Source organism: Sarcophilus harrisii, chromosome 5, assembly GCF_902635505.1.
Source record: "Sarcophilus harrisii chromosome 5, mSarHar1.11, whole genome shotgun sequence".
Classification (NCBI taxonomy): domain Eukaryota; kingdom Metazoa; phylum Chordata; class Mammalia; order Dasyuromorphia; family Dasyuridae; genus Sarcophilus; species Sarcophilus harrisii.
The window spans coordinates 253,160,565-253,448,922 of record NC_045430.1 but is presented as its reverse complement, the minus strand read 5'-3'; the positions used below and the strand labels follow the sequence as shown (position 1 = coordinate 253,448,922).

The 288,358-nt window shown below is 36.3% G+C and overlaps 1 protein-coding gene and 1 long non-coding RNA gene across 4 annotated transcripts; one reads left to right on the top strand and one right to left on the bottom strand.

Moving 5' to 3' along the window:
- Positions 1–127,995: 127,995 nt before the first annotated feature.
- On the top strand, positions 127,996–281,811 carry ANKRD28 (ankyrin repeat domain 28). 3 transcript variants are annotated; one of them, XM_031940271.1, is made up of 28 exons: positions 127,996–128,287; positions 182,980–183,063; positions 198,818–198,896; positions 215,938–216,008; positions 218,229–218,429; positions 219,304–219,391; positions 228,369–228,511; positions 231,326–231,538; positions 234,453–234,531; positions 235,273–235,387; positions 235,911–235,993; positions 239,101–239,164; positions 241,165–241,233; positions 244,011–244,151; positions 253,887–253,998; positions 257,330–257,356; positions 257,764–257,838; positions 260,124–260,325; positions 262,716–262,803; positions 263,506–263,623; positions 264,264–264,483; positions 273,023–273,110; positions 273,200–273,283; positions 273,968–274,113; positions 274,707–274,789; positions 275,197–275,279; positions 276,765–276,856; positions 279,803–281,811. In XM_031940271.1, the coding sequence occupies exons 1-28, from the start codon at positions 128,261–128,263 to the stop codon at positions 280,087–280,089; spliced, it is 3,162 nt and encodes a 1,053-aa protein (XP_031796131.1). In that variant the 5' UTR covers positions 127,996–128,260; the 3' UTR covers positions 280,090–281,811. The 3 variants fall into 3 exon arrangements, with proteins under 3 accessions (XP_031796131.1, XP_031796132.1, XP_012406805.3); XM_012551351.3 differs by lacking the exon at positions 127,996–128,287 and adding an exon at positions 180,248–181,798; XM_031940272.1 differs by lacking the exons at positions 127,996–128,287; positions 235,911–235,993; positions 239,101–239,164; ... (14 more) ...; positions 276,765–276,856; positions 279,803–281,811 and adding an exon at positions 180,237–181,798 and having other exon boundaries at positions 235,273–235,391.
- Positions 213,249–214,574, bottom strand: LOC116419563. The gene is made up of 2 exons (XR_004229819.1): positions 214,013–214,574; positions 213,249–213,371 (listed from the first exon to the last, which is right to left on the bottom strand). It is a non-coding gene; the product is annotated as an uncharacterized LOC116419563 (long non-coding RNA).
- Positions 281,812–288,358: the final 6,547 nt, after the last annotated feature.

The following is a 288,358-nucleotide window of genomic DNA, read 5'->3' as shown; positions in this document are numbered from 1 at the left end:
TGAATCTTGAGGGGAACTTAGGAAAACTCACTTATACTTAATGAGAAGAATTACTTAAAATGGTGGTTACGTGACACCCACCGTGGAGGGCTGTTCTGTTTGGCTATACAGACAGTGGACTGACCAGGGGTCACAGAAGGAACTAGGTATAGAATTGATCCCAAGTCCATCCCTGCTATGGGAGGAACAGCCACTCTAGAAGCCAGGGAGGGTCATTAGCATCCCTTTTATGTGGGAAAACATTATGACTCATTCAAGGCCATAAGGGCCCTGCCAAGCACATTGCAGAGCACTTAGAGTCCTCCTGTCTCACAAAGACCTTCTAATGGATTGGTTTTGTTTAATCTGTCCAGCAGCAAATGATAAATAGATACCTCAGCATTTAAATTACTACTGGCCTTCCCTCAAGGACACTTGTATGATTCTGCAAACTAGGCAGGACCCCATTTGAAAAAGCAGTGTGGTACCACTGTATTGGGAGGCGAAGGGCCTGGCTTTGAAATCTGGGAATGTCATTTAACCTTTCTTCCAGGTGTGAGGTTTTTCTTCTTCTTCTTTTTCTTCTATAAACCAAGGGTGTTGGGCTTGAAAGAAGGAAACAAGCTTTCATTGAACATCCACCATGTGCCAGGCACTAAGCTAAGCCCTTTACAAATACCTCATTTGATCTTCACAACTGCTTTGGGAGGTAGGTACTTCTTATCTTAATTTACAGATGTGAAAACTGAGGCAGAGACTAAGTGACTTGCTGAAGGTCACACAGCCAGTCAATGTCTGAGGCCAGATTTGAACTAACAAAGATGAGTGTCCTTGCTTGACTCTAGGTCCAGCCACTTCTAAGATTCTTTCCAGTTCAAAATCTATGATCCTAAGATTGGCCAATACTTTTTGCTGGGGGCTGGACTGGAGTGCAGATACAGAGCAATCAACTGAGGATTTCATTGCAATGGGAAATTGCTATTGTTAAAATTCCCACTTGTTTTCCTCTCTCCATAGTTAAGCTGAAATAGACGTCATTCAACAGATTAAGGAACGAAGGCCTGAGATGTTGGAGTGATTTGTGAGGGTCCCTTTCAGATGAAGCTCAAGCAATGCTTTCTGCTTGAAGTCTTTTTTCAGTCCTTTCAGCTGTGTCCCCTCACTGTCTCCCTCCTCCCCCCAATCTCCTTGGATTTAACTTCTCTGTACATATGTATACTTATTAACTTCCTATTTATTTTGTATTTATTTTTATATGTACTTGCCTTCCCCTGTTAGAATTCAAGCTTCTAACAAGTAGGGCTTGTTTCATTCATTGTACTTATATTCCCAGTGTCCAGGGCAATCCCCGGCACATAGTAGGCATTTAAGTTCTTGCTGATTGGTAGGATTCTATCCCATATTCTCTGATTACAAAATCTGAGAAAGAAACAAAAAGCAAGCAAACATCAACAGAAAGAGTGAAAATGCTATGTTGTGGTTTATACTCAGTTCCCACAGTCCTCTCTCTAGGTGTAGATGGCTCTCTTCATCACTGAACAATTGGAACTGTTTGAATCATTTCAGGGTTGAAAGGAGCCACGTCCATCAGAACTGATCATCATATAGTCTTGTTGTTGTCATGTACAATGATCTCCTGGTTCTGCTCATTTCACTCATCATCAGTTCATATAAGTCTCTCCAGGTCTTTCTGAAATCAATGTATTGGTCATTTCTTATAGAACAATAATATTCCACAACATTCATATAGCATAACTTATTCAGGCATTCTCCAGCTGATGGGCATCCCTTCAGTCTCCAGTTTCTTTCCACTACAAAAAGAGCTGCCACAAATATTTTTGTACATGTGGGTCCCTTTCCCTCCTTTAATATCTCTTTGGGGTATAAGCCCAGCAGAAACACTGTTGGATCAAAGAGTGTGCACATTTTGACAGCCCTTTGGGCATAGTTCCAAATTGCTCTCCAGAATGGTTGGATCCATTCATAGTTTCACCAACAATGTATCAGTGTCCCAGTTTTCCCACATCCCCTCCAACATTCATCATTATCTTTTCCTGTTATCTTAGCCAATCTGACAGGTGTGTAGTGGTATCTCAGAGTAATCTTAATTTGCATTTCTCTGATCAATAGTAATTTGGAACACCTTTTCATATAAGTAGAAATAGTTTCAATTTCTTCATCTGAAAATTGTTCATATCCTTTGACCATTTATCAGTTGGACAATGGCTTGAATTCTTATAAATTTGAGTTAATTTTCTTTATATTTTAGAAATAAAGCCTTTAGCAGAACTTTTGAATGTAAAAATGTCTTCCCAGTTTATTGCTTCCCTTCTAATATTGTCTGCGTTAGTTTTGTTTGTACAAAACTTTTTTTAACTTATATCATCAAAATTATCTATTTTGGGATCAATACTGATTTCTAATTCTTTTTTGGTCACAAATTCCTTCTTCTCCCACAAGTCTGAAAGGTAAACTATTTTATGTTCTTCTTTGTTTATAATATCATTCTTTATGTCTAGATCATGAACCCATTTTGACCTTATCTTGGTATATGGTGTTAGGTATGAGTCAATGCCTAATTTATATCATACTAGTTTCCAATTTTCCTAGCAGTTCTTGTCAAAGAGTGAATTGTTATCCCAAAGCAGGGGTCTTTGGGTTTGCCAAACACTAGATTACTATAGTCCTTGACTATTTTATCTTGTGAACTTAACCTATTTCACTGATCAACTAGTGTATTGCTTAGCCAGTACCAAATGGTTCTGATGACCGCTGCTTTATAATATATTTTAGATCTGATATAGCTAGGCCACCTTCATTTGCTTTTTTTCCCTTGTTAATTCCCTTGAAATTCTTGATCTTTTTTTTTCTTCCAGATGAATTTTGTTGTAATTTTTTCTAGGTCAGTAAAATAGTTTCTTGAGAATTTGATTGGTGTAGCACTAAATTAATAGATTCATTTAGGGAGTTTATTATATTCACTTGACCTATTCAAGAGCACTTGATATTTTTCCAGTTGTTTAGATCTGACTTTATTTGGGTGGAAAGTGTTTTGTAGTTTTGCTCTTGTAGTTCCTGATTTTCCCTTGGCAGATAAATTCCCAAATATTTTATACTATCAACAGTGATTTTAACTGGAATTTCTCTTTGTATCTCTTGCTTGGATTTTGTTAGTGATATATAAAAATGCTGATGATTTGTGTGGATTTATTTTGTATCCTGCAACTTTGCTAAAGTTGTGGATTATTTCTAAAAGTTTTTTAGTAGATTCTCTAGGGTTCTCTATGTATACCATCATATCATCAGCAAAGAGTGATAATTTGCTTTCCTTATTACCTACTCTTAATTCCTTTAATCTCTTTTTCTTCTCATATTGCCAAAGCTATAGTATTGGTAATAGTAGGTAACCTTGTTTCACGAACCCTGATCTTATTGGAAATGGTTCCAATTAATCTCCATTATATACAATGCTTGCTGATGGTTTTAAATAGATGCTACTGACTATTTTAAGGAAAAGTCCATTTATTCCTATACTCTCTAGTGTTTTTAATAGAATGTTGGATTTTATCAAATGCCTTTTCTGCATCCATTGAGATAATTATATGGTTTTTGTTAGTTTGGTTATTGATATAGTCAATTATGCTAATAGTTTTCCTAATATTGAACCAGTCCTGCATTCCTGGTATAAATCCTACTTGGTCATGGTGCATTACCTTGGGGATGATTTTCTGTAATCTCTTTGATATTATTTTATTTAAGATTTTTACATCAATATTCATTAGGGAGATTAGTCTATAATTTTCTTTCTCTGTTTTCATCCTACCTGGTTTAGGTATCAGTACCATGTCTGTATCATAAAAGGAATTTGGTAGGAGTCCTTCATTCCCTAATTTTTTCAAATATTTTCCAAATATATAGTATTGCAGTTAATTGTTCTTTAAATGTTTGGTAGAATTCACATGTAAATCTATCTGGTCCTGGGGATTTTTTCTTAGGGTGTTGATTAATAGCTTGTTCTATTTCTTTTTCTAAAATGGGATTATTTAAGTAATTTATTTCCTCTTTTGTTAATTTGGGAAAGCTATGTTTCTATAGGTATTCCTCCATTTCACTTAGGTTATCAAATTTATTGGCACAAAGTTGGGCAAAGTAACTCCTAATTATTGCTGTAATTTCCTCTTCATTGATGGAAAGTTCTCCCTTTTCATTTTTGAGACCAACAATTTGATTTTCCTCTTTCCTTTTTCTAATCGAATTAACTAAAGGTTTATCTATTTTGTTGGTTTTTTCATAAAACCAACTTTTAGTTCTATTTATAGATTCAATTTTTTTTACTCTCAATTTTATTAATATTTCCTTTTATTTTTAGAATTTCAAGTTTGGTATTTGATTGGGAGGGGGTTAATTTGTTCTTTTTCTAGCTTTTTTAGTTTCAAGTCCAATTCATTGATTTTCTCTTTCTCTATTTTATGCAAGTAAGCATCTAGAGATATAAAATTTCCCCTTATTACCGCTTTGGCTGCATCCCACAAATTTTGGTATATTGTCTCATTATTGTCATTCTCTTGGATGAAATTATTGGGTCTATGATTTGCTGTTTCACCTATTCTTTTTTTAGGATGAGATTATTTAGTCTCCAATTACTTTTTGGTCTGTTTTCTCCTGGCCTTATATTGCATGTGATTTTTATTGTATCATGATCTGAACAAAATGCATTTACTATTTTGGCCTTTCTGCATTTGAAGTTTTTATGCCCTAACAAATGGTCAATTTTTGTATAAGTTCCATGATATAGGAACAACTGTGGGCAATCTATCTTCCAACCCCAATGCTTCACTGAATGTGGTCTCTCCAGTGAGTTCATTCCTGCTAAATCCACTGCCTTTTCTCCATGCTCATCCCTCTCTTGAGCTTTGTCTTTCCTGACACGGCTCTCGTGGCTGTCTTCATAATTCTTTACAGTCTCCTTTACTAGATCACCATCTATTGAATGTTCTACTGGCATCCATGTACTCCAAATGTTTTGTCCTGGATCCTCCTCTCTCCTTGAAGACTAATTTTATCTAACACTCATCAACCACTCCCATTGGTTCATTTATCAATGTTATGCAGAACATTACCAAATCTACACATTCAAGCTCAATTCTTCCCTGAAAATTAGTCATATATCATCAACTGATTGAAAATTATCTTCTTGTCCAAAATAGAACTCATCATCTTCCCCCTAAATCTGACTCTTCCAAACTTCCCTATTTTGATTAAGGATAACACCATTTCCCCAGTCATTCCAGTTTATAATTTAGAGTCATCCTCATCTGTAAGCATTTGCTTCCTCCCACCCCACTCCTCTGTTTCTGTTCATCCCACATTCACAGAATTTCTTGCATCTATCTCCTTCTTTCCACTCATAGACATCACCCTAGCTCATTGCCTCTTATTTGGGCTACTATAAAAGTATCCTAATTAGCCTCTTTTCCGCTTATGAACAAATGACCACACTTTTTATTAAGTACTTAGTAGGTACCAGACTGTGTCCATTATCATGCTATAGCTTTTGGAGCCACAGGTTAGAGTTGAGTGCCAGATGGACAACAACATGTTTGAGCAGCCTTGAAAAGGACTAGGAAAACTCACACCAGAGGTCCTAGTTCTCCTGAACACTCCATAAACGGGTTCCCCCACAATAAAGACCTGTGAAGGAAGATGCTATCCACACTCAAAAGAAGAATTGATCATTAGAAGTGTGTTTAGTATGGTTTTACACACACATACATGTGCATAAACACATGTCCAATGTTATCTTCTCTATAATAGAGTGGGAAGGGGAAGGAAAGGGGGAATAAAAAATGCACAACAGAGAACAAAAGAAAACTTAGAAGGAAGCACAGAAAAGCAGGATAGCTTTGAAAACAATGTATAGTATGTATTAAAGGTTTTTTAAGTAAACAATAAAATGGAAATGCATGGTTGCATATCAAATCCTCTTTATATCTTGTGCTGTATACATAGAAATGTTCTCTTTTTTGTCTTTTTGTATTTAAGTTCAAAATGAAAATTTTAAAAATGCAATGTTAATTGTTTGATTCTAGCTTCTACACCATCAGATTGCAGTGTCATTTATTATTATTATCCATTTGCAAGCATAGGAAAATAGCTCAGAGATAGGTCTTGGTGATTCTTAGCAAGATTGCTAAAATTCCCCCAGGAATAGCTACAGCTTCGTATTAGTAAAGAGGATACTGTGTACCTACTAGTGAGAACCCTGATTGCTTCCTTCCTAATTTACAAATCCGTGACAGCTGTGGAGGAGTTGATCCTCAGAGCTAAAAACAATCTATATCCATCATTCTTTACCTCCTCCCCCACCATTCATCCCATTGCAGTATTTGTGGGCAGTCTGGGATGGAGGGAGGGAGAGTTTATGGAGGAGAGCCCTTATCTAAATGGTAACCCTTCCTCTCCTGCCCCTTGTTGTTGCCTGGTGCTCCTGGGGACCTCTTGAATCAGAAAGTCACAAGAGGAAAACTTGCCCTGTTGGATTTAAATTCCAATTCAAATGGAAACTGTCAAATGAGCAGGTAAAGACTGAAGAATGATGTGTTGAATGAGGCAGTGTGGAATGAGCAGAGAGCCGGAGTGCGGCTGGGAAAAGCAGGGTCTGTGGATATGGTTAGAGAAGGATGTTGGGATAAAGGGCATTTATGGAAATGTAAGGAGAGGTGACGTGACGCTTGCTATAAACTCCAAACAAATTACAAGGAGAAGCTGCAAATTGATGGTGGAGGTGGGGAGAATTCAGAAAGCATGACTCAACGAGCCTGTCACTCTGAATAGAAGTAATTTTCTATGGCATTTCCCAGAGCTCATTTTCTCTTATTATTGGAGTGATCACACGTGATCCTTCCCTGCTTCCCCCTTCTCTTCCCCCTCCCAAGAAAGCTCATGCTGTGTCTATTCAGAATCTACATATCATCTGGTTGAAGGGCATTTTCAAGAAGATGGATTTTGCCGAGAAACCACATTTCAAAGTGGGAGTGGCTTGTCAAAGTCGGATCAAGAAGATACTTCTAAATCAATAGAGACTCCCTTTCTGACCCTGAGAAGCTGACATAGGAAAGTGTGTCTGCAAAGACGGGTTGGGGTGGGGGGAGCAAAGGAAAAATATAACAATAATAAAATAAAATAAATAACAAGAACAATATCAAGACCTGACATTTACAAAGAGCTTTCTATGGGTGGTCTCATTTGCTGTGAAGAACATCACTATGAGGAAGGTACTGCAGATTTTATCAGATTCCCTTCCAGATGAAGGAACAGATTCTAGGAAGTAAGTGACCTACCAAGGGACATACAGCACAGTGTTAGAGCTGGAACCGGAATCCAGATCTCCCTGTCTCTAAACCTAACTCTTTATCCACCATGCCATGTATATGTAATATTATTGAAAGAAGTGTCCTAGCCTTGGAGTACTGAAAGCCAGGTTCTCTTCCCAGTTCCCCCGTCCCCTCACGTATAAACGTGAACTGTTTATCCTCCCTGACTGAATTTCCTATTTTTAAAATGACGATGATAAATATCTGTCGTTATAGAGTTAGAAGCCTCAAGTAAAATCATAAGAAATTAAGCCCTATCCAGTGCCTTTTTATTTAAAAAAAAAAAAAAAAAAGTTTTATAAAAGCTTTATTTATTGTTTGCTTATTTTTGGATTAGATCTGAAATTTCATTACAAGGCAACTAGGTGGTGCCATAGTGCAGAGAGCACCTGGCCTGGCCAGTACAATTCATCTTGCTTGTTGAGTTCAAATCCAGTCTCTGACAGGTACTAGCCGTGTGATCCTGGATAAGTCACTTACTCCTGTTGGCCACAGCTTCCTCATCTGTAAAGTGAGCCGGAGAAGAAAATGAAAAACTCCGATATCTTTCCCAAGGAAACCTCAAATGAGATCATGAAGAGTGAGACACTACTGAAAATGACTGAGGGATTTCCAGTGAAGATGCTCCCTCTACCAATGCAGTTCTGTATCTTCTCTACAACTTATGTTTGAACCTGAGTTAAGTGATTTATCTAGGCTCACACAGCTAATAGGTATCAGAAAATGAACTTAAACCCAGCTCTGCAAGACTCCACTAAGCTAAAATGATTCTCTTTGCTTTTGCTTTTGTTTTTTTGTGTTATTTCCAACATGTACTGCCATTCCCATGATACTCTCCCTCATGCTACCCAGTACATAGTAAGTATTTAATAAAAGCTTGCTGCCATAACAAAGAAAAGCAATTCAAGCCAAATGACACAGGAATCACATGTGGTAGGCTTTGTGAAATTCCACACCCATTATTCCCCTCCTTTTTACAAGAAGGAAGGAAGGATGTTTCATTTATCATCTAGTGTCCTGGACCAAAATTGATCATTCGGTAGCTTCTTCCATTGGGTAGCTCCATAATACACTGGGATAAGACAGGAAGCCCAGCCAGTGTATGCAGATGTGTCCTGCTTGACCTCTGGCTGTGGCCCAGATGTTGACTAATGACAGCAGGGGGAGGGCTTGGTTGTTTGAATATGGTACCCGGCTGTATGGCATTAGCTCATCTCCCCACAAGTCACTGGCTGCCCTTGGAAACTCGATCTTCATCTAATTGTATTCTGTGTAAATGGGTGTCTGTGCATTCTTGGAAGAGGAAATATATGCAGCAGGTCAATAAAATCTGTTTTTGTTTTTGTTTTTTTTTTTATGAAAAATATATCGTAAATAGAAGTGCCTGACTCCCTTCCTCCACAAGGGCTTTAAAGCCTCAGCCCAGGTGGAATAAGAGAGAGCTGCACATTCTCATTCTGTAATTTAAGGATTCTTAATCTGGGGTTCCTACATTGATTTCAAGGGGAGAAACATCCTAATTTTCATTCCCCTCAAACTGAAATTTAGCATTTCTTTCCATTTTGAATGAAGGAAACAAAAATGATTCTGAGAAGGTGAATGAGGTTCACAAAACTGCCAAAGGGGTTCATGTTATACAAAAAGTCAAGATCTCCTGTTCTTATTCTTTTTAGATAGATGATAGATAGATAGATAGATAGATAGATAGATAGATAGATAGATATAGATAGATAGCTTTTTATTTACAAGTTATATGCATGGGTAATTTTTCAGCATTGACATTTGCAAAACCTTCTGTTCCAACTTTCCCCTACCCCCTCCCCCAGATGGCAGGCAGATCCATACATGTTAAATATGTTAAAGTATATGTTAAATACAAGTATACATATCCATACAATTATTTTGCTGCACAAGAAGAATCAGACTTTGAAATAAGGTAAAATTAACCTGTGAAGGAAATCCAAAATGCAAGCAGACAAAAACAGGGATTGAAAATGCTATGTAGTGATTCACGCTCATTTCCCAGAGTTCTTTCGCTGGGTGTGGTTGGTTCTATTCATTATTGCTGTTCTGATTCTTTATGTAACTCATGGTTCAGCATTTGGAGCTTGGAGATCACCCTGTTAAATGTTACGGAGTTCACACTAACCTCTTTAATGGAGTTCGTAATGTGCTTTATCTTGATGGGAATTTGGGGGTTGCACAGGGTTCCACCTATGGACAGGGAGTCCATCAGTGTGATGAAGATATTTGAGAAGTTGGGAGATAGTGAAGTTCTGTATGTGGGCAGCTAGCTTGGCCCTTCTCCCTAGAGAGTTTAGTGGACTTCACACTGGATAGGCTTCCAGGGCCTTTCCTAATCCATTCCTTCCGGGTAGCCAGAGTCTGGATCATTTTATGCTTCTAGATCCTCTCATGGCCACCAAGCCACTTTAGTTACAGCCTGAGCTGGGCCCTTGGAAAGAAAAGTTAAGGCAGATCCTGGAGACCTGTGATGGTCCCAGAAGAGGGATGGAGGTACCCAGAGGTACCAAAAGACCCACTCAGGCCCAGACCTAGTATATACAGTCCCTCCTCATCCATTCCTCTCTAGACACTTAAAGTTCATTTGAGCTCAATTCATGTGTCATCTCCTCCCTAAGGTCTTCCCTGATTTCACCTCCCACCTTGCTTCTTTCTTCCTCAAATTGCTTACTAATTACTTATCTATGAATAAATAATAACTTAGTGCTTTATAGAGCATTTTAACATTTGTAAAGTGACTTTCAAGGGCATATAGCACAGACCAGCAACCTAAGACCAGGCCAGTTTGGAAATTTTTTGCCAAATATTTCAGGCACAAATCGGTTGAAGACCTATTTATTAATCAAATAATTATAAGCTTTTTTTTGTTTGTTTAGAGAGAGAAAATCTAAAAGGTCAGAGGTTTGGCCTGCTTTTGAAAATTTCTCTGCATAAACCATTTCTACTTACAATCATTGGTATTCAGAAAGGCCTGGAGAGACTTACATGAACTGATGCTGAGTGAAAGGAGCAGGACCAGGAGATCATTATATACTTCAACAATACTATCTGATGATCAATTCTGATGGACCTGGCCAGCTTCAGCAATGAGATGAAACAAATCGGTTCCAATAGAGCAGTAATGAACTGAACCAGCTGCACCCAGCAAAAGAACTCTGGGAGATGACTATGAACCATTACATAGAATTCCCAATCCCTCTATTTTTGTCTGCCTGCATTTTTGATTTCCCTCACAGGCTAATTGCACAATATTTCAGAGTCAGATTCTTTTTTTGCAGCAAATTAACTGTTAAGACATGTATACTTGTATTTAATTTATACGTTAACATATTTAACATGTATTGGTCAACCTGCCATCTGGGGGAGAGGATGGGGGGAAGGAGGGGAAAAATTGGAACAAAATGTTTGGCAATTGTCAATGCAGTAAAATTATCCATGCATAGAACTTGTAAATAAAAAGCTATAATAAAAAAAATCATAGGTATTCTTAAAATCCAAAACTTGACGATGCAACAAAACATAGTCACAAAGTTAAGGTAAGTTTTAGCTCATCAGAGAGAACAGTGGTTCCTTAACTTTTGGGTTGCTGCGAACAATCATTTTTCTGAAACCATTCATTTTGTCTTTAACCACTCTCTCTAAGGATTCTTCTTTCAGCCTTGTCAGTGGTGAACTCAAGAAATAATTCTACTAATCAAGACAACTAGATGGTGCGGTAGGTGGATAGAATGTTGGGTCTGTGATCAGGAAAAGCTGAGTTCCAAACCAGCCTCAGCCACTTACTAATTGTGTGACCCTGAGCAAGTTACTTAACCTGTTTACCTCAGTTTTCTCAACTGTGAAATTACCTACCTTGTAAAAAGCACATAGCACTTGGCACACAAATGCTTATTCCCTTCCCCCAACTGAATTAATCAGAACTATTCTTCCATCTCTTAGTATGATTAATTTTAGGGCGTCCTTCCTCTCTCTTAGAATTGGTTAGGCCTTGGACATAAAAAATGACTTCAGAGCAGGACATTATTTCCTTGTCATTGTTTTATATTCAAGAGAAAATTAATTAGATCTTTCACCCAAGAGAAACCAAGATACTAAAAAGGGGATAAAAAAGGGGGAATCTAGGGAGCCTTCATGGGCTTTCAAGAGGGGATGGGCTGGACCAGTACTGATAGCCACCATGAAACCTCACCTTTGGTGATCCTGGAGGGAGGCTAATCCAAATTTTCCCATCTCCTTGTACCTCCAGCAAAAAATACAATACTTGACACACAATGAGGGCTTCACAAATGTCTGTTAATGATGATGATTATGATGTGCTCTCTTATCCTTTCCCTTATTCCCCCCCACCCCCTTCCTGCCCATCTCTCAGCTAGGAGACAGTGAGGGAGAATATGAAACAAAACAGTTCTTTATAGTTTTTCTGAGTAGCAGTAGCTGCTTATAGCATAATAACTATATAATACAGTATAATAATAACAAAATAAGTAACGTGCAGTTACTTATTTTACTTGTAAACCACCTGCCATTAACGTCAGGCTTCTGAGACTTACAAATAAGGCTGGTGGTTGAAGGAACAGATTTTACCAAATTCAGGATGGGGACTGGAGAGGACATGAGAGGCTTTCCCATTTTAGTAATTTGTAGCGTATTCTACATCATGCTCCTGAATCTATATAGAACTCGGAGGCAGCGCCCAGACATTATGAATGGAATCAATTCAGCTTGGTGGAAAGGAGAAAAGTTCAATAGCTTCCAGGCTAACGCCTTCTGGTGAGCAGCAGGAATACTTCAGCCTCTGGCAAAGTCTGTATACACACATGAATAAACTCTGACAGAGTCAACATAGCACCACCTGATGGCCAAATTATAAATATAATAATAGTCTGCTTTTCTCTAGGCTGCAAATGTGGAGTGCTGAGCTACCCCTCCGATGTTTTGCTCAAGGTCACACAGTTACTTAATGTTTAATTTCTCTGAACCTCAATTTCCACCTCTGTAAAGTGAGGTAATTGGACTAAATGGGCTCTGAAATCCCTTTTAGCTCTAAACCATCATCTTCTGATTTTTGCCATTTATCATCTGAGTTTCAAATTAACCCATGAACTTCACCTCTGTATCACTCAAGAAATTCTACCAACTCAGGGTACATATTCACGCAACTCACTCAAAATAATTATATTCTGATGCTTTGCCCACATTTATTTTTTGTTTTAAAAAGAGGAATCATTTCTTGTGCAGCAAGATAACTGTATAAAGATATACATATATTGGATTTAACAATTTCAACATATTTAACATGTATTGGACTACCTGCCATCTAGGGGAGAGGGTGGAGGGAAGGAGGAGAAAATTTGGAATAGAAGGTTTTGCAAGGGTCATTGTTGAAAAATCACCCATGAGTATGTTTTGTAAATAAAAAGCTTTAATTTAATAATAAAAAAAGGAATCAGCTTTCTTTGTCCTCCTAAACATAAACCAGAACTGCTTTCAATTACTGATACTTTTCTGTCTTAGCCTGTAGTTCTGGACAGGGATAGTTTTCCTGGAACACGGATTTCTTTATTTATCAGAGATCAGAACAGACTGCTGAAAAATGAGTGGCCAATGATGCTCACTGATACTTGTATCTTTGTGTTCTTTCTGTGTGTACCCTGAGTGGTGTATTCCTATTATCGATAAACACAGCAGAATTGACTTTAAGGATTATGTACCTGTTTTTCTGTTACTTAAAACATAAAAGTAGACTAATTTATACAATCAATGCACATATCAGCAAATATTTATTAAATACTTATTGTGTACCAGAGTACAGAGACAAAAATCAAATGTTCTCTGCATTCAAGGAGCTTATATATACCTGCCCAGGAAAACAACTTGTACACATGTAAGTAAATATATTGAATAATTCTAGTTCATATTGGAAGCATGATTCATTATCTTTAGATGTCAGAAATAGAGTCATATCTGACAGAGATCGTCATGGCTGACTAAGACTAAATTCAGACCTCATTGTGAGCTTGTGGGAAAACTCCATAGCATGTTACATACTTGTCCCCAGGAGCTATTGAGAATTTAGAAATTCTCAAAATTTCTCAAGATTTGAGCTCAAATTTTGAGCAGTTGTGGAAAGTTTCTCTTGTCCCCCTAGCTCCACATTGGCCCTGTCATTTTGAAGCACAAATACTTGACAAGTAGGAAAGCTCTTGGATTATAAACTTCCCTGTAATGAGGTACTGAGGCATGTCCCTCATGTTTTCCTTTATATCCTAAAAGAGATAACCTGAGAGCGAGGTTTCAAACACCCACCAAAACTTGTCTATCCTGTTTTTCAGTCCCTGATACTCTGTTCTGTTACTTTGCTAAGGCCAAGAAAAGACCTATAAGTATGCTACTTCCTGCTTAATGCTCCATGAATGTCTATATTATTTTGATCAAATCTTGTTAATCTCCTATGGAGAGGAACTATGTTAAATGTGCACATTTGAAAGTAAATTTTATATTTCCTGAAGGAAAAAGAAATATTCAACTAAAAGGAAGAATCTTTGCAAATCATAGTTCTATTAATGATATTTTTTGGCTTTGAAAGGAACTTTATCCATAACATTCATCTCTAGACTCATATTCAATAAATGCAGACAGATCACAGAGTGAGTTTCAAGAGAGAATCCTCCAACAAATTAATTTGAACTATGAGGATTTAACTTAAAAGGCTGTTTTGCTGAAGGTCCTACCATGTTGTAATAAATTTGTGCCAGAATCATATTTTCTCATATTTAGGATCTTGATCTGGAAAGGACTTTTGAGATCATCCCCTCCAATTTTTTCACTTTACAAATGAGAAGAATGAAGCCCATTTAGCTTAATCCTGGAGATGTGGAGTTCAAATCTCACCTTAGACACTTACTGGCTATTTAATCTCAGGCAAACCATTTAACTTCTGTTTGCCTCAGTTTTCTCATCTGTAAATTGGGGGTACTTATAGCTCCTACCTCCCAGGATTGTTTTAGGGATCAAATGGAATAATTATAAAGTGTTTAGCCCAATGCCTGGCATAAATATCAAGCACTATATAAATATTCACACAGGTAGTAAATAGCAGAGTGCCTGCCATTCTACCGTTGGCTTCTGAATCCAAAGTCTATATTTGTTCTATTAACCAGTTTCTCCTTCCTTGACATGCCCAATCAATGAATCAATGAATGAAAAAGTATTTACTAATTATTTTGTGTCATATACTGCACTGGAAAAAGATCTTGACAAATATGTAGCTAGTGCTGATTTTACTTCATCACCCCCAAATCTGTCTGGGTCCTGGGCATCAAGCAGCCTGGCACAGGACACAACTTGAGGAGGGGATCACACCCAAGAAATGCAGACATCAAACAATCATGAGCAGCTAAATCTTGCACGTACATTATTGTGACAATATTCCATCTGTCTCCTCTCTCCTTCTTCCAGAATGACAGTTTTGCTTCAGCAGTATCCCAAGGATGAATCTATAGCTTCTGCAGTGAGAGTTCTGTATTTCTCTGCTGATCAGAGGGACACCCAGCTTGAGAAGGATACCAGCAAACTCCCCTGTGTTCCTGGTCTCCATGTTGCCCTGCTCTTCTTCTTGTGTTAGGTAACCATTTGAGCCAAAGATGTTCCTGTAGAACCCCACACAAGAATTTTGTATTAATAGGGCCTCAGAAATAATTATGAGAAGTAAAAATATCAGTTATGAGGGAAGAGTCACCCTCCCCTCCATGTGGTGGGAGTCATGTGCTCTAGTTTTTCATATAGAAATAGTCTCAGAGGAAAGGATCTCATGCTGAATCATTTCTGTGAATTTCCACAGGAGCAGTCAATAAGGGAAAGAGTTAGAAATGGAATATTTAAGGCTAATATTCCAAATAAGAAGCATGGGAGTGCTAAAAGGCAGTTGGGATAACAATGCTGAATTTGCAGTTCAGAAAACTCGAGTTTGACACCCTGTCATTAGCTGTGTTAACACAGGAAATTGGCTTGCTCTCCCCTCCCGCTAGTTTCCCCACCTGTAATATGGAGTTAATCCCACCTATAGCACCCATTTCACAAGCCATTGGGGGGGGTCAAATACATTTTGACTGGTTATGTGACCGACCCTCAGTTTCCTCATAGGCAAAATATATACTAACCAGTCTATCACCCCATCTAGGATATTCTATTAATTGGCAAAATACATACTAACTAGTAGATCCCCTCATTTAAGATATTCTATTAATTATCAATCATTTGGCACATCTATCTCTTAGCAAAGGCTTTTACTAAAATGGAACAGTAAGAAAAAATAGCTAGAAAACTTTCCCCACCAAACTGGGATGTGCTCTTCCACAACTACCCCCAGCATCTGTGGGAAGAGTGAGCACCACATTTTAAGTTCGACAAGGAAACTCCCAAACTTGGGACTCCATGGCCCCCCAAGTCCTTTCTCTCCTTCAGTCTTCTCTGCAGTCCACCTGGGATTACCAAGGCTAGCTCTCTGCCAAGGCTCTGGTCCGCTGCCAGGGGTCCTGCCTCTCACAGCTCCTTCTCCCCTCCACTGAGCCTCTTGTGAAATCCTGAATTCTCCAACCAAATCCTCTCAGCGTCCATCCAGAAGCACAGCTATCTCCTCCAGCATTCTTTCAGAGAAAGAATTAGAAAGGTTAACATCCTGTAGATACATTAACACCTCATTGCCGCTCCTAACTACTCTGTTTTCTGTGATTAAATCAATGTTAGGGAGGAAGGGGACCAATGCCTGCCCCCTTCCCTTAAACTATTTCTTGGGTTTGTTTACAAAGAAAAGCCTTTAGAAACCTCAAGACTGTAGGAAAAAAGAGATGGCTATCAGCTACATTAATGAGAGGGGAGATAGGAAATTAATTCTTTGGACTTTAAAGAAAACAGCAAATCTTACTTAAGGAAAAAGAAATTGAAATTGATTTGGCCCAGAAAAAAATTGAATATAATTGATTTATAGGAGCCAGCAAAGCTGAGACTTTCCAGAAGGTTTCAGGAACCCCCTATCCACAAGCTCTTGGTCTGGGTAGCTTTTATTCCTTAAAACATCTGATCTCTTTTGCCTTGTGAAGAGGGAGGGCCCAGAGGGCTGACCTACATGTGTCACTCTCTTGTCTCCGCGGGTCCTAAGATTGATGGGGACTGTAATTGTCTAGCATAATGCTGTGGGTCTGATGCAAGACAATGAAGCCAAAGTGCCCCTGGTTTCTGCACAGTGGAGCCCAGTGACGGATAGGCTCCGATCTAATGACATGGACCAGCCACGGAAATTACTGAGGAGCTCTGAAAAAATCAGAAGCTGAGAGACAGAGACAGACTGAGGACCACATGGGAGAATGTTTCCAGGCATTGATGAGGGAAGCAAGAAGTCTTGATTTTGAAATTCATGCTCTGAAACCCATGGAGGATTCTGATAAAATGGAAATAAATTTCATATGTTATCAGATGGGAGAACGTGTTCGGAAATACATCTTACAATCCCCAGGGAAATGCTGCTACATTTTGTTTGGGGAGCCACCCCCACCGGGACTTGGGTGGATTTTATTAGTAATAAGTACCCATTGGCACTTGTGGATGAGAAAAAGATTTGAATCAATCACTAAATACTAGGAAGCTTAAAAATAAAAGCTTTCACTTAAAATTCTTTGATTTTTTTTTTATTCTTTAAAATAAAAATCTTGCTTGATTAGGGAAGAACTTTAACTTCTCCCTTCCCCCCCTTTTTTAACCTTACCCATTTCATGAGTTGGAGAGGAGAAAGTGAAGATGCAACAAAGGCATCTGTGGAAGAAGTGATTGGTTAGCAGCAAAGTCAGTTAAAGACAATCAGGTAATGCTACCTGATTCCTCCCCTCCACCCACACCTCAGTCTGAGTGTTCCTGTTCCCTCTAAGGAGTCTGCAAAGAATGCTGTCATTCTTTGGGCTCAATCCCTGAAGGAGTGGGCAGGGCTTTGAGGGCAAACAGGGAGTTTTGATCTTTTGTCAGCCTCAGGCACTAGAGCAAGAACCTCCTAATTGACTCCCAGCTTCCATTTTCCAATCTCTCCTTGACATAACTGCCAAAAAAATAAAAAATAAAATCTTCATAATGCCCGGGTCTGAACATTTGCTCTTAAGATAAAATACAAATTCCTCTTTGAGGCATTAAAGTCTTTCCCACCTTCTCAATTTTAGTGCTTTTCCCCTTTAATATTTCCTATATATTGTGTATAGAGCTTATTTTGTATTCGTTGCTTTATTGTTCTTTCCTCCATTAGATTGTAAGCTCCCTGAGGGCAAAGGGCACCTTTTCCTCTCTTTGTATACCCAGCACTTAGCACATTGCCTGGCACAGAGGTGTTGTTGTTCAGCTGTATCTGCATTTGGAGTTTTCTTGGCAAAGACCCTGGAGAGATTTGCCATTTCCTTCTCCAGCTCATTTTACAGATGAGGAAACTGAGGCAAACGATTAAGTGAGTTTCCCAGAGCCTCCCAGCTATTAAGTGTTGAGAATGCATTTGAGCTCACATCTTCCTGCCTCCAGGCCTGCTTCTCAATTCACTGGGCCATGAGCTACATATAATAGACATTAAATAAAATAGATGTATGGATGGATGGATGGATGGATGGAGGGAGGGAGGGAGGGAGGGAGGGATAGATGGAGGGAGGGATGGAAGGAAGGGTGGAAGGGTAGATGGAAGGGTGAATGGAAGCGTGCATTGATAGATGGATAAATGGATAGATGAAAGATCTTCACTTTCTGGCTCCAGGCTACTCCCATCCCATCACTAATCTTCATATAGACAATTCATTCCAAGGCAATTTGGCCTATTTGTCAAAGTCAGCTTCCCCTCTCCCAGACCTTCCCTTCTACCTGCCATGTATCTCACCTCCACTTCTTAGCATCTCTAGCTTTCATCCCAGTTCAGCTCAGATATTGCCTTCTAAGGGGAGACTAGTGGACTCACAGGCCTGTGCTGGACCACAAGCTGCTGACCAGCTCTTCCCCTTCCTCCTTCCTCACACTCCGTCTGATGAGACTGATGTTCAGCACCAAATGTTCAAATTGAAGTGAACAAATGGCACCAAATGTTGGGCTTTGGTCACGTGATGAATTCACAATGACCTTTCTCTTTTGGCAAAAGATATTTTTTAGTGAAGAGATTATAGATAATTGAAGAGGTAAAATAGGCACCAAGAGCAGTAAATATGAAATAAATTTGGGACAACATACAGTGAGCAAAGGATTTTAAAGATCAACAATGTGTGTGCATGTCTGTGTGTCTGTGTGTATATGTCTCTCTTTCTGTCTGTCTATCTTTTTCTTCTGTCTCTCCCCTTCTCTAGGTGCGTGTATGTCTCTCTGTCTCTCTTCATTTTTGTCTGTCTGTCTCTGGTCTCTCACATGAACTTCTTGCTTTTACTTCATTGTGCTTGGCACACAGTAGGTACATAATAAAAGCTTTTCGATTTGATTTGAATTAAAACTCTTCACAATGTGGCCCCAACCTTTCTTTCTAGTTTTGTTATACATTTTTCTTCTAGCACTCTGTGATCCAGCCAAACTGACCTTTCTTTCTAACACATGATCCTTCATCTCCCAGTTTCATGCCTTTGATCTGACAGTTCTCCAGAGCTGAAATACATTCCTTCTTGTTCTTGTGGTTGTTCAATCATGTCTGACTCTTCCCGACCCCATCTGGGGTTTTCTTGGCAAAGAGGATGGACTGGTTTGTCATTTCCTTCTCCTTCTCCTTTTACAGATGAGGAAACAGGCAAACACAGTTAAGAGAACTGCCCAGGATCACCCAGCTAGCAAGTGTCTGAGACCAGGTTTGAACTTGGGAAGATGAGTCCTCCTAACTATTATTCACTATGGCACCCCCTTGATGCCCCACATAAATATTAGCTATTATTATATCACAAGAGTAAGAAAAAATAATAACCAATTTCCATTAAACAACATGTTTGGGATGGAGAGAGCACATGGGACTCTTGAGAATTTTATTCCAGATTTTAGTAATGGCTTTCCTCACAACATAGAGAAAATTACCTAAAACTGAGGAGAGAGTTCTAGGATTACAATGTGAGTAACCTGATTCAAATTCAAGCTTCACTATTTATGGTGTGATTTTGGACACATAATAATACCCTTTATTTGGACCTCCATTTTCTCATCTATAAAATGAAGGCTAGATCTAGCTGACCTTGGAGTTACCTTCCAGCTCTCAAGACTGTAACCCTATGGGTTGAAGACCTGCAGGCTGGCTTTCTGCTCTGGGACATGGGGCTCCGGGCTGCTGAGATGTGAGGATGACTTAAATAGGAAGCAGCGATCTGTGGAGCATTTGAACCTCTTGCAGCAGAGCATTCCCTGATTATAAAATTTCCAAAGATTTTCTGACAGAGAAGGCTCCAGAAAAAAAAAGCCCTGAAGTGTTCTAGCATTAGCAGCACAGTTCAATAAGGACAAGAAACTTCAATGTGTGTCTCAGGTGCAGGAGGACATGGCGGGGGAAAGACAGAGGAGTTTCCCAGACCCTCCGATGGCTGCCCTTTGGACACATAGTATGACAGAAATGAAAGTCACCTGAAGATCCAACTTTCTAACTTCACAAACAGGGAAACTGAGAATCAGATTAGCAAAGGGATTGGCCCATGATCACACAAATACTAAGAAAAGTTGAGGTTTGACCTCAGAACTTTTGGTTTCCTCATCCCACGATCATGGGAGACAATGGCAAATGGCCGCCCAGCATACGTGCCCATATCAAAGCAAATGCTTTGATATATATATATATAAGTTTATCATTTATTAAAGATGGAAGCAGATTTGCATACAAATGATATGTATGTGCTTGTTTATTTTTACATTAAAAAGTAGATCTTGGAATATGTGATATTACAGGATGCAGAGGACTTCAACATTTTCCTGAGTTGATTGATAATTTAAATTTCACAACCCCCCCCCTACATTCAGTTACGTGACCCCAAGTGGGGTCAGACCCCTCCCCAATTTAAGAAGCTTTGATTTAAACAGAACTATAATAAAACTATTAGCACAGCCTTGGAGAAATATCTTCCTGAAACCATTAACTTTTTTACTCTTTCTGTCTGGTCAAGGGTAGAGAAGACAAGGCTCTTAATTGAATTAAACAAGAAGACATCCTCACTCTCCTGTCATAAACAAGCCTTAGATTCTGGGAATCAAGATTCCTCCTCGAGATGGATTATCTTCAGTTCAAGGAAGACTGACGAGGTCTTTAATTCAAGGGAGACCTAGGGGTTCAAAATAGGAAACTAATAATATTCATAATAGGATTTCACTCCTGAGGCTTTGCTGGATTGGTGTCCAAAGATATAAGAAATATCTCCCTGAGGTGGGGAGGTGAAGGGATTTAAAAGGATATAAAAGGGGGAAAATGCCAGTAAATTATTTTTAATGTAAAACCTCCTCAGAAGCCCTTGGTTCGAGGCCCAGTTCTGACACTGACTTGCTTGTGTGACTTTGAATAAATCAGTCACTTAATCTCTCCAACCCTCCATTTTCACATTTGTAAAATGAAGGTGATTATAATACTTAACACCAGTTTCTTCACCTGGCTCTAAGGGCTTCCTCCAGGGCCTGCTCCTGACTATCAGATGAGCCTGAATTTTCAAAAGCTGGGCAGCTAAGCCCATCAGTCACAGCCTATCAAGCCAGAAAAGTTAAAATGTGGCTTTCTCAATAGAACAGAACTTTTTTCTAAAGACCAACCGGCTCTAACCAGGTTGAGGTGGATTCTCTAACCAAATAAATTCTCAAATAGTTTTTATTAAACTGTGGAGATATTGCAATCTGTGTGGAAAACACAGATCCTTGTTTTGATCCAATGAGTCCAGAATTATGAACTCTTAATTAGAGTTGAGGTTGACACCTAAATGGCCCAAGCGCCACCATGTCGTAACTATTGAATTAAATCAAATCCTGTGGAAAAATTAATTTTCTGGTAGCAGGGGCAGGGATACCTTAAAGGCCTATTCATTACCTGAATGAGGCCAGGAAATCCAGCACAGAGCAAGAGATAAATCTGAAGTAAAAGGACAGATGCAGAATAGGCTCCTGGCCATGTCCCTTTATTCTCTTAGGAACACATTTAAGACTTTCCATTATACCTAGAGGCTAAAAATATGGCAATTACATGGCTGAAACCAGCCATGCTGGCCCCTGCTCCCTGAAAGCTAGATGCTACATTTCATTCCTCCCCCAGGATTCTCTAGTTCATTTAAGGGGATTAGGGGTCTCTAGGCAAAGGGCTCAGACCTCCACTGATAGTGTTCTCCCAGTCATAGGGTATGGTCCTCTGAATTCCCATTCCATTTGGCCACCAATAGTCAGATGAGCTTGTACAAGGAAATATTCACTTCAAAAGATACGATCACAAATTTACAAACTACCCCACTCTCTGGGGAGAGGAAGGGGATGAAATTCATGTTGTTGTTGTCCAATCATTTCACTTGTGTCTAACCGTTCGGCACCTTTTGCCAGATTCGTGCCAGACCACTGGATTCAGATGACCTTGGAGGAGGGAGAGGGTCTGAAGACTTTGCATAGCCCTGCTGCACTTAAATCCAATTTGCTTGCAAGGCAAGATATCCCCTTCCTGATCCCTCCGGTTTTCCTCGTGAAAGACTAACAACAACTGGAATGGTTTGCCATTTCCTCCTCCAGCCCATTTTACAGATGAGGGAACAGAGGCAAACTGGACTATATGAGTTGTCCGGGGTCATACATCTAGTAAGAATCTAAGACCAGATTTGAACTCAATGCTAAGCCTGACTCGGCCTTCTAAGTCTCCTTAGACCAGTGGTTCTCAAAGTACGGTCTAGAGAATCCTGGGGATCTCTGAAACCCTTTAAGACGGTCTACCAATTCAAAAATAGCTTTTATTTCCAATATGGTAAATGTCTGTAAATATAATCCAGATAAACAAAAACGCTTTGAAGAGATCCTCAATAATTTTTAATAGGATAAAGACACTGAAAATAAAAGTCTGAGAACCACTGCCTTAGACTGTGTCTCCTAGCTGTCTCCAAATAGAAACAGGGATCACTTAGCCCTATGCAAAGAGCCCTAAAAACTACATATTGACTTAGAATAACATGTGTTAATATTGCCTATGTTTTATTGTATAATTATCTTGTTAACTATTTCCCAACTACCTTTTAATCTGGTTTGGGAAGCACTTGGGAGCGTTCCCTTAGCATAATATGTTTGATATTTCTGCTCTAAGGCATCTAGATATTATAATGAATCGAGCAATGGAAGCCAGGAAGAACTCGATTTAATCCAGCCTCAGACACTAGCTGTTTGACTCTAGATGAGTCATTTAACCCTATTGACCATCAGTTTCCTCACCTGTAAAATGAGAAGGAAAAGGAAATGGCAAACCACTCCAGTATCTCTGCTAAGAGAACCTCAAATAAGATCACAAAGAATCGGACTCAACTGAAAATAGAGCAACAGCAACAAGAATAAAACGCACTGCAAACCTGAAAGGACTATTTCGCTTGCCTTCTCTCTTTCCTTAGTCTCAAGGACTCTGGATAAGCATATGAGATAACAGCAAAGTTTTCAAAGGTGGGGAAAGAGGGATTTGGGAGACAGAGTCATATCATCAACATTTGCGATGGTCATCTGGGAGCTTGGGAAATTTTGAGATTTCTCCTCATTTCTCTCCAAGGTGAGGTATTGGGTAGTGAGGAGAATCTTCACTGTTGCCTCAGCCTCCAGTATCCTGACTCTACAAAGGAGCCTTTCATCTTTTCCCATACATAGCTAGCTTACCCCAGCCCCACAATCCAGCTCTGTAGAACAAAAGGACTTTTCCTGTGTATGTTCTATCCTGTTTGCCTCAGTTTCCTCATCTGTAAATTGGATTGGAGGAGGAAATGGCAAACCACTCCAGTTATTGTTTATCCTTCACAAAGAAGATCAATGAGATCAGGAAAGTGATATCTTGACTTGCAGCCTAATCACAGGGATTTTTTTCCATATCTTATCTGAGATATCTGTCCAAAGGTATCTGAGATTGCCCGATTTCCTTACTTTGCCCAATAGTCCTGTTCTTTCTTACTTCCCCTTCTCTCTATAGACCCTATCTTCATCCTGCTGGCTTGCCGGTCTCACTTAAGGAGAGAGTATGCAAAATATGTCATCCCTTACCTCCAAGTAAATGCCCAAATAAATGGCCTTGCTTGGTTTGGAGACAGTTTAAGCCTTTTTCAGAGACAACACTGCAACACATGGCCCAGGACCCCACCATTTTTAGCATATCCCAACACTGATATGACCCACATGGATTTAGAGCTGAAAGGGAATGTCAATATCCTCAAGTATAAGTAATTCCCTCCTCTTACAGATAAACTAAAGCTCAGATAGTTTAAGTGATCTGTCCAAGATCGGACAGTAAATAGCAGAGCAGGATTTGAACCCAAATCCCCAGATTCCAAATCCCATACCCTCTTGATTCTACTCCTACATTGCCAGAAGGTCCCTTCACTCTTACTGATGCCTACCTTCCCTTGTTAAGTACTGGGGTTGAGCTACTAAAGAATGCACGACTTCCCAACCTTCCATCCCTGGGAGGATTTCAATATGAGGTCCATAGCTATGCCAATGCTAGCTATAATTATTATCATCTGGAATCATGGTTGATTGCTAAATTGATTTTGAGTCTTTGTTCTTAAATCTTTATTTTTGCAGTGTTGTTGCTATACTGTACACTATTCTACAGAATCACTTTGCTCTGCATCAGTTCATGCAAGTCTTTCTACGTTTCTCTAAAACCCTTCCCTTTATCATTTCTCTCATCGAATAGTATTCTATTAAATTCATAAACCATAATTTGGCTGTTTCCCAGTTGGCTAATACTTTCCTATTAATAGTTTTTTTCTTTAATTTTAATGTGTTTTATTTTTCCAAAAACATGTGAAGAGAGTTTTTAACATTCATTTTTGTAAGACTTTCTGTTCCAACTTTTTCTCTCACCTCCTTTATCTCTCCTCTCCCCAAGACGGCAATAATCTGATATAGATTAAATATATGCAATGCTTTTAAACATATTTCTGTATTTGTCAGGTTGTACAAGAAAAATCAGACCAAAAAAAAAACTATGAGATAAAAAAGGTGAAAATACGAGTTGATCATCACATAACCTTGTTGTAGCTGTGCACAGTGTTCTCTTGGTTCTGCTTACTTCACTCGGCATCAGTTGATATAATTCTTTTCAAGCTTTTCTGAAATCAGCCTTAGCAATAGTTCTTTGTTTTATTTTGTTTTCTTAAGTTGAGGAATTACGAATCAGATGAAAGTGAGCCAAGGAGACTTTATCAAGCAGGGTTCTTAGCCTTCATTCAGGTCATGGGTCCCTCTGGCAGCCTGCTGAAACCTAAGGCACCTAAGGGTGCCTTCTCAGAATCATGGTTTTTGCCCACATTTTTAATTGGAGAGTATGATAAATTTCAATTCAAAGTTAATGAAAATAAAGAGGTTTTTTTTTTCCTATCCAACTTTATAGATTTCCTGAAGTCTCTCCACACACTTGTGGACTTTGGATTAAGAAATCTTGATCTGCAAATAGAACCAGGAATACATTGTACATAGTAATAGCAAGACTGTGCAATGATCAACTCTGAAAGACTTGATTCTTCTCAGCATTTCAGTGATCCAAGGCAATCCCAATAAACTTTGGATAAAAAATGTCAATTTCCCCATCTGCATATAGGTATATACTCTTTCCTCCTACCACTGACTACCAGTGAACTGACAAAGATGATGATGATGAAGATGATGGTGATAATGGTGATGGTGATGATGGCTGACATTCATCCTGGTCCCAGAGAACAGCTAGTGAAACACCTCCATTGCTTCAGAAAAACATAATACAAATATTGTTATCCTGATTTTATAGATGGAAAAATTAGAGCTCAGAGGAGAGTGATTCTTCTGCTTTTATGTATCTAATAAGCATTAGAAGTACAGTATGATGAAAAGTCACAAATTTGGAGGATGAGGATCTGGGTTCCAATACCAATTCTGAACTTAAACTTCTATAATATTTGTAAGGATCATTTCCTCTTTTTTTTTTTTTTTTTTTTTTTGCTGAAGCAATTGGGGTTAAGTGACTTGCCCAGGGTCATACAGCTAGGAAGCGTTAAGTGTCTGAAATGAGGTTTGAACTCAGGTCCTTCTGACTTCAAGACTGGTGGTCTATTTAATGTGCCCACCTAGCTGCCCCTCATTTCCTCTTTCTTGACCTCCTTATGTATAAAATAAGGGAGTTAGAAAAGATAATCATAGCGGTTCCCCCCCAACACTGAACTCTACGATCAGAAAATCAAAGTCTCTCAGTTGGAAAGAACTTCCGAAACTCTCTTATACCTGAACAATGGAAGCCACATCCTAGGATTCCATCTCTCATGTTCTTCCCATCTTTCATCTCTAAAATTTAATGATTTTTAAGTAGCAGATGGGATGAGAGAGGCTTGGCTCCTTGGCAGTTCATATCCAAAAACAAAAATTACTAAGGGTTTAATTGACCACAAATTCAATATAAGACAGTATGATGGCTGCTATGTTTAAAAAAAAAAAAAAAAAAAAAAAAAAAGCTAATGGAAGAGTAAAAAGATGTGTATGACTGTACCATAGAGTACAGAGAGTAGAGTAATATATAAGAAAATTGGGATAGGCAGGAAGCAGTTACACAGTGAAGACCTTCAAATGCCAAATAGAGGAGTTTGTGTTTGATCCTAGAGGGAATAGGGACCCACAGGAGTTTATAAATCATTATAATCAAATTGACTGTTTGCATTTTTGTTTTTCTTCCCAGGTTATTTTTTACCTTCTGAATCCAATTCTTCCTGTGCAACAGGAGAACTGTTCGGTTCTACACACATATATTGTATCTAGGATATATATTCCTAGATGACATATTCATGTCATCGGTGACATATTCAACATGTATAGGATTGCTTGCCATCTGGGGGAGGGGGTGAAAGGAGGGAGGGGAAAAGTCAAAACAGAAGTGAGTGCAAGGGATAATGTTGTAAAAAAAATTACCCTAGCATGGGTTCTGTCAATAAAAAGTTATAATAATAAAAAAAAAAGTAAAATCAAATTGAGTATTTTTGTCCATTCTCCAAGGCAGCTGCCCATTCATTTCTGAATGGTTAAGAAATTGTCCTTAATCTTATAAATTATATATTATCTTGTTCTCTGATTATTTCGTGTGTGTTTACTGTCTCCCCTAGATTGGAAAGTCCTTGATGGCTCAAAGTAGGGCTTGTATGTCAATATCCCCCAATGACACCTAGAACTATAAAAAGGTAAGAATGGGTTCTCTTGGGTCAAATGATGGAGGTAGTGGCAGTCTGACCATCTGGTTATTGTCAGCACTGATCCATCATTATCATCTCTATATCAACCACAAAAGGAGAATTTTCTGCAGGAAGGGCTGCTATACTAGTACACTATTGGTGAAGCTGTGGATTGGTCTCACTGTTGTGGAAGATGACTTGGAATTAAGGAAGAAAAGCCACAATCTTTGATCCAGAGATCCTACTACTGGGCACGTAGCCCAAGGAAATCAAAGACAGAAGAAAGGATCCCTGCAAAACACTATATTTATCGCAACACTTTTTGTGGGGCTTCCGACCAAGAGAGCAGCTTTGAGGAAAGGCAAACCATCCGGCTCCCACACCCCCACTCCAGCAAAAATCTCAAGATAGGATCAGATGGAAAAACAGTCAAAAAAAACAAGAAGCAACTACAGGAAGTGACTTCTTTCATCATGGAAATTTACAAAAAATCATCCAGAAACCCATAGGCACGAGCAAAGGGGGCCACCGAGAAAAGCCAACAGACCAAAAACTCAAGAAAAACAGGTGCAGCTTTTTAAGGCTTTGAACTCAGAAGGAGCAAGAGCAGAAAATTCCCCAGAAAAAGCCCCAGTTTAATCAGAAACCCATTGTGGATCTGGGAAGCTAGTGGGAGTGAGAGCAAGCAGTGAGGTGGGTCTGTGGTCATCGCAGCTCTCAGAGAGAGATAGACCAGTTCCTTAGGCTTTGAGATTCTTAGTACTTTATCCTATGATGCCATTGTGGACCCTAAAGATCTAGGACTCTGAATTTCAAAGACCAAAGGGTACTAACCCCAAAAGGAAGTTCAGGAACTCAGGTGACCCAGGCAAAGCTGATTATACACCTGAGTGGTGAAGGGAGAAGAACTTTAGAGGGACAGAGGACTTTTAAGGTCTCTCATGAAAAGAGCAATGCTAAATGGGAATTTTGGTGTCAGACACAAATAGAAGTGAGGGCCCCTATGGATGGCCCACATAAGCCTGTGGCCATATATTGGCTTAGTTTTACAAAGTAATGTTATCTATGTTTTATTGTAATTTATTCATTTTGTTAAATATTCCCCAATCATTTTGATCACTCTTCCCCAAAATGTTGCAAGCCAGGGGTTTCTCTGCTAAGATCTTTTTCAGTTTTGAATCCCATGATTTCAGCGTTGGGAAAGGACCTGAAATGTGCATATCATTCTCTCCTCTAGTTTGCATCTTTCCAAATAAGAATCTTTGGGATCACCTAGACTCTTTCCCTCAGTTTATGGAGGAGGACCCTGTGACATAGGGAGGGGAACAAGGTCACACAGATAGGGCTGTGAAAGTTATTCCAGACCTGGAATCTTCACTATTTCCCTCAATATCTTAACCAGACCTGAGAAGGGACTCCATACCCACAGCCCTCGTTGGAAAACCACTCAGCTGGGTAATTTTCAGCTGAGTAAGCACCAGTATCTGGACCAGGCTGAATCTGAGCCAAGGGCCATCTCCCAGGTGATCCTTTGTCTAGAGACCTATTGAGTGCCAATGTTGTCCTCCTCCCTGGACCCCCCCCACCACTTGGGGCATGGATTCTTCTGCCCAGGTAAGAGCTCAGCCCACATCCTTGTGGAGCAGACTCTAGCACTGGCCACTGCATCCTGGCCCCTGTGACATCCTGTCAGAGGGAACATTTGGAAAAGTCACCACTGCTTAGGGCCTTCTGGAGACAGTTACCTTTTCTTTCACTCCACGCTATCTTCAACAAAGCTAATGAACCAACCATGAAGATGTGTTGCACCATAGGAATCCTTTGACCTCTAAAAAGTAAACAGAGATCCTTGGATTCCAATTCCAATCTCCCTCACCACAGGCTTTCGATCAGGAGTTATTTGAATAAGATTTTTTTATATCAATCAAAGAGAGATTTTTTATTATTTTAACTTGAGCATTTAAAATATCATTAATATAAGAAGTCCTCTGAATTAAATTAATACTGGATATATCTTTACAATCTTTATAAATAAAGATTACATCTTTATTTATAGCAGGAGTCTGAAAAAAATTAAGGAGAGCCATTTCTTTACTTGTTAATTTTTTAGGGATGTATTTTCTCCTCTTCTTGCATGCTTCTTTCCCTTCAGCTCAGTCCCCGGACTCCAAATGGAACTCATCATGTTCCTTCTTTCTGCCATCCCTAGTTACTTACAGATTTATGTACCTTAAAACTATTTGCAAACTCAGTCTCTTTTCTCCTGCTTGATTTATATAAGAGCTATAGCTGGCCTAAGCAACTTATCATACATGCGTAAAGAATTGTCCAAGTGTCTAAGTCTCCATCTAGGCTGATCAGTCAGATCTCAAGCCTCAACTTTTGATCTTTTTTTTCCCACATGTCCTGGGGCACAGAATTCCTTTGGTTTATCTTTTATGTTTCCACCATCATTTTCCAGAATTTTCCTGAAAGCCTAAATGGAACCATTATCTACTAGTCTCTTTCTGTTACAGCAAAGAACTGAAAACTAAGGAGTTGCTATCAATTCAAGCATGATGAACCAATTATGATACGCGAATGAGGTGGAATAGTATTGTTCCATTAGAAATGATGACAGACCCCATTTCAGAGAAATCTGAGAAGACTTCTATGAACTGATGCAGAATGAAAGGAGTAGAAGCAGAAGAACAATTTGCATTTCAGTAACAAATTGTGAAGACGAACAACTTTTAAGGATACAAGAATTCTGAATGATCCAATGACCATCCGTGATTCCAAAGGTCCAGAGGAAACATTTCGCCCATCTCTTTACAGAAGAGCAATGGATTCCAAGAGAAGAAAGAGGCATATATATGATTTGATAGCTGATGTGGTCACTTGTTTTGCTTGACTATGCATACAAAGGTTTTGTTTTCCTTTTTTTTTTTTTTCAACTGAGTGGTGAGAAATGGGAAAAAGATAAATTTTTTTTTTTATTAATTGAAAGAAAATTAAATTTAAAAATCATTGCATGTTTGGAATGTTTTCTCCCTACCTTCATGCTTCCCTATTAATTATAGAGTATTGATTCTTGGGAGGAGAGAAATAATAAATAGTTGACATGAAAAAGAACAAAGGATGGGTAAAATAAATAGGACAGGGGACCAGAGCCAGCTCTGTGTGAGCCTGTGTATGACTTTGGTAATAAGTCTCTGACATTCTTGGTGTCAGAGTCCCCATCCATGAATGAGGAGTTAGAACAGAGGATCTGTAAAGTCCCCTTCAGTGTGTGACCATTTAACCTCTTCTCTCACAGGATTTATGAAATGGAAGATTCTCCTCCCAAGCAACTGGGACCAAAAGTAATGTGATCATCCTGGAAGTCACGCAGTAGCATATGGCACAATCAATAATTGAGTTTCATTTTCCTCTCTTGTAAAGTGTGGTCGACAAGAGTGACATTACCTACCTCACAAGAATGTTGTGAAAGGAAATAATTTGTAAATCTTGAAGCATCCTGCTCCCCACCCCCAACACAAATCACTCTGTATTTATCTTGTCTATGTCCGGTATTTACTTAACTGGCTTCCTTAAAACTCAGTGCCTCCTCCCCCTTGAAGCCTTTCCTTGTCCTCCACTGTTGGTACCTTCCAAATAATTACCTTATTGGCCATGCACAGCTCGGGGTGCCATGGTGCACAGAGCACTAGGGCTAGAGTCAGGAGGATTCATCTTCATGAATTCAAATCCAGCCTCAGACACTTCCTAGCTATGTGAACTTGGGCAGGTCATTCAACCCTGTTTTGCTGAGTTGGAGAAGGAAATAGGAAAAACACGGCAGTATCTTTATCAAGAAAACCCCAAAATGGGATCACAAAGAATCAGATATGACTGAAAAACAACTGAGCAACAACGTGTGTCACCCAATTCAGTCAACTCCATTAACTCTTTTTTCTAAGGTCAAACACAAACTTCTGTGCTAGATTTTATTAGACTGAAAAGTAGGGTCTTGTTTTTGCCTTTCTTTGTATTCCTAGTGTTTAGCCCAGTGCCTGACATATAGTAGATACTAAATAAAAGCTTGTTGGTTGACTTTTTAATTTGGAGGCAAACAGGGTAAGTGACTGAGAGTCTAAAGCCGTCTTTGAACTCAGATCCTTCTGACTCCAGGGCCAGTGTTGGATCCACTGTGTCAGCTAACTGCCTCTCTACTGGCTTTTAAAGCCCTTCACATTCTAGTGCTGACACCTTCCATCATTCCTCCTCTCTCCACCACACCCTCAGTCACTCCAAAATGCCCTTGTGCTTTTCTTCTCCATGACCTCACTCTGGAGCCTCACATGCCTGGAACACACTCCATCCTTAGAATCCTGAGCTTCCTTCAAAATCCACCTCAAACACAACGTTTACAGGAAACTTGTCCTGATTTCTCCAAGTGCAGGTGCCATCTCTCCAAAATAAACACTTAATGGCCCATCAATTGTTTAAAATTAGCAGAAGTCTTTGGAAGTGTTAGGTATCTCCCTACCTCCATCCTCACTTTGATCCCCACCCTCTTGGGTAGCCTAAATGCTGCTAACTAGTCTGGATAGAGTGGAGCAGCCAAACAGCCTTCTTCTAGGCTCAGTTTCCTAGATGACCATGGTCTAACATTTGACCTTTGCTCCTTACTTCCTCTTACTTCCTCCTTTCTGTAGGCTCTCATTTATGACAATCCAGAATGTCTTTTTTTTAAGTGAACTTGCTATATGGATATGAATTCTCCTATTTTGCATAGATAAAGCAATCTCAGCCTTAATTCTTTAGATCTGAGATGGAGAAGAAAAACTAATTGTTTTGGATCTGGACCAAAAGTTTGGTGCTGTATGGGGGTGGAACTACAGAGAGATGACTTGGAATTTTTCTAAGCTCTTGGGTCAGAGAAGACAGTTTCTTATTATGGTTCTTACAACTGTGAGATACATTCGTGAATATCTGATTTTTCACACATGTGGCTCGGCATATGGTTTCCCCAAGCAGTATAGTCTTAATTTCCTAATTAAAACCAAGTTTTGCACAGAAATGATTGTGTAACTTAATGACAGGAATGAATTGGATCCAATGCTGCTTCTCAGACTTGTGCAGTTGCTGAAAATAAATCAACATGTCTTGAGAGGGGGTGGATAGGATCCGACATTCTCTTGTCCTGCTGCTTGCCGCTCCCCGAGCTCTTCACAGCCCAAATCAGGGTGAGAGCAGAGTATAGCAGGACTGGGTGATGGACGACAGGAAGCCTGCACAGATCACGTCCTTCCTGTAAGTGTATGTGGTGCGGGAATGAAAGGAACACGTGGAAAGATGAGCTCCTGATTGCACTAGTATTTCCAACTGGGTACCTAAGAATCTGGAGACCCTCATCTTCTGTAGAGAATTCCTCCTCTATTTGGACTCTACATCGGATGCCCTCCACAACAGGGGCAAACCCTGATGGCAAGCATAGTAATGGTTTGGCTATTGCCAATCAGAAGATCAGGGAGCAAAGGTTGTTGCACCTGTCGAAGAATCTTGTATGATCTTAACACATGAATGGGGGACACTTTTTTGGAGGAGATTCTTCAAAATCAACAGCGAGAATAATGCCTACATGGAAGAGAAGGGAGTATTTAAGACTGTTAGAGAGCAGGAAGGTGTTTGGTGTTTATGGTTATCTGGTAGTATGAAGAAATTGTTCTACATTTTCAGATTTGGGAGAACTCAATGGTAAAACTGGCCAGTCAATGGATACCGTGATCAAGATCAATGGACTAAGGGCCAAGGAGAGACCAATGGAAGCTAAGAGGCACAGTGATGTAACAATGTCTATAGCTGAGGTTTCAAGATTTTCTCCCCTCGAGTTGTCTTTGTGGTAGGAGGAGAGGGAGAGAGGAGTCTTTGTTGGTCTTGATTCATAACTGGAAATGCTTTCATACCCCTATAGAGCATTTACTAGATTTGACCAGGTAAGTAAAGAGGAGGGTTGTCAGAGTCTAAATGAGACTGTTCATCTGACTTGATTTTGCTTCCAGTTTCCTCTCTCTAAAGAAAATGTAGTTCTCAGAAAACCAATCCATATTAAGTACCTGCTATGTGCAGGGCACCTGTACTAAGTGCTGAGATAAAAATATGAGGAAAAAAAGTTTCTGCTCTCATATATAAAATATGAGAATAATAAAATAAGAGAAGCTAATGAAGCTACTAAAGGAGGTGGGAAAGAGTAGAGGAGGTTATGATGAGGTAGGGGGTATGATGGTGTACAGTCAGAAAGAGTGCTATTGGGTGGAAAATGAAGAGATGGCTGGCCTGGAGCCCCTTTTAAATGGAGGCTTTGGAGAGTCCTTTGCTCTGCCTATTAGCCATCCAATAAGAGGCACAGAGGATACTGATGAGATATGGGTACCATGGCTTTTACTAGCTGTGAGACCCTGGACATTTCACTTAACACTATTTTCCTCAAATCCTCATTTTAAAAATGAAGTGGAGAAGGAAAGAGCAAACCGTTCCAGTTTTTGCCCCCCAAACTCAAAAAAACAAAAACCCATCTCAAAGAGAATCACAAAGAGTCAGCTATGACTGAACAACCACAATCTCTCAGAATAATGAGTATTCTAATAAAAATCAGGGGCATAATGGAGTCCAGTCCAAAGAAGTGTGGCCAATATCCCTTTAAGTTCTACTTTTAACTTCCTTTTGTATGTTGTCTTTCTTCATTAGATTGCAAGCTTCATGAGGGCAGAAACTTTTTTTCATATTTGTTTCTCTAGCACTAGCACAGTGTCCTACCCCATAGTAAGGCACTTTATTAATATTTTCTGACTTACTGATTGACCAGACCTATTCCTTTGCTAGAGAGAAAAACTGGAGGCAAGATCACCTGATACAATTTAGATGAACTGACCCACAGGTTGTCTCTACGAATAACATCTCTGGACTTTCAAGAACTGTCGAAACCTTTGAAAATCCAGGTAACTCCTGGGAGACACTGAATGCTAAATTCTTATCTTTGCCTATTTCAAATTCTACTCTTCTTCCATGTTTTAATTTTTCCATGAAATCTTCCTCCATTATTCTTATTTCTCATTGATCTTATTTCCTGATCTCTTATACTGCGTCTTACCATTTAATACTTGATGCACATGGTTTTATAATCTTCTTCAATTGTTTAATATGTGCAAACTATTCTCCCAGTGGATCGTAAGAGCTCTGTGAGAAGCAGGATATACCAGAAAGGATATTGGGCACTGAAGTACATTAGGTACCAGCTATGTGACCCAAGATACTTAACCTCCTTGATCATGTTACTTCACCTGTAAAATGCCAGCACTAAGATCCCAGAATTTAAAGTCAAAAGAGACTTTTGACCTTATTTTGTCCAAGCCTTTCATTTTACATGCAATATACTGTCCCTTTAAGGCTCATTGCTAAGTTAAATATATTCAGAATCCTTAGAGAAACAGTAACTCTAAGAAACAGTTTCTTAAGTAGTTACTTTCAGACTCAGGTCTGAGATAAACAGTGAGTTATTGCTGAGTTCTGAATGTGATAAACTATAGCAAACCGGGGAGATACAAACATTAAAACTATCCGATGATTTTGAGACAAATCCACTTTATCTGATTATAGCTAGAAGATAAGAATTTTATTGCTTCTCATAAACTTCTCATAAAATAATCTTAGAAAAATGAGAAAAGAAAAGTGAAAAGATAAATTTGGGGATTGCATTAGTTAAGCTCGAAACTGAAAGTGATGGACATTACAGCTGCTGTTGAGAAGTAAATCTGGCTGATCAAAGGAACAGTTTGGAAGCAGAGACTCAGAGAAGTGACCCAGTGGGTTAACTAGTTTGGCTGAGACATCATGTCTAGTGAAATGTCACTCAAGTCCAGCTAGATCAGCTCAACTTAGCAGTGAAAGCCACATTCAGCAAGCTTTTGATAGTCCTTAAGGACACCAAAGTTTACAATTCCAGAGTTGTAAATGACCTTAAACATGTGGATTTTCCTCATTCATAGGTTACCTTAACAGGATCCTGGTGTTCCCATTCTTCTCCAAAATTATTGAATCCCTTGATAGGATGATATAACCCAGATCTAGCTGTAAATTATAATGTACTTATTTTTCATACATTTGCTTTATTATATATGTGTACCTATGATAGTTTTATTATTTCTTTTGCCTTCTAAAATAAATGGTGATATTTAAGCTCTAAAGGTGACATTGTTGTTAGAGACAAATTATCTAAATAGAAACACATACATGGGGGCTCAAGACTTAGAAGAGTGAGTCTGAGAAATATATGTCCTCACAACAGGATTTCTTCAAGGATGCTGAGAAAATGTGAATTCAACCCCATTGTGGTGGTCTTTCTCTGGGAATCTAGATCTATCAAATGAGGGCAAGTTGAAATCTGAGCCAAACCAGAGAATGCATTCAGATGCATGGATATATACATATGTGTCTCTGATATGATACCCATGGATGGGAAAATGATACACAGACAAATTAAGTGACTTTCCAATGACTTATAGGCAGTTAATTAAAAGCAGAGCTGTAAGCTTCTAATTATAAAAATCAGAAGAGTTGGCTCACTAGGAGATCTCAAGTAAATCACACCCTTCTATACCTAAGTTTTCTTAGTGTTCACATGAAGATAAAGACTATGTGTTCACAACTTTATAAAACTTGAAGGTAAGAACTATACGTTATAATTCCTTATCTTTAACAATGAATGATTATAAGAATAAATGAGTGAGAAAAGAATTTAAGATCTTATAACACACAAGTACTGTGATAAGCACTGGAGAAAAAAATACTTTTAAAAGCAAGATAGTACTTGCCCTCAATATGTTTATTTTCTAATGGAAGAGAAAACACATGTTACAGAGGGATAGCCAAAGAAGAATGCTTTGATCTACGATGTTTAAACATCTCAGGATATACATGCTCATGAATACATTCCCTGTTCTGGCTCAGTCACTCCAATCTGCCTTCAATGATAGGTCTAGGTTCCCAGAGAAAGACCACCACAATGAAGCTGAATTCAGATTTTCTCAGGATCTTTGGGAAAACCCTTTTGTGAGGTCCTGCACTTCTCAGACTCACCACTCTAGATCTCAAGCCTCTTTTGCATAGATGTTTCTATTTATGTAACTTGTCTCTAACATAAAGTTGCCTTTAGCTCTTAAATAACACCATTTATGTTAAAAGGCTAAATAAATAACACACTATCAAAGGTATTCCCATATTAAAGTGTTTGATTTCCAGAAACAGTGATAGTATTGATTTCTTTATTGTTCAGGACAGGTGACAAGATCATCTGGGTAACAAGGTTTGAAAAAATGTGAAATATGGTCTATCATGAAACCAGAGAGATTTTTACTCACCAACCAAGACTTCTGAGATCTGGTGCTAGACTCCTAGTCTGTATTCAGTAAATTCTTAAATCATTGACTCTAAATTTCCTTAAGTTGCTTTGTAAAAAATTGTGATCTCTTCTCAGAAGCCCAAGCCATAGAGTGATTAATGTACAAAAATTCTTGAAGTCTGTGTGTGTTTCATGAATACTTTGGGCATGTTTTAGCTAAGAAGCCCACTTTTGTGTTTTAAGTCACTATTAATCAGAGAAATGCAAATTAAGATAACTCTGAGATACCACTACACACCTCTCAGACTGGCTAAGATGACAGGAAAAGATAATGACGAATGTTGGAGGGGATGTGGGAAAACTGGAACACTGATACATTGTTGGTAGAATTGTGAACAGATCCATCCATTCTGGAGAGCAATTTAGAACTATGCCCAAAGAGTTATCAAATTGTGCATACCCTTTGATCCAGCAGTGGTTCTACTGGGCTTATATCCCAAAAAGATCTTAAAGGAAAGAAAGAGACCCAGATGTGCAAAAATGTTTGTGGCAGCCTTTTTTGTAGTGGCTAGAAACTGAAATGGATTAGATGCCCATCAGTTGGGGAATGGTTGAATAAGTTATGGTATATGAATGTTATAGCATATTATTGTTCTATAAGAAACGACCAGCAGGATGATTTTAAAGACACCTGGAGAGACTTCAAGGAACTGATGCTGAGTGAAATGAGCAGAACCAGATCATTCATTGTACACAGCAACAACAAGATTATACAATGATCAACTCAGATGGATGTGGCTCTTTTCAACAATAAAGTGATTCAGACCAGGTCCAATGATCTTGTGATGAAGAGAGCCATCTGCACCCAGAGAGAAAACTGGGGGAATTGAGTGTGAATCACAACATAGCATTTTCACTCTTTTTGTTGTTTGCTTGCATTTTGTTTTCTTTCTCCTTTTTTTCCTTTTTGATCTGATTTTTCTTATACAGCAAGATAATTATATAAATATATATACATATATTGGATTTAACATATATTTTAACATATTTAACATGTATTAGACTACTTGCCATCTAGGTGAGGGGTTGGGGGTAAGGAAGGAAAAATTTGGAACAGAAAGTTTTACAAGGGTCAGTGTTGAAAAATTATACATGCATATGTTTTGAAAATAAAAAGCTATAATAAAAAATAAAAAGAAGCCCACTTTTTAGGTACATGACTTCCATTTGCCACTTTTAAAAATGTCCAACCTGGGAATGGAAATAAGCCATAATTCATAAGAATTTATCTAAAAAGCTCATCATGGTGGCAAAAATGGAGAAGGAAAGGGGTTTAATTAAAATAGGTAGAAGACAGGATGAGGAAGTGGAATTTAGGGACAGAAAGAGCTTAGTTTGAATCCTATGTCAGGCATTTATTAGCCATGTGACCCTGGACAAGGCTGTATACCTTACTTTCTCATCTATAAAATTACAAAGTTGAACAGATGACTTAAGTACACTTCAGGCCCTTTTGCTCCAAATGTTTGATGCTGCATATTGTATTTAACTTATATTTTAACATATTTAACATGTATTGGTCCACCTGCCATCTTGGGGAGGGGATGGGGGGAAAGGAGGGGAAAAATTGGAACAAAAGGTTTTGCAATTGTCAATGCTGAAAAATTACCCATGCATATATCTTGTAAATAAAAAGCTATAATAAAAAAAAAAAATGTTTGATGCTGGGTAAGTCACAGCCCCTCTCAGAGCTCCAGTTTTCTCATCTATAAAATGGAAACAATTATAACTATAGAAGTTATCTTCCAGGCTTGTTGTAAGGTTCCTCATGGGGAATCCCCTACAGTAGTGGAAAATATATCTAGTCCCTATTCCTATAAGATTATACAACTTGGGGCAGGTGGATGGTGTAGTGGATAGAGCACCAGCCCTGAAGTCAGGAGGACCTGGATTCAAATCTGATCTCAGACACTTAATACTTCCCAACTGTGTGACTCTGGACAAGTTACTTAACCCAATTGCCTCAGCAAAAAAATAAAATAAAAATAAATTATACAACTCCCAGAAATAATATACACATGTAAATACTTGGGGGAACACCCCTGGTAAGGTGGGAAATACCATGTGGCAGTGAAGAAGAAAATGAAAAACAGTCCTCACAGCTGGAAATCTAACACCCCCAGGCTTCACTCAGTATAAATAATAGTTATTCTGATCATATGCAGTGTCCTGGTAGTCATAACTCAGAAACAAGGAAGCATGGCCTTAGGGTGAGGATAAAGTCAGGGCTCTGTGGAAAGCAGAAAATCCATCTTTAGCTGCAGGGAGTTTCTTTCAGGAGGGATCTTTTGCCCGCATTGCAGATGTTGACAATTTGCAGTAGATGGATTTACCCAGAATAAATGGTGCATCCCCATCAACTCTGAGGGATGGAAGCAGAGTGGTGGAGGGGAGCATGAACTTTGCTTAGAATCAGGAGAATCTGAGTTCAAATCTCACTTCAAGTATTATGAGTGTGGGATAACCCCTCTGCTGCTCAGTTTCCCCTTTTATGAAACAGTCAAAGCACATGTTATCCTCCACAGGGTGGCTGGGCCAACCAGATGAGAGAATATCTGTAGAGCATTTTGAAAACATTCGAGTGCCATGTTATGCAAATGCCAGCCACGATTGCAACCACAGAAAAGTTGCCAGCTAGGAAATTTCCATTGTTGGAAAATGTGTGAGAATAAACCTTTGGAACGCAAACTGTGCTTTCACATTCATGATATTAGAGATCTGATAAGAAGAGAGGAGGGAGGGGAAAGACTAATATTTCACAAGGAGGACAATATTCTCTTAGTTTAAAACAAAACACACACACTTCAGTATGACTCCCTAGATCTAAGTTGGTAAGTATCCTCCTTGTGTTTGCAGCTGCCCTGAAGGGAGGGGAGGGAGGAGCTGGCCACTAAAATATGATCCCACTAATGCTGTGAAATCAGCAAGAGGCCTTTTGGGGGAAGAATGGGACTTCTAGCTGTAGAACAAATTCTGCGAAGAGGAACGAATTTCACCGTGCCTGCTGTTCAAGCAACAACACAATCATGGGCATTAACATAGCATTTTGCTCAGCAAGTGATTCTTTCCCCCCACTCCTCCCCAACTGCACTTTTTTTTCAGTGAAACAACTCACAAAAAAAGCCCCTTTTAATTTTACGATGTCACTAGTGCACAATCAATACACTGATGGCACAAATACGTGCCACAAAGGCCAAGATCTGGGGAGAAGTCAACTGAATTCAGTCCAAAGGCACCCAGTTTGGACAAGGATCTGACCATACAAAGACAAAAAGCAAAACTGGCCCTGCCTTCAAAGAGCTGAAGGATAGAGCTTGCACACTGAAGGGTCCAATCATTGGGCCCTTCATGACCCAATTTGGATTTGGTTTTCGGTTTGTTTGGTTTTTTGTGAGGTGATTATTGAAGTGACTTGCCCAGGATCACATATATAGTTAATGTTAAGTGTCTGAGGCCAGATTTGAGGGCAAGTCCTCCCGACTCCAGGGCCAGTGCCCTATCCACTACACCATCTGGCTGCACCCCTTTTGGGGTTTTCTTGGCAGAGATACTGGAAGGGTTCCCCCTTCCTTCTTCAGTTCATTTTACAAATGAGGAAATTGAGGCAAATAGGGTGAAATGAGTTGTACAACGTCACACAGCTAGCATGTGTCTGAGGTCAAATTTGAATTCAGGAAGATGAGTCTTATACACTCCAAGTCTGTTATTCTATCCACTGTGCCACCTAGCTATCTCCCAGCACCTAGCTTCCCCCAATAAGGGAGGTAGTGTGGGTACTTAAAAAAAACTCCACTTATTCTAAAGTCAGAGGACAGAGTTCAAATCTCACCTCTGATACTTATTATCTCTATGACCTTGGAGTTCTAGAACTTTGATCCAAAGTATGTGGGTTAAGGGAGAAGGAAAAGCAGTAATCACTGAGAGGATTTCTCCTCTTTTTCTTCCTCCTCCTCTTTTCCTTCCTCCTTTTCTTCCTCCTCCTTCTCCTCCCCTTCTTTCTACTTTTCTTCCCTCAAGTCCTCCTGATTTCAGGGCTGGTGTTTTATCCACTGTACTACTTAGCTTCCCTTCCCTTGAAGCTTCTTAAGCAAGCTGGGAAACAGCAAACTGGCAAATATCAGTGATGATAGTCAGGAGCTGGGAGAGAACCAAGGTGCCTATGATTACCCAGAAAACTTGGGGAGGAGAGTGCAATTCTAAAAGAAGTCCCCTATTGGCAATTAACGTAGTGTGACTCTCCCAGGTAAGTCTTGTTCAGAGATCAAAGGGCAGGAGGAACAGGGGCAGGGTGCTGGGCTGGTGAAGACGCAGAGCAGAACTGATTGGGTACAGTGGGTCCTGCCAGCACCTCCACTGCCAGGAAGGACAAGTAGTACCTTCGCCCACAGCTTCTATCTGTCCGAGCCTGAGGCAATACAGTAAAGCATGAGAAGTTTCTTTTTTCTAGCTATGCTTCTTAGCTTTTGTATACCCCAATGGGGACCTTGCTCCCCATTTTCAGGACCCCAAATCTTCCTATTTTCTAACTCTCCCCCCTCCCAAACTGGGAAGCATTGGCTACCAGAGTGACTCTTGGACTGAAATCTCACTCATCTCAGAATGCTAACTGTGACAGTCCAAGCATTTCAAGCCTTTTCTAATGATCTTAATTAAAGGCTGGGTCTTCAACATTAGCAGGAGGAGGGGACATAAAGCTGCTCTGTAAAAAAAAAAAAAATAATGATAATGACAAGAATAATAAAAGGTTTGGGGAAGGCAGATTGCAGGGTGTGATAGGAAGGGGCACTGGCTCTGGAGCCCTAGCTCTGCCTCTTCCTGCTTCTGTGACTTCAGGTAAGTCTTTACAACTTAGCTGGTGGTCAAGACTTTAACATTTAAGAGCACCAGGGAATTTTGGAAAGGTTCATGAACTTGGAGTCATGGGGTAAGTGTTCTGCTCTGCTACATCCTGCCTCTATGACTTCGGGCAAATCATTTTGCTCACTTTGATTTCTTTATCTATAATTTGAGAGAGTTAATCTTGGTCTTCCAGCTCTGATCAGCAGTTAAATAATACCAGAGGGAAGGCATTGGAGAGGCTAGGAAGAAAGGTCCTTTTCCCTTGATCCTGAAATCACATTAGCTTAAGACTAGCTAAAGGAAAACTTATTTAGATCATACAGGAAAGGGAATTGGGTCAAAGGGACAGTAGGATGTCCGAGTTATTCTACTCTCCCTTCTCCTGACTTTTAAAGCAGAGAATATCCTGCTAAAATATCCTCTAGAATAACTTTCCCATTTTACAGATGGGGAAATTGAGTTCTAGAGAAGTGATATCCTGAAGGTCACAAAGCTGGAACCAGAGACCAAGTTCAGGCTGCTTTGCCCTATACTACAGCCCAGTTGTACTCTCAACACATTGCTGCAAGGCTCCCAAGAAATCCTAAGTTTGCTATTTATGGTACTTCCAATGTCTCTTAGCTCCACCTCTGTTCTAGGCCATATCTCCTTCCTTCACCCTTTGTCTCTCTACAGGAGCCGGGGGAGACTCATTCTGAAATATTCTCTTGCTAGCCCAGAATGGAAGCTTAACGGCCAGTACCCTTCTGCTAAACCTTTCAGGCCTTCTTTCTCAGCTGATTGGACTCTTCCCAAGCTTTCCTTTAGAAGGGGCAGAACGTGGGCTTTCTGACTCACTCCCTACTTTTCATGGGCAGTGCTGCTTGCCTTTAACTCCCCTCCCCCCCTCCCAGTTTTCTTCTCCCATTAGATAATGAGCTCCTTGAAAGCAGAGACTGTCCTTCTTGTCCTGTGTATCCCTAGCGCATAGTAATTATTGCTGTTGTTTTTGTAGTCCTTTTTTATTTTATTTTTTAATGAATTTCAACGATGTCATGGGGTGGTATCTAGACTGCAGCATAAATGGCATTGAAAAGGCACTGAAGCATCAATCCAAATCCAAAATGGAGTATCGAATGTTTCCTTCTCAGCTCCTCCTGCTGACTATCAGAGAAAGATCAGGCTAGTAGCAAGAAGGACCTGTGTCTTTATTGTCTTCCTTTTACCAAAGCATCTTTTCCTCTGAGGGAAAATGATAAATGAACCTTCTGCCCAGGATTTCTTTAAAGAGAGTGTCTTCCTTCCTTCCATTCTATTCTCTCTAAGAGACCTGAAACCACCCACTCCCTCCCACTGTTATTGGACTTCCTTAGCTTGAAGCTTTAGGGGAAGAACTGCTCATACTAAGCTTCCAGGATATTTTTTTTAACTTCCTGCTTTTTTCAGAATCTTCAGAAACCATTTAAAGTTAGCAACAGTCCAACTTGTAGCCAAATATTTTGAACACAGAGTTAAGGGGAAGGGAAAGGAACAAACAGTTATTAAATGCCTACTGTGTGCAAGGCTCTCACTAAGCACTTTACAAATATTACCTCATTTGATCTCATTTGAAGTTAAGCAAGACACCATTGAACCTTCAACTAAGAATTCTAAGGGTCAGAGTTTTTAAGGAGCATGACTACCTATGGATTGCAAGCACTGAACCTGTTTGTGCCACACTCCTGGATATGGAGGCACGCCACATCCCATCCCTACATGCCTACAATTGTTATATTCCAAATCATTTCCTTTGCTTCTGAAAGGAAATGCATTACTTAGCTTGAGAAATCACCAGCTCCTTACAATTAGTGAAGTAGATCAATGAATTATCCTTCCCAGCAGTGAACTTCTATTACATTAAAGAAAAAATGGGCCTCTTCATCCCACTAGCAGCCCGTTTTTCTTCTCAGTGCCCTTAATATTCCCATTAAAGACTACGATAAGACACTTGGGACTCCTGGTGGCTCCTAACTGGCCATTTTCATGTGGATTCTCATTTATTAAAAGGAAGATTATTACATTAGCAGTCATTAACGCATATGTCAAGGGTGGGGTTAAATTGTCCCTACAGCTTAAGAGAAAATGCTATGGGAAGTGGGGAGTGAGTCTGTATTTCGTTGAAAAAAAGAGCAGTATTAATTGCTTAGTAGAAGATATAAAAGCTTTTTGGCTATAATATCTCTCTCCTAGATACAGGCTAAATCTAACTGCATTTTCCTGATAGGACATTTCATCCTTTTCTCAGGGTCTTGTATATAGTAGGAATCAAAATAAAGGTTTATTAAATTACATTGAATCAAATAAAATTGTTCTTTCTTGCCCCATGCATCGATGAGTTGACTGGCATCTGGCCATTGCAGCTGCTGTAAGCCCTAATCAATCCAAATTGAAGATTCTCATTTTGTCCAATAAGGGATCTCACAGAGGCTTCTAGGACAGAAGGTGTGTGTATTTTCTTTTTCCGCTCTCCCTAAACGCAAAAGCATCAAGATTGGAAGATCAAATCTTTCTTCTGTTTCATTTGATTCCAGCGGCTCTCCATTTTCTACCCAGAGAGTTAGTTTTTTGTTTTTCATATCTCTATACCAAGTAAAGAGAGAAAAAAAGCATTTGGTTCCTCACTTAGCCAACAAATGTAGGACTAGCCATTTGAAGGAGCTATTTTCTTTAAAAAAAAAAAAAATAAGTTTCTATGAAAATTAGTTATATTCTCATAATTCCATCTTATTCCAAATCCATCTCTTCCAAGAAAAATGTATGCAAAACCAAAATAGCAAAGTACATATTTTTGCTATTCAAATCCCCCCTCTATTCTCTTTATTCGTGTACATAAATGATTAGTTCACACAGATGACATATTAATGACTGGTTATATTAATGTAAAGTCCCCTCATGTGAGTGATCAGCCCTCTGCTTTTTCCTCTTTACAATTTCTCCTTTGCTGTCTTGTCTACTCTCAGCCTCCTCTATGAGACTTATAGGGCAGCTAGGAGGCACAGAGGACAGAATACTAGATTTTGAGTCAGGGATCTGAGTTCAAATCCAGCCTTAGGCACTTACAAACTGTGATCCTTGGCAAGTCATTTGACCCTGTTTGTTTCCTTTCCTCGTCTGTAAAATGAGATATAGAAAGAAATGGCAAAGTACTTCTGTATCTTTGCCAAGAAAATCTCAAACATAGTTACAGAGAGACAAACATGACTGAAACACCTGAACAACCACAAAATAACAGCCAGAAATACAGTTAGAATGGAACACACAAGTCAGCCATTCCACTGCTGGTGTTATATATATAATAAAGAATATAGTCTAGTTAATTCATCAGAATTTTTGTTCTTCTCCTGGTTTAATTTCCAGGCCAATCAAAAAGGATCTTGGATGGAGAACATCTCATAATCAAGGATGTGAGAGTAATTTAATTTTCTGAGATAATCGAGTTTTCTAGATATATACTTATTTGAGACAGTGAAACTCAAATCGATACCAGACAAAAATTAGTGAAAAGAACAGTCTCTCTTGGCTAGGTATGATGGATCATGGTCTCAACTGTTCATTAAAAGAACTCCAACCTTCTCTTGTCAGGGAGAGGCTTTCTTATCACTGTACCTTATGGGGGTAGAAAACAGGAAATGGCCCCGAAGTGCTGGAGCCCAATAATCACGAGAGAAAGTAAGCAAAGATACCTAGTAAAAACAATGCAACATATATCAAAGAAATTATTGGCAGAAAAAAACAATATAATATAATAAAAGGATATGACTTAATACAGGTACGTCATTAATGTTTATTGATAAATGGAAATCAGAGATATGAGTTGCCCAACCACCTGTTCCCTTACCATGTACCTCTACCATTATGTTCTGGTCATCCAGATTTCCTGATGGGTAGGCCCTCTATGCATGAATTCCAGTCCCACATGTTCTCTGCATGTGGACCTATCTTCACTGGCTATCATAACCTGTGGAGTGTATACCCTATCTGTGCTCAGAAGAATCATTTCTTGTCATCTCATTTGTCTTGCTGTTTGATCAAATGTCTTTCATTTTTAACCATTGTCTCTTCTGGCTGGAAAGTTGACATGTTAGTAGGAATTTGTGAACTGGAGTTTTGAGTGGGTAGTGATCTGTAAGATGCCTGAGACCTGAGATGGATTTAGGAGATTTTGTGTGAAGAGTAGCATGGGCCCAGAAACTGCACTCATAATCCACGTCTCCAAACTTGACTCATTGGCTTAGATCCGGTCTTACACTTTCCATTTTTCATCTAGTTTTACCTGATTTCCTACAGTTTTGCCATCACCTAGGACTTAATATTTCAAGAAATAAACTTATCATCTTTTCACCAAATAGATTTTCCCTCTAGATTCCCTACTTTTCCCCAATGACCTAATCTTCCACTCACCTAGACTCAAAATCTCAATCATCTTCAACTCTTCCCTCTCCCTGGTTTCTCATTTCTGATCAATCTTGCTGGTCCTTCCTTTGGTGCATTTTTTCATGCTTGAATCCCTGTTGCCAATATTGCTGTTCAGGTGTTCATACCTAATCTGTTGCTTCCCACCTAGCTTTATCTTCCACTTCATTCTGCACACTGCTATTAAATTAATCTTCCCAAAACATCATTTATCAGGACATGTTCAAAAATCTCCAATAATTCCCCATTGCCTGTGTCATAAAAACCAAAGTCAATTGATAAAGCATGTATTTTTTTTAAGTTAAAAAATGGGGGAGCTAGGGGGTGCCAAAAGTCAGGAGGACCTGGTTCAAATCTGATCTCAGACACTTAACACTTCTTAGCTGTGTGACCCTGGGCAAGTCACTTAACCCCAATTGCTGCAGCCAAAAAAAAAAAAAGTAAAAAAAGTTTTTTCTTAAAATTCCATTATGGGCCCAGCTTATCATCCCAACCTTACCATGTGCTACTCTGCTACTGCTGTCGCTATAGTATTGGTATTCACAGAGACTGGATAAGAGGAAAGCATTTTACAAATTTTAAGAACTATATAAATACAAGTTCTTATTGGTACAACAGTAGCATCTCAGGCTCTCAGCAGATGAATAATAACAGGACCATGAACTCTGCCAACATTTCCTAAATGATATAAGGGATTAGAATCTTATAAAGCCTCTGTTTTCCAGGCTCCATTAACCTATGGCCCAAGCACACCTAGGAAAATAGGAAAAGGCTCACAGGATGTTGTCAAGGACAAGACCATCACTAACCTGGTAACAGGGTTCTTATGATTCTTTACATACTGGGTTATGTCTTCTGACCTCCAACTGCTTACAAAATAGTTCACTACACCAAAATCTCCCCAGGAGGATAAATCCAACATGGAAAAATATAAACACATAAGAAAAACGTCTCTGGGTCCACTGAAGCTACATGCAAAAAGGTCTCACCTGGCTCTCTAATTCTATCATCTCCTAACAGCCCAGTCAGCTTTGCCATAGGAGGGTCTGTTTGGAAACCTTAATGCAAAAGCTCTGGGTCATTGGTTCTATTTTGGTAGTCTGGTTCCAAACCACTGTAAAAGAGAAGAGATGGCTACTCAAATCAATTGCCCTGCTTCCTATTAGTGGTCATGAGGCAGAGCCTCTGCACCCTAAAGAAAACATGTCCACAAGATTATTGAATTTTGTATTTGTAGCAGCTCATTTTGTAATGGCAAGGAGTTAGAAACGAGTAGATGCCCATCAGTTGGGGAATGATTGAATATGTTATAGTATGCAAAGATAATGAAATATTATTTTATAAGAAATGAGGAGCAGACAGATTTCAGAAAAGCCTGGAAAGACTTACATGAACTGATGCTGAATGAAGTGAACAGAACCAGGAGATCATTGTTCATAATAACACAAGATTATGGGATGATCAACCGTGATGGACTTGGTTCTTCTTAGCAATGCAGTGATTCAAGACAATTCCAATAGACTTGGGATGGCAAATACCATCTACATAATTATCTGTGATGGACTTTGCTCTTCTCAGCAATGTGGTGATTCAAGAGACTTGGAAGAGAAAATGCCATCTGCATCTGGAGAACTGTGGGGACTGAATGTGGATCAAAGCATATTATTTTCACCTTGTTTTGTTAGGTTACCTTTTCTTTCTCGTGGCCCTTTTGGTCTGATTTTTCTTTTACAACATTTGAAATATGTTGGTTTTTTTTAATTATAGAATTGGGGGACTTAGAGGGCTCTGATGATTGCTTAATAATCCCTTTCAATTAATAGATGAAGAAATCAAGATGGAGAGAGATGAAATATTCAAAGTGGTCAAGTACATTAACAGCAGAGACAAGCTTCAGACTTCACTCTTGACGCCCAGTCCAGCAACATTTCCATTCCATTACAGTGTTTGGGGTTAGGTTTTCTTTACTTAAAAGCATCACCAGGGCTGTCTAAAAGCACAGGAGTCAGGTGACCCACATCCTAATTTTGGCTCTCTTCCTAACTGATCTCAAGATAAGCCACTTCCTTTCTCTGAGATTGAACTTCCTCTTCTACGTGATGAGGAGTGGAGCTTTGACCAGAGGCGAGGCTGGAATGCAATGAAAAAGCACTGTAGAGAACCAGGATTTGAACCCCAACTCTGATAGCTATTATTTATATAGTAGTGACACTTCCCTGTCACTGAACCTCAGTTTCCTGATCTGTAAATTGAAGAAGTTAAACTGGATGATCTCTAAAGTCTTCCGTCTCTACCATTCCATGATCCTAGGAAAGGGAAATATCATATATGCAGGACCATTGATCTGATTCCAAAGGTCCATCACACTATAACATTAAAGATGTATCTTCCCCAACTCCCTCACTTCAGCTAGTGTACTCTTCAAGAAAAAATGAGATTTCTCCTATTCCTATGTTGCATCAGCCATGCTGCCTATTTTTCTATTCCTCTCCTCATAGAATACTTCAGATATTCCTATCTCCTCATCCTACCTCTTTCCTCCATCCACATTAAGCTCTTAGGAAGCCCAGTATCCAGCCCAGTGGCTGACGGGTAGTAGGTGCTTAATAAATGCTTATTGGAGTGGAATGAACTGTTTCAGAGAACTGTCAGTGTAAGGGAAAACCAGAGCCTTGTATTTATAGCCAAGCCCCTACTCCCCACCCCCAAGGAGGCTGAATTTTGTTCAAAGACCCTTAATGCAAGTGAAATCCAGAGCAATTGTCTAAACCTCAACTACCATATGCTTATGTTCATCATATTAATTTTTTTTAATTCAATAATTCACTTAAGCCATAACCTGTTTCAAGGGTAAAGATTGTATAGCTAATGTCCACAATAAGGAATAATTATCTATTGTTGGTTAGCTTATAGTTGGGTTTTTGAGAATAATGATTTAAGGGGGATTTCTTTGTCTTGATCAGATGTGGATATATTTACTAAGCCTAGATCCCAGTTATAGAAGATAAAATGGTAAAATTCAAACATAAGGGAAAAAACACTTTTGTTTATAAATAGCAGCCTCTGTAAATTAATCTGTCCTATACTTACTTGTTTACATTTTGGTTTCCACCAGTAGAATGTAAGCTCTTTGACACCAGGAACTGTTTGTCTCTCCCGTACATAATAAATGACATTTATTGTTTGTCCTTCTCTCTCGATGTCACATTTGTGACATCAAGGAAATGCTGCCATGAGATACAAGCAAATCCTCTTCCCCAAGCAGTTACCCTATCTAATTCCCTTCTATTTGCCACTTTGGGGATTTCTCCTCATCATCTGACAATTACATTAGTGCTATTTATATGGCTCCTGAAGGGCTGCACTATTTTACATGCATTATCTCTTTTTGATCATTATTCCTATTTTTCATGAGAGAAAACTAAGCTTAGCAGAGGGTAATTGACTTGCTCGACCTCATAAAAATGAGTACATTTCTGGGAAAGACCCTATCTTCAAAAGGCCAAGAAATCCGGAGCCATCTCCAGTCATCTTGATCTATATCTTTCCACTGGCCCAGAAGGCTCCAGAGGAGATAGTGAAGCTGATGGATTTGCACAGCCCTCCTTCATTTAAATCCAATCCATGACATCACCTTTCTGAGGCCATGGTCCTCTTTGAGAATAAAGGACAAACAAAAAGTTTCTGAGGCAGAATTAGACTCAGATCTTCTTCAGTCCAAGCCTGGAATTTTACACACTGTGCCCAATTCATTTTCTCTCCCAGAGATTGAATCTAAAACTATAGGGGCTTTAATAAATATTTTCTAGATTGGGTTGGATTAAAGACTAGGATTCTGACTTTTAAAAATTAGCTTTGGAAGTAAAAACATAAACTAAATGAATTCATGAATCATCCTTGTCATTCTCCTCCTCCTCCTCCAGTGTTTACTCTGACCTTGCAAGGCTTTCAAAGGTTATTTTTTCTGCCATGACTAGGTATCTCAACCTTTAAGCTTATCACAAACTGTAATTTTCAACAAATCCTGAGGCTTGATCTTTATCTACTAATGTCAGAGAATGTCCAGGAAATGAAAAATATAAACACAGCTCAATGGGTTACTGAGTACCAGGGTGTGCCAAAACAATGGCTCCCACTCCATATGGAACACTAATCAGCATAATTACATTGGGGAAAAATAGAACCAAAGGGCTTTTTTCTTTTGTCAGGGGAATAGGAAAAGAAATAGAAAAAAATATATCCTGAACCAGGAAAGGGTTGGAAAGCTTGGGTTGCAGTGACTTATTTAATTATTTATTGTTATTACCGTATGAGTGAACAAGTAAAAAGCATTTATTAAGCATTTACAAAGTGCCCAGTGCTGAGGGTACAGATGCAGAAGTGAAAACACTCTGCCCTCAAGGAAATTGGTGGTTTTTTTGTTTTTTGTCTTTTGTTTTTTGGTTTTGGTATTTTGGTTTATAAAGTTACCTGGATATAGACTAAAACCCTGGGGGAGTCAGAAGGAATCCTATGGACATCTAATCCAATCCATACTTGAAGGAATACCTTCCATATTTATCCAATTCATGCTAGATACTATGCTTCTCAGGCTAAGTGAATGAATAGCTTTCTTGTTGCTTTCAGTATTGTCTGACTCTTCATGATCCCATTTGGGGTTTTCTTGGCAAAAAAGGATTTTGCCATTTCCTTCTCCAGCACATTTTACGGATGAGGAAACTGAGACACACAGGGTAAAGTGACTTGCCCAGAGTCACACAGCTAGTAAGTATCTGAGGCCAGATTAGAACTTTTGAAGAGCATTTTCCTGATTCTAAGTTCAGTGCTCTAACCACTGAGCAACCTAGCAGCCCTGGCAGTCTTAGAATCTTCCATTTTAGATGTAAACGGACTGATAAATTCAATGGGAAAAATCACCAAGAGCAATTACTGAGATTTAAAGGGAAAGGTCTTGGACCCTCCTCACTAAGACCAACATATGGCCCCATGAAAAAAAAAAAAATAAACCCAGGCTAGCAGTCTCTGAGACAAGATTGTGATCCTGAATTTGGATGTGAAGTTGGTGTGTTGGACCAATGCTGCATAAAAATTCAGCTCGGATATACTTATGAAATGACACAGGAACAGGAAGACTCTGACTAGATCTATACGCAGCATGGCATCATGGATAGAGTATAAGACTTGGGGGTAGTTAAGTGGAGTTAGAGATGAGCAGCACAAAGCTGGAATTTCTGCTTCAGACATTTACTGACTGTGTGACACCGGGAATCACTTAATGAAGACTTTGGAGTGAGTGGCAACTGAAGTCCACAGTAGCTATGATCCCGAGGGCCTAGCCATATTGTGAGATAGCCTGAGTCCCCAGGAAATGTAGAGGGAAAGACACAGGGCACCAGCAGCCAGCACAGCACCCAGTCATACTAAGTCCTTGATAACAGTAATAGTGCATATGTGTGTGTATACATATACATATACACGTACATTTATAGAGACAGAAAGAGACAGACTCCCACACAGACTGAGAAAGAGCAAAAGAGAGAGATAGAGACAGAGACAAATAGAGAGAGACAGAGACAGAGACAGACAGAGAGACAGAGACAGAGAAACAGCACAAGAGAGGGAGAGAGAGCGAGAGCAAGAGAGAGATACATATAATATTTATATATGATGGGAGGGGGGGTTTCCTGTCTCTATGCTAATCTCTTCACAAATATCATCTTATTTGATCACCACAACATTCCTGGGAAATAGCCACTGTTATTAGCCAAATGTTATCACAATTGAAGAAACTTAGACAAATAGGGATTAACTGACTTGTCTGGTGTGGTCACTATTAAGTATCTGAGAGTAGATTTAAATTTGGATCTCAGCTGATTCCAGACTCAGTTCTCGACCCTCCACATCACCTAGCTGTCTAGGTAGTCCTATTGATTGACTGAATAGGAATCAGAGATGAATTTGGTGCAGCTTCCTAAAGGAGGTATTAGGGGGCGGGGGACCATTCCAAGTGCCTAGCAGTGTTTTGCAAATAGGCTTAATAAATATTTATTGAATTGAATTAAATGAAGTGATTATAGTTTAAATCTCATTAAGGTATATCTTTTCTCCTTTTTTCAAGCAGCTGCAGTTACATCTGCCTCACTGATTTAATCTGAGCCCTTTCAAAAGCTTGAGCTTTCATGAGTTTTCATATTTGAGGATGAACATTATCTTAGCAAGTGTCTAAGAAGTAACTAGCAGACAACTGAGTCAGGCCTGAATCCCCTTCCCTCTCCCCAGCTCCATGGGCATTTCTGCCTTTCTGGGAAATGGCAACAACACAGTGTCTCACCTCACTGTCTCTCTTTTTTTTTTTTTCAAACCTATCCTGGAAGTGAAGATGGGAGAAGAAAGAAGGGACAGAAGCTAAGGAAAACCTGCGTTCTCACTAGAGTCAGCACTGAATCTCTAGGACTTACAGGCACCTAATACTAGGTATATTGGTGGCTGGGGAGAGATATACGTATTAATTCTTTTATTTTCATTTTATGTTTTTAGTTAGCATGGTTAGTATTTTGTAACATTCATAAAAGCAAAGAATGGATGGCTTTAAGGAACAATTAAAATCAATCAGTGAGCATTTAGTAAGCACCTACTGAGTCCCAAGGGCAGCTCAGTGGCAAGATGGATAGAGCACCCAGTCTGAAGTCAGGAACTCATCTTCAAATCTATCTTGAGCTGTGTGACTCTGGAAAGTCACTTCACCTTGTTTGCCTCAGTTTCCTCATCTGCAAAATAAGCAGGAGAAGGAAATACTCCAGTACCTTTGCCAAGAAAACCCCAAATGGGGTCACAGGACTGAAATGACTCAATCATTGTGTGCCAGGTATGGTGTTAGGTACCAATAATGATATACTTGTAGCTAGGTGGGCATTGACACAGAGTCTGAACTGCTGAAAACAATTTGGAAACCAAGCTATTCCCTGAGGCAAGCAGGGAAGAGCACTGATGGGAATATAAAGGGGCTTTTTGATTTTGATTAGACCTATCATTATCCTAAGTAGGCCTTTGTTGAAGTAGTCCTAATAGGTCCAATCCTTTGCATTGACAAACTCTACCAGTTACCATCCAATCAAAAGGCCAAGATATGATGTCAACCCCTGAGGTTATATTTCCCCCATGAAATAATCTATCTGTACTTCAACACCCTCCCATAACTCTTTTTTGGGTGCTGAATCCTTTTTAGGGATACCCTGCTGTCAACAGCTTCTTGATTTGGAAATGGCTTAAGCCTACAAATTCTTTTGAGACGATCCATAACATTGGCCCAAGACCTCCATGTACTTTGGGGATCCTGTACTCTGTACCCCATCATTTGGTGAGCTGTACAGGGAGAGTCCTGGAATCCCAATATACTTTTGGTATCCAAATACCCTCTCCCAACATAGGAAGACTATGTGACCCTAGGTAAGTCACTTAATGCCAATTGCCTCAGGGGAAAAAAAAAGATATTTTCAGTTCTGTCTGATTCCTCATATGATCTCATTTGCAGTTTTCTTGATGTGGTTTGCCATTTTCTCTCCAGCTCACTTTACAGATATGAGGAAACTGAGGTAAAGAGGGTTAAGTGACTTATCCAGGGTCACACAGCTAATAAGTGTCTGAGAGCAGATTTAAACTCATAGAAATGAGTCTTCCTGACTTTGAGCCACCCAGCTGCTCCCTCTGGGAAGTTGACCCCGAGTAAGTCCCTTAATGTCTCAGTGCTCCAGACTAAAAGCTCTAAAGACTCTAAATTATTAATATCAATAAGTTATCTATAATTATGAAGAGAGAATCAATACTGGAATTTTCCTCAGACTAGAGAAATCATAGATTCAGGCAGACCCTTTCCCAAACCCTCTCCACCCTTACCCCCCAAAAAAGATGAAGGCAAGGGAATTTGAGGAGGGTTGGGACCAGAATCCAACTGGTTTGACTTTTAGTGAAGGATGCACCTTTACTACTGAAGACATTGCTTCTGGCATCAGATGATGCAGAGAGGAAGCAGAATGGGGTTAGATGCAGGTTGCCACGGCGACCAGCCTCCTCATGCTTGTGGGTAGCATCTGGGTAGCAGCCTCAAGCCAGAGGATGAGGAGAGAGCCACTTTCTCTCTGCCTCATAAGTCATCTCTACAACTCTGTCCAATGTGGCTGGAGTAGATAAAGCACGGACAGCAATCCCCTGGCCACGGCAGAAAGGGAAACACTGGACACTCCATGTAGGTCATGAAAGAACTCTTCTCATCTTCACATGTACGGGAAAAGACATGCTTGGGCCGCTCTCATTATTTTATTTTATATCGCTATCTTTCATTTTTATATCATCTACATTTTTCAATATGTAACCTCCCCCTTCCACTCCCAAAGAACTTTTCCTCATAACAGAATAAGCAAGAGAAAACATCCAGCAGTTCAACAAAGCTAACCAAAGTCTGATGCGTAGAATATTTCACACCCATAATCCCCCACCTCAGTGGAGATACTTTGTTATTCTTATTCTATATCTTGTGGCTAACTTCCTCTGCACTGTGTCTGTGCTACATTATCATTTCTCCTTCCCAGAAGCTCCCAAACTAGGGTTAAAGTATCAATAAACATTTTCCCACCTCTTCCTCAAAGCTAAGGAGAGCTTTGTCACCAGCCTCTGATGGCCAATTAACACTTTCTTTCCAATGTCCCAGTGGAATCCACAGCTGACAACTATGAGGGAAAAAAAATCTAGCTAAATGAAAGTCACCGTGCTCTTTGCAGCTTTCCTTATCTCTCCTCTCCCAAGGTGCTTCTGCTTCCTCTATTTCCTCAGCCTGTTCCCATGAGCTAGATCTTGAAGAGGCGGCTGTGGCTCATTCTACATGGAAGGAGAAAGGAATCACCTGGGACCATTGGGACCTATGGGTTTTGCCTTAGCAGGATAGGAGGAAGAAGCTACCCTAGTATTGCAGAGAGGAGGTTTCCCCATAGATAAATTACTTTTACTTCATTAAATGGATTCCTGGCATTTCTCTTTTTGTCTCTTATCTTTTTCTTTATCTTTGTGTCTCTCTGTCCCTATCTCTCCCTCTCTCCTTCCTTCTTTCCCTCCCTTCCTCCCTCTCTCTGTCTGTTTGTCTCTCTGTCTCTGTTTCTCTTTGTCTCTGTGTGTGTGTCTCTGTCTCTGCTTCTGTCTCTCTGTTTCTGTATGTCTCTTCCCCCTCTGTCTCTATCTCTCTGTTTCTATCTTGCTCTTTCTGTCTCTCTGTTTCTTTCTGTCTCTGTGTGTCTCTACTTCAGTCTCTTTATTCGGTCTCTCTTTTTCTCCCTCTCTGTCTGTCTCTGTCTCTATGTGTGTGTCTCTCTGTCTCTCTTTCTTTGTCTTTGTCTTTCTCTCTGTATATCTTTCTCTGTATCTCTGTCTCTGTGTCTTTCTGTATGTCTTTGTCTCTTTCAGTCTCTGTCTCTGTCTCTTTCTCTCCCTGTCTCTATCTCTGTCTTTGTCTCTTTCTGTCTCTCTGTATCAGGCTTTTTGTTTCTGTTTATCTCTCTCTGTCTTTGTCTCTGATTCTGTGTGGCTAACTGTCTCTGTCTCTTCGCCTCTGTCTCTCTGTGTCTGTGTTTCTGTGTGTCTCTCTGTATGTCTCTCTCTTTGTCTCCGTTTCTGTCTCTGTCTTTCTCCATCTCTATCTCTCCCTTTTTCTGTCTGTCAATTTGAACTCATCTCCACCAACTCCACATTCAGCATTCCTCCTCCTACTGCCTTCAATCCCAGCAAACAAATGACTTCCACTGACCTCTACAAAGCCACAGGGAGAGAAGTCACAGGAGGGCACGCTGGGAGGATTGCAACCAGCTTCCTCTTTGCCCGGGGCAAATATGAGTCCTGACACTAATAGTTCTCTATCCAGCCAAGCCCTAGAGAAAATCAAATGAGAACTTACTTTTAATTTTATTTTTAAGTGTTGGTCCAAAGGCCTTCCTGTCTCCACATTTGGACGCTTAACTTTTGGGGCTGTATGGGCCCTTAAGAGGAAGCAGGATCTCACTTACACTGTAATATAAGAGCAGCATTTACATAACACTTTGCATATGACACTCGAGCTTTTAGGATTTCATGGGATATCCCAACATCCCTGTGAGATACTGCAAATATTATCCCGGTTTTACAGCTCAAGAAGAAAGCCTCAGCAAGGCGCTAGGGTCATCCGATCCCCTGGCCAGAGAGACTTTTGCCCTGTGCTGTCTGCCAGCAAAGTTTCATTTGAAGATTCCGTTCTCTTCCAAACCTTTTCACATGCATAAATTTCTAGATTTTTTTTTTTTTTTTTTTTTTGGATGTTGGAAGGGACCTTTGATCTCACAAACAAGCCTTTAAATTTGGAGATTATTAGTCTCCCTTGCCAGATGAATAATGAATTTCCAAATGCCAAGGGTGAGTGATTTGATGAAATGACCTGGCTAGTTAATGTCAAAGCTATTTCTAGAAACTAGGCTAGTGAATCCTAGTCTATGGTATTTTTTTTCTACTATGTCATACTTCCTTATATAGTTTACAGGCAAGGGTGTGCTGGTTAATGTTTAACAACCAGCTCTCTAGAAAAGAGGGGAAGACATTCCAACAACATTTTTAAGTATAGTCTGCACTATTAAAATTTTCTCTCTCATTTTTCTCAGATCTCAACAATCAACAAAGCAATAAATTAAGCTCCATTTTTGTAACTCTTGTTGAAAATATAACAATTGGGTCTCTCCAATATATTTCTGAGCTGCTTTCTTCACATCCTACAGATAACTCTTTATTACACTGTACCTTGTATATTAGGTCTCATAATGGAAGTAAAGCTATGAATTCCCTGAATGAAGAATGTTCCTTTCTCTGACTCCCCAATAAGGCCTTTGATTTGATACTGACTTGGCTTCCCACCTCTGAAACTCTGCCTTTGGAGACAAACTCTGTGGAGAGGACCAATCCACACACACCTGGACTTGGCTGCCTGAAGAGAAACTTTACTGTTTGCACAGATCCTCCAAGGAAATAGGTAATGTCCCCTTCTGCACTTTCATGAAGACTAAGAACAGTTGTCAAAAGGAGACACATTGATTAGGAATTGAAGGTTAGAAGGAGAGGGGCTTGAAAGATGGAGGAGCAATGATAAGAGAGAGAGATGTAAAAGAGAAGAAGGAGCCATATAAAAGGAAACTGAGTTTTAAGGGAACAACCAGGACCTGTCCCTTGGCTGGATGCTGTAATGGTGTGGGTTCAGATGGAAGGCAGGACCCACCGAGAGAAGGAAATACTTGGCTTATAAACAATCCAGATTCTTCAGCCAGCTCAGGGCATTGCTATTCCTGGAAGACTGGAGAGGCCCTTGGGGAAAAGGAAAGATCTTTTAGAGATGAAAGAGAAGTTGTCTTGATTATCTAATGTCTTGGTGATAATCCTTTGCTCTTATTTTTTTTTTTGCTTTTTTTTTGGGGGGGGTCAAATTAAGTTTGTTCTATATTTAGAGTTTTGTTAGACAGAGTATGTCATTCTCTCTATCTCTGTATGTCTGTTTTTGTCTCTTTTCTGTGTCTCTCTGTCTGTCTCTATCCCTGTCTCTGCCTCTTTATAGCAATCTCTGTTTCTGTTTCTTTGTTTCTCTTTCTCCCTCTGTCTCTATCTCTTCCTCTCTGCCTTTGTCTCTCTATGTCTCTCTGTATCTGTCTTTTAACCTTTAAGATTCCTTAGAAGAACAAGATTCTGATATTGAGGGGGAACCTCAGAAGAGATAGGAACCAAGAAGCAATCCAATGAAACATGACAATTCTGAAAGATTTACAATGAAAATTGCTCAAAATGCCAGGCAAAGAACTGATGAAAGTTGAATGTAGAGTGTTTTTATTTAAAAAAAACAAAAACTTTCTCTATTTTCTTGTTGAGTTCTTGTTGCTGTTGGTTTGGGTTTTCTTTTGCAACATGGCTAATATGAAAATATATTTTGCATGATTGCATATGTATAATTCGTATCAAAGTGATTGCCTTCTCAAGGAGGGGGAAAAGAAAGGTGGGAAGGAATTTGAAACTCAAAAAAAAAAATACTTAATATTGCTTTTATATGTAATTCAGGAGAAAAAAGAAAAGCATTTTTTTGGGGGAGGATTTTTGCAAATCCCTCTAATCCAGGTCTGCAGTTCTCAACCCGGATTAAGTATGTATCTATGTATAAATATATACTGTCTCAGGACTTGTTTACATCTCAGAGGCGGCTGGTGGACAGTCTAGGCCTGAAGTCAGGAAGACTTTTTTCAAATATGGTTCCAGATACTTACTAGCTATGTGATCTGGATAAGTTTTTAACCCCTGTTTGCCTCTGTTTCTTCAAATATGAAATGGGAATAATAGTAGCATCTACCTCGTAATTGTTGTAAGGATCAAAGGAGATGATTATTTCCAACAGTGTTTAGCATGATACCTGGCACATAATGGATGCTATATAAATGCTTATTCCCTCCCTTCCCCTTATTAGAGATAGGAAGATTTCTCCAACCCCAGCAATAACAGTCAGAACACAAAGCACCCAGCCCAAGCTCCTTCCAATGTTGGCTGCATTTTTTGTGTGCCCATTTTTTTTATGCCAGTAAACTGAAAGGAAAGCAGAAACCATATTGCAGGAATTTAGGCAAATAATCTCTGAGAAAAAAGAAGCTAAACAAATTCTGCAGATTGTTTTTAATGATCACATTTCCTGGAAAACTATTTGGATCTTCTTTCTCTGGCTTCTTTAGCCCAATCCAAAAAGTTCTCCCATGTTTCTGTCCCTTCCCACTTGGCAAAAATCTAACATTTAGAATCTTTTTTGGTCTTGAATAACCTCTGACCCCAGATAGCACATACCACAGCCAGGGTATCTGGAATTTCAGAACACTAGCCAGGGAGTCAGGAGATGCACATCCAAATCTGCTTCTACCACTATCTTTGTGGGAATAAACGTGGGAAAATCCCACATGACTCCACATTTCCTTACATAGTCTGAAGGTCTTTGGGTCCCTTTCGGAGCTTCATTCTTTTCAAAAGTGAAATGAAAGGATTGGTGAGCACCTGACCGTGTGCATCCCATAACACTCCTGAAGAGAGATTAAAATGTAATTTGGAAATAGGTAGGAAATTAAATAAAATATAATAAAGCATAGATAATATTGCATTTTAAATTAAACCAATACACAGTCTGCAGGGACACTTATGTAAGATTAGTGGCCATTGTCCATTTAAGTTTATTTGACACCACTGGACTAGATTCATGATTCTCAGAGTACAGTCCAGAGACCCACAGGGTCCAAGATGCAAAATTATCTTCATGATAGTGCTAAGACATTTTAATTTTAAACATGAGAAATAATGGATAAAACTCACATAACCAAAAGCTCTTTGGGGTATTTAATAATTTTTAAGAGTGTAAAGGGATATTAAGCTCCTAAAATTTGAGAACCTAATAGTTTGTGGAGGATTGAGGATTCTCGTCCATCCAAGAAACTTCTATCAATCTTAACCTAAAGGTTTGATAAATGCAAGAAACAAATATTAAGATCTCCATAGACAGAATGAATAAATGAAAAAGCATTTATTTAGTACATATGATGTACCATGGGAGAGTTGTCTTGTGCAATAGTAGTACAGTAGTAGTTACATTACTTTCTCTCCACTCCCTAACATCTTTTTCCTCCTCCCCAAGTTAATAACATAAATTCATCTATGAAGTATTAGGAAATTTACATATTATTGATTTAAATGAATAAGGTCAAACTGTGATGGATTTGTTTTTCTCAACCATGTAGTGATTCAAAGCAATTCCAATAGACTTGAGATGGAAAATGCCAATCACATTTAGAAAGAGACCTATGGAGACTGGATGTGGATCAAGGTATAGTATTTTCACCTTTTTGTTTAATTTTTCTTGTGTTTCCCCACCCCCCTTTGATCCAATTTTTCTTGCATGACATGATAGGTATAGAAGTATGCTTAAAAAGTTTGCACATTAGGGACAGCTAGGTGGAACAGTTGCTAGAGCACCAGCCCTGAAGTCAGGAGGACCTGAGTTCAAATTTGAGCCTGGCTATGTGACCCTGGGCAAGTCACTTAACCCCAGTTGCCTCAGAGGGAAAAAAAAGTTTGCACATGTTCAACCTCTATTAGATTGCTAGTTGTCTTGGGGGGGGAAGGGTGCCAGGGAGGGAGAGAAAAATTTGGAACACAGGGTTGAAAACTATTTTTACATGTATTTAGAAAAATAAAATACTATTGAAAAAAAGTGACCAAGATCAGCTGCCTTCATGGCCATTGGGGCAAATTGTTCTCATCCACCCATTCTGCAGGGAGAAGTCTTCCCATTCTTGGGGTAGACACCCCTCTAACTCATTGACAGATTTACTCTCAATTTAAGTTATCCCATCTACCAAAATGGTTTAGCCCACATACCAAGACAAGTTCCCCAGTGTATAGCCCCTGCTACAGCTTCTTGGAGTCACAGCTGAGAGCTGAGGGAAGATGGACCCCAAAGGTGGATGAGCAAAGGATTTGGCAAGCCTTCACACCAGAGGTGATAGTCCTCCCTTGATAAATGCTGGTTATCTTGATGATTCAATAACAATATACTTATGTGGACTTTGTTTCATGGGGGGGGGCATGGAGAAGGGTTCCTCATGGCATGAATGGCATTCAATCTGCATTATTGGAAGAAATACCCATATGAATGGCACCATAGATATTTTGAAGTACGAATAAGTTTCCAGTTCACCTACTCTTGTCATATTTTATAGGTAGTCTTATTCCTACTTTATGGATTAGGAAACTGAGATTCATAATTGATCTGATTCAATTCCTCAGAAATTGAAAGCAAATGACTTAAGTGACTGGCTCAAAGTCTCCTGGCTGGTAAATGACAGAGACTGAAATCCAGGTTTCCTATTCCAAACTCTGTGCTCTTTCTAATTATGTCAAACAGAATGCCCAATTTTGGATCTGTACAAGTCAGACTGGGGAAAACAGGACTAAAATTAAACTAAATTACACTAAAAAACAAAACTAAAATTAATCTTTGTCCCCAAAAAAGTATTTACACAGACCGATCAATAAGGTAAACATGGGAAACACCCACTTGCCAGGCAGTTTTCAAGCACTTGTAAAAATGATTTTATATGTAAATGTTGCTGCTCAATAATGGATTTGTGTGACATTTTCCAAATTGATTTGACTGAGGAACACTCTTAAGTTGAAATACATTGATACAGTCTAGAAATACCCCTCAAGGCATCCAGAATTCTGTGGAATAAGGCAAGGCTGAGGAAAAATAAGAGCAAGATGGAGGAAATTAAGCCTGTTTTTATATTGAAAGAATGCTACATACAATTATAATTGTCTATTTAAAATGGCATTTATCAGTATAATTATGAGTACATATAAAACCAACCTTAATTTAGTAGAGAAACAACCATCCCATTGAAGGGAAAATTATATATATATATATATTTGTTCTCCATAGGACAAAAAATTCATGGGCTACCAAATAATTCCCCCCCAAATGATGTCATTTTGGGAGTAAAAAGACAAATCATATTCCATGTTATACAATTTTGTAGATTTTTACAGATCCCCTAATAACTCTCTCTCTCTCTCTCATTCAGTATCCCTGAGGAAATTTTTTGAGAACTTTAGTTGACAGAGGAAAAGCTTAGATTTAGGAAAATGGACTTGTTAACATTTAACTGGATCAGAAACAAAGCAATACATGAAATAGGCATCTGGATTGGTAATGCAGGTTATAAAATGTCAGGTTTTAAGATACTAAAACACATCTTATAGGTGTTGGGAAGAGTAATATTCCTGTTAAAAGCAGTCTGATTTTCTTGGGTTTCTTCAAGTACCATAATTTAATATCTTATCTACATAAATGAATACATGGTATTCCCATTAAATACTTCATTTGCCAAGAATGCCAAGAAAATCAATCTCCATTTATTGTGCAGAATGGATGCAATTTGGTAAATGGAAAATAAACTTTTTCTCTTTGCAGTTTAGACAGAAATAAGTTATGGGAACTACCTTGAACATGTCTTCTTCGTGTACTGAATTTAAATCCCAACAGTACTAAACTGTAGCCTAAATATGTGTTAAATACAGTAATGAGGTCAGGTTGCTTTTTGTGTTCAGACATTTAATCAACGCTATCCACAGAAAAAGGAATAGACATAATTTGTCCTTTTAAATCTCTCACTCCCCTCCTTTCTAAGATACTAAGATTCTAAGATAATGTTTATCCTAACAGAAAGGTATTGAAATTGGGTGGGATTAAGATCCATGTTGAAAAGAAATGCCCCCCCAAAAGGGAAATGCCCATTTATGCCAATTTTTAAACTTTTTTTAAAACTCAAGCCCTAAATGCTTTTTCTCCCTACTGTTCTTTTATTCTCCTTGAAAAGATAAACAATATGATATTGATTAATGTGATATCATGCAAAACATATTTCTATATTAGCCATGTTGAAAAAGAAAACACAAAAATAAAAGAAAATTAGAGAAAGTAAAAGAAGTATATTTCAATCTGCAGCCTGATTTCATCAGTCATTTCTCTGGAAAAAGATACCATTTTCCATCAAGTATTCAATGGAATTGTCTCACCAAAATATTTGTAATAGCATTTTTTGTAATGCAAAGAATTGTAAACAAAATAAATGTCTACAATTGGGGATTAGCTAAACAAATTGTGGTAGGTTAATGGAATGGAATGATTTATTTCCATGCTGTAAGAAATGATAAATATAATGAATATAGAAGAGCATGGAACAACTTATTTGAGCTGATGCAAAGTGAAGTCTCCAGAACTAGGGGTAAAATATGCACAATGACTGCAACAATGTAAATAGAAAGAACTCCACCACAAAACAATGGAAAACAAATGTTGTGAAATTATAAAAAAATAAGTATAGCTAAGTAGGGGTAGAGGAAAGAAAAGAAAAGAAAAGCACAGATTCCAGGAATAGGCAAAGGGGGAGGGGGAAAAATAAACACAGCCCCAAAGAGAAGAGTCTAAAAAATTAAAAGGAGACTATAAGACTCCTTTTTCAACTCCTTTGTAGAGATGGGAAGTACACAAGTGTGGAACGTTGCATATATTGTCAATTTTTTTAAATATAATGAGTTCTTCTGGTTTTTAGAATATCTTCTTTCTGGTTTTTTTTTTTTTTTTTTTAATGATTAATTAAGTAAGATATCTACCTGGGAGGGGAAGACAGAAAGACACAGATTGAAATTTAGGAGGATAAAAATTTTAAAATATCAATAAAATTTATTTTTTCAAAAAAATCTACTTTTGAGGGTTCTCAAAGAGTATGTTAGTGGAACACATATCATAGATGATTTGATCAAGCTGGAAAAGGATTAAGTTAGGTCCAGTGACAAACCAACCTAGATAATTCCAGAGAGTTTCACTATCAGCCTTGTTTCAGGGTGATTAATTTCTGACTGGCTATAACTCCTAAACTCTGAAGAGTAGCACAAATTACATTAGTAAAGGAAGTATTTATACCAAAGAAATTGGATATAACCCTGGGTCCAAGTCTTGGGTTATTTGTTTGTATAAGATTCACTTCAATGAATCAATCACTAAACATTTATTAAATGCTTATTATGGCCCAGGTACTGTGATAAATATTAGGGATACAAAAAGAGGCAAAAGATCAAGGATTTTACATTCTAATGGGGGAGACAACATAGAAACAAATTTGTTAAAAAAAAAAAATTCTTTACAGGATAAATTTGAATTAATTAACATAGGAAAAACACTGACATTAAAAGTCATTAGAAAAGGTTTCCAAAGAAAAATGAGAAGGAAGACAGGGAAGTTTATAGTTCAAGTGAAGCAGAGAAAACCTATAAGAGATAGCCACCAAAAAATGGCAGAGAATGAGAAGTGGAGTATATTGTTGGGGAACAACCAGGAAGCCAACATCACTAGATCAAAACGGGTACTGTTGGGGAATAAGTTGTAAGAAGACAAGAAAGGTCACAGGTGACTAGATTGTACCTTATGATGAAACATGCCCTCCAGTTCCTGATGGAGCGGTCATGAATGTGTGGGCATGGCTACTTCAAGTGTCTGTTTCACTTGATTATCCATATTTGTTACATGGGTGTTATTGTGTTTTGTTTTTTTTTCCTTTTGCAATGGGGGAAGGATAGGGAGAGAGAGAAAAAGATTTTTTTTGTTGAAAAAAATTAGTTAACTTTTCTACCCTGGAAAGACATATATGAACTGATGCTGAGTGAAGTGAGTAGAATCAAGAGAACACTATACACATTAACAACAAAATGATGTGATGATCAACTGTAATGGACTTGACACTTCTCAGTAATGTGATGATTCAAGACAATTCCCAAATATGTATAGAATTGCACGTTTTTGACATATATTGGATTACTTGCTGTCTAAGGGAAAAGGTAGGGAAAAGAAGGAGAGAAAAATCTGGAACACAAGGTTTTACAAAGGTGAATGTTGAAAACTATCTTTGATTATATTTTGAAAATAAAAATCTATTTTTAAAAAAAGATAATTCCCATACACTTGGGATGGAAAATGCCATCTGCATCCAGAGAGAGAACTATGGAGACTAAATATGGATCAAAACATAATATTTTCATCTTTTTTGTTGTTTGTTTTCTTTCTCACGGCTTTTTCCCTTTTGGTCTGATTTTTTTTTTTTTTTTTTTTTTTTTGTACAACATGATATATAAGGAAATATGTTCAAAAGAACTGAATTAAGGACCATGCCTGGGTGAAGAGGCAGGTCAATTCTCCAAGAGCCTCCACAGCTGTGGATCATGACACTTGAGGGAGTTGCAAGGCAGCCTTTGCTGGTGCAGGTGTTCCTTGTGGATTGGGAAATAAATTGGAGGCAAGAGGGAAGAGGAGAGATGTCAGACAACGCAACTGCCTCTTAGTCTCCTAGTATCATCATCATCCTCTCACATGAAGAGATCCATCCTACAGGTCTGAGTTACACCTCCAGCAACCACTGGCAAGTGGCTTTCTTATCACAACATTAACTCATATCAGATTACTTGCTGTCTTGGGGAGGGGGTTAGGGTTAGGGAAGAAGAGAGAAAAATTTGAAACACAAAGTTTTACAAAAATGAATGTTGAAAGCTATCTTTACATATATTTGGAAAAAATAAAATACTCCTGAGAAGAAGAAAAAAGACTTTTCTCCTTGGTAGTAAGAATGATGGCTAGATGCTTAGTGTCTTAGGAGAAAAGAGACATGGTTTTTTTCCCATCTTCAGAGAGAACACACAGTGTTCCAGTCTCTGGGAAGAAATCAGAAGAAAAAGAGAATAGACTTTGAAAGACCTCTCTGCAGCCCCACTGTTGGTTCCTCTCTCCATCTTGACGCTCTCTTCTCTGAAGGTCTCTTTCTCCTGGTTCTCTTCCCTATCTGCTTTCTCTTCTCTCTCTTTTGCTAGATCCTCCTTCAAAAAGGGACACCACAGGTGTCCCTCAAGAGCCCTCATCTCCCTCTATATTATTTCACTGGGTGATCTCATCAACTCCCTTGGATTTAATGACTATCTATGTGCTGATGATTCTAAAACCTACCCATCCTGCCCCAATCTCTCTGCTGACCTCTAATCTTCCATCTCCAGCTGTCTTTCACACATCTTAAACTGGATGTCCAATGAACATCCTAAAAGAAACATGTGCAAAACAGATTTATTTATCTTTCCCGCTAAATGCTCTCTAGGTTTTACTTCTCTATTTGTGTAGAAGGCAATACTATCCTCACAGTCCCTCAGGCCCAAAGCTTAAGGGTCCACCTGGATTTCTTACTCTCTCCCCCTCAAAATCCAAATTATGGCCAAGGGCTGTCTATTTCACCTCTGCAGCATCTCTTGAATTTGGCCCTCTGACACTGTCACCTCCTAATGCAGGCCCTCATCACCTCATAACTGAACTTTTACCGTAGTTGCTAGGACATTGAGGGAGGTGATCCAAATCATCCTCCATTCAGCTACCAAAGTTATTTTCCCAAAGTGCAGGTCCAACCATGTCACCCCAGCCCCATCCTATTCAATAAACCCCATTGGCTTCCTGTCAACTCCAAGATCAAATACAAAATCCTTTATTTTGTGCTCAAAGTCTTCATAACCCAAACCCCCTCCTACCTTTCCATTCTTCTTACACTTTACTTTTGGACACATTCCTTTTAATCCAATTACACCGGCCTCTTGGCTGTTGCACAAGCAATATACTCCATCTATCTGCTCCAGCTACCTTTTCTGGCTTTCTCACATGCCTGAAATGCTCTCTCTTCTCCCCTCTGACTACTGATTTCTCTGGCTCCATTTAATTTCCACCTAAAACCTCATCTTCTACTGATGGCTCTCCCTAATCACTTTTAACCCTAGTCTCACTTTTAATTATTAATTATTTCCTAAGTATCCTGTGTATAGCTTGCTTTGTATGTATGTTTGTTTATTCTCTTACCCATTGAGTTGGGAGCTCTTTGAGAAACTGGACTATCTTTTGCTTTTTTTTTTGTATCCCCTAAGGTAACACAGTGCCTGGCATATAATAAGTGCTCAATAAATGCAGATATATAAGAGAAAGCCCAGTGCTTCAAAATGTACCTATTTCCAGCTTGCCTTCCTAGAGTCTTTGGAGAATTTCCCTTGGTGAGAGAGAGGCTTCTTTCTCTTGTTTGAGCCATCTATCCTCCCCTTGGGAGAGCCTATGTGTATCGTCTGGCATATTCTCATCTGTATAATTTCTCTTATTTCTGTTTACTATCAGGATGGATAAATGGGTTCACTCACCATTTGTTATTTGTGATGGTCTTTATGAAATTAGCATCTGGTAAAAAGAACCAAGTCTTCAGATGGAAGTTTAAAGTACCCCTTCCTCTTTGAGAGATATTGACCAGGAAAGTAGTTTGAATCTATGAAAAAAGTCATTTTCCCTAGCTTAGTAAAATTGTGGCAGATAGGCATAATTATGGTTCAGTACCACTTTCTGAGGAGAGCAGACACAGGGGTCCTCAAACTACAGACCCCACGCCAGATGCGGCAGCTGAGGACGATTATCCCCCTCACCTAGGGCTATGAAGTTTCTTTATTTAAAGGCCCACAAAACAAAGTTTTTGTTTTTACTCTAGTCTGGCCCTCCAACAGTCTGAGGGACAGTGAATTGGCTTTTATTTAAAAAGTTTGAGGGCCCCTGCTAGCTCATGGCCTCTTCTCCTTCTCCCCTTAAGGTAGGAATCATAGTTTTCCTTGAAGAAGGGTGGGTGATTGCCAAGATTTCTATCAAAGTCTCTCCTCTAGTCACTTTTATATAAACCCAGATTTACATATGAATAACTTACATGAGCAACATAAACATACACTGCTCATAAATCCTCAAACTTTTGAAATTTTCCTGTGAGGAAATTTAAGAAATATAGTAAATAGCAGTTTAGTGAAAATACATAGAGACTCAACTATTTGTAACCCTTGTGCTCAGTGCATAGTAAATACTTAATAAATGGTTCATGCAACCAAAAAAAAAAAAAAAAGAAATGGAGACTGAAAGTGAAAATGTCATTGGAATGGGATGCTATAGATCACTTGGGGAGAAAGGAGAATCAGACGGGGAACTTAAGAAACAGATCACAAACCTGGCACAAAAATAGGATATACTGGTGATATTTGCTGGTACTTTCAGTCCAAAGCAGAAGAACTTAATAATTTCTCAAATTGTCTTAATAGTAATATTATCCATTAAAGAGTAGGGGTAGAAGCAGCTAGATGGTGCAATGGTTAGAGTGCAGACTCCTGAGTCAAGAGGACCCGAGTTGAAATCTACCTCAAATATTTAGTAGCTGTGTGACTCTGGGAAAGTCACTTAACTCATGTCGCCTAAAATTAAAAAAAAAAAATGTAGGGGAAGCACAAAAGGGAATTTACAAGGTGGATTTTACTGTCACTGGCAAATGAAATGAAGATGGTTGATCAAAATAGCTTGAGAAACAGGCTTAACTCTACCATATTAAATATATATATATGGATTTTTAACCTAGAAACCTGAAGAATTCTAGAAAGCTTATCTAACAACCTGAATGAGGTTCCAGGAAGATTGTTCCATGAAGGGTAGTTGACAGAATAGGATGTGTTTAGCTTAAAGATAATCAAAAGGAGGCATGATTGAAATCTCCAAATATCTGAATGACTGCCAGCTAGAAAGGAAGCACACTTGTTTTATGGTGTTTCTTGAAACCTGATTAGAGTCAATCAGTGAAAGCTATAAGCAGGTAGAGTTCATGTCATCATGGGTGGGGAGCAGAGGGGAGAACCCTTTCTTACCTGTAAAGCTATCTAATAGCAAAATAGTAAGCCCTTGGAAGGGTGGGGAATGAGCTCTCCTTCACTAGAGTTATTTAAGCTCAGTCTGGATGACCATCTGTCAGGGATGTTGGAGAATGGATTATTCACTAAGTGGGAGGTGGATCAAGGGACCCCTAAGGTTTTTTCCAATCTCCAAAATTCTGTCACTCCTCTCTTCCAACTGCCTGTTAGAGATTCACACAGAGGTATCCTGGAATCACTTCACTCTCAGTATGCCTAAAATGAAGCTTAACCTTTTCCTGCCAAAGTAAAAGGGGCTTAGCTTAAATTCTACCTCCTGTGTGAAATTATCAGAACTTCTCCATTTCCACAAAAACAACATTTTCCATTAAATTTTTAATTTTTTAAAATGAATAAGCAGGTATTTTATATCCCTTCTATCCCCACCTCCTATGTGAAAAAAAGAAAGTCCCTGTAACAAATATACATAATTGAGCAAAATAAATTCCTTCACAGGCCATGCCCCAAAATGCACGTCTCATCCTACATCTTGAATCCATCATCTGATGAGTGATGGATAATTTTTCAACAAATATATGGATAGATAGATAGGTAGGTAGATTGACAGCAGATAGACAGTTGTTCTTTGTTCTTGAAAAGGACCAAAAAGGACATCACTATGTTAGAGTCAAGTTACAGTGTGTCCAACTGTGGCTGAGCAGACCAATACGAGCCCTATGAATATTTGAGAGGATTCTCTAACTTTGCACATTTCACATTTCTTCTGAACTCATTCGATTCTGCTTTGTTCATAGAGCAGAGCCCCTTCTCTGATGAGGGCACGCCATGCTGGGCGGTCCTGTGCCAGAGTCTCTCATGTCAGACAACCAATTCTAAAGACACCTTGAAAATGTCCTTGTATTGCTTTTTTTGACCACCTTGTGAGTGCTTGCCCTGTGTGAGTTCTCCACAAAATAGTTTTTTCGGTAAGTGCACATTTGGCTTTCGAACAACGTGGCCGGCCCGATGGAGTTGTGCTCTCTGCAGTGGAGTTGGAATGCTGGGAAGTTTAGTTTGAGAAAGGACTTCAGTTTGGGGCATCTTATCCCACCAGGTGAGCTTCTGAATCTTCTTAAGACAATTCAAATGGAAGTGATTCTGTTTCCTGGCATGACACTGTTTCCAGGTTTCTCAGGCACACTACAATGAGGTCAGCACAAGGGCTCTGTACACCTTCAGTCTGATAGTCAGTCTAATCCCTCTCTTCTCCCATACTTTCCTTCAGAGCTTTCGAAACACCAAGCTAGCTCTGGCAATGCGTGTGGCAATCTCATTAACACTGTGGACATCCCTGGAAAGTAGACTGCCAAGGTGAGAGAACTTATCACTATTTGCTGTAACTGATGGTTCCACATATAGAAAGATATATCTAGATATCTAGATATAGATAGATAGATGGAATATTTATGAAATTATTTTCCAGTCACTAGATATAGGCTCTTGTAGTTTTCTTTAATTCTTCTTTCTCCTTAGCCTTTGGCAACCGATCAATCACCATCTCTCATTGATTCTGTTCTTTCCTCTCCTAGTTATCACCTTTGTTATTGTTCAGGCTTTTTTTCCCCATTCATGTTTGTGACCTCATTCTGGAGTTTTCTTGGCAAAGACACTGAAGTGGTTTGCCATTTCCTTCTCCAGATCATTTTACAGATGATAAAACTGAGGCAAACAGTATTAAGTGACTTGTCCAGTGTCACACAGCTAGTATTTGAGGCCCTTAGAAAGGTAAGGCTTCCTGATCCAGGATCTCACATCTGAATTATTAAACTATAGATTGAGAATGAAAAGAATCCCATCCTACATTCCCTATCTTGGGGAATGGAACATTTAGAATGATTTAAAATAAATGAATGAAATTTAATTATCAAATAAGTACCTGGCTAATGCTAAATGAGTGATATAGTCAGTCAACAAACACTTATTAAATATTATTATGTGCAGCTGGTTGACTCAGTGTATAAAGCACTAATCCTGAGGTCATGAAGTTCAAATCCAATCTCAGTCACTTATTAGCTGTGTGACACCGAGCAGGTGACAACCTCTGTCACCTCAGTTTCCTTGAGTGTAAAATCAGGATAATAAAAGCAGCTCCTATCAGAATTATTCTGAAGATCAAATGAGATAATGGCAAAACTCATAGCTTAATAGACTGCCTGACTTGCCTGTTGCCACCTGTTGGAATCTTTATAAACTGTTAAGTCATTAGAGTTGATAGAGACAATAATTATCTAATTTAGCCTGGTTCAGTATGATTGATCTGATCTTAGAAGGAGATGTTATGGGCCAGAAGAAATAAGGAACTGATAGAAACAATGCTTGTGTTCACACCTTTAGAGAGCTCATATAAGCAAGAAGCTCTTAGGGCCAGAGAGCACTCTGGGACAGACACAGGAGGACTCTGGGAGGAAGCCCACAAGCCCACCTACACTCTCGGAGGTGGAGTCAGATTCATTCACTTCATCTCACACAGCTGTGGTGGCTGGGCTCCTGCACTTCCCCCACTGAGACCAACGCTGGTCTGAAAGGCTCTCCAAAAGCTGCCCAGCCCCAGGCAAGGAGGTGCTGGCTGGAGGCTGAAGAAAGCAGAGGCAGAAGCAAGGGACAATCTGCAAGAGCTCTTGGAACCAAGCAGAGAGATAGGCCTCTGAGCTAACCGGGCCCAAGGAAAGAGATAAGAAATAAAGATCTGAACTTTTATCACTTGCCTGCATTTGGAGTAATTATTACTTTTAACTGAAACGAAGGCTGCCCCCAGAAAACCTCCCCAAGAAACCTGCTCCCAGAGAGAACCATTATTATTTTAAAGAACAAAAACACCACACCACCAGTCATATATTTATTTACATTCATAATTAACTTTTCTTTATATTTGTCTTCCCTCTCCAATTAGTTTATATAATCTTCCTGAGGGTAGAAATTGCCCATGATATGCTTCTTTTTATCATCCACAGTGCTTAACACTGCATCCTTCAAATAGCAGATGGTTCATGGATTCCTGTGATTGATCTAAAAAACACTTCATGCTCTTCTCTTTCCCTTTTTGCAGAAATTGAGGGGGAGACCCATAGGTGTAAAAAGTTGCATATTTCCTGCAGACATGTTGGTTGATTGTCTTTTCTACTGTTTTTTTTTTCTTTTTCTCTGTTACAGAGAATGGTTTATTGGCTAAGAGGATAGATTCAGAAAAGAAAGTAATGTAAAAACAATAAGATATCAATAAAAATAAAAAGCATTACATAAGGAATGAAGCAAATTATGCTTTATAGTTTGAATATTTCAATCTTTTCATAATATTTCTCCCATAGTTGAGAGAGCTTCAAGACCCATAATAGGGGACTGACAATAAGTGAAAGCCAGCCCCCTTCCATCTTCCTTAGGAACAAAACACCCACCTGGCTCTACCTCCTACATCCTGGAGCGTAAGTGGGTGGGCTATGCCAGATACAGCAATTCTGAACTGTTTCAAAATCCTTCTGTGTACTGGGAGTATGAAGTGGAGCTTCCCCCCACCCAAGTTTCCTAGCAGCCTCCTGATGCACAGCCCACATGCTCTGCTGTTGAGGGGAGAGGAGAGCTGCTCCAACAGTAATTTTATTAAGGACTGGTCATTTAAAAAGCAGGTACCCATTAACTTACTAGGCTAGCATGTGCTTTCATTGCCCTAATTGGCTTCCCCCACTGCAATGACAGAGCAGAATGGGACTTCACGTTCCTAGGCTTTAGAAAAGAAGAAAAGGGGGTTTTAGGAGGTTGCTGATGAACCTGCCTTTAGGATTCTATATGAATATGATTGAACATCAGAGACAAAAAGTCAGAAAGAAAGAAACAAAGAGATACTCACAAAGAGGCAGAGCAAAATAGATGGAAAGATTATGCTTTTTAGTGGTCTACCTAGCTTGTAAGCAGATTAAATTTATATTGGAAGAATTAAGGGATTGTTGAATTGGGGAAACTGATCCATAAAAGGAGAATCTTAAGAAAATGCAAAGATTTCAAAGGGAAAAAGAAAGAAAATGCTCTCATATTCCACCAGAACAATTGAAGTTCTAGCAGGTCTTACCACACTGGCAAGGCTTACAGTATTGATCAGGGAGGAACATTTGACTTGACTCAGGACACAGACAGACAGATGTGGGTTCATCAACAAGAAGTTGGTCATCGGAGATGAGTTTTTTGGCCACCGCCTTATGGAAAGGTTGGAAGTGCCAACCTGAATGGAATTATTAGTCTTTCTAAATGTTTCTTTTCAGATATTTTGCCATTTTTCAATGAGTGCTCTTATTAGCCCCAAAAGGCACAAAAGCAAAGCAACAAGATTTGGGGAAGTTAAGCATTCATTGAAACAAATCTAGAAGGAAGGACACCTGAATTTGTGCTGGAAAAGATCACAAAAGTTGTGCTGTCCAATCCCTTCATTGTACACATGAGTAAACTGAAATGGGGAGGGGAGGAACAGGGAAGGATAAGAAAAGGAAATGAAGAGAGAAAAAGAAGGGAGAGGAGGAGAGAGAAGAAAAGCAAAGAGGAGAGAATGGAAGGACAGGAGAGAGGAAAGGAAAGGTGAGGAGAGGAGAGGGAAGAAAAAAAGGGAAGAGGAGAAGAGAGGAAAAAAAAGAAAAAGGGGAGGAAGGGGAAAGAGACAGTAGAGGATGGGAAGAAGAGGGGAGGAAAGAAGAAAAGAAATTGAGTTAAAGGCAACTTGCCCAAAGTCACATAGGCAGTTAGTGGAGGAGAAGTGAGATTTCAGCCCAGATACTGACTCTCAATCTAGCATTTTCCACCTCAGCCCTTAGCCGAGATCTGTAGTTCCATAACCAAGGGTGTGATTCATGTCCTTCTATAGCTACAGGCCTCCCTCTAACATCAATGGAACCAGCCTGCTCATTTCTTGGGGCCTCTGTTCTCTCATCCATAAAATGACTGGGGTCAGTCTAGCTGATCTGTCTGTAAAGTCCCTTCTATGAATGTTCGTAAAACATAGTTTTGTGCTCATAAACATAGTCTTGTGACTTCCAGTCAAACAGGTTTTTACTTAATTCAGACTTGGGAGCTGAACCCTAAGAATAACATATTTCCATTTTCCTCATTAAGAAAGTTAATAATGAGTCCATTAAAAGATTCTGAAAGTTTCTTTGTGCTTACAAAAACACTTGGTTCTATGGTGCTTTCTTCACAAGCAAAATAGATCATTAACAAAAATTCTTGAGTTCATGCTCAAATAGTGATAAAACATCAGATAAGAACTTAATAAAGAAAGAAAAGAGAATCATAGATTTAGAGCTGGAGATTTTAGAGGTCATCTGGGGCAACTCCCTCTTTTCACAGATAAGGAAACTAAGACACAAAAAAGGTAAGTGACCCAGCCAAGGTCAGACACATAGAAAAGCAATAAGTAGGAAGTAAAAGAAGAAAAACCTTTAAAAAGGATTCCTACTCCTGGTTCTACCACTAACCAGTAATTATTAGTTACTATGTCATTAGTCACCTCCCTGTAATGTCTATACCATGCCATCTTTACCCTGACCACCATCTCTATCTCTGCCTCAGGAACCTTGGACTCCATATCTTGTATTCCATATCTAAATGATAGGCTCATTTTTACCTAATCTTAACAGGATCCATGCTTCCCTTCACTTCTAGACCATCTCTAGCAATGCCCTCACAACTCCAGCCTTCATCTCCACTTGTCTCTCTTCTCCCCTTTCCAGCTCCCGGTTTATCTGTTGTCTTTCCTCATTAGAATGCAAGTTCCTTGAGGGCAGGAACCGACTTCGTTTCTTATAATGATACCTCCAGTACTTAGCACAGTTCCTGGCAGATAGTAAGAATTTTATGAATGATTGTCATCTATCTATCTATCTATCTATTCATCTATAATCTATCTCTCTGTCCAGCCATCTACCCATCTATCTACCTATCCACTTATCATATAACTATCCATGCATATATCTATCCATTTTCCACCATCTATCCATCATTATTTATCTATCCATCTATATACTCTAACTGTTCATCCATCTACAATCTATATTTCATTCATCTATCTAATTATCTATTAATCTATTATCCATTTATTATCTATCTATCCATCTATCTATCTATCTGATCTTGGGCAAATAACTTCACCTCTTTAAGTCTCAGTTTTTCCCTCTATAAAATAAGAATATGTCCCCTTTCAGAGCCCTTCTACTCCTAAATTCTTTGATTCCATAAAATAATGATTTCAAGAGACACTATGCAGTTGCCTTTGGAATAAAGATATTTTATAGCAAATATTTGTAAATCAGTGTTTTTTGAGAGTGTCGAAGGAGAAATTTCACAAGGAAAGGGAAAATTCTCAAAAAAAAAAAAAAAATCCAAGGGAAAAGTTGTTTTCACATTGGTTAGTCTTTTAGTTCCTGGAATTTCTGCTGCTTAGATGTTTACATCCTGGAAGGATAGCTGTTGGGTTTTTTTTTCCCTTTTCTTTCTTTTTTTTTTTTTTTTGTGATACCAGATCTCTTTGTTTACAAAAATCAACACACTTCAAAAGAATCTTTAGTCCCAAGAATAGACACCAGAAAAGAAAATCCTAGATTCCACAAGTGTCAACACAGCAAAAATAAAAGATAGTATACATATATTTTTAAATAATAAAATCAAAACAGCTTTTCTTCTTGCCACAGCCAGTGGTTCTATTCAAATGGTTTATTAAAACACACGTATGTACAACAACAACAACACAACTTTCTATTTATAAGCTCTACAATCATATCATGTCAAGGTCACAGTGCACACTAAGAAAATGAAGGAAATATCTCCCCAACATAGGTGGAGCTTGGCAATCTTCACATCCAGTAATTGAAAATCTCAGTCTGAAAAGACGCTTAGAAAGGAAAAGTGACCAACGCTGCTTCTGGCAAAATCTGACCATTTGCAAAAGGGAGGGAAGGGTATCAATGTAGTTCCCAAAGTCATATTTGGTCACCATCTGTTTTTAAAATACAAACATCCTATCAGTGAAGTCGTAACCTATCTCAATCACTGGAAATGGATTTAGCTGACTTGTTTTGTGAACAAAATCTGTGAATATCCTTGCAGAACCATTATGGGCCCAAGGAATGATTGCACTGAAATGACCATCAACCCCGAGAGTCCAGGATCATTAGAACTGGGGAGAAATTCAAAAGTCAACTGGTCCAATGCCCTCATTTTATAGAGGAGAAAAAAGGATTTGCCTGAGATTATTAATAAAAATAGCTCCCATTTCTACGTAGATTTAAGATTTGTAAAGTACATATAATATCTCATATGACTCTCACAATAATCCTAAGATTATTATGGTTTTCATCTTTATCCCTTTTCTATGGATAACAGGAAACTGACATTCTGAGTGGTTGTCACTTGCCCATCTAGTAAATGTCTGAAGCAGGATTTGAATCTAAGACTTTCTAATACCAGGCCCAAAATGCTAACTATCATGTCATGCAGCCCTCCAAACAACTAGCAGCCTTCAAGGATTATTGACCAGCTGATTCAACAACAGGATGTTCCTCAACCCATTCCCAAATGAAGCCAATTCCCCTTTCTAAATACAAAAATGAAGTCTCACTGTCAGTCTGGATGTAGGTGTTTGGTTCTTAATAAAAACATTGTAAATATGCATGTTAATTTTTAAACAATTCCTATGCCCTCAGCTAATGCTATACTAGTATTTACACTTTGGCATCTTTTGAATCTGGCTCCTTATATCTCTTCAAACAACTATTACCTTGATTGCTTAATCAATCTCTCCTCTGGAGTATTGCAGCAACCTCCAAATTGGTCTCTCAGCCTTCCATTTCTCCCCACTGCCTGGCAAAAGATACGTACTCTAAAATGCTTGTTGATTGATTGGAGTTCCTCAACTTCTATAATCAGAAGTGAAAGTAAATGTGTATGAACATATTTTTTCAACTGTATTTTATTTTTCCAAATACATGTAAAAATAGTTTTCAACTTTTATTTTTGTAAGACTATGTCTTCCCTTCTTTCCCTTACCTCCCCCATCCCCAAGACAGCAAGCAATCTGATATAGGTTAAATATGTGCAATCCTCTGAAACCTATTTTCATATTTGTCATGTTGTAAAAGGAAAATCAGACCAAAAAGGAAAAAAACCAAGAAAGGAAAAACAAATGAACAAAAATGGTGACAATATCATGCTTTAATCCACATTCAGTTTCCATAATTCTCTCTCTGGATATGAATGGCATTTTCTGTCTGAAGTCTATTGGAATTTCATTGAATCACTGCATTGTTGAGAAGTCAAGTTCATCACAATTAATCATCACATAATCTTGTTATTATGTATAATGTTCTCTTAAAAAAACCAGCTCACTTCACAGCATCAGATAATATGTCTTTTCAGGCTTTTCTGAAATCAGCCTGCTCATCATTTCTTATAGAACAATAACATCCTTTTAACCTTCATATATCATAATTTATTCAGCTATTCCCCATCTGATGGGCATTTACTCATTTTCCAATTCTTTGCCATTACAAAAAGAGCTGCGACAAACATTTTTGCACATATGGATCCTTTTCCCTTTTTTATCTTTAGGATACAGCCCCAGTAGTGAAACTTCTGGATCAAAGGGTATGCACAGTTTTATAGCCCTTTGGGCACAGATCCAAAGTGTTCTCCAGAATGGTGGGATCATTTCACAACTCCACCAACAATGTATTAGGGTCCCAGTTTTCCCACACCCCCTCCAAAATTTATCATTATCTTTTCCTGTCATTTTAGCCAATCTGAGAGGTGTGAGGTGATACTTCAGAGAACAAAGAGACATTTCTAAATTTAATTTTCATTATTCACATTTTTCTCCATCACTTTCTCAATCCTGGACAAGTAAAGCTAATTTCCAAGGCTCCAGCGTACACTTGGCTAAAATCTGAAGTATACGAGGGAGAATTTAAATAAGAGATTTGTAATTCCACCGGTTATACCATCCCAGCTCAGAACTACAAGGGTCTTCAGAGACCATATTTCATGAGGAGGAAACAGAAACTCAGTAAGCCTGACATTTGTCCAATGGCCTGAGTGTCAGAGCCAGAATTCTAGCCCAGGTTTTCAGAATCCGGTCCTGGTAATAGGGTGTGGCTTCATTTCAAAAGGCCACTGTTAAAAACAAGCATCTGTCACCTGAGAGGGTAGGAAAGCCAGAGGGCTATCTCCTTCTCACTGACACTGGCGAGATTCTTTTGTCTATCGTTGTCACCTCAGAAATCAGAGAGAGCAGAGTCCTGAGGGAATTAGACACCAGAGAGGTACATCTTGATACTGAGGAGTAAGGATAGAAGGAAAGTTCAAGAACAAAGGACACTACCTGGGCAGGACAAGCCTGGGAGGGATAGCACCGGCCCTGTGGGCAGTCAGAGGCCAACGGGGAAGCAGCAGGGCACGGAGAGTGGTCTCTGAATTGGGGGAAGTGCAGCCCATGGCATGGGCAATGTGGCAACATCTACCTGGCTCAGGGGATGGGCAAGCTCCTTCTCCCTCCTTCCTGCCCACCCAGTCTCCATTCATTGCTCTTTGGATCTGGCTGCTTGTCTTGACTCCCCCAACTCTTTCATTTCCTTCACACTCATAGATTGGAGAACATAGATGTTTGAAAAGAAATTTCTCCAGAAAAGTAAACAAACAACTTTAATCAAAGATAAATCCACCTAAATGGGACCAGCTCTAAAGTTCATCCAAATCCCTCAGTCTGGCGTTTCAAGCCCTTCTCAATCTGGCTTCTACCCCAGTTCCCCGGGGAGCTCATATTACTGTCCTTCATACTATGTCCCAGCCAAATGGGCTTCCTCCTCTTGCCTGGACTCAGCATTCCATCTCCTGGCTCCATGATCACATACAGGTTTGACTTCATGCCTAGAATGCCTTCCCTTCTTCCTTTGAACTTTTATCTTTATTCAAGACTCAGCTCCCACACTCCCTCCTTCTCTCCTGTGGGAGGTCTTTCCTGACCACCTCCAAATTCACAGCTTTCCCAGGGAGTTTTTCAGCTTTCCCTTCTAATTACTTCATCATTCTTCCAGAATCCAGTCACCCAGCACAGAGCCTTGCTGCTGCAGAGTAAGCTCTGAATAAATTTCAATTAAATGGAATTGAATTGAGCATTTCCTCCTCCACCGGCATAGAGTGAAATTATAGAATCATATAGGAAAAGGCACTTAGGCCAACCCCTTTCCTTAAGTGATTTGTCCAGGAAAACATGGATTTTAGGTATCTGAAGCAGGAACCAAACCCAGGCCTTCCTACTACTGCTAAGTATGACATTCTATCCACCATGCCATACAAATTCATCCATATCTTCTCCTCTGTGTCATTTTTAGTTATATCTTTCCATAAATCCTCCATAAAGTATTTATCAAATCCATTAAAGATCTATTACTGGTTCTTTAAAAAAAAAAAAAAAACTGAGTGGATTTCCATCAGTTGGGGAATGGCTGAATAAGTTATAGTACATGAATAATGGAATATTTTTGTTCTATAAGAAATGATAAGCAGGCAGATTTCAGATTTCAGATCAGGAGAATGGAGAGACTTACATGAACTGATGCTAAGTGAAGTGAGTTGAACCAGCAGATCATTGTACACGGCAACAGCAAGATTTTGGGATAATCAATTCTGATAGACGTGGCTCTTTTTAACAATGAGGTGATTCAGGCCAGTTTCAGTAAACAGATGAGGAAGAGAGTCATCTACATCCAGAGAGAGGATTGTGGAGACTGTGGACCACAAGAGAACATTTTCACTTTTTGTTGTTTTATGCTTGCATTTTGTTTTCTTTTTCATTTTTTCCCTTTTTGATCTGATTTTTCTTGTACAGCACGATAATAGTGGAAATATGTATAGAAGAATTGCACATGTTTAACATGAATTGGAATACTTGCTGTCTAGAGGAGGGGGAGGGAGAAAATTTTGGAACACAAGGTTTTTCAAGGGTAAGTGTTGAAAACTATCTTGGGGGCAGCTAGGTGGTGCAGTGGATAGAGCACCAGCCTTGAAGTCAGGAGGACCTGAATTCAAATCCAATCTCAGATACTTAACACTTCCTAGCTGTGTGACCCTGGGCAAGTCACTTAAAATGGCCTCATCAATAAATACATACATACATATATACATAAACAAGCAAATAAATAAAATATTAAAAATAAATAAATAAAACTATCAGTATATATTTTGAAAATAAAAAGCTATTATTTAAAACAAACAAATAAATAAATAAATAAGGAGGGGTTGAAGTCCTTGGTGTCCTTTTGTCTTCTACCTCTAATCTCTAAACTCTCATCCCAATGAGTAGCCATATTCATCCATGTCTTTGTTGTAATTTTAAAAATTATCATTTCTGTTCCCAATATGTACCTTTAATAAATAATAATAACAAAGCTAGCATTTATAGAGAGCCTATGTGCTATACATTGTGCAAAGCATTTTACAATTATTATCTCATTTAGTCCTTCCAGCAACTCTGGAAGGTAGGTGCTGTTATGTTATTATCTCTGTGTTGCTGTTGAGGAAATGAGGCAAACAGAAGTTAAGGTCACAGAGGTCAGAGAGCTAGGAAGTATAAATATGTCCATTCCAAAAAAAAACTTCATTTAAAAAAAAAAACAAGAAAATATTATTTCAAATGACAATGGGAGGGGTAGTAAGAAAGGTAAGGACAGGAAATCCATAAAAAGAGCACCAAAAACAAATTTTACCTACTTGAGATTGGCCAAGTCCCAATTTTCCCTCATTCAATCTCACCAGTCCATTCCTCTTTAAACATACACTATCTTTGATTCTGGAATGAGGAGGGCAAATCACCTTGGAGGAGTTGGTCCTTAGCATTGCTCTAAGGAATAAGCATTTATGGCATATTAGTGGCCTTCTCCAGGGGTGAGGGAGAGAAGTTAGAACTCAAAATTTTAAAAGTAGTTTTGCATATAATAGGGAAATGTTTAATTAAATAAATAAAAATAAATTATTAAAAAGAATAAAGATTTGGATTCATTGAGGGAAAGAAGAAGACCGGGTTGGGCAACACCAGAGAAAAAGTCTCAGATACACAGACTTTCTTCCCATCCTCTATACCCACAGAAAATAAGCTCCTAGAGGACTGGCAATGTCTCATTTTTTTTTTCTTTATATCACCAGTGTTTATCACTGTGTATAACTGGCACAATAGATAGTGTCAGCTTTGGAGTCAGGAGGAGTGGAGTTCAAATATACCTCAGATATTTTGTTAATTGTATGACTCTGGCAAGTCACTTCACCATGTCTCCTCAGTATCTTCATCTGTAAAATGAGCTAGAAAAGGAAATGGCCTGTATCTGAAAACCCTAAATAGGATCAAGAAGAGTCTGAATTACTTAAAAAATAAACAAACAAGCAACTGAACAAGTGACCCACGATAGGCAATGCTTACTGGTTGGTTGATTAACTTATCAACAAATTCTAATTATATTAAGCATATCTTAATATGCTTAATCTTTATTTACCTGCTATGGAGAAATAGTAAGGTTGGAGTGATCTTCTCAGATGAATTGTAAGTGAATAAGTACTTACTAAGCAATTGCCATGGGTCAGGCATTATGTTAAGTATAGGGGATACAAAAGAAAAGCAAAAAATAAATTGTATATATATATGAAAAGTCCCTTAGGTAACTCAATTTCTAATGGAAGAGAAAATATGCAACAACTGTTAATATCATGTTAATGGAAGGGAAAAGGAGGTGAAGGTGGAAAGGAAAAACCTTACAGAAATACATATTTGAATAAAATCTCTTCTCTAATGAGAGATAATCTGGCATAATGGAGAGAGCTGGGCCCAAAGCCTGGAAAACCTGCATTTAAGTGACACCCAGATATATACTGGATCAACCTCTCTTGGCAAGTCATTAAACATTCTCACTGTTCAAGGAAACTCTAAGGCTTTGAAGCTGCCCCAAAGATACCAAAATTGGTAGAAGGCAGTTTCCTCACCTTGAAGTTCCCTGTATTAATAAAATCACAGATCCAGTCCCCTTATCACACACTGCTCGCTCCCTCAGAGAGAAACAAGCCTGTTCTCCTGTATTGACATGGGTGATCTATGCCTTCCTGGGGGATAGACTGGAATTCATTGTCACACCTTGGTGCTAAGCCTGAGTTGGACATGAATGAGCGGGCTGACTGCAGCCCAGACCTGAAAGCTGGTGCAGTTCAGGGAGGCTCAGGACAAGGTACTTGTTGGCAGTGTTGTATTTAAAGCATCTCAGAAAGAGAGCAGTCATGGCCCTAAGCAGATGGGCCAAGCAGACAGGCTTATCTTTGCCTCCACCTCTTCCACCTCATTATCCAATACCAAGAAATCCAATTAATATTGATTAAACAATTGCTTCTACTTTGGCCAGAAACCTTGAAGTCTGTCCCTTCCAGACTGATTGCTTTTTTTTTTTTTGACTAAGTGAAAAAGGCCATTCTCTGCCTCATTTCTAATCTAGTCTTAATCTTTAAATGGATATTGACTTCAGTCAAAGTGGGACTTGTTAAAGATCTTAACTTGGAAAAACTGTGTTCAAGGCCATCTCCAGTCATCCTGATCTACATCTGGCCACTGGACTCAGACAGCCAGAGAATGAGGATGGTGACTTTCCATATTCTTTCCTCACTCTAACCCAATTCACCTGATTATCATGTTATCACCTCCCTGATGTCATAGTTGTCTTTGAGAAGGACAAACAACAAGAATTAAGCACCTACCAAGTACAAGTCATATAATCCTTGCCCTTGAGAAACTGATATTCTACTATGGAAGGTCTATGTCATAGAGACAGAAAATCTATACAAGATAACTTGAGAAGAAAGAAAACATTAAGAGCCAGGAAAAATTAAAAAAAAAAAAATTAAAAAAAGCTTTCAAGAAGAGAGGAGGCACCTGAGCTGAACATTGGAAGAAGAGAAGATTTAGGAGTTTAGTCATTGGTTCTACGTATAATCTGTGACTGGACTCTCGGGATCATAGTCAGAGCTACAAAGGGCCTCAAGGGTCATTTATCTGGTCCAGCCTTTTCCTTTATGCAAGAGGGAAATGAGAGCCAAAGAGACTGAGCTGCTCATAGTCACGCAAGTAGTAAGTGTCAAATCTGGGATTTGAACCCAGGTCCTGACAATACACATGTATATGCACAAATACACATATACCTATATATACATATATAAATTATATACACATGCGTGTCTAAAATATATAATATAGATTTATGTGTATTGTACTTTGTGCATATATATGAAAAGAGAGGAGGAGGAGGAAGGGGAGAGATAAGGAGAAAGAGAGAGAGGGGAGAGAGAGAGAAAGAGAGAGAAAGAAAGAGGAGAGAGACAGGGAGAAAGAGAATGAGGAGAGAGAGAGAGAGAGAGAGAGAGAGAGAGAGAGAGAGAGAGAGAACAAACAGACAGAAGAAAGGGTGAGGAAAGGAAGGAAGTTGCATAATGAATAGAGAACTGAACTGGCCTTGGAATTTCAATTTTGCCTCAGTCACTAAAAAGTGCGACCCTAAGCAAAACACTTAACTTCTCTGACCCTCAGCTTTCTCAGCCCAAAATAAAGAGATTCAATTTTATGATATTAAAGGTCCAAGAGTTCTAAATATAAAAATTTATGTTCATATACATTTGTGTATATATTTATAGAGACAGAGAAACATAAAACAGTTTTTATGTCAGAGTATTGGACAAAGTATCATACCAAAGTTTTAAATTGGCTGAGATCCAGAAGACTATTTTAATCTTTTATGACTGTATATTATGTATATTCATTTCAGCTATATTAAATCCACCTGTGAAATGAAACCATATGATGTTCTTTTTTCTCCACTTTTGGTCCTGGGTCAGCACTATCTATATCAAGGCTGTGACATTGTTGCCTGCCTTCCTTCCCTTAATACAACCAAAAGCCCAAGCTTACTACGCCTGCTGGATCATTGTACCCAAGAGTTACTTCCCTTTTGGCAGTACATGCTCCATTCCTTCACTACTGTGACAACAAAAGATTAGTACGTTGAAATTTATACATCCTAAAAAGAAATTTCCAATCATCTAACTTAGTCTATCCAAGATTTCCTTTGATATAACAAGGCATTCTAATGTCTCACAATCAGTCCCTCTTCTTGTAGTTGACATAATTGAGCTCCAATCTTCTCTTCTGTGGAAATATAAATTGACTCTTTACCACCATTTACATCATCATAGGAGTTAAAGATGAAAGAGACTTAGATATCTATTTTTTAGTTTCAGGGTTCTTAATCTACGCCATGCAGAGGTCCTCAAACTATGACCCACGGGCCAGATGCAGCAGCTGAGGACGTTTATCCCCCTCACCGAGGGCTATGAAGTTTCTTTATTTAAAGGCCCACAAAACAAAATTTTTGTTTTTACTATAGTCAGTCCCTCCAACAGTCTGAGGGACAGTGAACTGGGCCCTATTTAAAAAGTTTGAGGACCCCTGATAGGGTCTGGAATGTGTTTTTGTTTTTGTTTTAATACCTTTAACAACTATATTTCTATGTAATTGCTTTCAATTGTTTTTCAATCCTAAATTTTATTTTATACATTTACAAACATTATTCTGAGAAGGGGCCCATAGATTTCATCAGACTGACTGTCAAAGAGGGCCATCACTCAAAAAAGGTGAAGAATCTCTGACCTCATCCAACCCATCCCTCTTGTAACAGTGCTGTTTCTACATAGTCCATTTCCCCCAGCTACCACAGTCTTGGATCCATCATTTCTAAAAGAGGGAGCTTTTACCTTATCTTACCAGGACAAGATTCCATGCCATTTCCAGGTCATTTATGCACTAGATTACTATCAAAATTCTTCCCACCCCTTCTGCTTTCTCTTCCACAAAGCTTCTCTTTGTGGATTGTTAGAATGTAAAGTCAGTGAGAATGAAGATTATCATGCTGTGATGAAGGAAAAACCCTGAGAGAGTTTCTGGGTAATGAATAATTAATTAGGCTAGCTGGTAATCAATCAATTGATGGTCAGTGGTTTCAGGAACCAAAGGAAAAAAAAAATGGAGCACCAAAATACCTTAAAAATTTTTCAAAAGGGAATACCCCTGACAAGTGAAAACTCAATCTGATTAATGGACATTTAATAAGGAAGTGGGCTAGAAGTCTTTGACTCCTTCTGCTGAGAATGTGTCTTGATCAAGATATTCAGCCACCTCCAGTAATCTAGACAAGGAATTCCATCTCCATCCAGACCACTCCAGATGTTTTTCTCCTTCAAGAGATGGATCACCCCAAGCTCTAATGGAATGGTACAAGGATAGGGGCTCTCACTATAAGAAGTCACCTGGACTGAATTCTATTTATACTCTAAACAGAAGATCTCCTGGTGTGACAAGATCCTATCCAAAATTGAAGAGCATGTACCTTGAGGGCTGTGACAATCTCATCAATCACATCTTTCAGAGACTGACTTTTTATAGAAACTGACTTTACTTTTACATTTTTGTTTGTTTATTTTGCTGAGGCAATTGGGATTAAGTGACTTGCCCAGGTCACACAGCTAGGAAGTGTTAAGTGTCTGAGGCCAAATTTGAACTCAGGTCCTCCTGACTTCAGGGCTAGTGCTCTATCCATTGTGCCACCTTGCTACCTCTGACTTTACTTTTAAATGAGAAAATAAAGGAGAAAAGCCTGGATTTCAAATGAATAATTGGCTCTTAATATAACAGTAAAATAATTTTTCTCAATCCTTACTTGTATTTTGTAGTATTTAGTGGAGTATCTAGTCCATATCAAGGGTTTAATCAATGCTTGTTCTTAATCTTTCCATCTCATCTATCTAATCTCTGTCTCTCTCTCCCCTCTTTTTTTTTTCTTTCTCTCTCTCTCCCTCTCTCCTTATCCTGTCTGTCTATTCATTTATCTATCTATCCCTCTGTCCCATCAATTCTTCCAATCATCCATGTATCCATTCAACCATCCATCCATTTACCTATCATCATGAATATAGTTAAAATACTACTGTGCTGTAAGAAAAAGGGATACTTTTAGAGAAACTGGGAACATTTATATGAACTGATGCAGAGTGAAGTGAGCTGAATCAGAAGAACAATTTATACAATAATTTATGCAATATCTGTAGAGATAATTCATTTGAAAGACTTAAAAAGTTTAATCAAGGATTCCAGAAGATTGATAATGAAGCATGTTATTCACTCCCTGTCGGAAAGACAAATGACTCAAGACTGCAGAATAATATACAGTATGTGTGTGTATATATACACACACGTATGCACATAAATATTGATGTTGCATGATTTTTGCAGGAACTGGTTTTTCTTGACCATGCATATTTGTTGCAGAGTTTTGCTTTCAATTTTTTTTTAAATACAGAGAGGAAATTAGGGAGGAGAATAACTGTTTGCTAAAATAAGTAATTAATCAGAAATTAGTTAGCCAGACTTAATTAGCTTTTAGGAATAGCTATTAATTATGGCGATATAGCTGGTATAAAATATCTACCCAAATTAAGGGCACATTATCTCACTAGTAAATATAGAGTCCAAGGGGAAATAGGTTCGAGTTTGCAGAACACATGTGGCAAAGAGGAAACCTCAGTAACTCCTAGATTCTGGTTCTGGAGTCCTTAAAATGTTCCTTTTAGGTGTACTGCCTCAAATACACTTTTCCTTCTTTTTCTAATCTGTCTTCAACTTTCAGGGTATGTGGGAAACTGAGAGAATGCAGGATGTTCATCCCACATCCAAATACTCCAATGCTTTAAAGTTCACAAAGGCCTTCTCTGGCTCTGAATCCTATTAGCTGCCTAGACATTCAAATCCCTGTGCTCTGAACCATCCACCATTTTATAGATGGCCCACTGGGCAGAGTAGTTTGTTCAACCTAGCTGAACACAATACAATGTGATGTCTCTCCAGTTCATCCTGTGCTTTTCAACTTTCTCAATTGAGCAAAGGCTTTTTCTATACTTTAAGATGGGAGATTTACCATTAATTCAGAAGTGTTCACATCTGGTTAAGGTATCAAAATATCCATTAAGTGGGGATGGGTTGATTTGATTGACTGATTAATTGAATCAAACGACTAATCTTACCAGATATGAAGAGCTGCTATTTAAAGATGATGGGAGCTGGTAGGAGTGTCCTGTGTGTCCCTCTTGAGCTGCTACAATTATGGCTTTTAAATTCAAAGAGCATGAGTTATTCACCACTGACTTGTCCTTTCCACTGGCAATGAAAAGATCCTCTGAATGAGAAGGCTGATGATACTTCTGCAATAGGAGAAGACTTGGGAATTGGAAGCTGCCTGGCAACTTCATTAACATATCTGGGAGTAGTTAAAAAAAAAAAAAAAAAAAGATTTAGTACTTCTCAGGTTGTTTCAAAGGGACTGATTATTTGGAGCTTCCTGCTAGTTTGCATTCTTGGAGTGGGTGCAGTGGACCAAGGATTTATGTGACAATATAAGCATATGGCAAAGACATTTGGAGATGAGGGACCTGTATTTCCTATGAAATATGTCTGGCAGTGGATAGATGTCACTGCAGAAATTTAAAATATATATGCCATTCTCCAAAGAGTTTTCCGCGTCTAAAAAAAAGTTTCAGTCCTGAATCTGCCATTATAATTTACATGACAGGACAAATTCTTTTCATCTCTCAAAAGTCCAAGTTTCCTCATTTATTAAATTAGATGCTTGGATTGGTGATACATAGAGTCTCTTCTATTTCTAAATCCTATAATTTTCTTAATGTTCTGGGTTTCTAATGAGTTTAAAATATTTATTTATAATTTCATTGACTGTTTCTCCATAGAAAGTTTCCCATACTGATAAAATTACAGGTCCAGCTCAAGACAGAAAGAAAGACAGACAGAGAAACAGAAAGACACAGGGACAGAGAGAGAATATGAATAAATGTGTAACTTCTTCATTCAAAAATTATTTATTGGGGCAGTTAGGTGGTACAGTGGATAGAGCACCAGCCTTGAAGTCAGGAGGCCTGAGTTAAAATCGAATCTCCCTATATGTGTGACCCTGGGCAAGTCACTTAACCCCAATTGCTTCAGCCAAAAAAAAAATCGCTTATTAATGTCCTCAGGGAGTTTACTTTTTTTTTTTTTTTTTAGCTCTTAAAAGTATATTTTTTTCCCAATTATATGTAAAGATAGTTTTCAGCATTCATTTTTGTAAGACTTTAAGTTCCAAAGTTTTCTCCCTTCCTCCTTTCCCTCCCCCCTCCCCAAGACAGCAAGCAATCTGATATAGGTTATATACATGCAAATATATTTCCACATTAGTCATTTTGTAGAAGAAGAATCAGAACATGTCTAGAAGAATTGCATGTGTTTAACCTATATTGGATTATTTGCTGTCTGAGGGAGAGGGGTGGAGGGAAGAGAGAGAGAAAAATCTGGAAACCAAGGTTTTGCAAGAGTGAATGTAGAAAACAATCTTTGCATGTATTTTGAAAATTAAAAAAGCCATTATTTAAAAAAAACAAAGAAAAATCATAAAAGAAAAACAAACATGAGAAAGAAAAAACAAAACAGGAGTAAAAATAGTATGCTTTGATCAGCATTCAGACTCCATAGTTCTTTTTCTGGATATGGACAGCATTTTCCATCACAAATCTTTTGGAATTGTCTTGAACCACTGTATTCCTAAGAATAGCTCAGTCTTTCAAAGTTGATCACTGTACAGTGTTGCTATTACTGCGTAACAATGTTCTTCTGGTTCTGCTCATTTCACTCAGCATTAGTTCATATAAGTATTTCCACATTTTCCTGAAATCCAACTGCTCATCATTTTTATAGAACAATGGTATTCTAGCACATTCACATACCACAACTTGTTCAGCCATTCCCTGATTGATGACCATTCCCACTATTTCCAATTTGCAAGTTTAACCCACCTTTCCAGAGGCATATAAGCCATGAGTCCACCAACACAACTATCTTTGGCATTTGAAAGTGCCATTAAACCTCTTTTATTAATAAAATGCTAGCATTATTAATGAAATAATTAATTACTCAGAAATTTCACGCTTTTTAAGCATCATAGATCCAACCATTCACCAAGTCCTGTCAGTCTCTCCACAGCATCTTTCTCCTTCAACTCCAAATTTCCATCCGCATAGCTGACACCCTAGTTCAGGGTCTCATCCTCTCTCACTTGGAGTATTATAATAGTTTCCTAACCAGCTATGTCACTCTACTGCTATGGAAACATCAATGGCTCCCTACTGATTCCAGGAAGAAATATAAACTCCTTTGTTAAATATTTAAAACTCTTAATGATCTGGCTCCAACTCATCTTTCTAGAATGATTTATGGTGCTTTACCTCATACAATCTGTATGATGGCCAGATCAGTCTACTTTTTATTCCTTTTATGTGTGATCTTCTATAGTTTCCTTCTTTTTAGAGACTTCCTCATGCATAGAATGTTTTCCTTCCTCATCTCTGTCTCTTCGGATTCCTAGCCCTCTGCAATACTTGCCTCAGATGTCACTTCTTTTAAAGGGTCTTTCCTGATCAATGAATAAATAGGCATTTATTAAATGCTTATTGTATCTCATTTGACAGTTTTCTCCTACCAAAACTTACTTTGTATTTCCTTTGCTTATTTATTTTGCATCTATTTATCAATGTACATGTCACATTTATCTCTCTTCCCTCTCCTAAAATATAAGCTACTTGAGAACAGGAACTAAGGAACCATTGGTTTTTAGTAATCCCAGTATTAAGCACAGTATTTGGAACATGATTTGGAACATGGAATATGTACTGATTATCTAGACTTAAGAAAGGGAGGGAGATTTTCATGGTGGCTAGAAACTGGAAATTGAATGGATGCCCACCAATTGGAGAATGGCTGAATAAATTATGGTATATGAATGTTGTGGAAATATGAATATTAAATAAATATTTAATGAATTGAATTATATTAACAGCTATTTATACCCATCAATTTTGATTGATGATTTTTAAAACTATTAAGTAATAAACAATTAGAATTAGCTCTGATTAGTTCTTCCTATGATGCCTCATTATGACTTGAATGGTGGGGGCCTTGAGTCATCAAAGACTATAGTAGCTGCTAGTAGGTCATAGTACCAAGTGAAAGAGCCCAAGGACCAGCTTGCATAGGTTAGGAGCTGTTCATCTCTTGGGAATGATGAATCCTTTTGGCCAAAGCAATTCACAAACTGTAACTAGGCTATGAAAGGATTGTTTTGCATTGGTCATAGTCTTTGATTAACCAAAGTAAGTATTAGTGAGATTGTCATAATAATAACTTTAAGAAACAAACATAAAGAGTACATTAGCATTTCTTTCAAGGATTGTTGTTATTCCATCATTTTCAATCACACCTGACTTCATAATCCCATTTGGGATTTTCTTGGCAAAGATACTAGAGTGGCTTGCCTTTTTCTTCTCTAACTAATTTTACAGATGAGAATTTAGAGGATACAAAATGTTAAATTAAAATGCTAATAGCATGCAATTTAAAAATTTGTTTTATTTAGAAGCAAGTGAATTTACTTCCTAGTTAGTAAGAATTGTTGATTAAAATACTAAGTTAACCTACTTAGGAAAAAAGATGGATCCTATGGTGGGATTTGAGAGGGTATGGAGACCAGTGGAATCAAGCTCAAATAGAGATAGGCTCCTACTACACATATTAACTCAGAAAATCAGAAATTAATAATATTGGTGCTGTATTGTATTTGTATTTTTATTGCTAAGCATTTCCCAATTAAATTTTCACCTGTTTGAGCACACTTGGAAGTGCTATAGATTTGAGGACTTGAATGACCAGCCACTTCATTTTATAAATAAGGAAACTAAGTCACAGAGAAGTTGAATAAGATGGTAAATAAGTGACCAACGTGGAATTCAAACCCAGGTACAAATACAGCATTCATTCTATGGCACTATTCTTTCTCCAGGTATAGGTCAGAGGTTCCTGAGCAAATATGACCCACTTAGTTTTTTCTAAATCTTAATTTCAAAAGCACAGAATGAAGATAATGACATTTATTTTAAAATTTATAAAAGATAATTATTATAATCCTACATAAATATTACTTTATGTAGCATTTAATTTGGAAATGTCTTGTACCACATCTTAGTAGTACAAAATAAATACTGTGTGTATGGAAAATGTATTTGAAAGTTAGTGACAATAATTGATAAAGCACAATAGAAAAAGCACTGGTTTTAGCACAACAGGACTTCAGTTCAAATACTAATAGATCTACTTCATTCTAGGTGTGAAAATCACTTTATCTTTCTAGATCTGTTTCCTTATTTTTAAAATGAAAGAGGTATGCTATATTTAATATGTATTGGTCAACCTGCCATGTGGGGGAAGGGGTGGAGGGAAGGAGGGGAAAAGTTGGAACAAATGGTCTTGCAATTGTCAATGCTGAAAAATTACCCATGTATATATCTTGTAAATAAAAAGCTATAAAAAAGAGGTATGCTAGATTATCTTTAGGGTTCCTTCTAGCTCAAAATCTATGATCCTATAATTGATTTTTCTATTACTGGATTCCTAGATCCAGATCTAGGACTGGGCTAGGATCAACTTGAACTTCCTGATGAGAACTGACTATTTAACATTCAGCATTTACACCTCAACAATTGGCAAATGGTATAAATCCAAATTTGATTTATTTTGTTGATTGTCTAGACTTTTTAAATACAACAAGCATTTTATTTTTCCAATTACAAGTAAACATAGTTTTCAATATTTATTTTTGTTATATTTTGAGTTCCAATTTTTTTGTCTCTTTCACTCCCTTATCTTCCCCCTTCCCAAGATAGCAAACAATCTGATATAGTTTACATATGTACTGATTATCTAGACTTAAGAAAGGGAGGAAGATTTTCGTGGTGGCTAGAAACTGGAAATTGAATGGATGCCCACCAATTGGAGAATGGCTGAATAAATTATGGTATATGAGTGTTGTGGAATATTATTGTTCTGTAAAAAATGCAGCAGGATGATTTCAGAGAGGCCTGGAGAGACTTACATAAACTGATGTTAAGTGAAATGAGCCAGGAGATCACTATGTACTTCAACAAGAATACTATATGAGGATCAATTCTGATGGACATGTCTCTCTTCAACAATGAGAGGATCCAAATCAGTTCCAATTGATCTGTAATGAACAGAACCAGCTACACCCAGAGAAAGAACACTGGGAAATGAGTATGAACCACAGTATAACATTTCCACTCTTTCTGTTATTATTTGCTTGCATTTTTATTATTTTTCTTCTCAGGTTATTTTTACCTTCTTTCTAAATCCTATTTTTCCTATGCAACAAGATAACTATGTATATATATATACACACACACATATATTGTATTTAACATATACTTTAATTTACTTAACATGTATAGGACTACGTGCCATTTAGGGGATCAAGTGAGAGGAAGGAGGGGAAAAGTTGGAACAGAAGTTTTTGCAAAGGTCAGTGTTGAAAAATTATCCATGCATATGTTTGGTATATAAAAAAACTATTTTAAAAAATAAAATTTAAAAAAAGAAAGGGAGGGAGAAAATGTTAATGATGTAAATTAAAAGTAAAAGTGCATTATGCTTTCTTCAGAGTTGCATATTAAACTTTGATTAGTAATCATAAAAGAAGCATTTCTTTTTAAGATCATAGATTTACAACTGGAAAAGACTTCAGATGTCTTCTGATCCAAGCATTTCTCATTTTGGGATCAGTAGAGGTTAAATGAGTGGTAGAGACAGGATTTGAATCCAGTGTCTGACCCCTAATCTAATGCTGTCTTTAATTGTAGCATTATCAACAATACAAAGATTCAACTATATTTCTCAAAACTTCAGTACAAAATCATGCTTATAAATAGTATATCCCTACTGGTGATGCCAGAGATAGCTGTTAGTTCCTATTCTTACTGTTTCACTGGGGACAGTGTATCCCCAAATGGGAATGATAAAGAACCCCACTCCTTGGAGGGGTAGGCACTGGAGACTCATACATAGGTCAAGTAGGTCTTAGAAAGAGAAGATCTAGAAACTTCCCTTTTTTTCCGACATCCTTTCTGGATCTATTACAAGGAAATTGGTGAAGAATCCTGTCAAGTTGCCACTGAATCTGTTTCTTTATCTAAATTTAACTTGTCTGTCATCATTCTCACAATTAATCATCTAGTTACATGAACCAAACCTCCCAGCATTTTCTTTAGCCTTGCAGATGGGGATATGGACAAAGCCTGGGGAGGGAGTTTCCCAAAAGGGAAAAGAACAAAACAAAACAAAAACAAACCACTGGCTATGGATAGAGAGGACATGAGTTCAAATTCTGCCTGTGATGAGCAATACTCATGTGACATGGGGAAAATCGCCCTCACTGTCTATTTCTTCATCTATAAAAAGAGGGAGTCAGTTATTTGACTGTAGGGGGCTTCTTTAGCTCTAGGTCTCTGCTTTTTTAATTATGTGACTATTCATGTGTAATTGTGAACATCTCCTCCACCTTCCTTAAACCTTTTGTGATTTTTCATTCAGGGACATCATCTATCTTCTTTACCAATTTTCCTTTCCAGACAAATGTAATCTTTATATTTCATTCCAAGTCACTCATTTCTTCTTAAGCCACTTCTAATCACCACAACTGCTAGCAGAGATTAATTGGATAACTCAGACAATGTAGTGGGTGTTCCCTGATGTGATCCCAGAAGGAACCCTCTTCTCTCTATTACATTCTGAACAAGGTGAGATATTATCTAGATTACAGAACCTTGATTTTCAGCCAGATATAAATTCCCTTAGTTTTTATTCTTTTTAGGCCTCTGTTCTGGAAGTAACATATGAACTTGACTTGTCCCTAGTTAAACTGATTTCAAATTGGATGATGATTGATGATTGATATTTCATGACTTATTAGAATTAAAGCTAATTCTTATACCTGCCCTGCCCTTGGGTATGGACTTCGAAAAGGTATTACCCCTGAACACCAAAGACCCAGAGATAGAGAAGAGAAGGGCAACTAACAGACACATGTTTAGTTACCGGGGAAAGGGTTGCATAGTTGTGCAAGTCTTTCAGAGAACCATGTGACAGATGAAGTTGACTAAGTGGAGGAGTTCCTAGACCAAATGGACCCTCTAGTAGAGATCCATGCCAAGGGACAAAACCATGACATGGAAAAGCAGCTCTGAATCTTGACTTTCTCTGGTATTCTGAATTATTTATCCTGAATGACCAGGGGAGGGAAGCAATTCTCTCTAAAGTTTAAGTGCTTTTTTTCATAGCAGATCCTTGAGGAAGTACTATAAGTGTAGTATTATTATAAATGCTTGACGAGGCTGGGTATCCACCAGAGAGATAAAGGAAGGGAAATATAGTTTCTTTTCCATTTTTTATCATCATATAAGGATTGTCTTATATCTAATTAAAATAGTAAATAATAAAAATGTTAAAATATTAGCTTGTATGGGAGCTAGGACCTTTCCCCTTTGTGATGAATACTTAAATCAAGGCGAATCCTGGGGGATGTGCTGGGGAGAGGTGCAGGGCACAAACTTCAACTGGTAGCACTTGCCAGAGAGATTCTTAGTGAGAAGGCTGCATGATTGAACCTGATCTTTGGGAACTGAGAGCTATGGTTCAGTCATGAGTTATAAAAGTATTGCTGCTACAAGTTGAAATATGCTGGATCATGCTCCTGCTATGACCCTTCTCTGCTTCCACAAACCATACAAGAAAAGTATTTATAGGTACTTCCATGCACTCATGATCTATATTTTGATTTCTTACTATTATAGCTATGAGCCATGTGACAGTCAAAATGGATACTGAAGAAGACTGGGTCAGATACTATGAAAACTCTTGACAAATCCAGCTTCAGACATTGACTTGCTATGTGACTTGAGCAAGTAACTTAATTTTGGTTTGTTTCAGTTTCCTCATCTATAAAATGGGGACAATGATAGCATTTACCTCCCAGGATTGTTGTGAGGATCACTTGAGATAACTATAGTAAAGCACTGGGTATCATTCCTGGCATATAGTAAGTACCACATGAATGTTAGCTATTGTTGTTCTTGACACAACCTTACTGGGTACATTGATCTCAAGCTTGATAAATAAGAACTCTAGCATTATTATGCAAACCATTACCTACCAAGTTCATGCCTAATTGAACTACATGTTTCTCTGTTGCTCATTGACATTAGTCCCTTTCAGAATGCCACAGTATGAAAAAAAAAAAAGAGCCCTAACGTCTTGTAAATATTGAGAGCTTAATAATTAATAGCCAGAATTACATAGGTGGAAGTGGATGCGACTCTATCTGAGGATAACAGTTCTCAGCCTCATATAGACACTGTCAGAACATCTTCCCTCTCAGGTAGCTATCCAGAGTACTGAACTACCTCTGCCTGAAGCTTTTCTTGAAAGTATTAAAAAGCTCATTTTCTACCCAGCTTGTTGATTCCACCTGCTTTGAATCTTGTCTTGTCTTTGATTATCTCTGATACCAGCATCTACCCCAATCCACACTCTACATGATCTCAACTTTTAAGCTACAAATTTGTCCCAGTCTGTATTAAACTTGTCCTGAGATGATTATGCATTGCTTGATTTCTGCTATTGTCCAATAATACTGAAGTTCATATTCCTGAGTTCGAATCTGGTTTCAGACATTCACTAGTTTGTGACTCTGGGCAAGTCACTTGTCCTGTTTGCTTTAGTTCTCCATCTGTAAAATGAGCTGGAGAAGGAAATGGCAAGCCACTCCCTCATCTCTGCCAAGAAAACCCCAAATGGAATCACAAAGATTCAGACACAACTGAATAACAAATGCTGTCTACCCAGTGCCTCAGATTAGCATCCTGGATCCCTGGATTAGTTCCCAATCCCTTAAATCTTCAGCTTGTCGGGGAGTCTAATTGTGTATCCTGCAGTGACAGTGTGGCAATAGAGAAGCATGGGGGAGCAGCCTTGCAGGATTTATTTTTAACTGCTTACCAATGTTTTTGAGATTGCTTAGGACTATGGCTTTAATTCTAGGGTGGTTGGGGGTGCTCTACCATCATGTTGTTTCTCTCTAACCACACTCTGCTTTCCAGACAGATGCACCTACTTATCTAGCTGTGAACTTTTGGTTTCCCATGTCTAAGGATTGCTTCTGCCCATAGGAGAGAACATATAAAAACTAATTTGCTATGCAGAGGATTATCTCAATTATTCAAGTCGTCTTATTACTGATGCTATGGGTCTGGTATTAACTTGTTGGCTTGTTCCTGACCTTCCCCCTGTTACCAAGACTTGCCTCTTTTTCTTTTTTGACCATTTTGCTATCCATGTGATCTTTGATAAGTCTCTGAGTCTCAGTTTTCTCTTTTTAAAATGAGGGGTTTAGGTTATAGCATATCTAAAATTCTTTCCAGTTCTTAATCCATGATTAAATCTTGTATCTTGGCTTAGTCTTCTATATTCTTCTCACCATCCATCTGTTTTATTTCAGAATTACTGCTACACCTGACCTCTGGTATGTCCGATTTCATTTTCCCAATTGTGCCTAAATCCAAATCCTACTTTCACTCTTTCATGAAATCTCCTCCTTCCCCTCTCTGCATTCTTATAGCCTTCCATGTCCCCAGAACTGCCAACCCTTCTGTTAACTTATTCCCTTAATCTTCATATGTTTCATCATCATCACAAAGTTAGCATTTAATGACCTATAAAAAGGTCAATGCTGAATACAGATTATGCTCAGCATAACACAAATTATAATGACAAGAAGACAGAAAAATCCCAGCCAAATAACTTTCAACTGAAAGGAAAGGATATTTCATACTACACTTGACTGATGATCAAAATAAATTTCACAATACTTAAATCTATTTTTAGCCCTGTGCTGGTTTTTCTTTTTCTTTTTACCCCATAATACTAACTTTGGGGAATTTCCATGGCATTACTAAAAATCAGATTTCACTGAAAGCCAGATCAGGGCAGAGTTCACATTTCAACTCAACATCAAGATTAGAGTTCAATAGCTCTGGGGCATTAGTTTCTTTTTGAGTTCTTTAAGTCAATGCCCTGTCACTCTGCTTCAGTTAGGAACAAAGTCTGGTAGAGCTGGAAGTGACTTTCCAGTTCATCAAGTCCAATATTCCTATTTTATAAATAAGAAAAACAAGACTCATAGAGGTTCTGATGAGGTCACATTGATAGTGCCAGAGCCAAAAGCTTTTGTTATTGTCTAGTCATTTCAGTTGTAGCTGAGTCTTTTTGACCCCATGGACCATAGCATGCCAGGTCCTTCTATTATCTACTATCTCTCAAAGTCTCTCCATACTCATGTTCATTGCTTCTATAACACTATCTATCCATTTTATCCTCTGCCATCTCCTCCTTTGGCTTCAATCTTTCCCAACATCAGGGATTTTTCCAGTAAGTATTATCTTCTCATTATGTAGCCAAAATATTTCAGTGAGTAGCCTGAATTCATTTCTTTAAGCATCGACTCACTTGATTTCTTTATTGTCCAAGGGACTCTCAAAAATCATCTCCAATACCTTAATTTGAAACCGTTGATTCTGTGGTGCTCAGCTTTCCTTATAGTCCAACTCTCACAGCCACACATGGCTACTGGAAAAACCTTAGCTTTGAATACATGAATGATATACCTTTGTTGACAAGGTAAACATCTCTGACTAGAGTTTGTAGATGTCTTCTGTTTAACCCACCTTAAAAAAGAAAAGAGCTGTGTTAAGCTAAGTCTGTCTACATGGGACAAGAAGATTATGTGATCATCAACTGGGAAAGAATTGGCTCTTTTCAACAATGAGGTAATTTAAACCAATTCCAATATACTTGTGATGGACAGAGGCATCTGCATCCTGAGAGAGGACTGTGGGAACTGAATGTGAATCACAACATGGTATTTTACCCTTTTGTTTTTGTTGTTACAGTTTGCTTGCTTCTTTTTTCATTCTCATTTTTCCCCTTTTGATCTGCAGCATGATAAATGTAGAAATATGAATAGAAGAACTGCACATGTTTAACCTACATTGAATTAGTTGTTGTCTAGGGCAGAAGGTGGAGAGAAAGGAGGAAGAAAAATTTGGAACATAAGATTTTACAAGGGTGAATTTTGAAAATTATCTTTGCATATATTTTGAAAATAAAAAGCTATTATAAAAATAAATAAATAAAAGTATGATAGAAATCTTTTTTAAGAAAAAAAAAGTTGTTTTTTTTTTCACATTTCTTTCTGTTTTAAGCACTATCTGAACAGCATTTAATCTTTTCTTGCTGACTTGGGGTCACCATTATGAACATGAAGCCATCAAACAGTGATGCCTTCAGAGCTTACTGAGATGGGTACAATTGCAAATTCCAGAGAGATTGCTTTACATCAGACAATTCTGCTACTTAAGTTTCTTCCCTCTGTTTTACTTGTTCCCTCCCTGTCAGTATAACAGCTTTTAGCAGCTACTCAACTCTCCTTCCCTTCCTGAGATTAACAAAAGAAATGCTTCTATTTTATGACTATGTCTACTGTGAGAAATGGATGGGCATTTTGGTTATGAAAATTAAATTGGAGAAATGAAATAAATTAGAAAACTGAAATCCACATGGACATCAAGTAATAATCAAAGATAGAATTTATCTTCCCCCAAAAGAATGTAAGCTTCTTAGGGACAGGGACTGCCTTTTGTAATCAGGGGTAGTGACCTGAGATTTGAAAAGAATAATTTGTTCTTTGCTTTTAGCCCTCCTCTGTTACCTTCTCCCTTTTAATAGAAGCTGCTTTGAGGCAGGCTGACTACATATGTAATGAGGGATAGAGATTTATGTCCTGTAACTTCTGTAATATCCAATTAATGGGAAATCAGGGGAGGGACTTGTGCTTCAGGATAGGAAATAAAATGCTGTCTTTGAAGTTTCAAAATTGTATTTACTCACCTAGACACCCATTCTTGCAAGAATATAAAATAAATCTTTCTTGCATTCATCAATGCATCAGTGGAGTTTTTGATAAAATATTTTGTTTTTTATATTAACCATGGATTTAAATTCCTCTCAGGCTACATATAAGCACATGTCTCCTGTGGCCCTATGCTTCTGTTGTAAGGTACCAAGGTTAGAGAATTCTCTTTCCATCTCTCCTGCTACCCCACCAACTAAAGAGGAACAACCCTGAAGAACAAGAACATCTTTAAAAGTTGAATTCTTCCAAAACATGACCTTTCTCAGTTTTTATATTTTCAGGCTTTACAGAAATTATCTCCTAAATGAGTGGGTGGACAAAAGGCACAAAAGTCATCCATGCCTTTAATCAAATACCTGCCAATACTTCTATGCAAGTTTCCTTGCCCTTTCATATGAAAATAAATCATTCAAAGTTTAATATCCTTAACTTCAACTACTAGATCAGAGAACTCAATCGGTCAGAGAAGCCCTAATCAAATCTCTCCTTGCATTCATAATTCATAGACCTTTTCTCCCAAAGTTTATAGCTCTGTTCATTCATTCAACAAGCATTTATTAAGTTCCTATTCTGTGGCTAACCTTGTGCTTCATGTTATGTATACAAAGATCTTCAAAAATAGCATATAGCCTCCAAGAGCTAATATTCTATTACTAGAAATAATTAAAAATTAAAACATAAAAAAATTAAAGTAAATGCCATGTATTTCGTAGGAGAGAGGTATTAGCAAAGAGGACAATCAGAATAGACTTTCTTTAGCCCAGTTTCTTAAACCGTGGGATTGATCCCATATAGGGGTCTCATAACTGAATGTAACAATTGCAAAATTATGAGTTATTATCGGTAAATGGTTGATGTGTAAACCTATTTATATTCCCATATGCCCAATGTCACATAAAAGTTTCTTAGTTAAAAGGGAATGTAAGTGGAAAAAAATTAACAAACTATGTTCTATGAGACAAGACATCTTCTTTGAGCTTTTAAAGAAACCAAGGAATCCTAGAAGCAAAGATAAGAGTGGAGCAAATACAAGAAAATATTTATACAATTAAATTCGATAGAAGTTTAACCAGTAGATATGTGTGATATTATTATGTTATCCCAGGGCTGTTTCATTTTTCAATACTGACCAACTCTTCTAGACTCCATTTCAGGTTTTCTTGCCAGAGTCCTGGAATGATTTGACTATTTCTTCTTCATCTTGAATGGGATGAACTGAGTGAAGAACTCTCATAAGAATGTGGCCTCAACCTAAGCCCTAATTGTGACTTGAGACTTTGCAATAACAAGTTGAACTATAGCTAAAAGCTGCAGATATTCAAGTTAAATACACTTACATTTTCTGCCTGCTCTGCCCATCCCTGATCTTTTCATTAGCATTTAAGTAATTTACCTAATACAGTAAAGAGTATGTTATTGACTAATATTCTTTGTCTCTAGGGTAGATTTTCATGACAGAATGGGAGTCCAGACTCCCAGGTAATGGGAAGAAGGTCCAGGAAAAATAGGGGGAGGGCTTCTGTGTTAGGGTCTATATAATCTTGTGTTTTGCAGTTTGTACTTTGCATTTCTTTACTGATGACACCTTGTCCCACACAGTTTTGGTGGCTCATCTGGAATATTTCCTGTTTGTGAGGGATCTCTTCCGTTCCAAATCTTTGGACAGGCACACTCTGGAGAGTTCTCTAGTGGTCCTTGGACTTGGAGCAGAACTCTCACCTCCAGTCAGGTGAATTCCCAAAGAGTAACACTTGGAGAAAGCAGAAACAAAAGTAAGTGGGCTAGCAAAGATAGAGGTTTAATTCAGCTCAGGAAATAACCTAGTGGAGAAACATTTACAGTCAGCATAAGTAATGCACAACCCAAGAAGACAAGAAACTTGTGAGGGGTGGGGGAAGAGACTCTAAATCCATAAGAGTACTTTCCTTTTTGACAAGAACTGGTGAGCCTTTTGAGTGCCTGGGATTGAGATTGGAAGACATTAAGTGGTTAGAGTCTATGGGAGTGATCCTATTTCCCTTTGGTAAGATACTGTCCTCCATCAAAGAGGACAAGATACTGAGTCATGGGACAGGAATAATCTAAAGTAGCTGGCTCCAAAAACCTGTCTACTGTCCCAGAAGATATCCTTTTAGGAAGAATTGAGATGAAGTACCAAAATTTAAAAGGAAGGACAAAAAGAAAATTATTAAATACTGTTATGTGGTATAAATTCTGTGAAATCTGATCCAAAGTTATTTAGATATTACCTATATTCTGAATCTTAATGTTTATCTTGCTTTCTCCCTTTAACAAAGAAATAAAAACAAGAAAATTTGCTTAGGAATACGTTTTACTTCAAAACAAATTGTACCTGAAAGATATAGAATATGTCTAAAGATAAAAAAGAAGGTATTGAGGAGTATCCCTCCAGAAGGAGGAAGGCTGGCTCTAGAATATTCAAGTTAGGTTTTACTAAAATGACATCAGTGGGAAAACTGAAATATTTACTGGTTATAATGGACGATTTGATAGGATGGGTGGAAGCTTTCCCCCAAGCTCTACTATCTTAAGACGGGCTAGTGGAATAACATTAGAACAAATTGTACCCAAGTATGCATTGGTAGAGACTAATGATTCTGATAATAGCACATGGGTTACTTTTGAGGTTTTATAAGAAATAATGGGGAGGAATTGCAAATTGAATGGCAGTTCCATACACCTGGGCATCTGCCCTCATCAGGGAAAGTGGAAAGAATGAATCAAGTTTTTAAGAAATGGATTACTAAATTAATGTTAAATATTAAATTGCATCAGGCTAAATGTTTGTTTATTACTTTGTTAAAGAATTAGAATTGTCCCCAGAAGTGATATGGGACTTTTCCTATATAAGATGGTGTTTGTTTTACTTTATTAGGGAGGAGAAAGGAAAATACCCTCTTTTGAAACAAAGGATAAAGTTTTTAAGGAATTATGTACTGGCAGTGTCCTCATTCCTTTTAGCCCTTAGAAAGCAGGATTGCTGGCCCAAACAACAACTTTGGAGTCTGCAGTTTCAAAATGACAGAGACTACAGGCCAGAGGCTGAGAACACTAGGGTTAAAGGACCCGGGGAGGAACCCCAAGAATGGACTGTTAAGGACAATTTATAACCTCTCGAATTGACTTTGCACCAGGGCAATTAGGAATGTTTTGGTGGGAGGAGAGATTAATTGTGCTTAGAGTAATTTTAACAATATTGATGTTATACCTATTATTTATAGGGATTCCTAGACTGGAGGAAGTTGAATTAACACTTTTATGAAGAAATTACTAATGTTAATTCTGATATGGTTCTTTAATGTGAAATCAGGACAGTCCCACCTATTTCTATAGTCTATATTCTACATGGGTTTTAATTGGTTGTATTGAGACATCTTGCAACTGTTCCCATTGTTTAGAGAGATTCTGAAAACAGTGGTTTATGTCTTTGTTCCTTTGAACATGGTTAAAACCTGAACATGTTTTGATATAGATTGATTATTAAGCATCTTAAAATAAAATGATTTGTGTAATGTTAATTTTAAAACCATCTACTTAGATACAAAGATAAACTGTGAACTTTCTAGGGTGAATCTCTTCCTTTTATCGATGTAAGATTATAGTCAATATTTATTTAGGGTATGTGAGCCTTGAGAGCTAAATTCACCTGAAGCTTTGATTAATGAGATTTGCTATTTGAGATAGAAATCCATTGGGACTATAGCTGATATTATTTGGAGTTTTGAATTCAGATATGATTGTTTGATGGAACATCAAGCCAGTAATCCACCATCTGAAAGAAATATACCACAAGCTACTCAGAAGAATGTGATCTTGAATTGTTACAGGTAGAGGTTAATATCTGGGCAAGAGCTGGGATGACAACCTTGGCCTCTGCTTAAAGTGGAATCCTTCTGACTCAGTTTTCCAGTGGTGTTTCTTTGAATAAGAACCCACTTGATTATTCCTCAGTCTGGCTACAAGATGGAATTGTTACTGCATACAATTACCTAAAGTCAAACTGAGCTAAGGATGCTTTATCCTGTCATGTATGTGTTCTCAGTTTGAGTCTTGAAGGGCCAGTTTTGATGTTATTATAATCATGTACTTGCTTTTTCCTCTTATAGCAAGTTTTTATTATCAAAGCAAGTGATCAGTAGAAATCATGAGCACAATTCAAGTATGTAAGATCTTACAGTTTTCAGTCTGAAAATATATGGTCATTATATCCTAAATAAGTAGGTGAGTATTTGGCTTAGCATCTATCTGTTTTGAGATGCATATATCTGTCTGTTCCTTTTAGCATTTTTGTTGTTGCTGACTTTCATGATAGGAATATTTATTTGTGAAGGGTTACCTACTCCAATGACTGGGGACCCAATGGTTGGGATGAAAGGTGACCCCCCAGATGGGAGTTGGGGATACAGAACCCCAATTTGTATGCTGAATAGGCTCATTAGACTCCAGGCCATGGTGAAAATAATTACTAATCAGAAGACAAAGGCTCTGGATTTGTTAGCTGACTAGAGGGATTGGAGATTAAGGATGGGATGGTTGAGGAAATGTATCAAGAAAGGTGTGAGAGGTCTGCAAAGGTTAATAAATAAGAGAAGGAATTGAAAGGGTTGAACTGAGTGAAGACTTCTCATAAGAATATGGCCTCAACCTAAGCTTAATTATGATTTGAGACTTTGCAATAACAAGTTGAGCTATAGCTAAAAGCTGCAGGTATTCAATTATCTTAGATAAACTTACATTCTCCTGTCCCCCGCCCCATACACACACTTTTTCATTAGCATTTAAGTAACTAATATGGCAAAGAGTGTGTTATTGACTACTATTCTTTGTCTCTGGGGTAGATTTTCATGACAGAATGGGAGTCTGGACTCCCAGTTAATGGAAAGAAAGTCCAGGGAAAGTAGGGGGAGGGGCTTCTGTGTTAGGGTCTATATAATCTTGTGTATTACAGTTTGTGCTTTGCATTCCTTTCCTGATGACACCTTGTCAGTTGGAGTTGCCCTTCCTTATGAGAATTTAATAAATCCTTTTTTGATTTTCTACTTTGAGAGTCTCTGATTTTAGTTTGGGTAAGGGTCATAGCTATCCCACAAATTTTACAGATGAGGAACAGCATGAAATAACTTGCCCAGGACTCACAGAGATAGTGTCTAAGGTCAAATTTGAACTCAGGAAGAGAAATCTTCCTTTCTCAAGACCTAATATTCTATCTACTTCTCTACTTAGTTGCTCCTATAAGGATATGTAAGTTTTAAAATATTTGAGATTTATTAGGATTGTCAAATTCTGTATGAAATAGTTTGGAGCATGATACTAATATTTAGACTATTTCATTTTATTTTGCTCATTTTAAAATGGGCAAATTCTAGGATTTGTGCCTTTATTTTAATTTATTTCAGAGATTCTATTTGTTTGTTTCAGAGATGATCAAAACCCAAAAAAGCACAGCCATAAGATTAATTATAATCTCATATTTGAACTGTAATTCTCCAAACCTGTTTAAACTGAAAGTGAAGTGTTTAGTCAAATCTAAAATTGGAATTATTTCAGATTTAGCACTAATAATAGGCTACATTATGGTAGTTAGTTTTGGGAGACATTGATTGGATCACCAAGCCATTTGATTGCCAGGACAGGAAATGTTTCCCCCTTAGAGAAAATAGCAGCATGTCATCCAAAAGACTAAGATTTAACTACATCCTAAAGAGGCTTTTCCTTATAATAGAGAGAGAAGGAGAGGGAGAGAGAGTGGGGAGAGGGGGAGAAAAGATAGATGATAGATAGATAGATAGATAGATAGATAGATACTAGATAGAAAGACTGGATAAATAGGCAGACAAGATAGATGATAGATAAATAGGTAGATAGAGAGATATGATACATTGATAAACAGACAGACTAGAGAAACATACTGTATAAATAGATAGGTAGACAAGCTAGATGAAAAATAGTAGATAGAGAGATAGAATGATATATTGATAGACTAGGTAGACATACTGGATAAATAGATAAGTAGACAAGATAGATGATGGATACATAGATACATAGGTAAATAGAAGGTTAGATTGATAGATGATAGATTAATAGATATAGATAGATGATAGATATATTGGCAGGCAAGATAGATAGATAGATAGGCAATATAGATGGCAGATCGATATAGACAGCCATGATATGATAGATATGGTAGAAAGATAGATAAACAAACATAGATAGATAGATAGGCAGACAGACAAGATGGATTATAGATACACAGACAAGATAGATAATAGACAAGAAAGATGATAAAAAGATAGACAAGATAGATTTAGACTAGATAGAAAGACAGGTGAATAAACAAATACAGTGAAACAAGTACAAATATTACCTTTTGATTTTCATTCTGTAGAACCAGCGAAAATTTTGGTCATTGTAGGTAGGATACTATTTTATAAGAGGTGCTTTCTCAAAACACACATGAAATATTTCCTTACACTGCAGTAACTCCACTTTTCTGGCATGAAGTTTTTGGCAGTCTCAGCTACTTAGGACATATCTGAGAATCTGAAAGGCTTTAAAAGAGAGACTAGCATCAAAGGAAAAACCAAAAAGTCCAGTGATCAAAATCCACCTATTTTCCCTAGTCCTCAGTCCTCATGGAAGCACACTGCCTCTTATTTTAGAGATTTTTCTGACCAGCTTTCTTACCTGTTTTCTGAAACTTTAAATCCAAAAAGTATTCGGCAGGGAAGAAAGTGGACTTTTAGAAATTAATGCAATGCAAGAAGTTTCCCATCATTTTCCTGACTGGAGTTTCACAGTGAGACAATGAAGGAAGAAGTGATAGCTCACAGTCATGGAGGATAAAACTCTCAAAAACCAGCACCCGGAGGACATTGAAGTGTCGAGGCAAATAGTCCTATATCCTACAACTAAACTCTGAGGGTATCATTGTATGATAACATGGTACAATAATGGTTGTTCACTATGACTCCAAATTATCAAGGAAAGATTATGTTATACTCAGCAAACTGTTTTCTAAGGTAGGAAGTAAATAAGACATTTTAAAAAGATTTCTAATCCTCTAATAGGACATTAATTCTTTGAAGATGGATACTATTTAATTTTTATTTTTCTATTAGCTTAGCATAATTTCTTGTACTTCACAAATATTTGTTGAATTTTTAAAATGATTTTTTTAAAAAGGATATTGACATTTAAAAAGGATGAGCACTAATCATTGAGAATTTTTATTTCCCCAATGAAGTCAGTGCAATAATAATGGATTTCTATTTTCCCCTATTGAAATCAAATCCAATATTCATAGCATCAGAGATTTTAAGATGAATGGAGACCTTAAATGTTTAATGCCAGAGAAACTGAGGCAAGACAGAGATTGGTTTTTAATCTTTTAATGTGGAGAGTTCAGACTAGCCCACTGAATGGAAGTCATGTTCAAAATCATTTGGCCCCGAGGGACTGAGGCAGGGAACTTATATAGGGTTTTTAGCTAATTAGCATTTGTAAGCAGGATACAGAAGCTGAAAAGGCAATTAGTCTAACATTTTTCAGCTATTCTCTTTACTTCAGAGAGAGAGAGAACTGAGAGAGAGGAGTCAACTTAGTATTTTACAGCCTTGGATTTTGGCTCAGTTCCTGTCAGAGAAGGGAGAAAGACCATTCTTAGATACATAGGGACTATAACTCAGGTTTTTAGGCAGGAGGCAAAATAACAATTCTATTCCAGGGTAGTTTTGGACAAGGATGGAGTCAGAGCGGTGAGCATCTGGATATTGTTTTTCTTTTCTATTCTTCATTGTGTCACATGTAAAATTCAATTTCCAGTCCTAATGGAAAGGAAGGGGAGGAGTGGCCATAATAATTTTATTCAGGGCATAACAATTGTCATCAGATTTTAACCCCTTCATTTTACAAGTGAACAAACTGAGGCTATGCCCAAAGTTATCTGGCAAGGGGTACCAAGATTCAAACCCAGGGTCCCCGACTCCAAATCCAACATGCTTTCCATGCTTTATGACTCATCTTTTTTCTAAAAACTAACTTTCCTAAATGAATTCATTGTTCCTTTAGATATTTATAACCTGCTTTGATCATCCACTTGGCAGATTACAGGCATTTTTAAAGCCCTCCACTTGACTTTCTCACCTCCTACTGATTTACTCTTAATCCAGCCCGCAGCAGTTTGGAGTTTCCTCCTGAGTCATACATCGTCTTTCTTCCCCCAGTTCCAGCTCAGCTACCCAAAAAGACTGCCTTTAAACACACTTAATTACTTCTCTGCCCACCTCTCCCAAGAAGTCATGAGCCAACTAGCCTGGGAGTCTGCAGAGTCATCCTCAAAGCCCTCATTGCTGTTCATCAGTCAAGCAGAGTTCATACTGTCGAAGATGCAGAGTTCGCATTTCATGTAAGTGTCAAGACAAGAAAAAAGAAAAAAAAATGAGCTGGTGGGCAACTCAATGAAACAGTATGGCTTTCCAGCTTTTTCCTGGTTGGGATTTCACAGTGTGGCACTGATCTTTTGTTTGAAGTCTTGTTCTGAATTCCCAGGACAGGAGACACACCCGGTCGTACCCAAACACCCTCTGAGTACAAAAACACGTTCCAAAGTCAGAAAGAAATGAATTTCTGGACCATTGGCACTTCAGAAGACCAGGGGGAGTGTCTCCGGGTCCAAGGCAGCCTGCAAGAGGGCAGTGAGAAGTAAGAGAGACCTGCTGAAGGATTTTGTTTTAGACAACTAGTTCTCTGTTGCCCTCTCTAAAACTGCATTTGATTCTTTCATACCACTGGAAACTCTTCAAAAAAGCTAGCTTCTCTAGGAGCCCATTATATTATACTAAACAGTACAGGGTTTATGGATGACTCCATAGGTTAAGAGTGATTGGAAGTGTGGTTTCTGATTCACCTAACTGTGAGTCTGAAATTTGGTCAGACTCCCTTACACTGCTCATATTCAAAGCACAATTACTTGAATTATAAGGTGTTTATACACAAAAATCAATCAATTTAAAAAAACCTTGATATTAAGCACCCTACTATGTTCTTTGTGAGAACTTTTTTGTACTATATGGCAGACTGTGTCAGGAGATGGGGATATAATGATAAAAGTGGAATAGTCCCTCCCTCTTATGGTCTAATAATAGAAATAGAAGATAGAGATATATAGAGACCTCACACACACACACACACACATATGCATATATATATATATATATATACACACACACAGAAACACGTGATAGAGCCAAAGATACACAATATATGTATATACATCTATATGTGTGTGTATTTATATGTATGTATATCATATAAAAATACACAAAGTAGTTAGAAGACTATTAAATTCAAATCTGGCCTTAAACACCAACTATGTGATTCTGGGCAAGTCATTTAACATCTATCTGCCCCAGTTCCCTCAATTGTAAAATGGGTTTCTGAGGATCAAATGATATAATATTTGTAAAGCACTTAGCACAGTCCCTGGCACATTGACAGATATTTATTTCCTTCCTTGCTCCTTGCTAGGAGAAGGAGGAGGTACTAGTATACAGGATAAGTCAAGGAACTCAGGGAAGGTTTCATGTATATACTAGCCCTTGAGATTCCCAGAAGTGTGATGAATATTCTTAGTGTTGATACTTCCCTAAGCATTATGATTCAGACATAGAATTGTCATAGAATACTGTGTTTCACTCCAGTACTTTGTAAATCCCAGGGCATTTATCATTATGGCCCCAGCCTCAGTCTCCAGATCTGCAACCAGAAATATGTCCAAGGCATTAATTGTTCTTCTGAATTTCTATAACATCCCTGCTGTTCTTTATTCCCATCCTTTTGATTGAAGACATACATGGAACCCTTTGCCAGAATCTAGGCATAAACCCTATCTTGGAGGCATCTCAATTAATCAGATTCTTTGATTCATATCCTCAACTAAGGATTGCCCTGAAAACCTCAGAATATAACTTGTGTTTAGCTCTCCTATATGCAAGCATCAAGCTAACAAGGGATAGAATGTAGAGCAGGCATATTATTACACTCCAGAAAGAATGCAGAAAGGGCTCACAGTCAAACTCATAGATAGCCAAGGAAACTTTCCCATGTGGTAAGCTTCACTTCTCTTCAGGGACCTAGGTATAGCTTACCCTAGCCACAATAGCAAAGACTCATATCCCTGTTATATTTATATTGCTGAATCCTATAGCTTCTAGTTGCTCTATAAAATGTAGTGCCTTGAATTATTTCAGTGTTGTTCATGGTAATAAAGTTTACTTTTACTGCAGTTATAAATATGTGTGCAACATTTATATTAGAGAAGATATGGGGGTGCAGAGACATGGTATATGTTTTAGGACCCCTGTCAGAATGCAAGCCCCAATAAAGCTATTTGATAGCACCTGCAGAATCGTGACTTTCCAAGTTGTCCCCCAAAATTTAGTTGTTATGGTCATTCTTAGAAAGAGAATTTAAGTCCCTTCTGAAGTGCATGAATGTTGCCCTTGTGAGAAAACTAAAAATGATAGCACTTGACATTTATATGATTCTTGTCTTTCCACAGATTCCTAAATTGCTTCATAAGATATCGGGTCAACATATGACAGAAGAATTGGACCCATAGGTATCGGGAACAGATATACCTTCAAAGGGATGAATGGTCCTGGGCAAATGAAGCTTAGAGATCATGTGATATTGGATCTCTGGGAAATGTCCAATTTGATCAATGCTTGCTGTGGCTGCAGATAGTTTCATAAAGTGCATTAAATGGACAAAAAAGTAAACTATGTCCATTATCTTTGTATCTGAGATCAGGAGAGTATTTGTAAAAGGAAGTTTGTACTGAATATAGTCATAATGCAATCTTGAAATCAGACAATCTTGATTTTATCACTATTCTGAAACTGCCACATCAGGAAGATTTTATTTAACAAGCAAAATGACAGGTATCTATTTGAAACATTATAAATATTTGACTACAGTGTATACACACTTTATCATCAAATTTAGTAATCTGAAATGAAAATAACAATATAGGAAGACAACACCACATAATTTGGATTAGATGACCCATAAGGTCCTGATGTTTTGTGAGCTGGGCAAGTGAATTGGATTTAAGTGGGGTAGGATTGGGCAAGGTCACCTGCCTCACTTTCCCCTTCAGAGCCATCTGGGTCGGTATAGATCAAGACAACTGAAGATGGCCTAGATGCAAATAGGAGACTTTAGGCTTTTTAACTTAAGGTATTTAATAGGTCTCACTTTGACTGAGATAATGCTCAATCATTGATTAAAGCTATTGCTAAACTAAGCTAATCTTACACTTAAGATTAAAGCTAGAAAAAATGAGGCAGAGAATGGCCTCTTTTACCTACATATATATATGTGTGTATGCATGTATGTATACACACAGAGGCAGAGACAGAGATGTATACATATAGTTAGATAGATAGATGTAATATTTGTATATGTGTATATATGAATATGATACCTTATGTGGATAGAGGGAAGAGAAGATAAAAAAGAAAGAAAAGAAAGGAGAAGAAAAGCAAAGAAAGGATCTGTGTTGCCCAAATGACCAGTTCCTGTTGGGTCCCCAGTGGGACAACTATGATACACCCAGAAGCTGTTTGTCCTTTGCTCTGAAAGAGGACCATGACATCAGGGAGGCAATGCCATGACATGCCAGTGAATTTTTTTTTAAAGGAGGGAGGGCTATGCTGGAGATTTTTTTCTTAAGGACCAAGTCTTAAACTCAACTCACTCTGGCTCTCATTGATTGACCAACAATGGGTCCCAGCCCAAGCCCAACTTGGTCGTTGTTTGAGCCCTGATTGGCTCAGAGTAAATATAAACAGCAATTGTTTTGGGTTTTGCCAGAAACCCTGATGTTCTTCCTCTTCCAGATTTTTTTTTTATCTAGGTAAAAGAGATCATTCTTTGCCTCATTTCTTCCCTGGTTTTAATCACTAATTGGGAATTGCCTCAGTCACACTGAGAACATAAACAAAAATAAATGTTGATTAAACAATTAATTAACAAAGTAGAGTGACCTCACCTGACTTGAGATTTTTCTTCATGAATGGCCAAAGTCTCCCACTTTATCCAGGGTCATCTTCAATCTCCCTGATCTATATCTTGTTCATTATAGCCTTTCAAATACCTGTATACTTTTCATCCTACCCATTTAAATTCAGTAAAATCTACAGACATTTACTGAGCACTTACTGTGTGTGAGGAACTTTGCTAAGCACTAGGGATATACTTAAAAAAAACAAAGATGGTCACTGCAATGGGAGAAGACAATACACAAAAAATCATCTGGAAAAAGAGCACCAGAAGGTGAGGTGGGGTGCAAGAGGAGGGAGATGGGAGGGGATGTCATGATTTTTGTGGAGACTAATTCAAGCAGAGTAGCTGTTTGAAAATGAAGAGTTAGATCTTCTATAAAGAAAGGCATTGGGAAAAGTTGGGAAAAGCGCCAACCTTCAGCCTCCAATTGGAAGACAGAGCTAAGTAAGGTGCTGAAAAAATTCAGTTCAGATATTTGTCAGTCATATCCAACTCTACATGACCTCATGTGACAGTATTCTTGGCAGAGATACTAGAGTGTTTTACCATTTCCTTTCCCAACTCATTTTATTGATGAGGAAACTGAGGCAAAGAGAGGTTAATGGTTTATCTAGGCTCAAACAGCTAGTTAAGTGTCTAAGGTCAGATTTGAACCCAGGTTTTCCAAACTCCAGACCCAGCACCACCTAGCTAAGAAGATGCTTAGTATCAAAAATTGAGTCAATCAGACATGATAAGGAGATTTCAGGTGATTCACTCATCCTGGGGTGTGGAGCAAATGGACAGGACAAAAAAGGTATTTTCTTTTTTAGAGTGGAAGCTAAATGGATCAATTGATGGAAAACAAAGTTACTAGGAAGGTTACAGCTTTGGGATCCACTCTTCAGTCCTCCGATCAGAGAGGAAAGTCAACTGAGGATGACTTGAAAAAGTGTAGAGTATCAAAACTTGTCATTTTTCATACTTCTGATGAATTTCATATGATCAGTTTATTTTAAAGGAGGTATGATGTTCATGGATACAAAACTAAGCAGAGCCTCTGATGATGAAGAAACAAAAGAAGGGATAGTTTAAGATATATTAGTTATTATAGTTTCCATAGTCCAATAACATTTTAAAACTGTGGGATACCAAGACCCTAACCCAAAATTACTACCTGGAGATCTCTCAAACTAAAGGTAGAAAGGTTTTATTAGAATCTCGAGAAGTGGGCAGTCCCTATTCCTGGTAAGTTCAAAAGGAGAGCTCAAGTTAAATAAGCAAGCACTACCCAGACCCTCCCCAAAATACCCTTATGCAAAACTTTTATTCTAGATTGGCAGTTACTTTTTCCCTTATATGGTGGGGAGGGTGATAATGGGCTGTCAAGAGATGAGGTAAGCAAGCAAAAAGTTATAATTTAAGGTCACATGACTTCTAAGAAATTGAAACTAAGGCCTAAGGCTTCACCTATTTTAGCAGATAGTCTCTGAGAAATCACATTGTTTGACCCCCCCACACACACACACACACACATATACAAAACCCAACTTATTTCTCAAAAATAAGATGCAATTCTGTCATTTTGAATTTCATTTTAAATTGAATATTGCTATCCATACTGCAATAAATGTGACAATATAGAAAATAATCTCACAACTAGACATAAATTTAAAGACTCCTTCATTTCATAGAGGGAGGCAGAGGAAAAGGGAAAAGAAGGAGAAGGATTTTAAAATCTCATCCTAAAGTCTATTCATTTCTGACCAACATTAAGACCCAGAAATGTCCTCCAAATTTATAACTTTCCAGAAAATAATCTACAGGAAATAAATGAGAATCGAGCTGTCCTTCTTTCAGTGATTATTCAGCTGAAAAGATTTGAGGGATTGAAAAATTGGAAACTCCATAGTAAAATGAGGAAACTAAAACAAAACAAAACAAATTTGTTCCAATGTGGAATTAGAAGAATAGTATCTAGACTGAGACAGGTGATAGCTGCATTATACTGCATTGAAAGACCCTATATGGAGATTGTATTCAATTCTGGGCATTACATAATAGGAAGAGCATAATCAAGTTGGAGAATATCTAGAAGAATGAAGTCTAGCCTAATCGACCAAAAGGGAATTGTCATCACAATGTGTTTCATGTTTTTTTGAATCATCAAAAAAAAAAAGGCAATATAATCCAATGCCCTCATTTTATAGATGATTGAATGAATGAAAAAACATTAATTAAACACTTGCTATGCTTTTTTCATCCATCCATCCATCCATTCATTCATCTAAAAGATGATGGCACTGGGGAAGAAATGGCAAATCATTCCAATATCTTTGCCAAGAAAAACTCCAAAAAAAGAATCATGGAGATTTAGATACTTGTAGAGGTATCTACAGTAGAGGGCTACAGAGGTAGAGGGCTACTCTCTAGTGGAGGAACTCTGGGAAAGGTATGAGACTTTTCAACCTAGAGGGAACCTGCTGACAATGTCTGGTTCGGCTCCCCATCTCTCCTAAGGGCTCTCAGTCTTCCTAAGAAGTTAGGGGGTGGTCACCACCTGTGTTGTAATTGAAGTAGAATAATACCAAGTGACAAAAGAGTCATCTACACACAATAGCAAGTTGTTTATGTGGTCCCACACCACAGTATATAGTTAGTGCATACACAGTGTTGCTTTGGTTATATAAGGGTATTAGGGTAGATAAGGGTGAGAGAATTTGGAATAAACAGACTTCATGTTTTGACCATCCACATGAGTCTTACCTCATTATTCCTCCACAGCAACAAAACACCTGGTATGTGTCAAGTAGTGATAAACTCTAGAGCTAGAAGCAAGATAGTCCACTTTCTAATGAAAGAAGAGCACGTATACAGCAGAGTTGATGCTGGAAAGAGGGAGTGGATATGACTGGAATGTACCCCCATAATCAATGGTGGCTTCTCCTGTAAACTTCATAAATACCAAATCCAGTTTAAGCAATTAAGTTAACAGTTTATTTGAAAGATTTTTTAAAATGGATTGTAAACTCAATATGATTCAACAACATACTAACATGTTTGCCAAAAACTCAAAAATGATACTAGGTTATTGTTGCAGAAGCCCAATGACAGGAAATCATAGTTCTATCATACTCCATCCTGATCAAACACATTGGCAATATGATGGTCAGTTGTGGGTATTATACTTTAGGAAGAACATTGAAAAACTGGATTGTGTTCAGAGACAGATGGCTAGAATGGTGAAGACATTGACAACCATGTTATCCAAGGACTAGTTGAAAGAATTGGAAATATTTGGCTTAGAGAAGAGAATATTTAAGGCAGACACGGTGCTTTTCTTCAAGTAAATTAAGGGTTAAATATGTAAATGGGATTAGGTTTGTTCTGTTTGGCCCCAGAGGACAGAAAGAGATTTTAGAAGGGCAGATTTCAGATCAATGAAAAGATAAACTTCTTTCTAATTATTCCTGTCTAAAACTGGAATGAAATTTCTTGTAAGGGAGTGAGTTCTCCAACACTGAAGTGCTTCCACTGGTAGGGGATATTGTCAGAGGGATTGCTGATCATGTGTGAATTAGACTAGATGATCTCTGTGGTCTCCTCTAGTCTGGAAAAGCTTTAGTCATATTGTGACAATTGAAAAAATGCAAAACTAATTTGTTTTAGAACTGGAACATAAACAAAAATGATATATACATGTTGATCAAACAATTAATAATCAAAGTAGGCTGACCTCATCTGACTTGAGATTTTTTGTCATGAAGATTTCATTTAAACAGATTTTGTTTTTTTAAGACAACAGAAAAAAATAGCATCTGCAGACATAAAATTGTTTATTATGATGTAGGATCAATACAAGCTATCTGTTTCACATTCTTTGATGTCAAATAAATGCTTTTTATCTTTCCAAAAAATCATCACAACTCCCCCAAGTTGACAAAGACAGGCATTTCTTTTGTGTGTTTCTAAGAGTCTTGGTTTTCCACCAGCCTTTTCATCTTTTAAGATTATAAAGGTATTTGTTTGACTCATGTTTACATGTGACTAACTATACATAAGTTATGAAAGTGTTTTGTTGGGAAAAACTTGAAAATTTTTTCTTCTCAAAAGTAAAATTTCCTTCTATAACTTTCAACTACAAAAAAAATTACAAAAAATCAATGTGAGTTTCTCTCAAGAGAGAAAAACATGGGAAATATTTTCAGTGGTATACTATTGAATTTGTTAATTTTCACAACCTTCCTTTGTGAAGAGCCACAGTAATAAATAAAATAAAGATAGTGCATACTTAAGCACAACCAAAAAAAAAAAAAAGTATGCAAGACAGTCTAAAAGACCTTATAAAAGAATTGCACAGAACTGTTTTGGGGGTTGTGTGCTTAAGGTTAGTTGAGATTTAGAATGATGTTGTAATACTGATGGGCTTCTTGCCAACTTTTCTAATAGGCCTGTGCCAGCAGAGGCAAGAATGCTGTTGAATTTAGAAATGTGTTATAGAAAGAACACCACTAAGCACTAATAAATGGCAAGCTTCCTTGTTAGAGTTTCAGGTCTGGTTCTCTAATCATGGATCCCACTGGAAATTGGGAGAATTAGGTTGTAAATCTCTGGAGCTGTCTACTCTGGAAATAGAACAATTCTTTACATTTGTTGCTCTTGCATTAACTGAAGTTGGACTGCTTATGAGATAGGATTCATACCTGTTCTTTAGTAGCTCATAGGTGCTTTGGTCTAGAAGCCAACTCCATCCTCCTTGGGGTCATCTGACAAGGCACACCTGTTTCTCTGTCTCTGAACAGAGACTCTGTTGATGTCTTTAATTTGGATTTGTATTTCTGAGGCTGGCCTATCCAGAAGGAAGGTGGTGTTTATTGGAGTTTCCTTGAAGACAATTAAGGCTTTGGCAGACACTGAGCCATACTAAGCAATTTGACTATCTTGGATTTCCTCAGAAATTTCCTACAATCTACAAATAATTTTTTTTTCAAATGGAAGATTTTTTTTAAAAGTAAATTTTACTTTTAATAACAATTTAATCACTATCTATGCAAATTTTGCAATATACATAGAACAAGAAAGAAAAATTTGTAAGCAATGGTAAACTTCCATTACTAATTCTGGCTATAGAAAATTATTTTCTTCCTTAGGTTAGGTTTCCATAATTTTCCCTTTTCTCCTGGGTCAGACAATTACCTTCCTCCCTTTTCTTCTGGAAGATATAGCTGCCCTTCAAATTTAGCCAAAGTAATCCTGGTTTTCATTCTTTTCCCAGCTGATTACCTAGCTCATGGTGTATCTATGTAGGAATGGTGGGAATGTAATGGGACTTTTGGTCAAAACATTTCCTAGACAGAAAAAACAACTATGGCCTGGACTTGGGAAAGAAAGTCTTGACCCCTTTGAAAATCATCAAAAATGCCTTTCTTTTTCATAAACTATTCACATAGTCTGAATAATACCTAGAATTTTAGTTAATGTTTATACTCAAAGGTTCATAGCCATTAAAACTGGAAGGGATCTTAAAGATCATCTATTCAATCCAGTTTAATAATCAATTCAAATATTAAGTCCCTAGTATGTCCAAAAACTGTTAGATATGTCAGTAGTGCTGACTTTTTGTGACCCTATTTGGAGTTTTCTTGGCCAAGATATTGGAATGTTTGCCATTTTCTTCTCCAGCTTATTTTACAGCTGAAACAAACAGGCAAGATTAAGTGACTTGCCCAGGGTCACACAGCTTAGTAAGTGTCTGAGCCTGGATTTTAGCTCAAGAAGAGGAGTATTCCTGACCTCATCTGGCACTCTATCCACTGAGCCTCCTCACAAGCCACTGCAGAACTGGGAAGAGGAGGATGGGGCCAGTATGCTTGCCTTCTCTCTTACCAAGTGTCACCTCTCAGCTCAAGGATGGGTTCATTTGTAATGGAGCTAGGTCTCTAAAAAGAGGGATCAGGCTCTTTTGTTTTCTTCCTTAAACAATAGCACTCTTTCTACCCCTTCATCAAAATTTCAAGAAAAGATATGTAACTTAGGCAAAAGACAGCTATTTATTTTCTCCACATAGAAGAAACAGCAAAAACACAAAAACTTACAAGTTCATGGTAGTATCAAAATTAACTTAAAACTATTATTATACTCTCTGGGAGTTGGATACTTACAATTGCAAAACATGAAGAACATTGAAAGACTAGACATTTCACTTTTACCTTAAATCTGCATTGCCTCCAAATTGCTTTTTTTCCTTCCCTCCCTCCTTTCCCTCCCTCCCTTCCCTCCCTCCCTTCCCTCCTTCCTTTCCTTCCCTCCTTTCCTTCCCTCCTTCCTTCTTTCCTTTTTCTGTTCTTCCTTCCTTCCCTTTCTTTCTCCTTCCTTCCTCCCTTCCCTTCTCTGTCTCTCTGTGTGTCTCTGTCTTTGTCTCTGTCTCTGTCTCTCTGTCTGTCTGGTGTCTGGCTGTCTCTCTCTTTTTCTTTTTTCAAACAATTTCATCCAGGTCTGTGTCTTCTGCCAAGACAAGATGAAAGATGAGCTCCTTCTGCTAGTGATCATCCTTCTCAAAAAGCACTATAGTAGTTGCCAGGGTTTTTTCTCCCAAATGCAGTTGCTACTAATAAAAGTCCTAGAATCCTGGACTTCTCAAACTTTTCATATTGGCTTCAAAGCTAGAAATGTCCATCTCAGGATTGTTAGTCACCCATGTTCAGGAAAGAAAAACAAGGAAGAGAAGCAGCTAAGACTTTGAAATCCAGTTTCTAGTTCATCTAGGCCACCCTAGGGAAAGGATGCTTAGCCCAGAAAGAATTACATGTCCCAGGAGAGAGATAATAAATGCTGTCTCCCCTGTAAAATCTAGAATGTGCAACTTTTCCTGGCTCAGAAGTCAGTCTTCAGTGTCCACCAGGTAATCTCTGATTTAAGGAATGACACTTTTCTGTATTGGATATTGCGCAGACTATGAAAAACAGAATGGTGTAATTAATAAAATCTTCAACTGGAACTTAGAACAGGGTTCAATTCTGCCTCTTACATGGACTAATATATTTGTGATCCCATGTTTCTATGACCCATGAAATGAACAGGTAAAGATGATACAAAGTCTGGGTCTTTATTAGGTTACATTAGACAACTAAGTGTCAAAAAGGATTAAGAAAAGTTCATATTTATTATTAAAGGTAGTATTTATTATTCAAGACTAAAAGAACTAGAAAGCACCTTAGAGGGGATTTAGCTCAAGCTTATTTTACAAGTGAGGAAACTGAGGCTTAGGAAGGTTAAATAATTTACCTAATGTTATTTAACTGGTGAAGTGGTGATCCAGGACTCACCTCAGGTCTTTTAACTCCAAATTTTTCATGCAATGACTATCCACTGTACTTGATTGTAATTAACATAATTATCTTACTTGATTTATTGTGTTATTTGTTTAGGCAGCTAAAATAGAGTAGACCTAAATTTAGGAAAACATGAGGTCAAACCCTGCCTCAAACATTTACTAACTGTGTGATCCTAATTAAGTCACTTAATCTCAGTTCCCTCATCTGTAAATTGCTTGTAATAAAAGTATCTATCTTTCAAGATTTTTGTGAGGATCAAATGACATAAAATGTGTGGAGATCTTGGGAAACTTTAAAATATTAAAAGTACTAAAGTACTAAAAGCTTTTATTATTATTATCCCCTAAATAACAATAAGCATATATATTGTTACATGTAATTTAATAATATAAATATCTAACTTAAATAACAAAAATAAATAATAATAGAGATATTTTTGCTAATGATAATGTTTATTATTATTAATAACTTATTGACAAAGACTTATTGATGAATTAATTCTTAAAACAGTCCTGTAAGAATCATGGAATCATAGATTTAGAGATGGATAGGCATTAAGATATTATTTAGTCCAATTCTCTCAATTTATAGATCAAGAAATTAAGAGGTAAAGTGACTTGCCCTGGATCATTCAGGTCACACGACAAAGATAAGATCTCAAGCCATGCTCACTGTTCACACAGCCTCCCTGAAGGATAATACAAGCAGCTTGTATAAAATTGTGTTGTAGATGAGGTTTCAATTCCCCAACCTTCTTTATTCAGGTTGGATCTTGAGACTATATGAGATACTTGAGAGTCATTGAACACAGGAAGTTGATTTTGCCCAGACTCAGCAAGAATACACAGTAAAGTACAGTGGCAAATGAGTATGTCATCAGGGTTGTGTGACTTGCATGCTCTCCGGTCCCCACTAAGTCTGAGAGGCCCTGATTATACTTAGCTGGGTCCTTTTCTGCCCTCAGGCCAGGAAGCTGTGTCAGAGAAGTTAGGGATAACCAGGATGGGAAAAGGGAGGTGAAAGATGAAAATGACTTTCAAAGAAGTTAATTGATCTGGCCCTGTCTAGGTAACTATGATATAATAGATTTTTTTCTGACTCCAAATTCAGTACTCTTTCTATTATATCCATTTTGAGAATAGTCAAGAAAACAGATATGATAGTATTACATGAGTGAACAGTCTACCAAACTACCAGTATTTATTGATCACTTAGTACATGCAATGTAATGTAGACGACATATAAAACTGTGTGATACGACAAGTCTCTCTTTTTCCTTGTTCTGATTATCCTTGTTATTCTTCCAAACAAGATTCTTTTCCTAGGCCCACTTTGAAACAGGAGGCAGGCTCCCAACTTCTCCTACGCCCTAAGTAACCACACAACCCTTGGCAAAGAGATAAAAATAACAAATATGGGGGAGCTACAAAGCTACAAGAATTCTTAAAAACTTTGTAATTAAAAAAAAATCATCAAATGTTTAAAACAAGTTCTAAACCTGAAGTCCATGAACTTTTTTTTTGGGGGGGGGGGAGAGGGAAGGGGTAGGTATTTGGGACTTGCCCAGAGTCACACAACTAGAGGCCAAATATCAAATAACTGAGGTCAGATTTGAACTCAGGTCTCCTAACTCGAGAACTTGTCCTCTATCTACTTCACATCTAGCTACTCCCATGAACTTTTTTTTTTTTTTTTTTGCTTTTAATATTTTATTAACTGTATCTTAATGTAATTAGTTTCTGTGATGACAGCATATTTTAAAATCAGCCGGAGTCAGGAATTCAGGTTAGGGGAAAATCATCAATCTTTATTCTTAGCAGAGATGAAGAAAGATCAGAGGTAGAAGGGAATCGGCAATAGCAATGTCAGTAGCTGAGTCAAGAAGTTAGCCAGACTAGAAGCCACTAGACCAGCAGCCACCAGAACCGAACCCCCAGCAATCTCTGTCAGCCTCTCTTCCTGTCTCCCTGCCTCCACCAACCAAAATCATCATTTCCTATACAACACATCAGGACTTGCACAGAGAGTGGGCGGGGGCCATTCTTTCTCCACGCATGTATATTAATAGAGTATAGTCCAATTACTATTTAGCCTCACGTGCTTGGGACCTCAGTGCATCAACTCAAGCCTCAGCCCATTACAAGTTTCTTCTTTATGAACTTTATTTTGTGAATTTAAAAACATTCGTCTGAGAAGGAGTTCATAAGGATTCTCAAACCTTGAATTAAGAACTCTTGGTTTTAAAGATAATGTTATAGGATGAGAGAGTGGGCATTGTTGACTGCTCAGCCTGAATCTCTTGGGTGTCTATATTTTGGCAGTCACTATGGATCTCTGGTATGATTCTCACCTTGACAGTTTCTGAAACTTGATTTTACCAGTCATCCACAGTGATCAATCAATTAATCGTTCCACCAATATTTATTAAATGCTAGATTTTCATTAGCCTTGTAATAAACATTAATGATATAAATAAAATTTAAAACACAAAAAGGAGCTTCCATAAGAACGTAAAACAACATATAAATAAATAGGTACATACAAGATGTACATAGACTAGATGGATGATGATTTCAGAAGGAAAGAAACTAGCAGATGGAGAGTTTGGGAAAACCTCCTACAGAAGGTTTTGAGCTGATCCTTGACAAAAGCCAGAAATTCAGAGGTAGAGGTGAAGAGAGAAGGAATTTCAGGCACAGAATGAAAATAGTGTGAGGGCCCAGAGAAGGTATACGGTATAAGAGGAGTGTATATCCCTGGACCACAGAGTCTATGGAGGGGAGTTAAGTGTGAGAGACAATCAATACCTTAATAAACATTTATTCTGTATCTCATTGCTGTATGTTTATGAGACCTGGACAATATATCAGTGCCATGATAAGATACTAAATCACTTCCATTTGAATTGTCTTAGAAAGACTCTGAAGATCACCTGACAGGCTAAGATATCGGACACTGAAGTCCATTCTTGAACTAATTGCCAAGCATTCCAACTCTACTACAAAAAGCTCAACTCCATTGGACTGGCCACATTGTTTGAATGCCAAATGTGCACTTGCCAAAAAGACTATTTTATGGAGAACTCCCACAGGGCAAGTACTCACATGGTGGTGAGAAAAAGTGATTCAAGGACTCTCTCAAGGTCTTTCTTAAGAACTTTAAAATTGATTGTCCAACACAGTGGACACCAGCATGGTGTGCCCTTGTGAGAAAAGGTGTTATGCTTTATGAGTGAAGAAACAATTGAAATAGCTCAAAAGATATGTTAGATATGCATATGAACAAAAGTTCATATGGACTATTTATGCCTGAACTGTGGTAGAGCATTCCAAGTTCAGCTTGGTCTGATCAGCCACAGTAGGAACTTGACTCTAACATAGTGATGTCATTTTGGCCCTTTTTGAGAAAGAAATACAATAACCAACCAACCAGTTCTGTATGTGCCAGACCCTGGGCTAAAATGCTGGGGACACAAAGAGGTGAGAGACAGTTTCTACCTTCGAGGAGTTTACAATTTAAAGGGGAGCAGGAACAACATGCAAATGAATTTACACAAAATAAGCTATATAAATAAGATAAGCTAAATAAGAAAAAAAAATCAACAGAGGGAAGGCCATAAAATTAAGAGGGGTTGGAGAAGGGTTCCAGTAAAAGACAGGATTTTAGATGGGGTTTAAAGGAATGCAGGGAAGACAGTAGGCTGAGTGAAGGAGGGAGATTTCCAGGTATGGAAGATAAACTAGAGAAGATGCCCAGTGCTGTATTTTAGAAAGGAAAAAGGGGACAGAATTGTGGAAAACTTTAAATCCTAAACAAGAGAATGTTATATTTAATCTTAGAGATAATAGGGAAACACCAGAGTTTATTGAATGTGTATGAGAGTCAGGGGAAGCCAAGATGATTTAATGAACCTTATCTTGAGGAAAGCCACTTTGGCAGCAGTGTAAAAAATAGACCTGAGCAGAAAAGATGAAGCAAAAACCAATTTGGCCAGTTGTGGTACTAGTTTTCACTCCCATTATCTTCCCCTTTGAATTTTTTGGGTCCAGACACACTTTATTTTCCTCCTGTTGCCCAGAGGTTGACAAAGACACGTGATCCTCCTTAGAGATCCTGATTTTTCTGGGAGAATATAGACAAAGCTTAGTGAGAGGTATTGGGTGCCCAGACTAGAGCTGTAGATATACAAGATATATAAGGTAGAAATGTCAAAAATTGGCAAAAGTGATTATATATAGATTATTATATTATATATGTGTGTATATATATATATATATTACATATAGAATGAATGAAACTGAAGAGTTGAGAAAGATGATGAGGTTTTAAACCTAGGGAAGTACAACTCACAATGATAGGAAAGTTCAGAAGAGGGGAGTATTTGGAAAGAAGGACAGTGAATTCTATTTTGGATGTGGTAAGTTTGATATGCCAATGGGATATCCAAAATGAGGTGTTGAATAAGTAGTTGAAGATGGCAGTGTTTGATCACATAAAAAAGATTTTGGAACCATCAGCATAGACAAGACAACTGAATCCATGGGAACCAATAATATCACCATATTATAGGATAAAAAGAGAAGAGAGATCAGAAAGATAGAGCCTTAGGGGACACTCAAAACAAAAGGTTGAAGATTCACCAACAGAAACTGAGAAGGAACAGTTAGACAGCTAGGGGGATGACCAAGAAAATAAGTCATGAAAACTCAGAGAGAAAAGGATGGTCAAGGTTCTGAAGAATAATTTGTGCTGACTAAATTCAAAGAGATTGATTGATAACCCAGAATGAAAGTTTATTTATTTAAAATGAGAGTTATTCTTGGCTCAAGAACTAGTACTGTCTATTGTTTGAGCATTCTTCTCCTTTAAGTGTCATATATAAAGAACAAAGATAAGGAGATACCCCAAACAAAAGCCAATTTGGTCAGTGGTAGAACTAATTTTCACCTCTATTACCTTCCCCTTTTAATTTTTCTCGTCCAGAAAAATTTTGTTTTTCTTTTGATGCTCAGTGGTATACAAAGAAACGTTGTCATCTTTAGAGATTCTGATTTTTCTGGAAGAATGCAGACAAAGCTTAGTATTGAATACCTAGATTTTCACAATGAGAGACATATACTAGATCATTCAGTCACACAGTAAAGGAATCTCAAAAATGTGGATGAGAAGCTCATTGTGCTACATGATTCTGCAGGCATTTCAATCTTGGAGCACAAGGTTTACATTCAACAAATACGTGCACTGTCAAAGGAGAGGTAAGTGACCAGAGTGATCAAGAACAAATGGACAACATCTATAGCTTTTTTTAAATATAATTTTTATAGAAAGAACATGTTAAAAATCCATCCTGACATAGTGCTATGACTAATCCTCTCCTTCATTCCTAAAGCTATGTCTGCCTATTTATATTTTCTACTGCTAATTGCTTCTTTTATTATTGTGCTGATTGCAACAAGTTCCAGGAATTTATAGGCTCATCTCAATGGAATCCTAGATTATTAAAAAGAGCTTATCCCTATAATTTATGAAGAAAAACTAAATGGATGAAAAATATCTATTGAATTGATTAGGATCTGAAGTCTGATGGGCACAAGCTAAGTGCTCCAAAATGGTGGACAAATGAATGAGTAAATACATTATTATATATTTTTAACTACTAGCATTTCCTATGGATCATCATTTGGGTATAGAATTGCAGGAATTCTTACATTCCTGAATATTTCTGAATAGCAGGAAAGAGAATAGGATAGATTGCATTTCAGAAATTACATAGAGCCTTTAATAATTCCAAATTTATTCTTGGTACAAAGAAACGTTTTTCATATAAAACTTGTATTGATGCTACATAGTTGCAAATGCTGATATACCACAATTTCAAAGAAATCAAAGCTGTAGTGATATAAAGGACAACAGTCACATAGTGTCAATTGGATGATACACATTTTTCAAGCTCCTACCATAATGCTAGACACTATGCTAAGTACTGGGGCTATAAAGGCATAAAATAGTCCCTGCCCTTAAGTTGCTAATGGGGAAAATAAAAGGAGAAGAGCAAATAGGCTGCTGCAAATGTTCAAGAAGGAACAAGGGACATACATCATTGAGAAAATGTGTGATCAGAAGAGATGTTCATGTTGTGAGATCCAAGAATGAACAAGCTAAATAAGGCTCTGGTGCTACTAAGATCTAATTGCTTTTACTTTACAGAGGCACCTACATGGGTACAGTTGATAGAGCAATGCATATTATAGCAGCAGTTATTTTCTAGTTGGGTGACCTTAGACAAGTCAGTTAACCTCTGCTTTGCTTTGGGAGGTGGTTGTGATAATAAAACCTACCTCCCAGGGTTGTTGTAAAAATCAAAGGAGATATTTGGCACTTGGCAAATGATAAGTGCTATATAAATATTGATAATTATTATTAGCTAAATCTAGGCATTGAAGATAAAGACCAATATGAAATAGTCTTTGCCCTCATGGAATATGCATTCTTCTGGGGTAGGAGAGAAACAATTTTCTCCCCTAATCTTTCCTTTTTTAAAATTAAAGCTTTTTATTTACAAAACATACGCATAGGTAATTTTTCAACATTAACCCTTGCAAAACCTTTATTCCAAATTTTCTGTCCTTTCCCCTATCCCATCTCCTAGATGGCAGATACATGTTAAATATATTAAAGTATATGTTAAATATGTTAAAGTCTATGTTAAATCCAATATAGGTATACATATTTATACAGTTATCTTGCTACACAAGAAAAAATCAGATCAAGAAGGAAGAAAACAAAAACTTTGAAAGAAAACAAAATGCAAGCAAACAACAACAGAGAGAGTGAGAATGCTATGTTGTGGTCCACACTCAGTTCCCATAGTCCTCTCTCTGGTATAGATGGCTCTCTTCATTATTGAACAATTGGAACTGGTTTGAATCATCTCATTGTTGAAGAGAGCCACGTCCATCAGAATTGATCATCGTATAATCTTGTTGCCATGCATAATGATCTCCTGGTTCTGCTTATTTCACTTAGCATCAATTCATGTCTCTCTGGGCCTCTCTGAAATCATCCTGCTGGTCATTTCTTACAGAACAATAATATTCCATAACATTCATAGACCATAACTTATTCAGTCATTCTCCAACTGATGGGCATCCACTCAATTTCCAGTTTCTAGCCCTAGAAAAAGAGCTGCCACAAACATTTTTGCACATGTAGGTCCCTTCCCCACCTTTAAGATCTCTTTGGGATATAAATCCAGTAGAAACTTTGCTGAGTCAAAGGGTATTCACAGTTTGATAACTTTTTGAGCATAGTTCCAAATTGTTTTCCAGAATGGTTGGATCCATTCACAGTTCCACCAACAATGTATCAGTGACCCAGTTTTCCCATATCCCCTCCAACATTTGTCATTATATTTTCCTGTCATCTTAGCTAATCTGACAGGTATGTAGTGGTATCTCAGAGTTGTCTTAATTTGCATTTCTCTGATCAATAGTGATTTGGAGCATCTTTTCATATGACTACAAATAGTTTCAATTTTTTTATCTGAAAATTGTCTGTTCATATCCTTTGACCATTTATCAATTGGAGAACAGCTTGAACTATTATAAATTTGAGTCAATTCTCTATATATTTTGGAAATGAGGCCTTTCTCAGAACCTTTGAATGTAAAAATGTTTTCCCAGTTTATTGCTGGGGAGGAACAATTTACATTCTCCTGGAGGAGGAGTAGAGAAAATGTTTATAAATATTAGCTCCTTGAGGACAAGGACCCTAATGTTTGTCTTTGTAGTCTAGCACCTGGCATGGGTGCCTGACCCACAGAGGATATGGAACACTTGGAGCCTGATTGAGTTTCTGATTTCTCCAACCTCTACTGACTTTCCTTTAAGTGTTCTATGGACACATGAATTCTTCTCTATGTTCTATGGGCATTTTCACACAATTTAAAACTTAATTTCATATTGTCTTAAATTAATATTCAAAGGATTTGGGATTTCTTCAGCATTGGAAACCTGAGCTAGAAATTCTTTTTACTTAGCAGACTAAGTGAATATGTTTTAGGAACTTAATTCAATAACCATTTATCAATACTTATTATGTGTTTAATATTGATAGGGGCTAAAGAGACAAAAATGAAAAGAACAAAATAACAACTCATTCATTTCCTAAAGGAGCTTACATTTTACAATATGTAGACAGATCAGTAAATACATATGTATGTATATGTGTACAAACATACAGAGGAGATACAAAATATCAGGATGAGGGAAGATCTGGGGCATTCACAAATGGCTTATTGTTGAAGGTATTTTAGTCAAGTCGAGATTACATGATAGATGTTTTGGGGAGTTGCCTAAAATACAGAAAAGTCAAGAGATATGCCCCGTTTCACATAGCTAGCACTGATTAAGAGGAATTGTATATAGAGTACCTGGCCTGGAATCAGGAAGACTCATCTTCCCTAGTTCAAATATCTCAGACACTTACCAGCTATGTGACCGTGGGCAAGTCACTTCACCCTGTTTTCCTGTTTCCTCGTCTGTAAAATGAGCTGGAGGAGCAAATGGCAAATTACTAGTGTCTTTGACAAGAAGACTCCAAATGGGATCATCAAGAGTGAGACATGACTGAACAAAAAATGATGAACAGGCCATTTATACCAGGTCTTCCTGATTCTAAACTAGAGTCTATTCACTATGCATCACTGCCATAGTAATGTATAATATCATTCTCTCTCTCTGTCTTGGGCTCTCTTTTCTCTCTCTTTCTCTGTCTCTGTCTCTCTCCAATTAGATTGCAAAATTCTATAACAGGGACAAGGAAACCAAATTTTCTAGAATGCTGATGAACAAGAGCAACATCTAAGATGGTTTCATGGATAATGCTTTATAAGGGGATTGTCATTCATTTTTTTAAAAGAGAAACTTAAGAAAATGCAGTATAAAGTTTCATTATCTCAGTTTCAGGACTATTAAAACTCAAACCAAAACTGTAATGAAGATTCAAACTTCCATAGCATTCACATTCTTAAAAAATGCTTCCCCAGCAGTCCCTTAGTCATTATACATTTCAAGAACTTTGAGCTTAGAGATGAAAAACTTGGGCAAATTTATAAACCAAGGACCAAGTTCATGCTTCTATAATGTACCGCCCAGAATGGATGAATGTAGTTAAATTCCTCCACACCTTGCCTATAACTCTGCCTTACCTAGTCTATGGTAACTATTTACAAAGGTAAGATTACAAAGTACTTTGTAACCACCAAGCATTGTAGCATTATTAACTGCCTGTGTTTTGGATAGCTTCCATTCAAGACTTATATTCTTGCTCTAGCATTGTGCACTTCAAAATGGATTCACTCATCCTCACTGAACTGATAAGACCCACACTCCTTATTCGATGGATGGAGACAATGAGATGTGCGGAAACAATGATTTGGTCAAGATTATGTCCAACATAAAATCTTGCTCAATTGAGTTTTAATCCCATTTCAACCCAATATCAAAAGAGAGTCATTGTTAGCTTTAGGGTAACGAATGTTATTTTGGATCGACTGTTAATAGCTATAAATATTTGTAAGGGTTGAAGATCTGAGAAACTTTTATGCTGAATTAAACACCCGTTTTGAAATTAGTGAGCAGCCTTAGAGAGTTATTAAATTCATTCTATTATTGTTTAGATGAAATCCTCTTTTCCTTTTTTGGGGGGATGGGTGGGAGGGTTTTTGTTGTTTGATCATCTAGAATCCCCTAAAGCCATTATGAATTGACAGATTCTCTTAGGAAGGCTGAATTTCTTCCAGATTTCTGTTGAAGACGAGTTCTCACCGGCCTCAAATCAATATTTTCTCTATAAAAATCTGTCCTTTGAGACATAAGCGATGCGAGGCTACGTGGGGGAGAATTTTAGAAGCAAGCATGACGTCAGACTTTTGTGTTCCAAACCATCTGTATCCTTTCTTAACCAGGGGGCAGGAGGGGAGGTGGCAAACGCAGATGCCGGGAAAAAAGCCATCCGCCGCCCCCTCCCCCACGCTGGCAACGGGAGCAGAAGGAAAGAGAAAGCTGTCGGTGTCTGCGGATGCTCGGGCATGATTTATCCCACGCCAGCTCCGAGGTTTTCTGCGGGGGCGAGCCGGGGACACGCCCGCACGTGGAGGAGCCCCGCGCCCTTTCCCCGCGCCCTCCGGGAGGAAGCGCGGAGCCCCGGCGCGGGCGGCACCTGCGGCCCGGCACAAAGGAGCCCCCTCTCCCGCTCACATGCTGCGCGTGTCCCGGGTCCCCTCCCCGCAGGTGACACGCGCGCGCGCTCCGGCCCTCCATAAAGAGGGGGCGCGTCCTTCCTCCCTTCTCCACCTCCACGTGCGCTGTCCGGGCACACCCCCGCGCCCCGGAGCTCCCTCTTCCACCTGCTCCTTCCCTCCGCTCCCAGGCCCGCTCCGGGGCCCAGGCACGGGGTCGCGCGCGCACGCACGACCCCTCCCCTTTTCCCTCCCCCCCCCCGGGCCTCGGTCCCCCGCTGGGGGCGGCGGGGGAGGGGGAAGAAGGTGAGCGAGCGAGGGAGCGGGAGGGCGGGCCCGGAGGCGGCGCGGCCAATCCCGGCGCCGCTTACTCTGGGCCTGTCCCCCGCGCTGGGGCCAATCGGGGCGGGCGGTGGTGGTGAGTGGCGGTGGCGGTAATGTTGTGGAGTGGAGTTGGGATGCTGCCGCCGGGGCCGGGGCATTAGGGGCAGGGCGAGCGGCCGAGGCGGCGGCGGCGGCGGGAGCTGGGGAGGAAGGAGCGGAGAAGGGACAGGGGCAGGGGCAGCAGCGGCAGGAGCAGCGGCAACGACAGCAGCAGCAGCGGGCGGCACCCTTCGGCCGCCGCCCCCGGCCCCGCGCCCCTCGGCCGCCCTCACCGGACTCTCGCCCGGTTCGCCTCTCTCGGCGGCCGGGCCGCGCCCCCTGCCCAAGCTGGCGCGGGGCGCGGAGGCGTCCTCTGGATGGTGCGCCGTGGCGGCCGTGCCCGCCATGGTATTCCTCAAACTCCGGGACCAGGTGGGTGAAGGGCAGCGGGAGGGCGGGGGCCGGGGGGCGCGCGTGTGCACGTGCACGGGCGCGCGCGCTGCGGGGGGGCCACCTGGAGGCCGCCCCGCCCCCGCGCCAGGTGGGGCCTGCTCAGTGCCCGGGGCCGGGATCCCGGGCGGGGCGGGCATCCCTGCCGGAGGCGTCCTCTGCCCGGGCCGGAGACGACCCCGGGGCCGGGGGAGACCCGTTCTTCCCGGCTTGGCTAGGAACACGTTTTCTTTGTGAACTTTAAATCGGCTCCTGCCGGGAACGGCGAGGGAGCGGCGCGGGCTGCGATGAATGGGAGCTGTCGCTCTTTGGACTGGAAACATTTGTTTAAAGGAAGAACGCTCGGCTGTTCTTCCTCCAGGATTGGCGAGCTGTGTGACCCCCGACAGAAATACCCGTGTGCCTCAGTTTACCCGCGTGTTTGCTCCTTTCCTAACTGGAAAGGTCGCTTTTGCTGGGAACTCTTGAGTGTTTTTTAAAACAAGAGCTTCGCAATATTATGCATTGAAACGTAGAATGCAATGCTGTTTGTCAGAGTATGGGTGGGAGGACGTTTGAGCCTACACATGCAAAAACTTCTGCCTCTCGGTATGTACATCCAGATGTTTAGTGCTGAAAACTGTTGCATCGAGTATGTGAAGCTTTATTTTATATCCAGCTTCGTTTCCATTGATAACTGCCTGAAATTATGTATTTTTGGTAGCAAGAGGAGGGTACCAGCTGGTGTTGACATCATCAGGGCATGACACTGAAAAAACTGCCTGCTGTCTTGGCTTGTGGGTGTGTGTTTATCAAAAGAGATGTAATCTCGTTTAAAATGTCCGTTTTTAAAAATACTTAAATTACTTGCAGGTCATTTCAATTTAAGTTGATTTCTCTCAAAAACTGTTTCTCCCATCTTTTGTAAGTTTAATGTGCATTACACTATGTAACATGCAATTCAGGTAGCCAGATTTTCTACTATTCAGCGTTCTCCAATGGTACCGCCTCATGAATACTGCCCCCCCCCCCAAGTAATTATTAAAATGTGAGGGAAGAGACTGTATTTGATTCATATAGTTTAGTACCCCTACAACCTGAATGGACTTTACAAAATCTAGTGTTTTGCTTGTGGTCTTGAGTTATTTGCATTGAGATTTCAAAAGAACAAGTGCTGAAGTCCAGTTGTACCAGCAGTTTTGTGTTTGTGAAACTGGGGGAAAAAATTATAAAAACAACATGATGGCTGAAAACATTTTAGTTTAAAAATATTTAGTGGCATTATGAGATTTTTAAATACTAAAGTTATCAAAATAAATGAAATTAAGGCATGAATGCAATTACCACATGGTTTAGAACCCACCCATTATAGGACTTCATTATATAGTCACTAATATGAATCTGGTAAACCTGCCCTCAGATTTTCTTTAGTGGATTTTGAGAAAAAAATCTAAAAATTCATTTTGATTTCTAGTGGAAAACTGTTTCCTTGAGTCATTCTTCCTGCTACAATATATATAGGTATAGATAGATGGATATAGTTGGTGCAGTGACTATCAGCGTTGGCTATAGAATTAGGAAGACCTGAGTTTAAATCCTACCTCAAACACCAGCTGTTTTCCTCACTTTCCTCATCCGTAAAATGGGAATGATCATGGTATCTACCTCGCAGCATTGTTGGTGAGGATCAAATGAGATAATATGTGCAGTGTTTTGCAAATCTTATACTTCTCTGTAAACTTATGAATAATAGAATACTATAATAGAATATATATAGAATATAATAGAATAATAGAATATTATAAATAATAGCAACTAGAAGGGATGCTGAGAGTGAAATGACTCAACCTCTTGTTTTAAACTAGTAAAGCTTAAGACTCTATGTGTCTAATATTTTAGAGTGGGAAGAATCCTTAATAACCGAGTCTAAGTGAATGTACAACTTCATTTTGTGGTGGAGAAATTAGAACAAAGTCATAGCTAAGAAATGGGCTTCTTGAGTCTTACAGACAATTTTGTCTGATCATCTGATTTAAAGAATAGTTTTGAAGTTGATGGGATTTCTGTATTCTATAAAAACTATGCTATTTACATATGAGCTTCTTAAAACAGCTGGATTCAGGTCCTACCCTTAATATCTGTAGTGTTTGGCACTTGACCTTTGGTTGCCTTGAGCATTTCTCTCCATGACTATTAAGTTGCAGAAAAGGTACCTTTGCAGAAAAGGTACCTACCTGTATAGAGAAAATTTCCCCATGAATATCAGTGAAATTACAAGTCCAGCTTTAGTCCTTGGTAGGAACCAGACCTTCTAACAAATATCAAAATAAGCTTTTTAATAAAACGGCCCTCTCTGACTTATGTAATTATGAGGGTAGGAAGCACTAGAATACAGTACTTATTTTTTGTAGGTAGGGATAAATATAGAACTGTTTCCAACTTATATACATTTTATATTAATTTCTCATCTTTTGGAGAAGTGACAATGTCTGTCCTTCCCTCCCCATTCCTCCCTTTGCAATTTCATTTAAGAATGCTCTCATTCCTTTAGGATCTTAGAGGTCATATGGTTGGATTCCCGGTTTTTGTTTTTGTTTTTTTTGTTTTTTTTATAGAGGAAACAGGTTCCAAAAGGTTCGGTGACTTGATCAAGACCAAGTGTGAACTAAAATCAATAAAATAAGTATTTATATACTGCTGTAGAGTGTTGGCATTGGTGCTAAAACTGGAAACAAAATGGTAGTTCTTGAGGATGAGTTTACAATTTGTGTATAGTATTTGCTATAGAGGAGACAAATTTTACTTAAGACTCCATTGGGTGTTAAGGAAATGGTTCTGCCTGTAATACTCGATAACTATTAGCCAGTCGTGATTCATATAGCATACTTTTATTAAAGAGAAATTTAATTTATCTAAATTTGTGGTAATCTTATTTTATAGGACTCTTCATTTTAAAAATAAATTATTTTTATTTCATATCACTTGTTTTGAGGGTCTCTTAGATGTACCTAGTTGCTGTTTAGACCATGGATTTCTATACTTTGGGGAGGGTGGGATCTAATCCTGTAATTTCATTGGTGTAGGGACCTCCCATTGAGATACTCCCTCTATTAATGCAAATTAGCACCTGTTGTGCAACAAAAGTCTGGGGCACTGAGAGGTTATGACCCAATCTGGTTGACCCATCATTCAATGTGTCTGAGGTGGCACTTGAACTTAGATCTTCCTGAGAGATGTCTTCTGTCCATTATTTAGGCCTGTCTCACTTTGGCATAAATTATTTCATATCAGGATGTTTGCTTTGGGGGAATTAAAACATTTTTTATGTTAGAGTAATCAAAGAACAGTACTTTTCTTTTTTTATATCTGTGAGTTTACTATATCTATTCTCATTTTATCTCTTTCATATGCTCAATTGTTCTGTACTACTTACATGGGTTGGGGTTTTGATGTAACTGTTGCTACTTTTGAGCACAGATAAATTAAAACTTCTTATAGGTCTTGGGGAATAGAATGCAGTTGGGTGAGAGCAACTTAATTTAGATGGAACAAAAAATATTTTAATGTGTCCATAGCTCTGTACTAAGCACTTTAGGAAGATTTTAAGGGAGGAAAAGGGAGAGGATTCTTTATCTCAAGGAATCACTTTAAATTTTAAGAGAATGCATAGAAAACAGCTGAAGAACATATTTAGGAAAAGTATCAACAGGTATTTATTTTCATTTATTGTGGACCCAGCTCCTTTGGAAGAAAAATGGTATGAATTCTACCTTCTTAAACCTTACAATTTTAAGATAACATACACCAAAGTACTAGAGATATCAATATTTTTCATATTTTATGTTCTTAATCTCTACTTAAAGAGATATTGAAGATAATTAGACAGTTTTTGCTTCTAGAATGCCCTCTGCCAGATCTCAAGGTGTTTCCAGTAGGAGGGACTAGTATAGCTGGTACTTTTCTGTCATCATTCATAAGATTCCACTGGTTTCAACACCTTTTCTTCTGTATGGTCTAAAAACTTAATAAAATTAAAAAAGTAGCTCTTTCCAAAAAAAAAAAAAGTTAGGTGCCTCTGCTTCAGATCTTATAGAAATTAATAAAAGGGAGATATTAATGTGGGCTAAAAATGGTTAGAAACATTCTGGACCAGGTAGGATTTGAACTGGGACTTGAAGGAAGAATGTGATTGGCACAATCCAGATTGATAAAGAAGAAAATTTAGAGGTATAGAGAAGAGAGAAAGGGAGATGGTGACAGTAAAACAAGAGAGGAGTGGAAGTGAAAGAAATGTTTGTGAGGTGATGGTAAGAAGTAGAAGTGAATAGAATTTTTGACAGTAGAGACTACTTTGAGAGGCAGTGAAAATAGGAAGTGGAGTAGTTAGGGTAAATAGTGCCAGATCTTGATTACTATGTCCAGGAGATTGGACTTTGTATGGTAGGCAGTAGAGAGTCATGAGTTTTAAAGATTAGTTTGTGCAAGAGAGAAAATTGAAAAAAGTTTGAGGTAGTAAGTTTAATTAGGTGACTTTTGCCAACATGGCACAAATTAACATACTGAGCACATTAAATGTATGTCTTGAGTAGAAGTGAACTCATAGTCGATCTCATATTAATATAGATTATTCACTGCATTTGCATGAATAGTTGAGTTGACTTTTAATTGGTTACCTTGCTTCCATTTTTCATCCTAACACACAGTTACCAAAATTATCTTTTTAAGATGCAGGTCTGATTGTGTCACACCCTTAAGGAAAGGCCTTAAATGACTCCCTACTGTCTGGATTTAGAGTCTCTTGAAATCTAAATCCCACCTTCTTTCCATCCTTTGTCATGCTACTTGGCTTTCTCTGCCTCCAGTCAAGCAGGCCTATTCTATTCCTTGAACAGATGCCCTATAAGCATCAAGCATCTTTGATGCACCATTCTCAAAACAGATTTCATTAACTTTTCTCCTAAATTTACCATTTCTTTTAACTTGCCTGCTTTTGTACCACCATTCTTTTAAAGACATTCACAATCTTTGCAAACTAATATTTCCAGTCTCATTCACCCTTAAATTTGGAGGGGAAGCCCAGAAGGGAGAGGCTAATGAGAAAGGTTTATTTGGTGATTGTTGAAAAAACTATTTCCCCCTTCTCTTACTTGTCATCCCATGGGGAAAGGAAAACTCCAAATCCTTATTAACATATATCAAAAACAAATTTCCCAGTTAGCTGTGTCCAAAAATATATTGCTCATTCTATGCCCTGAGTCTATCAGTTCTACTGGGATCATGAATGTTCATTGTGTTTAACAGAGTGTTTAAGAACTTTCATGGTAGTTTTTTTGTTACTGTATAAATTGCTCATTCTCTTTGTTCTGCTTATTTACTCTTTTTCAGTTTATACAAATCTTCAAAATTGTTTTTATAGGGGTAGTTATATAGTTTTATAGGTTGTAGTTATAGGGGGCAACAAGGTGGCTCACTGTTCCTGAATCGGTAAGACAAGTTTAAATCCAGTCTCAGACACTTAGTAACTATGTGACATTGCAAGTCTCTTGCATTCATTTCCTACACTTTATTCAGCCTTTCCCCACTTGTTAGGCATTCTCTCATTATCTAGCCACATTGTATATTTCTCTGCCTCCTATTCTGATTCTCTACTTTGCTAGCCTTTTTTTCTCTTTCCCAGCACCCTTCTTTGTGCTTGTTCCCGGGTGTCTTCATTTTTGGAAGCAATAAGCATGTATTAAGTACCTATTGCATTCCAAGCACTGAAGACACAAATACAGTAACGAAACTATCCCTACTCACTAGGATGTTCTACTCTAATTGGAGAGAAGGCCACATAGAAGTGTATACAGAATAAATATAAAGAAAATATAAAGTAGTTAAATACAAAGTAATTTGAGAGAAGGGAGGACAATAGCAATTGAGAGACTTTAGGAACAGCTTCATGTAGAAGATACTTGATTTGTGTCTTGAAGGAAGAGAGGGAAATCTGTGGTGTACATGAGAAAAGCCTACTTCAGATGGTGAACAGAAATGTGGGGGAGGATGATAGTCATCATCTATTTATTTGTAATTTTTTTTAAGTCAGTGAGAGTTTGAGGCCAAGTTGAGAAGGGATTTAAAAGCTAAAGAGAGTTTATATTTTATCCTGTAGTCATTAGGAAGTCACTGGAGTTGGATCTTATCGTTGATCTAGGTTTAAGGAAAATTGCTTTGATAGTGTGAAAAGTATGATCTGATAGTGAGGATCTTAAGACACACCAGGATGAGAAATTAAAAAGGCCTGAATTAAGGTAGCTAGATGAGCAGAAAGAAAGAATGGGAGTTTGAGATGTGGCGATGGGTGGGACAAGTTTTGGCAACTGATTGGACATTAGAGGGGTAGTAAGTAAGCTTGAGAAATGAAGGATAATTTGAGGTTATAAATCAGAAATCAGCGAGACTGGAAAAATTACATTGTCCTTTGACAAAAATAGATTGATGGGGGAAAAGAAAGGGTTTTAATGATGAGTTTTGTTTTGGTTTTACTGATGAGTTTTGTTTTGGACATGTTGAGTTTGAGATGGCTGAGAAACCCAGTTTGAAATATCTAGTAAGCAATTGAACTGCACATCAATGGTCATCTTTGTAGAAATGATCATTACTGAGAGTAGGAAAGGAAAAGAAAAAGTCCCAAACAGAATTTTGGGGTACACATAGTTATGGGATATGATATAGATGATAATTCAGGAAAAAAGACTTGGAGCAATTGGGCAAGAGAACTAGGAGAGAGTAGTCTGGCCAAAGTCCAGGGAAAAGGGTATCCAGAAAAGGGAGAGCGTGGTCAGTAGTGTGTAAAACACTGGTGATAACGCTGAGAAGGATGAGAACTGAGTGGAAAAACATTAGAGTTGGCAATTAAGAGGTTACTGGCCATTTTGGTGAAAGATGTTTGGGTAAAGGAGGTTGTGTAGATAATCATGGATTGAGAAATAAAAGGGGGAAGAAATATAGGTAGTGGGGGTTAGGTGTGAAGGGTTTGATTCAGTTGCTTCAATGAGCTTTCCTTTTTGTCTCCTTACTACACCTTTGTAAGTGATCTGCATTGTTGGAAATTTTACCCATATTAATGAAATTATAAATCCATTTAAATATTTTGTAATTCCAATTGGTTGTTACATTATTTAGTTGAAAGTTAAATTCCTCAAGAACAGGGAATACTTTATTTTTGTCTTACATACTCGGTACCTAACACAAAACTTTCTCTTTAGGCACCTTTAATAATACTTCTTGAATTAAAATGTACCTGTGTTACAAATTTATATACCAAGGAGTCGTATTAATGTTGTTACAATAACTTACTCTGGGAGTGGTAGATGAACATTTGGATTTGGTATATATTGGTTTTTTTTCTTCCAGCAGATTTGCCCCCCCTTTAAATTTTATAATAACATAAACACTACTTGGGTTGTAGAGAGAAGTATTCTGTGTGAAAGGAAAAGTAGGTTTGGGTTTTTGAATTATGTATATTTGGTTTTACTCAGACTGCTACCTACAATTTGGGCTAGTAGGTGACACAGTGGCTAGATAGCCAGGCCTGAAGTCAGGAAGATTCATCTTTGTGGATTCAATTATGGCCTCAGACACTTAGCTGTGTGACTGTGGGCAAGTTACTTAGTTAAGTAACTTAGTTAACTGAGTTTCCCTCAGTTTCTTCATTTGTAAAAATTAACTGGAGAAAGAAATGGCAAACTACTTCAGTATCTTTGCCAAGAAAACCCAAATAGGAGCACAAAGAGTTGGACACAGTTGAAAGGATGGAATAACAGCTACAATTCACTCTGCTAGCTATGTTTAACATAGAACATGCTCATAAGCTAGTTCATAAAACTCAAGGTTATTGTCTAGAAGGCATGGATAAGATAAATGCATAGATAACCATGATTCAAATGAGAACAAAATGCTTTGAAAAAGTAAAAGAAAATGTTAATGTACAATGTGTGTGATTCAGTTGTGGATAATTGACTATAGCAAAACTTCAAATTTATAACTTTAATTTTTTTAATTGGATTTTTGATTTCCTTGGTGCAAGGAACTCTTGAGGAAATTATTCCTCTAAAGTAGGTCGATAGTTATAGTTGTTGAAGCATCTCAATCATGTCCAACTACTGACTCCATTTAGGGTTTTCTTGGCAAGATATTAGAGATTTGCCATATCCTTCTCTAGCTTTTTTTTTAAAGAAGGGTGGGGGGAAGCAGTCTGAGTTAAGTGACTCGCCCAGGTCATAAAGCTAATCATATCTGAGATTGGATTTAAACTCCGGACCTCTTGATTCCAAGACTGATGTTCTATCCACTGTACCATCTAATTACCCTTCCTCCTTTATCTGTGGTATTGAGAATTTAATTGACTTACTTTGTATAAGCCAGTGTGTGGCATTTTAAAAACTCCTAAAGCCAGTTTTTGATCATCTAAACCTTGTTGCTTTCTAATATTGCACAACATTACTTAACAAGATTGAAGTGGTAATGTTAGACCTACTTTTTAAAAAATGTGTCCAAGTATAAAAATGACTTAAACTGATACTGCTGTAAACTATTCTAATTGTAGATTCTTAATTCATCAAATCAAGTTTTAGTGGGCCTCTAGATAACAATTTTATTAGCTACAGGTTTGAATAATTGTGGACTCAAAAGTAACATCAATTTATTTATTTTAAAATATTTTACAAATTGAATTTTTCCACAAAGCAAAAATAAAAATTTGAGTATAGACAGGCCCTGTTTGGATGATCACTAATTACAAATTAGTTGAAATGTTTGTGTAATGGTATTCAGGACTTAGGCCCCCAACATAGCGGATGTAATACAACAAGCCAAAGAATAGAATCATCAAGATTTAGAGCAAAAAAGGAACTTGCAGGTCTTCTCATTTTACAGAAAAAGAAACAGCCTTTGGAGGTGAAAGGACTCTTTCCAAGACCACCTAAGTAGGGATAGACCTCTAAAGGCATTTGGGTCATAATTAAATGGCTAGAGAGCTGGGAGCAAACATTTTAGGGGATAGACCATGAACAAAGGTGGGAGGGAGTAAGAGATGGACCCCAGTAAAACCCATCTGTGTCAGGCCCTCAAGAAATGGGGGGAAGACATGATGCAAAAATCATGGTCTGTAAGCAGGCAGCATGCAGATAACATCCCAGAGAATGGGCAGAGGGAAGGCACTGGAATTAAGGGAAAGTGGAAAGGTTTCCTATGGAAGGTAGGATCTTAGATGGGACTTGAAGCAAACCAAGGAGACCAGTAGTGTTTAGAGTGAGGACAGAATTCCAATTATGGGGGGACGACAGCCTGTGGAAAATGTCATGAGTTGAGATATGGAGGGTCTTGTTTGAGGAGTACCAGGAAATCTAGTGTCACTGGCACAGAGTATAAAATAGTAGAGACAGTAAGGTGTGGGAAGACTGGAAAGGAAGGAGGGGGTTTGGAGTTTGTTTGTAAGGGGGGAAGTCGATTATGAAGGGCTTTGAACTCCAAACAGAGGATTTTCTATTTGATCCTGGAGAAGAAAAGGAGCCTCTGGTATTTATTGTACAGGCTGGTGGTGCTGGTCTTTCCTAAACAGAGGAATGAGAGACTTGTGGGCAGGCCGACTCACTAGTAGGCAGGAAGTGAAAAGGGCCTGAAGTTTGGGGTGTGTGTCAGAGAAGAGTTGCTATGAAGGTCTTGACAACAGAATGAATATTGAGAGAAGAGAGAGAATGAATAAGCAGTCAGAGATGATCCCTAGCCTGGGTGCCTGGGAAGAAGGCTGGCGATTATCTGGATTGACTGGGCAAAGGGCTCACCTCTAGACAACCATTTTGCTCTTTTTTTCTTTCTAAAGCTTAAACTTTAATCTCATCCACAACTCTTTTTTCTAGTATGTTCCATTATAAAGAATAGATTTAATATGCTTAAAATTAAACCTATTATATTTCCATCTGAAATTGATTTCTCTATTTCTGTCACAGAGATTACTATTCCTTCAGTCAACTAAACTCAATCTTGGAGTTACCTTTCATTCATTCATTCATCTCCTTAGCTCTTTTTCCTCAATCTTTTTTTAAATCCCTCCTACTAAACTCCACGAGGACAAGGAACAAGTATTACCTAAGCCATTTATTTTCCCCAGTGCCTACCATAGATTAAATACAGCCACAGATGTTTACTAGCTGGATGATTTAAACCACTTAATCTTTATCTGCTTCGGTTTCCACAACTGTAAAATGAGGGAAATAATAGCACCTATTTCTCAGGGTTGTGAATTAAATGAGATAATATTTGTAAATTGCATTAGAACAATGCTTGGCTCACAATAGGCACTTGATAAATTCTTGTTTTTTTATTTTTAAACTGTCTGAAATTTTTAAAATATATATTTATTTCATTAAATATTTTCCAATTTCTAAACTTGCTAACATATATAAAAACTTTCTAACATTCATTTAAAAAAATCTTTCCTCTTTCACCCTTTATCCTTTGAGAAATCAAACAATTTGACACCAGTTATACAGATGAAAACATGCAAAATGTATTTCCATATTAGCCATGTTGCAAAGAAAACTATTTCTTTTTTTAAAAATCTATTTACTTAAAAAGTATCTTTTTTTCTTTTTCTACTCCACATTGTCTAGCAATGCTGAACACACAATAAATTGTTAGATGAATTCTTTTTTTTTTTCCCCTTAGGCAATTGGGGTTAAGTGATTTGTTAAGTGATTTGCCCAGTGTCACACAACTAGGAAGTATTAAGTGTCTGAAATAAGATTTGAACTCGGGGCTCCTGACTTCAGGGCTGGTGCTCTGTCCACTGCGCCACCTAGCTGCCTCTTAGATAAATTGGTTTTTAGCATTATCATGAAGATTTTTCTCAGATGCATAAAATAGAATTATCACTATAATAGTCCAGTTACTAATACTAAGAAAAGTTCTGTATAATAACTTCTTGTAAACACAGCTTCTATGCTAATGCATTTCCTCAATTGAAAAATAAGGGAGATGGGGACAGCTAGATGGCACAGTAGATAGAGCACTGGCCCTGAAGTCAGAAGGACCTGAGTTTAAATGGAGATGGGGCTCTTTGAGGATCCTTCTAGCTCTATATCTAAGATTCAGTCTTGTTAACAAATTCTATGGCAGAGCCATATGCAATTCCACTGCTTTCTGCAATTCGAGTCTACAAAATAGTTATATGGCTGGTAATTAAAATAAAATAATGTGTGTGCTTTGTATAGTCAGGGAGTAGGAGGAAGAATTGACTTTTTTTTTCTCAGGGTTTTTTATTTTAATAGTTTATTTCTTAAACTGGTGGTCTTGCTTTTGACATCTTAGACATTTTAACCAGAAGACATCTAAACTATCAAACACTTTAATAAAACAACACTTCATTAACCTGTAGACTATTTTTACCTTTCTTTGTATCTAGTGCTTAGTATATAGTAGGCACTAAATGTGCTCCAGCTAGAAAGTGAGGTAAGTGTTGGAGATAGTCATGCACCTTCTGCATTCTCTTACTGACTTGGAAGTAAGTTATTTTTTTATAGCCAATGCACATTATAGAGGTGCTGCTTTTTTTATGTTTTGAAGATTGGAAATCAGGATATTTTAGCAATGCTGTGTCTTGTGAGATTTGTTATAAAGGGATTTTTTCCCCTTACCCTTATTCTCCCTATTGGCAACTTAAGCCCTTTTCTTTTCATTTCTTGTTGGACAGAAAAACAAACTGCTTTTGCAAAGTTCAGAAAAGCAAAAATGCTTTTGCTTCAGAAAGCAAAAATGTACTTATTGTGGTTATGTTTTACATAGACTTTTAGAAATCCTCCAGCTAGGAGGAAAAAAAACAGCAGTTGTATTTTGGAGAGCAGGCAATCTTTAACCCTTGATAAAAACCCTTGATTCAGGAGATATCTTACAGTTGAGGAAATTGAGACCCCCAGAGTTGAGTTATTTATCCAGAGTCAAATAATAAAGTGTCAAGAGCTGGGATTCTAAATAAATTTGAATATTTTCTAAAGAGTGAGGGGGTGAAGAAGGGACCTCAATAGGAAGGGAGGAATAGATTTGTGACCCATAGAAAATGCCTCCTGAATCTCATAGGACATATTATGATATATGGGTTTGGAACTTAAAAGGAGCACTTGAAACAGTTTAATCACCTGCCTCCCTCAACAAGACTTCTTTCCAGCCATGGCTGCTCTTTCTGAACTCATTCACACTCCCTTACATTCTCTCTATTGTAGTGATTTTGAATGCAGGATCGTCCACATACAAACCCCATTCACTCCTTTTACTTACCTTCTGCTCCTTTACTCCCATCCCTCTCAACTTTTATCTCCTTTCTTTCAGTATATCATTCCACTCCAGATCTCTCACCTTTCCATTGTGTTTCATGAAATACTTGCTCCATAATTAGCAAGCACATTTGTTTTCATACTAAATCTTTTCCTTTTTTATTCCTTGTGGGTTTTTTTTGGCACAAAATGAAACAAGAATCTCCTGCATTTTAATTTATAACGCAGATTAGTCGTGGTGAGGAAATTGAGTGATTCTTCCCTCACTCTTCGCCCTTACCCCTACCACTTCTAGACTGTCTCCTATCATTACCCAGTAATCTCTTCTCCTTTGAGGTACATGCTTTTTGAAGTTTATTGTCCATCCAGATCAGTTCTTTGCTCAGCTGCTAAAGTAGTTTTCCTATACCTTATATTCTCTTAGTATACTCTAGTGGCTTTCTTATCCGTAGGATTAAATATGAAAACCTCTGTTTGGTATGCAAAGTATAATTGGCCCTTCCTACACTTCTAATCTTTTTACACTTTCCTCTATGTACTTCACCTCCTCTGCTCTGTGCCTTTTCATTGTCTATTGTCTAGAATGTTCTTACTCCTCACCTCTGCCTCCTGCTTCTTCAGTGTCGGCGCGTATCTTTTTTCCTGATACTACCATTCTTTTTTTCCCCAACTCCCATTGTCTTCTCTTTGAGATTACCTCCATTTTCTCTTTCTATCCCTTATGTGAACTATTTGTTAGATGTACAGTGTACATTCTAAAGTGAGACAGTGAACACTTTGGTGGCAGAGTCTGTTGGATTTGCATTTCTTTTTGTCCCTAGCATTATGTACCTTGACTGACTGTTTTCAAACTGATGAAAGAAGTATCAAAGAATCAAAGTCTTAAATGGATTTAAGATTTCTGCAGTGTGACTAACATTGTGCATTGATGATATATCATTTGAGTGGCTTTCATTCTCCGTCTTTTAATTTGAAAGCCTTAATTCCCATTTTGTGAGCCTTTTATGATTGGACTATATGATCTTGAAGGTTCCTTCTGGCTTTATATTCTATAATCCCTATTACATTTCTTTTGACATCACTTATTATGGGATAAGATTAATTCTTCAATCAGTAATGTCCAGGGAAGTAAAATATTTTGGGAATCTTGAATTTAGATCTATTTTCTCCTCCCATCATCCTAATTTTTCCTTATGCACAGATCTAATAATATGACTTCCTAGAAATCTTCAGAGGTTCCCTTTTGAAAAAATTGGTTTGAGAATAGAAGGGGACATGGCATCATCACTACTTGTTTAAAAACATTTTATAGTTAAAAAAGCAGTTTTTGAAAATGAAAAAGTCAAGGAAAAAAGATGTGTGAATAAATTCAATGTGGCTTTAATGTAGAGTTCAATTCAGATTTTTTGTTAGAATTTAGTCTTTTCCCTCTTTAATTTGTCATTCACATATTTCCTGAATTGACAGTCCTAAAGTACAGGTCAGAAGATCTAACTCCCATTGCCCTTTTATCTAACTATTCCCCCAATGCAGGCTGTGCTCTAACCAAACTAACCTTTTGGCTGTTACCTGTAAGCAACATTCCTTCTGTTTCCATGACTGAAAATCAATCAACTGTACCTCTTATGTTCAGAAGTGCAGAAAGGTTGAGACAGATCAGTAGATTTGAGAATCTGCATAGAGGTGATTTAATTATCAAATCCACAGGAGATCACTGAATCAAAAGGAGTATAGAGGGTTCATGATACAACCCTGGGATATATCTATTATTTCTTAGAGGGTGTGATCTGGAAGGAGAAAGACAGAGGAGGGGTCAGAGAGGAGAACTAGCAGAGAGGGTACACTGAAAACCTAGAGAGAAAAGAATATGTAGCTGAAGATTGTGCCCAGAGGTCAAGGGGAATGAGGATTGGGAAAAGGCCATTGGATTTGGTAACTGAGATGGATTACCTACCGGTGACTTTGGAAGGTACTGTTCAGGGTATAATGATAAGGTCTGAAGTGGAATTGTAACAGGTTTAGAATGAGAGGAAAGAATTAGAAACATTTATTAAATGATTACTATGTGAAAATTACTGTGCTAAGTGCTGGAGATACAAATAGAAAAGGAAAAAGATAGTCTTTTCTTTCCTTCTTCCTCTCCATCTCTGGCATAGATTTCTTTTCCTCAAGACCATCTCTGGTATTACCTCCTCTAGGAAGCTTTTTCCTAATTCCCTATGCTGTTCTCACCCCTTCCATTATGTATTTATTTTGTATATCTCTTCTATGCATTTATCTGTCAACACCATCCCCTTAGAGTGTAATCGGCTCTTCCAGGACAGAGTTTTATTTTTGTTTTTGTGAGTTTAATGCTTGACACAGAAGAGGAATTTAGAAATATTTGATTGACCTAAAAATTATTATGACTATTTTTTATAGTTTTCCTAATTAAGAAACTTCACATGTGTGACTCGGGAAGAGGTTGAAAGTTAGTTTTCCCATTTTGGACCACGAATATGTAGCTTGCTTTTCAGGTAGATATAAAAGTACTGAACAAGAGCACAGGAAGGAAAGGCAGACATATTTTATTTTCATTGGCATATGGGACTCTTAAAGTGGCTCTGAATCCCATCCCTTTTTCTTTAGAAGATTGGTAGCTGTTATTTATTTTTCCACCAGAGGGGTCAGTTTAGGGATTGGCATCTAGCTTTCCCTCCTATCAGTTATATCTGTTTTTATGTATTTGTCCCTGGCGTAAGGATCAAATGATGCCATGTGCATGTCAGCTAATGGCTTTCTTTATCAAATATTTCTTAAATGCCTGCTATGCATAAAAACTTTGTGCTAGATTTTGGGAATACAAAGACAATAATTGCCCCTGAGGGGAGTTTGGAAGGTAGGGGAAGTAGACAGATAAGTAAATACTACCTGTACACAAAATAAATAGGGGCTAGTTTTGGAGAGGAGTGTCAAGGTGGAGGTACTACCTGGGATCAGTCTGAAGAATGTTGGAGGTTGTGCGTAATTAAATAGAGCTTGCAAGGAAATTGGGTATTCTTAAAAAAAAAAAGAGGCATGGGGGACATCCTGGGGAAAGACAGGCAAGTTGGAAGAGGGCATATGGTATGTGAGGAGGAGCAGGTTGGCCAGAAGATGGAATAGTTGAAGAGAAGTAGTCCAGGATGAGTCTGAGGAGCCTCCCTTTAAACCCTTTGTTTTAAAAGCCAGATAGAAAAGCCAGATAGTATTTTATTCTAAAGGGAGTAGGTAGCCACTAGAATTTAGTAATATTACTTAATTTCAGGAGTCCAGAATAGAGCTGGTAAAGGCCTGGAGAAATGGGGAACTTATGTTCACTTTGTTATTTTTAGAGAGCAGAAACTCTTTAGAAGAATGTATCTCCCTCCTTCCCCCCCCCCCCAAAAAAAAAAGAATATGTTGATATCTTTTTTAAAAGAATTCATTGGTTCTCCTGTTTTCCCATTAAGCAAAACCAGCCCTCATAGCAAGTAAGTTTGAGAGGATTTGAAATATATTTTTCTAATCTACTTCTGGGGTGGGGGGTATAAGGTGAGGGAAGGTACATATTTTAAATTCTTGGGTGAAGTTTGATAATAACTAGGATATAAGGGACATAGGTACTATTTAGAAGATTTTTCAGGAAAAAAGGTAAACTGTCAGTCAAGATACAATTATTTGAAACCTTCTTTGTAGCAATACAAATATATACATTCTTCATAAATAGTTATGAAGCACTTCCTATGTTCCAGGCACTGTTAAGAAGGGGCAAATAACAGTCCCTGCCCTCTATATTAGGGTGTCATGAGGTGCTATAGATGAAGGCTTCTTAAAGACAAACTGCTCCTAAACTAATCTTATTTATTTAGCGCTATACCAATCAGACTTCCCAAAAACTATTTTGATGACCTAGAAAAAATAACAACAAAGTTCATATGGAAAAACAAAAGGATAAGAATTTCAAGGGAATTAATGAAAAAAAAAAATCAAATGAAGGGTGGCCTAGCTGTACCAGATCTAAAATTATGTTATAAGGCAGCGGTTACTAAAACTATCTGGTATTGGCTAAGAAATAGACTAGTTGATCAATGGAATAGGTTAGGTTCAAAGGACAAAACAGTCAATAACTTTAATTATCTAGTGTTTGACAAACCCAAAGACCCCAGTTTTTGGGATAAGAATGCATTATTTGACAAAAATTTTTGTCTCCAATAATTTGACTCCATTTGGGATTTTCTTGGCAAAGATACTGGAGTGGTTTGTGATGTCCTTTTCAAGCTCATTTTACAGATATGGAAACCGAGGCAAACAAGATCAAGTAACTTGCCCAGTCACACAACTAGGAAATGTCTGAGGCCGGGTTTGAACTCGGGTGTTCCTGATTCAGAGCCTCAATTGGTGCCATTATAGAGGTGCTTGTATTTGTATCATCTCCATTTTGCAGATAAGAAAACTGAGGGAATAAAAAATTTAAGTCATTTGTTCAGGGTCATACAATTAGTGTCTTGAGAACAGACCTTCCAGACTCCAAACCTTGTGTGTATTGTAAAGATTATAATGTAATGACACTGATATTTATCGTGAAATTGTACAACCTTCAACATATGATCATTTCCACATATAAGAAAAAGAGAAAAAATCCGATAAAACTGAATCTCAATCATGTACAGCTTGGAATTTTTAAAAGCAAGATAATAAATTTAATGCTGCAATTCCATTATCATTGTATTTAAGACTTGGATAGACCTAGAATATATGCTTATTGAAATTGTGGATGATACAATATTAGTTAAGGTAGCTAACAAATCTGACAAGAATTGGGATCCAAAAAACTTTTGTAGGTCCTAAAACATTTTATTGTATTCCATGTGCAGAGGTTGGCAAAGGATGATTGGAGAACCACTGGCTTACCCCCTGCTTTTGTAAACCAGAATTTAATTTTTTTTTTTTTTTTTAAGATACACTAAAACTTATTTTAAAGTGTACAAACCATCCTTAGCTCACTGGTTGACTGGTTGTACAAAAGCTAATGAGGCTATAGTTTTCTGACCACTGGTATAGGTGAAAGAGCACTTAATTAGCTTGATTCAGATTCTGGCTTTGCTGCTTGTTTATTACTGGTGTAGCTTGGATTTTGATTGTACTAGGTGAGGGAAGAAGAGGTTTATTTCTTCCCATAGGGAAGAAAAGAACAGAATGGGTTGAAGACATAGAGAAGTGTGGAAGAAAATAAACATTAAGAAAATCAAAAAGGAAGTTTGGTCATTTGCAAGAGAGGTGATAACAGACGAATGGTGTAGGGCTGCGATTCAGGAGATTTGGACGATTTGTTGTGAAGACTGGAACAGTTAGTGTCAAGACATGTCATTTTGGAGGTGGAACATATAAAATGAGCTAAGAGTGAAGTGATTGTTCTGGTTGAGGATTCTTAGGATAGGTTGGGTCTGGGCTTGGACTTGTCAGTCATTGAGCTGGTGTCAGAATAGAGTAATCATTATCTAGACAAAGCCCTGGGGTGGAGGTGAGCAGGAAACAAAGTGAACATAGAGCAACATACAGTATTTTGCTTCTGCTTATTTCTGCTTTCCTTCCATGTGTCCTTTCACACAAATCTTCCTATATATCTCTGAATTTCTTATATTTTTGCACAGTAATATTCTGAAAGGCAGTATGGTTGTAATGAATCAAAGACTGACCTTGAAGTCAGAAAGACTACCATTAAAGTTTTGCCTCTGACATAGTTACACCAATGAAATGAGAAATCTCCACTCCTCCTCCAAATAGCATTTTTTAAACAGTTATTTCCTAATCAATAGATGATCACTTTGTTTCCTATTCTTTGCTAAGTTAAGTGTTGTATTTGGGTTTTCTCTAGAGGACTTTTTTTGTCTTTTTTTAAAATATTTGGTTGTTGGTTTTGTTGGTAACTGCATTAAAATTAGAGGTACCTTCATCACTGTCCTCCTTTAAGGCACATACACAACTCAGCAGAATTCTTTCCTAAATTTGGGATCCACACAGCAAAACAGAAATATTAATTAACTCTATAATAATAGAAGTAACAGGTTAGATTTACAATAAAAAATTTTTCAACAAATGAAGAGGATCAGAATTGATTAGAGAATCATAAACTCGGATTTTTTGGGATTTTTTGGCAAGGCAATTGGGGTTAAGTGACTTGCCAGAGTAACATAGCTAGTAAGCCTTAATTAAGTGTTTGAAGTTAGATTTGAACTCAGTTCCTCACTGACTCCAGGGTTGGTATTCTATCCACTGCTTCATCTAACTGCCCCTGATTCTTAGATTTGAAGGGACTTTTTTCTCAGTTTACTCTTCACTGGTTTTTCTACATGTCTGGCCATCCCCAAAGTCTCTTTTGCTGGATTCTTTTTCTGGTCATGTCCTAGGCCCTATTTGTATATACCATTTTACTTTCTGATCTCATTAGTTCCCAAGGATTCAGTGATCTAGAAGTTTCTATGCAGATAAATCTTTTTATATAATGCTAATCTCTCTTCTGAACTTTATTCTTGCATCTCTACCTATTAGACAACCACACATCCCATAGACATTTTAAACCCATATCCAAAATAGAATTTTTTTTTCCACCTAAACCCTTCCCTCTTCATAACTTCCTCACCATCCTATCAATCTTGCCAACTTGATATCATTTTTGACTCTTGACTCCCTTTCATCCTTCATGTTCAGTCATTTGACATGTCCTACTGTTTCTACCTTCCTCTGGAGCAACTAGATGGCATGGTAGATAGTTAAAAATCTAACTTCAGGTACTTAGTAGCTGTGTGACCTAGGCCACTCTTGTGGTCCAGTTGGTCACAACTGGAAAACAATTAACAGCAGTCTCTCCTCTGATAGTGCTCCCACCTGGTGTGCAAGCCCTTTTCACTTTACTCCTGGATCTATTGCAGTAGTCTTTTGGTTGATCTCTACCACAAATCTTTCACTCCATTTCATCCTCCATCCATCTGTATGTTTGACCACGCCATACTCTGGTTTTTAAAACCCTTTGTAAGATGGCCTTTTTCCATCTTTCTAGCCTTCTTACATTTTACTCACTTTTCTTTTCACCTCCACCTCCTGGCTTCCCTGGCTCTCCCTTCAAGGATCAGCTAAGATCTCATCTTTTGAAATGTTTTTCTGATTTCCCTTTGAAATGATCTTCAGTCTTGTGTGTGTGTGTGTGTGTGTGTGTGTGTGTGTATGTGTGCATGCGCAGCGTGTATGTGTGTGTGTAGATATAAATGTAGATATTTACATATCTTTGTAGAAATTTTAGATTGTGAGTGTAAAGAATATTTTTGCTTTTCTTTGTATTCCTATCTCTTAGAGCTCAGTGCCTGAAATAGTAATAACTTAAATGATGGAAGGGTTATTCGAAAGTAGGTAAATATTAAATATAACAAAACACATTTCTTTTTTCCTTTTCCTTGGAATATGAGCACAATATCAGTATTATCCAAATAGAATGGAAAAAGCTGAGGACAATTTTTTAGCTCCATTAAATTTTATAGTTACAAAGTTGAGTCATTTTTCAATAATGTACGACTCTTCCTGGCTACATTTGGGGTTTTCTTGGCAAGAATCCTGGAGTGATTTGTGATTTCCTTCTCTAGCTCATTTTATATGTGGACAGGAGCTAAGTGATTTGCCCAGGGTCACCTGGTTAGAGCATGAGGCCAGATTTGAATTTAGGAAGATGAGTGTTATTGATTCTAGGCAGTGCAGTCTTATTTATTGTACCACCTAGCTCATTCTACCGTTAAGATAACTTTGTTTAAACCAAATGACTGTTATGTAGCTGTTCTTAGGTTCCATTAATAAGAACCATAGCATTGAGATAATGGGAAATAATGGACCTCTTTCAGTTCTTGATCCACAGAGAAACATTTATAAACTAGGAAATATTCAGGAGAGGGACCCAGATAGTTGTGAATATAGAATCTATGCCATGTGTAGAACAGTTGAAAGAACAGGTACCTAAGAACTTCTTTGTTGTAAAGTATATACTCTGATTTAAACATGTTGTAAATATTTATGACCATTGTTCCTATGGTTAAAGTTTTGTTTTATATATTACTATAGAAATGATTTTTAAAAAAAATCACCATTTCAGGAAGTGTTATATTCTAGAAGTCAAAATAGATATTTGTCATTTAAAGGCATTGTCTTGTAATGATAGAGGCTGTGTTTAAAGAAACAGCAGGAGGAGAACTGAAAGTCAGAAATGGAGCCTAGAGGGGAATGAAGCTTGGCTGGCCTGGTCCCTCCCCCAAAATAGTAATTCCAAGGGAAACTCACTAATGGGAGAAGGCCACTGACATGGTGGAAGAATGTTCCAAGGTGAGAAAGTCCTTTGAGGGAGGGAGGTTCAATACCTAATACGAGGGCAAGAATTTGGTAGGAAAAAAGACTGTGGGTCAGGCACTGAACTCATTGAGGAAAGGAAGATTAATCTAGAAGGAGGTCTATAGATAACAGCCATCAGAATTGAGTTTAGGTGATGATTTTGAAAATGTATGTTATCTCTGAGGAGGAGAGGATGCTGAATGATGATGGCAGTGGTGAATGTGGTAGGAAGTATCACACCTGGTCAGAGTATAAGTGAAGGAGAGAAATCTGGAGAAGCTGGCCTGGGATAGTGGGGGCCGTTTTTCAGTGAATGCTACAAGATAAAAAGAGTATGGAGAAAAGTTTAGAATGAATGTCATCTTTTGTTAAGAGATATATTTTTGTCTGGGAAAAAAAAGTTTGTGAAAAACAAATATTGTGTGGATTAGGATCTGAAGTTATGAATACAGGGTTTCTTGAGTCAGTCAGTCTGTTAATGTGTCCATCTTGGATAGATGCTCTGGGTTGGACAAGGAGCTCATCCCATAGTTGAGGAGGAAGATGGCTAAGTCTCACTTAGGAAATCCCCTTTTATTGATTTCAGGTTGCTTGTTGATGCAGAAGGATAGCTTTTTGATGATCATAGGAGTAGTCATTATCTACAGCTTTTTAATAATAATAATACTTCCAGTAGTAGCATTGATGGCAGCATCTAGTATTTAGATAGTTCTTTGTGTGTATAACTCTCATTTGAGCCTGACAACAATCCTTAGATGTTATTTTTAATATTTTGTAGGTGAAAAGACCTGAAAGAGTGGTTAAAGTAACTTGGGTAAGATCATTTAAGCTATTAAATATTAGAGGTAGTATTTGAACTCCAGTCTTCCTAATTTCAAATCCAATACCCTGTCCACTGTTCCAACTAATAGTAATTATAAAATGCAAACTTTCCTCTCGAATATTTTAAACTCTTTGCACAAAAAAATCTTCAAATTAGCTTCCCAGCCAAATTTGATCCTTCTCATGTTCTCTGCACATGGTATTTCCCATTTCTGTGTCTTTGCAGATGCTATCCCCCATATTAGTATAAACTTCCCTCTGGACCTTGACTTCTTGGAAAACAGTTGTTTCTTTAAGCTTCAGCTCCTGTGCCCCTTTCTACCATGGTCTTTCTAGCTGTTGATCCTTCTGGAATATTAATTTCTATTTACTTTGTATATGTTGCAAATTTATTTCTCTTTGTATATGCTGTTTCTTTCTGGGACATTAGAAGTTCCTTGGGGCTTGAAGGATGGAGTGAGCCGTTTCATTTTTTTTTTTTCTTCATATGTCAAACTCCTGGAGTACAATAGGTGGTAAGTAAATGCCTGTTGGTTTGAATTGAATTGCTATCAAAATAATTGTTACTAGAGAAATATCATTTTTTTATCTCATGTTTATTTCCTATGAAGTTGGAACTAGTCCTTATCCTAATTAATCTTTAGAGTTTAGTAAATTATTTTCTGATAGATAGAAATGAACGATTTTTGTAATTGAATGAAAACGTTAGAATGCAGGCTTATCTTCTGTAGACTTCATGAAAGCATCTTCAGAATTTCTTGGTATGAATTTCTGGTATGAGGAACATGGGAGAAATTGATAGGTACTTCCTGTATTTTGAGATATTGTCATTCCCAGGTGATTTGGAAGTTTATAGTGTTTGGTGTACATTTTGATATTTGTATTTTTAATATGGGGTTTTGGGCATTAAACTTTTGAAGAATAATGGGCATTTGATCCTGGCTGTCTTAGGTACTCAATAAATGCTAAAATTTTGCAAGCTGCTGTGCCAGGTGATTTCTACTTTTTCATTACTAAATCTGTTTTGATCAGTGAGTCCAAGCTCCTTAAAAATGAACTTTTGGCAGTGACCTGACTTGACCTGACCTTGTATTGTAGGAACTGTTAACCTTTGTGTAGGGATCCTTTTTGGCAGTGTGATGAAGTCTTTTGACCCATTGGCAAAACAGCGTTTTTACACATGTTGATTAAAATATATTAGAATATAAAGGAAATGAATTATATTGAAATATAGTTGAAGTATTTTTTAAAAATAGTTCTCTGATTTTTGGGTCAAGAACTTTGCTAAAACTAACCTGTTATATATAACATGTTTTATATACATATATAGATGTGTACATATACTTAAATCTTTTGTTTTTACATATTTTAGAATGTCTTTCCCTTGTCCTTTCAGTGAAATATCCCTTATGATAAAGAATAAGAGGGGGAAAAATTTCAAAAAGAGCATATTGAAAAGCAGTCTGATATTAGTACCTTATACATCCATAATCTCCCATCTCTGTAAGGTAGACTTTCTTTCTGTCTCTCCTTTGGGACCTAGCTTGGTCTGCAATTTTTTGGCATTCAATTCTATTTACCTTGTTCTGCTTTTTAATGTTCTTGTCATCATTGTATGATAGTTTTTGTAATTATTATTTTACATTGAATCAGTTCATAAACATCTTCTATGCCTTTCTGTATTCATCATAAACATTGTTTTGATTTTAAAAGCTTTGTTTTCAAAACATATACCTAGATATTTGTCAGCATCCACTCTTGCCAAAACCTTGTTTCAAACTTTCTCCTCCTTCCCCCCTATTCCCTCCCCTAGATGACAAGCAATTCAATATATGCTCAACATGTTAGAATATATGTTAAATATTGTAATACGGACGGAAGCCACCTGACAATGGCTGCTGGAGATCGAACCCATAATGGATCTCATCTTATGATAGGACGATACATGGAGACTGAGAGGCAGTTGCTGTTCTTTGACCTCTCTGACTGAGAGGTTATTGCGTTTTCTGACCTCTCTCCTCTGCCTCCAATTTATTTCATTCCCAATCTGCAACGCCTGTGTAAGCAAAGGCTGCCCTGAAGCTCCTTCAAATACTTTGATGCACAGCTGTGGAGGCTCTCGGAGAATTCACGTGCCCCTTAACAGTTAAATCCAATATGTATAAACATATTTATACAATTCTTTTGCTGCACAAGAGAAATCGGATCAAAAAAAGAAGGTAAATAAGTAAGAAAAAATGCAAGCAGACAACATCAAAAAGTGAGAATGGTATGTGTTGTGATCCACATTCAGTTCCCACAGTCCTCTCTCTGAGTGTAGATGGCTCTCTCTTCATCACAAGATCATTGTAACTGGCATCAATCATCTCATTGGTATAAAGACTCACGTTCATTAGAATTGATTGTCGTATAATATTGATGTTGCCATGTACAATAATCTCTTGGTTCTGCTCATTTCACTTAGCATTAGTTCATGTAAGTCTAGCCAGGCCTCTCTGATCATCCTCTTGATTGTTTCTTACACCACAATTTATTCAGCCATTCTCCAATTGATGGGCATCCATTCAGTTTCCAGTCTCTAGCCACCACAAATAGGGCCGCCACAAACATTTTTGCACATGTGGGTCCCTTTCTCTCCAAGATCTCTTTGGGATATAGGCCCAATAGAAACACTGCTGGATAAAAGGGTATGCATGCATAGTTTGATACCTTTTTGAGCATAGTTCCAAATTACTCTCCAGAATGGCTGGATCTGCTGAACAATTTCTAATATTGGGCTTTGGCAGCTTTTAGTTTTTCGTGGATAGTGACCTTCTAGTGGCCACTTTGTATCATTATAGTCATTCTTGGTAGAAGGTTTTGAATGACAAGCTGAGGACTTTGGATTCTGCTGAGTTAGCATAATGATGGAAAGAACTGTAGATATGATCTAGTCTTAAGTACTTTCTTTTACCCATCACCATAATTTTGATAATGTTTTGATAATGACATTTTGAATAATTGTAATCTACTGTGATATTAAAGTATGGAATTTAGGGATATGTGAAGCTTTTAGCAAGCATTTATTCAGAACCTAGTATGTGTTACCCTAACTGTGCATGCAAAAGACCTTTTCCTGACCTAAAGGAAAAGGTGAAACAATAAGGTTTCCAATAAGGTGAAATCTGCAGAGCAGATACAGTGTAATTTTAGAGGAAAGAGTAGTTTGGGAGATCCTGAATTGAAAATCAGGAATTTCAAGAGGCAGAGTGTATTTAGAGCTGAAAGGGACTCTTAAACTCATCAAATTCAATTTTCTTGTTCTACAAAGATAATTCTGGGGCCAAGGGAGAATTTTTGGTATGTGACTTTTATAGTCACACAGCTAATAAGTATCCAAGACAGGGTTTGGAGAACATTCCAACTGTGGGAGACAGTCAATGAAAAGGCATGGAGATGGGAGATGGAAGATAGGGAGTGAAGAACAGAAAGAAAAGGATAAGCCATAGTGTAAATGGAAGTAAATAATGCGTAAAAAGGCAGATCACCTTGCTGGAGATATTATCCGAAAGGAGCCATTGGAATTTGAGTATGGGGAAATGTGGTGGTGGGTGGGGAATGGATTGGAATGGGGTGAAAGTTTAAGCAGGAAGAGTAATGTGATGCAATTCTAGGAGAGGAGAGGGAACCATGTATGAGATTGTAGAGATCGAAGATTTGGTAATTAATTAGATCAGTTTGAGTAATCAAAATTAGTATTTAGGATAACATCAAGGTTGTGAATCTAGATAATTGGAAGGTTAAATGGTGCCTTTGATAGAAATAGGGAAGATTGGTAAAAGGGGTGAATTGGGGGGGGGTGGTTGGAAATGAGTTCACTTATGTATTTCCAGAATTTCTCCCTGTGATCCTTTCTAGGCACATGCCCTATAAAACTATCCTTTATAACAAAGCTCTGTTTTTTTAAAAAGAGGAGGAAAATGAAAGAATAAACAGAAAAACCAATCAGCACATGTCAGCACATGCAGTCAATATTTCATCCTTGTGGGTCCTCCACATCTGCAGAGGCATGTGAGAGGTTTTCACACATTTTGGGGAGGTAGACCAAGTGTGTGTGTTCTTTGTAAATTTTCTGTTTTCTATTTTTGTGGTGGTCCGTTTCTACTTATATTGTTGTAGTTATTATATATGTTCTTGAAGTTCTTATTTCTTTTTGCATCAGTTGCTTGTAAGCCTTGCTGTGTTTCTAGAGCTGTCGTATTCATAACATAGTGATACTCCATTATATTCATATACCACAATTTGTTTATCCAATCCACATTGTTTCCAGTTCTTTGACACCATACAAAAAGCTGCTATAAATATTTTGGTTAAAGGATATGGATGGATATTTTAGCCACTTTACTTGCATAATACCAAATTGCTTTCCAGAATAGTTGCATTATTGTAGGTATTGTAGGTCCACAACTCCAATGTGGACTTCCTGTCTTTGGTCATCATTGTCAATTTGCTGGGTGTGAGATGTTTTGATGTACATTTCTCATATTTGTGGTTTGGAGAATCATTTCTTGATTGTCACTATTTTGTAATTCTGGTTTTCTTCATAGCATCTCCTGTGACCATGTGTAAAATCTTAAGAAGGTAGATATATAATTACATACATCTCCTTTTGTTATGTATATTTATATATATATCTCCTTTGCCAAAAATCAAATGTTAAGGTTCAGGCCACGCATTACATCTACATTGGTAAGCAGAATTCATGAATGATGGCAAGAAGTGGAATTTACATGTATAGATATATGTGCTGCTTATGAGACTCACTGGATACATTGCTGGAACAGAAATCAGGATGAGACCTGGATTTTAAATCTAGACTCAGAAACTTATTAGTTGTATGATATTGGGCAAATCATATAACTTAGACTATTTCTTTTTTTAATAAAATCCCTCCTTTTCTTTCAGGGTTGATGTGATGATACAATGGGATCATTTGTAAAGTGTATTGCAAATTTGGAAGTGCTATATAAGTGCTAGCTGTTATTAATGTGAGTAAATCACATCTTTAATTATGTTAAGAACTATTTTATCCAGATGAATAATAAACACCTATTTAGCATTTATTGTATGTCAGTCTCTGTGCTGGCAATACAAAGAGAAAAGGCTAGCCAGGCCCTACTCTCAAGCACCTCATACTCTAATTGGGAGAAATATCATCAAAGAAAATTCATCTCTAGGGGTGGGGTGAGGGAGGAGAGGTGGTTGTATACACATGTATATAGGTGTCTTTTTTGACACATGTATGGAAAGGTCTTAGGTGAGTGCAGATATGGAGTAAGGTCCAGGGACAGGTATTAATTAAGTCAGTAAGACCAAGTGACTGCACTGGGTATGTAGAGTGCCAGGAGGCAGTGCAGATAGTAAGGTCTAGTGGTCTCCTTTTCACTGAAGAGGAATCAAATTGGGACTTCCTTCTCATCCTAGGCATGTGAGCAGCAAACTGCTGTTTGGATAGGTTGGATAGGTTCTGGCTGCTTCAAGGGGAAATGCCAGAGCCGGAGGAGAGATTCTCCAGAGTGAGCCAGTTGAGGGAGGAGGATGCATAGTAGAAAGGAAAGGTTATTGGATTTATGTTTCAGAAGGATTAAGTTCTAATCCTGACTCCTGCCATTTACCAATCATTCACTTCAGAAGAGTAACTTTTTTTTTTAAATCTTCAGCACTAATTTTTGGGTGATTTGGAGTTTTTTTTGTGTGTGTGTGGGGGGGGAGTTCACCATCTTGCCTTTGACTAGTTTTTTTCTTTATTACAGTGGTGCACAACTTTTTTTTGTTTCTTTTTTTTATGACTTCTCAAAGTTACTTCAATTTCAGGGAGTTTGCACTGTCCTATAGAGTAATCAATAACAAATCCTCCAGCTAGCTTCCAAGTCCCTCTAGAATGCTTTGCTTGTTTTTTGAGAAGTAATTAGGCAGCTTTGCACCAAAATATCAGTTCTTTGTGATTCTTAACTACTGTGTTTGGTTTTTTATTTTTTTATTTTATTTATTTTTTGCTTTTCTATGACTGACCCAACTTCATTTTGAGCTTGATTGATCCTTGAAATATTTTTGTGACTTTCTTGTGCATATATCTTTGGAGTAATATCTATTTGTAAAAATCATAAAATTAGACCTGACCCCCAAAAAAGAACAAGTAAACCTATGAATGGAGTCAGATCCAGCCCATCAGACTTAATTAAACCCGTTTGTCTGATGAGAATGAAAAATGAAAAAATAATTTTAAAAAAGCAATTCACATAATAACTATATATTTACTATATGTTTAATGTACAAATCACCTTTATGTTGTACTATGTAATGGAAACATTTAAAAGGTAGTAAGTTGCAGTTTAATGTACAAATCACCTTTATGTTGTACTATGTAATGGAAATATGCTTGTTTGTTCCATAAATTAAAAATAAATTGAGACTGAGTTAACCTACTTAGTCACAATCAACTATTACTGTCACAAATGAAACTATATCCAACTGATCCTTTTCCTCTATTTCATGCACCACTATAGTACAACATGAAATTTATTGGTACATGCTTTTTTTCACTTGGGCAAAAATGCCATGGAATCTTTGTCCATTGGCAATTCAGAAAATAAGTTTTCAATCAAGCTTTTGTCATTTGAACAATAATAATTGACATTTGTTTTTATTTTCTATAGAAGGAAGGCTTTGTTTTTTAGTTTTTAGTGGTGAAGGGAAAATGACTAGTAATTATGATTTTATTAGTGTAGGGAACTCCGATCTGAAAACATGCTCTGCCAAAACAGATCTTCAAGTAGTCTATTAACTTTATATTCTTAAGGTGCTTGTCCATAGTCCCACAGGTAGCATATGTCAGAGACAGGACTTATGATTCCACAGTCAGTCTTCTCAAACATTATATAGCATTGGAGAAGGCTGGGTTGTCAAAAATAGTCACCAAGTGTAGATGTCAAAGTTTTAGATGAAAATAAAGATGAGTGCATCTGTTGACAAATTTGCATGTATAGAAGCTTGAATTGTCTCCCTCATTTGAATCCAGATATGATATTAACAGATTGGTCCTTGAAAGTTATGATTATCAACAAATTAGTAGATTTGCTTCATATTTTGCTATATAAATGTTTTCAAAGAATAAAAGCAGTTAATTGCTTTTTCAAATTGTTTTAATATTAGTAACAACTAAAACACCTTGTGATTTTTACTATTTTGTAATGGGCATTACAAATTACTAGCCTAGGTAGAAGCATCCATGTTTTTGATGATTATGACGAGTTTAGCTAAATAAGAAAATAGAATTTTATTAATGAACTATAAAATATTTTTCCTTTACACTAGTACTAATGATTTTTATTATGTTGCATTCTGCTAAATTGTAAATATATAAGACCAAAGAATTTTTAAGGAATTAAGACTGCTCTCAAATTCTATAATTATATTTACAGAGAAGTTTGTTCCTTTAATTGTAGACTTCTATGATCAAGCTATGTGAATCAGTATGTCTAATAGTACTAATGATTTTTATTATGTTGCATTCTGCTAAATTGTAAATATATAAGACCAAAGAATTTTTAAGGAATTAAGACTTGCTCTCAAATTCTATAATTATATTTACAGAGAAGTTTGTTCCTTTAATTGTAGACTTCTATGATCAAGCTATGTGAATCAGTATGTCTAGTGAGGCTAAATTGTTATGAGTTGATAAAATGCTTTTGCAACATGATATTACTGGGATAAAGCCTTGGAATTTTGATGGAGGCCCATATTCAAATTTCCCTTCAGACATTTACTAGGCATACAAAGATGGGCAAGTAATGATTTCTGAAAGCTGCAGTTTCCTGATCTGTAAAATGTGAGGATGTTATTTAATGCATCACTTGCTTCATTGTGTGATTTTAAGCAAACATCTATATAAATGTAAATATAAATATAAATATAAAGTTCTATATAAATGGGATTTGTGTGCAATCTTAAGACTGTTAAAACTCTTGAACAAGAATCTGCTTTTGTATTACCAATAAATTGGGTAACTAAATTACTTTACTTGTCATTTCTCCTTTTAGTGTTTGCTGCCCCCAAAAGGAAAAGGATTAATATTACTATCCTAACAAAATTGAATTAGCTCGCTGTGCCCCCAAGAACCAGAATTAGAAGGGATCACCTTATCCCTTCCATTATCATATGCTTGAAAAAGAATCCTCATTATTAGTTATCTGATAAATGAACGTTCAACATCTGCTTGAAGTCCTCCAATAAGGGAGAATTCAGAATTCACTACTTTCCAAAGCAGCCCTTTTTACTTAATTGGATACCTGTAATTTTTAGGAAGCTTTTCCTGATATCAAACCTTTTTTCTTTTCAGTTTTTGCAGATTATTCTGCCCATAACGTTCAAAAACTTGAAGAAAGCAGCATGTATGCTCCAAGCCTGAGATTCTATTTCCTCATTTAGTATGCACTCCAGGTATCCTATCTAAGAGAGGATGTTCAAAACAGAATACAAATACTCTGGAGGTAGTGGGACTGGGGCAAAAATCAGATAGATGATGACTTCCTCGCTCACCTGATAAAGGATATTTCATTGTGATACACTGTTGTCCACTAAACTACCATCTCTTTTTTTCCCCCCCAAAGAGTTCTCTAGCCAGTTGCCAGTCTTATATTTGTGAAACTGTTGATTTTGAATTTTTACCTTTGTCTTAATGTTTTAGCCTTTTGGGAATTTTGTGATTCCTGGCTTTCTCATCCATTGTATTAATTATAATTTCCAGCTTCGTGCGTGTTTGAGCATTTCATTTATGCCTTTATCCAAGTCAACAGCATCATATAATACAAATACAGATTTCCTGGAATACAGATTTCCTCTGGAAACTTCACCTATTTGACATTGAATCATGTGACTACTTTTTTTTAATATGACCATTCAGCTAATTCCAGATCAATATAACTGTACAACTGTCCATTGTTTTTTTTTTTAAAGTGAAATATACTTTTTACTTAAATAAAGAAACAATTTGTAACATTCTCTAATCTAGTAGTTTAGTAGTCCTGATAAAATAGGAAGGTTGGTTAGTCTGGTGGTGTGATTTGCTTCTGATGAAACCATGTACTAGACTTTTGTAATCTCTTTTCTAGGTTGGTGGTTTGTTTTTTGGGTTTTTTTAACCACCCATCTCTGCAATAATCCCTTGTAGTATTTTCTAAGGAATTGATGTCAAGCCTATTGACTTTTTGAAAGTTTGAAGACTTTATTTTCCTCTTTTTTAAGAGGATATTTGCATTCTCATCTCATGACACCTTCATTCTTTTCAGTTTTTCAAGTGCCATTACTAGTAAGGGCCTCAGCTTTGACATTTTTGTACCCAAGATGTAGTCCTTCAAATCCAGGTAATTTAAATTTGTTAAGGTCAGCTAGCTGCTCTAGCAGTTTTTCTGAGTTAGTATTTAGAATGTACTTTGAAGAAGATCTGGATTCAAATTCCATTTTTGATAATTATGGGTCCATGGCATGTCACAAAACTTTTCTGTGTCTCCTTAATTTCTTCTTCTGTAAAGTGGAGATAATAATACTTAAATGAAGTAATGCATATAAAAAGCTTTGTAAATTTTAGTGCTGCAAAATAGTTACTATATCATGATACAGTTCTAAGATTGTGAAGATTGGCATTGTTAGCTCCTCTATAGCAGGGTTGTTGTCCTTTTTTGTGTCATAAACTCCTCTGACAATCTGTTGAAACCTCTGGACTTTTTCCCAGAAGAATGTCTTAATATAATAAAACAATTGGATTATGTTGAAATGGAGTTATTTAAAATTTTAAAAAAGGTTTACAGTTGAGAATCTTTGCTCTTGTTCACTAGACAAATACCGACAAATGAATAACTATTCATTTAATTGACAGTCTGAAAACTTCCTCCTTTTCTGTTCCTTTGGCCACCATATTTAGAGAAGTCAGAAATAGCCACAGAGAACCAAATAGCATTGTATATTTTTATGACCAAATAATTCTTTATCCCTCCTACAATCCTTCTTACAATTGATTGTAGATACTTTGTTATAAACTAATCATTTGTTATTAAAAATATATGTGACTGTGTGCTTACTTTAAACTTTTCCTTAGTACCCTGTGCCCTCTGTATATCATAGCCTCAATGACAGCCAAATTTGACTACTCATCATTCCCCAGATAGATGGCGCACTCTCACCTCAGTCTACTTTCCACCCTGAAATGCCATTTTTCTCTTTAAAGCCTTCTCAGCATCATCCAGAAGACTCTCTTCTGAATTCTTACACTAGTTTCTTTGTGTGACTCTTATGCTACTTGCTACATTCTCTTTGGTATTTGCATTGTACTGTACATGTCACCAGAATGTTTTTGAATAGATGGAGAAATATGATTGATGGATCATTATGGGATGGGATCATACAGTAAGAACTACTGACACAGAGCAGTATCAAAGTTAGTATAAATTATAGAATAGTATTAAAAGTGTTGCATTTATTTCAAGGACATCTGACTTTACTTAAAAGTAAATTAAAATTCATTGCATTATGTTAGACATAATGACTTGGCTTGGCACAATTCATAGCATACTAGGTCAAATAAAGTTCTAGTCTTAAATATAAATATTTTACTGGCATACACAGTTAAATCAACCATTTCTTTAAAAGTTTTTTTGGTTTTATTTTTAAAGAGCAGATATTATGAAATCCTAGTGTGTATCACTAGAGGGCAGCAGATTCTTGGTTTTGATATTTGTGTTCTGCATATTTAGCATCAAAAATATATATTACTTTCCACCAAGGGAAAATAGTGTTTGAGTATATACCAGTCTAAATTATTTTTCAGTGATTTCTCTGCAGGCAATTCATATAGATTTATTTAGACATAATTGTACTTTTTTATATTGCCACTTTTTTTTTTTTAAAGCATAGCTATGTGTATAGAATTAAGAAATGTTAGCTTTGCATCTTATTTAATCATCTACCCAGAGTGACTCAACATTTGCCTTCCATATTTGACTCATTTTTCTTCACTACTGGATTTGAGAATTGGGTCTTCCAAAATCTAGTTTGCAATCCTTGAGGAAGTCATTCCATTCATTTTTTAAACTCCTGCAATATAGGGCTCAACCCAATTGATTAGTAGGTGAATTTGTACAAACTGATTAGGTCCATGTGTCTACAAATGATCCCTAGAACACCAGATGGTGCTTCAGCTTTAAATCTTATCCATCCACTCATATCTTTATATTTATTTGCCACCATTTGTGTACCTCTTCTCACCTCTCACCTTCCCCAAAGAAAACACCTTTCTTTGGTTATTACTCTTCTATATCTATTGGCTTTCCATATTAATGTAAGCTATGTAAGGTAAGGGAATGTCTCTTGGGAGAAAAAGTATATCCAGTTCTTGTGCATAGTAGGCATTTAAAATGTCTTTCATTCATTTGTTTCATTTTTTGTTAGCCTTTTTTTTTAATATCCAAGCCTGTGGTGTTGAGAAAGTTGACATAAGACCCCATTATATTTTTAAATGATTTCTAAATGTTATTTCTGTGAAAACATGACTTATTTTTATATGCAAAACATGGTTAATTTTTCAATGACCTTTGCAGAACCTTCTGTTCCATATTTACCCCTTCTTCCTATCCCCTCCCTTAGCCGGCAGGTAGTCCAATACATGTTAAATATATTAAAATATATGTTATATATATATATATTTATACAGTTATCTTGCTGCACAAGAAAAATCAGATCAAGAAGGAAAGAAATGAAAAACTGAGAAGGAAAACAAAATGCAAGCAAATAACAACAGAGAGTGAGAATGCTATGTTGTGTTCCACACTCTGTTCCCACAGCACTTTCTCTGAGTACAGATGGCTCTCTTCATCCCTGAACAATTGGAACTGGCCTGAATCATCTCGTTGTTGAAGAGAGTCACTTCCATTGGAATTGATCTTGTATAGTCTTCTTGTTGACGTATATAATCTCCTGGTTCTGCTTATTTCAATTAAAGAAGTTTATGTAAGTTTCTCCAGGCCTCTCTGAAATCACACTGCTGGTCGTTTCTTACAGAATAATAATATTGCATAACATTCATATACCATAATTTATTCTGCCATTCTCCAATTGATGGGCATCCATTCAATTTCCAGTTTCTTGCCACTACAAAAAGGGCTGCCACAAACATTTTTGCACATGTGGGTCCCTTTCCCTCCTTATAACTTATAATTAAACACTTTTGGGTCAAAGGGTATGCACAGTTTTATAACTTTGAGGATAGTTCCAAATTACTCTCCAGAATGGTTGGATCTGTTCAGTTCCACTAACAATGTATCAGTGTCCCAGTTTTCTCACATCCCCTCCTACATTCCTCATTATCTTTTCCTGTCATCTTAGCCAATCTGACAGGTGTGTAGTGGTATCTCAGAGTTGTCTTAATTTGCATTTCTCTGATCAATACTGATTTGGAACACTCTTTAATATGACTAGAATTAGTTTTAATTTCTTCATCTGAAAATTGTCTGTTCATATCCTTTGACAATTTATCAATTGGAGAACAGCTTGAACTATTATAAATTTGAGTCAATTCTCTATATATTTTGGAAATGAGGCCTTTATCAGAACCTTTGAATGTAAAAATGAAAAACATGATATTTCAATAATCTTAAATTATTTTCATCGTTGGTAGTCTAAACTCTTGTCACTTTCTAAAAATACTATAACTAGAAAGCTAGAAGACTGGGTTAAAATGTCTCTAACTTATAGTAGTCTCAAAAGCCATTGTCAACAAATTCTATCCTTTATTCTGGGGTTTCTCATCTGATTGGGCTTACTAAAGGTAATAATACTTCTGAATGTTCTTATTAAATAACAGTCAAAAGATAACACATCAGTTAACTCTAGTAGATTCTACCATGCTAAAAGAGCTTTGAGACAGTCAGCCAATATATAATTATTAAGTATCTATTATGTTCCAGGCACAATGTTAAGCCCTGGAGACATAAATATGAACAAGACAGGCCTTATCCTCTAGGAGGAGTAAAGTACCTTAGATTCAAAAGGCCCAGATTTCCCCCTCCATTTAGGTCCATCTCCAGTTATCCTGATTTGATGGGGGGAAATCATATACACAAAAGGAAGTTGAAAAAGAGGGAATGAAAGTGGACTAAACTAGATGAAATTTTTATCTTTTCCCCTAAGCTAAATGAATATTTCTTAGTCATAGAAGATTGGAAAAAGAGGGGAAGAGGAATATAATGTGGGGAGTGGGGGGAAGTGCTAAGGCAAAGGAAAGTATAATTTTGTGTGTAATCTCACATAATCAGAGTACACACATTTTTGTTTTGTTATATTGCTTAGGACTATTCTCTCCCTCAATCTTCCCTTCTTTTAGTCTCCCTTTTCTCCTTTTGCGTCCTATTTTCCTGTTGAATAAAAGATTTCAATATGTGTGTGTGTGTGTGTGTGTGTGTGTAATATCTTGCCTCCTTTGACCAGTGTATGTAAGAGGAGGTTGAAGTGTCAACTGTCCCCTATTTATGTAGATGATACTTATGTACCCTGATTATGTGAAATAATCTCCCCTTACGCTCAATCTCTCTTATTTCCTCTTCCTCTTGTCCAGTCTTCTGTGATCAACAAGATCACAGAATCACTCCCAGGCTATACTTTATAACCCTTCATGATAGGGGGCACATGTATCATCTCCTTATAATAAAATAGAAGCAATTTATCCATGTATAATCGTTTTGTGTGACCTATCTGTAGTTCCCTAGAACTTTAATTCTTCCTTTTTGGCTGTCTGCATTTTTTTTCCTTTGACTTGGAAACTCTGCATTTTGGCTATGTTTCTTCAAGTCTCCCCTCTGAAATATATTTACTGTGATCTAGGCAAGCTGCTTAACTTGGTGATCTCTGACAACTTTGTGACACTGTAAGAGAAGGTGCTGACCTGCATGAACTTTCCTCATTTGGGTATCTCTACGTCTGTGAAAGTACAACAGCATTCTGTGTGCTCAGCACTGTGGTGTGCTTTGAGCTGGAGATACAAAGAGGCAAAAGACAGATTATATCCTCAAGGAGCTCACTTGTACCTACTGTGCTAGCCCCCAGGATACCTCAGAATCAGCCGGAGTCAAGATAACCAAAAGTCCTTAACCTTTATTCTTGGTCTTTAGGGGTAGAAGTGAAGGGGAATGGAAGAGAATCTCTGCAAGCGCTTTCTCCCTCATCTACCACCCACTATGTGTCTCTGGATAGCTTTACTCCACCCTCAGTTCCTCCTACAATCCTCTATACACCAATTATGGAGCCAGTACGTATAGTGGAAAGGACCATTTTCCAAGCAAATGCCCATAGAGTATTGTCCAATTAGAAGTTAGCCTCAAGTGCTCAGCAGTCCCAATCTCGGTGCATAGTTCCAGCCCTCTACAATCACTGCTTAATGGGAGAAAGAAAAAAAATAAAGCAAACATACAAATATATGTAAAAGTTACATATGGCATAAATAAGAAATAATGCTTAATTGAGGGACGGCACTGGAATTAAGAGATTTAAAAGTTGTTTATAGATTGAATTTTAGTTAGGTCTTAAAGGAAGCCAAAGAAGGTGGTAGGTAGAGTTGAGGAAGAACATTCTAGGCATGGACAAAACTGGGGAGTGGGGAGACGAGGGGGACCTGTAGAAGATTGGAGTATCTGGAGGCCAATTTGATTAGAAGAGTGAGAAGCTTGGAAATAAAAAGGAGCTGGGGTATGAAGAGATTTGAATGCCATTGGAGTCGAAAGAGAGCCAACGTCATGGTCAGACCTTTAGGAAAATCACTTTGGTGACTGAAGGCAAGCTGTAATATGCTTGGAGGTTACCTAGTTAGGAAAGGATTGAGATCAGATTTGAACTTCCTGACTCAAGCTTTGGCCTCTGTCCTTTGTGCAGCTTAGCTGCCTCTCTGCCTCAGCTTTAAAATGGGGATAAAATGGGCACCTACCTCCTAAGGTCATTATGAGGATATCAAGAGGGATAGTAGACGTTATAATGCTTGCTACTCTTTCTACCTCTGTTCTTGCAGTTAAAATTTTGCAATTAAAAATTGCAAAGAACACAAAATTGTTACTTCTTTAAAGATCACGAAAGGATAATGGGATAATTATTTTTTCTTCCACATAACATCCTAGAGTGTTATTTAAACACTCTAAAGTACAGAATCCAAAAACTGACATCACAAAAAACTGAAGTGTGTGTGTGTGTGTGTGTGTGTGTGTGTGTGTGTGTATGTATGTGTATGTATGTATATACAAGTACTGAGAGCCACAGTATTTGGCAGCCAGTTAAAACTATATACACAGTTGGAAATGGGCAAGTTGACAATTCTCAGTGGGGCCCCATCATTCCATTTAAGGGTTTCAGAGTATGTTGCTTCAAAAAGGATTCACTCTGTTTTCACTGAAAAAACATTACTAAGTTGTGGGTTTATTTAGGAAAGGTATTTCACCAACTTACCAGAGTTTTAAATTTATTTACAGCTAAAATGAAAATCACTTTTTAAAAATACCTCATATTTCCCATGTTGAAACAATGGAATGAACTCTTTAAGTATAATTACTTGGTTTAAAAAAAAAAAAAGACAGAAAATACAAAAACGGCCCCCCAAACTGTTGTGAGTCATCAGTTAGGATTTTTAAATAGTTACATTCAGCATTTCTATCTCCACCCAGAAAAAACATGAATCATATTCTCTAGTGTTTCCCAAATAATAGCTACTTTGAAACGGAAGTGGTAGAGTCCTAATTTGTGTGTGAAATAAGTGATGTATACTCCCAACTGCTTTTTACTGTACACGTGGGAATTCCACAGACATTTCATTTAAGTCTTGCTTATAGGGGCAAAACACTTGGTAACTATAGCAACTTATTTTTAACTGGAAAATTTCCCCTTCAGTTTTGAGGATGTCATAACACTATACTCTGGTTTTTTCTAGCATTGAAAGACCACATTTTGTTAGATATGGGTTTCAACTAATTTTTTAGTTTTCTTTTGCTTTTGTCAGATTTTACTAATATGAGAGAAATGTGCTAGCATATAGCAAGACTGGAGACAAATTTCCCTCAGAGACAAACTCTTTTTAAGGCTGTTAAGTACATTAATGATATCAAATAGATACTTTTTAATAATAAATAAGACATGTTAGTTTATGAGAAAAGACTCATTATGAAGAAAAATTATACCATTAATGAACAAAAATATACAAGGTGAATTGTATGTATCTCAGTAAGAAGTTATTAGCTTTTAAGGATGACTGGGAAAGGCTTCCTGGAGAAAGTACAGCTTATTCAGTCAGTTGGAGTAACACATATTCATTAAAGGTTAATGGATGTTGGAGACAATGTGTTAAGCTCTAACCACACAAAATAAGGTTAAAACATACACAAACAAAAAAAAGAGAAAAGAAACTCGGTCCAAGGGATTTGGTCATTTTTCGGTTGTGTCTTTTTGTGTTCCGGATAGGGTTTTCTTGGGAAAGTTACTGGAATGATTTTGCCATGTCTTTCTCCAGTTTGCCTAGCTTCCCTAATGAGGAAAACAGCCTGCAAACAATTATAAGATACAGGATAAATTGGAGAGATAATCAATAGAGGGAAGGTATCTAGTACCCCATAATAAGGGATTACTCAAGGATTAGTGTCATCATACTCTTGAGTACATTATATTTTTAATGTACTATTATTTTATAGGAAAACTGGAAAGATAAGAGGGGACCAGATAATGAAGGGGTTTGAACAATTAACAGAAGATGTTTTATTTGATCCTATAAGTGATAGGAGTCAGTGAGTGGGAATGGAGTGTGTAACATGGTCAGATATGAGATTTAGGAAGATCAGTTTGGCAGCAAAATGAAGGACAGACTTGTTTGTGGTAGCGAGAACTAGAAGACTATTGCAATGATCCAGGCCTGAAGTGATAAAGGCTAAGTTGATAAAGATTTTGTTGGTGACATACAGAAATGTTGATGATTTATGTGCTACAACTTTGCTAAAGTTACTTGTTTCTAGTAGTGGACATACCATTACTTTCTAGTTCTTTGCTATTACAGAAAAGAGCTACTGTAGATATTTTTGTACATATTACTACCTTAGTTTCCAGTTCTTTTCCAGGCATATGCTACTACAAAAAGAGTACCTATATATACTTATTGTGTATCTAATTTATATTTTAATATATTTAACATCTACTGGTCATCCTGCCATCTAGGGGAGGGGGTGGGGGGGGTTAAGAGGTGAAAAATTGGAACAAGAGGTTTGGCAATTGTTAATGCTGTAAAGTTACCCATGTATATATCCTATATATAGCCTATAAAAGGCTATTAAATAAAAAAAAAAAAAAGAGTACCTATAAACATTTTATTTTTTAAACAATTAGACCTTTTCCTTTCTTTGAGGGATAAGTTCATAGGCTTAGTAGTAGTATTTCTGAATTAAAGGGTATGTATCATTTGCGGAATTTGGTGATGTAATTTTGTATTGTTTTCCAGAATTGACAAACCTATTCAGAACTCTGAACAATGCATTAACCTGCCAGTTTCTTTGACTTTTCATTTGATACTTGGTAAAAAGTCTAGATAATACTTAGACTGATTTTTATATAGTCCTTTAAGGTTTGCAAAGTGCTTTGCATAAGTTATTTTCTTTGATTACAACATTATTATTTCCATTTTACTGACAAGGAAACTTAAGGCATAAAACAGTTAAGTAACTTGCCCAGGATCACACAGCTAGTAAGAATCTGAAGCAGGAGGTCTTTCTGATTCCCAAATACAGCACTTTATTTACTACAAAACCTCTAATGTTACATATGTGGTGATAATGATTCCCCTGGAAGGCAGTCATGCATATGAAGTATTTGGGTTAAGTAGTTTTCATTTTTGTGAAACTTAGTAGATTTAATTTAGTCTCTTCCATTACATCATTTCTATTCTGGGTAAAATATTGGATTAGTAGATTAAGGAGAGGAAATTCTTTTCTTTGGATTTGAATATAAACTTGATATTAGTGGACATTTGTAGCCATTTTAAAGATATAGATTATTCATGTCATGGTGTATATATGTCTTTATTCTCTTACATAACTGATGTTTTTTAACCTGGCTTTATTAAGCAGTATAAATTTTTTATAGATCTTTATGATTCATACTTTAAAATAATGGTATAGAGAATGATTCATTAACTCATTTGTATGGCGCTTTAAGTTTTAGCACTTCCTTCTATGCTTTATATACATCTTTTCATGTTTTATAAGCATAAGGTAGGTAGTTTATGTACTATTGGACCCAAAATGCTGATGAGGAGAGCTCATGATTTGATTATAAGTTCAGATTCAGGAACTCATGCCTGCTCTCTTAACCTTTGCTCTTTCTTCTAAATCCCTTTTTTCCCTTCCCCAAAGCTCATCATACAAGGGGATATGTGGAATTTATCCCTTTAATTTCCACTATCTGTCACTAAACTTGCAGTGGTAGAAAAGGAAAGATTCTGTTTTTTTTATCATAAAATAATATATTTTTTCATAATTATAACTTTTTATTGACAGAACCCATGTCTGGGTAATTTTTTCCCAGTGTTCCTTCTCTGGTGTAGCTGCTTCTGTCCATCATTGATTGAAACAGAATTAGATCTTCTCTTTGTGGAAGATATCCACTTCCATCAGAATGCATCCTCATACAGTATCGTTGTTGAGGTATATAATGATCTCCTGGTTCTGCTCATTTCATTCAGCATCAGTTCATGTAAGTCTCTCCAAGCCTCTCTGTATTCATCCTGCTGGTCATTTCTTACAGAACAATAATATTCCATAACATTCATATACCACAATTTATTCAGCCATTCTCCAATTGATGGGCATCCATTCAATTTCCAGTTTCTAGCCACTACAAACAGGGCTACCACAAACATTTTGGCACATGCAGGTCCCTTTCCCTTCTTTAGTATCTCTTTGGGATATAAGCCCAGTAGTAGCACTGCTGGATCAAAGGGTTTGATAACTTTTTGAGCATAGTTCCATGTTGCTTTCCAGAATGGCTGGATGTATTCACAGTTCCACCAACAATGTATCAGTGTCCCTGTTTTCCCACATCCCCTCCAACATTCCGCATTATTTTTCCCTGTCATAATAGCCAATCTGACAGGTATGTAATGGTATCTCAGAGTTGTCTTAATTTGCATTTCTCTGATTAATAATGACTTGGAGCATCTTTTTATATGGCTAGAATTTCAGTTTCTTCATCTCAGAATTGTCTATTCATATCCTTTGACCATTTATCAATTGAAAAGGAAAGATTCTTTAAAGAAGGTTAAGAAGAAGGTGGTTGAAATCAACGCTACAAAAATTTCCATAGTCTGAATTTAAGTTGCCCAGGAATCTATTTTCCATTAATGATATTGTTACTTTAGAAGTAAGTACCTGCCCTCCACAATGTTGTTTCACCTAAAGTAAGTACCTGCCCTCCACAATGTTGTTTCACCTAAAGTTATGTTATTGGGGAACCAATTATGATAAATGAGAATAGCTTTATAAAAAAATACTGTAATTTTTGAAATGGGAAATTCACATAACCCCAATTGCCTCAGCAAAAGAAAGAAATACAACTATTAAAATTGAGGCACTATTTGCAAGTTACTTTGGAATTCACTAGTATGTTTAAAAGTTCTTTGTAGATAGTTCTGAGAAATAGCATATAGGGGAAGACTATCTAAATGTATTTATTCAAATAGATGCATGTGTTGTGGTATTGTCCCGCTTGAGCTAATTCTTGGCAATTATCTATACCCCAATGGAATTATCTATCGTTTGTAATAAATTTATATAAAAATAGTTCTGGGTTCCATTTGTGAAACATTTGTTAGGAGCTTCATTGAGAATTAAATCGGGATAGGTTGATAGGTTTTCGGTCCTTGATTACAGTTGTGGGATCATAAAGAGATTTAGGTTTAGTCATGGACCTTAGATGATTATAAAGAAATAACATAAATTTTCTACCAATTCAATTTACAGTGGAATTAATATTCAACTAAGTGTTCATTCAACAAACATCTATGAAGTCTAGGCACTTGCTATTATAAAGGCAAAAAACCAAAAGTCCTCAAGTAGCTTATGATATAATTCGGGGTGAGAGGTAAGGAAGGAAGGACAAATAGATTGAGCATAAGTAGAGGCAGAATGCCGTGAGACACTTGAAGAGCAAGAGGAGAAATTGTTTTTAACTCAGTGGTAGTATCAGGGAGTGAGGTGGCATCTTAGTTGGGCTTGGAAAGAAAACAGGAATGTGAATGGGCCCCAAGAGGCATTTAGGTACAGGGGCTGCTGGTATGAATAGATGACATAAGAAAGAACATAATTCATTTTGGCTAGAATATGGAGTGTGGGACCACTGTAATATGCAGTAAAATAGGGCAAAGTTTGGAGTCATATTGCAGGGGGCCTTGAACACTAGTTTCTGGAACTTGACAGGCATTATAAAATACTAACTTGATCGTAGATTGCTAAATTACATGGAAGGCAGAAAGCCTTGGGAACTAGTCTTAAATGAAAAAGAATTAAGGGATGACTAATAAATTTGGGGCAGTTTGTGAGGGAGTGAAGGAGAGCCCAGACATAAGTTACATCATGTTAAAAATGGCAGGATTTAATTGATTAAATGTGTGAGTTGAGAGAAAAGAGTTAAAGATATGACTCATGATAATGTGTTTGTAGGAGGAAATGGGACAAGAGGTGGTACCATTGAAAAGGAGAAATTGTGGGAGAGGTACATATTTTAGGTGGAAGATATTACAAAACATTTCAAGTAGAGTACTGGGAGCTCGTAGGAGAGTGAGGTATAAATACTTTGGGAATCATTTGTATAGAGGTGTTAGGCAATGTATAAGCTTAAAGCGAAACCCTGGAAGACACATACTAAAACATGTATATGTGACTTTGACATTCTGAAGTTAAACATCTCATTAATTTTTGAATAAAAATTGAGGCAAATTTTGTCATTACAATTGGTTCCAATTGGTAAGCTTCTGTTGATTTGTAAGGATGAACAGTTTAGTACATCACCAGAACCCAGTTATGTTTCCTATAAAGAATATCTGTTTCATAATAGAGACAATAGACATGCTGGCATATGGATTGTATACATTTTATACTATATTTTGTACCTTGCAATGAGATTTATGAGAACTTCAGCTACCCAACTGCAAAACTTCTGCAAAAACTGCAAAACTGGGGTATTGAAGAAGTCTGAGAAATCTTTGAGCAAAAGTAAATCACAAAGCTAATGAATTTCAGTCTAGAAAGAAAGAAGTATAGCCAACCTCCACCCAGCATCTAATAAAAGCATTTGAGACTCAGGTTACTGACTTAACAAAATTGATAACATTCTTTCCCTTGGCAACTTTTAGTTTTTTGGACAACAGAGACACAATTTTGTAAGTTGAATAGGAAGTGGGGAAAGTTCCTAAAAAGGAGCATATTGATACTACTGAGAGTTGTCACCTGACAGCTAGGTTCAAGGAAATAATATAAACAGCAACTAGAATATATACCACAATAGCTTTCAAGGCATAAATATCATGCCCTGAGATATTTATATGTTTATATATATTTATATGTTTATATATATTTATATGTTACATAAATTTATATGTTTATATGTTCCGAAAATTCTCAGTTTTAAGTTTTAGTAGATTATAAGTGAAAAAGGAATGAATAAAAGCTATAAGCTTTAACTTAACTACATCCAGACTTTTGGAATACCTTGCATATGCATTATGGGCTTAAGTGGAAAGTTTAAGTAGTAGTATCAGTTCTGTTTAATAATTGAGGAAACTGAAACTGAGAAGTGATTTCATTTGCTCAAGATTGCACACTTTATCAAATTAGGAAATGCAGTCTAATTCTTCTGACAGTAGAGTTCACTGTATAATTGATGCTGATAATGATGACCCAGAGTCATCAACAAAATTGCTTTCAGTTTACTAAGAAAAGGTCTCTCTATTCATGTTGGTCTATATCTTGACACTGGACCCAGACTGCTCTAGAAGGGAAAGTGAGGCAGGTGACATTGCACAGTCCTCCCTCACTCAAATCCAATTCACTTGTATATCATGGTACTACCTCTCTGATGTCATCATGGTCCTCTTCAAGAATGAAGGACAAACGACAACTAAGAAAAGAAAGAATAATACTATGGAAAGATTTCTGTAAAAGAAAAAATGTTAAAATGATGTTTAAAAAGTTAACTGGAAAATTGACTTATCTGTAACAGTTTATTTCTGTGATGGTACTAGATAAGAGGCATTACAATTGTACTACTGTATTGGGATAGTGATTTTTTTCAAGTTTTAATAATTTGCCTCAGAAATATGACTATCGGGGCAGTAAGGTGGTGCAGTGGATAAAGTAGCAGTGCTGAAGTAAGGAGGACCTGAGTTCAAATGTGGCCTCAGATACTTAACACTTCCTAGCTGTGTCATCCTAAGTCACTTAAGCCCAATTGCCTCAGCAACAAAAGAAAGAAAGAAATATGATTATCATATCTGTTTGCAAGTTACTTTGAAATTCATTAGTATGCTTCTTTGTAGGTGGAGTCTTCCTACTTGAGTATTGTCCTGCTTGAACTAATTCTTGGCAATTATCTGTACCCCTAATGGGATTATCTACCATTTGTAATAAATTTATATAAAATAGTTCTGGGTTCCATTGGTGAAACATTTGGTAGGAGCTCCATTGAGAATTAAATTGGGATAGGTTTATAGGTTTTCAGTCCTTGATTACAGTTGTGGGATCATAAAGAGATTTAGCTTTAGTCATGGACCTTAGGTGACTTGTTTATAAAGAGGAGAATTAACAAGATCTGACAATTAGTGAAAAAGCTTTAGTCTTTATATTACATCATGCTGCCTTCCTAGTATCTGACATTCATGCACTTTCAGTGCTGCTTTATGCATTTCATTTTACCTTAATGCTAAAACCTGAGATATAGGTAGCATAAGTGTTATACTCGTTTTTACATGAAGAAATTGGAATCCAATGACTTAATTGCTCAAAGTGCTGTAAAGGTTAGTGCATATCATTCTTTTGATTAATTTTTTTAAAATCATATTTACTTTGTTAAAATTGATTTGATGTGAATGTATGGCGAAGAGTCAAAAAGAGAATACAAATTTACCAAAAGAAAATTCAGGAAGGTGTAGAGTCGTTTGAAAAAGAACTGCATTTGCAATAATGTTGAGAAAAAGAAGAAAGTAAAATGAGCAACAATGACAAATTCATTAGGACAATGTGGAGGAAAGAATACTTTTAGGCTACAGATTTACCTTATTTGAGTATAGTAATATACTCAAGAGAATAGTAATAAAAACAACTCATTAAGATTGAATTTATGATATACAAAATGCTTTGTATTTTGCGTCTTCTTAAGTATACAAGTAATATACAAGTAACATATTTTTACATGAGAAAAAATGAGAAGGGTGCACATGAAGAAAAGAAGTGTGACTGGCAAGGTTTATACAGCTAGAGACACTGAAGCTAGGACTTGGAAGGTTCAAGTATAGTGCTCCTTTCATTACTAAGTTCTAGTTAGGCAAGGAAGATGCTGAAAGAAGGATGAGTGTTAACAAAAAAAATTTTTTTGAGTAGTGTTAATTGATCTATGAAGGAAAAACAGGAATTGAATTGTGGGGGGAAATGTTTGTCCAGGATATATGAGTAATATCTTTAGCATGCTAGCTGGGAAACAATGAGTTAGATATTATGATTTTCTTGCTGAAATTGGCCATTATTGCCACAAGTATTAGTCATTGCAGTGGTGATTTCTGAGGTTCATTATTTAAAAGCTAATTAATAAATCCAAATGTCAGTAAGGTAAAAAAAATTAATTATGGAATTGTGCAAAGTATTACATTTCATAAGAATTAAAATTATATAAATACATTATATAAATTATAAATATTATAAATTTATTTTGTTTTATTCTTTTCAGGCACTAATATGTTAGGGATCATGACATAGTAATTGGACATTTAGAGAAAATTGCTGCATTATATTTTTTCAAGTTAATATTTTCCCCCCTAAAGCAAGAAATATAAAATTTCTTGTTACAAATAAGTATAGTTAAGTGGTTCCCCTCCCAAAAAAACAAAAAAAAACAAAAAACAAAAAAACAACCATTCCACATTGTCTTCCCCTTCCCCAAAAATGTTTCATTCTACATTTTTAAGCCTCTCTACCAGGAGGTGGTTGTTCCTCTGTAATAATGGTTAGTCTTCCTAAGACTTTCAGAGTTGGTTATCTTTACATTATTTTTACTATCGAAATTAATTCTTTTGATTCTACCCACTTCACTCTGCATCAGTAATACAGGTCTTTCAAGGTTTTTCTGAAACTATCCCCTCTATCATTTCTTATAAAAAAATCACATTCATATACCAAAACTTATTTAGCCATTTCTTAATTGATAGATATCCCTTCAGTTTTCAATTCTTTCATTTTTCCTTTGATGTCTGAATATAGATCTGCTGGATCTATATGCACAATATTTGGGGGGGCATTATCATAAAATGTTTACAAGACTGTCTGGTCCAGTTTACAGTTCTGCCTCAATATACTTGTTTTCCTATAGCCTTTCCAGCATTTGCCATTTTCATTTTTTGTCAGCTTTGCCAATCTGATAGATATGATGTGGAGTTTTAGGATTTTAATATGCATTTCTCTAATACTTAAAGATTTTTATTATTGTCATTCAGTAGTTTCAAGTGGTGTCCAACACATTTGAGGTTTTGTTGGCAAATATACGGCAGTCGTTTTCCATTTCCTTCTCTAAGTCCTTTGACAGATAAGGGAACTGAGGCAGATAGGGTTAATTGACTTGCTTAGAGTCACATAGCTAGGTAGTAAGTGCCTTGGAATGGAACTCCTGAAATCTTCCTAGCTCCAGGGCCAATACTCTATTCTTTATCTCCTTAGTGATTTAGGTGTTTGTTTTTTTAATATAAATATTTGATAATTTCTCTAAAAAACGCTTTACTCGAAATGTAATGCCGGAGAAACTGAGCAAGATGGAGATTAGAGAGTATTCAATAGTTTATTAAATGGAGAGACATAACTGGGATCAAATTGGATCCATGCTTTGGTCCCAGGGCTGAATGAGCAAACAGTTCTCAATGACATATATACACATGGCTCAGACACAGAGGGTAGACTGAGGCAGGGGCAGAATCAGAGTACTGAGAGTGGGAACTACACTCTGACAGGGTGACTTACACCACAGATGGAATGACATAATCGGGGAGAGGCACCCCAGACATGGGGAGAGGCATCTTGATAGACAGTATCTGACATAGCTTGGGATAGGGAGGCATTCTGATATTCTAAAATATAAGATCTTTTATCCTTATCAAGTATTCTGATAAAGAGGGAGGAGAGGTTTTGCAGGGCTGTGAAGCAGGGAAATCTAGGCAGGACTGAAACAGGATAATTGGGAAAACTGAGTCAGGACAATAAAAGAATTGTGGCATAACAGAGAAAGGTTTATTTTTATTAGGGTCAATTCTCTATATAGTTTGGAAATGAGGCCTTTATCAGAGAATAAAAAATAAAAATTCCTCCTCCCTCCCAATTTACCTGCTTTACTTTACCCGCATTATTTTAGCCGCATTATTTTATTTACATAACAACCTGTTTAATTTTATGATCAAAATTGTACATTTTATCTTCTGTGACCTTTTTCTATTTGGTCATGAATTTTTCCTCTTCATAAGGTTACGGGTAATTTGTTAATATATAATCCTTTATGTCTAAGTTGTGAACTCTTTTGGAGCTCATCTTCTAAATGATGTGAGATGTTAGTCTATACTTTGTTTATTCATCTTTTTTTTTTCTGGAATGTTTTCCAATTGTCCCAGCAATTTTTGAAAAATAGTGAATTTTTGTCCAAAGTTGGGATATTCAGTTTTATCAGATCCTAGGCTACAACACTTCCCATTTTTAGTGTATGTTATACATGATCTAATCCATTGATTAACTTCTTCTAACCACTTGTTTTGGTGACTATTGCATTGGTGTGGGTTAAAAGTTGACACTTTTTGGTCCTTTTCCTTCTGATTTTTCTCCCATTAATTTCCTTAAGATTCCTGATCTTGTAACTCAAGATTAATTTTTATTTTTCTAGCTCTATAAAATTATCCTTTGGTCATTTGATTGGTATGGAAATGAAAAAGTAAATTAATTTTGGTAGCATTGTAATTTTTATTGTATTGGTTTAGACTAAAAATGAGCAATTACTATTCAAATTAAATTTAGATTTATTTATTACTTAGATCTGTATTTGTAGAAAGAATATTTTGTTATATTTTAATATATTTAACATCTACTGGTCATCCTGCCATCTAGGGGAGGGGGTGGGGGGGGTAAGAGGTGAAAAATTGGAACAAGAGGTTTGGCAATTGTTAATGCTGTAAAATTACCCATGTATATATCATGTAAATAAAAGGCTATTAAATAAAAAAAAAAGAGAATATTTTGTATTTGTATTCATATAGTATCCAAGTACTATATCACTGTATGTCTTTAGACATACAGTCTTTTGACTTTTGGTTAGTGGTTGACCTCTTCAAGAGGTATGTTGGCATGCCATTAAGTTTGTTTAATGCTGTGTTTAATGGAGAGCCATTGAGCTTAGGGAGAGCTGTCACAAAGAGATTTGAGGCAGGGAGACTAGTTAGAAGGCTATTGAATTAGTCTAGGCAAAAGGTAATGAAATATAACCTAGGGTGTTGACTGTGCCATGGGAGAGAAGGGGATAGATATGAGAGACATGAAAGAGGAAATAAGATTGAATAATAGATTAGATCTGTGGGTGTGATCAAGATTGTTGACCTGATTGGCCTTCAGAAGGATGATAATATTAGAAGGTGAGAAGAAATGAGTTGTATTTTAGACACTGTTGAGTATTAGTTATGTTCAAGGTGTCTAAAAGGCAGTTAGTGCTGAGACAGACTTTAAGAGAGAACAAAGGATATTTATGGATCTTGGAAACATCTGCATAGAGATGATCATTGAGCCCAAGAGAGCCAGTTGTGATCATTAAAATAATATCGAGTAGAAAAGCAAGAAGACTCTTCAGTATCCAGTGATGCCTAGTGGGCATGACATGGGTGAAGAGCAAGCAAATGAGGATGACAGAGAATAGTTGGTTGAGGAGAATCAGAAGAGACAAACAGGAAAAAGGGGGTGAAGGAAGACGAAAAGAAATGTCATTAAAACTTAGAAAGAAGAGAGTAAATAAAAGGAGAAGATACTCAATAGTGTCAGATCCTGTAGAGAAGTCAAAAAGGATGAAAACTGAGAAAAGGCCGTTCAGATCGATAAGTAGATATTTGGAGAAAGCTATTTCAGTTTAATAATGAGCCTGGAAGCCAGAATGCAAAAGGTTTTAGAAGAGATATGAGAGAGGCAACAATTGTGTAGATCAATTTCTGGAGTTTAACCCCCCAAAGTGGAGGAAAAATAAAGACGATGCCTGTTAAGTATGATAATATCAAAAAGTAAGGTTTTTACTTTTTTTTTTTTTCATTCAACCAATTATTTACTTATTCATAATTCATTCATTCTATATCTAGGCAATTGGGGTTAAGTGACACAGGTCATACAGTGACACGAGTCACACAGCTAGTATTTTGTCTGAGGTCTTATTTGAACCCGGGTCCTCCTGATTCCAGGGCCTGTATTTATCCATGTGGGGTCCTCAAACTTTTTAAATAGGGGGTCAGTTCACTGTCCCTCAGACCGGAGGGCCGGACTATAGTAAAAACAAACATTTTGTTTTGTGGGCCTTTAAATAAAGAAACTTCATAGCCCTGGGTGTGGGGGATAAACGTCCGCATCTGCCACATCTGGCCCGCAGGTTGTAGTTTGAGGACCTCTGATGTATATATTTCTACATGCTAGGCACTATGCTAAGCACTTTACAATTAACTTGCTTGATCATCACAATTCTTGGAAGTAGATCCCCATTTGACAGTTGAGACTTAAGTATGTTTGTGATTAACTGAGGTTGAGTGAAGAGAAAGAGGACATAAGAGTGACCTTTTTTGGTGAAATCCTCTTAGAAGGGAGGGATGAAATGAACAAAGTGAAGTGGATTTGGAACAGTACTTTGGAGAGTGGGATATTGATTGAACCAGTTAGAGAGTGGCAAAATTATTGCCTTGCTGTAGTAAGAATCCAGTTGACAAGTAACAAGTGTTAGTGGATCCACTTAGCACTGATGCTGATTTTCCTGAGTGAAAGTGGCATATGGTGAGACAAGGTTTGATTAGCGATAAGAAGAGAGAAGAGAATGGTTCCCAGAAGGGATTAAGGTAGGAAAGTGATAGTAGAGAGTGAGAACCTAGGAAAGAACTGAAAGATGAAGGGAATAGAAGTCATAAGGAGGCTGAAAAAAAGAATTGGTGTTGTAAGGCATAAAGTAAAGTGGGTATAATAAGAAATTATGATGAGAAAGAAATTTCTGAGTTAACATGGAAATGAACCATATGTGTTGTGATAACCTTGTTAAGGATATGACCACCTTTGTGCGTAGCTGAGGTTGACGTAAAGGAATAAATGGGTCATGGGAATTGAGCAGATGAAGTTAAGACATTTGAAGAAACAGCAACCAATGTGTGTGTTCTCTAATGTGTGTGTGTGTGTGTGTGTGTGTAAAATCTCTAGTGTGAGAGCAGGAGTTGTAGAGAGAAAGATTGTGATACAGCTAGACACTGAACTGAGGAAGAAGGGAGGTTAGTGTTTGTGTGGGAGCCTGTGTGGATTGGGTGATAAATTTGGAAAGCTAAGAAGCAGTTACTGAGTGATGATGGTAAAGGGAGAGTCTGGAAGTGGCAGTGAAAAGCAAGGAGTCTTCCAGTTCCCCCTCAGGCCAAGTTGAGATATGAGTAAAAGTGCATCAAGGTGGGATCATACTAAGAGGTCAGATGTTTTGAATTAAAACTGGAAGCCCAGGTACTGAAGTCACTTCTTAAGGAAGGAGTAAAACCCGAGTACAAATTAAAATAATATGCTTGATTGAGGGACTTTAAAGGGGCAGTAAATAGAGCTTGGATCTGAACTCAGGGAGACCCGAGTTAAAATGTGATCTCAGATAACTTTACTGGTTGTATGACCCTGGGTAAGTTGCTTAATTTGTTTATCTCAATTTTCTCATCTTTCAGAATTGTGATAATTGTTTTGAGGATCAAATGAGATGATGCTTGGCATATAGGTAGTGCTGTATGTTTTCTCCCTTCCTTATTCTCTTAGTCTGTCAGCTGAACCATAAGGTAAGAACTTACTTTATTAAGGTAATACACATTCTTAAGGCTTTGCTCATATGATGTGACTGAGATCTTTAAAGTTGGAAGAAATCTTAGCTAGGTAACCTAACTTCTTTCCTTCATTTCTCTAATATGTGGAGAGGCGGCATGATATAGCTATGGCTTATGAACTGTTGTAGAGAAGAATCTTTCTGGCACTGGTAGAGGAAAAGTGCCTGTTTGCTAATATGCAGCAGTCATGGATTAAAATCAATAATAAACATACTCACGTATATATCAAAGAACAGCATTTCCAGAATTTTTTGTCATATCCTGTTTTCCCCCATATTAGACTATGAGTTTTTTGAGAACAGGGTCTTCCCTCCCTTTTTGTATCCCTAGCATTTTGCATAATGGTTGGAATATAGTAGGCACTTAATGAATATTAGGGGTAAATTTACAAGATCACAAAAGACTCATTTCTTTAAAACTATGTAAATGATTTTATTATTATTATTAAAGTGTTTATATATATACTGGCTGAAGCATTATTATTGCAGTTTTATTTGTGAAGATACTGAGATATAAGGAGATTATCTTGCTGGTACCATGCAGCTAGTAGGAAAAAAAAGTGGGAATTCTGGTTTGAAATTTCCTGCAGAATATTTGTGGTTTCATAATTATCAAAATTGTGTAAGTAACAGTAGTTTAGCCTAAGTATGTGTCTAGCTAAATATCTATGTTGTATTATATATTTGATTGTAAATTTACTCTTTATGTCTAAATCCCCAAATACTGATACCAGTTTTGCAAGGAAATAATCCATTTTTTACAATTCTGGTTAAGCATGAAAAGAGTTAAATGGCTTCTATACAGTAACATATGAAAACATTTAAGCTGTTTGGAACTGTTTACTTGCATAAAGGGATGTTAGTCAGCAGAGGCAGTACACCAGGATACCAGATTTCTTTGTGGCTTTTAGTGGAAAATGTTAAAAGCACACTCATTTTTCAGCTAAGAATTTTTTAGTTTCATCTGAATTAGTCACAGAACTGGCACGGGCATTCTAAGACTTTACAACTGGCTCTTTGGGGGGGTGGGGGGTGTAGAGGAAGTTACATCCTGAGCAGTGGCTCTGTTCTGTGGTAAGTGTAACATGTGAGCATTACTAGGCATTTTATCCTGCGGGGCTGCAGTCTGCTCTTCAGACTGGGCTCAGGCGGAATGCTGCTGTGGGGCTGATTTCTCGGGTCCTGTGGTTGATTTTTCATCTTTCTTTTTAACGATCAGTTAATTCAGAGGGGTTTGCGGCTTTTTCAAGATCATCTACTGAACACGGAAACATCTGAAATCTACTAAAAAGGCTAGCAGTGGAAGGAAACTGGATTGGCACCGACCCAGATGTTTGAATAAAAGAGTAGCCGGAAAGAAGATGCACGGAGGATTTTTTTTCCCCTGAAGGAGGACTGTATAATGGAAGCTGGATTCATGCAGAGATCAAAGAAAACACTCAAGTGATAAACTACTTTGTGGAGGAAAAGGCTGAAGCAGTGATTTGAACAGTTATTTGAGCTTCATAGCTTCTTCTCAAACCGTTGATTTGTATTTTTTTATTTTTTGCTAAGACTTTCTTGTTGTGGGTTGTTTGCTAGAGCAGCCACAGCCAACTGCTGCTTTATGGAGGAGGAATGAAGACTCTGCATTGCCTGTGCTATTGATGAAAATAGAGCTATCTGCATTTTTGTCCTTTGGGAAATCTCGATTAAACAGGCCACATTCTAATACCAAGAATCTAATCGTTGTTCCTCATAGTCTGACTCGTCGTGTGTAAATGTATTGCAGCTTTACTGTTGATGCAGAAGAGCGCGTTTATTTTTTAAACATAGAAAGAATTGTTAACCTCTGAGCTCCATGTTCTGAGTTTGTGTTGAGCACAGATGAATTTTTTCTGGAGTACATCAGCATTGAGACCAGTGAAACTCAAGAAATGAAGACTTGACAAGGTGAAGATAGAATAGTGAGATTTTTGAATTTTGTTTTCAGCTCAAAGAAAGCCAGCTATACGTGACCAAATTGACCTTGTCTGGATTGGGGATAGCTGGGATCGACTCTGTCACTGCAGTTGCTTCTCCTTTCAGTCAATACAAAGTGGTGTCATGTCACCCCAAACAATGACTTCTCTGTACTAACAAAATTCTTCTGTGAAGAGAAGTGATACTAAAGAAACATAATTTTTAGAGGGTGGTTTTTCAAATGAATTTAGATTATAACTGGGATTATTAGTTTTAAAAGGTTTTGTTTTGGTTTTTACTAATAATTTCTGTAATAAAGAGCTGGTGACTTTGAACAGACTAATAGGACTTGGCAATTTTAGAGATGTTTTAAAGCTGTGGGAGTCAATTACCACTGGAAAAACTGAAGTTTAAAATTAACTTTTAAATGCCAGCTGTAGTACACACAATGTTCCCAAGTGTGTACAGAAGAGGAAGACATACTACTTGTGATATACCAACTGTAACTTTTGCTATATAATTTGAAATATAGTGTTTTAAACGGATGAGTCGGGTGTGTATTGTTGTTTTGGAGGAGATAGAAGATGAATCTCCACCATTTGTTTCTAAATTGCCTCAGGAAAATAAATTCCTTCCATCTTCAGCTTCTGGAAATGTATTGGTAAGATGTGATAGTTTCTTAAGTAGTTTGTATTCTGGTATAGTATAAGTGATTTCTTTTTTTTTTTTTTCCATTTTAAAAAATAGACTTAATAGAATTTATATATTTTTGGTTTAGTTTGGTTTTATGTTTACCATGTCATAATGCAAAGTGAATACATTTCTGATATTCTTGGAAGATTAAAAAAAATCATTCAGATAGTATAGAAGCTACATATTTTCAGCCTTGAAAAAAAAAATTTAACCTTGTGTTTATAAAACTTTCAGTCTGATCGTAAACTGCCTGTAGCCTAATGGATAAATATATATATTTTGACTTTTAGTTCCTTTTTTCCATGTCTAGTCTATAGTTTGTGAAATTGAGGTAACAAGTAGGAATTGGCAATTCTGCCTCTTTTGGGAGAGACTGGCTACTACTAGTAATTCGGAAGGCCTGGAATTTACTGTATTAGCTTGTGTATTGTTTACATGTACAACTTTATCTCATACTGTGTTATCTTTAGCCTTGTTTTAAAAGCTGTTGTCAACTGCTTCTTTGCCTAGTAGAACATGATATCCTATCATAGATACTTATGCTGTTGATTAGGAAACTTATATTTAGACTTACACGTGTTTATGTGTGTTAATCATGTCATTCAGACATACTGTACTTGGTCTAAAAACAGGAGAACTGAATTATTTTTGTAATTTTCTAGATTGTGAACTCTTATGCTAATCAGTGGTAAAACTTTATTTCTAAACTCCCCAGCAAAATGTTTTCAAGGAGGCTTTGTTTTAATGGACCCCTAAATTGTATGGTAACTAGCTGAATGAGATAATTGGGCCTGTGTATTTTAGATTCTTTAATTGAAATAATCTTACTTATTGATAAGATTAATAGGCTAGTCTTAAAAATTCAAATTTATCTGGACTGATAAACTATTTCCTTGTAGCTAAACTATATTAATGATTTTTTTCCCAGGTGGAGCTTTTTTCTCTCTAAAGGTGATCATTTGTGCAGTTTGCAAAGATAGTATTGCTATATATTGGTTTTCAATTATTAGTGAAGTGGGAACAGAGAAAACATTCTATGATTTTTATCCTTTTTTATTCAAAAATTTAATGTCTGTTATTAGAAGCAGCAATGTTTTGTAAAGCATTTGTGGCCAAATTTTTTTATACCCCTTTTCTTTTATATTTTAGCCATCACTGGTTCAAGCTATATTTAATGGAGATCCTGATGAAGTTCGGGCACTAATATTTAAGAAAGAAGATGTTAACTTTCAGGTAATAAAAAGCAGAGTTAAATTTAGATAATGTAGATAATGTTCAAACTTGAATTGTATTTTTAAGGCTTCTCTTTTACACAGTTTTCAAGTAAAGGAAAAAAAATCATTCATCTGTGAAAATATGGTGATATATAATCATAAAAAGTAATTAATGACATAGATGTTTGTTGCAAACTTTTTTTTCCCTGAAGTTGAAATTTGAACTCTCTTCCTAGAAATGAATGTAGTTGTAAAGAGATATTGAGCACACATAAACAAATTTTCCTTTGTTTGATTATATTCTGCTACTGTTAAAAGGAGAATCATTTATAAGCTTTGTTATTGTAGTTTTTGCAAATGATCTTTCAGGACTGGAATTACTATTGTAGTTCATTTTTTAAAAGAACTTTCCAAAAATCAGTAAATTGCACTGGGCCATTAAAAATATTATTATATAGTTTTAAAAAGTTAGCAATTTATTTTAGCATAATCAGGCCCATTAATGCATTGCCACTGAAACAAGTGTTCCTCTGTAGTATTGTGAATAAAGTAGTGTCTTGCTATTTCATGTGATCTAGAAAGTAGCTCTAATAAAACTGGGGTTTATGAGTTTTGAATATTCAGCTCTAAATAAAGACTTTTTTCCCCCATTTTTGTTCCTCTTACACAATAAATGCAATAGTTATTTATTTTAAAAGCCACACAAAAACAAAAGTGTTGTCCTTTCCTTTTAAAGAATATATTCAGTTCTGGATTAGTTATATGTTATGGTTTCCTTGTTACTAACATTGGCTATAATTTTTTGCAGTCAATTAGTGAGCTTGAAAGATTTTTTGCAGAAAAAAATCGTTAATTGTATTTGTGTTTTGTGGGAATTATAACCCCTATACTTGAGGGAGAAGGGAGGAGGTGATGATCTTCCAGGTTTATGACTATATTCTAGATAATTGAGATTATGGAAGTTGAAATGGATAAATGGATAGCTTAACTTTTAAGATTCATTGATTCTTTTTATTCTCTTAGCACAGTATACCAAATATCATTTTAAAGTGCATATGATATGCTTAATAATTTTGTCCAGAGTTATCAGAGTGTGGTCATTTTGGAACTATTTAACTTATGAAAGCATATTTTTTTATTCTTTGTTGTGAAACATTCGAACTCTTGATAATCATATTTTAATAGTACTTAAATGTTAAAAGAACATCCACAAGAAAAGTGTACCTATTTTCCTTGACTAGATAAAAATTATATTTTAAGATTGATCTGTTATTTCATCAGTGTTGTTGCATAATCCCTTTTTTCCTTGCCTTCTCTCTCAAAGACCATTCAGAGAGGGTTCACTTGGGTACACTAAAGATCTTACTCTAGATCTTTGGGTACCAGTGGAGCATGCAAGCTGTTGTCTCTTGATCTTACATGACTAGCCTCATCTCCTTTTCCTGTCCTACTTTTCTCTGCTGATATACTTTATGTCACTAATATGCTATGCTCATTTGTTAAAATGGGACTTCATGTACTGTTCTTCATGTTCTTTAGAAGTTCTGGTATTCTGTTACTCATAACCATGTGGCAAGTATTAATATCAAAGTGATTTTGTTTGAAGGAGTAGATTAGGGTTGCACAAATGCAATCTTGCCCACTCTTCTCCTATCATTTATATGTTGGTTTCATTGTCCATCTGCATTGTCTTTTAAAAATTATTATTTTTAGAAATTAGCAAAAATTCCTCCTCCTGACCTCCATTTGATACTTTTAGAAGATGCTCTTACAAACATATATAGATAAGCAAAATAAATTTACACATTGTGTGTGTGTGTGTGTTTCCCATTCTGCACTTAATTTCCTCCACCTCTTTCTCTGGAGGCTGAATGGCATGTTGGTTTCATTGTTAGTTCTCAGTAATCATGCATCAGTGATCATGAAAAACTGAACATCATCTGTAAAACGAGCTGCAGAAAAAAATTGAAAACCACTCTTGTAATTTTTGTCAAGAAAATTCCAAATGGGAACTCATCGGATAGAGGGCTGGGAGTAGAGCCAGGAAGGTTTGAACTCAGATCTGGCCACAATAGCTCTGCGACTAATTTTGGGGGGCCAGTCATTTAACTTCTGTTTGCCTTAATCCATTGGGGAAGGAAATGGCAAACCAAGTATCTTAAGAAAATCCTGCCATGAGCACTACCATGCTATTATAGTCATGAAGAGTCAGATGTGACCCTTAATAGAATTCAGTGGGGACACATATTTCCCCTATTAATTCCATCTTTATTTATTCTTATGCCTGTTTTTAAATTTCAAAGTTTTTATATAGCTTGTCTTTTCAATAGGAATGCTTCAAAGTCCTCTTTCAGCCAAAGTGATTTTCAAGCACAGATCCAATTATATGAGTTACCCTACTCAATAAACTGAACTGACTCCCTAAAACTTAGTTGCAAGTTATCTTTCATATTTATTTTCCAAGGTGTTAATTTTTTTTCCATTCTTTCTTCTAAAGTTGAAATTTCTTTTCCAGTTATTTCCTCTAGAGCTCTTGTTTCATGACAAATCATGATTCTTTTTTTTTTTTTTGCTTGCTTCATCTTTTCCAAAGATTCTCTTTGAATTTTTTTTTCCAATTCATTTAGTCTTTTCTTGTTCTGGAATAGTTTTCTTCTTTGTGTTTTGAACATCCCTGTCACCATAATAATTTTGTATGTTGGGATTCTTTTTCTCTTTGCTTATTCTTCCAGGCTACTTTCTGACTTTTGGTCTTGATCTTGGTGCCTAGGTTTGTGCACTTTTGGAGGAAAGGTTGGAGCTTGTCCTGTTGCTACTTTGTTAGTTTTTTCAGTGTTTTCTTTTTCTCGAATCTCAGGTTGAGGACTACAAGCATTCAATATCTCCTGAGTGTCTTATTGATGTTCCTCTAGTCTTTCAGCAAATTCCTAATCTGACTTTGGGTCTGAGTGACAACAGACTATTGGGATCATCTACTGTCAGCCAACTATGATTTTTTTGCTGGTTTAGAATCTTAGAAGTGGAGGCTCCTCTGGTGTTGTAGTCCTGGTTTTTCTCCAGGCTTCAGAACTATACTGTTGCTGCTTGCTCCTGAATCAGCTTTGCCCTCCAGACCCTTCTTACCATTGAAGACACGGGTCCTTTTATTAACCTGTTCTGTGTTTGAACCTGAACTGGATAAAAACATAACTCCCAGTTGGTATCTTTCCCCATTCTATCTATGTCTGGGAATTCGTGCATGGTCTCTTCCTCTTGCTTTTGAACACAGTTCTGTGTCTAGAAGATTCCATGCAGCTACTCATGATCAGACCTCATCTCAGTGTCCACTGATCTTTCTGTGTCATTGTGACAACTAACCTGGGTTGGAAAAAATGACTCACTATGACTTTGTTGGTACAAGCCTCCCTTCCCTTAATTTATTATTTTTGATATTCTTTTAAAATTTTGAGTTTCAGATTATGTCCCTTCCATTTTGATACCAAATTACACATGTGCCACAATTAAAAATATTTCCATATTAGTCATATTTTTTAAAATCAAGAAAAATAGAGGAAAGTGAGACAATTATTCTTCAAATTGCACTTTCGATCCATCAGTTGTCTTTGGAGGTAGCATGAATTATCATTTGACCAATTGTTAGCCATGAAACGAGGACTATTAAACATTCAGATATAGTGATGAAGAAATAATTTGATGTAAGTGAATAAATAAAAATAAAAATTAACCTTTTCTTCTCTACAGTTTGCTTTTTGGACACATGGGTATTTGTTCTCTCTCTTTTCTTTTTGATTTCTGTCCTTCCCTCCCTCTCTCCTTCCACAGAATAATTGATGAGTACTCTTTTAAAAAAAAAAAAAAAACCTATATTATTCTAAATTGTAATCTTAAATTGGGGAGGTAGTTCTTATGTTGTCAAATTATGAAGTCATTTTTGATAAGCAACTCGTCTAAAATACTTACTTTGTTACTTAAAAACTAATATTTTACCCTACAAAAACATTCTTTCAACTCTTGATTCAAATGCGTTAAAAAAACAAGAAACAGCAGAATGATGCCATTTATAATGAAAGGCATTGAAATCACATTACATGTCAGATATGTCTAGACCTATCAAAATATCATTAAAGTGTTTGGAAAAGTTGAAAATTTTTGTTAGCATTCTTTTTTGGTGCTGAATCATAGAATGCCAAAGATTAAGAAGTGATTTTACATGTAACTGGAGTAGTCTTTCTCATTAGAATGTAAGCATTTCTTGAGGACAAGTGCTGTTTAAAAGTCTTCCGAATGTGGGTTTTTTTTTTCTGTTTGTTGTTGTTGTATGGTCCTCTTTAGACCTTAGTCATTGTTCTAGAAAGACTGGCCTATTTATGGTTCCTCAAACTCTGGTTTCTATCTTCTTTGTCTTTATACAAGTTATCCAACAAGCCTGGGAAATTTGGACCTTTTACATGGTATGTTTTCCTGGCTTCTTTCAAGAAACTCCTCAAATAGTATCTATTCTTGAGTTCTTTCCTAGACTTTCTTGTTCCTACTGTCTTGTCCTTTAGGGATTACTTTCTATCCACTCTGTACATATCTTATATGTATCTAATTATTTACATGTTGTCTTTCCCATCAAAATATAAGCACTTTGAAGACAGAGACTGAATTTTTTGTTTTATTGTTTTTTTTCTATCCCCTGTACTTAACATACTGTTTAAATGTTTCAATAAAATATTTGTTGAATTAATAAGTGAAGGTTGGACCAGTTGGAATGCATTTCATCATTGAAAGTGGCTCAAAAATTCTCATGCAGATCTTCTCCTCTTATATGGGCAAGATTGTGTTAATTTTGATTTTTAGTCTACCCAAATGGATGTGGTTTTGATGCCGTTTTCTCTGTAACTTATTATAATTTAAATAATTAGTGTTGTTGTTTTTTAAATACTAGTTAGCTGATGATTAATTTGGTCACTTCTGTTACTTAATATAATGAATATTTTACAATAATCTTTTTAGGCCTGAATAACTGGTTTTTATCTTTTGTCACCAAAAGTAAGCTTGTATGAGTTACCAGTTTATCACAGCTAATTTTATAGCCAAGATACTAACAATGGGAATTATTTGAACTTGTGTTTGTGTTCTTTATCCCTGAAGCTTAGCTATGAGTCTCTATGGGGAATCTATTGTTGCTTTTCTTCATTTGTAATTTCCCCCATATTTCAAAAATTGAGATCAAAAGAAAGGAATACAGATTAGTTTGTGTGTTGGGCACTTTCAGAAGACTTCCATTTATTCATAGCCCTAATGAATGTTATTAAAGAAGGACTAAGGACTTGGGGATTGGAAATAAAAACAATGGAGCAGCTAGATTGCACAAGGCACAGTGCTGGGCCTGTAATCCAGTGAGGAAGACCTGAGTTCAGATGTGGCCTCATATACTTCCTAGCTGTGTGACCCTGGGCAAGCGACTTAACCTTTTTTGCCTCAGTTTCCTCATATGTCAAATAAGCCAGAGAAGGAAATAACAAATCCCTCCAGACTTCTTAGTCTCCAAACTCCAAATGGGGTCAGTAAAGTTGGATGTGATTGAGAGGCCTGAACAGTACAACATAAAGAATTATAACTAGTGAAAAAACATCTGTTATGAAAGTGCTTACATTTTATTTATTGAGGCAGACAATGTATGGTTTGATTTGGAGAGTGTGTGTGTGTACTTGTGTGTACATATAGGACAAAATAAAAATAAAGTGTAGAAATCCCTAGTTATTAAGGGAGGGTGGTAACAATTAGGGGAGGGGAATCAGGAAAAGTATCTTGTGGAAGGTATGAATTTTACTGAATTTTACAAAGGAAAAGAAGTATTTTGTGAAGCCAAAGTATGAAGAGCATGAATACTAGGGATTTTGATTTTGCTTTAGAAAGGCACTATAATGGGGGAAGGAGTGGTGTGGGTGAGTGTGCGCGCTACTGTATCTGGATCACAGAGTGCAGCAAAAACAGTAACATATAGTAAATATGGAAAGATAAAATGCAGCTAAGTTTTAGGGAGTCAGTTCAATTTATTGAGTATGATAACTCATATAATTGGATCTGTGCTTGAAAATCACTTTGGCTGATGGATGGATCCTGGGTAACAGGAAGACCAATTAGGGGGTCACTACAGTAGCTCAGGTGTAATGTGATTGAATTAAGGTGGTGACTGAAAATAGAAGAGAATGGGTGTGTGGGAGAGAAGTTGTAGGTGGCAAGAGACATTTAGAAGCAAGAGTAAAACTGATCAGGGAAGTCAGGGAAAATGACAAGTTCAGAATCTGGAAATCTAGAAGAATAGTGGCATTCTCTGTGGCCATGTCTGCCTGACAAAAGGATGCTCAGAACAGAACCTTGGGGAATCTTTGTGGTTAATCACTGTGGGATGGGGTGTGATAGAGATGATGAGGAAAAAGAAAAAAAAACAAAACCTGAGATTAAAAACCTCAGATTGTAGGATAATCAGAAGAGAGGTAGATTGTAGTGTGAGGAAAAAGCAAACAAGTAATCAACAGTACCAATAGTGCAGCATATAGGCAAAGAAGGGCAAGGACTAAGAAAATGCTATCAGATTTGGCAGTTACATCACTGATAACTTGGGAGGCTGTTTTCATTTAAATTTAAATTTAAATCATTTAAATGATGAAGATAGAATCCAGAGTTGAGTTGAGAATGCATGGGAAAAGGATGCTAAGTGGAAGCAAAGAGTTTAGACATTTTTAATTTTTTTCAGTTGACCTTGAGAAACATCAACAAAATGAACATATCTAAATACAAAGAAGAAACTCAATTATATGTATCTTTTTTTTAAAAGTACATGTAAGAGTTTAATCCATTAGTAATAACACTACCCTATTTATCTGAACTTCCTTTTGCTTTCTTCTAAATATATTTTAAATGTTTGGTTTTTTCAATTCTATTATTTGACATCATCAGTATTAATTCCCCTCACCTTCCATAACTCTTTACCACCACCATTCAAAACCTTTCTTTATAACAAATAAATATAATTAAGCAAATCAAACCCATCTGTTTGCTTTGTTGGATCTTTTTCATTCTGCCCCTCTCTGCTTGATTCATCAGTCTAATGGTAACTGCATCAGAGTTCTTAAAATTTTTTTTCTTTTTTTATTGCAACCATTGTATGAATTGTTTTCCTAGTTCTTGCTATGTATCAGTCTATGCAAGCAAACCATTTCAATTTTTATACTGTTTTCTTGGTCACATACCCCTTTATCCTATTGCCAATTTTGCCCTTGCCCAAACCATAGGACAGTTGGATTTTTTTTTTCCTTAGTAGTGTTTTATTTTACAAGTACATGTAAAGATAGTTTTCAACATTTTTCAACATTTTTGAATATTTGAGTTCCAAACATTTCCCTTTTTTTCCATCTTCCCCCATCCTCAAGGTGGCAAGCAGTATAAATACATACATGTACACTCATTTTAAATATATTTCCATATTTGTCATATCCTGAAAGAAAAATCGGAACAAAAGGGAAAAAAACCACATGAAAGAAAAAAGCATTCACATTCAGTCTCCATGCAAATGGCATTATCCATCCCAAGTCCATTGGAATTGTCTTGGATTATCAATCACATTGCTAAGTTGCTGTTAATGTGTACAATGTTCTCTTGGTTCCGCTGACTTCATTTAGCCTCATTTCACATAAGTGTATCCAGGCTGAAATCAGTCTGTTTATCATTTCTTATAGACCACATCCATTACATTCATATATCATAACTTATTTGGTCATTCCCCAATTGATAGGCATCCATTTAATTTCCAATTCCTTGCCCCTACAAAAAGAGATGCTACAAAAATCTTTGCACATGGGGGTCCTTTTCCCTTTTTTATCATCTCCCTGACATACAGATCCACACAATTTGATAATCCACTGAGCATATTTCCAAATTGCTCTCCAGAATGACTGGATCACTTCCAATTCCACTAACAATGTATTAGTGTCTATTTTCCCACACCCCTTCTATCATTATCTTTTCTTGTCATCTTAGCCAATCTAATAGGTGTGAGATTGATGTGGGAAAGATTCCTTTCTAGATTCCCACCCCCTCCTAGTTAATGTAATTACCCTTTTACTCACAAATCCTGGTCCCTTTGTATTTCCAATAGAAGATCGGGGCCTGACCCAGCCCCACTCAAATCTGAGCCAACTTTGAGGCTAACCCAAAAGCCCCTCAAGCTAAATCTCTCTTTATAAAAGGGACACCTTGGGACCCCCCTCTTTGCAGAAGTCCCAAACATGCTAGCCATGTGAGGACCCTCTGTCCAGTGCCCGCCTTATCTCTACCTTCATCTCCTTACTTCCAAACCCAATAATAAAACTCTTTTTATCAGTCTAGCTTTTGGCTGATAGATGCCTTTATTGGGGACTCGTGCCGCTACTAGACCTCATTTACCCCCGTATCCTTATGCAAAACCAAGGGGGTTGCAGGGGAGCTCCATTTGACTTCCTGTACCCCAAACCTGCCACTATACCTCAACTAAACCTTAATTTCATTTAGGTACCTCAAAACTAGACCTCAACAAGATGGTTAGTTCTCTGTAATCAGTAGTGATTTAGAACATTTTTCATATGACCAGGATAATTTGTTTCATGGTAATCATGTTGCAAATGGAGCACTGACCAAATAGGGCTACAATACTATTTCTCAGTATTTCTTAATTTTAATTTTAATCTTTAATTTTAGGGAGTAGGAAGACTTTGAGGGATATGCCTTTAATTTGTTACTTTTCATCATATGTACTATTCTCCTCTACTTTTCTTTAAATTTATAACAATACAGTAAAAAAAGATGATTGCATAAAAAACTGCAAATCTTGGACATATTCCTTGACTTGGTGAATTTTGGTTTCCTTCTTTGTCAGATAAAGCCATTGGATTATATTATATCTAAAGTCTTTCCTGGCTCCTACTCTTGTAATCCTGTGAGTTGTAGATTTGTAATATTCTATAAAATGATGTTACTAAAAATAAAAGGATGTAGGTTTATAACATCTATTTTCTTTTACAGAGACTTTTGTATATTAACAGTTTAAAAACTGCTTTGAGAAAAAGTCAACTTAGTTGTCAAAAAATGTTTTGCATTTTTATTATACACACCCGTGATTTTTATATCTATATAGTAGGCATTGTTGATAGCAATGATTTTTTTTTTATCTTTGTAGAATTTTTCAGAACTTACTGTGGCTTCTCAGGTTTCAGAGATTCCATTACCTAACATGTACTTTGAAGTCTTTCCACTTTAAGATCTGCCAGTTTGCTTTAGAGAAGTCTGGATCACTTCTATGCTATAATTGAAATAACAGTACAGTTTTAGTCAAGTGAATAATATCTGGCTTATTCTCTCTGTTGATAGTCAAATTTATGTAACATAATGATACTTAGACATAAGAAGATAAAAACCTAAGAAGGAATTGCTTTGTGAGACAAATTTTGAATTTTGACATAAAACAGATCTACCATGACATTGAGGGAAAGCAATAAAGACTCGTGTTCAAAAATCTCCTTTTTCTCACTCTCTCACATACACCAGGAAAACTACATAGAAAATAAGTTTAAGAAAATATTTATGCTTCGTTTTATTAAATGTTTAACATTAGTATTTATGTGTGTGTGTGTGTATGTAATATAATCACAACTATTATGAAAATAATTTGATTGTTTTCCAGTGGTTCTCAAAGTCTGGTCCAGAGCATCCTTGGAATCTCTGAAATCCTTTCAGAGAGTCTACAAATTCATAATTGGTTTATATTTTTAATGTGATCAATATCTATAACTATAACCCACATAAACAAAAACTCTTTGGCCAAAAATCCTCAATCATTTTTAATAGGATAAAGATATTGTAAAAAGTTTGACTTTTTGTCAACACTGGTTTATGGCTTGCTATTCCTTTTTCTTGTATTTGTGCTTTTAGCACATTTCTTTCCATTAACAGGTATAGGCATATTAGACTGACTTTTCAAACTTTTGGTCATTAGGACTAGGTCATTAGTTATAGATATAGATATATATCTATAATATATATTATAAATAATATATATTAATAGATAGGTAATAGATAATATATATATAATACATAATAATATAAGTAATAGATAATACATATCTATAATATATCATTTTAACGGATAGTCCTTAGAATGTAACATATATATAATATAATATTTTATATATATATCTGAGCCAAGAGATTCATGAATACTGCAAAATTTCAATTGTACTTGGCTCTTTATGGCGTGTACCCTACAGATAAGTTTCATCTAGCTTTTGTATAGTCATACTATTGTTGATGTCTTAATGAATTGGACTCGAGTGAGGTAGAATGTAAAAGTTGAGTTGGAAGAGAGAAATCAGGATGTCTGGCAATGGTTGGAGATGCCCTTGGAGTCTTCACTATCTGAACAAGCTCCACAGTGCTTGCTTCAATTACTTTTACTTTCATGGCCATTGAGTCAAATTATTCTCATCCCTCCATTTCTTGGGGGGAAGTTTTCATGAGTTTGTGAGTAGAGACCCCTTTTCCCCAATTCACTGATTTGATAGGTTTGAGACCTATTACTATTATTAATTTTGGTTTAGCTTCTCTGCTGAAATGGTTCTGCCCAGGTGTGGCTTTTGTGCATGCTATATAACCGCTTGGAGAGCCACAGGTGAGAATTGGACAACTGGTTAGACAAGGTGGATGAGCAGCCCTGAAAAGGATGATGGTCTAATGTCGACCAATGATGACTATAAACCAAAATAAACCCTTAATGATGGACTAAGTGACTTCTTGGTATATTCCCTCAACCCCAACTAGTAAGATAGCTGTCTGAGGAACAAAGTGCTCTGTGGGCCTGTACTTCTAAGAATATAGTGCAGAAGTCCACACCAGTGTCTTTACTGTTAATAGCCAGCCAGAGAACATAAGCTTAGAGTAAATATATTTACTGAAATAGCTTGGTAAGAAAATTTAAAAAACAAAAACATGTTTTCTGTCTTGGCTATATTTATTTGTAAAATTTAATGTGACTTTTCAGTTTTAGCAATTATGTTCAGTTTGAGACACAAGATCTTATTTCTGACACTCAGACCAAAGAAGTAATATTTTAGTTTTCAGAAATGAAATGTGAGATTTTATGAAGGGACCCCCTCAGATGGAATTCCTTGCTTTTCTGTAAATAGGTCACAAAATCTGCATTGTCCTAGATACATAAATATGTTCTCTTTGACCAAATTTCTAAAGGTCCTTATGTTCCCAATTCAATTTCTTCATAATTCATAATATTCAAAGCAGTTATAAGAGAACATTTTACATTTCTTTTGAAAATTTTTTATTCGTATCCTTTGACGGTTGATTAAAGAATGACTGATATATATGTGTGTGCACATATGTGTCTTGATGTGCATGTTTGTATTTCTTAGTTGTTTGTATATCTTGGATATCAAACCTTTTAAGGAAAAAAATTATTTAAAATTTTTCCCCATTTGACTATTTTTCTTCTGCATTAATGTTGTCTGTGTTATCTTTTCAATTTCAAATAATCGGGTTTTTTTTGTCTTTTGTAATTGCCTTTATCTCTTATCTGATTAATAACGCATCTCTTGCCCAAAGCTGTGGAAGGAATATGATCTATTTCTCTTACATTTTTACTTACAATGTAATCTATAATAGTAAGATCATATTTACACTTAGACTGGATTATGGAATTGTATAAGGTCTTCATCTAAGCCTAATATCTGCCAGACTGCTTTCTAGTTACCCCCAACATTTAAAAATATATAGTGCCTAATATTATTTTTAATGTGATGGATGAGCTTTTTTTTTTTAAACATAGTGTATTGATAGTGACAGTTCTTTATAAATCACTCATAGAGATTGATATGTTGCCTTATAACAATAAAGGAAGAAACTTTTTTACAGAAACAAGATGTTATTAATATTAATAAAGTTTGTATTGCTCTACTTGATCAGAAATTTTTTTTGTTCATTCATAGTCAGAACATAGATTTTTTTGCACTCGATTTTTTTCTAATGACATGTAAAGATGTTTTTCAGTATTAATTTAAGATTTTGAGTTCCAAATTTTTCTACCTCCTTCCCTTCACTCCCTACTCTTAGTAAGCAATTTGATGTAAGTTAAATATGTGCAATTCTTTTTAACATTTCCATATTTGTCATGTAATGACAATAATATCCAAAAAGGGAAAGGGGGGATCTATGAGACTATGCTTTGATCCACATTCTATCTCCATAGTTCTCTCTCTGGATGCAGACAGCATTTTCCATCTCACAACTATTGGAATTGTCTTGAATCACCACATTGAGAAGAGCCAAGTCCATCAACAATACAATTGATTGTCCCATAGAATTACAGTTACTGTGTACATTGTTCTGATTCAGATCACTTCACTTAGCAAGTCTTTCCAGGTTTTTCTGAAATCATTTCTTAGAGAACAATAGTCATATACCATAACTTGTTCAGCCAGTCTCTAGTCGATGGACATCCATACAATTCCACCACAAAAAGAACTGCTATGAACATTTTAGTACATGTGGTCCTTTTTCCTTTTTGATGATTCTTTGAGTTATGGACATTGTAATGATATTGTTGGATCAAAGGGTATATGCGGTTTTATAGTTCTTTGGCTATGGTGGTATATAGTTATTTCAATTCAAGTTAATAGGAATTCACTAATACCTTACTGTATGTTGATACTGTGCGCCATGCTGGGAATACAGAGACAAGCAAAAAGAGTCCTCTGCCCTCAAGGATGGGTGTACTTGCCTTATATCCAGAAAACTGTTGGGAACTCAGCAGCAAAGTCATTTTCAATGATTGTTCCAGTGTGTTGTATTGAGTACAAAAATGAGTAAAACTAAATATATTGAATTGAGTTAACTCTTTGTTCATTGTTGTCAAATGCTTATAGTATACCTTGGAAAGGGAGTTCAGAGCCATAATCAGTGAGAGAGTTGGAGGAGGGCTGTAGAATGGCAGGATTGTAGTCTTTCTGTGTTTTACAATTGTTAAAGAAATTCTTTTAAACAAAACAAAGGGTTAACATAACCAGTTAGACAAGACTGCGTTGTCTCTTATTCAAGGACTATAAATAGTTACAAAGGTGGATGAGTCCATCTACTTCTGTATCATTGCATAGTTTCCTATGTATTTTTTAATCTTTTTAAATAGAGGTTGAGGACTTTTCACACTTGGGTCCCTAGGTAGTAAGGTATTAGTTCATCAAGACATTACAAAATGATTATGGTTCCTATATTTTCCTCAGTATTTCGTCTCTTTGATACTCTTTATGGAATATCACCAAAATTTGGCTACCAAATGTCTATTTTCATTTAAATTTTGTTTCTTGCTTCCTCTTTCTTGTCTGCTAACAGTTTCTTTAGTCAGTATTTTTACTTTTGAGTCAGTTAAGTTTGTACCCTTGACTTGGGTATTATAATAGGCAATTAATTCTACAACAAAATAGGAAACTAAATTCAGTGGTGCTTATAGCGAAAATAACCCTCCCCCCCAAAAAAAAAAAGTTAATACTGAAACGTATAGAATCCTAAATTTGTCTCGTAGGTAACCTTTTCATAAGGGTCAGGATATTACAAGAGACCATAGATAATAAGCATAACTCTATAATCAGGGAGATAGAAAGAAACAGGGCAAGCATTTACTATCTATTTAAATAGCCAGTATCTTGTTCAGCTGTCTTGGATTTAGCTGCCTGTTTTGTGAGGTGATCTGTAGACAATCTAGTAATTTTTTTTAAATTATAATTTAGAGTTGAAGGGTTCTGTTATAGACCACTGCCATCAAATTGGCCAACTTGCCTTAATTACATTGAAACTTATGCATGAATCATCATCACTTTGGAATTTTTTTTTTTTTAAACTATGGTATTAGAACCTGAGATGATTCTTTCCACCATCTTTCTAGAGCAAATTTGCAGAAGTGTTTCTTTTACATCCACTTATTTTAAGTAATTATTCTAAGACATTTTTCACCCTTCTTTCCCCCTCCAGAAAGCTTTGAATAAGTGATGAAATAAAGAACAATTCTTCTAAAATTAGCAAAAAGGTTATTCAAGCCACAGTAGATAACCAGGTAAAAATAGCAAAAAAAAAAAATGTAAAGGAGGTCATCAGGGAAAATGTGATAGAAGATAAGCAAGTTGCTTGTCAGGTCATGATAGCCAGAGTATTCTGCTGCTGTCTTAATAGAAATATCAATGGACTTCTGTGAGAGTATCATAAGATAGACATGGATAGATTACAATCTGCATCTTTGGAAAGAGCTTCAATTTAATGAGATATTTGAATATTTGAGCTTAGTTTTTGTGATTTCCAAGCTGACTCTTAATTCTACTTCAAAATTTTAAGAAAAAAAATTGAAGATGGCTTCAAAAGTCACTGTTGCAGAAAACTGGGTTTAGTGCTATCCTTTGTCTCACTTTCCCAAGCTTACAAACTATAATTATATGGTTACTTGGACTGTTGCATTTTCTTTACGATAAGTCCTATGACAATTATTACAGTATTTATATTCTTTTATAGCCAAAGACCTTGTCAACAAAATTATTTATGGGTTGAATAGAGGAAACCAGTATAGTTTTCTTTTCAGCATAATTAAGGGAAAAGAAATTGAAGAGAACAGTTTATATTCCCTGTTCTAGTTACACTTTTTTCATGTTTTATAAGATTAGTTATGTTATTATTTTATTATATGTGTAATATATAATATGTAATATTATATATTAATTATAAGATTTTTATAATGTTAGGATTATATATCTAATCCTTAATACTTATGTAGGAAAGAATTTTTATCGGGAATTAAGGTACTCCTGTTATTGAAAATAAAAATTTAATTGGAAAAGAAAAGTTAGTTCTCTCCCCTTTCCCTCTCTTCCCTACCTCCTCTCCTAGACAGCAAGCAATTTGATATGTTAAATATGTGTACATTTGCTTTAGGGAATACTAAGTCCCTTTTTAGCTTTAGAATTTATAAGCATTCAATTAATTTTCATAACTATATACTTCATGGTCATGTTTGGCTTCTTCTTTACTCTAACCTCTCCGTCCTGAAATGTTTCCCTTTCTCAATAAATTAGTTCAGGATTTTCAAAATTACTTAATTGATATTTTGAACAAAGTAAACAGAAATGCTTCTCACTGAATTTCCATCTAATATACAATATACCAGGTGTTCCAAGAGTCTTGGTGCATTTTTAGGCTGGTAGTGATGTTTTATAGTTATAGATGGTCTGTCAATAACAACTCATATTTACATATTATTTTGCAATTCTTAAGGCTTGTTCAAGATGGAATCAAATCTGAAGTAGTGACAGTATCTTTTAGTACAAAGAACATTGGATTGGTGGCTAATTGAATGTAGGCTCTTTTCACTTATTATGCAAATCATTTCATGGTCCCTACTTTTCCTCACATGTAAAATGAGAGCATTGAATGATGGTTTCTAGAAGTGAATTTTTACCTAAAATCAGTATGACTTAAATTTTAAATCAGTATGACTTAAATATTAAATTTGGTGTTACTAAATTGCAAGTTCAAAGACCGAATGAAAACAATATGAAAAAGAGGTGGATCGTACATCTTTCATTATTTAGATAAAATATGAAATCGTTTCATAAGAATCTGTCCTAACTCTGTCTGATGCTTTCTGACTTTTAACTGATACACTAATATCCTTTAAATTTAAAACTTTTCTCCCCTTCTTATCATAGGACAATGAAAAGAGGACACCATTACATGCTGCTGCTTATCTGGGAGATGCAGAGATTATTGAACTACTTATTTTATCTGGTACGTTAAGCATTATTTAATAAAGATAACATTATTTAAGTTTGTATTCACTTAATATTTGCCAAAGTAGATTATAAACAAAATATTCACCATGATTTGGTTTTTCTTGTTTGTTTGCATGGGCAGAAACTAATCTTTTATTAACTTTTTTTAATTTTTATTAACTTTTTAAATTTTTTTTTAAAAATTAACTTTTTATTTAACTTTGTAAAAGCACTAAAATTAAAAGTAGAAGAAATGGTTATCCTTTTCTTTTCCCTTCCCTTCCCCTCTGTTTTTTCCTCTATCCCCTATTCTTCCTCTTGCTTGAATCACCACTGACATTAGACATTGGACAGTAGAACATTTCATATTTGACAATTTGAGCTTATGAAATTGAAAGTAGTATAGTTGATAGCACACTGAAATGATCCAGTAATCTAGTTTTCCATATATTGACTTGATGCAGAAACAGGTACTTTTGCCCTTTTCTCCTTCTTTCCACCTTCATTAGCTGTCAACTAAGTAGAATTAAGTACTGAATCCCTAGCAATGAATTTTACACACACACACACACCCTTGAAACTTGTTTCATTTCTTTCTAAAATCCTCCTTTCTCTGAAATAATGTCATTTTATAATGTCTCAATTGGAAATTTTTGTTTTATAACCATTTCCCAAGAAGATTTTTCATTTTGCTGAATAATAGTAATATGGAAGTATTCAATTTCCTTTTTTTTCCCCTGAGGCAACTGGGGTTTATGTGACTTGCCCAGGGTCATACAACTAGGAAGTGTCTGAGATCAGATTTGAATTCAAATCCTCCTGACTCGAGGCTGGTGCTCTATCCACTGCACCACCTACCTGCCCCCTCAATTTCCTTTTTAAAAGAATTTTTACATTTAAAGAATTAAACAACAAACCTTCACTTCAAAATTCACAGGTTCGTATTTTGGACTTTTTGGATATGACTTGCTTTGGTGATGAAGTCATCATTTGGTTGGAGTTTGTTTCTTCTGAATAGATAGCATCGGAACTACTTTTAGGATACATATTTTTGGGGTACATATATTAGTTTCACTATAGTTACCACAAAGAGGTTGAGATACTCACTCTAATTACTACTTTTTGAAAAGGAATCATGTATTTTTTTAATACATTTCTCTCCTTGTAATGTTCGTGTTGTTTAAATTGTTCTCAACATCAGTTCATATAAGTTTTTGGTGGGATGTATTTTAATAAGTTCCTGAGAGAAAAGTTATTCTTTGGAAGGATACACCATAATAGGTTCTCATTAAGTTTTTGTTCAGCTGTTTTGTTCAACTAATTAACTAGTTAAGAAATCATGTATAAGCAGATCTTAGATTAAAAGTTGAGAGTTCAGTTCAAGCAGAGTGACTGAAGGTAGTTAAATAGATTTAGATAGCCAATCAACACTGAATAGCCTTTCCAGACAAACACTACTACTTGTTTTATTCGCTTCTCTGAAGAAGGTGGGTAGTTATAAGCATCATGGCAACATGAAGTGGAGAAATACAGCAGAGGCAAAAACAAAAACAAACCCAAGTTTCTCAAGTGCCTGTAAGACCATAAGGCAAAATATCTCAGGAATATCTATAGATAAAACTAGAAGGAACAGAACATATATATGGGAAATAATATGCTAACATACATCTGGGTTTTTTTGTTTGTTTGTTTATTTTTGGATTCACTGCATTTGGATTTATTTTATTGAACTCATTGGTTTTTGGATCACCTAAAATCTTGATTCTCCTGAGATTTGGGTTTTCTACGGTTTGAAATTAGAATAGTACTATTGAAAAGATGTGTTTTGGACTCCATCTCAGATAGTGTATCAGATATGCAGCAATGTTTTGGATAGTTTTGTTGAATTGGTGTTTTTCCCTTCATAGAAATTGATTATCATCCCCTAAAAATTCAGTTTATGATCCACACAGAAAGTATCCTAATTAGATGAATAATGTGGCTTTTTTAATGATACAAAGTTCTGTTAAGTACTTAATTACTCTATCAATGTATATATTTTCTATTGTAGTGTGTATAGGCACTGCAGATGAACAATGATTTGTCTGCATAATTAATGGGAAGTAGATGAAAAAATTGAAATTGGAGAATTAAATAGAACTGTCAGTAATTTTAAGGTATATATCGTTTCTAAAGCATAATTTTGTTAATATAAACATCACAATAATTTCAGTATGTTTTCCCTCACATACCTAGTAAACCATCCCACATAACAAAGAGGGGAAAAAGACAATTCAGCAAAATAGAGAAATTTATGGTAGATATAAGCAGACTACAGCTTATTATCACCTACAAATTGTTAAAAGAAGTGGCTTGAAAAGCCTTTTTATAAGGCCTAAAAATGTGAGATCATTCTATGGGGAGATTGAGATAATAAATGGACATCTCGCATATGATAGAGGTAACTACCCTATCAGTTACCCTATAGAGGTAACTGAAGACAAACTATTTTGCATAGACCCATTATGGAGAAGTGTTTAGGAGATATGGACAGTGTTGTATATGTTATAAAGGATAAGAACATAGGGTTGCCATATGCATTCTTGGAGGAAATCACAAATATGTAGAAGTAGAAAATACCTAGAAACTCACATAAATGAAAAACTTTTTTTTAAAGTGTCAGTAACCCTCATTGTTAGATGAGATGAATATCCCTTTTTTTCATATTTGAAAGCCAAGGCTTAGAGAGGTTCATATTTACCCAAGAGCATCCAACTAGTGAATATTTGGGCAACAATTCATATTCAAGGTTTGTTACCACTGTTAGAGATGGGAATAGGAGTGGGACTTTTGCATAAGAAATTACAAAGAAAGTGATCTCTTTTCTGTGCATATCAGGATCTTCTCGGCTATTAATGATCTTAGAGAGTTGCTTAAAAGTACCAAAAGGTCTCAGAATCACAGATGTTCCTTTTGCCAATCCCCAATCATGAACTAGTAGACATATTGGACTGATTGTGTTTTTTGAATTTCTAGTTCTTTGTGTTAAAACAAAAAGCCCATAATAATAATTCATGCATAGTATATTATTGTTGCAAAGCATTATATTCACAATAACTGTGAAGCCGACTACAAAAAATACTGTTAAGCACTCTCTCCTTTTGGATGTTTTCTCTTCTTTGGACTTTCCTGACTGTCTCCTGCTAACCTCGGAACCAGTGTTCTTTGCTGGATCATTATCCAGATCATGATCCCTATGGTATATGTCAGTGTTTCCACAGGGCTCTTTCTTAGCCTCCCCCTTTCACTTTCTTGGGGACCTCTTTAGTTCCCATAGGTTTAATTATCATCTCTATGCTTAGGACTCCCAGAGATACATATCTAGCTCCAGTTTCTTCCCTTGCTTCACATAACCAATTGCCTATTGGACATTTTAATCTGCATATCCCAGCATTGGCTCAATTCTCAGTACATCCAAAATTAAATTCATTACCTTTCCCTTCAAACTTCCCCTTCTTTCCTACTTCTAGTATAGGTATCACAATTCTTTCAGTCTTTCAGTTTTGTAATTTTAGTTACTCAGGGCCTTGGTCTCCCTCATTTACACAAATTTTAAATGTGTAAATTTTACAATTTACACATTGCTACATTTTGCTAATTTTTTCCCCTCTGTGGCATTTCTTGTAGTCAACCTTTTTCTTTATTCTGGTAGCTTCAGTTTTGGTTCCCCTCACCTAGGTTGTCATTGCAGGTGAGTAGCCTCAGTTCCAACTTCATCTGCTCTACTGCTACTCAAATGATTTTCCTTACGACTAGATCTTTTTACTTCCTAATATTTCTGGAGTCAGACAAACTCATTTATATTTTGTCTTTATCTTTTCAGCCTCATTTTCCATCATATGAGAACATACTTTATCCCATTATATTTTATACTATTTTGTGTATTGACAAGCTATGCAGAATTTTTTTTCTTTTGTGTTAAGAAATATTGTTTGTAATATGGAAGGACCTTGGAGAGGAATACTAAGAACAATTATAAAATGAAAATGTCAGTAAAAACTTTTTTTAAAAAAATCATTTTGAGCCCATAGTTTAGGTGGAAGAGATATTATAAATGATAGCATACTCTGTATACTGTTGTTTGTCAATCACATGCTGATTTCATAGGGCCCTAAGGAGAACCTTATCTGATGTATAATCACTCAGATTATTGGACTAAATATCCACATCAAAAAAATTCTGTAGATGAAATGTATCTTTTTTTTCATAGCTTTTTATTTACGAGTTATATGCATGGGTAATTTTACAGCATTGACAATTGCCAAACCTTTTGTTCCAATTTTTCCCTCCTTCCCCTCATCCCTAACAGTCCTAACAGCCCCCCATGTCCTAACAGTTATTTTGCTGTACAAAAAGAACCAGAGTTTGAAATAGTGTACTATTAGCCTGTGAAGGAAATCAAAAATGCAGGCAGACAAAAGTATAGGGATTGGGAATTCTATGTAATGGTTCATAGTTATCTCCCGGAGTTCTTTCACTGGGTGTAGCTGGTTCAATTGAAATGTATCTTTTTTTCCCCAAACTACAGCATAGTTAAATGAGCAAATCACAGAACTGGTCTAGCAGTACCTGTATCTTGGACATGTTTGTGGATAGTGCTTTGGGCCCTGTGTTGAACAGGGAGAAGCTGACTATACTGAATTTTGGAAGATTGTGCAGTGATTTTAACAATACCAGCTTCTTCCCTGAAACAAAGGCCCATGTTTTTAAAATGAGTATAATTCCAATTACAAGATACTTTCAAGCACTAAATCTGTGATCCAGTGATGTTATAGGATCACAGATTTAGTGCTTGAAAGTACCTTGTAAACTCATTTTCAAAGGGAGTTAAAATTGAGGGGAGATAATCCTCTTTGTGTAGTCTATTTTTGTATCTTTCAAATGTACCACTATCCTTCCAGTCATTCTAATTAAACATGATATCATTCTTGATCATTCCTCACTCTCATCCTACGTAGCCATTTGATTGCTAAATAGTATCACAGTATCGCCATCATTTCTCTCTTATTCCTCTCCTTCTTACCCATCACACACATACTACTATAATTCAGTCCTCCTTTATCTCTTACATAGACTTTAACGTTCTAATTAGCATCCTTGCCTAGAAGAACTCAATGATTCTCCATTTCCAATCCTTCCTCCATATATCTTCCAAAGTGATATTCCTTAATTTTAGGTCTGATCATAGAGAAGACTATTATCTTTCTATTATCGCTAGTATTTATTCAAATTCCTCCTTTTTTGGTAATTTAAAGACCTTTACAGCTTTCCTTCACCTTATCTTTGCACCCCTCCATGTATCCTGTGATCTATTCAAAATAGTATCCTTAGTATTCCTCATTCATAATGCTTGGTGTGCCTAGCCTTTGTATTGACTGTTCTGAATGTTTGGATGCATCCCTACCTCCCTTCTATCTCATAGAGTTACAATTAAAAGATCACCCTTCCACATCAAGCCCCTTTTCTTCCTTCTCTACCTGCTGTCTTGTTCCCAGTATTCCTTGTATCAACCTATATACTGTAATGCTTATTTTACTGTAATGCTTATTTTGAAAACACAAATTTCTTCTGACAAGATTGACATATTGGGGAGCAATTTGAGCATAACCTAAATTTCTTGTTTGCTTATGTCCTGGAGTTGGAGTTGCCCTCTCCCTCATAGCCATTGACTCTGCAAGCCTGGAGCAATGGGAACAAGCTCAATAGATGCTTGAGGTTTTAGATCATTATTTAGTGTAGCATTTATGTTTTTCTTAATGTTTTACAGGTAAAACACAATGCTACCATTTTTGTTAGGTTGTTTTTTTCCCCCCAAGTATCATTGATGAATTTTTGTTCCCCATAAGCCCTTCAATTTTATTACATAAAATTTTGCATTGCAAAATGGAATACCTGTTTCATTGGGGCAACTGGGTGGTACAGTAGTTGAAGTTTTCCTGAATTTAAATCTGGCCTCAGCATATTAGCTGTGTCACTCTAGGTAAGTCACTTAACTCTGTTTTTCTTGCTTTCCTCATCTGGAACTAGAGAAGAAAATGACAAACTCCAAAAAAATTCTCTCCACTCCAGTATCTTTCCCAAGAAAACCCCAAATGAGGTCATGAAGGGTTGGATACAACTGAAAAATGATTGAACAACAAGATATTGCATTAAACCATAACTCACTCTCTCTGACTTATACACTTGACTCTTTTGGATGGTAAGTTTCAGGCTCTTTGAAAGCAATGATCTTTTCACTTTTCTTTGTGTATCTGGCATAATATCTGGCATTTGGTAGATGCTTATAAATACTTGATTGATTAGATTTATTTTACCTTATATTTGGTTCAGAGGTTGTGGCCCATATGTTAGTGGTGATGTGGGTGGTTATGTAATGGTATGACATGTGAAGAATGAAGTCTGACTCTCAAGGATGTTCCTGAAGAAAAACCTATTTTTAGTTAAATTCAGCCAGCATTCTGGAATAAGAACTCAGTATTTGACAAAAATTGCTGGGAAAACTGGAAATTAGTATGGCAGAAACTAGGCATACCAAGATAAAGTTGAAATGGTTTCATTATTTAGCTATAAAGGGTGATACTATAAGCAAATTAGGAGAACAAAGGATAGTCTTCTCAGATCTGTGGAAAAAGAAGGAATTTATAGCCAAAGAAGAGCATGATGTAAATGCAAAGTGGATAATTTGATTATATTAAATTTAAAAAAAAAGCAATGCAGCTAAGATTAGAAGGGAAACAAAACTGGGGGAAAAATTTATATTCAGTGTTTCTAATAAAGGCCTCATTTCTAAGATTTGTAGAGAATACAAACCACTCCCCAGTTGATAAATAGTCAAAGGGTAGGAACAGAGAATTATCAGATGAGGAAATTTAAAAACCATTTCTAGTCATATTTAAAAATATCCCAAATCATATTGATTAGAGAAATGCAAATTAGGACAACTCTGAAGTAACATTTCTCAGATTGGGTAAGATAATGAATTTTGGAAAGGATGTGGGAAAACTGGGACATTAATACATTGTTGGTGGAATTGTGAACTGATCCAACCATTCTGGAGAGCACTTTGAAACTATGCCCTGTTCCCAATGCTCAAAATCAAACATTTTTGCAGCAGTCCTTTTTCAAGTAGAAAGGAATTTGTGTGGAAGTTTAGCAGAATTGTACATGTTTAACCTATATTGAATTACTTGCTGTCTAGGAGAGGGAAAGGGAGAGGGGGGGAGGGCGGAGAGAGAGAGAGAAATTTGGAACAGAAAGTTTTGCGAGGGTAAATGTGCTTTGCTTGTATTTTTGAAAAATAAAAAGGTATTGTTGTTGTTAAAAAGTTAATTCAGTCAGTATTAAGTACCTCTTACAGGCATATTAGACAAAGACTAAAGGAAAACAGTCTTCTCTGCTGAAGGCCCTTACATTTCATTGAGTGATGAATATGTGCACGCTTAAGTAAACACAAAAATACACCAAGTGATGTTGGCAGGGCAGAGGACCTGACAAGCAGCTGAGCTGGGAAATACCTCCTGTAGGAGATTGGATGTATGTAATAGACCAGTCTAATAAACAGTTATCTTTAAGGAAGGTGTGATTATCTAGATAGCTAGAGCAACTGTAGTGTGATAAGAAAATATCTGTTTTGTGGCCTACATTAATAATGGTGAAAAAAGCCAGGTTTCAATACAGGTGCAACATTTTCCCCTGTGAGCTTTAAGCTAAGGAGAAACTGAAAGACTAGATATGTAGATTCAAGTCTTATTCTCTCCACCTCTTTTTTCCCCCTCTCTTTGACACTGAAAATAAGATATAGAGGAAAATAAGGAATTATCTTAACGTTTCTGGCCAGAAGCAGACTCCACGCCTCAGGAAGAGGGAGACAGTACAGAAGCGAGAGCTTTATACTTATTAGCTTGACACAGCCCCTCCCTTCGGAGTGGTCCCTTCCCTTCCTGGTTACAGTCTTCCTGAAATGCCACTATGTGTTTTCCCCTAAGTATATATAAACATGTTTCCCTCCCTCATTCATCTCATGTTCAAAAATGACAGAAAACTCCTACAGGGTGTGTCCTTTCATATTCAGTTAACCTGTTAAGCAGGTGCAATAGTGATTTGGTCAAGTCAGGTCATTGACCTCAACTATTTTGATCTGGATTGGCTATTATCTGTAGTTTGTGCTTTTCTCAAAACCAGAAGACTCTGATTGGCTGAATCTCCCTGTGCCTTCCTAGCTCCTCAATTCCTTGTTTGCTCAAGGTTCCTATTGATCACTTAATTATTCTGTAGAATCTTCCTTAACCTCTTACATTCTGAAATCCCACACTACCTCGAAGCTTGCCCCACTCTGTGGAAATGCAACTTTTCATTATTTCTCACACTTTTAACTCCCCTACCCACACCTAGCCTGATAACATGACCTAAGGCTGTTGGCCTCACTGCTTTTGGTAATGGGGCTTTAGAGAAGGGAAAGGCTAGAATTTGGCTCATGGCCCAATTTATCAGGGTGCTGGCTATATTTCCTGTGCTCTGGGAGGGACTGAAAACAATTTTATAGTTCTGGAAGATACTATTGTTGCTATTAAATTGAGATCCGTTATTTCACTAGTATAGAAAGCTTCTCTTGAGGAAACTAGCTCTTCCAATTGTGTGGAAAAGGTGAAGAACTTACAGATCAGTGACTGTTAGCTAAATTAGTTGAAGCCATAAGGCCTCAGTTTCAGCTTCTCTGGAGTGTGATTTTACATACAGCCTACATTCCATTGTCCAAAGAAGGGATTTAAAAAAAGTGCCAAAGAAGCTATACCATCACCTTATCTACTGCATTCCACTGACCAAATAGGGAAATAGAGACTTGTGTAACCAATCACAACATATAGAGGGTGGGATTTGGGTGGTTCTTTGTCTGAAATATATAAAAACTGTGAGCACTCTCAAGGGAGTGGCCCTCCTGTGAGCATCTTTACTGTCCTTTTGGCGCAGGATGGTCCACGTCTCGAGATTCTAATAAATTTTCTGAACTTGGAGCGACTCCTGAATAGTCAATTTGGGTTGGTGTCTTCATCCAGAACACAGTATAGATCTGTCTCCCATTTATTCTGTCTTTACTTTATATTAAGTAGTTATTTGCTTCTTGTCTTCCCTATTGGAGTGTAAATTCTTGGAGGGTATTGTTTTTCTTCATATCCCTTGGACTCAGCATAATACTGGCACCAGATATGTCCTTGATAAATGCTTATTAACTGACTGCAACTTATAGCCATATTTGTCCTGGAACACCTAAAAAAGTTTAAGGACTTGCCTAGTATCTTAGCCAGTATTTGTTTCAGGCAGAACTTGAAACAAGCTTATGTGACTTATATAGGCTATCCACTGTTATTATTCAGAAATGAAAAGAGAAAAAGCTTTATCTTTCCTCATTAACATTAGATCAGTGATTCTTATTTATAATTTAAACAATAGTCCAAGAATTTCACATTCTTTAATGATGCCTTAAACAGTACATAAGTGCCCAGTTATTTCACAAATATATTTTTCTTTTATGACAAAAAGCATGTGTGTATTTGTCATATTATATGACTCAAAGTCATCATGATCATATGGATAATGATTTGGGTGTTTGTGCAGCTATTACACCAGACTTTGCTTCTGACTAAGGACATTGTGTTCTTGTAGTTTCTCAATTTGTTACCCTTTTGTTTTCTAAACTACCACAAGGGCTCAATATTTAAATTTGAGCCATTTCCCAGTGAATGCTCAGGTGTATTTGCATACAGTTGATTTTCATACATTTCAGTAGAGTAACTCCCTTGTTCCATTCTGTTATTTTGTAATCATACTTCATCTGTATAATCATATGACCAAGCTCTTCTGTGCATTTGCATTTTTGTGGTGCAAATATCAATTATTATCAGTCTTGATCTCTAGTCATGTACATTACACACTATCTTGAAACCATCATGGACTCAGTATAAATGTTCTGCAGAAACAAACTTTTTAGATTCTTTTTCATTGCAGTTTTCTGCAATCTGTTTTTAAATTTAAACTGATTCTCCAATTGTGATACTTTGGCAGATATACAAATGAAATTGTTGATAGTATAGCTTAACCACCAGTTTCTGAGAATGTATAACTGGTGTGGAAGTGGTAGAGGAAAAAGAAAGTCATGGAGATTTTTGTCTGACAGAAGTTAGTTTATATGTAAGCATTATTGTGGATTTTTAAAAAATGAAACCGTTAATAGAAAAGTAAATATTTCATATTGTAACTAGCTATTCATTCTGGCTAAATCATCTGGCTAAATGTCTAAAAAATTTGAATTTCTCTCAGTGTAGAACTAGATTTAAAATTGTATGCTACAGGCAGTTAAATGGTACAGTGGTTAGAGCACCAGCCCTGAAGTCAGGAGGACCTGAATTCAAATTTGGCCTCAGACACTTAACACTTAACCCCAATTGCCTCACCAAAAACAAACAAAAAACCTCTATGGTATCGAGTCACATATTACAATCCTTTGTTTAAATAAAGTTTAACACTGAAATTTAGTTTGCATGTGATTATTATGTAAACATTTTCAAAGTTATAATATATTAAGTGCAGATAATTATAAGCATATGAAGTCTTACTGGCTTATTTTTTTAAATTATTATAGAATGTTCAACATAAAATACTAATAATTATCTTACAACTTTATATTTAGTCTTAATAATTATAACCAGAATAAAAATTTGGAGCTTATGGGGCAAAAGTTATAACTATTATGAGTAGTATATTAAATTCCCCAGGGGATCCATAATATGTTTTCTTTTTGTTATTATTGAAAAGGGTTTGAAGGATAAAACCACTAGGAATCACTTATGTAGATAAAGTTAACATGATATATATTAAGTGATTTCTATATGTAAAATAAAAGTGATAGAGCAAAATAAAGTTTGCAGGTTTGATCTTGGGACAAGAAATGTACACATATTTTGTTCAAAAATCAAGTTGATGTATAATACACAGGACACAGTGTTAAATAACAAAAGAACTCACTTTTGACTGTGGGAAATTAAGGAAATCTCTGCAAGAGTAGGTCTTTCATCATGTTTTCAGTGAGAGGACTTTATTTTAAAAGCCACAAAGTATCTTTCCATATGTAGAAGGGCAAGGAAGTAAGGGAGTTTGGTTTGGCTAGAACTTGGAATTTGTAAGGGGTGAAAAGGGAAGTCAGAGCCAGATTATGGAGGTCATTCCATATCTGGCTATAAGGAATTTGAAATTCATTCTCATTATATCTAATGATTATGTCTGTGGTTTTTCCCTGGATTTTCTGTTTTATGCTAGAAGGTTTTGTTTCTCAAATTGTTGTCAATATCAATTAACTTTTTCATTTGAGATAGTAAAAACCTTTTGTATTTCCTTCTCATTATTTTGATATAAGTGGCCTGCTAAGTGCCATGCTCCATTGAAGAAAAGGAAAAAAAAACTGGTGTCAACAAAAATTTAACTGATTTTCATGAAGTTTTTAAAAAGTAGAATATTTTAGTGGGTAACCCAAACTAAAGTGGATGATGCTGATTTGACTAAATTATTTTGTTTTTATTGTCACAGAGCCTCTTTGTCTGCACTTTTTGAAAACATCATTGCAGACCCATTTCAGCATGCAAAGATGCAGATTATAAAATGTTTCTGTGGAAGATGAAATTTGGAATTCAGATAAAAATAAGTTAAAAAATTCTTTCATAAAAAAGTTTCATAAAAAGTTTGTTATTATTCAGCTTTCTATTGAATTGTCTGCCTGGTATTAAGATTTCATTTCTTCACTCTTCATTTTTAAAAGAACTATTGAGATAATTATTGCAGATAATTATGAGTCCAGCTATCCTTTGGATTTTAGGAATCAATGTCAACATAAAGCACTATTCTGGCTGCCTCCACTTTGGAGTTATAACTTTGGGGGCATCTCTAATAGATTGATGTCTCCATTTTTTCCCCTATCATTTGTTAGTAGGATGTGAAAATTTTTCAAGAAATTCTTAATGTAGTTTGAGGAAAAGTTTGTATTTTGTGAATTTTGGGGTTAAATAATTGTGCTTCCTTGGTAGTGTGAATAGTTCCTACACTGATTTTATATTGTCTGGTTTGTCCTTAAAGGATAAAAAAGAAATATGACCCATCAGGAGGTTTCTTGATTTGACTGAAAACATGTTCAGTATTGAAAGTGAATCCACGAACTGGTGCATCCACATGAATTCTAAACTTAAACAGATGCCGTGGAAAAGATCACTTTTGCTGAAAGAAGGGAAGTTAAAGATGTTAGATTAGATTAGATTAGAAAGTATCGCCAAATTTAGAACAGTGCAGATATCCTTTATGCGCCTTTGTAGGCAGAAAGTCACCAGAAGAAAATGAGATATGCAAAGGTACTGTGGCTGAAGCTGTGAATTGTTCCAGTCAAGGGTGGGGCAGTGATGGGGTCACTAGAACTGAGAATCCCTAATGGGAGGCAAAGGAAGCAGACTAGAGAAAATGAATAGAATAAGTACAAAAGCCACTTGAAAAGACATGCTAATGAAAAGACATGGTCATGCTAATTGCACATTGCTATTGAGAACTTTATAGCATTTCTCAGTGGGGTATTACATTAAGTACAGAATCCTGTCTAGTCTTCATAGCTATCCAAATTTTGTTTTCCACTGCCTTATTACAGTGAATCATATTACAGATACCATTTAATGACAATTATAAATGGAAACAAGTAGACTTTGGTATAATGTCATAGGGATGGTGAATTAGCTGGGGAAGGTTTTATGAAGAAGTGAGTACCTTTTTTTTCTAGTGAGTTTCTTTTTAAACTGAATGAAATAGCAGAAAAGAAAAAACGACCAAAGTGGTAAGTGTGAAAGTGTAGCGAGAAGAAAGTGAATCCATCCCATTATTAAAGGAACCTTTACCCTTCTTTGTGATATCACAACCACCAGATTCTTTTCCTTTTCTGGAATCTTGTTTTATGTATGATGTATCTTTGCACTTGGTTACATAGCTATAGTCTTCCTAAGGTTACTGTAACAAACATACCTTTGAAGTAAACACTATTAATTTACATTACCAATTACAACATTGCTCCAAAGGAACTAATTGCCCCAAGATGTTACAGTTAGTAACACTGTTTAAAAACAAAAACCGTGACAAATTTTGTATATGTATATTTTTTAAACGTTTAGCAACATTATAATTGGATTTCCAAAAACAGAGCTGGGTAGGCAAGAATAGAAGAGCAAGAAAATCAATCAAGAATACTCTTGCGTGCTGTGTACCAGGCACTATGATAGCTTCTGAGATGAATATACCTAATCTAATGGGGGAGACAAACAAAATATATATATAGGATAAATTGGGAGTGGGTCCAGAGGCAAGGCAATATCATTCACAAGCATAGCATAGCAGGTGGATTTCAGCTAGACTTTGACAAAAAGCCAGGCAGTGATGAGGATGGGGAGAGTTGTAGGCTTGAGCAATGTCCAGTCAGGCAGTGTGTGAGAAACTGCCTCAAAGCCTGAAATGATATCTATTTGTAGAAATCTTTCACTTCTATGTTGAAGGTAATGAGTATATGGACAGAGTAAATAAAAATTAAATAATTTGAATAATTACATACAGGGTAGTTTGAGAGAGAGAGAGAGAGAGCACTACCTATTGGGGGGATCAGAAAAGGCATTATTTAAAAGGTCATTCTTGAACTGTATCTTGAAGGAAAAGGACTCTGAGGCGGAGGAGTAGAAGTTTGAAGTGAATTTGTGTCTGTGCAGGAAAGTCCCTTCATCTTTGTATTAATCTTACCTCCCAGCCAAGGGAATAAACTTTTTTTTTAAATTCTGAATTTTATCAATACTAAAAACCAAAATATTTCCATATATAAAATAAAATGAAGCAGCTAAATTGGCAGAGTGGATAGAGTGCTGGGCATGAAGTCAGGAGTACTCGTCTTCCTGAGTTTAAATCTAGCCTCAGACACTAGATATGTGACCTGAGCAAGTCACTTAATCCTGTTTGCCTCAGTTTACTCATCTGTAAAATTAACTAGAGAAGGAAATGTTGAGCCACTTCATTACCTTTGTCAAGAAAACCCTAAAGGAGTCATGATGACTAAAAATGAAATGAAAGAATAACACTAAAGAATGGCAAAGCATTATATGTGAAATTTATTTTGTATGGCTCACTTTTTTTTTAGTACAATTCAACATGTTACTTTCAAAGCTAATTATTTGTCTTTTCCCCTCTCAATTACTCGTGGTATGATTATGGGATTGTTTAACATTGTAGATTGAATAGTCTAAACCTGAAAGCATTTTTGAGTGAGCTCTTGCCTTTACACATGACAGATAATATTGGTGGCATTGTAGACAATCAATGGACTTCTGTTAGGTTGTATTTTTGGAAAAGTTTCATAGAACACAAGATTTTAGGTTAGAAAGTCTAGCACAACCTATTCTTTTTTTTTTTTTTTTTTTTTTCTTTAATTCTAATAGCCATTACTTTCATGATATATACATTGTAATTCTAAACAATTAATATTTCCAAACCTTTGTTCAAATTTCACCTTAAATTGCCACGCCTCCCTAAAGTGGAGGATGACAGTAGATGTTAAATATATTAAAATATATAGATCATATCAAGTATACTGACTAAAACCTATATTTTGCTGTACAAAGTTCGACTCTTAATTATTGTACAATTAACTGATGAAGGAAATCAAAATGGTGGCATCATTAGGATTGAATTCAATAAAGGTTTTAGTCATCCCTAAGTTCTTTCGGATAGATCTAGTCAATTTGCCCATTAGAAATGATTTTTGATCTTGTTGCTAGATTGCTCTTGATCCATCAGAACAGTCATCATCTAAAGTATTGTTGAAGTCATATATGATCTCCTGGTCCTGTATTTCATAGCATGTTTAAATTGTAATTAATATCTAGGCCTTTGAAATCATCCTGTTGGTATTTCTTGACATTAATATTCCATAATTTTCATATACCAATTTATTCAGCCATCTCAAACTGATGGACATCCATTCTGTTTCAAGTTTCTAGCAACACAAATTTAGGCTTGCAAAGCATTACAGACAACCTATTCTTTTCATAAATGAGTAAATTGAAAGGAGAAATAATTGCATTAAGGTCAAACACTAGGAATCAGCTATTAAGATCTGAACTTCCAATTCAATATTGCCTTTCCACAATATGTACAAATCAAATTACTTTATCCTTTAGAGACAAGAGCTATAATAGGAATTGTCTTTGTGAAACATAAACAAAGCCACCAAGACCATCGTCTTCCAAAAAATATGTATGATTCACTTGCATGTCATAAAATACAGCTTCTAATGGTTTGTGTAAATTAGTAAAAGTATATGTAAATCAATTAAGCAAGGTGAATACAAGATACAATCTCAATCAAGAGTCATGTATTCTTTTGTGCTTTTGTGCTTATTTAGTGTATGGGGCAAGATGTTAATCTAGACTTTTTTTTTTTTTTTTTGCCAAACTGTTTTTCTAACAGTTCTTTTCAAAAAGTGAATTCTCCTTTTTATTACTAATGATAGCATATTTAGCTCCAATATCTGTCTCCAAAGTCTGTATAAATAAATACAAATTATCTTAAGGTTGATAGGATGAATGGCAATACCAGATATATACAGAACCATGCTGAAGTTGATGTTAATATTTAAAATGTTGATAGATTACTTTAGAAATTATCTCAAAAGAATGGGGTGGAGAGAAGAAATGTCATGGACAGTATAAACCCCAAAAACTAATAGACTAGAAGACTGCTTTTTCATCTTTGTAAACTCTTCATAGGATGATCTACATGTATGTTGAGGTAACAGGAAAACTTCTGCAATGATTCTCTACAGCAGATTGTAACTATACAATCTCATAATTGATGTTGGGGGTGGGGCGTTGCACCAGATACTACAAAATCTTGCTGTTGGTATTTGTTTATGAAAAACAGAATGCCCCTACTAATGCTTTCCTTCCAAAAGGAATTATTCCTGCAGATGTTACAACATAAGATTCCTTTGGAAATGCAATAAAAAAAAATTAAGCTGAATTGTTCAGTGTCTTGAAGCATCAAGTGAGGCATAAAATAAGGAAATCTATGTTCCCTTAAGATGTATGCCACTGTTGCAAAGTCTAAACAAAAGGGGAAAGCATTCTAGTATCTGAGATTTTTTTTGCCTTTTTTTGTGTCATGAACCCTTCAGCAGTCTGGTGGAGCCTATTGACCACTTTTAGAATCATATTTTTAATTGCATAAAATAAAATGTGTTGAATTATAACGGAAGCCATTTATACTAAAAATTGTTATCAAAATGTTTTAGAAAAAGAAAAATCCAAAAAGGTCAACCTAAGTACCTATATAGGAAAAGCTAAAATCAATGAAAAATTCCTGTTTGGATTTTGCTATACAGCTGGAAGGGTACTTTTTGAGTTAGTACACAAGTAACTCTTTGGAAAGAGGAAATGGTGAATAATATGAACTAAAGTAGGTGGAATATGCCAAATTTTGGAGGGTCTTAAATGCCAAATAAAAGGGCATTATCCAACGGTCATTTTAGTGATCAGATCCATGAATGAATATTAGTCTGATGACAGTATGAGTGATAGTGTAGAATAAGGAGGAAATGTGGAATATGAAGTGAGAAAACCTGTCAGGAATTATAATTTCAGTAGTTCAAGTTGGTAATAGTCAGAATGAAGGAAATAATTGTTTGCCAGAAGTATTGAGAAAGGAATTGATGAGATCTGAACACGTGCTTTCTAGTAATCATTTGGCTAGTTATAGAAAAATATATTACTAAGTGCATGATACTTTAAGTGTATTTATCTAAGTTCTAAAATAATTTCACCTTGTAACTATAAATTTGTTCTTAATTCTTAACTTGATCATAATGTTTGAAACACAATCTGTTAATACTTTTGGTATAATGATTTTAAAGAAATAATAATTTTTAATTTAAAAAATTAACTTTTTTTTTTTTCTTGTTGCAGGAGCTAGAGTTAATGCCAAAGATAGCAAATGGTTGACTCCTTTACACAGAGCAGTTGCATCTTGTAGCGAGGTATGAAATGTTTTATAATTGCATAATTTTTGAAGAAATAGTTACCTTGTGGCTATACTATCGCTAGCAAAGGGCACCATAAAAACTTACTTTTCTCCACAAATGGGAAAATTTGAGTCTCTAGCATCCAGTGTAGGCAAAAGTACATCCAGATATCCTTCCCTCAACTCCTGTTATAAACAACTCATTTGATAAAGATCATTTCTCTTCTAAGGTATCTTTTATTCACAACCCTCTAGGAAACTCTCAAGCTCTGAGGCTTACTTTTGACTTATGAGACCATGTTGCTTCTGTACTATTGCTTATTATGTGTTTGGATATTCACTAATATAATTAAGTCATGATACTGAGAAAGTACCTGTAAAAATATTACAGTTACAAGAAATTTTAGTAACAAGAAGAGGTGAATTGTAACTTTCTTGTTCAAAGTACTTCAGTGATTCTTTTCCTTACTATGTCATGACTTTTCACAAATTAATTCATATTAAGTTGTGGAAAAAGCATCAAAAACCTTACACTATTACTCTGACCAATATATTATAACTTATAACATCTCAGACCTTAGCATTCTCATTGAAAAACTAGAGGTGGTTATTTAATGAATAGGTTCTAGGTCACAACAATTATGCATTCAGAGTATGATGTAGTAAAAATGTATCATAGGTTTAATGTGTGTAAGATGGTTTGTTAGTTTTAATGTGTGTAAGATGCTTTGTTAAGCATCAGGAGGCAAAAATGAAAAAACACTCCTTTCTCTTACATTTTGATTGTGAGAGTGGGGTATGCAGGAAAAAACCACACCAAAAAACATAAAACTATGAGATGGAAAATCTCTAGAATAAAATAGGTGACTTTGAGGTACAAGAGAAGCTTCATGGAGGAGTGAAGCACCTGGATAAAGGGGAAAGGAAACATTTCAGTTGTCAAGCTAAAGATGGATATGTGTTGCAGGCATCCCAAGATCATCATTGTAAGACTGAATATCTGTTAAGCCTATTGCAAATAGGACATGCAAATGAATAAAGAGTAAATGAAGGCCAAAACAGTATGTGAAAGAAAGTTTTCTCCCCCTCCTCTCCCTCTCTCCTATGTCTTTTTTCCCTCTTCTTTCCATTCTTTTCTCTTTCCTCTCTCTTCTCTCTTCATGTCTTTTCTTCTCCTCTTTCCTCTCTCTCTTCCCCATTCTCTTTCTTTAAACCTTGCCCAATGGATATCTCTTCCCCCATGTTCCTTAAGTATCTCTTACTCAACACTTTTAAAACTTAGTCTAAAAATATACTTGGTCCACTTTAGTTTTCTTCTGTGTAAAAAATGGAGATGATAGTTTTCTTCTGTGTAAAAAATGGAGATGATAATGGCATCTACCTCATGGGTTGTTGTGAACCTCAAATGAGATCATTGTTGTTAAGTGCTTGGCGCAGTGTGTTGCATACAATGGGTCCTGAATAAATGCTTATTCCACTCCTGCTTTCCTCTGAAGCTGACAGAAGACTTTCTCAAGTATGAGTCTGATCATCTGCCACTTCTACATAAGAAGCTAGTCCTCTCCAGTACCACATAGTTTTCTTCGTCTTATCGGACGACTCCTGCTGTGCCACTGGTAGCCAAATGTGATATTTATGTTTCCTTCTTGATCCCAACCTTGAAATATCTTCCTTTCCAAAGCTGAGTACAGTTTTATTAGAATTCTCTCCTTTGTCAAATTATTTTATAAATTAATTTATATGTGAATATGTTGAATCCATCAAAAGAATACATAAATTCAATAAGGGCAGCAATTTTTTTTTCCACTGTATCTTTAGCAACTAAATGCTTGTTGAATTGAATTTTAAGGAATAAAGGGAGGTAATATTAAGAAAATCAAACTTGTAGTTGAGAAATAGGTAAGAAAAACATCATTTGCTAAAGAAATTTTTACTTTTTTATTCCTATAAACAAGAAGTAACAATAAGAATTACTTTGTTTTGGGGAAGTTTCAGAGAGAAAGCTTAAGTTACTTGAATGGTTAAGTCATAGTTTTACATGATTGATCTGTCTCTACTACATCCTTAAGAGAACCTTCAATTTTTCGGGATTTGTTAAAGTTTATTAATAGTGATTTTTGTGATTATAATTCCAAATACCATTATCATTTAATCTTAATTTTCTCAGTGGATATTTGCATATTTTTAGAACTATTCTATCCTTTTCCACTAATTTTTATTTACACATATTTTTCAGGAAGCTGTCCAGGTATTGTTGAAGCATTCAGCAGATGTTAATGCTCGTGATAAAAATTGGCAAACTCCTTTACACATAGCTGCTGCAAACAAAGCTGTCCAATGTGCTGAAGCTTTGGTGCCCCTCCTAAGCAACGTAAATGTGTCTGATAGAGCTGGCAGGACAGCTTTACATCATGCAGCATTCAGTGGACATGTTGAGGTATGCAATCATTTAATAATTATTTAGTGTTTTCTAAGTTTGAATTTGAATTTCATTTTTCTTCATAGCCATAACAAAACTATCATTCCAATGGACATTTGTTTCTTAATTGTTATTATTTTAGAAGTTTTATCTTTTATCCCACAATTATAGTCAGTTAACAAATACAACTTTCAGTAACTAAATGCCAGGCTGTTATGTTGTATTTCTTTGGTTTATTTTTCCTACTATTTATCACAAGATGACAAAATTTTTTAGTTTGTAGAAAATTTAAGTAAAAATTATCAAGTCCAAGGTTACAAATTAAAAGCATTATTGAATCCATAATATTTGGGAATAATATAATGGAATAATTTTGAAATTTATAATTGTTTGTGTAGCTTAACGTAAAGCAAAGCACTGAAAATGCTTAGATGGACTTTGGGGTAGCTTGGTGGCATAATAGAGAAAGCAAAGTTCTGGGCCTGGAGTTGGGAGGATCTGACTTCAAATCCAGCCTCAAGCATTTATTAGCTGTGTTAACCTGGGCAAGTGACTTCATTTCTGTTTTACTCAGTTTCCTTACCTGTAAAATTGGGTATAACAACAGTATCTACCTACCCAGGGTGGTTATAAGGATTAAATGAGATGACTGTAAAGTGCTTAACACACAGTGCCTGGCACATTGTTGACTCTTAATAAATGCTTCTTTAGCTTACTTCCTTTAGGCATTTTACGTTTTCTTATTGAATGGGTACAAGTAGTCCAATTACTTTCTTGTGGACTCAGTAGATTTTTTTTTTTCTTACATTAAAAAAAAAAATCATGGACTCCCCAAAAAGTTGAGAACATCTCAATTTTATGCATTAATGTGAAGTTTTATTGTTTATCCCAGATGGTCAACCTGCTGCTATCCAGGGGTGCCAATATTAATGCATTTGACAAGAAAGACAGACGAGCTATTCATTGGGCAGCATATATGGGTATGTATCTATTTCATTTTTGAATTATGTTTTGTAAATTCTTGTGATTGAATGACTGAATTATTCTTGTAGAAGTTAAGGAAAAAATGAAAGAACAAAATATAGAGAATAGTTACATACAGATTACACATACCATTATTTTAAGGCTGTGTCCAGTGCTATTTGAATCTACTGATATGAAATGTTGAATATGTAGTATATATAATTCTCCCCATCATCTTGTTTTGAGATCAAGGCTCAATAATTGCTAATCCACAGATTTTATAGTCAGTCCTCAGATTTTGTGGGGATATCTTCTTAGAAAATGGCGTGAAACAATTGTTACTGTATTGAACCTAAGGGTTTAGGTTTTCAGTGACCACCAAAAATTAATCTTTTGCTAGAGGTTGCTGAAAATAGACTTTTCTGCATACATATATTTTTATAACAAAAACATTTATTCTGATAATTGTCGTTTTTCTAGGATAGTAGCCATGAAATAACCTATAAAATGCATAGCATTTTATAATAATTTTGGTAATATGCAAAACATTTTTTCTCACTAGCAATTCTCTAAATTTGTGACCTTTTATGCTACTTATCTCAATTTTAAAAACCATTTTCAGACAGTATTCACTTTTCATAACACAAGATCTACACTCTCACAAATAAAAATAAAATTCTTTTAACCTAAATGTTACCTTCCATTGGATCAGATGTCAAATGAATGTTTGAAATGAAGTTACTAAGAAAGTCACAGGAATGCTTGTCCCATGAATGTTGAAGATTAATTGTACATGAATTTTTAGCCCTTTAAATAATCAGTTATTACATGCCTCCTATGGGCAGGCTACTGTACTAAGGCATTTCATATCTGTACTTCCTAGATGAATAATGTATCATAAATATATAATTCATTCTAAGTCATATTTTTTATCTTACAAATTTATAATTATTTTTCTAAGCTGCAAAGTGACTTCAGAACTCACAAGAAATGTGATGAAAGACTAGCCTTTATTTGTTGGTCTCCTAGGTCACCAATAACTCTAATGATAATAAATAGTACAATAGCAACTTTTATATAGACTTAAAGGGTTACAAAGTGATGATATTTGACTCTCACAATAGCCTAGTGAAGTAGGAACTGTTATTCCTTATTTTATAGATAAGAAAAGTTAAGGATGACTTGGAACACAGTTAGGTAACAACTAAAGCAAGATTCCAAGTCTTACTGTCCTGTTGATCCTACCCTTGAAGCGCATTACCTTTGCTCCCTTCCTTCTGCTGCTGCCACCTGGTGTAAGCCCTCAGTCCCTTACACCTGGCCTCATAGAGTAATTTCTGATTGGCTGCATTGCTCTTCAGTCACCCCCAAGTGGCACTGTCCTTGTTATGCCCCCTCCTCAATAACATGCCTCTCAGATCAAACATAAAGTGCTCTCACTTTGGAAGTGCTTCATAACTTGGCCCCTTCTGCTTTTCTGGTCTTCTTGCATCTGACTTTCTTCACCATAAATCAGCAATCCTACGACTGACTTCTTTGTTCTTCATCACACAAGACACTCCCATTTCTGGACACTTTCCTTGGCTATCTCTCATATCTGTAATGCTCTCCTTCCTGATGTATAGTAGCTCCTGGCTTCCCTGGACTCTTTCAAGTCTCAGCTATAATACCATTTTCTGCAAGAAACCTTTCTTGACACTCCTAAATGGTAGGACAAACTGAAGAAAATTAACACATATCTTGTTTTGTATTATAGCTGTTATTGTCTCCCCCATTAAAATAGGAATTATTTTAGAGCAGAGGCTCTCTTTTTGTCTTTTTCTGTATTTCAGGTGCTTAACACAATGCTTAGCTTTGTGGGTGCTTACAAGTAAATGCTTATTGACCTGACTTCCTGATACCAAATCCACTGCACTTGACTTGAATAATTATTGCTTATTTTACTAATTAAATCCTTAATTCAACACTTGGGATCAGGAGATTGGTTTCTTTATAGTAACTTACTATAAAGTAGCTGAGGTGTATATGGTGAACTTAAAAGTGTATTGTGTGAATTTATTTATTGGGGAGAAGTGCACAAAGAATACCACTTCTCTCCTGGGGGAAGTGAGTATATGTGTGCACATTTCTGTTATGTATGTGATATATGTATGTCTATATATAGATGGTGATCCCAAATAAATGATAATGAGGAAGTGCTTTCATTATTCTATTACAGTGTAAATTAAATTAATCATAATATGCAAAACCTTTCCTGCTTCAAGACTTGATTTGGAGCTTTTGACAGAAAGGGAAGATAGAAAAGAACAATAAGCTACCTCCATTGTTCTTGTCCAGAATAAGAGTTTATGTAGCTCTGGGCCCCTGGTTTGGGGTTTTTTGGTAGGTGTGGTTGTTTCATGCTCTCTGAGATATGCTTTCCAATTATTCTGTTAATGCACATTGAGTAAAAAAACTCATAGCTCTCTTCCTCCTTTCATTTGCAAAGCAGTGAGCTAGATTAAAAATGACACAAAGTTTGTACAGGAGGAGGGGACAGAATGTGACTTCTCTGATTATGCATTCTTTGAATAATGGCAGCCCATTTGGTAAATTATACTTCTGTTTTACAAATCCAATCTTACTACAGGCTCTCCTTAACTCTTGACCATATTCTTTCATAATATATTTATTTTATGCAATTCTACCTACCACCAAGCTATTCTGTTACAATCAGTTCTTGTTCAGATCTGTATAGTGACTACTTTGTTTTCGATATGTCAAGCCTAGGCCATCAACTGGTAACTGTGGCACTGTTCTGTTTTCTTCTCTCTTCTCCACTGTTCATCAGGAATCTTTTACAGTGTTTCCTCACATATTGCAAATTATGTTTTGAAATGTTTTAAGGAAAATTTCTGGAAGTGTTTTCCTTCAAATAAGATGCCTGCCATAATACCGGGTCTAAATAACCCAGGAAATACTTGTTGGCATGATTTCTTCCTTAGATAAAAACATTTTTTAAATATTCTGTCTTAGTAAAACCCCATCAAACATAAACATTTCAACATATATAGGGGGCAAAAAAGCAGCATACATAAGGTTGGGGCAGCTAGGTGGTAACTGGACCTGAAAACAGAAAGACTCATCTTTCTGAGAAAGGCTTTTTGAGAAAGGCTCAAATCCAGCCTCAGAAGCTTACTAGCTATGTGAACCTAGGTAAGTCACTTGGCCCTGTTTGTTTGTTCCTCATCTGTAAAATGAATTATGAAGGAGATAGCAAACTGCTTCAGTGTCTTTGCCAAGAAAACAACCAATTAAGGTCACAAAGAGATATGACTTACTTGCGATAAGAATGAATTTCAGTTATGTGTACTGTTTGAATTTTCTCTTTGTATATATATTTTTGATAGAATTCAAATTTTGCTTGGTAGTTCTAATAAACCTTGATTGTCCTGAATATCTTCTACTCTTTTATTCATTGCTTTGACACTCCTAATAAAACTCCTTGAATTCATGGCAGTACTTTGTTCCTTGTGCCTCCAGCTGCCACAGTTTTTTAAAGTTATTGAAACAGCTATTTTTAAAATGCTTTTTGTTTTGTTTCTGTTATTTAAATACATAAATTCAGTGTTGGTGGGGATTTGTCCGTTGTTTTTTTTTTTTTTAACTAATACATTTTGTTTTTACATCACAATCATTTCTACATACATCCCTTTCCTGCCCTCTCAGTGGGTTCTTTTGTAACAAAATCTACGGTCATATCAGTTGTGGCTGATTATATACACTATGCCTTGGTCTCAATTTCCTTCCCTCTTTTCCCTTTCCCCTCCCTCTCCAATCATCCATCCTTGCAACCAAAAAAAAAAAAAAAGGAAAGAAAGAATTTTCTCAGTTCTTTCCATGCAAGACTTGTGCTGACAAGTTTAGTTCCATTTCTATATTTTATTTATTACATATATTGTTTTCTGCTTGATTCGGTTTTGTATCTCCTCAATTCTTATAACTTTTTTCCCTTTCAAATTCATTGCATTTATCTTTTCTTTTTTCTGGGGCAGCTGGTGGCACAGTAGAGTTATAGGCCTAGAATCTGGAAGACTTGAATTCATAATAGCTTGGGACACTTGCTATAGGTCCCCAGGCAAGTCACTTAACCTCTGTCTGCCTCAATTTCTTCATCTCTAAAATGGGGATGAGTAGCACCTATGTTCCAAGATAACAATATTCACTGCCGTAGTAGGTGCCATTAAAATGTTACTTATCAATATTATTATTATTTTAGTGTATTATTATTCTGTTATAACTATATACCGCAGTCTTTTAAAATATTTCCCATGTGATTGGGCATTACTTAACTTCCAGGTTTCTACTCTTATCAAAAGTGTTATTAGAATGTAAGTGCAGAAGTTTTTTCACCTTTGTCTTTACCTTCCCATTGCCTAACATAGAAACTGGTATTTAGGTTCCCAATAAATGCCCATTGTTTATTATTTATGGGATCTTTTTTCTATCTTGGGCAAAGTGAAAAAACATCTCTTATTCTCATCACTCTTATCACCAATGTTTGAGCCAATTCATTTTCATTGACGGTATAGTAGTGGATGCCTTTTCCATTGCCTTTGTAAGTAGTCATCTTTGCCACTTTGCTATATACATGGATTAGATGAAATGTTAGAGTTGGGTGATGATTATTAATGATTTTGAGTAGTCTTTCATATTAATAACTGGCAATTTTCCTTTTGAAAAATATTCATCTTTTATGTTTCTCTTCTAGGGAATGACTTGATTTTACATGTGCATTCATTCCCTGTGTATATTTTATATCTCAGACATATTTGTTGGAAAGATTATTTTCTACTAATCAATAGCTTCCCTTATAATCCTAGCTATGTAGATTTTGTTTTTGTAAAATTTTTTCAGTTTTATGTCTTATGTCTTTATGTCTTCTATGTTTTCATTGATCTTTAAATGGCAATAGGTTTAGTTAAGTATCCATCTGAAACATTGTAATATGTTGTCTGGTGACACTTATAAAAAGAACAGAAAAATTAAATACGCTATTCAGTGTGAAGAAATATAATACATATTCTAGAATGAAGCACCTCAAATTTACAACAACCCTGACTATGCCTTCTATCTATCTGCAGAGGTTTTTAATTTTTAAAAAAATTATATTTTGTTATTTTTCAATCAACAAAAACCTTCCCTCTCATTTTTCCTCCCTATCACTCCCTTTTACTGTCATCCCCCTACCTCCCAAACACACTTGAGACATAAAGAAAAACAAATCTCTTTATTTTATTTGATAGGTCTTCTCGGGTTTTTCTGAAGTTTTCTCCATCACTCTATCACTTCTTAAAATACAATATTATTCCATCATATTTATATACTATAACTTTTTCAGCCATTCCCCAATTTTTGGCAGCCCCTTTGACCAATTCAGGTGAGAGTGAAGTTGAAGTGTCAGTTTCTCCACCCTCCTCTCAACTCTCAACCCTATCAGACTGTGTTTATTAAGACTTCTGGTTGCTCACTCATTATGCAAGATAATTTTCCCTAATCTTTCTTTTCATTCTCCTTCTGTATGTTCTTCTTCCCTTCTCTCCATTCTTCTCTTAAGTTCAAGACACCAAGTAATGCAACAGAATCACTCCCAGGCCTTGCCTAATTATACTGCCTCTGTGGCCCAGGATGATAAGATTTAGAATAGACACATGTATTTGAAAGGAAGCAGTTTATCCTTTTTTAGTTCTTTATCATGTTCATAATAATGTTTTATCTTTTTTATGCTACCTCTCTTGTGTTTGAACTTAAGAATTTCTACACACTTTGGATCTTTTCATCAGGAATTCTGTGAAGTACTGTTTCATCAAAGGTTCATTTTCCCTCTATAGCATTGTACTCAGTTTTGCTGGGTAAGTTGTTTACTAAGCTCTCCTCACTACTTTATGGTGGTGTCTAACTATGACTATAACTAACTATGGTTCTTCATTTACAGGGAGTGTGGTACTTAGGAAAGGTTTTCTTCATCTTATGCCAAGTATTAATTCCTTTCCAGTTTTTTACCCCATAGTTCTCATTTCTTTGCCAGTTTTCTCTTCGTTTATTTATTTCATATTTCATTTATTAAAACATTTTAACTTTTTTTTTTAAACTTCATCTTTTTCAGGTATTTTCATTTTGACAAATTTTTTGTTTTCTCTTCTGCATTTGTTTATTATGGTGAGGCTTTTTTGTTTGTTTGTTTGCTCATTCCTGCAACCTACTTCTTATGTCAAGTTGAGGCGTGGCATAAAGATTGGTTTTGTTATTCCAGGATTTCAGGGACAGGCTAAGGGACCCAATAGCTTTCTGTGTTCCTTGAATAATCTGATTCAGGACAAAAGTTTTATTACTTTCCTTCAGGTGTAATCTCTGCAAATACCTGACCTGGAATTTTAGCAACAAAATATTTGTTACTATACTCATATCAGTTAATAGTGACAGAATTATAAGATCCCTGAATCTCTTTTGGCCTCTCCAGATTTCAGATGGGGCTAGAAGCTGAATCTGAGACCTTGCTCAGCTTCCAGAATGTGGACTACCCTGCTGCTGCTTGCTTCTGAACTTCATTTTTATTGATACTACCCAGAACCTTCCTATCTGGAAACTGTACTTTATCTCCTTTCCCTTCCCCATTTTCATGTCCTATTCTCAGTCTGCCATGAATCTGTGACCTATAACTGTTGATGAAACTGCTAGATAGCACTTATCCCATTATAGTGTCCCATTTGGGTTTGGGTGTGGCCTTGTCTGAATCTGGAACCTCCTTTTGCTTTTTGGTGCACTGCCTCTCTCCTTGGGCACTGGAGTGTTCTAGGCACAGTTTTTTTTACTTTACAGTGTTTTACTGGCCCAATCCTGCTGCCAGTGTCAGCAGACCTCTCATGTTTCCCAGTGCTGAGCTGCTCCAGACTTTTTCTGGATCTTATTAAGAATCATTCTAATGTATCTTCTAGATTTGTTTGGAAGAGTTGTGGATTCAGCTACATTGTTTCCTACTTTTTTCTTTTTTCTTTTAAATTTCTTTTTACAAAAATGTATTAATAGCCTTTTATTTTCAAAATACATGCAAAGATAATTTTCAACATTCACTGTTTTTCTCCCTCCCTTCACTCTACCCTCTTCTCCCCTAGACAGCAAGTAATTCATTATAGGTTAAACATGTGCTTCTAAGCAATTCTTCTAAACATTTTCCCACATTTATCATGCTTGCACAATTGCTTCTTACTTCTTTACTTTTTCTGGATCGTATCAAAAATCATTCTAATGTATCTTCTAGATTTGTTTGGAAGAGTTGTGGATTCAGCTACATTGTTTCCTACTTTTTTCTTTTTTCTTTTAAGTTTCTTTTTACAAAAATGTATTAATAGCCTTTTATTTTCAAAATACATGCAAAGATAATTTTCAACATTCACTGTTTTTCTCCCTCCCTTCACTCTACCCTCTTCTCCCCTAGACAGCAAGTAATTCATTATAGGTTAAACATGTGCTTCTAAGCAATTCTTCTAAACATTTTTCCACATTTATCATGCTTGCACAATTGCTTCTTACTTCTTTACTTTTTCTGGATCGTATCAAAAATCATTCTAATGTATCTTATAGATTTGTTTGGAAGAGTTGTGGATTTAGCTACATCGCTTCCTTTTTAAAAAATGTATTAATAGCCTTTTATTTTCAAAATACATGCAAAAATAATTTTCAACATTCACTCTTGCAAAACCTTGTGTTCCAAGTTTTTCTCCCTCCTTTCACTCTATCACCTCCTCCCCTAGACAGTAATTCAATATAGGTTAAACATGTACTTCTAAACAATTCTTTTAAACATTTTTCCACATTTATCATGCTGCACAATTGCATCTTACTTCTTTACTCTCTTAGTTCCACCCTCTAAGATCCTGTTGTGATGAGCAAACTACACTTTAGAATTCCATTTCCTGTGCCTGATTTTAGTGTCTTAATATTAGCCCAATTACAGAAGTTTACTAAAAATTTAAAGCTGTTGTAATTTACATTTTAAGTCATTCTTTCTCTACACAAACACACACACACACACACACACACACAGAAGGCCCAGTGAGAGATTATTTGAATAATATAAACATATTCAGCTATTGAATACTTACAGTATCATAATGACCCAGATCATTACAGGGTTTTGTAGTGACTCAAAAGATGTTGGAAAATAGATATACTTAGAAAATATATACTGGAAATAATATACTGGAAAATAGAAATACTTTCATTATTTTAAATAAAAGAATATTCCTGAAGAAGTAATAGGTTGTGGGATAGTGGGTCATAATGTGAAAAATTCACAACAGATGTTTTCATAGTTACTAGGGCCCATGGGCAAAATCAAAATGATTCAATACCAGGCTGTGAATTATGAAAACTTTTGAAAGATCAGAGGAACTAAGGGCGAGATGTGAAGAGTTAGGGAGGATACTAGCTTAGAATAAACTCACATGCACATTAGCAACTACATGATAAGACAATTGAGTATGCCTTAGATATGTGTGACTATAGGAACAGAATGGGCACTGTTAAAGTTCACATCATTCCTGATGATGGAGAAAGGATGGACTTAGAGTTCACAGCGTTCTAAATATTGAACTGGTAGGATTAAATAACTTGGAAAGTATAAGAAATCATAAATAATCATTGTTTTAAACCATTTTAGAAGGTTTGTGGATCGCAAATTAGTCATAGTAAAGGATGATTATCCATAAATTTGAAATGAATACGCATGAAAGTCATCATAGATAATAGTAGTTCTTTTATGTTTCCCTTCCCCTTCCAAACCCAATTACCTTTATTTTTTATTATTGTCCTATATATTCATTTTCTATATATGCAATGTATATGTGGATAGTGGGTAAGGGGAAACCAAAATGTATATTTATTGACTTTATACAGATAAAGACATATACAGCAATGAAAAAGATAGGACTATTTATTTTTACTTATTAATTTCAGGTCACATTGAAGTTGTGAAATTGCTTGTCGCTCATGGAGCTGAAGTCACATGTAAAGATAAGAAATCTTATACACCTCTTCATGCTGCTGCTTCTAGTGGAATGATCAGTGTCGTGAAATATCTTCTAGATCTTGGTGTTGATGTAAGTGCAGGGAAAGCTTTGAAAAGGATAGTATCTAATTTTTTATTGTCAGTGTAATATAGAAATTTTCCCCATGTTTTAATTGTTTCTTAAAGTTTATCCTTTTGTTGAACGTGTCTTCAAGTATGAAAACAACCCATTATGTTCAATTCAGTTTACTAAACATTTGCACCTACATTGTACCCTGCTAAGTTCTAAGGGCTGGGGATTTTTTAAGAAGGCAAAAATCTAGACTCTGCCCTCCATTCTAATGGATGATTTTGCAGTTTAGCTATTCAACAGGAATATAATTGAGTAGGAAGTGGGCAGTTTTACTTATGAGATAAAAAGGGTGCCCCGAAGTATTTGAGGATGAGTACCTTCAGTTGGTAGAAATTTTTCTTTTAGATGTAGTTATAAGTTCTTCACCTCTGTTTCTGCTGTAGGCTCCAGGAGATTCTATCTTCCTACTGAACAGCTTGTCGAAAAAGTTAGTTTTATTATGATTGATCCAATACCTTCTTAGAAACACCTCACTTATCCAGCAATTTCAGACATCTGAAATACAGCTGAGAACTGGAGGAAGCAAAAAACCCTTTCAAGCAAACAAGATAAGTGTTACACACTGATGCTTCTGTGATATATCCCCAAAAGAGAGCTGTTGGCTCTTTTTCCTTGTGGTAATTCTAACTTGATTATATTTTTTGAGTATAGAGCTATGTGCAGACAAAACACAGAAGTAGGAAACTAGTAAAGAGAGAGAAAGTAGTTGAAGACATGTGTGCTGACAAGTATACCCATACAATTAATTTATCTTCACATACATTTTAAAGATGCAGTCTCAGTTTAATAATAACTTTTTTCAGAAACTTCATTTGGAAAGTCATGTTTTTGAATTCTGAAGTAAAACATCCTTACATCCTTTTAGACAACATATTGATTTAATTTTATGTTTCCTTTGTAAGTTTTTTTTAATTGATGCATGCCTATTAATTTTGTTGTCGCTTTTTAACACATTTAAGATTGTTGTTTTTTTGTTTTGTTTTATTAATATGGGATATGAAATCTTTGCTTTAAGTAAACTAATGGAAATATTGCACATATTTTGTGCCTTTTTAGTGAGCATTTTGAATGGGGGGGGGTAACTGAAGTATGGCTATTATATCACAGTCTTTCTTTAAAAATGGAACTACAGAAAAGTCTGGATTTTTTTTCTTAAACTCCAATAACAAAATACTTGGGAAACTGTTCATTAGAATAATCTTTATTTTTCTTTTATTTTTTTCCACTTTATACAAGTGAATTCCATGGTGCTAAATAGAATGGACCTTCTTAAACAAAACCATTCATTTAAGAAGCATTTCTTAATTACCTACTAACTACACTATGTTAGGTGCTGGAAAAGAGGTATAGAAACTGCAAATATATATGTATATATATTTGGCAGGACCAGGAAAACATGATAATCACAACATCAATGGAAACCATACCAGGCAAAGCATTGAAATGTGCTAACAGGAGCCTTTCCATTTGGTTGAGCCAATTCTTTCTAAAAACAGTCTTTGCCTTTTTGAAAAATGCCAATTTTTAAGTCTATAAAGTATGTAGAAATTTCATTCACTTCATATGAATTGGACAAATAAAAAATATCAGATTACACTCATTTTTTTTAATGAGTTTTCCATTCTTTATATTTTTAGTTTTTAGTCCATCTGTATGTATGTATTTACACACACACATACACACAAAGAGATATGCATATAAACACGCATGCATTCATAAGCACATGCACACACATTCATACCTTCATACATACATTACTGCAAACAATCTTTTGGGAGTTCTTTAGAGAATTATTATAGAGATACCTGAATTTTCAATTTATGCCTTCAATTTGAATTGTAAATTATTTTCAAATAAATGGTTTAGTTTGAGAAATTATTAACAATAGAAAAGTGTGATTGGTAATGTTATAAGGTTTAAAACTTAGTTCATCTATATTTTATGATTTTTAATTTAATGTCCATAACTCTTCAATAAAAGTTGTAAGATTTTTTACAATCTTAATTGTAAAGAATGTGTTACTGTAATAGTTACATACAAAATTAGCATACATAGTATACAAAATAGCATACATACAAATTACATTCTCTATTCATGCTTTTCCCATCTTATGGCTTAATATAAAAAGATTGTTTTATTATTAACACATTTGTTTCCCAAGAAAATTATTTCAAAAATTGTTTATCTCAGCTCTATAGCATATTCCTTTCATAAAAGGTAATGTGTTACAGTGCATTTAAGGAGCAGAATTCTCTGCTCTACCACTGTGTGACTTGCTTATTTTTCAACATTGAATCGAATGTAAATGAGGGATGATAACTACCATCTCAGAGAGTTAGTTGTTGATCATAATTGGCAGTTCTCGATAAAGTATATAATGTTTGTTTTTTAGTTTATATTTTGGATCTCTCAGCAATCCTGTGGGATCTGGAATAGTGGCTGGCGTTTGTACAATGCTTTAAGATTTACTTGTGTTATTTGGTCCTCACAACAACGCTGTGTAAGAGAGGGAGCCATTTCATAGAAGAATGCTTAGAGAGGAAGGCACTTGTCCAAGATCACCAGCCAGTATCTCAAGTAGTCTAGTACAGGGCTTCTGAGTGGAGTGCAATGCTCCCCAAAACCTGAGTTGAGATATTACATGGATTACTGTCCCCATTTTACCTATGAAGAAACTCAGCCTTAAAAACATTCCTTTCTTTGCATTCCCCATTACAAGTACAGAAGGGACAGCCGCAGATGTGCTCACCAGCTCTCTCCTTTGTCTGATAGATGAATGAACCTAATGCTTATGGAAATACACCTCTTCATGTAGCCTGCTATAACGGACAAGATGTGGTTGTGAATGAACTTATAGATTGTGGTGCTCATGTCAATCAAACGAATGAGAAAGGGTTTACTCCCTTACACTTTGCTGCAGCATCGACGCATGGTGCCCTGTGCTTGGAGCTCCTGGTTGGAAATGGGGCTGATGTGAACATGAAGGTATGGACATTTAAATTATTTTTCAAAGTTGGTTGCTATTCATAACTTAAATATTTACATCAGAGCTGTAAATGTGTATAAAAATAGTTTCCATTTTCTATAATTGTTCACAATCATCCTTTAACTTTAACAATTTGAAAAAATTGTATCACTAAGAGGTCATTTTTTTCTTCCCTCTGGGGAAAATGCTCCCAAAACCTCAAGCACCTTGCCCACTAAATGGAATTGAATTAGCTCTGAGTAATTCAGAGATGTTCTCACTGATTGCTTCATGATTTATTTATCATACATTCATATGGTCTTGTGGCCTGCAAAAGCAACCACAAAATGAAAGTATAAATACTTGGAAAATTGATAAATCAAAGCCTAAAAACAGGAAGCACTTGGTAACAAATCTCTCTTGCCAATATACTAAATCACTATTCCTTACTGTGGTGTTTAGGATCCCTTTGAAGAAAGGAAGATATCATGAAATAATTTTGAGGATCTCATCGAGACTGAGGGAAAGGGGAAAGAAACAAGCACCTACTGTGCTTGTACCTACTGTGAGACAGGCTTTACAGATAGTTGATTTGATCTCACATCAATCCTATGAGATGTGTGCTGTGATTATCCACATTGTGTAGTGAGAAAACTGAGGCAGAATTACACAGCTAGTAGGAACCTGAGATTGGGTCTGCCTCTAGGCCCAGCCCTTTGATTTCTGTACCACTAGGTTTCTCATGGCAGAGATCACAGTGCAACGTATAGTGCCCAGGATACTGAAATCCAAGCCCTACATCTGGCACAGTGCTTCCTGCGGGGCCCTGGACAAGTCATATAATATAGTATTTTAGGCAACAATCTGAGGGTTGCAGAGATGATGCCATCCAGATGATGCTGAGCTGGTAGAGGGACGGTCTCCATCCATCAATAAAACCCCAGGTCTAATCTTTGTCTCTGTCCTGGACATTGGTTACAGTGGCTCAAAGAATGAGATAAGCTTCTCTATGGCCTTTTGTCTCTGTTCCTCTAGTGCAGATAGCTTGCTGCTACTGACTCTTCTAGTTACAGTCATGAAAAGTCACCTGGTAATCTGGTGAGTATTCTGAGTCTGAAATACTTTAAAATCCAGATGATAGTCAAGTCCAGTAACCTAGATATCAGGAAAAAAGAGTTTGGGCTGCCAAGGTTCCATGGAGGGACACAGATATTTTTTGTGGTCCATTCTGGACTGCCTTTCTCTCGAGGCTTATCCCAAAATCTTGATACAATTTCTAAAAATATTTGTTTTGCGTTACAACATAGTTGGAGTGGCTTCAACTTTTTAAATTTGCACTCTCTTTAGCCTTCGCTAAAGCCTGACTTACCTAACATAAAAGTCGATAATGACTGGCTGCTGCTTCCAAGCTTTGAGTGCATGCCTCCTGGGGAGCTGTTGTCTCACCAGTGTAACTTCTTTGGGAGCTTTTCTTTGCCTCTTAGTGGACAGTTTTATGAATGGGAATAGCCAAAAAAGTTCAGCCAGAAAAGTTTGTCTACTGACAAAAGGTTTGTCAGTAGAAAGAGTCTCACCACATGGAGGAAATCAGATTGCAAACAACTCATAATTATAATTCTTGAACTTAGCCTTTGAAAAATTAATACAATTTGAAAGCTGTATTATTTAGAGAAATTGAATGTTATTCACTGTTATGAATTCCTTCTCCTCCCACCCCTGTTTTTTTAAGATGAAATAACTTGCATTTCTTTCATTTAGAATATTTTCTGTAGGCTATGTTGCATTCTATCTAACTTCTTAAAAGCAATGATTATATTTAGATTTCATGTAACTGACAGTAAATTTTATTCAACTAATAAAATTAATATAATTTTGCATTAATGATAAAATGTAATTAATATTGTCCTTGCAATTTTAACCCTGTATATTTTGTAATTAATTTTGTAATTATTATTTTGTAATTAATTACAAATTTATATAATAATGTAATTAATTTGTATATAATGTATAATGTATATAATAATGTAATTAATTTGTAATAAGTATTTTGCAATTAATTAATTGTAATTAATATTGTCCTTGCAATTGTAATTAATATTGTCCTTGCAATTTTAACATGTATATGTTGCAAAAATAAATATTTCATAAGTTACAAGTTGAACGATAGGCTTAGTGGACCAGATAATTAAGTTTTCCCCCAGCCCCTGATTATTATATTGATTATTATAATTTTCTTTTAAATATGATAGGTTAGACATAAGATCTGTCATTGTCCTTCAAAGACTTAAATGTTTTTAAAATTTCTCAAATCTAATATCACATATAAAAACCGCTTTATTTCTTTAACATTTTACTTAGTCATCTCAATAATTAATTTATGCTTAAAATGAAATCTCAATGTTTAAACATATATTTCGTGGTGAAATCTGTACATTATTTTTTTTGAATATAGACTTTGTTGAAGTAGTTAGAATCTTGTTTTAAATCCCACATTATAGGAGTGTTTTATATAGTAATACTTCATTCATCCCTTTGGAATATGTCGAGTTTCTGATAGTTAAGTCTGCATCTAGGAAAAAGGTGTAAAAATCTGATGCTCTTATGTTCTTGTTGTGGCAAATTAGAGTCTGTGATTCCTGTTCAGTCAAGGAACTAATGTGGGTAAATTTTGTCTTACACTTGGAAATTTCTGTTCATGCTTATTCTGCTTAGTCTTTTTTACAGTGACCTGAATTGAGGACTGATTCTTTGTGTGTGCTCTTCTACTAGATTACTTTTTAATATCTTAATTGAAATCATAGTATTTCAAAGCTACACAATAATTATGCACAAAAAAAAAAATCTGGCTTCAATTCTAGCCATTGTCAATATACTTTCATATATAAAATATCTAAAAAGTAGTAGAGTAACTTCTTTTTAATTGTATTTCTTTAGAGCAAAGATGGGAAGACACCATTGCACATGACAGCAATTCATGGAAGATTCTCAAGATCACAAACCATTATCCAGAGTGGTAAAAAGTATTTTTGTTTCTGTTTTCAGATGTAGTTATAAACTGATCTTTAGAAAACAAAACAAAAACAAACAAACAAACAAAAAAACAAGCATCTCTGCATGTTACCTATTGCCATATTAAAACAGATATCTCATTGTTTAGTAGAATTTGAAGCCAAACAGCTTCAAATTCCACTAAACAATAAGAATTCTTGTGTTTCCTGTAGTTTTCATTAGGTTTTTTTTTATATTTTTCTTAATGGAATGTAGAAAGAGAAGTCATCTTAAATATCAACAGTTCCTTTTTAAGTTGATTTCTTTGTTTTAGGTTAATGGGCAATAAGCCTATTTCTTTGTCATTACTTTGATATTATTTTATTGTTGTGGGTCTTGGTGCCTTTTCTGTTTTGTATTTACTAGTTGCAATATGTTAATTCAAAATGTCATGACAGATTATTTTAAGAAAGTGATAGTCATCTTTTTTAAGTAATAGAAATATAGAACCCACTACATAATTGTTTTGAGTTAAATTGGTGTGGTCTTTAGCTATTAGCAAAAAATTGAGCTTTTTAAATAGGGTTGTTACTGAAATTATTTTAATATGAGTATTAATCTGGTTACACTTTTAGGGGGAAAGAAATGGTATTTTAGTTAATATTTGAATATCAGTATAAATTGTAAAACCATAAAATATTCCATTCTATCTGATGTAACCTGATATTCATCTATATAGATCTGACTTAGATATGTTTTATTGTAGGAGCAGAAATAGACTGTAAAGATAAGAATGGAAATACTCCTTTGCACATAGCAGCTCGATATGGCCATGAACTACTTATCAACACTCTCATTACAAGTGGTGCTGATACAGCAAAGTAAGTCATTTTCAAGTGGGATGGTATCTGCTTACACAATAAAGAATGAAATGAAACAAATCATTATAACGTATTTGATTTTTTTAAGGAAAGGTATGTTATGAGTTGGAGGAAGAAATAGTTTGCTGATTCCTCTGCTTGTTTATTGATACAATGACTTCAAATGGTTTGTCAATTAATTTGATAATATGAGATAATAAAAAAATGGATTTTTATAACTTTTTAAATGTTTTTTTTTCCAAACATGAACTTTTTATGGTTTTGTGGTCATTAACCTTGTGATTATAATAACACCTTTTCATTATTTTTAATATGGAAAGTAATAATAGGTCAATAAAAACAAGATATTTCTTTCAAAACTTTCAATTGAACATAATCGAAATGCATGTGAAAATGTAGTTTTCTTTAGTCTCAAAAGTGATGTCTATTTTTTAGTATAAGAACTATTTTTAATCCTACTTCCCTCAGAGAGTTTTAAAAAATATATTTTATTGTAATCAGTATACCATAATATCTGCTTTAGGCGGGGCATACATGGAATGTTTCCTCTCCATTTGGCAGCATTAAGTGGTTTTTCAGATTGCTGTAGGAAACTTCTTTCTTCAGGTAAGCAAATCTTGAATTTTTATATTTTTTTGTATGACAGAACTAGAACATATATTTTAAAAAAAAAACATGCTTTATTTTTAAAATAAGATGGCTGTTTATTTTGCTTGTGACTAAAGCCAGCTCTTTCCCACTATAATATTGAAGTTTTGATTTTTAAAATTGGCATTTTTAAAGAGGGAAAAGAACATCATTACACAAGTCACTGTGAACTAATAGAAAAATTCAGTATTTCTAATTGCTGCATTTGTTCACCCCAATTAGTGGACTTGGAGAAGAAAATATAGCTAAGAAGAAGTTTGAAATGTCAAATCCTTTCCCCCATTTTTAGATTTTGTTGTGTCATTGAATATATGATGAAATTCACATTCTAATAAGCTATTTCATCTTGTCGGGAGCAAGGTGAAATTTCTATCTATAATCAAGGGTATTTAGCCTGGGATCTATAGACACCCAGGATTCTCTGTATAGTTTTCAAAGAGTATATAAATTTAGATGAAGAAGAAAAAAAACCTTTGTTTTCATTAACCTCTCTAGATGGAGATAATTGATTCTTCCTGTTATTTTAATTCACGCTTTATACTTTTATATAAATGAATGTTTTTAAAAAAATTGTTTTTAAAAATATATGTATTTTATTTTTCCCTATTAGATGGAGAAACAATCTTTAACATCCATTTTATTTTTTTTATTAAAGCTTTTTATTGTGGTATATGAAAATTATGGAATATTACTGTTCTGTAAGAAATGAGCAACAGGATAATTTCAGAAAGGCCTGGAGAGACTTACATGAACTGATGTTGAGTGAAATGAGCAGGACCAGGAGATCATTATATATATATTCAACAAAATATATATGATGACCAGTTCTGATGGATCAGGCCATCTGCAACGATCAACCAAATATTTCTAATGGAGCAGTAATGAATGAACTAGCTATGCCCAGAAAAAGAACCTGGGAGATGACTAAAACCATTACATTGAATTCAATCCCTATATTTATGCAACCCATTTTTGATTTCCTTACAAGCTAATTTACAAATTTAGAGTCTGACTTTTCACAAAAAACGCTTTGGTCAGGTATAGTTATTGTGTATCTAATTTATATTTTAATATATTTAACATCCAAGGTCATCCCCGCCATCTAGGGGAGGGGTGGGGGAGGGGGAAAATTAAAAGGGTTTCAGTTTTAATGTTTAAAGTTACCCATGTATATATCCTGTAAATAAAAGGCTATTAAATTTAAAAAAAAAAAAAAAAAAGCTTTTTATTTACAAAACATATGCATGGGTAATTCTTCAACATTGACCCTTGCAAAACCTTCTGTTTCAAATTATCCCTTCCTTCCCCCATCCCCCTCCCTGGCAAGCAGTCCAATACATGTTAAATATTTACATTCATTTAAAAAAATTTTGAATTCCAAATTTTCTCTCTGCTTCCCCCATTCTTGAGACATTAAGCAATTTGATGTACGTTATACATGATCAATCATACAAAACTTATTACTATATTAATCATATTGTGATAGAAGGCACAGACCCAAAGGCAGGAAAAGCATGAAAAAATAAGATGCTTTGATCTCCATTCATCAGTTCTTTTTCTGGGGGTAGCTAGCATTTTTCATCCTTTGGAATTGTCTTAGTTTATTGTGTTATTGAGTCATTCACAATTGATCATTGTATAATATTGCCGTTGCTGTATACAATGTTCTTCTAGTTCTGTTTTTTCTGAAAGGAATTTTATTCATCATTAGTGTAGGACAGCAGTGTTTCATCACAATCATATTCCATCGCTTGGTCAGCTGTTCCTCAATCATTGGAATTCCCATCAATTTCTTGCCACCACAAAAAGAGTTAGAAAAATATTTTTGTACATATAGGTCCTTTTTTTTTTTTTTTTTTTTTTTTTTCTTTCTGTGGGATACAGACCTTGTGCTGATATTGCTGGGTCAAAAGAGTATACATACTTTTAGAGTCCTTTGGGTATAGATTCAAATTGCTCTCCAGAATAGTCGGATCAGTTCACAATTCCACCAACAGTGCACTGGTGTCCCACATTTTCCCACATCCTCCAACATTTATCACTTTACTTTTTTTTTTTAAATCATATTAGCTGCCCTGATAGGTAGGAAGTGGTCATTTGTATTTATCTAATCAATAGCGATTTAGAGCACTTCTTCATATGGGTATGGTTTTGATTTCTTCTTCCAGAAACGTCTTGTTCATGTCCTTTGACCATTTTTCAATTGGGAAATGACTTGTATTCTTATAAATTTGAATTAATTCTCTATATATTTGAGAATTGAGACCTTTGTCAAAGATGAACATTGAACAACTCTATTTCGCTAATTTCTGATGAAAACTTATTATTTCCTCCCATTATGAAAATTGACAACAAACAGTATTATGAAAAGGATGCCACCAGCTCCCCAGATTGCCAAAGTGTCTGTGATACAAAAAGCTCAAGAACTCATGTTCTATGTGGTATGTCAGAATTCATCAAACAAAAGGATGTAGATGGAACAGAATCCCATTTTCAGAGGAAAGTTTACACTGTTAATTGGAACAAGAAATCAGAAGATATTCCCAAACTAGGTCAGCCAAAGGAACCTATATTTACCCTTAAAATAGTATGATCTCTTGGAGTCAGGTAGGCATACTATAAAAGTTGTGGTCCAGAATGCTGATTAGTCAGAGCTAAAAATAAGCCCTAAGAAAGCCTTTTAATATGTTTTAAAAAAAATTAATGTACTAGATTAGGTATTGTTGTTGATTAAATTCATTACCGTTTCCTACTAACAGTTACATAAAAGCTTGAGTGAGAGTATTGTTTACTTTTGCATTTTCTTCCTATTAGCAACCAGAGGTAAAATAAAGCATTACCAAAAAAAAAAAAAAAAAGTTTTCTAGGACTTGTATGAAACCTCAAATAACAGTAATAAGTTACCATAAAATATAAAGTTCTTTCTAATTTATACATCATCAAGAAGTTATGCATCAAGCTCTGTCATTATGCTATGCATGACACTTGCATGGGAATTTTCTGGACTATTCTAACAGAACTTTGGTTTATGTTTTGTTTCACTAAATATTTAATTATTTCTTTAGGATTTGACATAGATACACCAGATGATTTTGGCAGGACTTGTCTTCATGCTGCTGCAGCTGGAGGGTATGTTTCACAAATTTATATATATTTTTTAAAAACCAACTGGTCATAGCAGTTTTTACTCCCATCACTTTTGGTAGTTGTCAGTAAATATGACATAGGAGCCAAGAAGTTACTGGAATTAAATAGAAAAAGAAAGTCAGGGGCAGCTAGTTGGTGTATGGATAGAATATCAGCTCTGAAGTCAGGAAGACCCGAGTTCAAATCTGGTATCAGTCACTTAACACTTGTGTGACTGTGGGCAAGTCAATTAATCCCAATTGCCTCAGCAAAAAAAAAAAAAAAAAAAAAAAAAAAGTCAATCAGCCAGGAAGAATGTGCTTAGGCATATTGATTCTGGTGCTATTCCTTTTTACTTTTTCCCGGAGTCAGAGAATACTCAAACACAGAAAGATTCAATTATTAAGTCAGCATCCTGTATTCTGACAGCTATAGCAGAGTGAAAAGGAAAGAATGCTAGATGAAGAGTCAAGAGGACATGGGTTTGAGAGAGAGAAGACAGTAATAAAGTCTGCCCAATTAAAATGAAGCCCATTTCTTAGTCTGAATGGACTGTTACATGTATTAATTCTGGCCTCTTGAATCCAGCAGAACAAGGTAACTTCTGATGATTGAAATCCTAGTTTCCTTAGGCTACACATCTGTATACATGTTATATAAATGGATAACTCATTCATAAATTCATATGTTGTATCTCTCTCACTGATTTCACCCTTGCCATTTCCCAAACTCATGTCAAAAGTCTCCTTTACCAAATCAGTATCTCCTCATTTTCCTGCTTCACTTAGAAGTGCCACTATTTCCCCCCACCACCATCACCATTCCTTTTTACTTCTCTTTTCTTTGATAACATACTATATTCCTCTATCAATCACTAAATTGTTTTAGTGGTTTCCTTACTTTACCTGAAATATTATAGTACTTCCTAAGTACTTGCATTTAAAATTTTTTCTTCTCTAGTCCATCCTCTGTATACTGCAAACAGCCTAGTATTCTTGAAATCAAACCCTCACCAACTCCCATGATTACGCTGGAGCCTGATTCTCTGGCAGGCTCAACATGCTTTGTCCTGCCATTTCTTCAGGCCTAAAGCAGTGCTTCTTAAAACTTTTTTTTGCCTTAAGAAATTTTTATATGACCCCAGGTATATAGGTATATAAAATAAATATATAAATCAAACATTTCATGATAATAAATCATAATTTCATGACCACCTCTCTCCTCACATTCAGTTATGTAATAATCCATAGTTATATGTGTTCTTTCTGCTTGCAGTAAAGAAAATTTGCTACTGCTATGATTCCAAGGCTGATAAGGTGGCTTAAAAGACAAGATCTGTCAAATTATCTCAGTAATTTATCAGAAAGTGGTTTTGAGGGACAGCTAAGTGGCACAGTGGATAGAGTACCAGCTCTGAAATCAGCAGGGCCTGAATTCAAATCTGTCCTTAGATACTTAACATGTCCTAGCTGTGTGACCCTGGGCAAGTCATTTAACTCCAATTGCCTCAGCCAAAAAAAAAAGGTAGTTTTGCAAGAACCTTAATCCCAAACTCACATTTCATATTTTTTTAATTGACATGAATTATAAAAGCACCTGATTAAAGGTGTATTTTAATACTCTTAACAGTCAATTCAAATTCTGCAGCTTCAGTGTAATTTTTATGTTGTAAGGCATGTAGAGTAAGAGGAGAAAAGTACAAGATATTCCCTTTGTTCTTACCAACTTATTCATCACAGCTATGTTATAACATTGTGACTTTAAAAGTTTAGATTGCACAAATTTTTAAGTTCCATTAATATGTTCCATTACTTGTTGTGGTATAAAAGGTGCTCTTTTAAAAGTATGACTTTTTTTCTGCTATTAGTTAATAATGTTTCATGTTTATAAAAATCATAGTCCTCTAATTAAGTTCAGTTTGAAAAGTATTGATTTTTGTTGTTGAAAAGGATTATCTTAAACTTTTATAAGACATTTAATTAAGCTTATTTTGATGTTACTAGGAATTTGGAGTGCCTAAATCTTCTACTTAACACTGGCTCAGACTTCAACAAAAAGGATAAATTTGGGAGGTAGGATGTAATATATTTTGTTTTGTGACTTCATTTGCTTTCCTTTTTATTTTATCCAAAAATATTGTTCATGACTTAATGTGCCACAACATGGAAACCAGAAAAGACCATCTCTAATGTTAATTAATAATTCTTCAGTGAGAAAGCAGTACTTAAGTGACATTGAGGGTATTAATGCAAATTTAAAAGTTACATCCTAATCACTCACTCTCATGTGGATAATTTAGTAAAACACATGTTTAATAACACCAACTGGATCCAAGACACACTGTATATTCAGAGACAAAAACAGAATAGTCCTTTCCTTTAAGGAAAGGACACTGAATTCTACTTTGGATCTAGAGAAAGGTGTTTAGAATAGGAGCACTGAAAGCCAGAGGAGAAGGACCTTCTGTAGAATTAGTGCCTCACCTGACCCCCAAGGCTGGGAGGCGTGAGCATCTCCAGCAGGACACACAGCCTATGTAAGCAGTGTTGTCTAGAATGTAAATGGTACGTAGCTCGGTTTATAGCACAACCTGGTGATAGAGCTTTTAAAATGTGCTAGAGCCAGATCATGTAGAGATTTTTAGAGGTTCCTTTTATCTTAGAGGCAATGAATGATCATTTTGACAGCCATGTCAAAAGAAGATTTGGGGAGAGAAAAACTGACTAGTAAAAAACTGACTAGTAAAGAGACTAGTTGGAATGCTATTATTACAATCGTCTTGTCAGGAAGAGCTTGAGATCTTCATGAGGCAGGAGGCCAAGCACAGTGGATAGAGTGCCCACAGTCAGGTCTGGAGTCAAGAAGATTCCTCTTCTTGGCTTCAAATCTGGTCTCTTCCTAGCTATGTGTCCCTGGGCAAGTCACTTAACCCTGTCTCTTTCATTTCCTCATCTGTAAAGTGAGCTGAAGAAGAAAATAGCCAACCCCTCCAGTATCCTGAACTAACTTTCTGTCAGTCTACATGACTTGCAGTCTAAATACTATCTTCTTCATGAAGGCTACTTGATTACTTTCAACTGCTAAATATTAACTTTGTATTTAGTTACTTTGAATATTTTTGTGTCACATATAGTTGCATATTTATCTACATATTTGTTGCATTCCCCATTTTTGTGTGAATTTCTTGTAAGCAGGGATTATTTGTGGCTTATATTGGAACATCCAGTGATAACTTAATAAATATTTGATTGATTGAATGACTCCCAAGGGAATCTGAGTGACTTGGAAGGATGGAAATGCCCTCAACAGGAAGAATATTTGAAGGAAGTTTTATGTTTTGGGGGAAATACATTTAATTTCATTGGACATGTTGATTTAGAAATGCCTGTTTGTCAGCCATGTGAGAATGTCCATCTGACAACTGGAGATATAAATCTGGAGCTTAGGAACAGATAAGGACTGAAATTGTAAATGTTGAAAATCATCTGCTTTTTTAGTTAAAATTGTACTTTTGATGAGGCCATAAAGAAAGAATATACAGAATGTTGTAGAACCTAGGACATACTGCTTGGGGTACCTTGAGCAGAGGGGACTGAGAAGAACCAAGTAGGAGAACCAGGAGGGTGCACAGTTAGAAAAAGCAAGGGCAGGGTCAGCAGGGTCCTCCAGTGTGAAAAAAGGCCACAGTGTTTAGCAATAATAAGGCAGGTTGCCTGGGGTTAAGAAGTTAGTAGAGAGGTTGAGAGGGCACAGATTCTCCTTCAGCTTTTTCTGTAGTAAGGAAGCTGATAGATAGTCCTCATTTTTGGAGGGGCCAGCATCAAGGGAAGATATGTAAGAGAAATAGAAAGTGATCAGCACTGGGCAAAGAGCTGGTATGTGAGAAGACACTGAGAATAGGGCTGAGGAGGGTGCAGGAAAGCTGAGTTGGACTAAGAGAATGGTCACTTCATCAGAGCCCAGAGTGCTTTGTTACTATCTTATCACCCTCTTCCAAATCCCCCCTCACTCACCTTCCCAACTTGTCATAACAAATGACAAGAGTTTCTTTAAAACTCAACAGTGGAGAAAACATTCAAAAACTTAATGTCCCTTGTTTTTTATTGATTAGGTGAAGAAGGAAGATCACAAACCAATAGGGCATGTCACCCAGTGGTGACCAGTGCTTATCCCATTTATGCATATGTGGATATGTATAAAACAATGTGTTTGGGATTCTATACTAAGGAAATAAATATAAAAGAGATTATTAGCTAATATGAGAGGAAAGCAGAAATTAAACATCTATGACTTCATGATTATTTTGAAATGTAACATAAAGCAATCTTAATTATGGATGCTAATGGAAAATTTTAATTTTATAGATTCATGTGTAGTTATGTAATGCTTTTGTAACAGATTTACCTTCTTCATTATCCTTTAATGTGACTGAAACTAAAATTAGTCTGTATTCCCCCTGAGCACACAGTTCCTGAAAGGTTATAGAGAGCAGCTGAAGAGTATTCAAGGTGCTCAAGCCTGGAATTGCCTAGGTAATTAGAGTTGACTTTATAGTAAAGGGAAATGAAGCTTATTATCCTGACAAATAAACTTACATAGGTTTGAGAACAATCAATTCCACAAAAACTCTTATTGTATGTTACCTTTGTATTTCATTTCCTTACAGTTTTATGTATTTAGAAGAGGAATATCCTCTCTTCCCTGCTCCCTAATTCTCTCCTCCTGTTCGTCTACATATGCTTCATAGAAGTTAATCTGTGTCTGCATACGGTCAGGACAGTAAAATCTGCCTTTATTTCTGAAGTTGTTTATTGGTATCTATATCTCTTTTTTAAAATGGACACGGAAGAACGCCCCTCCACTACACTGCAGCCAACTGTAATTACCAGTGCCTGTTTGCTCTTGTGGGGTCAGGAGCCAGTGTGAATGACCTGGATGAGAGAGGCTGTACCCCTCTGCACTATGCAGCCACCTCAGACACAGATGGCAAGTAAGTATGACTTTGATGATTCCTTTTGTACATCAAAGAAAGTTTTCTCTCTCGATTTCTCTTTTACACACAGGTCACACATCTAGGAAATGTTATGTGTCTGAAGTCAGATTTTAACTCGGGTTCTCCGAACTCCAAGACTGGTGCTTTCTCCACTGAGCCATCTAGCTGCCCCGAAAAAAGAATTTCAATGGTGCCAGGCTCTGTATCCCCAATGCATTCTTTCAGTGCTTCAGAAATTCGTAACGCACCAACCTTTATTTCTTTAAAGATGTAGCATCGTTTGTATTATGTACCTCTGTGTCCAAATAGGAAAAATTATTTATCTGGCAAATATTTGTTCTTAAATCATGGTTTTTCCTGCCCATTCCCACCATCTTGGTTCCATCTGCCACTTGCCATCTATCAGCTCAAATTCCAACCCATGCCATTCTGGCTGCAAACATTTCCTGTAGCCCAGCTGACCCACCTAGGAATAATGATTGCTCAGGATGAAATGAGAAGACCCTTGTTGGGGGAGCCTCATTTTATTTTAGAATTCATTATAAAGAAGGAGGGAATAAATTGAGAGATAGTCATACTTAAACCTAGATTTGGGGAAAAACAGATATCTAAAGGTTCAGAGAGACAATGAGCAATCAACAAAAAGTGCCAACTATCTATGTGCCAGAGCTGTGCTAAATGCTAGGAATACAAAAAAAAAAAGGGCAATAGGCAATCCTCGCTCTCAAAAAGGTCACAGTCTAATGGGAAAGACAAAATGCAAACAATTATGTACAGATCGGCTATATACAAGATAAATTGGAGATTATCAGTAAAGGACAGCACTAGAATTCCGGGGGATCAGGAAAGGCTTCCTTTAAACAAGGCTAGGGACTTTTTAAGTTTATCAACTTAAAAATTAGTCTGCTATATTTGGTCAAAACTTTAACTCATTTCTAAAATAATGTCTAGAACTGCAGTTGCCTAGTCAGGACCAGACAAAATCATTTCACAAGCCTTATACAGCGACTGGTTGTTCCCATCCCTGTTGTGAGAGGTAAGATTTTATCTAGGAGGTAACTAGGAGGGAGTGTTTCCTTCAAGGAACAGCAAAGAGATTGGTGTTACTAGCTCACAGAGAATATGGAGCCTGGGGAAAGGTATAAGAAGATTGGAAAGTGATAGGTATGTATTATGAATGCCAGACAGATGGTTTTAAGTTGGGTCCTAGAAAGAGATGTGATAGAGCCACTAGAGTTTATTAAACCCAGGAGATGATATGGTCAGGTTTGCACTTGAGGCAAATTATTTTGACAGCTGATTGGAGTAAAGAGAGCCTCAAAGCAGGAAAGCCTACCAGAAGGTGATGGCAGTGATCTAGACATGAGCCGATGAGAACCAGCATCATAGTGGTGACAGTGTCAGAGAAAAGGTATGGGGGAAAGGGGGCGTCTGTTTGAGAGATGTTGCTAGAATAAAAATGACAGGGCTTGATAACTGACTGAATCTAGGGGGATAGAGAAAATAAGGAGTCTTACAAGGATGGTTGTGATCCTATGTGATTAGGTGTGCCCCTCTTTGAGGTATTCTGTATTAAATTCTTATGTCTTTTCCTCTCTGAAATTTAAGAAAAAGACATCTTGTCTTTTTTGGATTTGGTTAATTTCTTTCACTGTAGGGGCAGTTAGGTGGAGCAGTGGATAGAGTGCCAGTCCTGAAGTTAGGAAGACCTGAGTTCAAATCCAGCCTCAAGATACTTAAACACTTCCTAGCTGTATGACTCTGGGCAAGTCACTTAACCCCAATTGTCTTGGGCGGGGGGGGGGGGGAGTAAGAGGGAAATTCTTTCAGTATAATGAAGAGCATTTAGTAGCAAGCATAAAGAAAGGAGAATGGTTTGCCTTAAATTGTAATAGGGAAGTTAGGAAGAGGAGAGGATTTGGGGGGGTAAAAGGGGATGAACGTGTTGAATTTAAGGTGTCAGTGGAACATCCAGTTCAAGATGTCCATGGACATGTGAGAAGAACAGGTGAGGTGTTAGACTGAATAAGTAGGTTTGAGAATCATTAGCCTAAAATTGATCCTTGGGAGCTGATTAGATCACCATTTGCCCAGTATAAAATCATCTATGAAATTAGCTATTGCTCTTGGTTGAAGATCCATTAACAAAAACTAAGCAATGTGATCAGATAAGTTGGAGAACCAGAGAGAGAAGACAGTATCAAGGGAGATAAGCGTAGGATTCCAAAATCTAAATTTCTATAGATAAATTCAGCAGAGTTGCATTCAAAATTCATTCATTTATTTGTTTATGGCAGGGCAATTGGGGTTAAGTGACTTGCCCAAGGTCACACAGCTAGTGTTAGATGTCTGAAGCCAGATTTGAACTCGGATTATTTTGAGTTCAGGACTGGTACTCTAACCACTATATCATTTAGCTGCTCTGAAAAGGATTTTTTTTTTTTTTAATCTTGATTTTTGATAAGGAGTAAAGAGAAGAAATATCTAAATAGATAGGACTAAAGTTATACATAATTTTTAAGAGTTCTATTGATTGGGGAATGATTGAACAAATTGAATATTTTATGTTTAATGGCACATTGTGGTACCATAAGAAAATGAACCTAAGGATTTCAGAGAAACATAAGAACACTTGTTTGAACTAGTTCCAAGAAGTAGAATCAAGAGAAAGATATATATAATGATTATCAATGAAAATCACAGTTCTGCCAGAGCCAAAATAGCAGCCTATCAGAAAGAAGTACAATGAGCTTCTTCCTCCTCCTACCTTATTCCCCACTCGCCCACCCCCAATGTAAAAAACATGGGGGGTGGGGTAGGGGGTTTCTAAATAGATTGAGGAAAAAGTGCCAGAATGAATTATGAAAAAATGCCCACCCCACCAAAAGGAAAGAAAGAAAGAAAGAAACACAATGAGTCATTTTTCTAGGCCAGACAGAGAGAGAGGTCCATACTAGTGAAGAATATTCTAGCACAGGGAAAAGGCTATACACTTAAGGCAAGATAAGGTCCCAGATCCTACATGGAGACTCATAATCTTGTATAGGGTATGAGAATAGGTGCCAGCTGGCTGCTGTGTCTCTTACCATGCAATCACAGGTAATCGATAGAAGGGAATAGAGGAAAGGAACTTTGCCTAAGTGGGGGTTAGCATTTTAGGGTTTAAGAAAAAGTTTAGGGCTATGTACTTAAAACCTTGGGAGCAGAGTAGGGTCTCATTTCTAACAGAGGAACAAGGAGGATAGGCATCCCAGACCAAAGGGAAGGCTATCATTCTGTCACTCTAAACCAGCAGAACTCCAGTTGGCTGTTGGTGCTTGAGTATTGCAGAAGTGTCCTGGGACTTCACATGGACAAGCTTATGGGTGTGTGACTCAGACCCAAATACAGGTCCAAGAAAATTGAAAGTTCACCTGAAAGGGACAGTAATTAGGCTTTGTCCTAAATCAAACCATTTTCCAAGTACCTAAAACTCTCAGGTTCCCACCTTGAGTTCTCACTGCATTCTAAAATATGTTCGTTATCCCAAGAAAGAAGCAGTACTACTAGTCTGGACATTCATCTGGAAGTACACAAAACCTGACTTTTTAATATTAAGTTCAAAGGCTCAAAGTACACTGAAAGAAGTAGCAAATAAAAAAAAAAAAAATCTCACCATAAAAAGCTATTGTGATAGTAAGGATGTTCAAAAGCCACATCTAAAAGAGATAAACTTTAAAATATTTACAAGACAAAACAGGCTCAATAAAAACACAACTGAGGCATAAATTCAACTAGACTTCTTAGAAAAGATAAGATTTAAACTTTTTTTTTTCAATGAAACAAAAAACCTAAATGGAAACTGGAAAAGAAACTAGAAAACTATGGAGAAGAAAGAAAGATTTGGAAAGGGAATTACCTCTTGGCCAATGAAGTATAAAACTATCAGCAATAGTTTCTCCAAAAATTAGAATCCATAAAATAGAAGCCAGTGACTTAATGAAACAACAAGAAATGTTAAGAATAACATTGCTAGAAGAATAAAAAAATATAAGAAACAAATGTAAGCTATCCCATTGTAAAACCCAAGGGACCTGGAGAACAGATCAAGAAAAAATTTGCATAGCATCAAACTGCCATGACTATAAAAAGAACCTAAACAGAAAACTGTCCAGATGTCTTAGATCCACAAATTTTTTGAAAATGTACAGAATACGTGTCCAGAAATAACGTACCAAGGAATCATGATCAAGATCACGGATGATATAGCAGCCACCAATGTAAAGGAGCAGAGAACTTGGAATACAGTATTCAGGACTGCAAAGTAATATGTGCTTATAGCCAAGACAATTCACCCAGCAAAACTGTGTGTGATCATACAGAGGGGAAATTTTCTGATGAAAAGACCAAAACTTTGAAGTTCAAACATAGGAGTCAACATGAAAAGGTAAAAATGAACACTCATAAGGGATTAAGAATAAACTGCTTGCATTCTAATGTTTGAGAAATGATTCGTGTCCCTCTAAGTTTCAATATAAGAGGTGAGAGAGAAGCTGAAACTTGGAACCTTATTCCCTTTTGAACTGGTCAAAGGAGAGAATATTACACACATGACTGGATTCAAAAATAAATTTCACTTTGTAATAAAATACAAAGAGAAAAAAGAAATGGGGAAAATTAAAAGGAAAGTAGATCAAGAGAGGAATTAGTCCTAAGCAAAACACTCTCTGAGTCTTAAAAAATATTTATAGTACTTTTTGCTTGGATTAAGACTTGAAAACTGGGGGGGGTGGGGGGGGAGGAGAAGAGTCCATTAATCGGGGAATAGCTAACAAGTTATGGTATATAAAAGTAAAAAAAGATAAAGGAGTTTATATAAGTCTCTTCAGTTACCTCTGAAATAAACTGATATAGGGTGAAATGAATAGGACAAAGAGAATTTATACAATGCTGACAACAGCTTTAAGAGATGTAAGAACTCTGATTACAATAATAACCAATCGTAATTCCAGAGTACATGTGATGAAATAAATTTGCTTATCCGTTTTCTGATAAATGAATATTTCACATACAGAAATGTATTTTGCTATACAATATGTGTTAAAGGAGTTTTGTTTTTCTTTATAAAGAAAACAATATAAATTTTGAAATAGATGGCTAAACTAGAAGAAAATCATGAATAAAATCAAATTGTTTTAAAGGACAAATATTGAAACTCCCTTTTAAAATGAAAGCAACCAGAGGTGTGGAAGGTTGCCTAATGGTTGCTATTGATGGATTTTGCTTAACTGAAAAGAGGGTTATTATGAAGATGCAGCATGAAAATCTGAAATTGTCTTTAAAAATATAGAAGATTGATCTGCATGAGAGCAGATAACAGATGGATTACAAACCTGTGGTGTCAGGAATATTCCATCTCAGGATTAGTTTGGACCATCAAAGAAAGATAATTAAAGCAATAATGGTTTCTTTTAGGAAAAAGAGGAAAATCAAAAACAGACCAAGATGAATGGGATGTTGACACCTGGCAATGGAAAAGGCAGGCTGCTCACTTTTTGTTGTCGTTTTTAACTTTTGACTGGTAAGAATAGAGAACCTAGCCAAAAAGAAAGACAGTGGGAGCATGAGCTAAAGGGAAAGGCTATGTGAGTGGAGAGGTGCAGTCACTTGTGAGAGATGTTGAGAAGGTAGAAACAGGGAGATATGGCATCTGATTAACAGTGTAACTAGGAAAGTGAGGATGCTGATATTATGGAAGGACCAGAAAGGTGGTCAGGTCTTTGACAGAAATAAAGTAAGTTTGAAAGAATAGTGGGTTTGGTGAGAAGGAAAAATGAGTTTCCTTTTAGACACACCGAGTTTGAGGCATGTTGGGGGATATGTCTAAAAAGCCATTGTTGATATAATACTAGAGACCAAGTACACAGGGAAGGCCTTGCTATTAGGCAAGAGCTTCACAAAGAGCCAGTTAAGGCAATGAGAAGGGCCAGATTGCTATCAGAAGAACCACGAGAGAATAAAGTGTCATAGTTCCTAGGTTAAAAAAGATAAAGATCATAAAATTTATGTTTAACTTGTTTATGTTTAACAGTTTAACTTGGCCTATTATAAGAGAGCATTTTCAATTGAGTAAATTCAGAGGCCAGAGGAAAGAAAAGGCCATGGAAGGGAGATGTATAGACTTTTTCTAGAAGTCAGGCTGAAAAAGGAGAGAGGGAGAGAAAGGGGGAGGGTGGAATAGGAAGAGAGAGAGAACTTTACAGGACAGTTCAATGGCTAGCAGCTTCTAATGAAAGGTTTATAAAGATAGAGAAATTGGCTCATCAATATATAAAAAAGAATTGATGATTAAAGAATAGAAGAAAGCAGTTACATTCTGCAAGGATCAAAGCCATGTGCAGAGAGGAGCTGACCTTAGCAAGGAGAAAAGATTCTTGTGCCTTTGGAAGAATAGCATCTCATACTCTCTAAAGGTTGTTTTCACAGCAAAGAAGCATCTGTGGAACCTGAGATATCAAAATGGAGGAATAAGAGAACTTGCCAATTGAGGTTAAATGACGTAAATTTGTCATGGACCTAATTAACTGAATTGCATGAATTCTTCCAGCTCCTTCACGAAGCTGGTATGAGTAATCCAGGATTGAGATTTGACAAGGTATGAGTAATAGGACAAGAAAGCAAGTGGTGTGAGAGTAGAGAACTCTGCAAAAGGAAGAAGTTTTGCATTTATTTAACATCTTTTTCACTTTTACAGTGTATGCTTCTAAAGTGCATAACTTATTTCATTGACATTGCGCATTTTGGGGTTTTTCCCCTTCAATTGCTCACTAAGCAAGTTTTATAGAAACAAAGTTTCTTTCAAAAAGCCTTCAATGTTGTTTAAGCTTCTCATTAAATTTTATTCATATCTTTCTCATGAAGTTGATACTTGGAAGGGCAAGAGACCAGTGAAAGTGTGCTCATTCAGTAACTCCCACTATAAGCTAATTTTATCCCTGTTTTGAGGGTGAATCAGAAGAGATAGTTGTAGGTATTTCCCTCTTTTTCTAGGGACCAGCATGAATTCAGAGCTTCTGAAGGTTAAGACTTTTTTTGAATGAGATTGCTTGCTTATATGTACATTTTTACTATATATAAAGCATTTTCACTGAAACACTTTTTGTTATATTAAAAAGGCCCTCTTCACAAAGGTGTTTATTTTCCCAAAAAAACTTTTTTGTTTCAGCATTAATGGAGCCTTAAGTCATTATCTTGAAGTAATATTCTGCTTACAAGATAATTTTGTTCTCTATGTGGAATTATTTCTGTTTTATTATTGTATATGACTAATAACTTGATCAGATTTAAATGCTTCCCATGGGTAAAATGTTTGCTCAATGTATTTCATATTTGACATAACAATGAATTTATATTGTAATAGAACTTAAACGTATGTAGACATACTCAAATATTCCTTCAATAGTTTTAAAGACCCTATTATTTCATCATTGTACTGATATATGAAATCCCTTCCCTTCATCTGATATTTCTAGAATCTCTTGTTAAAAAATCAACTTTTTGATGACCAACTGAGTGTTCCCAAATTTCTCTAAAATCTTTTTATTTGTCATTTAACACTGTAAGATAATTTTCCATTCATTATTTTGAATGTCATATTGCTTTAAAAACCATTCTCTGATGGACCTTTTTGTTTCTGGTTTTTTGCTACAAGTCTGTCCTCTTTAACCAATAGTCTTCCTATCCCTTTTGTGTTCCTTTTCATTTTGAAGGAAGCTTAATTTTTATTCCCAGCACTTGACACAGTACTTGCGCATAGTAAGTGCTTAATAAATGTTAGTTGACTGGCTGACAATAGAAGAAAATGATTGAAACTCAGAAGGCTTAGGTTTTGGTCCAAGATCATAGATTTTTAAGTTGTATGACTTCTGTGAGTTTCCCTTTATTTTACCTTTGAAAATATAAAGGAGATTCCTGCCTTTCTTTATAGTGACAAATAAAATATTTATTAAAGCACTTTGAAAGTTTTAAAGTATTTTTAAAGTATGTCACCAATGTAAGGTGACATTGAATATCATATATAGTGAAATAGACAGGAATCTACTTTAGATTTCTAATGGCATCACCTCTAGTTTTGGACAGAGATTCCACATTTACCATGAATTTATTCAGAAAGACGGACATTTCCTCTAATCATGTAAATTGTATCCTATCCTGAGGAGCCTTCCTCTACATTATTGAGATTGTCTGGATACTTAGGGAGTTCATCATACCACATGATTGGTCCACCTTTTTAAATCTATCTTTTGTGTCTCTTGATAGACACAATATTACAAAAGAACTGCCATTAGAAATGTCTATCTTCTGACATCAGAAGATAGACATTTCTAATGGCAGTTCTTTTGTAATGTTTTGCAGCCTTAAATTAGTGTACATTTAGCAGGCAAGCCTTCTCCAAATGAATGTTTGTGTTAAATTGGTGCCTATGTTATGAAGGGAAAACCCAATATATAAGCCTTGCAAATTAAAAATGGGATTTGTTAAAAAGCCTACAATGAAATCACCTCAGATCTTGGGAATCCTAGACATGGGAGAAATACTGCAATCTTCCTCTGTCCTTAATTTCTGATTTAATTCTCGCCTTCCTTGAACCAGCTAGTCTTTTGTTCAGTATTTAATAATCCTTTCAATTGTTTGTAGTCTCCCAAAACTAAAATTACTTTGTTTACTTGGTTCATAATTGGTCTTCATTTACCTTTGTATGTGTTTTTCTGGCAAAAGCAATGGAAACTCCTTGAGAACAGAGATGACTTCCATTTTTATCTTGTGTTCCTAGCAAAAAGCACAGTGTTGGCCCATAGTATATATTAAAAATGCTTAGTGAATTGAGTTCTGTTTCTTGGTTGCCATATCAGCTCCCATGAATGCCATTTATCTATTCAATATATTCAATTTTACTATCACAATATACACATCACACAGTTATTCCTCTATTTCTCTTTACACCCTATCTCTTGCTTAAATGATTTCCAATCTTGGTTTTTGGTTTATTGTTGTTGTTTACAACCATTACTGTTTCTAGTCATCACACAGTAGTGTTTGGGAATCATGAAATTCTCAAGAGTGTTGTATTTTTCAATGTGTTTATAGGTCTTTTGGTTATAAAAGAAATAGTGAAAAGATTTTGACATTCTATGGTACGATGGAAAGAAGAGATTTTTAAATTGGAAGCATTTCATTAATATCTTGTCTCTGTTTACTATCTCTGTAACCTTGGGGTGGGTGTGAGCCTTAATAAGAAGTTGGTTGGAATATCTGAAATTTCTTATAATTCTAGATTCATAATCCTCTGAACCATGTTATCTCATTTGTTGCTTTTGGGGAAGTGGGTGAAATAAAGGTTTGTAAGTATTATTAGGGCTTTAACTAGGAATAACTTTTACCTAGAGTATAACTGTAGTATAGAGGTAAAACAGTATCATCAGGAGATTTCTTCCTTCCTTCAGAGAGGAGTTGTGAGGAAAGAGGAGGAAGATGGTGGTTGTAGCCAGCTGTGACTTTAAGTATGGAAGATCCATACTTAAAGAAGTAAGGTTATACTTACATAGAAATATTTATAATCTGCTATGTTACATGTAACTATTCTAGGAAAGAATAGTTACATGTAAGCAAACATATTGTATCTACTAAATTATTTTTTAACTATTAGTTAAAATATAAGATGTTTAGATTCTGAATTTTATTGTCACTCTGTAGGTGCCTGGAATACCTATTAAGAAATGATGCAAATCCAGGAATCCGTGACAAACAAGGATATAATGCAGTTCATTATTCTGCTGCTTATGGTCACCGTTTATGTCTTGAACTGGTAAGAGAATTTTCTTGTGCAGATAGATAAACAAATAGAAAAACAACCTAATGATAATAATAATAATTAATATTTATATGAATTTACTATGTGATAAATGATGCTGAATACTTAACAATTATATCTCTTAATAGAACAGAAGTAGGTGCTACTATAATATCGATTTTACAAATGAGGAAGCTGTGGCAAACAGATTTGAATGGCTTGTCCAGGATCCCACAGCTAGTGTTTGAGGCTGGATTACCAGATCTTCCTGAGTCCAGGTCTACACTCAATCTACTCTGCTCCCTAGGACCATAGATTGGAAAGATGATTGGTTTGAAAAAAAAACAAAAAAAAACACCATGCTGTGCTCGCCTCTGAACCTTGCTTTCTTCTGCCACTGACCTGATCTTTCTCTCCTTCACTAATCTGTTTCTAAGAAAAGTTTACACTTGGGATCTTTACTTCTTGTCACCCATTTTTTTGGCCCCTTTTCTGTTCTTTGTTTTCCCAAAACTGCTTAGTTTCAGGTCATCAGTGACATGATGAGGTCTTTGTTCCTACTTCACCCTCATGGTTCTTTCTGTTAATATCTGACCCTCTTGATGATTTTTGTTCTTGATTCTCTCTAACCTTAGCTTCTGTGACCCTGCCTTTCCTGGCTCTCTGACTATTCTTCTCCCTTACCTTGTCCACCTTCCAGACTTCAGTCCTTGGCCTTCTTTTTGCTCTCCCATTGACAATCTCTTCCACTTGCATGGCTTCAACTTTTGGCAGAAGACAACCAAATAGGTTCTATCCCTGATCTTTCTTGACTCTGGTCCCACATTTTTACCTTCTTAGTAGATAATCCTTCTTGGATATTGCACTGTCACACCTAGAATTTGACATTTTTTATTATTTATATTACCAGTCTTCCTAGTCACTAAGGTTCTTTCCTTTCTCTCACCCTTTCACTTCCAATCATTAACTACATTCTATCAATTTTACCTTGACAACATTAAGTCCATGCCTTCAACTCACATAGTTGCTGCTCTAGTTCATTGACTTTTCACTTTGATTCCTACAACTGCTTTCTTACTGATGTACCTGCCTCTTCAGTCCATATTTTCCATTTGCTGTTAACAGTATTCCAATGTGCCAAAACCTTCACTGAGATAAAAAATAAAAACTAAAGTTTCTTTTCTTGTTTATATACTCTACATTTTGACCCCATTGCCTATACAGCCTTTTGACATTTATTTGCACATGTTGTCCTCCATGTCCACATCTCCTTCCACTGCTTTATCTGTCCTTTCAAAGTTCATCTTAAATCACTCTGTTCCTAATCATTTAAAAATGATTTCTCCCTCATTTTCTTACTGCTTTTTGTTGAATTTCTAAATTTTTTTTTATATTTTTTTAAAATAACTTTATTGACAGAACCCATGCCAGGGTAATTTTTTACAACATTATCCCTTGCACTCACTTCTGTTCCGACTTTTCCCCTCCCTCTCTCCACTACCTCCCCCAGATGTCAAGCAGTCCTATACATGTTAAATTTATCACAGTATATCCAAGATACAATATATGTGTGCAGAACTGAACAGTTCTCTTGTTGCACAGGGAGAATTGGATTCAGAAGGTAAAAATAATCTGGGAAGAAAGACAAAAATGCAAGCAGTTTACATTCATTTCCCAGTGTTCTTTCTTTGGGTGTAGCTGTTTCTGTCCATCATTGATAAAATGAAACTGAGTTAGATCTCTTTGTCAAAGAAATCCACTTCCATCAGAATACATCTTCATACAGTATCATTCATATACAGTATCTTCATACAGATTCATACAGATACTTCATACAGTATCATTCTTGAAGTATATAATGATCTCCTGGTTCTGCTCATTTCACTTAGCATCAGTTCATGTAAATCTCTCCAAGCCTCTCTGTTGAATTTCTAAATTAAACTGCCACTTCCTGCAAAAAAAATAATTTCCAGGTTTCTCCTATTAGTAATGCTTTTCTCTCTCAAAGTTATTTGTCACCTACACCATGTTTATTGTATTTATTATATTTATTATATTTTTTATTGTATTTTATTATATTTCCCTCTCCATTACATTACAAGCTTTTTGAGGGCAGGAATTATTTTTGTTTTTGTTTTTCTTCATATTCCTAGCCTTTAGCACAGTGCTTGATAAACATGTTAAAAATGCTTGATTGACATCACCTTCTAGCTGGTTTTCTTGACTTCTACTACTATTCAATTATAGGTCCTGCCCTTTTCATCTTTATATTCCCAGTAATTTGAATAATGGCTCTAGTTTTTGTTCAGTTGAATTAGCTTAAACTATAGAAAGCTAATTAGAGTACAATTGTCTTTAAAATTCACATTTCCAAAATTTATATATTTCTTAAATTCATACTTGATCTAACTAAATTTGGCTCTTTTATTATGTACCAACTTTGTAGAAGGAAGTAGAAATGAAGAAATGAGAACTGGTCCCTTCCCTTACTCTTACTCTTTTATTTCTTTCTCACTGATGCCTGCTGTGTCTTCCCAGGATTTTTGGGAAGTGGTGAAGGCAGCATCTTCTGGTTGAGGAAAATTTTGATCTAAGATTTACCACTACAAAGAAACATCAACTTAATGTATTTAGGTTTGATTTGTTACCTACCATTTACTCTACTTGACTCTAACCCAAAGCAGCCTATGTGATATAGTTTATGGGGCACTGAGTTCAAATTCCACCTCAGACACTTAACAGGTGTGTAATCCTGGACAAGACTTTTTCACCACACTGGCCTCTGAAGACCCTTCAAAACAAAATATGGAGTACACTAATGGGCATTTATGCTGAAATAGACTCTTCAGGTCAGAGCTTACTTAAGCATTTTAAAAAACAAATCTGAAACATAAGTGATTCCTATAAGAAAAAAAAAATGACAGGGAATAAAAGGTAAGAAGGAAAGATTGCTGTCCTGCATATATTACATATTTAGAACCTACATTGAAGAGAATTTTAGTTTCAGATTTAGGTATGTTTTGAGTAAATTCTTTCATCCGTGTTATAAATGCCTTACTCAGTGTTTAAAAAAAAATCAAGAAATGCAGTTTAAATGTTTGTTTCATATAAAATATCAGACATAGTATAATATTACTTATCCTATAAAGATGTAAGAAAGAATATTTTGTAAACTTCAAATCTACTCTACTAGCTATGAAATTGCCCAGAATCATGTAACCAATACATATTACACCAAAACAATAACAGAGCTCTCTGTAAATTTGGATGCCTTTTAATATTTGATATTGAATGTTAATTAATTATTAATAATACTGTATAAAATTATTTTTGAAATTTGTTTCAGATTGCCAGTGAAACTCCTTTAGATGTTGTAAGTATATGCTGCATGAAATAGTTTATAGCAGATTAGATATGGTTTTGGAGCAGACTACTAGATCTCATCTGGTTGTTTTTTTTTTTCTTCTGAATTTCCATAAGATTATCCTTCCTCCTGTCTTAACACATTCATAATGGCTATAACTGGGTCTACACCTTTGTGTTACATATAGAAGACATAATCGGAGGAAACTGATAACAGGGAAAATTCAAATAGGATTGAAAGATTGTTAACTTTCCTTCAACTCTTCTTTGTTATATTTTCAGATATCACTCAGTCCTACAAATTATAGTCTTTCATTTTTTTAGGCACTTTTAATGGGGAGTTTAAAAAAATCTCAGTGATTGTTTTTAAAGTAGCATTTTTTTCCATATTTAAAATGTAACTTTTTTTCCTTTTAGCTAATGGAAACCTCGGGTACAGATATGTTAAATGATTCAGATAACAGAGCACCAATAAGCCCTTTGCACTTAGCTGTAAGTATTGTTTCCTTAAATTACTTAATTCTTTATTTTCCAGATGAATTTTTCAAATAGTATCAAATAAAATCATGTAAAATTATTTTAAGATTATAGCAATAAAATGTATAGATAGAAAATATGTGCTCATATGCTCATACAGTTACAAGTGTTCAGAAGTCCAAGCCAACCAGATAGTCATGATCAGGGAGCCTTTACTACATTATTAGCCATAAGTTGGAAGAGACCTTTAGACCTTTTCTCTTCTGCTGCTGTGCTCTTGAGAATCCTGAGTGTTACCATCTTCCTTGTGCTTGCATCATCTACCCATGTTAGCTGAACTCTTCCTGATTAGAGCTTCAGTTCTTCAATTGCAAATACTATTTGTATTCCTGACGCTTAATATAGTGCTAAGCACATAATCTGTTCTCTTCCAGTTAGATCAGAGATTTGGCAGTGAGTGTCTGAGGCTGGATTTGAATGCAGGCCCTCCTGCCTCTAGGGCCAGTGCTCTATCCACTGTACTGTCTAGCTGCTGTTCTTCTTATTCTTTTGATACTTAGTTTCAGGTAGTGGTGATAGGACCCATCTACAAGGCATTATTTCTTGTTTAAAGTTCATTATCATTATAATGATCCCCTAAAACTAGTATTGACTCATAGGTAACTCAATTGGATGGTTTTTGTTCCTGCTTCCTCGTGATCTTCCTTGGCTTTTTTACTTCCTTGACTCTTCTCAGATTCTCTGCACCATTCTTCAACATAAACATAATAATTAAATCCATAGGACCTGATGAGATCACCAAGTAATATAGAGAAGAGGACCAGGACAGAGCATAAAGGGACCATTCATGGATAACAAAAGCTATGAGACAGCTGTGGAGATGAGTAGGAGCAGTGCATTTCCCAGGAGGAAAACTAGAAGAGAGAGTATTATGGAGAAAGGGTGATCGTGTCAAAGGCCATAATTAGATTTGACAATTTGGAGATTGTTTTGAGAGAGCAAGTTTTCAAAATTAAAAAGTTTAAAAAAAAAAAAAAAAAGAATGGACCCTCATTTTTCAGATTTATGGTCCCCTAATCTCGGATGGAACATCTGGATTCTACTTAACTACATTGGTTGAATTTCTTCCATAGACAGTCAGAAAATGCTCCATTTATATTTCTAAGCTAACTTAGAAAGCAGTCTTAGTGTTACTCTATGGAGATTCAATATATCAATGTAAATAACTCAAGGTTTTATCAAGGAAAAGCTTCATGTTAATTTTCCAAAATCTCTTTTCCACGGAGCATTTGGTCTACTTTCTGGACATTATAGTGAGCAAGGAGTAGAGGGACGCCCAAACAGGTTTATTTTGAAAGAGAAACTGGGTTTAATTCTGACACTTTAAAGAATCAGAGACAACTTTCATTTTTAGCACAAATTATTTTTAACAAACTTGCCAGTGTTTTCTTCCTTTTCAGAACATTTCTAATTTTAAAGTTTAAATCAAACTTTAAAAAAAAAAATACTTGTCATTGCTTGGACTTTTGAAACTTTACCTGATTTAAATTAGAGTATGTTTCATGTAATGTCTTTCTGTGTTGGTTCTGTTTTGGAGGCTATCTCTCAGGTTAGGGATATGTGCATAGGAAATAATTTTGTTCCTAAAAGTATATAATTAAAAGATTGATCAGCCAACATAACACACAAAATCACTATTAATCAGTGCCTTTAACACAGCCACTTTCCCTACTGTGTTTCATGCATTATGTTAAGTGCACAGTATACTTTTTGTGTACTTATGTAATGCTTATAAACGTTTTGATATTTTGACTTGAGTGAGTTGTAGCTGTAGATAGAGGGCTGGGTCTAGAGGCAGGACGACCTGAGTTCAAATCTAGCCTTAGATACTCACTAGCTGAGTGACTCTGGCAAGTCACTTCCTCTTGTTTGATTCAATTTCCTCATCTAGAAAATGAGCTGGAAAATAAAATGGTGACAATCTTCAATGTCTTTGCCACCAAAACCCCAAATTGAGGTCATAACTGAAATGAATGAACTATTTGACTTGAATTGAAATTATCCCTTCAGTTCACTAAGTTAACCTGAGTGCTGCATTCCCCATCTATAAATGCAACTATGGCTGTATTAACAGTTGTAAATGTCATCTTAACAATTTTTAATAAACTAGATGGGTCAATTGAGAAAATTGTTAGGAAATCTAAAACATAGTAATATAAAGAATGTATTTCCTTTGTGCTTTTTATAGTACTTTAAAGTCAGTCTATTTGGTGTGGCTTAGATAGTTTTTTTTCTTTCAGGCCTATCATGGTCATCATCAAGCACTAGAAGTGTTGGTACAATCTTTGTTAGACCTTGATGTGCGGAACAACAATGGAAGGACACCTTTAGACCTTGCAGCCTTTAAAGGCCATGTGGAGTGTGTGGACGTGCTCATTAATCAGGGAGCCTCAATCTTGGTCAAGGATTATGTGGTGAAGAGGACGCCTATCCACGCCGCAGGTATATTAGTGATCCCAGTCCCAAAGCTAACGCAATCAGATGGTTAACACATCCCTTACCTTGCTGGTCTTCAATTTCTCTGCAAAGTGAGAGGTCACACTGGATAGGCTGTCAGTTCCCTCGATCCCGGGATCGAAGCTTTTATAAAGCCATTTTTAGCATTTGTGACATTGAGTTATCGGAAGTAAATGTTGTTTTAAGAGTTTTAGTCTTTCAGGTCTTTTAGCAGCATCAAACAGTACCACATAGCAGTTGTTTCTACTAGATTTGCCCAAAAAAAAAAATTAGAAAGGGGCATCGAGTAGCCAGGATGGTGAGGCATGCCCATGTAAATCTGACCCCTTGGAGCTACCTGTCATGGCTCCCTGGGGCAGGGGGGCAGGCCCTCCAATGGAAATCCCAAGGGTATCGGGGAATGTCTGTGGGGCACCTGCTTTGCCACCAACAGGAACTCGATAGGAATGACTTCCAGAGGAATTTGATTAATTTGGGACTCTTTGCTGCTGGTGTCTGGCCAGCTAGGGACCTGAACAACTTTGACTTGGGTGCAGCCCTGCCAGGTCTGTTACATTAGTATAGCTGATGTAATTTGTAATAGTTTCTTTTGTAATCTAAATGCACACAGCTATGAGAGTGGCCTGACCACCAGAAGATCTGCTGCTGACCATGCATCTGATTCCAACTTGCTCTCTTCCCTTCTGTACTCTTGGTCAAACTATAATCAGCCATAGCTTCAGTCTCCATATACCCTATATACTGTACATCTCTTACAAATCCTTGCAGGCAGAGAGTCTGTGCTTCAAGTGACAATTTCTGTTCTCTTCAATTATGTTTTTTAAAAAATTGTTTTTCTTTCAAAATGTTTGAAATAAAGACAACAACAACAAAAAATTAAACTTTTGATGAAATTTTTTTTAAAAGGAATCATTCCTTTGTCAGCCTGCCTGCTCAGATTTCATATTTTAAAATTGTGGTCACCATAAGTCTGTGGTCATCATTATATTTTCTCCTTACCTAAATATTTAAATGTAGTAGTAGTATCTGATCTATGATTCAGTGCAAGGATGGGCTCTTCCACTAATGATATATCTGAAAAACTGAAGAATTTTCGTTGGTAATACTAACAATATCATTTGGCCAGACAGACTCCCTGGCTTTGATATATTAGATTTCAGCCATTCCCCTACATGTAGTCATACTCTCTTCTCTATGTGATGAAGAGAGAATGAGATTTTCACTTTTTATTCCATATGAATATTTTTGTACATGTCTTATTTTCTCTATTAGATTGCAGGCCCTTCTTAAACATTACATTCTATATAAATTAAAATGGAACAATTTGAAAATATAGGCTGCAAGGTAATGTAAAGACATCCCCCAAATCCATAAGTGTGAAATATTCGTTGATTTCTCAAGAATAAGGGCAACTGACAGTCTAAGGGCCCTGAATAAAAATTTGAGACAAAGCCTAGAAGCAGCAAAAAACCTTAATAGTTATTAGACATACTGCAGAGTTCTTTGGAGCATCTGCCTTATTACAGCCACATAGCTAGTACTGTCACTTTTAAATTAGAAAGACAGTGGAGGCTAATTCCTAATGACTTGGTTTAGTCTTGGCTGGGCTTCATTGAACAGGTGAGGGAGTCACATCCCAAGTACCTTCCAGTTTTAGGAAAGTGACCAGAATGCTGGGCCTAGAGTCGGGAAGACATGAATTCAAATCCAGCCTCAAATGCTTATGAGCTGTGTGACATTGGATAAGTCAGTAAACTTCCATCTGCCTTTTACTCACCTGTGAAATGGGGATAATAATAGGATCTGGTTCGTGGTATTATTACTGAGATTAAAATGAATTATTATATAGTACTTTGCAAACTTTAAAGTGGGCTGCTATTGGTAATTCTGTGGCTGTATACATGGGAATTAACAAGTTTGTAGATGTTTGATGTTTTAAAACATTTTGCTCTGGGTATTATTTAGTTGTTCTATAAAGATCCATAAGATCATCAAAGTATAAATTTAGAGGTAGAATAAGTATTATTATCCTTGTCATTATTTTAAAGGAAAGCTTCTATGGGCCCCAATTCCATATGGGGTCCCATAATTGAATTACAGGAATCACACAATTATGATTTATTATCAGCAAATGTTTGGTTTGTATCCCTATTTTATATACCTATACATCAAGAGTCATGTAAAAATTTCTCAGGCAAAAAGGAATTGCAAGTGGAAAACATTTAAAAGACCTCCCCATATAATCTTATCATAATTTTTTTAAGTACCTGCACATAGATTGTGTCTTATTAAATTCTAGATAACCTGATCTAAGATCAGGTTATCATTATTATTTATGATTATTTTCACTATTAACCTCATGTTTTACTTTACAGCAACAAATGGTCATTCAGAGTGTTTACGATTATTAATAGGGAATGCAGAGCCACAGAATGCAGTGGACATTCAAGATGGAAATGGACAGTAAGTTTTAAAAAATACTTTTTCTTTTTTTCTTTCATGAATTCCTATGTATTTTATATTTTTGGCCATGTATGTATATTTTTTAAATTGTTCTAGATATAGATATTATTGCTTTTTAAATATAGCTGCATCTTAAGAGTACTGCATTTTCAATTTAGACATATGCAGTTACACAGTTTGATATAAATGTATGTATATATGTATATATATATATATAGATACATATAAAATATTATCTGTGTCTAGAACAATTAAAATATGCTTCTTGTGATGACCACGTATTTTAAAATCAGCCAGAGTCAGGAATTCAAGTTAAGGGAAAATCTTCAATCTTTATTCTTTGTGGAGGTGAAGGGGGATCGTGATAGCAATGTGTGCAGCTGCAACAGGAACCAGCCAGCAGTCTCTTTCCGCCTCTCTCCCTGCCCTTCTGCCTCCACCCACCAAAATCGTCATTTTCTATACAATACATCAGGGCTTGCACAAAGAATGGGCAGGGGCCATTCTTTCTCCAAGCATATATATTAATAGAATATGGTCCAATTACTATTTAGCCTCACATGCTTGGGACCTCAGTGCATCAACTCGAGCTTCAGCCCATTATAGCTACTGTGGTTCATTTTTATTCAAAGTAGAAGAAAGGTTTGCTGATAGTTTCATTAATTCTTTTTTGCACTCCATATTATTTTTTGTTTTATTCAGGACTCCTCTGATGCTGTCTGTTCTGAATGGACATACAGATTGTGTTTATTCACTACTGAACAAAGGAGCAAGTGTAGATGCCAAAGATAAGTGGGGAAGAACAGCCTTACATAGAGGGGTAAGATAATTTTTTTTTCCTGTCAAGTAACCCTGAATAATTCACCTATGTGTTGTCATCAGATTGTATTAATTTTAGATAAGAAAATGCCCAGTGACTGAAAACATAGAACTTTAAATCATCAGTCCTAGTGCTGTACTTTACAGATGAAGAAACTGAGGTCCCACACAGTTAACATTGGTCCCATTTTTTTTCCTCCACCATCTCATTCTTTTATCTGCATCTTTCCAATCCTTTCTGAATTATTTCACTTTTTGAAATTTGATTGGTTTTTCCATTTTTTTAATAATATGCCAGATTAATTTTGTGTATGTCTTAATAAAAATATTTGAATTAAAGATGAGATTTAATCTAATTCTTTTCTTAGCTTAATGGTATTTTTCCCAATTATATGTAAAAGTAATTTTTAACATTCAGCTTGTTTTAATCTAATTCTCATTTTATAACATTTTGAACCATTCTCATTGAATAAACTCATTGAGTTTACATAAAGTTAAGTCAAGAAAATGACTTTTCAGTAGTGAGGTAATACTCATTTCAATAGGGGATAGGGATTATATTGTAGCTCTTTGTGATTTAGGACCATTTATATTCTGATTCTTGTATAGTCACACCAGTATACAAATTACTTCTTTTCTAGGCAGTTACAGGCCATGAAGAATGTGTAGATGCATTGCTTCAACATGGTGCCAAGTGTTTACTACGGGACAGTAGGGGTCGGACCCCCATACATTTATCAGCAGCTTGTGGTCACATTGGTGTTCTTGGAGCACTGTTACAGGCAGCAGCATCTGCAGATGCCATTCCTGCCATAGCAGACAATCATGGCTATACGTCACTTCACTGGGCCTGCTACAACGGTAAAGTATTCTTCTTTATATGAAGAACAGGTTTCATTCAGCCTTTATATGAGTAGCTAGCTCACAGATTCAAGATTCAGAGTCAAGAAATTCAGTGTGCTGATGCCCTTCCTGCAGTTTCGCTGCTTCTGTTCAGGCCAGTCCCCAAACCTGAAAGGCTGTCCCTTCTCACTTCAGCCTCTTGGAATTCATTTCCTTCTTTGCCCAGAAGTGCTTCCTTCTATTGGAGGGAGCCCTTTCCCAATCTCCTCAACTGCTATCTTTCTGTCCAAGATTGGCTAATTTATGTTTGCACCTTATAAACATCTTGCACGTTTCTATGTTCTCTCTCCTAGAATAGAAATTCCTTAAGGACAAGGGAGTGTTTGGGTTGAGCACTGTGTTTGGCAGCTAGCAGACACTTAACACTTGTTGCACCTTCTTCACAATAAGTGGTTGTGCTGATTTATAGGGTTCAAAAGAAGAGAAACCAGTCTATCCTCTACTACTAGAAAGTAAGAAACTTACTTTCTAGTAGGGTGATTAATCTATATAGAGATAATAATTTACCATGTCAGAAATGCTATGGAAAAAAATCTTTTTTAAAACGTCATTAAGTATAATAAATTAATCACTTTATTAGAGTATTGCAAATTTATTTTCAATGTACCATATATTTGAATGTTAGCCCATTATAAGTATACTAATAAGAACAAAAACTCTAAAATTTAGAAAAATATTGAAATGTTTTATATTTTCCAAACTGAAATATGCGTGTGTCTTACAAATGCATCATAAGATAAAATCTTTATATCAGATGGGCAGGACACTGATATTCAGCATATTTAAAAGAAAGAAAAACTTTGAAGAAAGGGTATCACAGTAAACATATTTTTACATTAACTATGCAATAGTATTAAAGGATTTTTTTAAGCTATTAAGAGAAATTCACATGAAGCTATTCTTTTGATTTATACTCACATTAACTCATTATTGAAAATATAATTTTTAAAGGTTGTTTTTGAAAGGAGTATTGATAAATCTGGACAGCTTTTTAACTTAATTTTTATTTTATAAAAGATTGTCAGAAGATTTTTAAAGCTTTGAATTGGTCTATGACTTTGTCTATTCTGTAATATATTGTGTATAATGCAAGTATTATGGTGTTGAGGTTTTCTTTATGTTTTTTGTGTTACAATATACTTTTCTTTTTTAACATTGGTGTCAGGTAAATGTCATGTTTATTCCTTTGTTTTTTGGTTGATAGTCATTAAATTTGTAATAAATATTTGATTTGTCTTCTTGAAATTTGGTAATTTCTCTTACATCCATTCTGCTAAAAAAAATTCCTAGAAAATTTAAGGCTTGGCTTTGCTCTTTTCCTACCTATCCTGTCTCTCTATAATTGACTCATTATCAAAAAAAAAAAACAAAAAACAAACCTCTTTCTTTAAAGGCTCTTAACTAGTTTTTAAAATTCTTAGGAGACTTTCTATTTCTGTGACTAAGTAGGCCCAGATTACAATCCCATTTTCCTTGCCTTTATCTCACTGTTTCAACTATACTAAGAGGAATGATAAAACTTTACATCTTAATATTTCAGAGATAGCTATAACACTTTTTAATGTTGCTTAACCAAAAAGAGAAGAAAATTTATTAGTTACCTTTGCTTTGAATCCTTATCACTACATAAGCCCAATTATTACTGTTCCTTCAGTCACTTCATTTATAAGCCTGACTTCAAAGTATAAGATTGTAGCCATACTTAACTTCTTTCCCAGTTGACTCATCAGTGACTATTTAAGGGAAAGCAGCACATATACCCTCACATCAAGTTTGTGATTATGGTGTAAAGGAAAAAAAATAATCTCTTGTTGGAACATGATTACCCTTAGGGATAGAATTTATAGCCTAAGGGCTTTTAAAGAACTTTTGTATTGTAGTATGTGATTTTACCAAACCCTAGGATACATCTGTGGAACCTCCTCAATGAACCCCATAAGTATCCTTGGAAAAGCCAAGGGATCATCTAGCTCTATCCATCATTTTTGGAATCATTTGCTCTTTGTACCCCACCAGAAAGTCTTCAGCTAAGTTCCTCCCCCACATAGCATGGGAGGGAAGTTGCTATGGGACTTAAAAGATTACAATGCTTCAGTGAGGGAAAGCACTGTTAATTATAGAGATAGGACAGAAACCGTAAAGAGGTATATTTTTTATGGTACAGAGAATGGGAAGGAAATCTATTATGGTATCTGCCATCTACATCTCTTGTTTCTTTCTACTGTGCTGTAGGCATCTGTGCCTTCTTGTGTCTTCTAGACTACTCATTTTGGGTCAAAGCCCTGTTTGGATCCCCAATTCTGGCTCTGTATGTTACTTATCAGGTTTTTTCATTAAAATTTGACCATCAGATTAATTCTGATTTCAGGGATCAAGATTTTTGTTTCGCCTGTGAATAAAACTTAATGAATGTTCTTTAAGAATCTATAGAGAATTCTTTGTTTTTATTTTTTTGATGCTGAACATCCTCCACAACCACTTTTTGAAAGCTTATAATCTTCCTGTTTTATACCTTGCTTGAGATCACCAGTTAGTTATAGAAGAAATTTTCTGTTATTTTATCTTTCAAAGATATCTCCTGTGACTTTGGCATATGCATGAGAAATACTTGAGTAGTTTTAAGCCTTCCCATAGTCAATAAGCTATAAACACAGAGGAATTTTACAGTCTCTACAGCTTTCAATCAGTTGTGTGGCTATGAAAATGCAGTCTGTGCTTGCTTATTTTTTTCTCAAAGGACTCAAACTTCATACAAGTTTGTTTTGTTAGATGTGGCTGCAATTCTGTTGAGGAAAATATTTTATTTGTTTTATCTCTCAAAGAAAATATATAGAAATGTAAATAGTTTTCCTAATTAATTTTTTAGGATTAATTTTAATTAATTTTAAATCTTTTATTCAGTTTTTTTTATTTCATAAAATTATATTGCATTTGTGGTCATTAAAAGATATGTTTAATATTTTTGTTTTTCTCTTTATTTGGTTCCTGGGCCCCAATATATGTCCAGTTTTTATAAAGTTGCCATGCACAGCTGAGAAATACATATACCCCTGTGTTTCTATGCAGTAATTTCCAGAGATCTATCATGTAACCTGTTATAACAAATCCTAGCTCCCTCCTTCCTTATTTGAGGTTTTTTGGAGAGTGAAAGAGACATGTGAATCATTAGATTTTTCTAGATGTGAAAGGGATACAATGAGGTCTGTAACTATAAATAGTTCTGTCTTATTTCTCCCTTTAACTTTTTTTCTTTCTCTTTTAGTGTCAATTTGTTTAAATAAAAATCAGATTGATGTTGCTTTAGTGGGTTGTCATATCATTCGTCTCCTTTCCTTCTAGTTGGGTGTAATGAAAATTTTCTTCATATATTAGCTCACTGCCCATAGGTAGCCTGCAAGCCTTTTGTTTTTCATTCATGAATAGTTTTTTGCCATTTCTTCCTTTTGTCCACTTTTTTATTGAATTCCCCAGATATTAAAGTATATTTTGCTTAATGGTTTTATTGAGTTTCTTTTGTTTTATTGAGATTCTTAGAATAGACATAAACTTTTTCCAGTACCATACTTTGCAGCATGATATCTAGATTTATCTAAATGCCTTCTCTTACCTGCAAAAATGCATAGTCATCTCCAGGTTACCATGAGGCAATAAAGTAGGATTTTATAGCATCTAATAACCACTGAACAACTATACCAAAAGGTAAAATACTAACTCTATAAAATATAGTTTAGTAAAAAGAAATTCTATATAAATGTGAACAAAATAACTATTCTTGTGTTTTTTTCCCTAACTGTTGGATTAATCATTTTCAACATGGATGGGAATACTGTTTCTCATTTAGATAATTGCAAGATCTACATACTTGACTGCCACCTTTCCTGAGTTCCAACTGTCTATAAAACCTTTTCAATCAAATATCCCATAGGTGACTCAAAGTTAACTTTGCAAAATAAGATTCATAATCTTTCTCCTTGAAGATTTACCTTTCTTCTAACTTTAACATTTTTATAAGGTTATTTAAAGTTTTGAAGTACTGATGTTATTAATGTATCTTAGTCAGATTTTGAACTTTGGAAGAACTTGTATTGTTTGCCCAATGGCTCAAGGATTGCATTTGTAATCTTAGCCTTAAGATCATCCAAAGACACATACGTGAAAATTTTAACATAAACCCCAGGAAAAACGTCTAATGAGATAAATCAGGTGACCAAGCAAAAGGGCAGCTTTTTCAACTGACCTGTCATCCAGAAACAGTTATGTAGGGCTCTGTCATGTTAAAATAGTTGTAAAAGAAATTTAAATAATTAATTTTCAAATGACATTTTTTGTAAGTTTGTACTTCTGGATTAATTAAAGCTTTAAACTGCACTAAGACGTTTGGGATGTCCTGTAGAAAAGCTTACCAGTTCTACATCCACAGCTTCTCACATCTGTTCTCTTCTCTTTGCTCATACCACAGCCATGTTTGTTCAGGTCTTTTATCATATCTCATCTGGACTAATATATTAGCTTCCTCATTGGCCCTTCTGCCCCTAGTCTCATCCCTTTACTGCCACTCCTACTCTGCTGCCAAATGAGTACTCCTAAAGCACAGAATTTCATTGTTCAAAAAGATAAAAGATAAAAGCTGTTCTCTATTACTTCTGTAATGTACTCTTCAAACTTTTGTTTGGTATGAAATGCCCTTAAGTTCTTGGTCCCAGCTTAACTTTTTTATATTCATTATTTACTCTGCCTCATACAGTCTTGGTTCTGACTAGACTGGCATATTTGGTTTTTTCTGTTCACAACTTTCCATGCCACAGGGTATCTCTTATGCATAGCATGATCTCCCTTTTCACCTCTGAAGCATGATCAGTTGATTTGTTTCTCTGTCCCCTGTTAAAAACCAAAACCAACAAAATCAGTACAAAGTGACTCTGGAAGGAGACAGTGAATCAAATAATTAGCATCAACCACCTACTCTGAGACCAAGCACTATGCTAAATTCTGAGTATATAAATAAAAATTAGTCCCACCCCTAAAGAGTTTATATTCAGATGAGGGGAACAAGATGTATATAAATAGGTATAATTGAGATGTACTGTGAGGATGGAAGTTTAACAGGTGGTGAGGTGGGAGGGGACCTTCTCAATAGAAGATGGCCTTTCAGCCCTCTTGATTTAGGGAAGTCTGGGATTCTAAGACCCTCCATTATAAGGGAAAGTCTTCTAGGCCACAGCACAGACTCTGGGAGATGGAGGAGAGAACAGGTGTGTCTGGGAGAGCAGAGTTGATAACAACCAGAGGTTTGAGGAGAGCAGGGAAAGAATAAGTAGAGAATATAAATCAGTTAGGATTAAAAGGATTGCCTTGTGCCCCTCCTTGTTCTTCCTCCACTTGTAACCCAAGTTACATGCCTAATCCCTACAGCCCATCAATCTTGAATTTCATTGTTTTAAAGTTATTTATGTCAATATGAGTTTAAAGTTGTATTTCAGACAATGTAATGAATATTTCTCTTAGTATAGTCCTTTTTATCCCTTTCACAGTGGATAAATGTTTACTTATATATATTCATTTCAGATCTCATAGATTGTGGATGTCAGTGTTTTTATCATATTTTCCTCCTAAAGATCTTTTTCCCTTAAGATACATTATGCTTTTGTTGAGTAAAGACTTTACTTCTATTTCATCCAATTTAGCTATTTTCTTTATAAGTTCTTTCCTTGCACTTGTATCATTTCCACTATTTACATAAATATTAATCAGCAAAGATTTATTAAATACCTGCTTTGTGCTTGGTACTTATGCTAGGTCCTGAGGATATATACAAAGAATGAATCAAAACCAACCCTATTAAGCAGCTTACCTTCTAATGAGGAAAACAAATATATACAATAAGTACATAATACAAATAAATACAAAATTTTTTGAATGAGGAAAGCACTAAAAATAGAAAAATCAGGGAATCTATTGAGCAAAAGGTGGTGTCGAGTTGAGGTGAGGGATTTTGTGAGTCAGACATTGCGGATATCTGGCACAAAGACATAATGTATTATGAGGTTAGAAAGAGACAGATTGTGAATGCCCTTGAAAGCTAAATGGAGGAACTGATCTTAGAGGTAATAGGGGACTGGCCACTGGAACTTATTATTTCACACCTGTGCGTAAGAAAACTACATTGCCACTCTTGAGAGAATGGATGAATTGGAGTGGAGAAAAACCAGTTAATTAGAAGACCATTCCAATAGCTTGGGCAAGAGGTAATGAGAGCCTGAAGGTGCTGACTAAATGAAAATTGGTAAGGGCACCTGTCAGGAAGATTGAATAAATGGTGATTGAAGGACCAGCAACCAATTTTTAGCTCATAAAAATTTAATGAATGAAGCAATTTTTTAAAAACCTAGTTCAAACACAAATCTTTGCTAAATTCAAAACATATGAGATCTCTGAAGATTCAAACTTAAAAACTGATATAATTAAAAACAATAGTTTTTGAGAGGAGAAAAAAAAGTAGCTAAATTGTTGACACAGCTACTAGTGGTACATGATTAATATTTTTCTTTAGCCACTCTAATATTTGATTTCCATTATTAACATCTTTGCCAGTCTGAAGCATGTAAGGAAGAACCTCAGAGTTGCTTTAATTGGCATCTTTATAATTATTCATGATTTGGATTTTTTTTTTTAACATCTTCATTACTTTGTGCGTTTCCCTCCCTCCCCCCCTTAGGAAATGGCTCTTTTTCTCATAAATTAATCATTAATTAGAAATGAGACCTTTATCAGAGAAATTTGTTGTGAAGATTTTTCTTCCAGCTGTTTCTTTTCTAATTTTAACTGCATTGGTTTTATTTGTACAAAATCTTTTTAATTTTGTGTACTTAAATGTTTTGTGTACTTAAATGTTCGTTTTATCTTCTAATCATCTCTATCTCTGGTTTGGTCATGAGCTCTTCTATCCATATATCCAAAAGGTAATTTCCTTCTCCATTTTATTTATCATTTAGCATCCACACATAAACACATGCACTCGTATACATGCACATGCACACATACTCTCTCTTAGGGTGTTTGTGTTCAGTTGTATTTGTATCATGTAAGAGATTTGATAGGATCTCTTTTCCTATTCATATAATTTAAATAATATTGGAATTAGTTATTCCTTAAATGATTGATAGAATTCATTTGTAAATCTATCTCATTTATAGTTTATTCAATTTCTTTTTTAGTAAGTTATATAATTCTCCCTACTAATTCTTTTCTCAAGAAAATTATTCATGATATAAAGATATGAAGCTTCTATGTAATCTACAAGTCTTTTCTCATTCCCTTCCATGTTTTCAAATTAGTTTTCACCATCCTTTGGATTGAAGTCACTGAGAATATGTTATTTTAATTTGTATAGGCTTACCAATTTCTTCATGGAATTTGTCTTTATCCTCTAAAGTCAGTGTTAGCAAATATGCCACAATTATTTTTATGGTTCTCTTTTCACGAGTTCTGCAATATGAGATGACATTGTCCCATGAAATGATGTTTCTTGATATCTTTGGGCATATAACAAAATCATCTCTTCCAACTTCACTTTACCACTCTTTAAGGAATACTTTAACCACCAAGTGCCCAATCTACTGATGATAAAGTTTTCCATGCTTAATTAGTCTGAGCCTCAGAAACTAGACTCCTTCACTTGCCATGGAAAGAGGCAAGAAAATGCAGCTTACCTTCCCCCCTCCCCCCTTTTTTCCCCTGGACTTGGGAATATTGCATAAATTGTCAAAACAGTTGATAAATTAAGAAGGGCCCCAGCTAACCCAACATCCTTTGTCTCCCCAGTCTGCATTGACTCTTGCCACCATCACTTAACTGCCCTCTGACCCTAACAGCACCTTTTGGCCTGCAGCTCATGCTCTTGGTGGATTTTCCTGAAACTTTCATGCAGGAAGGATCCAGGCCAGTTATGGATAAGTCTTTCTCTCCCTACTCTACTTCTGATGATTTATCCATTAGAATGTAAGCTCATCGATAGCAGGGATGTATTTCTTTCTTGCTCATCTCTGTATCTTCAGCCTTTAAAGCAGTGCCTGAGATGTAGTTAAGTGCTTGATGACTTGTTGACTTAAATTGATTTTACTAAGTTGCATTTTTTTTCTCAAAAAAAAAAATGCTTTCTTGCAAGCAGTAGTTTAATGAGTAGAGAAGCAAGAAAGGATAGATTCAGACATGGTGATGTATAAACTGACTATTGACACAAAAATTTTCAGACTTAAGAAAAATAAGAGAGCCAGTGATAGGGATAACATTATAAAATGCTGATAAACTGCCACTATTGCTGTTCTAAGTAGAGGTCTTAGTTTCCCTCTGATGACCAGATATACCTGAATATGGTATGCTGCCTTAAGATTTTAATAAATTGGCCATTTTAATGTTTTAAGCCCTATCACATACATTTAGCTTTAATAGTTTTGAATTTGAATAGGTTTTTATGTTTCTTTGTTTTTTACTTATTTAGGACATGAAACGTGTGTCGAACTTCTCCTGGAACAGGAAGTCTTCCAGAAAATGGAAGGAAATTCTTTCAGCCCATTACATTGTGCTGTGTAAGAAAGCCAAAATAAATCACATTTGTTTATAACACTAAAAATAAATTCGCTTGAACCCTAAGTAACCAGCTTTTTGTTTTTCATAGGATAAATGACAATGAAAGTGCTGCTGAAATGCTGATTGATACATTGGGCACTAGCATTGTAAATTCAACAGATTCAAAAGGAAGGTAGGAACTCGCTCATAATAGCTTGCTTTTTGTAAGAATTAGTCTTCTTAATATGTTAGCTCCAGTCCTGTTATTATTTGTTGTTAAAATCTTTGTTTGGGGTAAACATGCATAAATTTTTTTTTAACCTAATAAGAGTTCAGGATCTTTTGTTATACTAGAAAAGCCTGAATGTATTTCATTGCATCTAGTTCAAATGAAAAGATTTCTTCATTTTTTTTTTTCCTAGAAGCATGTTTATTTGACAAATAAGATCAATGATACAAAAAAATTATCTCTAGTATACTAATCCATTTCTAATTCAAGATCCATTTGAGTTACTAGCATATAAATGTTATATAGGAAGAATGTGAGGGAAAATGTTCCAAGTCAATTTGTCAACCAATTTGTACCTTGGAAATAATTTTATTATAATCTTTGAAATTTTTGAAAAGAATACTAAACTAAGAATCAGTAGAGATTCAGATCTGTCCTATTTGCTGGAAGTATGAAATTAAATTTACCCTCTGAACCTTAATTTAATAATTTGTAAAATTCAATAATTTGTTATTGGAGAAAATGAGTGAACCAAATATCTTAAAAATTCTTTCACAACTCTAAAAGTCTACAAAACTGAAGAATAATTTTTATTCTAGTAATAAAAAGTATGAAACTTTAATAACTGTGAGTTTTGTTATATTGCAGAACCCCTCTTCATGCAGCTGCCTTCACAGATCATGTAGAGTGTTTACAGCTGCTCCTCAGTCATAACGCTCAAGTAAATTCTGTAGATTCTTCTGGCAAAACACCTCTAATGATGGCTGCAGAGAATGGACAGACAAATACTGTTGGTAAAGAAATGAAAGGGATTCCATTATTCTTGTAAATCATGTTGATTATATGTAGTGCACAGTCAAAAGTAACCTACAAGAAAGGGCACAATTGGTGTTTCTAGAATAAACAAAGTGTACTATGTAGTATTTGCTACTGAAATTTACAAAGCTTGCTAACTAAATTTTTTTTTTTTGGGGGGGGGGGTTGTTTTGTTTTGTTTTGCTGAGGCAATTGGGGTCAAGTGTCCAGGGTCACACAGCTAGGACATGTTAAGTGTCTGAGGCCAGATTTGAACTCAGATCCTCCTGACTTCAGAGCTGGTGGTCTATCTACTGCTCCACTAGCTGCCCCTTGCTAACTAAATTTTTAGTCATTGACTAATGTTTTCATTTGCCCCAGTAAATTGAAACTTGAGGTTTCTAAGTCTAGTTGAATTGTTTTGCTTGATTATATTTTACAAACTGGCATGCTGTTGCTACGGATATTTTGGGGTTCTTTTTTGTTTTCATTTCATATTCTTCATTTCAATATGATTAAACTAGTGAGATGATGTTCCTTATGTAAGATTTCTGCAATTTCCCCTCCTTCTAATTCTCTTCTTCCCCCACAGAGATGCTAGTTAGCAGTGCTAATGCAGACCTGACTCTACAAGATAACAGTAAAAACACAGCACTCCATTTGGCATGCAGTAAGGTAGGTACATGTTTTCATTTTTAAAAAAAAAATTTAAGCACTGATATACTCAAGCACTTTATACTTTATAGCACTGAATATACTTTAAGCACTGAATACTGTATACAAGATTATCAGAGAGTACACTGCAGTAAGAATGAATTTTAAATTGGGGCAAAATCTTTATCATTAATCACATAAATCAAGTTTTTATATATCAAAAATATTTTGATGTATTGACAATTGTAATCTGGACAGAAACCTTTGCTTTTAACCTGTTAGCTTCTAAAATAAATATTTATAAGAAATCAAGATTTAACTGTTCACTAACTGTTAACCAGGGTAAAGTCTTGAATACATGACACATATAAAATTTGTCATAAATAAGATTAAGTTTTCAAAAAGAAAGTTGTTGGTTCTATTTTTAGGGTCATGAAACTAGTGCCTTGTTAATCCTGGAAAAGATAACAGATAGAAACCTCATCAATGCAACCAATGCAGCTTTGCAAACGTGAGTATTTCTCATTTCTCCTTTGATATACCAGGATATAAATGTAAAGTGATGAGTGAATTTTGTGTCTGTGGATGTGTTGAGAGTGAATAGTTGCAATTCATAAATTATTATAACTGATAAGATTTAATTTTTAATTTTTACCAATCGAAAAGATTCATAATACTTTTGAAATATTTTAGGCAAAATGGGAAACATGGGAAGGATAGGATTGACGTTGCTAAACTAATATTATAGATGAAAAAAATGTTACATAGGAAGATCTTGAATAATGGAATTGTGAGTGGAAGCTACAAGACAAAATTTTAATAGAAAACAAGCATTTATTAAGTGTTTGCCATGTGCTCAACAATGTATGAAGGTCTGAAGAGAACATGAAGCCATCATTCTCTGCCTGGAGTCAAAGTGCTGGCAGGTCAGTGAGTTAGGAATGCTTCCATTCTAAGGGTAAGGAGGTTATCCTAGCCAGGTCAGATCCTAAGAAAGAAAAATAGGTCATAATGGGATCAAAAAGCAGGTTGGTATGACAGTGATTGGAAGTCACTTGGGTTTATGGAGTAGGAAGGAAGATGGTCAGGCCTGTGCATTTCTGGAGTATGTCCTGAAAAAGATGTGGCAAGAGTCCCCAGAGCCATGCTGATCACACTGATTAAAACTATTGAGGACTTGAAAAAGTTGAAAAAGAGATGATCACTGTCTTCAGATACTCGGTGTGTCCTGAGGGGAATTGGCCTTAAGTGACAATCGATAAGCTGTCTGTTGGAACAGCACTTGAGCAGTCATCCCGAGCTTCCTATCACACATTTCCCTGATGACATCTTTTATTCTGTTCATTTTCAAAGTTCTCTGTTAGTTAATGACATGTGACAGCCCGCTTAGAGTCACTATGTGAGTTGGTTATCATAGCTCACTGTATAATAGTCATTTTTTATTCTTTTGGGGTTTTATGGTATTGTAGGAAAGACCAATGGGTGAAAGTTACAGGGAGACAGATTTAATTCTCATTAGAAAAAATTGTCAATTAGGTTTCTTTAAAGAAAATTGGGCTGCTTCAGTAAGTAGCAAGTTCTTTTCCCCATCATTGGAGTTATTCAGATAGATTCTAGATGATTACTAATCAGGGATGATTAAATGAGATTCATGCTTTTGGTTAAGAGGTGAAATTAGATGACTTTTGATGTCCTCTTCAACTCTGTAATTCCTAGAGTTGTACAGGTTAGATTGGCAGGAGGAACTATTACAGCTTATATTTGGACAGGTAATTAAATGTCTAGTTTTGCTATTTAGATCAGTCTCTTTTCCTCATTTCAGTGTGGATCTTCCCACTCTGTTTTGGCATCTGACACTATCTCATTGAGGATTCTGTGCCTATGCACAAGTTTATCCTTTTATTTATAAAGTGACAGTTTAGTCAGTTAGATTGTTGCATTTTTCCATGCAGCTGCAAAATTACTCATGATCAACCATGTGTGTTTGCTTTTTCAGACCCTTACATGTTGCTGCCAGAAATGGACTCACAGTAGTAGTACAAGAACTTTTGGGGAAAGGAGCAAGTGTGCTTGCTGTAGATGAAAATGGTAAGGTGTCTCCTTGCTTGATATAAATCTAATTTTGATGATTTTAAGTGCTTCATTGCTTTTGGGTGATTTTCATTTCATATGAGGGGGTACAAAATCATTATTGAGTACTGGGAATAAGTACTCACATTCTGCAGTGCTTTACCATTTATAAAGCACAAATCTGTAACATAGATAGTATGAGGATTATTTTCTCCATCAGGTCCATGTACACATATGTGAGCAGGACTAGAAAAGTTCTTGAAATGATACAAAGATTGATCAGAGGAATTTAAGATAGTTTAACTTAGAGAAGAGAAAGACTGGGGAAGACATAATAACTTTCTTTTAAATAAGAGCTATTATTGGAGAGCTATATATATGGAGAAAGATTGGACTTCCTTTACTTAGCCAAAAAGCAACAAAAACAGTAGGTGGAGTTACAGAGAAAGAGATATTTAGATTCAGTAGAAAGAAAAAAATCCCCAAATTAGAACTAGAATGGGTTGTCTTAGAAGAAAGGTTGTCTTAGCAAAATAGAATTCACTATGAGGGGGAAATTTTGTAGAGTTGATTTTAATTCATTTATAAGTAGGCTAGTCCCCTGAGGATCTCTTTGCAATTCTGAGGATCTGTAATTTTGTCATCCATATTTTAAAATGACAAAACAAGCTCTGAGATGAGGTTGACTTTCTTGGGGTCACATGATTATGTCAGAAAGTCAAGACTCACAAATACTGTGTCTCTCTCGCGAAGTCTAGAGCTCTTGCTTCTTCAGAGTGCAGCTTGCAAAATGCTAATGCCAACAGGATAGGACAAAAGAAATCAGAAAAAGGAACTGAAGGATTTCTGAAATCTAAGATTCCTACATAAAGCTGATTAAAATCATCTGAATTGATTTTATTAATTCTGTGCATGCATCAAAAACTATAGGTTTACACTGTACCTTTATTTTTAGAAAATAGTCAATTTAATATTTAAAAGAAATATAAAATCACACATTAAGTGAAGTTGAGACACCTAAAGTATAATGTGGAAATCTTGTACAGATGATGGATTTTACCAAGTTGATCAGTCAATGAACATTTAGTGCCTGCTGTGTGCTAAGCACTGCACTGAGCTCTGGGATTACAAAGAAAGGCAAAAAAGATTTATTTTTTTGATTTCCCAGCCTTGTGGGGAATATTACATGCAAACAGCTATACAAATAAGTTATAGATAGGTTAAACCCAGAAAGAAAGTGACTAGAAGAGTGTTTGTGAAGAAAGTGGGACATGAACTGAGGCTCAAAGGAAGTCAGGAGGAGGAGATAGAAGGGAGAGGGTGCCAGCCACAAACGTGAAGGCAGCCTGGGTCATCGGATCAAAGGGGAGGGCTTCCAGAGCTGAGCTATGAAGGGCTGGAAGAGCCAAACAGGTTCTGAAAGCCATAGGGAGCCCCTGACACTGATTGTGGGTGACAGTGCAAGGTCAAGCTCAGTGTGACAGCTGAAGTGGGGAGGTACTTGAGGGAGGCAGGCAGGCTGATGGGATATCTCCCCAGTTGGCTAGATGGTATTGCCTAGTTCTTAACCCTATGTTGATTTAATTTGTGCCATTTTATGAATCAGAATCTATTTATTTAAAAAGAGAATGTGCCAAAGATCTGTGACTTGTGTCAGTGTGGGAGCTGGTGGCTTGCACTGGAGGTACAACCTCTCTCCGACCAAAGTAGCCTGAAGTCCTGGGCAGCTGCTTGGGCCCAGAGCAGTGACCTGGCTTAGCTGGGTAGGAACCTGGCCTTTCAAGTATGCATAAGGGTTTGTGGTCTGCTTCAGGTCTGGCCCTGCAGCCCCAGGCCTTCAGGAGAAGGGGTCAGGGGCTAGGGACCAGATTCAGAAAGCAGGTTCTTCAGGTGCCTTGAGTTTCTGACCACAGAGTATTCACATGAGCCTGCAGTCTGATGGAGGGCATGAGAAAGAGACAAATAAAGTGGAAGCCAGTAGACACAGAGATGTGGGCAGCCACCACTGGGAAGGCCCAGTGAGCAAAGTTGTGTCTTAAAGGAATCCAAAAGACTTTGATAGGCGGCCCCTTCCTATATTTCCATTTTTAGACTTTCTTCTCCTCCCCAGTCCCCTTAGTAACCCAGCTGCTGTGGTTGTGGTTATGGTTGTTCAGTCTTTTCCACTTCTTCATGCCCCCATTTGAGGCTTTTTTTGGCAGAGACATGGTTTCAGTTTTGCCATTTCATCATAGATGAGGAAACTGAGGCACTTGGAGCAAAATGACTTTCCCAGAGTTATACGAGGCCATATTGGAATTCAGGGCTTGCTGACTCCTGGACCCAGACCTCTCTACCACACCCCCAGTTGCACCTGGGACCCCAGGGTGCTTCACTGGCCCATTCCTTGTTTCCCATCATCTCCCATTTCCTGCTCTCCCTTTGCCTGTTCATGTCCCAGGCTTGTTTGGAGCTCTGTTCAAGTCTGTCTTCCTGAGGAGCTCTTTCATAGTCTCTCAGCTGAGTGACATTGCTTCTGAGATACTTTCAGTGCCCTCTGGATATATTTAACTGACTGTTTACATCTTGTCGCCTTTGGAATGGTAGCTTTCTTATGCCTTTCTTTGGATCCTTGGTCCTTACCAGTGCATGGCACATAGAAGTCCTGGATAGATGCTTGTTGACTGACATTCAGTAGCTCTGCGATATTCACTGTAGTGACACTAGTCACTAGAGAACTGAGCTGGCTCTCTGAAGTCCTAGTTTTAATATTTAATGATGACAATGTTTATAAATTAAGTTAAAATATATGCATAAAAATATACAGGATTAAAAAATATTAAGGAAACCAATAAAATGGTTTCCAAGATTTTATATAAGTAAGTTTTGTTTTTAGGCATATATTAAGATTGGTCATCCTTTGATTTTTCTAAGAAACTTTGAATAAAATTTGTTTTAAGGATTTCATTTTATGTTTAATTCTAGGGTATACCCCAGCTTTGGCCTGTGCTCCCAATAAGGATGTGGCTGATTGTCTAGCCCTCATTCTGGCCACCATGATGCCTATTTCATCAAGTAGCACAATTCCGTCCCTAACGTTCAGTGCCATTAATCATTACACTAACACCTCAAAGACTGTCACCTTTGACCCCTTGCCAATTATGCGCAGTGAGCATAGCTCTTACTGCAGTTTCAACAACATTGGCAGGGAAGATGGCTACCCTTACACAGAAGAGGATGAACTTAATGATTCTGATTCAGAGACTTACTGAATGGTTTCTCGTGTGAAGACCGAGTCCAGTCCCAGAAAAGAGCACTTTGTGTTCAAATGCAAAATCAGCCTCAAGGAAGAGGGCTCGTAGTGGAGAGTCTACATGCTGACATGTAGAAGAAGATTTTTAAAGCCAAGTTTTTTAAAAGGAGCTACTTGTTAAAGCCTTGAAGTGGACTTGAAATTCAGAGCTAAAAGTAATGTCAAGACAACTTGGTTTAATTTGGTATTCAGGAGTAAGGCGTAATTTTGGGACATTGTACATGCTAGTCTGTGTAGACAAGCAACACTATTGTACAAGAAAAAAGGACACTACATTTAAAACCCTATCAATAAAACTAATTCAATCTGAAGGCAATAAAAGTTTGGTACAGTAGGCATTGTTGCACAGCAAATTGCCAAAGGACCAAATAACTTAAAGGTTTTTTAATCTAATAACTTTTTTGTGGAAACTGGAATAGGTTAATTGAAAACTTATCTAAACCAAACTGTAATATTTCTAAAAATGAAGTTCAAATTTGGTTTTAAAGTTTGATTTTTAAAAAAACAAAAAAAAAGCAAAAATCTGAAAGCCTTCTGATACTGTATTTAAATGTACAATGAGAGAAAGCAGATGTATTTTTAAGTTTTGTTTTTTCTTTTAGATAAAATTTTAAAGAAAAAATTGTCATACTTTTATAATGTTAAAATTGAAAACCAGTTAACTGATGCAGCCAGGGTGATATATGTACAGTGTAAAAAAAAAAATAAAAAAAAAAAAAGAATGGAGGGAGGGGGAACCCATGATAATTATTGTTGCACAGTTTTAGATGGTTAAATTTAGAATTTAAAATTGAGCTATTGTTATTTAAAATATGCCGAAAAGACTGCTAGGGGAGAGTGAAACTTAATGCAAATTGGAAGGTCATTTCATGACACCCTGTTGCAGCTGTCTGTCTGGTCCTGAAAATGATTTTTTTTTCCCCCAGCAACTCATCCACTTTTTTTATAACATGTACTTTGGTTACTGAAATTATTTTTGTGCCTCCTCATTACATTTGTTTTGTATTATTTAAATCCAGAAGTATGGTGAAAATCAAAAAAAATCTATATCCCCTATTTTCCAAAGGTATAATGTCGGGTTCTTTGGAAGAATTATTTGTTGTTCAACTTTTTTTTTTTTTTTAATACAAATGCAAACATGTGGATCCTGTTCAGACATATCTTTGATAGCACACCACTCTTGATAGAAAGGAGGAGGATTGGGGTCAGACAGGCAGTCTGCTGGAGATTTCCCAACAAATGGAAGAGGATTACAAACTTTTCAAAGAAAACTGAGGTTTGAATTGTTAGGAAGGTAATTATTTTATTTGGTTCTGCTCTTAACCATAATTCACTTTTCAAGTGAAATTGCTCAGTCATGTAAGGCAATCTTGCATATCAGAGAAAGTTCAATAAATTGCGGCAAATTGATTCCCAATTTTATTTTCTCCTTTTTTTTTTTAATGGTGAAACTGGAAACCTTAATGACATTGTAAATTATCAGCTGGTTTTCTGAACATAAAAGTGTGAAAACACAGAACAGTATTTTGATCTATTTGATAATTTTGTGGGGTTTTTGAAGAATTAATGAGCATGTACATAGAAATAGTGATTGCTTGAATACTGTATACTTGCACTCTTTCAGTACATCAAGATTCCTGTATATTTTACGGAGTATAATAAAACCCAGATGTGACTTGTATTTAATGAATGATGTATTTATATCTATCTGTGTACATTACCTAAGTGCTGTTTTTAAAGAAACATTTCTAGGATTTTGACTACTTTTGTCAAGATTTTTTTCCTTTGAACTCTCTTGTCAGATAAGACAGAAATGACCTTTGATATTCCACTTTTCCATTATACAGATAATGTATGACAAACTTAGCTTGATCTTTTATGATGAAGTAGATTTGCTTTTTTAATTGACAACACACTGCATGTTCCATAAAAGTGTCCTTTGAAAAGTAATAGGATGGTAGAGATTATACATGTATTCTTTCCCATTCCGTAAGTTCTGGAGGACATATTATATATTATCAGGATTGTAAAGAACATAGCACCCACACAATTGAGGAATCCCATACATACAATCCAGCTTCTACTTGAATATTTCTAGTGATGGGCAAATTACAATACCTCACAAGACTTGTCTTTTCCATTTTTGAAAAGCTCCAAATAATTTTAAGTGATTCCTTAAGCAGAACTCTGCCTCCTTGTCATTTTTACTTTCTGGCTAGAAATCTGTCTTCCAGGCCTATCTTCTCCATTACAGTTTTTCATCTATTTGAAGATATGTATTGTATCTTAAACTCTCTCCAACCTGTTTTTAAAACAAAAGAAAATTAATTTTTTTCATTTATATCATATCAGGCATTAAGTGCTGCTTCTGATAGGCCAAAACTAGGATATAGATCTGCTTATATATCTCTATATAGAGATATGCAAAAGTAATATGAAATCAAGTAAGTGTCCCTCATAGGATAAGTCTCAGGTCACCCAATCCTCTTGAAGCCTTTTTCTTTTTTCTGCAGAACTAAGGTAATATTTCCTATCGTGCATTGAATGTGCTTTATAAACAGTAAATCTCTTTGTATAAATATACGAATGCTGTTTATAATTATTGTTGTAATCACTCATTGAAAAAATGCCTGAAGGATTTAAATTGAAGGAATCCTGTATAAATGAATTTTATCCATATATCACCAGATATCTTTTAAAAAGATTTTTTAAAAGATTTAAAAATGGAAGAAGACTAAAGTTTCTCAGGAAAAAATGTTTCATATAGTGACCTGAATTTTTTCACATTTTTATACATACACATTTTTAAGGCTAGTATTTTTTTAATACTTTCTTAAACTGTTGGTCACAACCATATATGGGGTTGAGTAACTTCATGGGACAAAAATTTGGCAGTAGCAAAAGGTCTCTTAATTATGACCAAAAATTATCTCAAAATCAAATGCGTAATGAATTTGAGGTGTTTTCTGGCAGTGCTTGCCCATGTTGCATCATGGGACTGAATTGCAGCCTTTGTTCTGAACACATGCACGCTCTGCACTTCAAATGCACAAATACTGACAAACACTCCAGATTCGAGAAGGTATGGCATAAAAATTTCTTGGGCAAAAAAGGTGTTTCCAAGTGTGAAAAATTTAAGAAGCTCTGTTATAGACTGTGTGTAATATGGACTAGAAAATCCTTGAGAATAAGAACCTTGTTTTATGCACCTTTTATTTTCCTGCTCTCTCCAAATGCCTATCCATGGACAGAGTTCCTGTAAAAGTGCCGATTGAATTAAATTGGCAGAAAGCAAGTAGTTTTAAGTCTGCTGGATTCCTTTCTTTGAGGCTTAACTAGGGTTGATCCCACCAGATATTGTTGAAAGAGTCCTGGTTGTGGAATCAGAATCCCAGCACTTAGGAACTATGTGACTTTAAACAAATAAATCACTTCGGTACTCCTTAACTTCATATTCCTCATTTAAACAATGAAGACATTGGTAGCTGCCAGCTCTAAAGGGATGAATAGCAAAATATTGGGTGCCATGTTTCTTTTCAGATGTCCTTTTAGAATGATTTAAATCACACAGGGTTCAAGATTAGTCCCGTTGGTTTACTTTTTATAGTTTGATCATTTTCTTTCAACTTTGTCATTAAACATTTAAAAAGTTTTTTTATTGATAACTTATTTTTACATCCTGTACATTTCTGAATATCTGTCTTCCCTTCTGATCAAGTCCTTCTTGCTACAAAAATTTTAAAAGAAAGATGGAAAAACGCTGTATAACAATTATCTGCCATCTTCCCTTTGCCTGATGTATACCATTTAACAACCATGGTCACTCACCTCTGCAGTGAAGTGAGGGAGCTACATTTTTTCAGCTTTTCTTGGAGGCCAAGCTTGGTAGACTTTTCCCATGTTTCTGACTTGTCATATTCCTTGGTGGAGTTTTTTTAATTGCATAGTACTATCCATTACATCCATGTACCATACTGTCTAGCTGTTGCTCAATTTATAAATACCCCTCTTGAATTACCAGTTTAAGTGGCTCTATGACTATCTTGGTGTATATGGGACTTCTTTTTCTGTCTTTGGCCTCTTTACAATATATACCTAGCTGTGGGATATCTGGGTCATAAGGTATGGACATTTTAGATGCTTTCTTAAGATAATTACAAACTACCTGCCATAATCGTTCAACTAATTCACAGCTACACAAAAGTATTAATGAGATTTTCTTCTCATAACCTCTCCAACATATTTTAATCCTTTGCAGATTTGATGAAAATAAGGTGACTCCTCAGAGCTGTTTTGATTTACATTTTTTACTAGTGATTTGAAGTAATCTTTTCCAGTGGTTATTTATAATTTGTAATTCTTTTGTGGCAAGAAGGATATTTACTAAGCTCCAGGAATACAAATGCCAAAAAAATAAAGTCAGAGAGCCCTGGCTGTCCAAAGGAACTTGCATTCATTCATTCATTCATTCATTTGGTAAATGACATAAGCGGAATATAGGAGTGTCATCTCAAGGTGGAAGTAGCCCAGAAATGATGTAAGTGTCTGGTTCCAGCATGATTCCAGGTTCAGGAATTCCCGTTCCAGTGGGATGAGAATGAGGAGGTTGAGAACAAGGGCAGGTGACATGGTTTGGAAAATGAACTTTTCATCTCCATTGTCATTTATCCATATGCACACAAAACACACATGTGCGCACACACCACATACAAACACAGTGGACTGTGAGGATCAAATGAGATGGTTGTAAAGTATTTAGAACAGACCCTAACACATGGTAACCACTGTAAAATATTAGTATTATTTTATCATACCCTTAGAACTTTTTTCTCAATCAACAGACCCTTAATCTAGTCTCACTGATTTTGTATAAAAGCTTTTCAATTTTCTGTAATCAAAACTAACGTGATCTTTTTCTGTCCTGTGCTAGAGTTGTGAAAGGCATCAGCTTCCGTTCTCCTCTAGCTTTTTTGAATGATACAACCTTTAACAAGTATTTTAAAAAAAAATTTTATCAAGACTCCTTCCTAATTTTACCAGAACTTCTTGTCAAATAGAGAATTCTTCCCCAAGTAGCTTATGGTCTAAGGTTATCCAATCATAGCTGATGGAATTTAATTGTTTCTGAATTTTGCTTCCTTAGTCTGTCATGTCCCTGGGATATTTTTCTATTTTTTTTTTAATTATCAGTTTGTAATACAGTTTGTGTTTATTATTCTATTTCTGCCTTCTTTTCATCATTTCTTTTGAAATTCTAGTCCTTCAAATGATTGTTTTTATTTTGTAGAGCTCTAAAGTAGCCCATTGGTTATTTGATTGACATACTACTAAATGTGGAAAGTAATCTAGATTGTACTTTTATTGTATTGCTGCAAGCCATGAGCATTGAATATTCGTACAATTGTTCATCTTTCTTTAGATAATGTTTTATACTTGGCATTTATATAAGTTCTTGTATATGTCCTCATAGATGACCCCCAGATATTTCCTTGATTTTGAACTTTGAGTAATAGCATCTCCTCTCTCTCTCTAAAATTTGCTCCTCAATTTTGCTATTGCTATACAAAAAATGCTGCTAGTTTTTATAAATCTTTTTTGTATACTGCTACTTTGCTGAAGCTATTTTCTCTTTCTTTTCTGATTCTCTGGATTTTTCTAAGTAAAACATTTTCCACAAATGGGAATAATTTTGTCTTCCCTTTGCCAGTGACTTTAATGACTTTGTGACTTTAATTTCCTTTGTAACTAACAGAAATTCCTCAATTATAAAATTGGGAGACTACTGTTCCTATTTTATGGAACTCTTGTAAAAATATCACCACAAAAATATGTTACTATATGCCTATTATGCACATTTTTGGTGGTCTTTACTATCTTCTCTACAGGAACAAAGGAATGAATTCAAATATAGTGGATGAGAAAAGTGAGAAGCTAGGACATTAATCTCAGTCTTGACAGCCATGTGAACAGAATGCCCAGTCTGCATAAATATTTGCCTGTGATACAGTACATCCAGATGGCTCTCCTCTCTGATTGTATATGGCATCTACTGCCATACTTTAGGGTCTGGATAGGTCTTCCCTCTCTTTCTCTTGATGGAGTTTGCAACATATTCATGTCTGCCTGTCCTCACTGTCTGTCATGGTAAGTATGATTGCTTTTTTTATGAAGTCTTTAATTGTAAAAAGTAAAAAAAAAAAAAAAAAAAAAAAAAAAAATCAAGACTTGGGGCAGTTGATAGAGCACCAGCCCTGAAATCAGGAGAAATCTGAGTTTAAATCCAGCCTCAGACACCTAACACTTCCTAGCTGTGTGATCCTAGGCAAGTTTCTTAATCCCAATTGCCTCAGAAAAGAAAAAAAAATTCAAGTCTTTTATTCCAAGGGTGGGAAATATCAATCCGGACTGTGCTTATCTCAGAATCTTCCCTGTAGATGATCAAAAAATAATTTTGTTGTTGTTGCAGGGTATGTAGTAGTTGTCAAAATTTGAAGGCTTAATTATTAGTAAATTGGCTGCCATAGCCAAAGTATCACTTATTGACAATTTCTGGTATGATTACTGTCAGAAAAGCCTGTGTTTTTAACATCCATGATTGCTCAGTGAAACAGTATGACCATGAATTAAGAAATTTGTTACATTAATCAGTTATAAGTAATACTCTAAAAGGCAATAAATGGAAGTATGGTAATCCTAAATGTATGTAAATGGCACCAATGAGACTATAACCTGATTAGAAAAAAAGGATCTTTGATGTATCAAGACTGAAATATCTATAAACAAAACAAGGTCCAAAAAGGAGTTGTATCTAAATAGAAGCTCTCTGCTTTTTATGGCTTACAGCTTCTTTATGGAAGGCTAAATAAAGGAGTTGTTGGAATCAATTTTATCAGGCCTGAATTAATGAAAAAGCATTTATTAAAAACTTACTGTATCATGGACTGTGCAAAACACGACAGGTATAGATACTAAAATAGTTCCTGACCTCAAAGAGTTTATCTTTTAAGAAGGGAATAAAAAATAAATCCCAATGAGTTCCAAAGGATATTTTTATTTGGAAAGTTCCAGCTATAGTGACTTGATCCATATAGGTAAAAGATGAAAATACTCTTTTATAGTAGTAGCAGTGGTAAAGTGTCAGTTCTTTGGGGGCCAAGACTTTTCATTTTTAACTTCTTATTCCCAGTACCAGGAAAAGTGAATGTTAATAGTCTTGTCAACTAACTGGTAAGGACAGGTGGTAAAATGCAGAAGAGGCAGTAAACAGTTGTGTCAAAGTTATGAGTATATAGTTGGAACAAAGCTTTGGATAAATCTGAAAATGAATCCCTATCTTGGAACACAGTTAAGTAGATTAGCTGTAGTAGTTGGTTTTTAATATTGTAAGTTTTTTATAAATGATTTAGTTTTAGAGGCAAATTGTACTTGTTTCTAAAGATATATTTCTTCCATGAGCAAACATTGGTTCTTATGACATATTTCAATGCCTGAGGTGGCTAGACAGGTCCCTAGCTCCATCTCTCCCCTTGGCAATGATCCTAGAATAATATTTAAATTCCTTCAGTCCTTGAGCCTATAAATGCTTCAATAGGAGACACTGGAAAGAGTGCCTGCCAGGAAGACATTAGGTCAAATCTGGCTTCAACACTTCCTAGCTGTATGAGCCTGGAAAAGTTCTGCCTCAGTTCCCTCATCTGTAAAATGAGCTGGAGAAGGAAATCGCCAACCACTCCAGTCTTTGCTGAGAAAGCCCTAAATGTGGGGTCACATAGTTGGACAAAACTGCAACAACTGAACAACAAAAGTAGGGACATATCTAAATACATACAGATAATGTTTTCAAGTCAGCTGGGCACTCACTGCTGTGTGGTAACCCCTGTACTAGAGTCTAATACTCTACACATTATTTATATTTTCTTATCCAGCTCTCTCCTCCTTAGTAAGACATGTTGCTTTACCCACCCCACCCACCCCCGAAAAAAGACTTCTTCTATGCTACATCTCAAAAGCAGCCCCTCTTCTTATGCCTTTGGTATCATCCCTGCCCTTCTCCATCAGTTTGCCCCAACTTTAACCACTGCTTCCATCTCTTGCAGTTTTTCTGTCTGCTACCTTACTGCTATCTACAAACATGCCAAAGTGTCCCCCCAAGCATAAAACATCTTCACTTCATCATATCATTCCCTCAAACTCTTTGTCCTCTGTTCTCCCTTCAGAGCCAAATGCCT

Bases quoted from the DNA above. Each gene is read 5' to 3' on its own strand.
- ANKRD28 (XM_012551351.3), top strand. From the start codon at position 181,682: ATGAGTCGGGTGTGTATTGTTGTTTTGGAGGAGATAGAAGATGAATCT. The intron at 219,392-228,368 runs GTATGTATCTAT...TATTAATTTCAG, and splicing joins TCATTGGGCAGCATATATGG to GTCACATTGAAGTTGTGAAA. The intron at 257,357-257,763 runs GTAAGTATATGC...TTTTCCTTTTAG, and splicing joins GTGAAACTCCTTTAGATGTT to CTAATGGAAACCTCGGGTAC.